The sequence below is a fragment of the Castor canadensis genome, chromosome 9, assembly GCF_047511655.1.
Source record: "Castor canadensis chromosome 9, mCasCan1.hap1v2, whole genome shotgun sequence".
Classification (NCBI taxonomy): Eukaryota; Metazoa; Chordata; class Mammalia; order Rodentia; family Castoridae; genus Castor; species Castor canadensis.
In genome coordinates, this window is record NC_133394.1 from 38,184,221 (window position 1) to 38,462,276 (window position 278,056).

The 278,056-nt window shown below is 35.0% G+C and overlaps 1 protein-coding gene and 2 long non-coding RNA genes across 8 annotated transcripts; 1 reads left to right on the forward strand and 2 right to left on the reverse strand.

The window, feature by feature from the left end:
* Positions 1 to 20,713: 20,713 nt before the first annotated feature.
* On the reverse strand, positions 20,714 to 43,898 carry Cxxc4 (CXXC finger protein 4). Its single transcript, XM_020155296.2, has 2 exons — positions 42,753 to 43,898; positions 20,714 to 24,564 (listed from the first exon to the last, which is right to left on the reverse strand). The coding sequence occupies exons 1-2, from the start codon at positions 43,800 to 43,802 to the stop codon at positions 24,520 to 24,522; spliced, it is 1,095 nt and encodes a 364-aa protein (XP_020010885.1). The 5' UTR covers positions 43,803 to 43,898; the 3' UTR covers positions 20,714 to 24,519.
* Positions 42,563 to 207,668, forward strand: LOC141410858 (uncharacterized). 6 transcript variants are annotated; one of them, XR_012435633.1, is made up of 7 exons: positions 42,563 to 42,702; positions 42,808 to 43,069; positions 90,475 to 90,596; positions 96,180 to 96,275; positions 159,880 to 159,944; positions 177,940 to 178,026; positions 205,973 to 207,668. It is a non-coding gene; the product is annotated as an uncharacterized lncRNA (long non-coding RNA). The 6 variants fall into 6 exon arrangements; XR_012435634.1 differs by lacking the exon at positions 177,940 to 178,026; XR_012435631.1 differs by lacking the exons at positions 159,880 to 159,944; positions 177,940 to 178,026; positions 205,973 to 207,668 and adding exons at positions 96,828 to 96,948; positions 101,042 to 101,467.
* On the reverse strand, positions 43,912 to 46,989 carry LOC141410860 (uncharacterized). The gene is made up of 3 exons (XR_012435637.1): positions 46,708 to 46,989; positions 46,513 to 46,588; positions 43,912 to 44,059 (listed from the first exon to the last, which is right to left on the reverse strand). It is a non-coding gene; the product is annotated as an uncharacterized lncRNA (long non-coding RNA).
* Positions 207,669 to 278,056: the final 70,388 nt, after the last annotated feature.

Here is a 278,056-nt window from a genome sequence, read left to right on the forward strand (position 1 = left end):
AAATAAGCATATGCTTAGGATGAAAGGCTGGAAGAAGATTTACCAAGCCAATGGCCCCCGAAAACAAGCAGGAGTAGCGATACTTATCTCTGACAAAGTAGACTTCAAACCTACATTGATCAAACGAGATAAAGAAGGACATTCCATACTAATAAAAGGGGAAATAGACCAAAAGGAAATAATAATCATCAATCTGTACGCACCCAATGTCAACGCACCCAATTTCATCAAACATACCCTGAAAGACCTAAAAGCATATATAAACGCCAACACAGTGGTTGTGGGAGACTTTAGCACTCCATTATCATCAATAGATAGGTCATCCAAACAAAAACTCAATAAAGAAATCCAAGATCTAAAATATGCAATAGATCAAGTGGACCTAGTAGATGTCTACAGAACATTTCATCCAACCTCTACACAATATACATTCTTCTCAGCAGCCCATGGAACCTTCTCCAAAATAGATCATATTCTAGGGCACAAAGCAAGCCTCAGCAAATATAAGAAAATAGAAATAATACCGTGCATACTATCTGACCACAATGCAGTAAAAGTAGAACTCAACAACAAAAGTAAAGACAAAAAACATGCAAACAGCTGGAAACTAAATAACTCATTACTTAATGAAGAGTGGATCATTGATGCAATAAAAGAGGAAATTAAAAAGTTCCTGGAAGTCAATGAAAACGAAAACACAACCTACCGGAACCTATGGGACACAGCTAAGGCAGTCTTGAGAGGAAAGTTTATAGCCATGAGTGCATATATTAAAAAGACTGAAAGATCCCAAATCAATTACCTAATGATACATCTCAAACTCCTAGAAAAACAAGAACAAGCAAATCCCAAAACAAATAGAAGGAGAGAAATAATAAAAATAAGAGCTGAAATCAACAAAATAGAAACCAAAAAAACCATACAAAGAATTAATGAAACAAAAAGTTGTTTCTTTGAAAAAATAAACAAGAACGATAGACCCCTGGTAAACCTGACTAAAATGAGGAGAGAAAAAACCCAAATTAGTAGAATTAGGAATGCAAAAGGGGAGATAAGAACAAACACCATGGAAGTCCAGGAAATCATCAGAGACTACTTTGAGAACCTATATTCAAATACATTTGAAAATCTAAAAGAAATGGACAGATTTCTAGATACATATGATCATCCAAAACTGAACCAAGAGGAAATTAATCACCTGAATAGACCTATAACACAAAATGAAATTGAAGCAGCAATCAAGAGTCTCCCCAAAAAGAAAAGTCCAGGACCTGATGGATTCTCTGCTGAATTCTATCAGACCTTTAAAGAAGAACTGATACCAACCCTGCTTAAACTGTTCCACAAAATAGAAAGGGAAGGAAAACTGCCAAACACATTTTATGAAGCCAGTATTACACTTATCCCAAAACCAGGCAAAGACACCTCCAAAAAGGAGAACTACAGGCCAATCTCCTTAATGAACATTGATGCAAAAATCCTCAACAAAATAATGGCAAACCGAATTCAGCAACACATCAAAAAGATTATTCACCACGACCAAGTAGGCTTCATCCCAGGCATGCAGGGGTGGTTCAACATATGAAAATCAATAAACCACATTAATAAAATAAAATAAAATTAATAACCACATTAACAGAAGCAAAGGCAAAAACTACTTGATCATCTCAATAGATGCAGAAAAAGCCTTTGATAAGATCCAACATCATTTCATGATAAAAGCTCTAAGAAAACTAGGAATAGAAAGAAAGTTCCTCAACATTATAAAAGCTATATATGACAAACCTACAGCCAGCATTATACTTAACGGAGAAAAACTAAAACCATTCCCTCTAAAATCAGGAACCAGACAAGGATGCCCACTATCTCCACTCCTATTCAACATAGTACTGGAATTCCTAGCCAGAGCAATTAGGCAAGAAGAAGGAATAAAAGGAATACAAATAGGTAAAGAAACTGTCAAAATATCCCTATTTGCAGACGACATGATCCTATACCTTAAAGACCCAAAAAAACTCTACTCAGAAGCTTCTAGACATCATCAATAGCTATAGCAAGGTAGCAGGATATAAAATCAACATAGAAAAATCATTAGCATTTCTATACACTAACAATGAGCAAACTGAAAAAGAATGTATGAAAACAATTCCATTTACAATAGCCTCAAAAAAAATCAAATACCTAGGTGTAAACCTAACAAAAGATGTGAAAGACCTCTACAAGGAAAACTATACACTTCTGAAGAAACAGATTGAGGAAGACTATAGAAAGTGGAGAGATCTCCCATGCTCATGGATTGGTAGAATCAACATAGTAAAAATGTCGATACTCCCAAAAGTAATCTACATGTTTAATGCAATTCCCATCAAAATTCCAATGACATTCATTAAAGAGATTGAAAAATCTACTTTTAAATTTATATAGAAACACAAGAGGCCACGAATAGCCAAGGCAATACTCAGTCAAAAGAACAATGCAGGAGATACCACAATACCTGACTTCAAACTATATTACAAAGCAGTAGCAATAAAAACAGCATGGTACTGGCACAAAAACAGTCATGAAGACCAGTGGAACAGAATAGAGGATCCAGATATGAAGCCACACAACTATAAGCAACTTATCTTTGACAAAGGAGCTAAAAATATACGATGGAGAAATAGCAGCCTCTTCAACAAAAACTGCTGGGAAAACTGGTTAGCAGTCTGCAAAAAACTGAAACTAGATCCATGTATATCACCCTATACCAAGATTAACTCAAAATGGATCAAGGATCTTAATATCAGACCCCAAACTCTTAAGTTGATACAAGAAAGAGTAGGAAATACTCTGGAGTTAGTAGGTATAGGTAAGAACTTTTTCAACGAAACCCCAGCAGCACAGCAACTAAGAGATAGCATAGATAAATGGGACCTCATAAAACTAAAAAGCTTCTGTTCATCAAAAGAAATGGTCTCTAAACTGAAGAGAACACCCACAGAGTGGGAGAAAATATTTGCCAACTATACATCAGACAAAGGACTGATAACCAGAATATACAGGGAACTTAAAAAACTAAATTCTCCCAAAACTAATGAACCAATAAAGAAATGGGCACGTGAACTAAACAGAGCTTTCTCCAAAGAAGAAATTCAAATGGCCAGAAAACACATGAAAAAATGCTCACAATCTCTAGCAATAAAGGAAATGCAAATTAAAACCACGCTAAGATTCCACCTCACCCCTGTTAGAATAGCCATCATCAGCAACACCACCAACAACAGGTGTTGGCGAGGATGCGGGGAAAAAGGAACCCTCTTACACTGTTGGTGGGAATGTAGACTAGTACAACCACTCTGGAAAAAAATTTGGAGGCTACTTAAAAAGCTGGACATCGATCTACCATTTGATCCAGCAATACCACTCTTGGGGATATACCCAAAAGACTGTTACTCCAGAGGCACCTGCACACCCATGTTTATTGCGGCACTATTCACAATAGCCAAGTTATGGAAACAGCCAAGATGCCCCAGCACTGACAAATGGATTAAGGAAATGTGGTGTCTATACACAATGGAATTTTATGCAGCCATGAAGAAGAATGAAATGTTATCATTCACTGGTAAATGGATGGAATTGGAGAACATCATTCTGAGAGAGGTTAGCCTGGCCCAAAAGACCAAAAATCGTATGTTCTCCCTCATATGTGGACATTAGATCAAGGGCAAACACAACAATGGGATTGGACTATGAGCACATGATAAAAGCGAGAGCACACAAGGGAGGGGTGAGGATAGGTAAGACACTTAAAAAACTAGCTAGCATTTGTTGCCCTTAACGCAGAGAAACTAAAGCAGATACCTTAAAGCAACTGAGGCCAATAGGAAAAGGGGAACAGGAACTAGAGAAAAGGAGAGATCAAAAAGAATTAACCTAGAAGGTAACACCCACGCACAGGAAATCAATGTGAGTCAATGCCCTGTATAGCTATCCTTATCTCAACCAGCAAAAACCCTTGTTCCTTCCTATTATTGCTTATACTCTCTTTATAACAAAATTAGAAATAAGGGCAAAATAGTTTCTGCTGGGTATTGAGGGGGGGGAGAGGGAGGGGGTGGATTGGGTGGTAAGGGAGGGGGTGGGGGCAGGGGGGAGAAATGAACCAAGCCTTGTATGCACATATGAATAATAAAAGAAAAATAAAAAAAATAAAATAAAAGATTAAAAACAAAAAAAAGAATTATTTCCCTTAACAAAGTTGCTTTAAAGTCTTAAACACATAATAGGTGGTTAATGAACACTGAAAATTTCTGACCAAATAGGTGAGACTTACCTTGATCAAAATTAGGGTATAAATTAGGAATCAAGCACATGGTAATAAAATCTTAGTGACTGATCACTTTTAACTAGATGAAAATTTTTGTAAATATAATTGAAGCACCTAGCTGAAAAAGGAACAGGTTTAAAATATTGTATTAATGAGTTGGAGCCAGCCAGAAAATTGTAGCACATTTCACATTCTTACACCATTCCACTTTCTAACTTCCTCCTCCAACAAATCAAAATTTAAATTAAACCAAAAACTATTCTTGCATAAGTAATACCACTGTAGAATTTCTTTGCCTTAACTCTTAAAAGTGTGATTTTTTTAGTAAAAACATTGGATTATTTTCCTATTCTTTATTTCTACATTCTTTAGTGGCATTGTAGAAAAAATGTTTGTGAAATGTCTCATTTTTCAACCAAAAAGTGAAAAAGATTAAATTGATTCTAAAGAATCAAACTAGAAGTTTCTAAGGCTGCAGTGACTCAGGAAACATCAAGAAAAGATGTGCCTCCTTTGTGATTGGTCTAGTCCTTTTATCAACAAGAGACTTGAGGTAAAATATTTGACCTATTGTAATCTAGAACTGAACTGCCACCACTCTGTCCAGAACATTTGTAAAATTGAAATTTAAAGCCATCCTTCTGCCCCAACATCCCCATATAAAATGGCATACTTAACTCTCCCATCACTAATGGTGATTTGCTACATAGCAGTTGCATGATTTCTAAAACTAAGGTGAAGCAGGAAAGTCAAATAGACAAGTTATTCTTTTTAAAAACAAATGGTTCTATTGAGCTTCCCTAGGAGAACCTACCTTTCTTCCTACTGTCTCCCTACTGAGAATCTCTGAGTAGAATACAAGGATGTCAATGATGTTCAATGGTTTCAAAATACTTATGAAAAACTTAAAGAAAACATGACATATTTAATTTTCATAGTCATTTATTTCATGAAACATAATTTTGAACACTTTAAATGCATTGCTTCATATGAACTTCACAATAATACTAAGAGGTCAGTATGATTTATAATTAGAATACAAGCAAATACATAATTTTGTTACCTTATACCAGTAAATTCCTGCTTATGCTGCCAAACCTGATCAACTTTTTCTTTCCTTACTTGACTACTATACGTTCCCTAAAAACCACCACACACACAGCCTCCTTCAAGACTTCCATGAGATATACAAAATGTATCTGCTCTGGACTCCCAAGTAAACTCATGCTCACTCCATCAGGTTCTTCATCCACTCCTCCAGAAAGTTATAATGGCTACCAGTGCCAGGTCCTGTGCTGATCATATACCTCATTTTCATTACTTCATTTTAATACTTCCATGCCAATCCTTTATTCAATTTTGCATGTCCTGAGTCTATCAAAATGGCTGGCACACAATGTACTTAAGATTTTTAACTCCACTAAAGGATAATATGTTGTGTCTGGTTACATTAATATTAAATATCCACAATAATGGATAAGAGCTGCTCAAAAAAACCTAGAAAATGTAGTTAGAGATTCAACCAAAACTGAAGTCTTCTCTAGCCTCAGCTTCCTATAATTTGTTTAATTAAGAGTCTACAATTTTAAGTATTTCATATATCAAGTGCTATGTTAAGTAATGAAGGGAACATAGGTTCTAAAAATGAACATGTGAGTTTATTCCCAGCTCACAATAAATAGATATTCTTCTAGAAAAACTTGAATTTATACCAGCCTATTTAAAACTAATATGATAAGGACCACCATGGCAATATTAGAAGAAAAAAGTACTCGGACTAAAGTGAACAAAGAAAACTTCTAAGAAGAAGAGGCATCCAAATTTCAACTTGAATAGGGTTGAAATTTCAATTTGACACTCTAATTGGTGTCAAAAAGAATTTCAGAGACACAAAACAGCCTAAACAAAAAAATTTTACAGGAATAATATTTTACAATATTAACTAAGATTTGCCTCCTGTAAGAAATTCCCTCCCCTTTCCTCTTTCTCTCATTAGGGTATATGTGATATTACAATATGCAAAGAAATACTTCTTGATTTTCAAAAACTAAAGCTTTTAGATCATAAAAGGCCAGGCTTTTTCAGTGAAAGAAGCTAAGCCCTGAACCATTCAATGCCAGCTAGAATCAAAGTTTATGCTATAAACAAGAAATAAAGAACCAGATCTCCCTACTCAGACTACATAAAAATTTCACTGACTAAGGAAAATAGAAACTAACCCAAGAGGAAGCTAGGGTTTAGATGGTGGTAATTCCTAAAAAGACACCTGTACTCTTCTCTACCCTAAGTTGGAAGGTATAATTAAACCCTTAGATAACGCTGAGATACCAAAAACAGGATGAGACCTATTTAAACACGAGGATGAGAAAAATGAAAGCTAGTGTTGACAAGTTCTTAATAAGATCAGTCATTATTCTCACCAAATCTTATTTGAGTAATAACCCAAATATGAGAGACTTACCATAATACTATGGTCATTTCACAGATGACAAAACTAGGTCACAGAGAAGTGATCTGTCCAGAGACAATGAATTAGAAATGGCAGAGTTGATACTTGAATCTCAGTTCTATGGTTATAGGGAGGGCTCATAAGGAAAAGCCTAGCAAAGGGAGGCACAAAATTACCTAAGATTTTGCATTCAACGTGAAAATAAATTCAGTTATAGAAATAGAAAAACACAATTTTTTGAATGGTTGACCTGTGGACATGATTGTAATGACAATGGTTCTTATATGAAATATTTCTCTTAATCCATCTAAACTGTTCTTTAAGTATAAATATTGGTATTAATTTAAAAGTGAAAAAGTTCATGAGGTAATGTCAAGACTTGTCCAAGCCTAATTAAAAGGTAGTCCAACAATATTTGAACTCAGGCAACATAATTCCCAAATACATGTTTCTTATCTCTGTGCCATCCATTTCATAATTACTATGCTATTCATATGTATGTTCAGGAAATAAAAGCTATGGTGTTCATGAAAATACACTGCTTAGATCTCTTTTTGTAAGGAACAAGACTGACTGATGTCCCCAGTTAAGCCCACCTCTGCATTCATGCTAACCCTACTGTTTCCTTCTATCCAGTGACAGGATGGCAAAGGTGACAAGCAGGACTCTTCCAATGTTAGAACAGGCTGCCTATTGTTCTAACCAAATCTCTATCAAAATATCGTATTCTAAGACTCTTCCTCCTAATTCCCCTTCCTTTTCTCTTTCTCACCACAACTGTCAAACTTGTACAGGTCTGAGCCTGCTCTTCCCTTCTGCTGCTTTGTTCTCCAATAAATTTCTTACATTTCTATCATGTTTTTGAAATTTGCTTCTCTGGGCACCCCAAGTAATGTGAGTGGTATGAGATGAATGTGATGTAAGGGGAAAAAAAGGAGCCATTTTAAGTAACAAGTTAGTTGAAAAGAGTCCCTAATACAAAGCTTAATGCTAGTTTTCACTAGAAGATGATCTGCTTTCCAAATATCAAGATTCAGGCATCTGAAATACAGTGACATTGGCAGGTTAATGCCAAATTGTATTGATATTGACACTCTGAAGAGGGTGAGAAACTGGTAACAACTAACAAGCAGGTAATAATTTTGATTGCCAGAGGGACTTTTGGTTGCCCACCAAAAGTCCCTATCTTCTGGAAAGGAAGAGTTAACTATTAGATCATAGATCTCATAGACACAGAGCTCCAGAGACTTTAGAATGCCCAGCAAAGGCAGATTTTTATGCTAAACTCATGGGCTTGATTGGAAAACCTAGAATCCTAAAATCTAGAAAATACAGGAAAATGCAGATGGATGTCCCTGAGGATGGTGACGTTATGAACTCCCCAATTTCTCAGAACTGACAGAGGAGGTCTATTACATTCCACCATGCACAATGCTGTAGAAGACAGGATTCGGCAAGCAATAGGTTCCCTTCATGGGGGGGCGGGGATATACCTGTATATTTTCTTTTAGAACCATAACTTAGTTAAATCTTAGCATTTTCTAACTACATCTTGTTAAGCTTGATAAAATTAAAAAAACTACACTCCAAAGGACTTCCAAGAGTTAGCTAGCATGTACCAGTAAGAATCAGGGCAGTAGTCCTAGGTTTAGTTTAGAAAGTGCTTAAGAAGGCAAAATAGACTAGATAAGAAGAAATTTACTAACCTGAGCTTTTTCTCCAGACTTAACTTTATTCAGATGTAACGTCCTGACAAAGGCCTTCAAAGAATGGACAAATTTGCTGTTTGTGTGTATCAGCCTAGGCAGCTCTTTTTTGGAATTCTACTATAATCCAACACTCATTCTATGCTCTTCTTACACAGGTGTCAGATATCTGTGGCATTCTGAAGATTCTCTGTACCTTTTCCTGCTCCTTCCATCTGTAATCCTGTCAATTGTCAGCTTTTAGTTGGACCTTCATGAACACAAAGAGCAAACACAGCCATAGATTTTGTAGGAGCAAAAGCAGGAAATGAGGCTGGAAACTAAGCTCTGGATACAATCATCTACCTTAAATGCCAGAGTAAGAAATCATGTTTTATCCCAGCGAAAAAACTGATGAAGATTTATTGATAGTGATTAACATAAAGTTTTTTGGCAGTATAATAATTTGGGATTGATGGTTGGCCCAAAAAGGACTAGGAATCGAACACTTGAGAACTGTTTAAAACTTTAAAAAATTAAAGCAATAAGGCATATATCCATTGCATGGGTATGTGAGATAGGTATAAGACTTGACAAATTAATGACTCATAACAGAGCCCAATAATTCTTTTTTATTTTGACTTGGGGCAATCAGAAAAATATGAAGCCTCTATTAAGAGGTTCTGTCATTTAACCCTACAAGCAGTACTTTGAAGAAATAGGAGAGAGTAGACGAGGACCCATTTAAATTAAAAAGTGTTACCAGATTATATATGAATGGTTAATACATTTGCAAATGAATATTCTGAGACCAGGGATCTTAGTGCCTGATGAAATATCATTATGTAATACGATGTTAAAAGAGTGCTATTTGCCTCTGGAGGAAACTGTATTTCTAATGCTGATTTCTGGGTGGGAGGAACACCTCACCAAGGTAAGGCTTCTGTCAAAGTTGGTAAAGTTTGTTTAGTTTAGTTGTTTTTTCCCCCAAGTACTTTCTACTTCTTGAAATATTTTCTAGCTTACAAAATAGAAATCTTATAAGGATATCAATTATTCCATTATGAAAGCAAAATAAACTGAAATTAAATCAAGTTGATACTAACAACATCTAACATAGAGGAGGTTTATTCAAAGGTATATTTTATGGAATCCACTTTTTCAATGAAATCTTTTGAGAAATACAATATTTTATGTGATTATGTAAGTGTTCAAGCTACATAAGTTAGTTAGTCCTAGGGATTTGGCTTTTTAGGTAGGAATACAGCAGTAGATCACCTGAGTTGACTTCCTCATTTGAAAAAAAGTAATATGTAAATACATGATTACACATGGTGTTATGCTAAATGTATGGATCAATGAAACTACGAGTAGCTATACTTGAACTATCCAATCTCAATTATTATAACAATCCTTTTATCAACTAATCAGCTAGACTTTTTAATATGTAAATTTATCAATGTTATCAATGCTACAAACATAAAAGTCTTGATTTTAGGATGAATACCACTTCTTTTAAAAATCAACATTCGTATGTGTGTATGCATATATTTTACTTGTAACTCAGGAGTGACAAGTAATTTGTACATTCATAAATATGGATATAGGTACATTATTAAGTCTAACCATTTATTTTAAATAAGACATAATTAAAAGCATTCAATGTATATATGAATAAAAGCATAAATTTTCTACAAACATCTATATTAATGATCAATTAAGACAATAAATTAAAAACAAATAAAAAATAAAAGTAATAAATATCATGCTTAGATTTCACAGCAGTGTCTCTGGATTAAATTTTTACCATCAATATCTATAACAAATCTATCTCAGCCTACTTTAATCCCCTGAGTTTTCTCTTACTATTTAGCTTTAAAGTGAGCCCTAATTGAGGACTTTATTCAGGAATTTTATTCTTACATACATATTCTAATTTACTTGTATAAATTAATATAAATGGCCAAACTATCTAAAATTTTGCAGTTTTCTTCTAAATTAGAGAACAAGAAGGAAAAGTATTTATATGTACAGAAAAGATAAATATAAAACATATTGTCAAAAAGCAAATAAATACACTTAGTTACTTAAATAATTATTTTCTTGTTCAATATTTACCTGATGGGCAACAAATGGAGTGTGGACTCAAACATTTGAGAATGCTGCTTTGTTTCTCTAACATTACAGGTCCAACTTACTGTGCACTTATTTCCTCCTTTTCTACTTAAGAGATTTATGTTTGGGTAACCATGTGAGTTTCCATTTCTCCTTGAAGTAGAAAGATACTGTGTTTTTTCCTCTACATCTACACCCCCTTATTGTGGTAATGAATTTCTATTTTTTTCTAGACTCTGAGCTCCTTCTTCCCTCAGTTCCCATAGGTCAGTAGAGATAACTGAACACCCCTATATTTGGGGAGAGGGAGCAAGTACATTCCATCCAACTATCCTCATTTATAGAGGTATTCCATCTCCTTGGAGCAATGATTCAGAGACAGGTAAAAGATCCACGCCAAGCCAAGTCAAGATTTTTTCTTTCTCTTTCAGAAATCATTATAGAAAGGAAATACTCTTCATGGAATATGACATGACAGAACTTCTGGGGACCATGTTGCCAGGGTGATAGTAAGCCAGTTTAGGATGAGGTTTTGTCATTTGCCACTTGATGGGTTAATTTAATTAGGATACAGAATAAAGGGGAAAATAATTAAATGATACCTTAACAAAACTTTAGTGGTATCACAGCCATCTCTGTTAAAACTCTTCAAGCCTGGAGCTTACTCATTGTAAAGTAACACAAGTCAAATGTTTTCCTTGCTTCTTTATGGCTCAGTGAAATTGGACAGCTGTTAATCAAGTAAACCTCACATGCCTGACTGGCTATACACTAAGTAAGAGGAACCCGAACTGCTAGAGAAATTGGTGACTTGATTTTCTAAGGAGTTTCTGACATTTGCCTGTTAAATTAGGACCAAGTCTTCAAATACTTAAAGACGTTTCCACTTTACACATGTGAGTTTATGTCATCCATTGATTCATACAAATATATTCTACTTCCTCAAGATATCTTCTGTGCATTGGACTTGCTTTACTTTTCTCTTTTGTTTCAGTTTGGGTAATTTCTGAGACCTATCTTCATGGTCATAGGTTCTTCTTTCTTCAGCTGTGTCAAATTTACTGATGTGCCCACTGGAAGCAGTCTTAATTTGTTATTGTGTGTTTCATTTTTTTGTTCCCCTGTGATCCTTCCTCGCACTTTTGATCTCTGCTGCTGAAATCACCAATCAGATGTTTCATGTTGCTCTCCCTTTTCTATGACAGTTCATGCTCATTTACATCTTATCTGGGAAGTTGGGACTCATGTCTCTTCTGTCTCTATGCAGTTACCTCTCCTTAGATTTAGGTTCAGTTAGTTGTTAGGTGACATTTTTGAGATGCTCAAGAATAGTCATGAACTTGCTGCTTGTCAAGATTCTTTTTGTTATAAACTTCATGCTAATACTCATTCTAGCTCTCTATATTTCAAAGTGAAAATAAGAAGTGCTGTATGTAGGATTTAGATTCTGACCTTTTCAACAAAGAACAAACATATTAAGCTATCTTCTGGTACTACTAGCTATGGTTTGACTTCTTTGATTTTTCTATCTTTGTCTTATAGTGATGTTGGTATAGTAATTTAAGTATTATATTACATATGGTTTAATAATAGCATACAGGGGGAAAAACACTGCTCTTTCAGAAATTATAAATAAGGATTTGCTCACTAGCATCAAGTAAATGAGTTCAAAATGAAAAACAGTAAGTGTGCTGAAACTAGTGAACCTTTGACTTCAATCATACTCATTGAGCTGAATCATGTGCAACGCGGGTTCAACGATGAGGCAGTGGAAACAATGAAGCAATATGCATATTGCATCATATAGTTTGTGGCCAAAATCTTAATTTGTATTTGGGAATTTTTTTAATCTTATTTCAGTTCCATGAAAAAGGAAACCCTTTCCTATATAAGTTCAATGTTCATGGGCTCTACAATCAACATTTTCACACTTCTCTGAAACAATGGGGTAAATATAAAAGACAGTATTTCCATGGAAATCCTACAAAACTCATTGCAAATAATTTTCTTCATCTCAGAAATAGCACTGCACTCATGTAGCTTCAGTCATGGGTATTGGTATTGTATATGCCTATGTGTGTTTATGCATATACATGACTAATTAATACAAATAGATTTTCTAAGTTAACCAAATAGAGTTATCACACAATTATACAAAAATTAATGATCCTATTAGAATTCCAACTAAGATCTCAGTTTTTCTCTCTTCTCTCCCTCCTGCTGCTTCCTTGTCCATTTCCCCTTCAACAAAACATGCTGCAGGAGCCATTCATTGTCATTTCTCCTTCCTGTTTCTTTCCTGTCTTTCCTTCCTTTTTCTCTGTCTTTCCCATTTCTTTCTTATTCTTCTAGGCTAGTCCTTCATTCCTTTTGTTTTTCCTTTCATTCATTTTTTTTTCTGTCAACTATCAATTTCTACTTGTTTCTGACAATCGTATCTGCTTTTCTCTGAAGAACTCTTCTTTCATCTTCAATAAATGTTATAAAAAGAGAGATACCCTCACACTGATGTAGAGGTAGGCTAAGATGAACAAAAACTTGGCTTAGTCCCCTTTATAACTATTTGAATACTGGACACATGATCCAATTCAGGACAGTTGGATCCACCAACAATTAATTCTGAGATTGTTGCTAAAATTTTCAGGAAATAAAATTCTTCACTTTTCTGGAATTCCTAATAAGGCAAAATAAACATTAGGGATGGTAAAGGCCACAACATAAACACATAAGGCCTCAGAATAAAGCCAAATGAGTGATCTACAGACACACAGAAAAAAAGATAAATGGCATGATCCTGTGTTAGCCTTTACTCAGGACTTTTCAGTCATCTGAAATAATAAATTCTCCCCTTAGTCTATTGTGTGCACTTCCACGACTGAAGGAAAAGATTCTAAACTGTTCTATGCTCATAGAAACCATTTACTCTTTTATAAAGGTACAATCCTAATTGTTTGGATTCCAATCATCTGATTTGTTGATTCCATTTTAGTAACTCAAGACTGTTAAAGTTGGGAACAGGTTGTGAAGGTAAGAATAAATTCATGTTTATAATATTATTTTTCACTTTCAGTGTACAATTTCTCTGTAGATTATAAATTTGACTGTGAGCATCCAAGAAAGGAGTGTTACATTTTACTTCCATGTAAATATTTTACACTTCTAATGAAATGACTTTTCAAACTATCACCTGTCATTAAAAAACCTATTTACTTATTATTCTATGAACAAATCAGTAAGTAATCTACTAAATTACACTCACCTGGAAGTTATTTGTCACTTTTCTTAAATGAGTTAGTTGCAAACAATATAAGTATCAAAATTACCAAAAACGACTATTCAAGGAATACTCCAATAGTATTACTGAAATAATGTTACTGAATAGCCTGACTGTCTCAAAACTCATAAAAGTATATTAACTTTATGCCATGAGTAAAATGCAAACTTATCATCCACTTACAAGTGATATTTTAAAGTTTACTATGGGTGGCAGCTGTAGGTACAATTAAAGATTTCTAATTAAAGCTACTTGAAACAGACGAAGTCTATAGAAGCTCCTGCAATGTAGTGCAATTTCTATCTTTTTAAGACAGAGTGGATCAAAAGATTTTTTTTTATCTAAATCAGGAGCAGGTCTTTTTACCTATTACATGCTATTTCCACTAACAAATCATAAATAAGAATATATAAATGTACAACATTGGCATTGCGTGTAAGGATTACTGACAAGAATTAATCAGCATTCCTCATGCTACACACAATGCAGTTAGAAAAATGCAGCAAATCTGTTCAAGCAATGCCAATAAGTTGCATAAAAGGCTAAAGAAGTGAAAGTATATCACCAGCTATGACTCAAATTACATCTTTCAATTGCTTGCCAGCTTCCTTTAAGTTAGTCATTTTAAGAACTTGATCTCTCATAGTTTTTATAAACTGAAAATTACTGCATCTTCTTAGGCTCATGATTTTGCTACAGTGTCAATGTGGAAATATTTCTGTTTACAAATTAACCTTACTTGATGAAATTGATATGTTGCTGTGGAAATTTATTTATGTGATGTTTATCCTAATGATAGAATCTGTTGATGAACCTCAGACATTCTATAGCATCCATGATGGCAATTTTACCTTACCTCCTGAAGAAAGTACAGACTGGACTTTTATTGCTATATGCTTTCCAACTTGATATTTCTTATTCTTGACATTTTCGTAAGATTCTCAACATATTTGATTTCCAAATTAGGAAATCAAACATTTTAGTTTGTGTTGTAATCATTGATTGTTTTCTTGTTGTAGATATATTGACATCTTTAGTATTTTAATAGATTGAAATAAGTAACATCCAAATCCTTCAGATTTGGTGCTAGCTCTCCTTTGGTCCTCAGAATTTTGGTGGTAAGGACTCAAATGGGATCTTGTGGTGTAGAGATCTGTCAGATGGCAGGTTTGAACCTGGGAAAGATCTAAGGAAGTTCCAGCTTTCTCTTTACAGCTGCTAATGAAAAATGTTATTCATGAATAACTCTGTAAAGAATTAAGGATACCTTCCTAGAAGCCATGAGGCTCTGAATTCAAACCATTTCCAACAAAAAATTTAAATAAATAAAGGATAGAGGAACAAGAATGGTAATTAATGAAAAATTTACATTCTAATTTTTTCTGTAGTCACGAACCAGCTTTTCTCTTTGTGAAGAATAGTTCAGGAAAATCGTATCTCTTTCTACGATTGGAAGTCAATAAAGATTAATCTCTATTTTCAATATCCACTCACTTTCTACTGAAGCAGTTTAGTCCCCAGAGATGTCAAATAAGCAATAGTGCTATCATCTTCTTTAATGATTGCCAACAAAGAATAGCAGGTCAGAAAGGTAAATTGTTAAAACAAGTTCAGCAGAATTGTGCTTAATTTTTTATACACTAGCTATTATCAGCAGTAAACTGTTTAATTCAATGTATTCAATGTGTGTTATGAGAAAAGACTGACAAATAAAATTATTACATTAGAATGTTGTGTGTGGATAAACAAATAGGTGTAAAATCCTGAGAACTGTAACATTCTCAGAGTACAGGGTACAAGTTGATGGGAAGGAGTATCAGTGACTTGTGGATGGAGATTAAGGATTGGGGTAGTTAAAGTCAAAAGAATATGGACCAGTTGAGAAGAGGGTAACTGGAAAAATTCACTTGTAGAAAATTTCCTGGGTTTCCATTTATTCTCTGCCTTAGTCAGCATGGAATATAGGCACCAATTTTAAAAACAAAAAAAAAGATCCTAATGAAGGGAAAGAGACAACTGCTGTAGATGAGTCCCAGGATGACCTAGTCCTAGTCCTTGACTATCCCTTCCCATATCTATCCATACTCACTTATTTAATAATTTCATCTGGGCTCATAATAATGAATACCATTGGTCTCCTCCCACCTATAAATCTGCCTTGACTTCTCAGCCCACACATAGAATTGTACAAATGATATATTCTCTTAGCTGTCTGGGAAGCATCTTAAACACAGTATGTTCATAAACAAAATTTTCCCATTTTGACAAATAGCAACTTCACCTTTTTAGTTATTCACATTAAAAACTCTGAAATCATCATTAATTCTTCTATTTCTTACACACCACTCTCTGTATGTCTGCAAATCCCACTGCCTTTATTTTATATTATATGCTGAGTTCAATCTTGTTTTACAACCTCTGCTATTACCAGCCTGGTTCCACTGATTATAACAATGACCTTCCCAATTGTCCTTCCTTCCTCTATCCTTGATCACCTATAGTCTGTTCTTGGCATAGTAGGCAAAGCAATTTTTAAAAATCATATACATTGGGTAATGTCTTCCACCAATCAAACCCTCCAAAACTTACCTATCTTGCTCTGAGTAAAAGTCAAAGTCCTTAATATGACACTTTATTATCTTACCTCTTTTCTGTAACAATAGTTTCTCTCTTGCTGCACTGGAGATATGATGGGCTTCTTGCTAAACCTTGAAAACTTCAGGATCATTCTCACAAGGTCGTTATAACTTGATGATACCTTTGTCAAGTTGGCTATTTCCAAAACAGCCACATATTGTACTTTCTCACTTCCTTCTGGTCTTAGCTCCAACATCACTTTCTCCACTGTTTTCCCCAACTACTCAAAATTCCAACTATCTTCTTCACCTTCTTACCTCATACGCATTCCTAATCTCATTTTTACCTTTTAAATTGTCTTAACATATACAGTATTACCATGTGATATATATGTATATGTGTATATATATACATATATATATATATACATATATATATAGAGAGAGGTACATGTATACATACATACATCTAATCCTACTTGCCTAGATAAGTGCAGAGCATATGATAAACATATTTGGAATGGAAAAAATTATCAGAATTTTCTATCATAGATATTATATAGATAGAATAATTTGACATATTCATGAAAGTTACAAAGGACTTCCTTTAAAATTTGTGAATGTTCAACTAAGTTCTGAAGAGTGAAGAGGCACTATTCAAGAAAAGAGAGGGGATCCTATATATTAAGAATCTGAATAGACTGTGGCTGGATCTTAGAAAAATGGGTGAAATAATACATGATGAGATTGCAGGGCCAGGCCCCAAAACACCTTGTAGACAATTACTTAGAGGTTTGCTTTAAGGGAGATGGTAATCATGATGATAATCATGGACTCTTATGAACTCCATGTGTCAGAGTGTGTGTGTGTGTGAAGCATGTGTGTTAGGACTGCTCAGTCTCCAGAATATACAGCACATTGAAGACAGACAGGAACCAATGGAGGAAAAACATTGTGGTATCTGCTATAATAATCTCCATGAAAAATGATAGCATTTGGACTAGAATAGTGGTATCTCTCAGGTTCTTGCTATTTTTGTCTCTTTGCCTTCACGACAATCAGATTTCACATCCCAGGAGAGGTCAAGATTTGTCCTCTTCCCTCAGCTGAAATGAAAGAGGTTCACCTTCTATCTTCAGCCACTCGTTCACTTGATGCCTGTTCCATCCACAACAGACATTTTGCATGTTTTAATAAATCTATTTGAAATATTTATTTTAGTCACTTAATGAAGTTCCAAGGTGATGGTAAATGCGTCAGGAACACTGTATTGTTAATCTTGATATCCACAATAACTGGCACATTGAAGATACACAATAATACTTTTGAATAAACAAGAAATTCAATCAACTGCTAGCCTGCCAACACAACAAAATATTGACAGTGTTCTTCTCATAGATGTTTTGTATACATCAAGTATTCATCAGGCTTTCTCTGTACAGTCCAAGCATATAAGTTATGAATCAAGTCATCTATCAGTGGTTAGATGCATATTTAAATTCCAAATTTAAAATATCTCAATACAATATAATTATACTCCAAATGTTCAAATTACGTGAAGATAAATAATGCATTTGGGAAGAAAATTGTATACATAACTTTCAACCCAGATCCTTAAGTGACTGAAAGTAGGATACAGTGAATTTAAGTAGAAACTCACTAAAGTGCACTTAGAGAGCCTAAAACAGTCAGTGTAGTGTTCTAGAATTCTCTGATTCCCAGAGAATACAATAAGTATTGCAAGATACTAAACCATTGAATTCAATTTCAACAGTACAATGACAAAAAAATCCTTTCCAGTAAAAATTCATAGTAGCCTTCACTGATCTTTTACTATTCTGGGGCACAACCTAAACTCTATTGAATAAACACAAATGCACAAATGTACACACAGATTGATCTATCTATGCAAACATAAGCATATACACACATGCATACACACATGCATACACACATTAGTTCAATATTAATATTAGAAATAAAATTATAAGGCAAGTCACAAAGAAGTGAGAAAAGTTCTTAAAGGATACAATGAATAAGAATTTTCAGTTACAATGTTTTATGATAGTGTAAGCCAGACTGAAAAAGACAAATATCATCTGTTCTCTTTCATGTAGAATCTAGATCTAAAAAAATGAATAAGTGAAAAAACTAGGTTTTTTGGGGAGTGAGAACCAGCAGAAGGGGGAGAGTGAAAGGGAATGTGAATATGATCAAAATACATTATATATGTGAATGAAAATAGAATAATGAAAATTGTTTTTAAAAGAAAAGAAGGTGAGCTAAGAAAGAATAGTAGAAGGGGTGAATTTGATCAGAGTACATTATATGCATGTATGGAAATATCACAATGAAACTCCTTTGTACAATTAATATATGCTAACAAAAAGTTGACTAGTACAATTTAAATGTTTTTCTAAACTTCCTTCAAACTGTGCAGTTTTCTTGAAGTCATATAATTTTAAATAGAAGATCACTTTTCAGAGAGAAATTGTAAACAGATTATAATTCAAACCAAACAAGAAGATTCTCCTACTATCCATTAAAGATGTCATGCAATTAAGTTGTATATTAAAGATGCTTTATACCTGGGTTAGACATAAGAGTAGCTTTTAAAAGAAAAGTTCTTGGAAAGAGATATGTATACTGCTTCCAATTTGTAAAATCATAGTACTTAAACAGGATGGTTTTTTGCCATAACACACTAAGGAAAATGGACTTAAGTAAATTGATTGATAGTTCATTTTATATTGAAATTAAGAAACATTGACTTTAAAACTGGCCAAAAAAAAAAAAAAAAAGCCTGAGTTGATGAAGGACACAAGAGTAGATCTCAAGCCAAGGTATTAAAAGAAAGATTAGAAGCAAAATGTTCAAATAAACAAAATTTTCACGTAACTTGTCTACTTACATAGTGAATGTATATATAACATTAGCTATGTATTAAGTTTATTTCATATAATATTTTTCTTCATAAAAAGTCATAAAATAAAATGAGCGGTAGGGAAACTGGAAAGAAGTTTTAGCATAAAACACAGAAACAAAAAATTTTACCAATAAACACACTTGAAACAAACGTAAGCCATCTGTTCAGAAACCATAAAAAATTATCTAACTTACTGTCTGAGTTATAAATAGTCTCCTTCTTCCCTGCAAATTTTTGGGTTATTCAATCTCTGTGAAAGAATTATCCCCTTATCATTACATTATTTATCTCCAGGTATTTATATCCTTACCAATTTCAAGTAAGAAATTACTATTTACCAAATTCCAATTGAATAACTCCAGCATATTATTATTGTTTATACTAAAATATAGTAAAGAAACATAGTAACTTACCTGAGTAATTGCTGAGTATTTTGGAGTCCCGTAATTCAAATTACTGTATTCCTCTTTCTCATTCTACACAATCCAACTCTGGTGCCCTGGCTTGTATTAGTACAATATTGCAATTTGATATTTGTAATATTATACTAACAGAACACATGTTAATATTGAGTATATTTTAAAAATTTTACTAATTTGGAATATACTACAGAAATGAATTCTTTTGGTGTAGGTAGTTCCATGTTTGTAACCATATTAAGGGTTTCCAAGTTTTAAATCCATGTTCTTCACTTTTGGTTGTTGTTTCTAAGGCATCAAAAAATTGGACTTCTGTACTTACAAGTAGTGAAATAAGGGTTAAGTAACTTCACCACCAACTTATAGTATGGATGGACCACAATACTCTATAGTAAAAAGTAACACAATATACCTTTCATCTCAGAGTATTGCTGAGAGTGATTAAACACATAATTCCCATGTGGCACATTTCTTCATGCACATTAATGTCCTCATCACCAGGACTTGTCACTCATGAAATAAGGGAGGCCTGGGGTATTTTCTCACGGCATGCTTACGATGTAGAAAGGAGGAGAAAAGTTGCAGTGCACTCAGTTCTTTCTTAATTTGCGATGTCTCTTATGTTTTCAAGAAAAGTACATCCATTAGATATGTAAAAGGATCATTTTCTTCTTTTTTCCTTTCTTTATATAAGGAAGGAAAATATATAAGGAAGAAATGAAATCATTGGCATATCTTATGAAAGATCTGAACACAGCATAAATTCCATTGAGTAAAGGCAAGTGTAGAATTAAAAGCTTTTTATCATAAACAAAATTCAATTTTCATGATAATATATTCATCACTTAAGATCCCATAAGTAAAAATTTGTTCATGGAAAAATAGAGATATTTTGAATACTAAAGTCCTTTATTCAACAACACAGAAATTTCACAAAAAACAACTTTACTGGGCAAATTGAAGTGATTTTTTTAAGTTTTTTTTTTACAGTTTTGTACATGCCCCATAAGTGATTTTTTAATAAATACACTGTTTTCCAAAACTGCTTTTAAATAATTGCACAAGCATACATACACCTTACACAAATATCTATTAGAAAATTTAATAGATAACTGCACAGTTCGGAATAGGAGAACACTGTGAAAGGAGTACATTTTGTGGCCCAGGTTCCTGAAATATCTCTGAGTATTCTGCAATTGTGAAAATGGAATCCCTCCTAACACAGTAGCTGTATTTTATTCACTAGGAATACAGATCTCAGTGTGAAATGCCAAATTTAATAAAAATAAAATCTGAAACATTTAGCTGTTACATGAGAACCAACTGTTTGGTATCACTGTGAATCTAACCATGATCAAAGACCCACTACAGCTTTCAGCTGAACATATTTGACCCTGAATGGTGTGTGTTCATTTAACTGCTTTCCTTTTGTCATTATTTGATTGCTGATACTATCAGCTTAAAGACTTCATATGCTTTAGTATTAATTGCACAATTTGCATGCCAGGGATGTTGACTGAAAGGGAATATTCCTTTTTCTTATTACTTAATATTAAGCTATAATAGACCCATCATTTCTTGCCCCTGTATATATGTTTAGAAGAAGGAAGTTGAGTGTTGGGGATTGAGCAACAAGGAGACATTCACTGTGGGAAGGCAGTTACTATTTTCTTTCCCAAGGATGGACTGCTTACTACTTTGTGAACATGCCTCTGTTTGTACACAAAAAAGCACAGTCCATAAGAAAGCCACTTTGGTATGAAGGTCTTGGGAAAAGAGAGGTTTGCATTATGATATTCTTTGATGTTAGGGTGCTGACAGGTGAGATATATATTTGCTCACTATACTGTGTACCAATAGGCCAAGTACTTTCCAAGCTATCCCCAAATGTTGCCATGGTATGACATCTTGAGGAGACAGGCCCCAGCCTATGTGGACCTCTCTAACAGTTTTTTGAGCTTGTATGATAAATATTTTTTAAGTTGTATAAAGAGTACAATCTATATTCTGATTACTAAGTTCTGAATTTTCTTCATACAGAGTATGAAACAGAGAGTAAGGAGCTTTTAAAAGTTGTAATTCATTGCTATTTTAAAATAGTTAAAAATGTAAACCTTCAAATTATGGTCCTAAAGTTATCTTGATATGCTTTATAAGTTCTCAGTACATGGACACATGGGGAAGAAAACTAGGAGTCCAGAAAGTAATATTTTCTTCAACATCACCAATGAGAACTTTATATGCACCCTACATTACATAAATAGAGTGTAACGAAAAATATAAAAAGTAGGTGGTAGAAAAGAACAATATCAGTAATAAAAATATAAAAGAATTAAAGAAAAACTACACTGTTCCATTTCAGTAATTAACAGATTTTCTTTCATTGAAAAGAATGAACTTGCATGTAAAACACCACATTTTACAATATACAGATTTGCTAGTTAAAAAAACAAACAAAAACACAAGACATGCGACACTATAATGCATTTTAGACTGTCAGTACATTGCTACAAGATCTTTATGTTATTGTATGCCTAATACAGTCTGAATAGAAGTTTGTTTCACTTATATACTAAACATTTTCCCAAACAAGGCAAACTTCCCATTCAAGTGTGAAAATAAGTTTTCTCTTACATGTAGTTAATTAGCAAACTGGCAAACAAAAATGAAGTAAAATTAAATCAAATAAAAGTGGAACTAGAAAGAACTTATAATCTCATTGGTCCTACAGCAGAAATATCAATTCTAACTAGAAACCCTCAATACATCAAGTAGAAAGCTATCTCAAAATTAACATATAGCACATTTCAGGGTATGATTATTTACTTTTCTAAACATAGATGGGTGTAACACATAATGAATTTTCCCCAAAAAGACCTTTGACCATAAATGCAGACCAGTCATTGTACTTTGGCAAGTTAAGTGACACTTATTTTCCACACTGGTGTTCGTATGCACTCTATCCACCCTTCCCCAAGTACTCTCATGATGAAGTGATCCTCCTCCCTTAAAAACCTCTTCTGACATATCAATTCCCACTCAAAACTACGACTAGAGTTTTAAAATATTCACCTGCTAGTCTTTTTAAACTTTACACTTTAAACTTTTCACTGCTCCATCACTCTTACTCTTCTCCTGACCCACTTTTCTAACCTGTTTCATAGGCTTATGAATGTACTGGCTAACACAACTGGCTAGGGAATAAGGAATAAAAAAGTTGCAGTAACCATGGCAACTTTGATAGTCCACATATTTTTGCTAAACTATGTTTTATTCTTGAAACTGAAAATAATATTTATAGTCTAGTCATAAAATAAAACAAAATTCAAATATTTTGTTGTCCTAATGGAACAACCTGAAGAATCCTGTTGTAAGAAAACTACATACTACACGCAAAGGTAGCATTTCCTAGAGCCTTTATGTGTGTGGGGGTGAGCTTCCTTGCATTTATGAGATAGACTGTGGCCCTGTCCTCCCATGAACAAAAGCATGTAGTGACAAGAAAGGGAATGACAGTGATGAAACATTCCAGTGAGAGACTAGGGGAAGACCACCAGTCCAATGGAAGGCTACAAGAAGGAAGATAAAGACAGGAAAAATGCCTCACTTTTATGAATACATTTAATTCTTTTTAACTCTCAGCCATGCCTCAAGGCAGGCCTCAATGTATTCAAGTGTTAAAACAAAACTGCCCACTTAATAGCATACATGGAATTAAAACATTTGGATACTGTTTATTAAGTTTTATTTTTCCTACCCCCCAAAAAAGGAAACAAACAGAGAAACAAAAACTTATACAGCCCAAGTTTGTCTGGGAAAAAAAGTCAGTCATGGATTTCTTCCACTAAGATATGATTCTTTAGCCTAGAAAACAATGGGGTTTTTTAATTAAAAAAAATTATACAACTGATTCTGCATTTTCCAACTACTCTGAGTACTCCATCGTACAGTGTAACCCAAGACAAATCAACTACACTAAGTATTTGGGAGGTATACCCTTCTGTACAGCTCGTTTGTAAGCAATGCAAGTGCATAACCACTACTCTAATACAGTGCTCAAAAGATGAATTGAAACTTTCATAACATCTTCCCCTCTTACAATACAACTGAAGGTAATCGCTGGGTGCATCATTATCTTTTAGTCTTGTAATACTTGGAATCAAGTCTCTACGGAAAGATGCACAGCAAAACAGTGCCAGTGCTGTTGCTGCTTCTAGAAACAACTGGCAAAAAATATTTAAAGCTAAAGTTTATTGCTCCAGATTTAACTTGCAGAACCATACTGTTGTGTACAAGCTGTTAATCTCCATAGATGCTCAGACGTGATTGTCTCCTTGTGTCTAAACACACAAAATACAAGCTGCTATCTGTACAGTTTACAGTACTGAAACACATATATTTGAAAATGAAGAATAGATATGTACTTTGCAAAGATACATGATTTTACAGCAGGGATTTACCCAAACTTATTTTTTACAGCCACTTTCAAAGTAGACAACAACGCCACTAGTATAGCTAAGTTACATCAAAGTAAGAATCAGTGTATCGAAAGTAAATAGACTGGCCAATTCCCCAAGCTCCCACATTATTTTTATATGTCTTTTTTCTTTTCTTTTCCTCTTTTTTTTTTTTTTTGAAGAAACCCCTATACAGAAAATGAAAATAATTTCTGGATATTTTCTTCAATGGTGGACTAAGCAGTTTCTTAAAACAAGACATTAGTTTGCCCTTCATTTCCAAATGCCTTGAAAATAAGAGAAACTACTGCTTTAAAAGAACCATCGGAATGCTTCAGCGCTGGGAACAGGTGTTCTCTATAAAAAAAGAGCAAGAAAACAAGTTAAGCTTTCTTTCTATGCCAATATAAAATTAGATTTTTCTCCTTTATACTTCAGCAATATTTTAATCAGCAATATACAACATAATGACTTATATACTTCAACATCTAATAAAAAAGACATGCTCAATCTTAGATCACAAAAATTAAAATATTAAATTTTATGCTAATTGAGTAAATATAATGATGAAAACATTGATTTTAAAAACACTGAAAATATAGCCAGGAATATTGGTAGCAATCAGTATAAAGGAAAGGTTCAAACTGTAAACCACTAGGAAGAACTGCTAGCTCATTTACTTAAAATCTGTACCTCTCCTGTAGGATATCTGCATCGTTTTAAGTGGATCACGTTAGTGTCAATAACATACATATAAATGGTACAATCATATCATGAAATCAGGAAAGGATTGCTTTTTTTCTAATTAACTTTCTGCATTAAATATTTTCATGATAGATCATCACTTATTTTTCTATTTCTAAAGACATGGTTGGGTATGCATGTAATCTTTAATGTGAAACAAATAAGTATTATATGCAGTTAAAGTGACTGTAACTGAATTACTCTGCCCCTAACCACACTAACAAAATGTAACCAAAAATTTAAACTGAAATTTAGACTACTGCTTTTATGTACAAAAATCATAATATATGCATACATATATAACCTATGTAAGGCCGATGTCAGAAATTAAGTTAAGTAATTTCTTTATTCTGGAGGATTTATTTTACAGCAGGGTAACAACAAATATCACATCAACATCACCTGAATTACTTATCAATTACTGGATTATAAATATTTTTCTGTAAATATTCTAGTGAAAACTATAGTGAAAAAATACATCACTGTTTTAAAGTGAAACTATAGTTTCAACAAATTAACAGGTATGAAGCAAATTGGTGCTAACTGATGATGTTCAATGGAGTATAACTACTATTTTGTACCAAACAATACTATACATGATTTTGCGAAGAGTGGCAATCTAGCAGCAAAAGTGTAGACAATCCTTGTGACAAAAGCTTATCTATGGAGTTTTATTAGATAAATGGTAGTTAGGCTTGAGTTGTCTTCTGTATCTTAACATTCTAATAATTTACCATTTCCTTCTTTGAGATGCCTCTTCCTGTTCCATTGCATGTTTCTGATGCTATACATAGATTATCACACTAGCAGTGAGGTATATAAGAAATTGTAAGCTAAGAGTATATTTTCCTACAGGGGCAAATAGAAGAGTTAAGTTTATTTGCTATACCAATCCAGTAAACTGTAAGATGGCTGTTAAGATGGCATGGGTCTGGGGGTGAAGCTGTAAGAATAAGCATGGGTCTGGGAGTGAAGCTCAGAGGTAGAGAACTTGCCTAGTATGCACAAGGCCCTGGATTCTTTCCCTGCACCACAAAAACCAAAACAACAGCAACAAAAAAAAACCATAGCTTTGCCAGGTATAGTAGGGCATGTCTGTAATCCCAGCACTGGGGAGGCTGGGAGGGAAGGATGGAGAGGCCAGTATGGAGTACTTAGCAAAAACATTGTTGGAAGGAAGGAAAGAAGGAAGGAAAGGGATGGAGGGAGGGAAGGAAAGAAGGAAGGAAGGAAGGAAGGAAGGAAGGAAAGCAGGAAAGAAGGAAGGAAGAAGGAAGATTACTATGCTGCCAAAATACACCTTGTTAATCTGCCTTAAGACAATGGTAATAATATTTGAATTTCTTATTTTAGAAAATGCATAAAAAATTACACTACAAAGGCTCCCATAATTAGGGCTAGCTTTAGTTTCTCACACATGAGTTATTTAATTGACATTCTTCTATTGCAATAATTTTATCCAAAAATAAGTGTATTAATTGACTAATACATCAATTAGAAATTCAAATGAATAAAACAACCTTTTTGGAAAGCAAATCTGCTTTCTGCTATCTGCACTAAAAAGATTTTTTAAAAGAAAACTGTCCTCACAACCAAAAATAAACTTCAGAATGTTAAGAACAAATTATGTACAATAATTTATCTAATTAAAACTTGCATGTGTGTATGTACAAAAAATTTAGCTTGTGAAGTGTTTTCTCAAAGTACAAAAAGTTCTGTTAGCCTTAAACAATAAACGTTGATTTAATTAATATTTTACTCCTTATCCTGATTTGATAAGTTTTCTCCTTTCCAACTCACTGTGCAAACATGGATTCCCATTGTTTTGGTGGGAGAAAACCCCTTTACTACTTTCCAACATTAACTTTTGACTACTAAAGGTAAAAATTACAGATCCTGATTACATTTAATTAATAACTGTGAAAGGAACTATATGAAGTGATAAGAAACATAACATACCCATTCTAATATTCATACTTCACAGGCACACATGAGCAGTAAACGAAAACTTAAAAGTTTATACCAGATGCTAACTTGCTGGCTGATGCCAACTAAGAATAAATTTTATATAAGTATGCATACTTACATAAATGTAGTCATTTTTAACAAGATAAATTAGATCCAAGTATATCCATGCAATTATGGATCTATGGCTACAGATTCACATATGAAAAAATAAACATGTGCATATATATTCATATGTATTAACATTGATGTGTATATGTATGACATAGAGATGCCAACTTTCAGATGCCAACTGGAAACAAGATTATAAATATATACTTATGTAATATTGTGTCTTGATAAACATATATGTGTATGAAGGTAAACAGAAAAAATATACGGAGTAGTTTTTTTAAATGAGATGAAGTCCTTATGCCTTCGATATGCTTTTAGATCACTTTTTCAAATTTCTGTTCTTCCTATACCCTTTCTGCTACTCTATTTTATTTGCAGTATTTTGAAAAGCAAGCTTATAATATACCACCTAGGGTCAAAAGTCATAGTAAAGAATAAAGATAATCATTTCTCAATGCTTGGTAACACTAAAAATGAAACAAAGGAAACATGAGAAAGAACACAGATTTTTATTTGTTTTAGTAGTACTGGGGTTTGGATTCTTGGCTTCTTCCTAGACAGACACTCTACTAACTTGAGCCACACACCTTCAGCCCTTTTTATGATTTAGTTACTTTTCACATAGAGTATTGTGCTTAGGCTTCCAGAGTAGCTGGGATTATAGATGCAACCAGTTTTCCCAGCTCTAGATTTTCTGTACTAATATCATCTCTCATAAAATAGCAATGCAGTGATGTTATTCTGTGAGGCCAGTGTGTAGCCCCAGAATAAGCATATGAACATTTTATTTCAGGGAAGTAAGAAGGCAGTCAGTGAAGTATATTTAAAAAATTATTTTTCCTTATATTAAGATCTTTGGGGCATATGGAGACTAAAAATGATTATTTGGGAAATCACCTAAGATATGTGAGAAAAATTAGGAAAACCACTGGAACAAATCATCAAAGTATCAAAGTATTCACCAGAAACTTGTAAAAGGTTTCCTTAACAGTGTTATTTTTGGATTTAAAAGACAGCAAAACTCTTTAGTGTCCTGGAAGTTACACAAAACAGTGTATTGCTAACCTCCTGCTTGCTTTTCATTAAGCTCACTAGCAATTTGTTTTAGGCTCAGACTAATTCCTTTTCTACTAAGCATGGTGAAGCAATACTATTTTCATAGGAGATCAGGTTAAATTATAAGTCCCTAATTAAGTCTGTACAAATTTGGACACACAGCTCCCCTAATTCTGTCAACTAATGAGGTCATCTTTTCAAGAAGACATTTCTAATTGTTTGGGGCTCAGTATACCAACATGGGGGATTAAATGCCCTGACCAGCTAGCTACCTTTAGATTATATAAATTCAAAATCCCAGGTAGGGAATTACGCTTGATGAGATTACAGTGACTTTCTGGATGTCAGTGATGCTTGTGAGGGTAGTTATCCTGAGTGACAAGGCAGCCAGATTCCCCAGAAGAGAAGGGAGTGGGAGGCAAAGCATAGAATGTTGTTGATAGCAGTCCTCACCATTCATGCAGGTGCAAAAGCTGACAAACAGCAGCCTTACTCCCAGGAGGCCTGTGGAGAAACCTGCAGCCCCCACCTACTCCCTTCCTGGTACTGCTCTAAAACATGGTGTTCTAGAGAACTCATCCACATAGGCCAGATAAAAAACGACCTTCAAGCTTAAAAGAGTAAATTCTGTTTCTCCGCTAAACAACTGTTTAAAGTACAGCAACTGCCTTGAATAAAAGAATGGTACAATTCAAGCATAAATACACCTTTTCACTTTTGAAGAATTAGGACAAAACTTGTATCTGACAATGGAGGGGTTAAATCTATGATAAATTGTAAGCACATATGTATGTATCACAATGTATCCTCCCATACAGCTAGTATATGCTAATAAAAATTTGTGATCTCTGAGAAAAATGGGTTTCAATTTAATTTTTGTTAAATCAAAAATGAAGAAACAATCAAACAGCTTAAAACAATTAAGAGTCCTCAAAGTGCCATTTCAAGAATCTGAGTGTTTCTCTTTTCTGGTATCTGTTAATAAAGCACATGGTTATGGTATCTTCAGGTCAAGTACACATATAACATATTCTTGTTGGAAGTATGTCAAGTCTAACAATACCTCAGTTCCTAAAAGCTGGAAATTGTGTATCTATAACTGTACAGAGGAGGATATGAGGAGTGACCATCCATTTCTAGAAAAAATGAGTAATACTAAAGGTATTCACAACAGTACACTTAAAACTAATCACTTTTACTGAAGTGAAAACCGCTAAAATTTACCTCAGAACAAATAAAATTTTTAATTGAGATAATCGTGACATTAGAAATTTCTATGAAGTTAAATACATCTTTCCAATATTTATTCGTATACTTTTTAATCCAAAGATTTCGGTGGCTCACCTAGACCACAGAATCGTACTGTGAAACAGGATGGCTGCAAAACAATGACTTCCAACTGGATAGTGGTATTTTGGTGTACTCTTATTCTAACTAATGAAAAAACAACTTTCTATTTTCCCATTTACTATTAAGCATAAGTCATTTTTTTTCTGACTGCCATATGATGTTTTCCAACCAAAATCAAAGCAATCACCAGCGTTGTTAGCCAGCACAGCCTCTTGTAAAACACTGTGAAAGATTTTTTTCACTCTGATGCATTCCACTACAAATTTCTAAGACATCTAAAGTCCAAAATGGGATGGGGGCAAAGTGTCTGCCAAGCAAGGCCCTGAATTCAAACCCAATAATACAAGGACAAAAAAAGATGTGAATAAATACAACAAAAGGTAACAAAGGTCCCACTTTTTTCCTTTAACTAATCAATTATAGATTTTATAACTTTTCTTATAAAACTTCCAAACTTTGGATATTTGGGAATGAACAAAAGCAAAAGGATTCTCGGTTGCAAGAAAACTACAATTACACTGCTTTATAATTTGTTTTTTATAAAGCTAAAATACTATAATATTATTATATAGGATCACTGGCTTTCTTTTCTGTAGGGGGAAAAGACACTACAGATTGAACCTAGGGTCTCCTGCTTGCTAGACCAGCACTCTACCACTTGAGTCACTCTCCCAGCCTCGTTCTTTGACTCTTCTTGACAAAATTTCAAAACCTTCTTAGTTTGTATACTGTAACACAATATAGAATATTGTATTACATATTAAACATTGTGAATATGGACAAACACATTAATACAAATTAATATACATTAACATAAACCTTTGAATAATTAATAATTATAGCATAAAGTCATAACTAGTGAAGATGAACACCAAAAAGTTTCTAGTAGAAACGATTTTTCATATCCTGAGCTGAAGGCATGGATCAAGTGGTAGGCACTTGTTTACAAGTGTCAAGCCCTGAGTTGCATACCCCATAACAACAAAAACAAAAATCTGATAATAAAGGCCAAGCATGGTGGCTCACTCCTATAATTCCAACTACTTGGGAAGCAGAGATAGGAGGATGGAGGTAGTTGGATGACAGCCAGGACATTAATTTAGTGAAATCCTATCTCAAAAACATGCTAGACATGGTGATGCATACCTTTAATCCCAGCTATGTAGGAGGCATAAGTAGGAGGATCAAGGTCCAGGTCAATGCTGGAAGAAAAAAAAATGGGAGACTCTATCTAAAAAAAAAATAACTAAAATCAAAAAGGGTTGGAGACATGGCTTAAGTCGTACGGGACTTGTCTAGTAAGTGTAAAATCCTGAGTTCAAACCTCAGTCCTGCCAAAAAATAAATAAAATAAATGATGTTATAAAAATCATAGTCTACTAGGTAGAATAATTAGAAAGCATTGATATATGAAAGAACTATTAATTTATGATAAATAATCATCACATGACCCAATAATGTTTTGTTACTATAAATAAAAACAACTTTAGTGATAAATAACACCTCATTAAAATATATAGTTCAATAGAGAATACTTCTATTCCTTACTTTTTTGTTGTGTTTTTGAGACACTGTCTCATTGTATATCCCAGGCTGACCCAGAAGTTATTATGTAATCTAGGCTGTCCTTGAACTCAAGATCCTCCTGCTTCAGCCTTTCAATTAGTGGAATTTCAGTTGTGTATTACCACACCCAGCCTACAATTTTCTAAACTACATCTCACTTACTTTTTTCTTCTGCCTTGTTATAATATTTCTGTATAATATATGTGATATATGGACTATCAGATTCAATTTTCTCATAATTTGGATTCATCTGTCATGTAACATGTATTTGGTATAATCAAACCTTAGGCTAGGATCCAGATGTAAGCTAAATACAGTATTCAATGTACCACTAACTAGAACAGTAGAGCCCTTAAAGGGAAGGAAGTACTATAAAAAGAGAAAAAAAAATGGATAATTTTGTATCACTCAATTTTTGGATGCCTTAAACATGATTATAAGGAGAATTCCACTTTTTGGGTTTCCAAATTGACATTTGTGGCCAGGATTTCTCTGATTAGTGGTGGAAAACTAGCCATGGCCTTTTCACTATTGATTTTCTGTTGGCTGTTGCTCCTGCTGCTCCTTCTGCTTATAGATAAGTCTCTTCCCCTCCTACACTGCCAATACTGCCATCAGCATCACCTCTGAGACTGTACAATTTAAGAAGGCAAATCTAACTAACTTTGAAAAAGGAACGACAAGTATGTAAATTATGTTGTAAGGTTCATATGATGAGAAGTTAAGAAAATAGTTGGCCAAGGGATTATGTGTGTATGGGATAAGAGTGAGTTGGTAGAAAGAAAAAACAAGACTAACACTATGATTCACACTGGTCCAGAAGTACCTACAAAAGACACCCATTTGTGATCCTAGTATCTAATGTAAACAGCTTCCTTTAGGCAAGTCTCTTGATAAATACTATGCTGTTTTCAAATTATATTTGGCAAGCAAAACTTAGAGCTACATCATCCTAAATGAATCAGTATATTTATTATGATATAAATGAAGTGATTAAAATGTTCTTACACAAATAATAAAACATAATATGGTAGTTGGATGGTAAGCAGAAAGAGGTAAGTTTTTCAATGATCCATAAATTAAAAAAGGTGCTTCTCAAAGACAATTTTATATATTTTTAATCTAATGTGTAAGAAGGAGTGTGAAAGGAAATTAAAAGTAAAATTGAGATTAAAAAAGCAAAAATTAGGTTAATAAAATCCATACTGCACTGAAAAGAATGATTGAAATACATAGTATTTACCTACATATGTTCATATGCTTATATATCAATTGTATATATTATATACATATAGATATACTTGGTTAAACACTGAATATATGTGCGGGTGTGTGTGTGTGAAAGTTTAATGATTCAGTGCCCCTTGAAATCAGTCTACTGATTCACTTCCAGGTAAATCATTGATAGAAAGCTATTGAAAAAAACAAGACAAAGTTGTTCATCAATTCTGAAAACTTCAGCAAATTTTGCTTATAAACAGGGAACAGTATAGAGTTGATTACTCTTTGTATTTAAGAGAAGATATTTACATAAAATATGATGAAATGGGAGGTCAGTTAAAAAACTACGAAGAGGTGATGTTCAACCTATCAAAGCTATGATCTGCACAGCCTCTAATTTTTATTAAAATAAAATACAAAGTTACACCTAACATTCATAAGCAATTCAACTTATGCTATTTCTCTTTGTTATAGATCTGAGAATTGGAGGTATATTTTTGATAATATATAAAAATGATAATAAGTTTGATGGAAAACGTTCTCTTAGACTATGTCAAGTAGCATTTTGGTTGTAGTCACTGAGCTTTATTTTCTTCAGAATCCTTTCTGATAAGTATCCAATGATTGGGATAGACCCAGCATAGACATCACTGCATGTTTTATGTCTATGAACTATTAAGAGGGTTTTAGAGAACATTAATTCCAACTATTTCAACCAGTCAGATGTCATCATGAAAATAATGCACTTGCTTAAAGCTATGTTATGAGTAATATGTAGCTTTTGGAGTTTTCTTCTATCTTTTCTTTCCCTCCTCCCTTCCTTTCATGCAACTATATTTAACTACCACACAGAATGCTCCAATTCACTTTTAATCACCCTGACCTAAATTTTTTGGTATTTCTCCTTATTCTTTTAAAATAATGAAATCTAAAGTCAATAGTTACATTAATTTTATCCACTTAGTGATAGTAATGAGTCAAAATAAATTTCTAAAAAGCTAAGCAATGTGAAAAACTTGATGAAATTAAAGTAAGTTAATTCTGTAGCTATCCCATAACCTGTCTTTCCGTCGTTCTTCTTTCTCTCCCTCTCTCCATCCTTCCATTCCCCCTCCCTTCCTTCCTTTCCTCCCTCCCTTCCTTCTCCCTTCCTTCCTCTGTCTCTGTCTCCCTTCCTTCTTTCTTTCTTTTCATCTTCCAACGTACCCCTTTCTCTTATTTAGGTGACACAAAACTTCCAGCCGTCTGTATAATAAGCCTTGAAATATAGCCAAAAAATTTGTATCACATTACAGAACTACATGCGGTGGTAAGGTGCAGATCATATTAGTCCATATTACTTATCTAGATCTGGAGTACTAAACCAAGGATAAATCAGATAATCCTAAAACTTTTAAATAGGTGTGAGACTGCTTCTACCAGAGTTGTCTACAATTTCAGTTATATAATTTTAAATGTGTCCATTTCTTGGATTGGAATTAAAAATATGAATAAGTAATTAAGTACTTTGTATGAAGAACTAAGAGGAAGATTGGGAGAATTACAAGATACTGAAATAAGGCAATTAAAGAAAAGTTTGAGGTACTTAAGCCAGGAAGCAGGTATGTGTGTATATATACATATATACATATACACACACAAATACATATACATATATTTGTATATATTCACAAAACTTACTACAAGTCTCAGGAGATAAAAGTTCCTAACTAAAGATTTTTAAATTGAATTTAATTTATCAAGGATTTACTATGTTCTTAGTAATATCTTGTATTCATGAAAACATAGCAAAGGTAGGGAACTGCCTAGAAGTAATGACACATTATTTATAGAACACATTTAAATTTTACTCTTTAACTTGTTAACAATGTTAAAATACAATTTCTTTCCTCACTACAGACATACTAAATTGTGTTACTGCTATTGCTAAGCTAGTGTTTTCCAGGTTTTTTTTTACTATAATCAATAGTTCATATTTTACAGAGCACCCCAGAACAAGCACACATGCATTTATGTAAACATACACAACTAGAGCAGTAGCTTAACAATACTTGTTGATGTGATGCACTCATATAATTCTGCACCATTCTGTGTTATTCTATCCCATTCAATTCTATTTCTAAGTCCCAGTGGTAAACCAACACATTGGTTTCATGAATGACTAATGTACTATTTATTGCTTGCAACCCGAAAAACACAACACCATGAAAACTTCACTCCCCTCCACATCATACAGAAACATATTCATGTGAAGTCACATGAAGAAAATCCAAAACTAGTCCACTTCATAATGCACTTAACTGTACATATAGCAGCTTGTACAGAAGATAAAATTTGTTTCTTTGGGGATGGAAACAAGCCAGTGTTCTACTTTGTTTTTCATGTACTAAAAGAGGAACACAATATATTTAGTGTCTAATAAGATGATTCTGCATCTTCTCACTTATCCATTTACATCCCATCTTTCTTTTTTCCTTATTCTTGACTCCATTAAAGCCATTAACATATCTCATTTAACCCATAAAAAGAACATTTTTTCCATAGAAGTCATTATTTTTCTACCACTGATTTACCATTACTAATCATCGCCATATCCATATCATTAACTTTAAATTATTTTCTTTTAGAAGTTATTACATCTTCTCACACTGTAAAGTTTTACAGAAAATATGTCTTCTTCAGAATTTGCCAGATTTGCTGAAGTTCACAGAAACGTCCATCACTCTTTTCAAGCTACAAGCATATATTCCTTTCTCTCTTCATCCTTACTTGATCTCTATCCCTTGGAAGGTATTATCAATCACCCACGTATGATTTGGTGTGCTGGGCAAGAAACAGCACTTTCAGCACACTTTTCCCCATAGTTTAACAATTTACTTTCTCAAGAATGTCCTCTAAAATATAAAGTTAAATGCACATGACACACAAATGGGATCTCATTTTCCACCCATCTTGGAAGTATTTTCTTTCAGTCACATTTTGGAATTATTCTACCAAGTGTTTCAAAGGCATAAGTAAAAGCAATAATATTAGTTGTAACACTATCTATATTTCCTCATCTCTAATTCCTTTGCCACTCCACTCTCAAAACAAATATATTGAGTCAAGTCATGAAAAATTATCTTCCCTCATTTTTCTATTTCCCATTGTGGGTAAAACTTCTGTAACTGCTAAAGAAAAGCAGGCATCCATATCCCACCTTGACAGAGTTCTTTCTAGACACTACATTTAGCATCCTCGCTTGAATATTCCTTCTTCTTTTGTTTTTAATCTTTCTTGACTAGTATCAGTTTTCTCTCATAAAACATAAGTCTATCCTATCACTGCTTATTATCTTTACTTCACAAATATTGTCTTATTGAAAAGGAAACAAAAGAAATCTCTGCATACTCACTTTCCTTTTTAATCTCAAAATCATACTTATTGGATTTCCTACCTACACTATTATGTGTATATTTTCCAATATTCTAACATTTGTTAAGTATGTTCAACCACAGTTTATGCTGAGCAGTTAACATTAGCAGGTAACACTAACATTCTTATGAAGATTCTCTTTAATCACCTACTACTAATACTACTACTTCACATTTAGAATGACTCCCTGTCTTTCAGGTAGTAGACAAATGAAAATATTGGGTTAGTAATGTGAACCATATGTGCACATGTGCACACATACACATACACACACACCTTTCAAAAGATATAGAAATGAATGGTGGTGTTCTTGCAGTAAGAAAGGAGAAAGAGCACTAAATGATCTAAATTGGCTTCCCACATTGACTGACTTCACTAGTTGATTTTCTCAAGTCTCCTCAGGCATTTGATAAACCAGATATGGGAACAAGGAAACTTGTTTATCAGGTTTGTATCTTTGCAAGTGAACCCAGGCTGAATCTTTGCTAAACTGCATAATTAAAGCAAATATTCAGAAAACACATATTGCGAAATAGTCTACCTGGCCTTTAACGTCTGAAAACTTTAAGTAATCTGTTGATGGATCAAATTATCTCTAAATTTAGTTGTCTTAAGACACTTTTTACTGTTCACTTTGAAATGGGACTGAGAAACCATATAGCACCTTTTACTTTGCAAGGAACATTAGCTAAGAGAAATACTAAAAAAGTTGTAAGGTGCCTTGATATCACTTCCCGCATCTTCTTAATGAGGAAGTACAGTTCAGGGAACATTGTTTAGTTGGGTAAGTTACTTGAGACTAATGGCTCTAAAAATGAAAGGAAGGAAGGAAGAAAAGAAAGAAGGAAGAGAGGGAAGGAGGGAGGGAGGAGCCAGTGATGTATTTCCTGAAAATGATTTAAATCTAGTTTTAGAACAGGCAAGGAAATACACCTCGAAAAAGAGTTATTTGAAAAGTAATGTGAAATAGTTGGGAAAGAAAAACAGGAAAAAATTCAGTAAGCTTGATTTTATATCTATCTATAGATTCATATACTCTTTAAATAAATTAAGAGACAGCCCAGAAGTTTCACAGAGGAAAAAATAATCCTCATACTGTTTAAGAGTAGAAGTTAACAAGCCTGCTGGGATCCTTTTAGCCCCTGCAGAGCTAAGTCTTCAACATTATTAAATGGCTGTCACATCTGAAGTATGGCACAACATAACTCAATAAACAAGAGAAAACGTGATGTTGAAAGGAGGGAGGCTTTTCGATTACCCTATAGAATAATTGAATTTCAGGACAGGTGTTTGCATGTGATGGAACAAGGTACAATTTGAGGATAAAAATCATCAATGCTCCCCTCCCCAGATATTCTGAAACTCCTAAGGATAACAGCAGAGTGCTAAAAGCGGAAGTTCAGGAACAGGTAGGAACATTAAAGCAGAAGCAAAGGAACAAAGTTATGCATGCACAAAACTCCTCACCATTTACAGACTGCAAAAAATACTTTCTTGAAAATAAGTTTTTATAAATAATGATAGAGTGTTGTTCTATTTTCTTAACCAAGACCATGTGGCATTTTAACCAGTGACTGAAAAATAGCACTACAAATAAAAATTAAACTTTTGTATTTGGTTCACTTTTGCTTTTATAAAATGAACCTGGGAATAAGAGGAAAAGTGAAAATAAGTCCTTTCTCTATGGTTATATGGTCCTTTAAATAAATCTTGAATTTACTTTATGTATTTCTATATGACAAATGCAATAATTTATTTTTAGTATTTTGTATAGTGTAAGCAAAATAAAACATATGAAATTAAAGCACATCAGCTTGTGAGAAATTTACTGATAGTAGTTAAATTTTCTCAAAGCAAAATTAAAGTGAATTGTTTCCTAATTAAAGTAAGCCACATATTCTAATAATCTGACCCATTCAGGTTGAGCAATACATTCTAAGAGCACTAACAACTTTAGAAGACATCTTAAAAACACATTTTGAACCTTTTATTGGGAAGCACTCAAATAGTTGAATGTTTAACTGTGTATCCAAAAAAATACCCCAGCAGTATTCCCAGAATGACATCAATATATGTCGCCAATTTCCAAATTCAGTAGACAATTTTCTAGCTAGAGAAAGTAACAATGGAAAGCTATTCTTTCTTTCTGCACACTTTTAATTTTTTTGTCTTTTAGTCTATTTCATTAAATTGTTCTATATCAATCTGTAAGTCTTACATTTGTAAAATTTATCTGTTTTTTCTAAAAAACTAGATGGTATACACAGCAGTACTTTAGTAATCCATTCCTTAATTCTTAGAAATAAAGAAATTTTTATTACTTTATCACTAGATACATATTTGCTTCTTAACTAAATATTTTATTTGTCTAAATTTTAATGTTATTTAACTTATTCTTTATTGGCTTTCTGATTGTTTACCTGTATTTTCTTTGATGATGGTTGTACTTCAAGCAAATATTCATAGAACATAATCTACAAAAAGGATTTTGATTTCTTTATTCTACTATTTCTAATCATCATATAAAACACTGCTTAGATTTTCATGATGTTTGGATGGATTAGTGTAGTGGTTTCATTTAGGACTTATTAAAAATAACATTATTATTTTTTAAATACTTTTATTTTTTAATTAGTAAAATTATATGTATTTACCATAGACAGCATAATATTTTAATGTTTATAAAAACAACTTTAATTCCTTTGGATTAAATCTAGTGATGGGAAGTGAATCTCATTGGACTTCTAATTCAGTGCCTTGATCAAAAAACTGTCTTGTGGCTTTTGTCAAGGTCTAACTTTTCTGAGCTTTTTTGTTATCATGTATAAACTCAAGATCTTTTTTCTACATTATTCCTATACTACACTGGAATGTTAATATACTATCATAATGTTTGAATCTTATTCAAAAAATTCATCTATGCTTTATAACAAATTATGTATTTGTATTTTTGTATTAAAACAAAAAATTGTATTTCCTACTGTATGTTTTTAATTCTTGAAAATGACAACTGAAAAACAATTTTTAAATTATGACATAAAGTAACAAATTAGGGAATGTTTTAATTTAAGCTATGAAACATTTACATTTCATTTGTAATTTTTTAAAGTCACTAAACTTCAAAACTTTATTACATTCCAACTTATACACTGAGTTTTCTAACCATACAAGTTCTCAATTTGAGTGACACCCTATTTTATGTGCGGTCTATGAGTGAGTGTCCTTGGCAGGCAGTTGCTATCTTCCTGCCCAAAAGAGACAGTGTTTTGTCCAGAATTTCACAACTATTATCCATGTGGCTGGGGCTCTTAGAATTTAGCATACACAAAAAGTATATCTCCCCCTTCCTAAAATGCTTTTCTCAATCAAGCCATCAAAATTTTTTTAAATATCTGGATGTGTTTCCCCCAATCCCTTGGAAGACCTGTGGAAGAATTATGGTTGGCTTGTATATCAACTTACAAATTTTTAAGAACAGAAAAGAAAATATGGAAATGAAAAAAAATGCAACCATCTTTTTTTCCCTGATATTTCAGTTTCTCAATCTCTTCCCTATAAAGTAGTGGCAGCAAAGAGAGCAAGAGTGGGGGCAGGGAAACCTCCCGAGGCACTCCCTACTAATGTAATTCCATAAATCAACTAATGGGAGAGAAACCAGATCTGTGTGGTCTCTAATGCTGTCCCACTGAGATCAATCATGTCACCTGAAAAATGTTCAGAGACTAAGAGGCTGGAGTTGCCCATGGGGTAACTTTATCCCTTGAGCCATATCAGGTTAGGATATTTTTTAAAGTTAGATCTTCTTATCAAAACCATAACTGCTGTGAATATGAAAACATATTGTTTACTTTTGCAAGGGACAAAGCGTTATTATAAAATTAAGTATTGTAAGTTCTAAAAAATCATAATTCCTGTAAAATCAAATTTCTTCACTTCTCTAGGAGCTTAACATTGAGGATATGAGACTTTAAAATGAATTTTATCACACAAAGGGTAAAAAGCATTTGTACAACTGCTTTCAACAATTAGCGGCTATTTGTTAATGCGATCATGGACTAAATTAACAGTGGCATATGCAAATATACAGTATACAAATCAAAGAAAAACTAAATGTTTTATGTGCATTATCATCCTGAAAACAATCAAGAGGTGGTTTTATAAACCTATTTCTAGGGTATTAAAAGTTGACCTTAAGCAGGAAGATGTAATTCTAAAAGGAATGTTACAGTGGGGTCTTTAAAAACAAATGTGAGCAAGAACCCTAGCACATCTATGTCAGTCTCTCAGTCTCAGCTTACTCACTCCAAAAAAAAAAAAAAACTGACTATGCCTCCATTCTTCAAATGAGAACACATCAAAGAGAAGATGGGCATATGAAGTTTGATGTGATAACCAAAAATTTAAGCTATGCTTATGATGCAGATGTTAATTGGTGTTCATAATTTAAACTTACAAATATTACCTAGTAAGCTTATAGCTGAAATCCACAGGTAAGAGACATATTGAGCCACCAAATCACCACCCTCACTCAGCATTACTTCCAATCCCTAAAACATCTCCTCAGATGATGATGGACTAACTTAGAGAAGGAAACCAGGTTAATAGTGGGGCTTTTCACAGACCCCAAGCCAATGTTCCTGTCACTCTGACACATGTCCGGCTGGTTTCCTACAATAACTTTTGGTTGCACATGGGTTTGAGGCAGACATGCTGACATTCCATTTTAATGACCTACGTAGACTCAGACAATTTTAAAAACTTTTTCTTTCTTTCTGCCAGATAGGCTTCTACTAATAATCATAGCCTTGAACCCCAGTACATGCTTTGATAGGAAGGAAATCTTCATTGCAGAGAATATGTTGAGACATCAACAAAAAGACAGAGATACTTGCTTCCTCTCCTATTCATACCCCACCTTTTGAAGAGCAACACAACTTTTGTGAAAGTGAATTTTCAAAACTGAAGAAAAGAAATACTATGGGATTTTGTGATCTTTCAAAATGCCTCGGAAATTTAAACATAACAACAAGCTTGTGGGAAAACTTAAGAAAAGAGGAAAAAAAGGAAATGTAAGAAACCTGTGTGGACTGACATATTAGCATAGAAACTTGTAGAACAGTTACTCACTAAATAAATCAGAATTATTCAGTGGTCCTTTCCACTACATACTTTAAATTGGGAGGCAGGTACTGCCATGAATCTAAAGATGAAGCCTAAAAGCAGCACCAAATTTCTAGTTCTATATACTACATTTCAAAAGAGAAAATAAAGCCATACAGTCCTTATTGGGTTTTGATAGGAAACATTAGTATAAGATGAATTTAATTTCTCATGGTCTTTCAGACCTAGATAAATTATAATAAATTAATCCCTGAAAGAGAATTCAAAGTTAATTTTGGCCACCCAAGAAAATACATAAACCTGCACTGTAGTTGCTATTATCTTTGCTCAAGCAGAGTTGCCAAAAGAAACACAATAAGCTACCTTGCAGTGAAGTTAAACTTTCAACAAAGACATGATTTCACATATAAAGAGGAATAAGTACAATGTTTTAATGGAACTGATTGTGATCAGTGACGGTATCTATATAATTCTGACTTTTTCGTTGGAATCCCACAAGTGCTGTCTGCCTTGATTTGTAGTAATAAAAGTTAAAAATGCTGTCTTCCTTGGGTTCAGACTAGCAACAAAGATCTTGAACCCTTGTCTTTAACCTTTTAAAGACCACTTCCCAGTTATTCATACAAAAACTCCAAACAGTGCTTATAATTTTTAAAAGAATGTATAACTCCTCTTATGATAACTTGTGACAGCCACTCTCTCCCTACATTCCAGTGCATGGAATGTTCCCAAATATTAAATCCACCACCTATAGCCTCATGTACACATGAATATGTAACCTTCTACTGTTACCTGCCCATATTTTTTCTTAATATACCATCAAAACTATTTATCTATGATTTTCCATTTTTTCCCTTATTGTTTTCATTAGGATACCATATGAAATTTCCATCAGATGCACCAATCTCTGTATTTAACATAATCAAAAGCCTAATTTAACGACTCTTTTAGTGACTGTACAATGTCTGTTTTAAGGACATATAGGAAAAGAAACTATCATTGACCATATAAAGTATCAACCAAAGCTGTGCCTGGTGTACAGAGCAATTTCGCAACCATAAAATGGTTACTTTGTCAAATTCAGAGCCCAAGGAAAATATTTTTGTAACTGAGCTTTAGGAATCATTTACTTCTGAAACAATGTAAAATAATTTTAAAATAAAATCCCCATCATCTGCTCCAAAAGTAACTAATTTGTACCCCTTTAGTCTAAGTCACATCTCCTTAAAATTGCTGGTGGCCATCAGCTTTCTATACTACTTTTGTTTTCATATATATACACACACATATATACACATATATATATATACACACACATATATACACATATATATACACACACATATATATACATGTATACACACACACATATATGTATATAAAATGTAAGAAAAAAACAGACTAGGAAGCAATCATTCTGTCATGTTCAAGAGAAAACTATTCCAGAAGGGGGTTAGGAAAATCCCCTTTTGAATTTCAACTCCAATGTGAATACATGTATATGTGCACATATGTGTCATATACACATTTATATCACAAGCTTGTGAGCCAAAAACTGTGTCCTCTTACAACTGGACTAGCGTTTCTTAGCTAATAAACACATGTAGGATGCTGTGTGTCTATTACTTTGGGCAGAGATGCTTTTTTTTTCCTTGAATAAGGAGGAGGAGGCATTTTAAACCAACAAGGGAAAATACTGACCACACTGAATGTAAAACTTCTTATTCTTCAGACCAACTCCATTTCCCCCCACTGAGATAAAAAGGAGGGACACCCTCTCTAGCAGAAGGGCGGTTCCACGTGAAGTAGAGCTGGGAGGGTGGTGGAGAGGCTGTGCCCTCCACACACCACCTACGACTGTCTTACGACCTGAATGAAGCTTCAGAAAAGGGGCACTGCATGTTGAAGCCAGACAAGAAGCCCTGCAGGGGAGAGGAGAAAGGAGTGAGGACGGAGGGGGGAAGACTGGGAAACAAGAAATCATCTCCTCTGACCTCTAGCGAAGTGCCAGGTTTTTTCTTTAGCTCTTCACATTTTCTAAATTTGCAGATCTGGTGTCCCGTTTTGCGGTTCCTGCAACTGCTGCAGACGCCACAGTTGATGAGCCTCTTGCAGGGCACGCAGACCCCACACCGTTTCCTCTTCTTCTTGGCCGGGTTGGCTCCGCCAGCTCCCCCTGAGGAGGACGAGGAGGAGGAGGAATGGTTCTGCGGGCAGTCTGCCAGATTGGCAATTTGAAACGCACTGTCTGTGACGGCTGCTGAGGCTGCTGCGGGGGAGTGAAGGGCTGTCATGACGATGACCCCTGGAGGTAATGAGATGCCCCCTAAAGCCGGGATAGCGGAAAAAGTCCCCACGCGCTCGGGGAGATTCATTATCTCTGCTTCAGCAGCGCCGCATTTGAGCTTGTTCATGCATTCCCCCGCCAAAGGTCTGCAGTGTTCAGGGGATAAGGTGGAGAGGAAATTAGTATTTGCCATTTGCAACGACGGCTCTGGCGGGCAGCCAGCCTTCCCCAGCCTCTGGGAGTCGTTTCGGTGGTGCATGCTGGTCCTGCTGCCGCCACCACCGCCGCCACCGCCGCCGCCACCGCCGCCGGCGGGGAGGATCGCCGAGGAGGAGGCGGAGGAGGAGGCGGCGGCGGAGGAGGATTTCCTGCCGCCCCCGCCGCCACCCCCGCCACCCCCGCCGCCGCCACCCCCGCCGCCGCCCCCGCCCCCGCCGCTGCCCCAGAGCATGGCGGTGGCGGCGGCGGCGGTGGCCGCGTTGTCGCAGTTCCAGGGGGACATGCCGATGCGCGCGGCGGCCGCGGCGGCGGCGGCGCTGCTGGGGAAGATGGGGGTGGTGATGCGCGCGATCTTGGCCGCCTGCGGGAAGGCGCCTCCGTTGGTCTTGTAGAAGGAGGTGGCGAAGGAGCGGTAGCGCTCCATCTCCGAGTTGTAATCCACAAGGCTGTTCAAGGCCCCCTCGGGCAGGTGGCTTTCCTTGGGCAAGCCCGGGGCCTCCGGGCTCGGCCCGGGCTCCACGCAAACATTGGTGTTCATGGTGCAGGGGGGGAAGAAGGGGTGCAGGGTGGAAGTGGGGACCGCCTGGTCCGACACCTGGGTGGGAAAGGGGGAGAGGTGAGGGGGAGGGAAGGGGGTGATTGTGGTATTGGGGTGGGGGCCGGGGCGGGAGGGGAAAGTGGGTCCGGGTGGGGAGAGCAAAGTGAGGGTTGGTTTATTCCTCTCTGGGGCGCATTTCCACAGACGGTGAATTCCCAGGCAGCGTCTTCCTTCGCATTATCCTCCAACTGTTACAACTAAAATAAAGAAAGTCATTCCAACGAGCTGCACGAGGAAAAAGATTAAAAATAAATAAACAGCCTCCCTCACGCTACCCCACTGCAGCACTGAAAGCTCCTACATTCTTCTGTCGGGTCGTTTGCATAACAATCACCAAGACGTGACCCCCTCATTTCTATCCCCCCCAAACACTCCCAGCCCCTGCTCCCTCCCTCTCTCCCCACAGCAAACCACAGCTCCTCCCCCCCTATTCTTGAAACCCTCCTGAGAAAATGTATTAATAGCCAGGATACCCGGGGAAAGAGGGAAGACGGGGGTGACAAATGCCGAGGGAAAAGGGCAATTGGAGTGCTAAAGACATGCAAATCAGGGGTGGGAGGGCGATACTACCTATAAGCAGAGGGCATTTAAACATTATGAAATGTGTGAACAAGTGCTGCCTGGGCATGCAAATGCTGTAAAGTAGAAAACAGCAATGGCCCTATGAGGAAAATGAGCAGGAAATTAGCAAATGAAGTACTGAGAAAGTCTCCAATACATCCGAGTATAAACTGTAAGCAAACACAATACAACTGAGAGCTAAGAGACTGCCCACATACAATCTGAACTAAAGAGGCAGGGAAAAAAAGAACTACCAGCTGCCACAGTGTCCTTCTGTGTCTTCGGTCATTAGTTTGAATCCCAGCACAGCTGGCTCTGTTAGGGTCTTAATTCAATGGACCAAGGACAGGTCTCAATTGTACAAGCCATTTGGTGTGGGGCTTGGTTGGTGGGGGTAAGAGGGTGGTGTTCTACTTGTTTAAAAGAAAAAAAAAAAAAGATGGACTAGATTAAAAAAAAAAAATACAAGCAATGTCACAGGCTTTTAACCAAGTGGCTGCAGCCTCTGTAAGAATATCCCTAATCATTTCTAATGGAGATTGCTGTCTCTTCCCAAGACCAGAGGAAAACATAGGACTTTTTTTCCCCCCTCTTACCATTACTGATTTTCATATTGAATAAAAGGGTAAAATCCCTTACAGTGTTGTTTACCCAAAGAAACAACCATTAAAATGATGGGGGGGAGGGTCCTTTGCTCTTTTTAAGAGGAAAGTTTAATGTTAACTGGGTATTTGCATTCATCTCTCTGCTTCCAGGCCATTATTATGCTTTAGGAAGAGCTATTTCAGTTGTTTATTACACAGGGAGAGGGACATCACAGCCTTTTCAGAAGTAAAGCAAACACATAAAGTATATATTCACCTAAAAAAACAGTTTCTTTGTTTCCAGATTTTTTTTTTTTTAACCAGAGTATCTTTCTGTGACATCTTTTGAAGCCCACAGATTGGTCTAGAATGTGGAGTTCAAGAAATTCTTAATGGGGGCCCTAGTAGTCTCAGTCTCAAATATTCAGAGTTTAAAATGGTTACCAATTATACTTATAATTAGATTAATGAGCCATTTATGCCCAAACTCCAAGTGCAAAACTTCAAGACCTACTGATGAGGCACCCTAAAAACAGGGGTTTATGTAAACAAATCCCTATTAGGCAAAGTAAATCAAGATAAGGAACCTCACCCCAGGCTGGATTAGAAGGTAGCAGGCATCTTTCAATCACAGCAATTCCCCAGTCACTCAGAAACCACCTCTGTGGTTTCACATTAGGGAAAACTGCTCCCTTCTGAGGTCTGATGACAATACAAAGGGTGCCCCCAAAATGCTCCTGGCTAAATACTCTTGATGGTTGGATGGGGTTGGGGCAAGACACAGCAAGGATATGCATATAGCTTCAGTTTCTGGGAATCACGCTGCAACTGCAGGACTATAATAACTGTTACTTAGTAAAAACTAGTTATGCCAACCATGCAATAGATACCATCCTACTGAGTGGAGGGAAAAATTTCAACATTTTAGTCTTTTGACCTTGTTCCAAATAAAGAAATAATTTAATGTCCCTTTTGCAGAGTCTCAGAGTGGTGTTTCCAAACAGAAGCTCTCCTTGCTTTTCTGATTGCCATCACCTCCCCTCTTCCCACCTCAAGGTTTAATGCCACCAGAAACTGTAGAAAATGATTGTGCCTGGTATCCAGGTCATTATTGTTTAATCAATGCATCTCTGGAGCATGAAAAAGGTACCTAAAGCCATAGCTATTGTTTAGATTTTATTTAACAACAAAATAAAACACACACAAATAACTATAGTTCTATAGCAAAGCTAAATTAGACATCCACAGTTCATGATCCTGTTTTACCTTTAAACAATGTGACTGTACATGCTTAATATTGTATGTCTGGTCTACCAGAGACATAGAGATCAAAGGTCATATTTAACATTCAGGAGGAGGGGCGGGTGCAGATTAATTAATAAATTAATACAGCCACGTTTTTTTATTACTGGAGTCCAGCATTAATAATCTTACTTTTACAATCCCAACGGACAGCAAACATTGAAGAGAAAAAAGCCAGAGAAAGAGAAAGAACAATCACTTACCAGTCTCTTTTTATTTGGGGAGCCTTAGAATTTGCAGACGCTGCCAGTCTGCCTTTAATTAGTTGCACATCACCCCCTAACACAAAGAAACACAAATCCAGATGTGTCTTGGCAGCTCCCAATTACAACTTTAATACTTGTAAACAAACTGTTGGGGAGGGGGGGTAAATAAATATGCGGATCAAAAAAAAATACCTGTAAATGGCTTTTTTTTTCTTGTTGCAGAGAGAAGGAGGAGGAGATGGTGTAAGTGGTGGGGGTGGAAGGAGGAGGAGGTGGGGGGAGAGGAAAGAGCCGAGTGTGAGTGTATGTGTGAGAGCGCGGGGCTGTTGTCGGTGGTCTCTCCTCTCCCAGCGCGTTGCTCTCCGTCCGTCTCCAGTCGCTGTGTGCGAGGGAGGGAGGGAGCCGGGGAGTCTCTCCTCTCTCTCTTTCTCACCCTCCCCCCGCTCGCTCTGTTTGTGTGTGTGCGTGTGTGTGGTTGCTGGGGGAGGGGAGAGCAGAGAAAGGCGAGGGAGGAGGTGTGGAGCTGGGGGCGGGGGCGGGGGCGCGGGGGGGCGGTTGGCGCCGAGGTGAGGAGGACGCAGGGACGTGGACACCTACTGATGATTGGCTGCAAATTACACGGGGAACAAGAGGCGCACGCGGGCCAGCGCTCCTTTTCACAAATCCTCTGCTCGGCGGAGGAGCCACGTTTCCCGGCTCCTCGCCTGCGGACCGCCCGCCCTCCCTGCCGCGCCGGCTCCTCGTTCGCTCCGCGCCGCCGGCACAGCGCTGGGCTGGCTGTTGATTATTTTCTTTTGCTCTCGCAGATAATTGTTTGGAAGGGATGGAAAGAGGGCGTTTCCGTCGTTTTCTCTCTCTCTCTCTTTCTTTCCTTCTCTCCTCTCCTCTCTGTCTCTGTCTCTCTCTCTCCTTCTCTCTCCCTCTCTCCTCTCTCTCTTGTCTCTCCTCTCTCCTCTCTCTCTCTCTCTCTCTCTCTCTCTCTCCTTCTCCTTCTCTCTCCCTCTCTCCTCTCTCTCTTGTCTCTCCTCTCTCTCCTCTCTCCCGCCCCCCCCCCCCGTCTCTCAGAGGGGGTGGTGGTGTGTGTGCGCGCGGGTGTGTGTGTAAATAAACTTGTCTGGGTTTTCTGGCTGGGATGGGAAGAGCAATACAAGACACAGAGAAAAGGTCTTGCTTGTTTGAAGAATGCTCTTAGTTTGCATCATACCGCAGGCTTTTTAATAATTTTCCTGGTGTTCCCGGAAGATTCTTTAAAACGGTCGTTATCATTTGGATCTTAAAGTGAGGGAAAAATGGGTTGGGGTTCTGGTTGTGCAGACCCCTGAAGTAGTATTATGACAGAATGTTAAAAAAAAAAAATTTTTGATGTGATGCTTGACCCAAATTAAAATCATTGTTTCTTCTCTCTCTCCTCTCTCTTCTCTTCTCTTTTCTTCTCTCCTCCACCTCTTCTCTCTCTCCTCCCCTCCTTTTACTATTTCAGCTATAATTCCAGGGATTGAATTGGACTTTTAAATTATTATCCAAATAAGTTTTCAATTCCAAACTTTACTCAAAAACTATTTTTATATCTGAAATAATCTGTTTGGTACTAGTATGTAGTTAACATTTCAGTTACTAATATCTTAATACCCGAAAGATAAATCATTTTACCACAGGTTAAATACAAATAAAATTCACTCATAAATATGGCTACAAAGTGACCTCTCCACTACTACTTCAAAGAAAAGGAGGTATATACCATCCTACTATCCTAGTAACGAAGTATACGCTGGTAGAAATAGGCAACAAAATAAGATAAAAAATTATTCTTTTGAACATTTTTTTCTAAGAGGAAAATGCAGTGACTAATAAGTTACAGAGGAAAGAAAATTCAGATTAATTTTACTATAAAGCAAAATAAAGTTTTATGTTAAAGTTAAAACTGTATTCTAGAGTAATGCAATATTGTAGTTTCAGAGAAGGAGGAAATGTATTTTGTAAGAACAAAATGCTGAAGACATTTTAAACCATTTTTGTATTTCAATTTTCAAAAACTCAACCTTGACCATACCATGATTCCATCAACTCTGAAGGATAGACTGTTGATCAGATGGTAAGAGTTGTGGTGTGTGTAAATAAAAGTGCTGTTTCAAGAGTGAGCAAAGATTGAAATAGGGGACAGATGTGTTTTGTGACTCATTGACTAATATACATATTGTGTGATTTTAAAATATATATATAGGTTGTTTGGCTATAAACGTTGTCACAGACAAAATAACAATGGTTAATAATTGCCATAGTAATAAGATTTTTATATTTATGCTAATGCCTTGTGTAAAGCAAGGAAGGAAATTTTCCATTCCATGTTTTTTGAGCTGAGCATCGTAGGAAATCTATGAGCAAATTGTACTCACTTCTTAATGAATGAGTGACTATATTCCAGAAAGATAACAGATTCATAAACATCTTTTCAAATGTTTAAAAAATTGGTCTAATGTCAGAAAATTTGAAGTTTGCGTGAAAATAGCTTATCTTAATCAAATAAAGGTACCATGTTCTGTCATGCCAAATTTTCCTTTCTGGAAATTCTTTTTCTCATGGTTTCTTTTGGGGATTCTCCAAGCTTACGTTCAAAATGAAACTTTAAACACATGAGAGAAAATAAGCTCTAAATTCAAAAAAATTATTTTCTAGCTTATAAAACTATAGGCACTTAGTCTTAATAATTAATAATAATGAATACTGTCGGTGACCAATCTGTGTCAGATGTTGTATTATGCTATTTGCGGATATTTTATTTTGTTCTTTCAATGACCCTATGAGCTAGTTATTATATTTTACAAATAAGGAAATTGAGGCCCAGAGAAATTAAGCAGTCTAGAGTAGCTCATGAAGTTAATATTAGTAAATCTGAAATATGTACCTAGTCTCGTCTATCTCCAAAGTTTAATGGTTATAACTTCTATCCTAGTTTCATAATCAATGATTAATCAATCAATAGATCATCTCTGGATAATAGGACCTTAGATTTAATTATGTTTGTAGATCTCTCATTAATAACACATTAATCAAGTATACAGAGAAAATTATAAACAATATGCCTTATGGCTGTAATATAGCATTATCTTTCTATTAGGCAATCGATTCTATCCTTCGCCAAATGTGATAAAAGAATATCTCTTTTTTGGTCTGTTTCACATTTTTTATTATATTTTAGATGAGTTTAAACACTAGTAAGTCTACTATGTCTCAAATTATTCTATGTCCTATATTGCTTTCTCCAAGATAGTATGTCAGGGTTTTAATGACAACTCCTCACAACATTTAGTTCTCTGTTAACTCTCATTCATGATCCACAGGTCTATAAAGTACTAAAACTTAAGGTGTGTTTCCTCCCCAAGATGCCTATTACAGCTTCCAACTACCTGGAAGTGGTTTGTAACTTTGCTCTGCTTTATGTGTTTTGTGATCTGAAGGTTAATCAATATCTTGATAAGAAAATAAAGTCCTAACTTCAGTATTATCTAAAAAACTGTCCCCTATTGTGTGTAAGTGGTGTGCTATGGTATGAAATATATTTAAAGTACTGTTTATGTCTACATGATTGTGATCCATCTCATCATCATTATTCCAGATTCAATGAAAAGTTGCTGATTCTAACAAATAGACCCTCCAAATGTATCAAAAACTATAGAAGTACATTGCTCATCTAACAGGTTGGAATTTCAGGTCTCAGAGCTCAACTACATCAAAAAGTTGATGTAGTTGATAACAACTACATCAGTTATATCAAACTGACAGAAGGACTCCATTGAAGGAGACAGAATTGTATCTTAAAAGACGTCGTTCTTGCAGGGCATAGTGATTCATATGTGTAAATCCATCACTTGAGAGACTAAGGCAGGAAGAACTTCAGTTTAAGGCCAGCTTAGGCTACATAGTGAGTTTCAGGCCAGTCTGGGCTATTGGTAAGACACTGTCTAAAAAAAAAACAAAAACAAACACCAACAATGACAACATTGGTCTTGAAGTGGAACACAGTATGGCAGCTACCGTGGACTTGTCAAGAACTAGGCACATCCACACTATGGCCATGATCGCTGGCAGCCACTTTCTAGATAACTCTGGGTAACTCTATTACCATGAATAGCAAAAGTAATTTTGGTGGAAAGCTGGCAGTTTTCCACCAGAGTAACATTAGAAGGAGGATAACCTGCAAGAGAGAGACTAAGTAGACCATGCAGCCCTGAATCTGACCTTGAAATTTCTCTATCCCCTGGGAGTTTTTTTGCTGATTACCTCCCTTAGAGATTACCACTGAAACCAGTATCTTAGTGACTTAGGGGAAAGTTTGGCAAATACGAACAAATTAAATTTTTTAAAAATACCTGTACGACAGCCAAGCCAAGGTTAGACTATTTAAATTTAAACTATACTAAAAATGAAAGAAAGCAGAAGTAATACAGTCAAAGGAAATGCCATAAATTTAAAATAGAGATAATTCTTAGGCACTGGCAGCTTGTCTGCTGGTGTTTTCAAAACCAAGAGTTGACCTTTAGCCACTCCCCAACAATGAAGTGTCCCCTGTCCAACATCTAGGTCTGGAAAGGTGTAGAGCTGTCTCACTTAGCATCCTAGAACCTACATCCCAATTCACATTCTTTGTCACTGAAGAATGCCTCTTTTCACAGAAATTCAAACTATAAATAACAGCAAAACAATCAACATTCAAAGAAGGAATTAACCAATAGAACAAATAGAAAATAGTTTCTTTATCTCTTTTTTTACAATAGCTACCTGGGCTTTTTTAGTTATTTGGCTTCTCTATCAGAGTTTGAGACCTTGACTTCAAACATTGTGTCTTTTTCAGCTCTGGGGCCCAACTCATAAATAAGCCCTGACACATGGGAGATTCCTAACATTCCATATTATGCACACTGAATTAAAGTGGCAGATATAAAACATGTGGAAGTAAGCTTTCTATTTTCTATAGTTTAAAAATGCAAAATTCATATAATGATGTTCAAAGCCCTTCCAAAATTGGTACCATTGTTTGAATCACATCTACTCAGTGAACTCTACTTCAACAGATCCATTTTTCTCAGAAAACACCATTTACCTTACCATGACTAGAAGAAAAACTAATTAATAAAATACCACAGTTTAAGATTAAGTACTGTTATTTACCTCAAAAAGACTTTTGCATATTATAATTATTATAATGAAGTAATAATCTAAATGCCTTAAAAGAATATTAAAGGTATTTTCAGAGGTTTTCTTTGTGACTCAACACTTGGGATTTTAGTAAACTAGTTCTTAAAAATCAATATTCTGCACACTTGTTTATTTTCTTTCACTTCTAATTAAATATTGATACATCATTATCATAATGTTGATGTTCATATTCTAAGTGGGTACTTTTAACCTGCCAACAGAGTAGGTCATGTGCTGTGAGGTATTTTTTTCCAGCTATCTTCCCTCTCTTGCCTTGTCTTTCTAATGACTAAATGGTAGCATTTCAAAATGACTGACCACTGTTAAGGATAAAAACTGTGACAATTGATAATGAAAATACCAGGTTCACGGTGTTAAATCCCTTACCCTGTCCTCAGTAGCACCATATTCAAATCAACTAAGCTAATCAAATACTGTACATAAACAAATTTTTATGGATAGTTTGGACACTAAACAGATACATATCAAGTTCTATAACTGGAATTAATTTTTAGAATTGTTCTTCATAAGATTGAATTTGGTCTGACTTATTCATACAATTCATACAATTTCTTCTTGTCATGTAAATTCTCATTTCTATAAAAGTATAACTGTGATATTCATAGCAGTATAATAAAAGTTGTCCCCAAACACAAAAATCCATACAGTTTCTACCATAGCCTAGAAAGGGAAGACTCCAGAAAATAGCCCTTTCTTGGGTTCACTTACATAGCTTGATCCTGATTAGGAGTGGTCATCCTTATACTTTTAACATATTTTGTGTGCTTTTTTCATTGAATTATTAGAAAACCCAAGCAAAAACATTTCTGATTTTTTTTCAAAGTATTTACATATGATGGAAATAATGGCTTGACTTTGGTATAAAACATCAAGTCCCAGTAAGTAGTTAACATAAAATGCTAATAGATCCAAACACAAATTTGTAATTATGGCTACTAGCTATGCTTTGAAATCACCCTTTTCTTCTGTGTGTCAATGTCAAGGCCCCTTCTCTGGGCCATTTTCGCAGGACAATTTGCCTTAGATATAGGGCTACCTGTGTGGTTTCTGGAGAGTGTGTCCTTACAGAAAGGTAAATAATGGTAAGGCAATATGGAAATACTGTAATGAAATATGCAAGGGTAAGCTGACCAGAAAACACTTGGCACTGCTGCATTCACAGACTCTCAGTGTGATAGCAGCCTATGTTCATCCCCTTGACAGCAGTGCAGTGTAACAGTGTCAGATCCTACTCCCAGCCACTCTCTTCTGCACACAAGTCTTATCTGACAAGTTTTACAGCACACTAGAAATCAAGTAACAGGTTACCCTCTTAGATTCTACCTTATTCTCAGTCAAAACCCCAAACTTGATGTCTCCTAAGGTTCTCCTCAGCTAATGTCCTTCTTAGTTGGGAAAAAGAGGTAGAGATTTTGTGTAAAGTGAAGCATCTCTGTAAACACTGACATTTTATAGACAGATCTCTGAAATTTCATATTACCACACAGGACTTGCCCAATTATCAAAAACAACCAAGGAAAATATCTCCAAGAAGTCTTAATAATTGAGTTACTTCTAAAATTCACTTTTCAAAGACATAGAATTAGGCTTATAAAAGTCATTTCTTTTACATGTTATAAAACTTTGAAATTAAATGTACTCAAAACCATTATATTTTCAGTAATGTCAGTTGCAATTGCCATTTTTTGATTTGCCATTTTTAAATCCAATAAGGAAAATTTTCATAAAAATGATTGTGAACATAAAAGTCTTGGATTTTTTTCTTCTGAACTGTGATTAAAATCTAAAGGTGAAAGTTTTAAAACTTTCTATGTAAACTGAATAACCTGTATATCCTCATTTTCAAAAGTACAGGTTCATGGATATTAATCTCAATATTTTATTTCAAATCTAACCCAGTTTTTTAAAATGTGTGTTTTTATTGTTTAATTTATCTTCAATTAACTCTTATTTAAAAAAAAACATTTCTTTTTTTCTTTGTTGAGAGGAAGAATTCAAGATAATATCCCTGAGTTGTTAACGTTCAATCCTGGAAGGGTTTTTTTTTTTTTAATCCTCCCAGTGCTGACCTTTGTTATGCTGTAGTTATAGCAACAAGAAGAGTTCCTTCTGTCTGTCTGCTGTGTTCCCTTTCCAAACTAATGTCAGTCTTTTATATGCTGTTGTGTAATATGGAGAATGCTTTACGTGCATTGATTTCTTGATTTACTGATGCATTTAGCTAAACCATTAATTTAAATGGAAATTTTTAAATAAATGCAATTAATTGAAATAGAGCTTGCATATTCTACATGTTATTTATGGAATATGGGTGGTTCATTTAGATACTGTTCCATATTGTCTTCTAGCTTCTCTAATCAACTTGCAGTTTAACTTCTCAATGATCAAGTTCATTTATCCTATCATTATATCTTAATATAAACATAGATAGAGAGGAAAGGGAAGATGAGTGAGCCTGTTTTAGGAGAGTAATCTGATGTAAGAATCTCTAGTTTATCTGCCAAACTGGGTCACACACTCCTACTCTGAACTTGGGCATTTTAAGTCTCATTTTACCAGACTGGAATATCATTTTAATTATAGTAATTACCTATCTCACAGGGTATGTGAGGTTTAATTAATGTTAGCAAAGGGCTAGAGCTATTTAGTAGAACAGTACCGTAGAAGGCAAACTACCTGAAATCACGACTCCCTCCTCCACACAAAGTATTTAATTTTATACATCCTTTTGTTTACTCTTTAGAGTTAATGTTACATTTATTGCCCTTTTCTCTCAACACCCTTTGAGATTTACCTTGAGTGAAAGCATTCCTGAATCCAATAGGATTGGGATTGCCAGTATTTTATCAGGTAGACATTCATTACACTCTTACTTTGAGTCAGAATCATCAACTGCCAGTCCACAACTTGAATTTGGTCCTCAAACACTTTTTGTTTTGGATCTGTGGAGTTAAATGAACTGAATCAAACCTGCAGGCTTTTTTTTTTTTTTTAAGAAATTGAGAGATCTGAAAACATTGTGTCTACATTCCATCCTGGAAATGGTAGCTGAAACTATTTTCAGTGATAGAGCCTCTACTTTACTGGCATTTTTTGGTACTTCTTCCTAATACCTACATGTCCACCTAAGCACTGGAATTTGTAAATCAAGCACTGAGTACATTTGTGCTAGCTGTTCACTAGATAGCAATGCCTGGCCAAATGGACAAGTAAGGTCTGGAATCCAGTCCATTGCTTTACTTGCCAAGCATATTCTTGTAGGTCTAGTTTCCACAAAGGCATTCTGGGAGCCAGAAATGGTCTGTTCAATATTCCAACTACAAGTCAATTAGATAAAGCAGTGAATATCATAGCTACATTTATTAGTACTAAAAAATTAGCATCCTATCTTTGAAATTATATCCTATGAGACTATATCTAGGTTAAGATTGAAATTATATTCAATTGTATCCTACTTTTTATTGTGGACCCATTTCACCTAAAACACATTTAAATATGAAATAATTCCAAATACAGTGTTAATAGTATGAAAATTTCAAATGTATTAACTCATTGATGCTGAAGCAGGAACTATATTTAATTGAAAATTTGCAAAATGACTAAGTAGTGCATACAGGATGGTCAAAATAATACATTCCATCTCTGAGAACAAACTACTGTTTGAAAAAGAGTTCCATGTTCACAGCCCTATCTTGTTTTGTTAACTGCTAAAATTTTATAATGGTATCTGTACATAAAAGAGCAGGGTTTTTTTTTTTACCTATTTGTAACTTGGCTAATTTGAAATGTATGATATATAATGGCATTTCCTTAGAAATGTTTCTATTTTTAAAACCATTCTATTCCTGTAGTTCTTGGCTACCTTATATTAATGAAAAAGGAACAATTCTGCTATCCAATGGCAACATTAATTGATTTACACACCTTTCTTTACCAAGTCTCAAGAGTTCAAACTTTGAACAGTGTCCAACAAAAACAAGCTTCTAGATATTTTATTGCTCACTAATCTTCTTGCAAAAGAAAAGAAATCCAGATACATATATCCTTTCATAACAAACAAAAAGTAACTTTATTCTTCAGCAATAGATAGAAGGAAGATTGTCAGAATTCTACTGACTATAGTAAAGCAATTACTCAAACTGACATAAATGATGAGGTCCAGGTAGGATGGCTCCAGGCAAGAAACAGACATGGTTTACAGATGTAATGGGTGGTACAGGTTCTTTCCATGTCTACTCAGTCACCTGCATCATCTTGGCTTCTTCCTCAAGTTATGGTTGTGCTAGTTGTAGATATCAGATGCAGGAATTAAAAGAATTCGGGGAAAGAAAGTATTCAAGGTCTGTCTCTTTAGAGTGAGAAACTTTCCTAGAAGCTCTACTGCTAACTTCCTCCAAGATCCAGTAGCTCACCCAAATTAGATCATATAAACCAACCATTCTCAAAGAGAATGAGATCAACGAAGTCTTGTAAGTATCTACTATCCCTAGAACCAGAGATGGGATCCTCCTCCTGAACAACATGACACTGTAGAGGATAAGAAACATATGAACATAATGATCAGTTAAGGAGCAAGAAGAAGATGGGGAATTGATTGATGGTGGTACGACAATTATCAGTGCCTTTTGACTTATATAATTCTATCATCACTTGATTTAAACTGACTTAGGAAAGGTAAACAGCCTTAAATCTCATGAATCATGTTGGATTATATATAAGAGGATATTTACAGATGCCAGCTGTTTATTATGAGTTAATTGATGAATTATAATTTCAGTTATGAATATCTGTAAACAGGGCTTATTTTTAGCAACAGGCTTTCTGGGCAGTTCTGATTTATCTGCCTATCTATGTATCTTTATTGAATCTTCCCTCATATTTATTATTACAGAATTTTTGTACTATGCTATACAAATTAGGGAATAGCTGAGTATTTGAAGTATAAGCAATAGGGGCTAAAAACTCTAGATACAGGGGAAAGTAAAGAGAATGGGAACATTAAAGGAAATTAGATTAAAAGAAATGATAAAAATTTTATGATATGGCACATCTATTTCCATAATTCAGTCCATTTTGAATATTTTCATTATGCCTTCTGATGGCCCTTAAAACCATTACCTTAACACATTTGCAAGGTATCATAAGCAAAGTAAGTAACCAATCTTCAAAATTTCAAGTTGATCCCCAAACTGACTCAAATTTGCAAAAATCTGGCATAATTTAAAAGTAAATAAATAGAAGCAACACTTAACAGAAGGTTCCTAACATAAACAAAGCTGTGCACGTTTTGTTTATTTATGGGATCCATGCAAAGTGTCACATTCACTTAAAAATATTCATCATGAGAGTGATTGATTTTAAAAATTGAATAGAATTAAGGAGCATAAGCATTCTTAAAGTAAAAGTTCAATAAAATGAAGAATTTTATAAAATTTTATAAAAATAACCATTTTGCAAAATTATACTATTATTGCAATATTGTACTAGGGAAAATATATTTTCCTTAGTATATGTTCAGATCTTTCAAAATATTTTTTAAATAGCACTGTTTTTCTCAAAAGTGCATTTGAATTGGAATGTGACAAATCCCACTATTCATACATCTATGTGTTGCTCAAGATTAAGTGTTAGAATGTAAATGTGAAATCGCTTATATTAATTTTTTCATTCAAATTTTTAACTTCATTTAGGAAAGACAAAATAGTTTAAAATCCTTATGCTAGTGGAACTTTTATTCTACTGCCTTCTCTTCATTCAGGCAATAGTTATTCTCTGCTTCTTTTGAGCCTAGACTACTCCCTAGCATATTTTCATTGAATAAATAATTCTTAATAATTCTTGAACACTGACTATGTGCATGATACAATGTCAAGCACTGAAGGAAGGAGAAATTGCCATTGAGAAACTAATGGTTTAATAGATAATACTCAGACAGCAATATACACACATACATGCACATGCACCCACACATATCTAGTGACAATTATCTCATCTCTTTCATAAATGGAAGAACACTTTGAAATGATTCCTTTACTTACATTGGAGAAGATGATTTGGAAGGAAAAGACATTCTACCTCTTAAGGACATCTTAGATTCAGATCCAAACTACAGAATGGAACAAGAAGGAGACCCTATACACAACGTGGTGAATGCTTACAGCTTATTTAAGGGGCTGATTAGCTTCACAAAGCAAGGATGGTGATTCATAAAAAGTCATCAGAAAGGGGGATGGTGACAGAAAATCCCCAAAGGAAAGGTATTCTAGCACCAAAAGTCTTGATAGAAGCTGCCATGGGTAATCCTAGAGCTGTACTCAGTGCAGTTTTATTAATGAAATGGCAAATGCCCATTACTCTTACAGCTGTGAGAATAACCACCATAATTGTCATCTGCTCATTTTTGTACCAAAACCATGGTTATTTGATAATTTATTTGTTATTTATTTTTATGGAGATCATTAACTGTAGGTTATTGCCACATATTTGAGCTTACCCATGAATTTGCCCACAAGAAGAACTTTTTTGCCATAAAGAGAAGAGTTTCAAAGGCATTATAATTACATGGATAACTATGCATGAAGACAAACCCCTCCTGGTCTCCAGTGTCCATCAAGAGGATGAAGAAAGGCCCACAAATTCTAACACTTGTATAATGCTCCCCACACTTACCTCCCCTATTAGTGGCCAGGGACCATTAAGAATCATTTTTTGACACACTTTTTTGACTATTTTTGTCAGCCACAATCAGAAAACCTGGGTTCCCAGGACATTGTTTACTTTCCACATTCTGGTTTTGTATAACCAACTTTCAGTAGCCATCTTCAACATGCCTGACTCCTGAGACTGATTGTCTATCATTTTAAAAGTCACTTTTGTCCTCCACAACTTCTCTGAAAGTCCTATCATCTTGTGCTTGCTGAAATGTGGTTCTTTTAGAAGAATTGCATGGCCTGTTGTTCTCTTAAAGTGACAATGCGAAAAGTTTATCCTTGTTCTTCATCACCTCTTCTACTCTATTCCACAGTCACCAAACCTGCCTCCCCTGTCTTTAATGTTAATGTTATCAGATTATACAGCAACTTCTGAGACTGGTTTAAATCTTCTAAAGAACTGTGGGCTTCTCAAACTTTGAAAAATTTACCCTTAACTTCTGTCTTACTCCACCACAATTTTTTTGCTTCTGAACACCACCAGAATTTAGGTGGTGTTCTTCCATGATTCTTAGTCCTTAACTATCTCCCTCCAGTGATCATTTCTCCCACTCCTTACCTTATTTTCTAAAACTCTATGGTCACATTTTAGACCCACTGTCCACTCACCACCCCTATATTTGTAGAACCCTTCTTCAAATCCTTTGTTCTCAGATACCCTTCAATCCTCCCCCCCGACTGAAACTGCAATACATTCAACACATTTATCTGACCCCATCTCCATCATCCCTTCATGCTTTTGCTTCCCTATCTACTCATCTTGGTCAGTCATTATAAACACTCCCCTTCAAACATTCTCAACTTCAAATTATCAATTATTTTGAAAATTTAAATAGACTTTAATTATTTTGTCTTTTTTTCATGTGTGTGTGTGTGTGTGTGTGTGTGTGTGTGTGTGTGTGTGTGTGTGTTGGGATTGAACCTAAGGCTTTAATCAAGACAAATCAGCATTCCACCACTGAGCTACACCTGTAGCCCCTTTTTAAATGTTTTTATTTTATTTTATTTTTTACTTTCAGACAGGACTTTTTCCAAATTACCCAGTCTGGCCTTGAACTTATGATCCTTCCATGTGTACCACCATGCCTGATTCACTTGACTTTCTATGAGCTACAGTTGCTAGGCTAAACTAGTACACTTTTTAAACAGAGTTCTATGCCTTCTTTTTCTAGAATCCAAATATTCAAATTCGGCTGGAAAAAATTATAAATCTAAGTCTCCTTTGAACTTTATTCATTTCAATTATTCAAGTGAACTTTTAATGTTAAAGAGTAACTATGTCACTTTTTATTTGTCTTTCATTTCATTATGTGCCATATCTTCTCTCCTCAATCCTGTATACCTTTTTCTTATTCTTTATTTCAGTTTCTACTTCACTAAGTTCATAGAAGCTACTGGAAGGAAAATTTTGTAAGTTTACACTATCTCATTCTATTCACCTTTTAGAAGACATACATAGACATTCTTTCTTACCAATTGGAATAAACTCAAGAGTGTTCCTATTTAAGGCCAAACCCTCTTAGATAATGGCAAACCCATCATTCCAATTGCTTGGATCTGAAATCTTTGTGTCATTCTCAGCTCTTTATCTCTTTGATTTTAATTTTATGTGTTAACTGAAAAAATGATATTCATATATCTCCTGAAACATTATTGTGTATTATATCTGTGAAGGTATTTCTGGAAGAGATTAGCCTTTTTATATATACACTGAGTAACGATCACTCCCACCCATGTAGGTGGGTATCATTCCAACTCTGGAAGGACCTGAACAGGACAAGAAAACAGAAGAGAAAATTCTTCTGTGTTCTTGAGTTAGACATCCATCTGCTCTTACCCTCACAGGTTATTACTTCTGTTTCTTGATCTTTTAGGATCAGCCTGGAACTTATACCACTGATTCCCCAATTTAGACATTGGACTGGAACTACATCACCAGATTTCCTAGGCATTCAGCTTGAAAACAGTAGACTATAAGACTTCTCAGCCTCCATAATCATATGAATCAATCTCTTACAATAAATTTCTGGGTTTTTTTTTAAAAAGAATCCCAACTAATATAATCTCTGTCTACATCCAATAAATCAGGAAATCCTATTTGTGCCACCTCCAAAGTATATAAAGGGAATTATTTACCTCCACCCATGCTAACTTCCTAAAATTAAAGTGAGCTCTCTAGTCTACTCATATAATTCCCTACATAATTGCCCTATTTTTCTATAGACTTTATCACCTTTTCTATTAAAATGTACTATGCTATTCTCCAACAATTGCCTTCCGCTAACAGAGCAGTGTTACTCAAGATTATGTCCCCTCCTATTGAGTTTCCCACATATAATGATTGGTCAGCTCAAAAAGATGAATGAGTTTTTTCCCCTTGCCTGAGTTAGGACAACTATGAATGGCCAGTTAAACTCTAGAACACATAGTAGATTCTGAATTATTGACCCACATTGTTGTATTTCCATTTTATTCTTCAGCCAGGTCTCTACAAAACCCAGATGGATTTTAGGCTTACAGTTTACTGATACTCAGATTAGAAAAAAAAAAAAAAGCCCACTTGCTTTGCTAGATGTAGTATCTTTGCTATAGCCAATTAATAATTCCTCAGGTGCATGGGCTATTATAACTTATTTGATCAAGTGTTATAACATTTTATATTAACTCAGTGGATAACAGTATGTTTTTATAGTCTTGAATTCAGTACCTCCTTGATTCTTCTGTTCCAAATCAAGATACAGTCCAGAAGCACCTCAACTATTGATTCTGCAAGTCTGCTGGTCATGTTCCCAGAGGGAGAACACTTCCCAAGGGGAGTCACAGGGTATCCCTTAATTTTAAACCAATGGACACCAATACATTACACCGGGCTAGCTGTGACTATTTTCTCCCCCTCTTTTAGCTATTCTTCCCAGTAGCATCCTTCAAAAGATGGATGGGTGCAAATCACAGGATCTGACATCCTGCTTACCTGAGAACTAGCCCCTAACAATGATTAGCTTACCACAGTATATACTCATTTATTATTCTTATTGTTTATTTTCTCTTTCTTCACTGTAGAATATGAGAACCATGAAAGGGAGAATTTTTGTTTGCTTTCTTTCTAGATGTGATCCAGAATCCTTAGAACTCAAGAAATGTTTGAATAAGTACACATTACATATGAAGGATTCATTTATCAATTTTAACTTTTAGAGATTATGAGTGACTTTTGCCTTTAAAATTGTTATGTATTTTAGAGTATCTTGCTATGTGATTTTAAACTTCCAGAAATCTACTTCTTGAAAAATAAAGTCCTTGTTTTAAGTATATACAGTATGCATCTCATTTGATATTAATTTTTAAATATGATTTTAAATTAAAAAATAATATACATCTATTTTTTACTTAAAGTACAAAAAGCCCAATGGGAAGGCAATGTCACAACCCAGAGATCAGTGCAAGTGGATGGCCATTCTTTGATGCTTCTAATCATTACATTCACACATTTTAAATTTTACTTAAGATATCATGTCTTCTTTTGTTACTAATATTTTTACCTTTTGCTCATTTTGATTAATTATGTTATCGACAACCTAGTTGTTTTCCCCATGACTGAGGTTTTATTTTATTTTTCTGTATGCATATATAACTATTTCTAAATATGTTTACATGTGTTAGGTTAACACTTTTTTTATTTCAGATATTGTGATGTACAGAAGCACTACCCCAAAGTCCCCTCAAAGAATAACTGGAAGCTGGGGATGTTACCAGCAGATACCTTCAGCTTTGGTCTCTGCAGTGATTGTCTTACCTAAAAAAGAACTTTCTCAAACAAGGTCACACCTTGTCCTGAGCAGGTCACATCAAATGACTGATCTAGGTCATTATATAACCTACTTGACATTTTTGCCCAGTACAAGAATAATCTGATGGGAGAAAACATGTGGCTTTTGTCTTTCTGAGCCTGGCTAACTTCACTTAAGATGATGTTTTCTCTCATATGTGGAATATGGACCTAAAACAAACACAGCAATATTATGAAAAGCTGGTCACACTAAGGGAGGTCACAGATAAGAGAGGGAGGGTAAAAGAAGGAAACTAAGAAGATCAATATGACTGATATACTCGCTATACAAGAATGAATATAGAATTTTTAAACTGGCTGGAAATTACCACAAGAAAGAGACTAAGGTGGAATGAAGAAAAATAGAAGAGATGAACCAATTGGGGTTCTAATGCCTATATACATAGAACTATCACAAGGAAACTCCCTGTGTAGCTACCTTTATCTAAGACAAGCAAAAATGTCATTTTTTTTCTTTTTTATTCTACAAATTCAGAGAACAGGAGGGTGGAACAGGTCCCACACAGGGGGATTGGTACCAGTGGGAGGAGGAAGGTAGTAGGGAGAGGGAATAGGAGGGTGAATATGGTGCAAATACTGTGAACACATGTATATAAATGCAAAAATGATACCTGTTGAAACTATTCCAGGAATGGAGGAAGGATAAAGGAGAATGGTAGAGGGAATGAATTCAAGTATGATTTATTTGATACATTGTAAGAACTTTTGTAAATGCCACAATGTATCCCCACCCAACACTACAATAAAAAATAATCAAAGTCATTTTGGTAAAGGTTGAAAATGCATCTGATAAACTTTAATATTCATTTTTTATGACAAAATCACTTACTAAAAGAAAAAAAAAGAATATTCTGATGGTCATTTTATCTCTATATTTCCCCACTGGGTCAGCAGAGATTCACATCAGACCTGCTTACAGCTTAGTTTTACTTTCTGCACAACCTGCTTTCCTGACCTTTTCATGTGTGTTGATTCCAAGACATTCCCTAATAAATACTGTAAAGTACCAACTCCATCTCAGATTATGCCTCTTAGAGAATCAAACCTGTGGAAGGGATTATATTATGTACTCATCTCTGCATCTTGTTTTCCACTTGCTATAATAATCATAGACTCTGTCCCAGACAATTTCATAGGACTAACACTTTCCCAATGATTATGTAATTTTCCAAGGTTTTCATGTTACCACAATTTGTTCAACTTTTCATACTGGGAAACATTCTAGTAATTTCAAAATTTTATTTTTAACTATACAGAAAGTTCTGAAATGAATACACCTGCTGTTGTCTAATTTAAATTCAAAATTACGTGATTACTTTTAAGATTCCTATTACTTTTTTCACTAATCAGTTGTCTCTTATTTTTGGTGAAGTCCTCAGTAATCCACTTATTGCCTTCTGTACCTTCTAAGAGTTTCAATACTATCAATACAGTTCAATAGGTTAAGGAATTCATGGCTATACATGTAGAATTAAAGCCCTCCATAGTTTTTAGCCATTTCTATTTCTCTAATTTTGTAAAATGTATGAAAAATATTTTATCAATATTCTTCTTTAGCCAGGTCAATTGCTCCCATAAAAGTAACAATGCCACATTTATGCTTGTATTTATTTAATCCACATACACTGACTGAAAAAATATTTGAAACTACAAAATTTGAAACCACACAAACTAATTAGAATTTTAGCTATCCAAAATATGCATGTCCATTATCTAAGTTACTCAAAATCTCTCAATTTCAGTTTTCCCAAGTGTAAAAGCGTTTATACTTTGCTGGGTTCTAGTGAGAACTAAAGATTCTATAGGTTAATTCTTGGCAGTGTTTGGCATAGAAAAAATGGTCTATAGATCATTTTAATGGTTTTTTTTATATGCTTGGATTCCTTAGCAGGTGGTGTATATGTGGGGGGGTATTAATGTTACACTCACTTTGTTTTCTAAAAGCTGGTTCTTTTGAAAGAAAAACTACCTTTACACTGCTTTATAAAAAATAAAGAATACTGTCTTATGTGGGCTTTGTGATACATAATTAGATGTATTTACCTTCTCATAAAATTTCAGTTTCACTCTGTTTCCCATTATCAAAGTATAGTTCTTTGCTTACATGAGAAAAGTAGTAGTTGGTAGAACAAGTTGTGAATTCTACAAATTAAGTCAGACTTTTAGCTGCAAAGAGAAAAACAAAAACAAACAACAAAAGCCTTACAGTTTCTAAAAGCCAATTCTAAATGAGGGTTTTTACAAACACTTCAACATGAGTTGACTAGTATCATTTCTCCTTTGTTTTCTCTAGGTCAGGTGCCAATTTGTTTAGCTATTGGTACCCATAAGTCCTCATTATCACTGTAGAAGGAACAGGGACCTGCTTTTTGGGATAGATAATACTGATTTACCTTATGGGTAAAATGCATATGTGTTATGCAGTTTCAGTAGTTCAAATTTTCATTCCCCCTTTCTTTTGTAAGTATTCTGTATTTAACAACATTTTACCACCTTGCACACCTAGATTTCTTCTTGAATTATTTTTTGCATCCTGTCTAGCAACTCAACTAGTCCAGATGTATGGAAACATGACGCATGATACAACTCAACTCAGACTCTCTTAGCTATGGGAGATTAGGAACTTAAACCACGAATCTGAGAGCAGGGGATAAAATTGAAGAAACAGAAAGCCTGAAAAAGAAAATACAAAAGAGGCAAAGAGTTCTCTTTCAGAGAAGTCTCTCCAAATCTTTATCCAAAGTTTGTGGAGCAGAGCGTGAATTCAAGATGAAGCCAGAACTGAGAAAAGGCTCAACCCCCATTCTGATGTAGTGCTTTGTGAAACAATATGGAACAAAGGTTGTTCTACACTTTAGGTAGCATGACAAGTAACACTTTAAGATGGCTATTAGAAGATCTAACAGTAAAGCAGGTATTCACTTAGGAAAATTTTATTAGATACATGATTCTATAACATCTTAATTAAATGTTCTGTTTGGTTGTTTGGTTTACAACATGAGGTATTACTTGGACTCCTTTGGAAACACATGGAGACATTTTTTAATATTAGAATGACTGCATGATATTCCTTGCATGTTGATGGCAGTGATCATGGGTATAAACATCCTGTGGGTATTTCTGGAAGTTCAGACCAATAAAGAATTTATTTACATAAAATGCTATTGAGACTCTAACTGAGGAGGACAGCAACATGGATAGAAATACACTGTCGGGCCACTCATGACCCTCCTCTTTTACATGTTACTGAGTATGACTCATCCTTTAACAAACACAGCAGTTACTCCTGAACCATTGCCTCCAACTTTGGCTCTATAAATGAATTCTATAGTTTTCAAAGCTGCCTGTCCAGTAGCAAGCACAGAAGGTCAAAATAGTTCATTACTAAAGAAAATCACAAAAAAAGTCTAGTGTAAAGAGTCTGCCCCTTTTTACTTCCTCATCAGCTGAGAGTTTGTGTTTTCAACAAAATATATGCATGTAATAAAATAGACTGCCCAGATGCAGAGAACAAAACCCTACCTAGGCCGAAAGTTTGTAAGTATACATTGATATGTCTGTGCATACAAACACACAAAGATATGCACATACAAGTTATGCAAATTAGCAAAGACCAAGACAGGCTATGTTTACTAAAAGAAAAATTCTCTGAGAAGCAGAAGTTAATAAAAATGTAAATGGTAATCCACAGGAACAACATTGGGCATCCTCAAGATACAGATGCTGATGGCTAAAGATGCATAGTCATTACCACATTATAAGTAGAACTAGTCGAAATTTACCACACTGGTAAAAAACTTATTTTTCCAGCTGAAAATGTTTTCAGCTATTTGTAAAAGTGCTACTGGGCTTTTGTGAGCAGGATAGAGTTTTAGACATTAACATCTTTATGGGGGAGAGTTCCATTTGACTGAGTTAGCAGCTGCAACAAAGCTTTTCTGACTAGTATTGGGTGGATTTGTGGATAGAATGAGCTATGTATTAAAAGGAGACTCTCTTCTTTTGATGTGAATATTTGAGTGAATAAATTTTTTCCTTTGCAACATTTGATTCATCAGTGCTCTTAAACATTTTGTCTCAAAGAAACTAGTTAATTAGAAAATATACTCAGTATCTGAGTAGTATTCATCTTATTTTGAAATCAACATAAATAGAAAAGGTGCCCTTTTGCTCCTGACCTTATTCTAGTCTTTACATTCTAGTTTCTCTTCTTTCTTTCTTTCTTCCTTTCTTCCTTCCTTTTCCTCCCTCCCTTCTTCCTCCCTCCTGTCTTTCTTTCTTTCTTTCTTTCTTTTCTTTCTTTTGTTCCTTCCATCCTTCCTTCCTTCCTCCATCCTTCCTTCCTTCTGTCCCTCCTTCCTTCCTTCCTCTCACTCTCCTCTTTCTCTTTCTCTCTTTCCTGTCTCTGTCTCTTTAACTTCTTTTCTGGCAGACTGTTGTTGTTAAGTCACACTGACTTCAAATTCACTATGTAGCCAAGGCTGTCTTCAAGCTCAGCATTCTTCTGCATCAGCCTCTCAGGTGTGGCAACTGCAGCATGCACAATACCCAGCTTCTGTGTGCTTGTTGCTACATACTAAAATCTCTCAAGAAATATTTTCCCTTTTTTTCCTCTTTGCACTAGCAACTGAAGGAATATTGTATCATAAAGAAGAGACTCCATCCAAAAGTACAGACTGCATATAATATCATCAAGATAGGTAAAATCAGATTTAGAGCAGATAATCTCACTCTTACTCTTATGCTTCAACTTTTCATGATATTTTATTTCTATTCCTTATCTAAATGAAAGCCAAAGATAATTAATCTTTGGCCCAGTTTGAGGTACAGTTTATAAATTATCCAGAAGGCCCTTTTGTAGAGACACAGAAAATAACAAGGAACTTATGTCATAGATAAGAATTATAGTCTGGCAGCATAAGGACAGAGGTAGCTAATCAAAGAATCTAATCCTCTAGGCTTTCTATAGAGTAAATCAGCTTCCTATTTGCATCAAATCTATGAAATAATGAATACCATATGTTGAAATTTGAGGCATCCTAAGTTTGGAAGTTAGATATTTTCAAAAAGAAAGGGATTCAGACTATTAATATTTTAAGCTGCCCAGGAGTTAAGCAGAGTTGCTCTCCTGCCTAGCCTGTCCCACTTGCTGAGTTAGTCTTCTAATCCTTCAAAAACTCATCTTCCTCAGTGAAATCCAACAGATGATGGGAACTTCTCTAGGTTCAAAATGCTATGCTGTTCATATTCTACACTTTTCAGCACTTCTATTGAAGTTCATTGGAAGCATGGAAAATGAAGCAAAGGGATAGACTCATAGATTAAATGACTTAAACATAATGAAATATTCTCTAACAAAAATTGTGAATAAAAGAATAAGGCAATCCCCCACATTAAAAAATGTTTATGAGAACATGACAAACTATAATATCCTCATATAAAACTCACAAATTCACAAAATTATAAGACTTATTTTTAAAACTAGGTAAATAACATGAAAAAGTGAGTAAAAACATTAAAATTCTTATCTGTAATAAACCAGTGAATAAATTAATGAGATTGCCTAAAGTTCTTACTATTTTCTTTTCTCCTACTACAATTCCTCATGTTTCAAACTTATTTTGTAACTTCAATTTCATCTCAACATCCAGTCACCCTTCCTTTTGCATTCAGCCCACCTCTCAATCAGTTATACCCCCTCATTCTCCACTGAGGAACCAGAACTAGGTACACAACAACTCTCCAACACCACAGCATCAAGTCTATAAATCTACTTGAATTTTTTCCTGTATTTGCTGTCTCTCTGGTTATCACAGAAGTTGCAGTATATTCATGGCAAAGGACAGAAAAACTCTATATTTGCTCTATGAGTCTCATACAGCTTTGTCTTTTCAAGAGCTGCTATCAGATACTCTTCTCTTTCTGGTATAGTCAAGGTCTATACCATTCTATGTCTCCATTTGTTTATTCTGCCACTTGCTGGAATCTAGCACTGAACCCCCAATTCCACAGAATGTACTTCTGTCAACTTCATTGACCACATCTAGTTTGCTAGTTTGATAATCACTTCTCTGCCCTCATTTCAGCAGCTTTCTTCCAACTGAAGTCTCCTGAAACTTCCCTATCCTGACTCAAGGATGTCCTATTCAACTAAGCTTCCAAGATACTCTCCAGTGTTAGCTCCTTGTCAACCTAAGCTCTAAATACCACAGTTGCTCCATTTAGCAAAAGAGCTCTTCTATTTTTGGTCTGCTTCTCTAGATGATCTCATACACTGTCATGGCTTTGATTTCATCAAAATGTTGATGATTTCAAGACCTCTAAATTCCCTATCTATCTGTCAATCAATATCTTCACTTTCGTATTGCATACAAACTCAAACATGAATCATCCAAAACAGCCTTCTTATTTTGGTACTACTCACTGCTTGTTCCTTCCATAATCTTTGCATCTCTGTAAATGACAACATCATCAACCATCAGACTGCTCAGGGAAAGACCCAGGAATGAGTCATCTTTGTTATCTTTGTATCTATAACCTCCTTGTGTGAAATACAAAGTAAATACAAAGCGCATCCAAAATATTTCCCGAAATGGAAGCACCATCATGTTTTCTATGGTATGTATCAACAGTCTCCCTTCTGTTAGCCACCTACCACCCACAGTGTGTAGTACAAGGTCTGCTCAAACCTCTTCAAAGTTTTCTAATTGTGCATCTAATAAAACCGCAACACCACACTAAAGTCTGCAAGGCTCGAAATGACCCAGTCCTTCTCTAACTTTCTAATCTTATATATGTTTTTAGAACTCTGTGTTTTTAACTTATTACAATTTGGCCTCCTTAGCCTTTTTTGTATTTCTTAAATACCAAGTTCCTTGCTGGCTCAGGACCTGCACTTTAGTCTCTTACCTCTGCCTAAAATGTTCCCCTGCACATTATTGAACAAACAGTTCATTCTGCACACCTTGAATCTAAGTTAGTTGCTCAGAAAGCATCTTCTCTGATCACCCAGTTAAAATGCTCCCACTCAACTTAAGCAGTAGCTCTCTCAGTGCACCTCCTTGTTTCCCATGTCACTACCTGACATGATTGCTTATGTTGTTCATTTTATGCTTGTTTATTGTCTCTTCCACTAGATAATAAGCTTCCAAATGGTTAGATATTTACTATTTTATGTGTAAATTCATCAGCTATATGCAATGTAATATGAATTTGTTGGAAAAACAGTGAATTCAAATAATTTCACAAGCAGAGTCTAGTGAATTATGTTTCAAGGTTTGGCATAAAACTATAAATGTAATGGACTTCTCCTTTAAAGTCCAAATTCATATATAGAAACTGCTTTCTTGATATTTTTACTGAGGCATCCCAAAGAATATCAGACTCCACAGAGCTAATGCAGAATTCTAGATTTGCACCCTTTACCAATCTTTTTGGCCAATTTTCCCCATCTTCTTCAAGGTGCTCAAGATAAAACCTTGAACTGAAACATATTTGTATGCATGAGACATATGTATATAAAGATACCCTGCTAGATTGAAGTTACATATTCTGAAATATGTACTCGTGGTCTTTATATGTGTGCACCTAGCCAACTTGTATATGTGGTCTATCTATATTTTGCATAATTTATATTGTATTTTTCCCTCAGATTTTGTTTTAATTGTTTCTCATGATCACATGTCTTTTAAAGAAGAAAGTGACAACTTCAAAAAATAATTTGAGGAGTCTATCAATTTGTGGACCACAATGTTGTATGACTTGATTACTGATTTTAGGTTTAAAAGTAGATTTAGTTAAGTATAAAATAGTACAGAAATCTAGCAAAAAATATAAAACTCCTACACCACATTTTGGAATTTAGTCTTCATTTCATATGTAAAGGAAAGGAAATAGCTAACTATAAGCCTCAGGAAAGAATTATAATTTTTGTAAAAGATAAGACTTTCAAAAATGCAAATGTTATTTCTAAAGTAATATTCAAATTATCTTTGTGTCACTACCAAATTTATAGAAAAAAGTAGCTTTAGAATACCATTAGCTCAGCAGCTGAGAGAAAGGATGAAGAAATGGGGCTGCATCAAACTAAAAAGTTTCTGCACAGCAAAAGAAACAGTCACTAGACTTAAGAGACAGCCCAGAGAATAGGAGAAAATCTTTGCCAGCTATTCATCTAGAAAGGGAATAACATCCAGAATCTACAGGGAACTCAAAAAACTCAACCCCCAAAGAACCAACAAACCTCTGAAGAAACGGACACGTGAATTGAATAGGGAATTTTCAAAGGAAGAGGTACAAATTGCTAATAAATATGTGAAGAAGTGCTCAACTTCCCTGGCCATAAAAGAAATGCAAATCAAAACTACATTAAGATTTCTTCTTACCCCAATTAGAATGACTATCATCAAGAACACAAACAAATGTTGGCAAGGACACCATGAACAAGAAATCCTTATACACTGGTGGTAGGAATGCAAATAAGTACAATCATTATGAAAAACAGTAAGGAGATTTCTTAAAAAACTAAAATAGAAACTGCCATATGATCCAGTGATACCATTCCTGAAGGAGTGTAAGTCAGGATACCACAGAGACACTTGCAAACCAATGTTTATTGCAGCATTGTTCACAATAATCAAGCTATAGGAACAACCCAGATGTCATACACACACACACACACACACACACACACACACACACACAAAGGAGTTTTATTCAGTCCTAAGAAAGAATGAAACCATGAGGTTTGAAGGGAAAAGGATGCAATTGGAGGACATCATGTTAAGTGAAGTAAGCCTGGTTCGAAAAAGACAAGGACCACATGTTTTCTTTCATATGTGGAAGGTAGATACAAAAGATAAACATATACACAAAAACAAACATGATCATATACAAACTTGTATATAGAGCATGTTTGTAATAGTGAAACTACTCCATGGAACTTGGGGGAGGAGGGAAAGGAATACAAAATGGTAGTGTGTCAACAATATCTAAATAAGTTACATTGATGCAGGTAGAGGATATAATGATATGCACTGAAAGTTGTTGAGTAATGGGGGATGGGAGGGAAATGGTAAGGGAGAGTAACAGAAGGGGTTGAATTGACCAAAGTAAAGTATACTCACAGTGGGGATACATTGAGAAACTGCTTTGAACATTGAATTTGGAATTAATAATGAAAGAAGGACTGTAAAATAGGTATAGTGTGGAGGGGTGTTTTTGGGAGGGAAGACAGTGAATGGAGGAAATAAAGGTGAGGAAATATGGCTATTGGGCTTCATATAGATATAAGAAGCAGAACAATGAAACCTCTTACAATTGTTTTAAGTGGGGGGGAAGAAGGGGCTGTGGTGGGAGGGATATGGTGGGGGTGATCTAAGCAATATACAAGGTAAAGCTATTTAGAACAGTCACAATGAATCCCCCATACAATGAATATATGCTAATAAAATGGGGAAAATAAAGTACCATTGGGAAGCTAGATTTTTTAAAACTTTCATTATCATAATTAAGACAATATGTTTTACTAGTTAACCTGCCTAGCAATCATATTTTGCCATTTTTATTAGATGTTACTAAACTACTTTGAATGGGCAGCTTCTTAGTGTGTTTGCTGATGGCTTGATCTAAAAGTAGAGAAAGAAGTTTGCATTAAATAATAAAGTTTTTGTAGAATCTCTGCTTCTTAAAAATTTATTCAAAATGTATTATTACAATAATTGGTGATTAATAGCAAAAAATCAATGTTTATTGCCTCATACAGCTTATACTTTATTAGGGTTACTATTTCTATGTGATAAGTATCACATTGCTTACAAAAAGTAAATATACAGGTATATGTAACATTTCAAAATAGCTAGAGAGCAGAATTCTTGTGGAGAAGTAACAAAAGATAAACAGAGTAGACAGCATTTTATATAAAACCAATCACATATGCTATGCTGAAGACTTTAGATATTATCCACAAAGCTAATAGATATTATCTACAAAATGTGCTCCCCTGGACAATTAGGTATCACCTAAGAGCAGCTCAAAATAGACAGTGCACTTGGGCCCTGTCAAGGCTGATTCTTTGAGAAGATTTCAAGACAAGATTAGGCATGGGAGAGATTTTTTTGAGAAACAACAGTGAAGAATGAAGAGGTAGCTAAAGTAAGCAGAGAAAGATTTCAGGTTGCAATACTGGTCTCACACTTGGGAAAAATTAGAAGAAAGAAGAATTGGCTAAGAAGACCCCAATTGCAGTGCATGTCTAAGAAAGTCTCATCCAGTCTTTGAAGAGCCTCTGAGTCATGTTGCCACAGAAGAGAGAGTCTGCCGCTGCAGGAATAGGACAGCATTAAAACAGATGCTGTGCTCACTCACTGACTAACCAGGCTGGGAGAAATGTGGCCCCAGTATTAATATGACAGATGTTGTGCATCCAAAGTCAACCATGCTCCCCCATCAGGTTTTTTGGAGGAGATTCAAGTTTTACACATCTCATAGCTTCCAGCTCTCATCACTCACTTCACTTGAGTGTCTACATTTTTGTTTTTATAATTATGTCTTGACTAAGATTACATTTAACCAAAAAGCTCATTTTTATTCATTAACAAATTGTTTGTTGATAGCTACTATACATGAGTATCTCCATTAAATATAGTTACAAAAACATGACATAATAAGTAATCCTGAAAAACATTAGCTTGAAAAATAAGCATTTCTTATCTCATTCATATAATGGTAGGCTCTGCTTCAGTCTTCGGTAGGATTTGCACCTATGGGATTTTCACCTGTAGGATGCAAATGTAAGATTTGCATAATCAGATTTGTATCACCAGATAACCAAAGGCTTGAAGGGGCACTAGTTTCCCAAGGTCATGTCTTTGATGAAGAAGTTGAAAACACCAAGAGGGGAAGGTAGAATGCATGACACCTCTTAGGACTATAAAGCTAATGTATTTCCATTTCTGCCACATTACTTTGGTCAAAGCAAGTAAAATGGCCAAGTCCAACATCGATGTGTTAGGAAAGTATACTGTCTGTAAATAAGAAAATATAAAGTCACGTATATAAATGTTTACACGTGTATAGAGAATAGAATTCTATAAGAATAGAATTGAAAATTACATTCTACCATGGCAACACAATTCAAAGGAGTGAAGAAGAAAGATATGGTTTTGACCCTTTTAGAAATTAGTCCAGTATAGTGAATAAAAAGTAGAGAAATGTGGGCCAATATATATTTATTAAATATGATAATTATGAACATCTGGTGAATATTTATGACACGTTTTAGTATGAGTTTTGTAGGAGAGAATAACATTGACAAAGATTATGTCTTAGGCCAGAATCACATCTTCAAGAGATGGCAAAGGATTAAAATCTCTTGAAAGAGATGGCAAAATAAAGTCTAAATACATGTAAACAAAACCATGAGAGTGAAGGAAGTAATTGAAATCATCAGAGGAGTGACTTTACAGAAGGTAAATAATATACCATAATATTGCAGACAACTCAAGATGACCATGAACTGACAAATGTCCATGTAATGTGGCCACTACATTAGTCACTGATGATGATGTCAGTAGAATGATGAGCTAGACTAGACTAGATGCTAGACTGAAGTGGGGTAAAAAGGTAGAAACAATTAAAAAGGGTCTACTAAGTTTATAAGTTTAGTTATGAAGGGAATGAAAAATAACAAGAAAGTTCAAGACTGGAATAGATTCTTACAGAGGAAGGGACATGAGTGAAAAGAGTGCATAAGACATGCTTGTTTTCTCTTCAGTTCTTATCTGCTGTTTGTTTTCTTTATTTCTATTGTTGTTTTCAAACTGCTTAGTCTCTTGGAGTTCCTCAAACAAGACATTATTTCCCACAGAAAAGCCACGTTTTGTGCTTTTCTTGGCTACTTGAAATAGCTTTTCGCAGAAAGTCATTCTCTGTATTCCTAAGTTTCTTTTCAAGGACATGTACTAACATTTGTGATTACCTTCTTTGCATTAGGCCCTGTGTTAGGAGCATAAGATCAATTGTCTCTCAGTGAACATCATAAAAACTCTATTATAAACATAGTTATCTCCATTTTAGGGATGAAAAAAATGAACTTGGAAGTGTATAATGACCTGTCCAGATACACATTTTGTTGTGATGAGTCAGAAATTTGAATTATGACTATTTGTCTCCAAAGCCTATGTTCTAGTCTCATTTTAGTTAAGTATCTACTCCTTTGTGCAAGCTCCCTTGTCCTGGAGGACTGAACCTTCCTATAAGCAGTGGGGCAGAGAAAGGAAGTTTTTTGCATCATATCAGATTAGTGTTCAGCTTACCCACTTTTTCAGCACAGATAAATCTTGCATATACCTATACTAAGCACTTATTAGAACATTCTGTAACATTATAAAGAATGGAGTACTCTTGCAGGCAAGGAGCCATATTTAAGTAGAGAATGGTATATCACTTAGATAGTTGAGAGAGAAAATGTGTTAATAGGAAGGGTGAATTGAAAAGAAAGACTGGCAACAGAGGTTAACCAATAATTTCTAATCCAAGTGAGAGAAATCAGGGTCTAATTAAAAATGTCATAGATGACCTAGAAATGAAAGGAAATAGCTGAGGGAATTTAAGAAGCAGAATCACTAGGACTTGGCCAGTTTGATGGAAGTAGAGTGATAAACACAGTTTTCTATATTCAATGGATTGAACGGATTGATGTATCTCAATGAAAACAGAAATATGGGTGTGAGAACAGATTTGAGGAGGAAGTGTGGAGCCAACTATGAAATGTATGTGAGATATGGAGGAGGGGGAAGAGACAAGTAAGAGATCTTAGTTGGTACTTACAACCAAATCTGAGGAATTATATATCCAATAGTCATTTGATCTACAAAGAGTTTTAGTTCCTAATTATCTGTGGATTCAACTCAAAAGGAGCTGGCAGGCAAGTAAATTTATATACTGAACTACTCAGGAGAACACTACTTCTCAGTTTCCTATGGCAAGGTAAAGGTATATTCCTCCAAGATATTCCATTTTAGTTAAAAAAAGAAACTTTTCATTTACTATTTTATTTTAGTTTGGTGTTAAGGAAATGTTATTATCTAATGCCCATCAGCATAACTTTTACCCAGTGGTTTCATGGTTCTATGATAATAGTGACATAACAATCTTAATACTGCTTTCTGGAATTCTTTTATACCTAAAAATTAGGGGAGTCTGTTAGGATTGACTCTGAGCCTCAGGAAACACACAGTTGCTTTTTGGTTAAGAAGAAAGCACAACATTATTCTAACATCTTGCTAGCATTTGAGCAGTGAAATGATACCACATTCTGCATGGTCATATTTATCACTTTCTCTCTCTCAGGGTTGATGTTGTATGTAACTAAAGTCCTTTGGAGCTATGCTAAACTTTAAAATAAAAAGACAGGGAAGTCATATTAATGATTTTGCAATCTACTTCTATGTTTTTCTACAGTGCAGAACATTAAAGAACTTCTCTATTAAAGGCATTACATTCATCATCATCTGTATCAGTAGAACTTTTGTTTCTTCAGGGAAGTGTTTTGAGATGGTTAATATGTATCTAGGAGGTTTATAAATAGTGAAATTGTCTCTGCCAAGTCTCAGCAATAAGAGTTTGGTCATTAGTGCTCTCTAGTGGAGCTGAGATTTTGTGTTTAACTCTTCAGAAAACTGTTTCCAGCAATCTCTTCTGTTGCTCAGCGTGACCTATGCTTAGGACTTTATAGCTATGGTGCTGACTGTAGGGTCATCATGATAGCAATGAGTTTTTCATCTTTCTGGACATTACATGGTATTACCTCATTTTTACCTAACTTGTTTTGGAATTGGGTTATGTTTCATACTGCTATTTGTTCGGGGCCATGCATTTTCTTACTCTTTTTTTTGTCTTTTAGGAAGCACTGAAACAATACAACTTTAGCATTAGAACCTATTGCTTTAGTATTCTGGTTCTAAAATTATATTAATCATGGATTATAGGTAGTTATTATTTTAAATTTATTCAATTGTAAACATTTGTCACTCACATGTGAAATAAGAAAAAAATTATAGTAGGCAAGAAAGAATAACTTCTGAGTCCAAAGCAATCAAATTAGTTTGCCAAAATTGTATTCCTTAGATTAATCTGAGTCTTAACTGAGAAAAAAGTTCTAATTCCTTTCTGGCAAGTGAACACTGAGAAAATTATCTGGAAGAATGCCACTGGTACTAATTTAACAGAATTTTACTCAGATTTTTCCAAATTGACACTATTTGGAATATTCCAAAATGCAGCACATTGGTGAAAACTACAAATGTATGGTGTGGAAACAACTGTGTAAGGGTGACTTTTGAAATACAAAAACCTTTTTGTGTGGAGAAATACTAGTAGAGCAACTTATATTTTGGATACTTCAGGTAATTTCCATATTATAAAGCCAAATGGTATGTCTCCCTCTCCCTCTCTCACCTCCAGAACTCCTTATACTTTCTTTCATTGTACTCATTTTCCATACTGCTATTAGAGCTCCTAATTACAGCTTATATCTTATCATGCAGCAGTGTGGCTCCATCCTTTCCTTGCCAGTCCCTTTTCCTATCCCTGAGAAACTACTTTAGTCCTTCCTTTGAGCAAATAGATTAATACAACCAAAAAACTCTTGTAAAATACAGAAAGCAATGGTGTGTGGTGAATTTGAATGACAAGGCAGAGATTTAAAAGAAAGGAAAATTCGATTGTTGGAGGACTAAGGTACAGAGCAAGAAGCAGAAGTATCTTGTGTTAGACCTTTGAAGGATAAGAGCCAAAAAAGAGAATGGGGCAGGGGAATGGAGTGCAGTTTGAATGCAGGGAAGCCAGAGAGGACTGTATATCACAGAAGGGTATCACTTTAAAATATTGTTTTCCCTCTATACTGCCTGACAGACCAAGCATCCTGGACCTTGGACTTCTGGTGATCTCTATTTTTCAACAACTCTCATATCAAAGTACTTCTGCTGTTTGAATAGCAATCTCCATCTAAAGGCCAGCTCCACTATACAAATAACATGCAAGAAAAGTTCATATGGTGCTATATTTCAGAAGGACAGTGTGGTTAGGCCACTTTGCAAAGCTTTATGGTTTTATCAACACAGCCTATACTTTAATTCTAAATATCCCTTTCTATGACTTTCAACCCATATAATTCACTCTACCCATATCTGCACTTTCCTATAAACAATTACCTGTAGAAACATGGTTCAGATCACATGGAAGACGATTTTAAAGCTGTTATTAATTGGAGTTAAACCTCTGGAGAGCTCCTCCTAGTCACAAATTCTTTTTTATATCCTCTAGTTTACTCAGCCATTTAAAAACTCATGGTGATGGAAAATTATTAATGCTGTACTTTCACCTACAACTTTTGCCATCTGGAAAGAAATACCTTTCCAGAAGTGCTCTACATAAGACCAGGCAGTACTCTGTACTTCATGGAGAGCTCTTCACCCAACACCTATGAGCATCAAATGTTGCTTTGGATGCAGTATCTCAAATGAAAAATATTTTACAACTTGTTCCAAAAGAATTGACAAGATTTCATATACCTTAGTATGACAATTTATGGCAGCCAATGATGAGTTCAATTCTTTTTTAACCTAATGAACTAGGGAGAGGGTGTATTTATCCAACAAGTAAACTTAGGTCTTAGGTGCAATGCTGAGCAACCTCTCTGACCCAAAGTTTACTTGTAGCACTTCCTTCTAATGATCAAGGGACAGAAAACTCATAGTCCCAGAAGAAGAGTTGTACCTTTAAAAATTTACAGGGAAAAATTTTTGTACATAGTGTAGAATATCCAAAACATGCTAGGATAAGAAGAATGGTATTTAGAATCTATCACTCAATAATTGCTTTCTTTTATAGCTATTGATGTTGCCTTTCTCTTGTATTAAATGATATAATTGCTTTAAAAAGGCAGACTCTTCTGCCTACTCAGAAGTTTCCTTCTTGCTTCATAAATCAAGCTCTTTTGCCCATGATCTACCTGGCTTTAATGTTGCATTTCCCAGATTTCTGCCTCTATTTTGTTCTATATCATGGAGAATGTAAGAGTCCTTTTTGTAGAAAGATTCTGGCAATTCAAAATATGTTGTTTAGAGAGAAAGATGATAGCAAGCTCAACTGAATTAGGTAAAATGTGAGTTAGCTGTTATCTATAATTGGATGATAGAAACTTTAGTTGCTTTTGTTGTACAAGAAAAAGGCCTAGTGAACTTTTTTTTAATGTTACTGAGGTACGTTTATTTCCTAATTAAGAGTCAGTATAAAAAGATGTGTAAATATGGCATCAGTACAAAATTACAATAGTTGAAATAGTATTTATAAGATACATTGGCAGAATTTTATAATATATCATCATACTATTGCTTACACATTTGCACTTTTCTCTTGCCTAAACTCAGTAAAGTGGTAGAACTTACTGATACTTCTTTTTCATTAATCAGAAATATCTCCAGAATATGCATATAAAGTGCTTACAAGTTTGTGGTATTGGAAGAGAAATTTAAAAATGTAAAGTTTCAGAGAAATGTAGTAAAACTATTTGTTCTTCTGGTGATTAAGTTCTATAAACATGAGAAACTGGGGTTTCATTAGCCATGTTGGTTCAAAAATTGGTACTTATGAACATCAAAATGGGACACACTAATTTGAGGGATAGATAATATACTATTGATTAAAACAACTTGTTAAAAATGTATGAAAATGAGTACATGTCTGATATTTAAGTGTAAAAAATGTTCCTAGCATGACTTTTATCCAATGATTTGGAATTTCTTTATTATAATGTAATTTTATGTTAACATACAAATACAGTGTTAATGTAGAAATGCTACCTAGATAAATCTTCCCTTCCTGGAACCACCCAGTCAACCTCTGATTTAATGAAAAGCAGAGGAATTGAACTGTAATTAAATGCTAATATTTTGTGATCCATGCAAATGTTACTGTGAAGGACTAAATCCTAGAGTTGAGAGGGTACCTAAGAAGATAGATGCCAATGAGGGTGGCAAGCTCCAGATTGTGCAGGCAGGCTGGTAATAACAATTGGCAGAGGGATCCTCTAAAGAATAACAGGAGTAGACTGAAAGGAGGACAAGGGGAGGAGTGGATGAAGGAAGGATCCAAGGAGATGTTGATTGAAATTGGGCAGTCTACTCACAGAAACTAAGAAAAAGCTTAGCATTATAAGTGAAATTAGTTTGGCATCCAGTTAGAAAAGCCCTAAAAATTGAGTGGTGCAGCTATGAAGTGGTTAGAAACAAACAGATCATTATAGACCTAAAGTGGTGGTATAAGAGATCACTGAGAATCCAGAAAAAATAGAAGTAGGGAAAGGCTACCTTGAATTGCCTATCTCTCCAAAAGGGACTCATACTTTGATGATGTGAAAACTGTATGGAATTAGAAACCTGGTATGTACAACATAGAAAGAAGATAAGACACAGAGCAAAAGAGCTAATCCATGAATGCAGAAAGAAGAAACTGTGACAGGAGCCTTTGCCAAGCAATGTCCCCATATCATTCATATAAAGATAGTGAAAGCAAGAGGGCAAAATATCAAACTGGGTTTAGAAATAGAAGTAAAGTAGTTAAGAGGACAAAGCAATGATATAGGGTAAGAGAGTTTGAAATCTATTTACTAAACCTAATTAGTTAACCTGAGGGAAGGAGTAACAAACAACTCTGTGTGTTTGTGTGTGTGTGTTTACTCTGTGCAGGCATGAGCATGGTGACTTGCTTATAGCTGCTAATTTTGTCTAGATTTTTACTTTCTTGGTTGAAGAATAAAATATCTTTCTGATTATAAAGGTGACATATGCTTATTGAAGAAACTTTGAAAAGCACAAACACCTTTTTAAAACTCAAAATCATCTGTAGCACTGACATACCACTCAGATATAACTAGAGTATTCATTTAACTATATTTCCTGATTTTTTCTATACATTTCTTCAAAACTGACAGCATTCTGATCATAGGTTTAAGTTTTTAAGGTTGTTACAGCCTAGCATGGTGGCTGTAATCCCAGCACTTGGGAGGTTGAGGAAGGAGGATTGCAAGTTCTAGGCTACCCTGGGCTACATAGTAAGTTCTAGGAAAACCTGAACTATGCAACTACAGCCTATCTAAAAAATATTATATAACCAATTTCTCCTATTATTAAAGTCTCTTTTTAAAAATAACATTTCTCATGGATGCATGGGAAATGTGGATACACAAAATTTGTCATATGTTTTTCTTCTATTTTTATAAAGTTGAGATTCTGTCTTAATAATTTTTTATTTTAGGGAAATTACTGTATAAAATAATTATACATATAAAATCTTCTATGTATTTCAAGCTGTTATTTTCTTTTTAAATCCAAATGATTCCCAGATTTAAGTTATTGAATCAAAAAGATAAGATTGCCTTTTAAAAAATTGATGCATATTTTCCAATTACTTTGAAAGAAAACTGAGTTTCTAGTTCACTACAGTCCTAGTTTTAAAAGTATTATTATTTTAAATTAAATTATATAAAATTTATTATTTTATCATTGAATTATTACACTTAATAACATTTAAAATTAGAACTAAGTTTTTATTATTTTACTTTGCTTATTTGAAAGAAAATTCTAATGTATAAATTTTTATTTCTTTAATATAATTTAGCATTTTTTTCTAAGTTTTTAAGTCTTTCATTTTTTTCATGTTCTGTCTGATCAGTTATTTTATTACATAGCATGGACACTAATTCCTTGAAACTCTACTTGTGAAAAGTAACATTTACTCTGGGTTTTCTTAAAATTGTATTTGTAATATCATGCCATTTAGAAGTTTTAAGTTTTCATATGGTCTAATTTATCTGGGTTTGGGGGGGGATTTTTTCTCTTTTTCTTTTAAATTTAGAAATTTTGAATTCAGAAAATTCTTACACAGAGTCAAAATGCATACACTTCTATTTACTTAAAGATTTCAAAACTTTGATTGTCAAAACTATATTTAACCACTTAAATGTAAGATTTACTATGGTGTGAAGTACTTTTTACATTCTCTATCCATTTGTTCACTTAATAAATATTCACTTGCTTTTACTGAGCACAATAATTGTACATATCTAGCCACTTTTAGCTGATGGATGCATAAGATGGTGAGTTCAACTCATTCGGGTTTGTGTTTTTTCCAAGTGGGCACAACGAAGCCAGATTGGGGTAAGGAAGTACAGTGTGTATTGTAAGAGAATGATTATAATAATGGTGCCTGGAATTAAAGATGAGAACAAAGAGTATGAAGGTATCAAAGGGAAAAGGAGAATTAAGTTAGTAGGAACAACTTAATTGTTTTACATTTTAAATTTAATTTTTAAATTATCTAAAATTTCAAATTTAATTGTAGGGTGGGGTTGAAGAATTGTTGGAATAGCAAGACTAAAAGGAATGAGCTGAAAAGAAAGGGCACTGAGATTATCATGGTATTGTTGTTATTGGCAATGACAAGACACTGGCACACCTGAGAGTGAATTCCTCCTTGAATTTTGTACTTGTCTTACATGAATATGGATATGACCTAAAATAAGAAGGCAGTATTGTTGGATAGAATAACAACACAATAGAAGATAAACTTGTTGAAATATGAAAAAGAATGTCTTGGGCAAGAGCAGATGACAGTTAAAATGAGGGCAAGATGATTGTTGTGATGACGGAAGACCCTTCAGGAAGGAAAAGGAGAGTAGACTGTGATCAGCAGTGAGCACAAACTCTACTTCCAGGCCCAGCAGGATGATCTCAGAAAAAGAAAGTACAAACTAGAAAAACCAGAAGCATTGTAATGATGCTAAATGTTCATGAAACTGGAAACTGGCCCTTGATGCTCCTCTGCGTACCTCCATCTGTCTCAGCCTGATCTCTTTTTGTCTCAGCAATCTGCTGCCTGCTCTAGATTTCCCAGTTTGGCAAACCAACCGTTCTGTTTCTCTGGCTCTGTACTGTTTCTTTCCATCCTCCAGATGATGGCTTAATTTCCCCTCTAGCCCAGCTCTTGTTTTGGAAAATCCTTCTAGTAACTGACCTCTTTGTTTTGGCTAAGAGACCTGCTTTATGAACCTGCCTCAGTAGTCAGTCCTGAGGGATGTATATAGGAATCGTAGATGTACTGCCCACTGAACAAATTTTAAGAAATTAATCTTGATTTTAATCACAGCAGAAAATTATACAACTTGTTCTTGACTGCCTATTTTGACTTCATGAGAATTTACAAAGAGAATTGAACATAGAAAATACTATAATTTGATAATAGTTTCTCAAAAAATAGAAATCACCAAGGACCTTAATTCTCAATTGATATCTTTAAAGATTACTGTTAAATTATATCTCTTCAACCTGTAGCCAAAAGAAAGCACTCAAAATTTAATTTGTTATGGAAATAGATATTAATTGCAAATAATATTTCAACAACCAGTTATCTTCATAGCATAGTTCCAGGGTGTTTTTGTTTATTTATTTGTTATTCTTCTTTTAACCTTTTAAATTTGGATTTTTACCTTTTAAATTTTTACTTTTTAAATTTGGGAAGTCTCACATTGTACATCAAGGCATATGATTTATAGATCATCATAATGTCCTTTTACTATTAGACCCTTGATAAGAATTACATCTTCTGTGTTATGTACCTTTCAACATATAGACTTATTTTTTTCAGGATTAGGCTCTTGCACTATTGTTTATTCACTTTAGTGAAAATGTGAATTTAACCGTAGAATTTCAATCCACATCCATTTACTCAACATTTCATTAATAAAGATTTGACCCTATCCAATGCTCACAGCTGATCAGCTACCCTCTGCAGTGTTTACCACTCTTATACAATGACCACTACTCAGGCTTGCCAAGAGTCTGCTGGGGTTGTCTTCAAAGTTATTTTGCTCAATTTCATTGGCTGTTATTAAATTTAAATAGACATTCTATAACCTATTTATATGTGAAAAAGGAAGCAAAACAATTTATTTCTATGAAAATTAAATTAAAATTTAAAGTCTTGATACAGTTAAATTAGTTGAATTAGTTACAGAAAAAATTAATTTGTAAAAGTTTGAAAAGCATTTCATTCTCTAAACACTTTAAATTTTAACTCTATCTTAAGGAATTCACACTAGAAATTGTGAATGCTGTATTGTGAGTGTAATGTATTAAAAAGGACAATGAAGAATTAATCTATAACTCAGATGAACAAATCAACAGAAGAACATAGGATAGAAATATGTAGTAGATACATAGCATCAACTGTATATTTTCTTGTGTTAGAATCTTCCTTGAACCTTAAACTCACATGTCAATTCATTAGCTCTGAATCATTGCTTTTACCATTATGGTAACATTATTCATTTTTGATTAACTTTTTTTATAACTTAAAATAAGCAAGGAACAACATGACAAATGACTTTAGTTTTACATTATTCCCTAGAAGAAACCCAACTTTTCTTCTTTTCAAAGACAAATTCCTTAGACGAATGGACTCATTTCTCTATTCACAGCAGCCAAGAGTTTGTCAAAAAGCTCCAGCCCACTCCTGGAGCTGCTTGCTGTAAAGACTGTCACTCTTTCAGTTAGACTTTCCCAATGGCTTCCCCATCTTATCTAATCTCACCACAGCATTTGAGAGCATTGGCTGTTCCCTTCTTCAGACTGTTTCCATTATTGGCAACTCTCTGGTTTTTGTTTGCCTGTTTGTTTTTGCTTTTCCCTCAATCTCTTGCAAGCTTGCTTTTCGCATTCTTGTTTTATACAAGAATTTGTCAATGGATTCTTTTGTGTCCCTTTCTTTAATTCATTGCCCCATTATAAAAATAAAATGTGGCTATTATAGAACATTAGAAATGGAACATCTTGAAACTAACACAAAAATTTTAAATGTGCATAATCACGCCACCTAGCAATTACTACTCTCATCAGACTAATATTTTTCCTGATTTTTTATGCCTAATATATTTAATGGAAATGAAATGATATCCACATTTATTCTGAACATTCACATTTGTTTTCCATTTTTGATTAAATATAATTTATAAAGTTTCCAGTGTTATTATTGGGTATGTGATTTTTATAGTTAGATAACACTAAATTACATGAATTTGTCCTCATTTATTTAACCATTTTGCTTCTCCTGTTACTTGATATTTACCTTGCTTTATATATAATTTATTTTAAACTTAAAGTAAGAATTATTATTTAACAGTAGAGCTTAGTGCATTCAAATTTATTGTTATAACTAATATCCTTTTTTCTTTTTTTTCAGTAAAGGTAAAAGAGTTGTTTTATTAAAACTTTGAATATTAATGAATGCATTCCTATTTTTCTCACAAATAATTAACTACTTGGCTTAGCATAGAATTCTTGGGTCATATTTGCATCCCATGAAAACTTCATATTGTAGATTATATTCTAGAATTTAGTATTATGAACCACAAGTATTGAGTCATGTTTTCATTTTTATAGGCATTTTTTTTCTTCCCATCTGGCTGATAATAAAGATTTTTCTTCATCTATGAAGTTAACAAATTTTATTAGGCTATGTCTAAGACTGAATGTCCAAAATTAACTGGTAAAGTGAATTTATCAAGGGCTAGTAGTAAAGAGTAATCAGTCATTGGCATCTTTTTCTAAAGTCATAAACCAGGATTTTCTTAATATAGAACTGGCTATCAACTAATAGTAATGTTATTATATGTGTAGATGCTGTTAAGCATTCTTCAGACATATGAAGCAATATAAACTTACAGAGATTTGGCAAAAGTGTTCTGAAAGACACAATATTCAATTCTGTTTCAAGAATTCTTTATTTGCTCATTTTATGTTGCCAAGTTACAGCATTCATACATAACTTAATGATTTAGAAATACATTCTGGCACTCTATTTATTTGATCTTCATCACAAGTATGAGAGGGAAGTTTGGTTACTGTATACCTATTTTATAAATAAGAGGAAAACATCCCCAAATCAATTCAGAAATGGACTCACCCAAGTTCATCTAAATACTAAGTCTTGAAGTAAGATTTGCAGCCAGGTCTGCTGATTTCAGATATTATTTTCTATATATACTATGTTGAATTTTTATAACATGTATTTTTGAGCTTCAGAACAGAGAAGCAGTTTCTGTGGACTGGGTTAAGGATAGATTTGAGACTCAAAATTTGTTGAAAGGCATGCTACTCATCTGGAATTCCACCACCTGAATTGATTCAACAGGCCCTGAACTGGGTTTTTTGTTTTGTTTTGTTTTGTTTTTACTTTTCATTTCTTCTGCAAGTCCATCTAAAACACAAACTTTCTGAGGGGAAATCGCTGTTTGCTTTTCCTTAAGGAAAAATCTTGAGCATGTATTAGTAAGTATGGAATAAAAGAATAAAAACTATTGCAAGAAATGTATGTTGACCAAGAAAAAAGGCAAGAAGTACTCATTGAAAGAGAACAGGGTAACAAACTTTATTTCATTATAAATCCTAATACTACTTCAACTAAAAGTAATTTTAATGTTCTAAATATCCTATAATTTAAAATTGTCCCTTGATACGGAATAGGTCTGTCATCTTTTAAATACATTTAAAATTTGATAGACATTATAACAAACCTCTAAAATATATATTTTAGCAGATTTTTATGTTAATATTTTATAGCAATGCTAAAATTAGAACATTATACATTGTATACAGTTTTTAAAACTTTATTAAAAATTAGAACACATTACATTGCAACACATGTGTAAGTTTTGTATCACATGAAAGTTGACACACCTGCTATTTGATTACTACATGGTAATTTTGATGAAGCATTTTTGCAGTAAAAGGTTTCTTTATTTGTATTTTTTGCATTTTCTTTTGTTGGTTTCTTAGCCCTATTTTCACCACATGATGCTAAAAAATCCAGGGGACAGGTTCACATTCATAAAGTTTCATATCAGAAGAGGAACCCTAAACTTAGAGATTCTGAATAATGAGTGGATATCATGTCTTTCCTTGTTCTGGAGGAAGACACAATCATCCAAGGGTGTTTGCTACACAAAAATCCTTAGCTGAAAACTAAGGGCAATTACTGCTTCACTCCTGAAATATGCAGAAATGGAAAACATCCATTGAGAATTATCTCCCAACAATCATTTGCAGTATGTTTGGTACTGTACCTTGTGATCATTTCTGAATATGTAAAATAAATACTGCATATCTAACTTTATTGATATCTATATGACCTTTCCTTTCTTTTCCAGCTATGATATTTTAGGTCTAGTGGCAATCTCTACACGTTTCATTATCTAGAACTATTCTGCTTCTCAAATACAAAAAATAAATAGATATATAATGAAGTAACAAGCTTAAGGGAATTATTACAAGTAATTTGTGCCTTTGCTTTTATTGTCACTGACCATGTTTCTAAGAAATAAGTCAACAAATAAATTTGTCAAGTATCTATCCCAATCAAAATACTAAACAAATTTGGAATTCATATATTATTGTCATTGCAAAAAACTAACACAAAATTATTTTGTGCTATATATAACAACCTTGGATACCATTGTTATCCAATCAAAATTAACATTCATGTATAATAAAATGTTTGCTACTGATCAGCACACATGCACACATATATTGCAGGTAGTATTACTGAGAATGATTATATTTCCAAAACATAAAAATCCTATGTGTTCCACTATGAATCAAATGTGTCCCATAAATGTATATTTTCATAAATACTGTATCTAATATACATAAGATATAATACATATATATTCTGTACAAGCCATATTCAGATTATATATATTTCAATATAGACAACTTACTTTTAGTATATTTTAGATTCTTGTGCTTTGATAATACATGTGATTATATAGCATGTATTTTAAAATTCCTGCTTTCCATTCTGGTTTTAAATATATTTTTGCTCCTTTAAAATGAAAACAATTGAAAAAGGGCCATGGATAGCTAGAGAGGAAACAAGGCTGGATAATACTTCTTCAAAAATAAATAGACCCATCCACTATTCAAGAATGATTCAAACATTCATTATCACTCAAACAACTGCCAAGCAATTGAAATCCTTCTAATTGCGAGTGCCCTAAATGTAGCTTATTGCCTCCTCTCTGGTCTCCTGACTTCTCTGGGTCATTTCATTCGCACCTCTCTTTCAAGCCATCTGGGATCCCCAGCACAGCCGAGCTTTAATGTGGAACACCTGGCCTGACAGTGTTTGCTGCTCTCTTTCACCTGCCAGCCCTTTGTTCCTCCCCAAGATTGAATGAGCACTACAAGTCCTGTCAAGCACGCACACACAGCAGCTTCCCTGGCATTCAACCTCCTCCACTAGTCGTTAAGTCTGGTAAATCCTTTTATTATTTTGTCTTACCCATATAGCTGACCTATCTACTTTGTGATCTCTAGAAGCTAAAAATCCACATGAGAATTATGTCTAGATAAACGTGATGCCTCTAGAACACCAGAGTGGAAGGGAGGGAAAGCATAACTGAAAAATAAATCACATTAAAAATCCCTGATTTTGCCAGAAAATAGTTATAAATCATCTGGGTTTGTGCTCAAATTTAAAAAAATTCAAAAGATAGGGGATTTGAAAATATGTGTAATCAGTACTTTGCGAAATCTCAAATGGCTCCTCTGCAAAGTAGGTAAGCCTACTTACCACCCAAAGATGGAATTTTCATTCTTTGTCTGGTACCTCCCAGAGTTTGTATCCCAGCTCTTGAGCTCCTCCTACACACAAAGCTCCTTTTACACTTCCAAAAATAATTTCCGATCTGACATTCCCAGTGATATTGAGTCTATACCTCAACTTCCATCTGTTTCCTACTCTCAATTTCTATAGACTATACAACTAAGAATATGGTTACTTGGCTTAACATTCATTCCTCTTAATTATTCAGAAGTCTTTCCAAACTTTAGCCTTTTTCAAGTTCCTTCTTTCAGTCAATACAAAAAACTTTCCCAGTTTAACTCAGACACTATTATACTTCTCAGAGGCTTCTGTTAAAACGATGTCACCCCAGTGCTCAATAAAGCAAACCCAGCAGAATACTGGCCATTTTTCTTGTATGGAAGAAAAGGTAATAAACACCATATCAGTTAAAAATTTTGTTTTTCTGATATTAAAAAAAACAAAGAAGCAAATAAGCCAAGATGCCATGGAATCTTTAGTCAAGCTAGAATATTTTATTAGAAAACTATGAAGCAGTCTGCTTTGGATATGTATTAGAGGAGCAAGGGTAAATTTTATTGAGATCATGAAGAAAAAATGCTATTATAAACAGACTCAGAACTGATTAGGTGAGACTTGGGTTTTGATGACTTATACTTGAAAAGTCAATTCTGGGGAAAATTTTTTGCAGAATGAGTATAGGAGACAAGAAATACCAACTAAGGTGATTATATAGAGAAATTTTAAATAATAACTCTTTGCTACCTTCTGCTTTTTAAACTTGCCCCCTCATTACTATCTGCTTTTTCCCCATTCTGTGTCCCATTGTCTGCCCAAAGTATAACTAATTTTTATAATCAAGACTGAATCAGAATTAAGTAATAAATTAGTAGAGCTAAGGATGTAGCTCAGAGGATTGAACAACCTGCCTAGAAGGTGTAAGGCCCTGAGTTCAAACCCCAGTAAAGGCCAAAAAAAAATTAACCAAGTAGTGATATGGTCTGATAACTTTGGTAATATTTCTTAAATTGTGAGAAAGAAAAGAGGAAAACTCTAATCTGAGAATTGAGAAGAATGTTTCCAAATATAATCTCTGAGTTTGCTAAAGCAGCATAAAAACTATCAATGGTGAAGATGACTTATAATTCATAGGGAAAATATACTGGGTCTTGTTTGAGAAACAAGTTTGCAGCCTCATGAATAAATGTGTGGTTTATAGAAAGTTTGTTAACTTGAGATTTTAAACTAAGGAAGTAAATGAGCTGAACTTTTGTGGTGCCATATGGGAAAAGTGGAAGTAGAGTGATTCTTGGTTTAAAAGACAAGCATAAAAGATAAACAAAAAAGCATATTAGAGCTAGTGTATGGTGCATGGCTGTAATCCCAGCTACACAGCACATAGAAGTAGGAGGGTCACGGTCCAAGCCTAGCCTAGCAAAAATGTGTGAGACCCTATCTAAAAAATAAACTAAAGCAAAAAGTTATGGGAGTGTGGCTCAAGTGGTAGAGAGCTTGCCAAGCAAGTACAAGGCCCTGAATTCAAGGCCCAGTACCACCCAAAAAGATGTAGTATGACAGAATGCTAGAGGACTCTATAACTGTGGAGAAGCACATGAGGATGGGGTGTAGGAATTTAAATGAAGGGAAAGGACAGACAAAAATACCCTATAGATCACACAATTAGACTGATGAAATTTCAAAGAGTAAAATATAAGTCTGAAAGGGGTGTAAGTATATTTTGCAGTGATGGGGAGCTGCCAGGGTGGGAACTTCAGTGGCGTGTTTATTGTCTGTCCTGATGCACATTTTTGCAGTGACTTGGAAGAAACCACAGATGATAAATTGATACATCTACAGTAAGAAAAAATGGACAGGAGTTCCAATAGCTGGTTTATCAATTTCCAGTCCATCAACTATTCCTTCATTCTTCTCTCATTATTGATCTTAATCTCACCTATATTGCTCTTCCCTTTTCTTTCCATACAAATGTTTTTAATAATTATCTTTTTTTCAAGCATAGCTTTTAAAAAATTTAATTAAAAAATTTTTTTCTTTATTCATTCATTCATATAAGCATATATTGTTGAGGCCATTTCTCCCGCCTGACCCCCACCACCCTTGCTACCAGGAAGGGCTGTTCTGCCCTTTTCTCCAATTTTTTTGAAGAGAAGACACAAGCAATAATAAGAAAGATAAAGCAGTTTTGCTAATTGAGATAAGGATAGCTATACAGAGAGATTCCTAGCATTACTTCCATGCACACGTGTGTTACAACCCAAATTTATTCATCTCTACCTGACCTCTTCACTACTCCCTGGTTACCTTCCCATATTGACCTCTGTCATTTTAAGGTTACTGTATTAGCTCCTCTGCAGTGGGGACATCAGACATTTTCAAGTTTTGGATTTCCTACCTATCCCCATTCATCCTGTATGTGCTCTCCCCTTAGCATGTGACCCAAGTCCAACAACATTACTGCCTTTTCCCTAGATCTAAAGTCTGCATATGAAGGAGTTATGAGGTCTTCTGAGCCCGGTTAACCTCGCTCAAGATGATATTCTCCAATTCCATCCATTTAATTGAGAATGAAAAGATTTCGTTTTTCTTAACGGGTGAGTAAAATTCCATTGTGTATAAATACTACATTTTCTTAATCCATTTGTCAGTAGGGGGGCATCTTGGCTATTTCCATAACTTGGCTATTGTGAATAGTGCTGCAATAAACATAGGTGTGCAGGTGCCTCTGGAGTAAACTGAGTCACATTCCTTTGGTTATATCCTTAGGAGTGGAAATTCTGGATCATATGGCAGATCTATGTTTAGTTTTTAAGAAGCCTGCATATTGTTTTCCAGAGTGGTTGCACCAGTTTGCATTCCTACCAGCAGTGTATCAAGGTACCTTTTTCACCACATCCTCATCAACACCTGTTGTTGGTAGTATATTTGATGATAGCTATTCTAATAGGGGTGCGGTGGAATCTTAGTGCACTTTTGATTTGCATTTCTTATATGGCCAGAGATGGTGAGCATTTTTTCATGTATTTTTTGGCCATTGGAATTTCTTCTATTGAAAAATTTCTGTTTAGTTCAGTTGCCCATTTCTTTATTGGTTCATTGATTTTGTAAGAATTTAGTTTTTTCAGTCCCCTGTGTATACTGGTTATCAGTCCTTTGTCTGATGTGTAGCTGGCAAATATTTTCTCCCACTGTGTGGGTGGACTCTTCAGTTTAGAGACCATTTCTTTTGTTGTGCAGAAGCTTTTTAATTTTATGATGTCCCATTTGCCTATTCTTTCTCTTAGTTGCTGAGCTGCTGGGGTTCTATTGAGGAAGTCCTTGCCTATACCTATTGCTTCCAGAGTATTCCCTGTTCTTACCTATACTAACTTCAGAGTTTTAGGTCTGATATTAAGGTCCTTAAACCATTTTGAGTTGATACTATTACAGGGTGATAAACATGGATCTAGTTTCAGTCTTTTGCAGGCAGATAACCACTTTCCCCAGCAACATTTGTTGAAGAGACTGTCTTTTCTCCTTCGTATGCTTTTGGTGACTTTGTCAAAAATAAGATGGACAAAGCTGTGTGAATTCATATTTGGGTCCTCTATTCTGTTCCAATGGGCTTCATGTCTGTTTTTGTGCCAACACCATGCTGTTTTTATTGCTATTGCTTTGTAATATAGTTTGAAATTGAGTATTGTGATACCTCCAGCATTGCTCTTTTTGCTGAGTATTGCCTGGCTATTTGCAGTCTCTTGTGTTTACAAATTAACTTTAGGGTAGATTTTTCAATCTCTGTGATGAATGTCACTGGCATATTGATGGGAATTGTATTAAATATGTAGCTTGCTTTTGGTAGTATAGCCATTTTTACTATGTTGATTCTACCAATCCATGAGCACGGGAGATATTTCCATCTTCTGTAGTCTGCCTCGAACTCTTTATAGTTCTCCTTGTAGAGGTCATTCGCATTCTTTGTTAAGTTTACTCCTAGGTATTTGATTCTTTTTAGGCTATTTTAAATGGAATTGTTTCCATAAATTTGTTCTCAATTTGTTTGTTGTTGGTGTATATAAAAACTAATGATTTTTGTAAGTTGATTTTGTATCCTGCTACCTTGGTATAGCTGTTTATGGTGTCTAGGAGTTTTGGGGTAGAGTTTTTTGGGTCTTTAAGGTATATGATCATGTTGTCTGCAAATAGGGATATTTTGATAGTTTCTTTACCTGTTTATATTCCTTTTATTTCTTCTCCTTGTCTAATTGCTCTGTCTAGGAATTCCAGGACTATGTTGAATAGGAGTAGGGATAGTGGACATCCTTGTCTTATTCCTGATTTTAGGGGAAATGCTTTCAGTTTCTCTCCATTAAGAATGATATTGGCTATAGGTTTGTCATATGTAGCCTTTACAATGTTGAGGTACATTCCTTCTATTCTTAGTTTTCTTAGAGCTTTTATCATGATGTGGTGTTGGATCTTGTCAAAGGCTTTTTCTGCATCTATTGAGATGATCAAGTGGTTTTTGTCTTTGCTTCTATTAATGTGCTGTATTATATTTATAGATTTGTGTATGTTGAACCACCTAGGCATGCCTGGGATGAAGCTGATTTGGTTGTGGTAAATGATATTTGTGATATGTTGTTGGATTTGGTTTGCCATTATTTTATTGAATATTTTTGCATCGATGTTTATTAAGGAGATTGGCCTATAGTTCTCCTTTTTGGAGGTGTCCTTGTCTGTTTTGGGGATGAGTGTAATACTGGCCTCATAGAATGAGTTAGACAGTGTTCCTTCCCTTTCCATTTCTTAGAAAAGTTTAAGAAGAGTTGGTATTAGTTCCTCTTTAAAGGTCTGATAGAATTCAGCAGAGAATCTATCAGGTCCTGGACTTTTCTTTTTTAGGGGACTCTTTATTGCTGATTCAATTTCATTTTCTGTTATAGATCTATTCAGGTGATTATTATCTTCTTGGTTCAATCTTGGATGGTCATAAGTATCTAGAAATTTTTCAATTTCTTCAAGATTTTCAAATTTATTGGAATATAGTTTCTCAAACTAGTCTCTGATGGTTCCCTGGATTTCCATGGTATTTGTTATCTTTCCTTTTGCATCTCTGATTTAACAAATTTGGGTTTTTTCTCTCCTCATTTTTGTCAGATATGCCAGAGGTCTGTCACTCTTATTTATTTATTCATAGAACCAGTTTTTTGTTTCATTGATTCTTTGCATGGTTTTTTTATTTCTATGTCATTAATTTTGGTCCTTATTTTTTATTATTTCTCTCCTTCTGCTTGTTTTGGGTTTTGCTTGTTCTTTTTTTTTCTAGGAATTTGAGATGGAGCATTAGGTCATTGATTTGAGATCTTTCTATCCTTTTAATATATGCATTCATGGCTATAAACTTTCCTCTTAGGACTGCCTTTGCTGTGTCCCTTAGGTTCAGGTAGGTTGTGTTTTCATTTTCATAAACTTCCAGGAACCTTTTAATTGCCTTTTATTTCATCAGTTACATATTTTTTGTTATTTTTGTTGTTGAGTTCTAGTTTTAATGCATTGTGATCAGATAGAATGCATGGAATTATTTCTATTTTCTTATATTTGCTGAGGCTTGCTTTGTGCCCTAAGATATAATCACTTTTGGAGAAGATTCCATGGGCTGCTGAGAAGAATATATATTGTGCAGAAGTTGGACGAAATATTCTGTAGACATCAAGTAGTTCCATTTGATCTATGGTGGGGTTTAGTTCTAGAATTTCTTTATTGACTTTTTTGTTTAGATGATCTTTCTATTGGTGATAGAGGGGTATTAAAGTCTCCCACTACCACTGTGATGGAGTCTATATATGCTTTTAGATCCTTCAGAGTATGTTTAATGAAATTAGGTACATTGATGTTGGGTGCATATAGGATGATAATTGTTATTTCCTTTGGTGTATTTCTCCTTTTATTAGTATGGAATGTCCTTCTTTATCTCATTTGATCAATTTAAGTTTGAAGTTTACTTTGTCCAAGATAAGTATTGTTACTCCTGCCTGTTTTGTGGGGCCATTGGCTTGGTAAATCTTCTTCCAGTTTTTCACCCTAAGTCAGTCCTTGTTTCTGTCAATCAGATGGGTCTCCTATAAACAACAGATTGTTGGATCTTCCTTTTTAACCCAGTTTGCCAAATGGTGTCTTTTGATGGGGGAGTTAAGTCCATTAACATTCAGTGTTAATATTGATAGGTATATGGTGATTCCTGTCATTTAGTTGTTTGTTGTTTAAGGGTTTGATTGTGTGCAGTTGAATCAATGTTACTCTCCAATTACTTGTCTTTTCTTCTCCTGTGGTTTGGTATTGCCTGTCCTCTCATGGCTTTGTTTCATTTTCTGTGTGCACAATTCCTTGGAGAATCTTTTGTAGTGGTGGCTTTGTGGTCATGTATTGTTTTAATTTCTGCTTATCGTGGAAGACTTTTATTGCTCCATATATTTTGAATGATAGTTTTGCTGGGTAGAGTATCCCAGGGTTGAAGTTGTTTTCTTTCAGTGCCCAGATGCCTCACTCCATGCCCTTCTTGCTTTTAAGGTTTCCTTTGAGAAATCTGTGATTTTGATGGGTTTACCTTTGCATGTTATTTGTTTTTTCTCTCTTACAGCCTTCAATATTCTTTCTCTATTGTCTGTGCTTGTTGTTTTAATGGTAATATGTAGTAGGGTTGTTCTATTTTGGTCAATTCTGTTTAGTGTCCTGGAGGCTTCCTGTACCTGAATGGGCATAACTTTCTCTAGATTTGGGAAATTTCCTGTTATTATTTTATTGAATACATTATGAGTCCCTTTTGCTTGCATCTCTTCTCCTTCTTCAATGCCAATGATTCTCAGGTTTGGTCTTTTGATGGAGTCAGTAGTTCTTTCATATTCTTTTCACAGGTCTTGAGTTGTTTAACTAATAGTTCTTCACTTTTTCCTTTATTTCCTTTTTATCTTCAAGTTCTGAGATTCTGTCTTCTGCTTGTTCTATTCTGCTGGAGTAGGCTTCCATTTTGTTTTATATTTCTGTTTCATTCTTTTTTCTGAGGTTTTCCATATCATGGGTCATTTCCTCTTTAATATTGTCTATTTTCATCTTTAATTCATTTATCTCTATTTATAGTGTTCTCTGTTTCACTTTGGTGTTTACTTAGTGCTCCCATGAGTTCATTTATTTGTTTCTGTGTCTTCTCATAATCTTTATTTTTGGGGTCTTGAAATTTCTTGAGTGCCTCTTGTACATTTTGGTTAACCATATCTAGTAACATCTCCATGAAATTCTCAGTGATTTCTTCAGGATTTCTTCTTTGAGGACGTTCTTGTGGACATCATTGGATTCCTTGGTGTTGTTTATCTCAAAACTACAGATGGTGGTCCTCATCTGTAATTCCAGTTCATGGGAAATAAATGTAGGAGGATCACAGTCTGAGGCCAGCCCCAGACAAAAATATGAGATTTTGACTAAAAAAATAACTAAAGCAAAAAGGGCTAAGGGCATGGATCAAGTAGTAGAACTCTTGCCTAGCCTACAAATTCCTGAGTGTTCAAATCCCAATACCATCATATGATGTTATTTTACACACACACACATAGATAATCACTTCAAAGAAACACAAAAGGCCTTTTCAAAATATGAGTATTCACTTTCTTATTGAATTGCTACCATTATATTTAAATATTGTATTAACTTTACCTTCATAGGGTCAAAAATGTACCAACTTGCCTTTTCTCATTGTAACATAAAAATACAAAGTTTGTGTTCCTCAAAGAACATCTTCTTACATTAGGAAATTAGTGATTATTTTTATATATAAAATTATAGGATTTTGCATTTCAAGAATTATATATGATTTTAAAAAATGCTATTTAAAATAATGAATTTAATTAATTTTCCTGACATTTGAGTGAAATAAACATATATATATGTACATATTATTATTTGATTACTACTTGGGGGAATCCATAAAAGGTTCATCTACAACTGTGCAAAACTTCTTTTTCCTTTTGGCTGCAAACTTTCTAAAGTTGGAGAGAGAAGAATCTGGTTTTCCAGATTTTAGCATAAAGAAAACCATTACATCTAAATTTAGAATTTTTAAAAATCTTTTTCCATATTCCAATTTGACTTTGATAAAATTTGAATTCTGAGCTGCCCTTTAAAGGTTATTTCTTTTCTCTTTCTAGGCTTAGGAACATGCTGAGAGTGTTCTTGAAGTACTTTCTGTCATTACATGTGTTGAGTCTGGACTCAGTCATGCACTGTGGTCAGCTACAAGTCAAGTAAGTACTTCTAGAGATCCAGGCCAAACACCCACTTGACTGACTGGCTGAAGGCTAGTATGGGTCACTAATCTTCTGTCAGTTTAGCCCAAGCTTAAGGGGGAGAAAGGACTCTAAGAGCAGAAGCTCATAAAGTTCTTAAGGTCTGGGCTTAGAACAAGTACACCTTTACTTCTGTCTCATTCCTGGCCTGGATTCAAGGTGTTATCATTTGAATATAGTTTGTTCCCTCCAAAACTGATCTTGAAATTTTATCACCATTGTGACAAAGTTGAGTGGTGGGGCCTTTAAGCAATGATTAGCTCAAGATGAGGAATTCATGCCTGTCTCATTGGACTGGAGCACTTATGACAACAGTAGATTGTTACAAAGTGAGGTCACCCTTTATGTTTTGTCACTTCTGCATGTGCCCACTTGCCTTCCACTTTCCTGCATGTTATGATGTAGCATGAGGTCTTTGCCAGATACAGCTGCCTTATCTCGAACTTCAAGGCTCCAGAACTACAAACTGAATATACTTCTTTTGTTTATAAATAACCCAATCTCTGCTAGGCACTAGTGGCTCATGTCTCTAATCCTAACTACAGAGGAGATGAAGATTAGGAGGATCACAGTTTGAGGCCCATGCAAAATGTTAACAAGACCCCATTTCAACCAATGGCTGGGTGTGGTGGTAAGTGCCTGTCATCCCAGTTACTAGGGAAAGCATAAATAGGAGGATCATAGTCCATGCTGCCCTGGGCATAAAGTGAGACCCTATCTCAAAAATAAGCAGAGTAAAAAGTTTTGGGGCATGGCATAAGCAGTAGAGTACCTACCTAGCAGGTGTGAAGCCCTGAGTTCAAACCACAGTACTGCCAAAAAAGTAATAATAAAATGAATTTCCTAGTCTCAGGCATTTTGGTGTACCTACAGAAAATAGACTAAAACATACTAAGGATAAAAGATAAACTCCACTTATTAATAGAAGGAACTACAAAGACAAACCATAAAGAGATTTGCTATAGTCACGGTTGTGGAAGATAATGTACCTCAAAATACAATGGTTTAAAACAACCGTTTTATGTCCTGTACTGCCTGTTCTTTCCTCTGTTTTGGAAGAGTTGAAGTCTAGGAGTAACTTCATAACTGGAGGCTAGAATCATGTGAAGAGTCATTCACTTGCATGCCTGGTACCTAAAGAATAGTAGTGCTGAATTAAGAGCTGCATGTGCCCTCTCCATGTGGTTTGACTTATACACATTGTGGTGACCACAAGGTAGTTAGACTTCCTATGTGGTAATTCAAGGATCTGCACACAGAACTCCAAGGCAGAAGCTGCATTATCTTTATAATGGAGTCTTAGAAATCATGGAGCATCAGTTCCACCATATTTAATTAGTCAAGGCAAGCACAAATCTACCAAGACTCAAGGGTAGAAATATTAGCCTCCTGTTCTTGAAAGGAGAATGTCAAAGTCAAACCACATGTGATTCCATGGGATCAGAAATATTGTTATAGTTGTCTTAGAAAAATAAAATATGCTGTCATCTGGGATTCTAGCCACATCAATTCACATTCTTTCTATATGTCAAACACACTCATCTCCTTTCCCCCAAACCTTTATTAAGGCATCAGCTTGAAGTCCAATGACTCATTATGTAAATCAGGTCAAGTGTGGCTGAGGCTCCTTGGGGGGTGATTCCTCGAGTTTAGTTCCTCCAGTTCTCTCTAATTCTGATAGTGAGTAAACTAAAGAGGCTCCTTGTCAAGCTGCTATGGAATGGTGCCTGTAAGAGTCTCTGTAGTCCTAACTTTTTTACAGAAAAGGTTTTGGAGGCATGACTTTATGTACTTAGACATTTATTCATTTCGAAAGGTCTACAAAGTATCACTGTTGATCCTTCTGAGGTTTTAATAGGGGAGCATGTCTGTAATCCCAGCTATTTGGGAAGCTGAGGCAGGAAGATTGGTTCAAGGCCAGCCTTAACAACATAGGGAAGACCCCTATCTAAAAAATATTTTTGAGGTGTTAGCAAAGGGTTGTAGCTCCAGACCCTTGGTTTTATTTTGATCCTATTAGTTGATTAGGTTAAACAATTATAGGCCTCCTCTGCTTCTTAGGAGATATTGTTGCAATCACTTCAGAAAACACAGCCTACCTTTAAAGTGTTTCCAGGAGACTATTAATCATGTGGGATGTCAGTGTAATTAATCTACCATACCTTTCTACAAAGTCATTGACCCACTTTCTGGACAAATATTTATGAAGTATCTTTCATTTAATGTCCCAGGTACATTACTAAGCACTAGGTATAAAACAGTGAACAAAGTAGACAAATATACCCTCTCTGTGCTTTGCATTCTCATCAGGGGCTCAGATAACAAATATCTCACAAAATATATAGTATGTTAGATGTGGTAAGTGCAGAAAAGAAGAAAAGCCCAAGAAGGAAGTAAAAAATTTATGTGATAGGATATAAGTTTGGAAAGCACCACCAGACAAGACTTTAGTGAGAAGATTTTAGTAAAGATCCAATGGATATGAGGAAGGGAGCCAAAAGATGTTGAAGAAAGAGAATTCCAGGTACAGGCACAGCAAGTATAAAGTTCCTAATAGTGACCTGGTTATCTGTTGAAAGTAAAGCAATTCAAGGAGCAAGTGGTAGAAAATGAGATCACAGTGGTAATGAGGTACAGGTCATATAGGGATACATTGGCCAGTGGACTTAATTAGGCATTTACTCTGAATGAAATCAGAAGTAATTAACAGGTTTTAGCATATGAGTGAAATAAACTAACCTTCCCTTGAACGGAATCACTCTAGCTCCTTTGCTACCAACAGACTGAAAAATGTAAGAGCAGAGAGACTATTTAGGAAACTATTGAATTAATACCAGTGGTGAAAGTGGTTCCAGTGTTAATGATGAAAAGTGATCTGATTATGAATGTATTTTTAGTAAAAACAACAGAACCTGTTGAGGTTTTGGATATGGTCTATAAGAAAAAAAAATCAAGGAGAATGCCAAGATTTTCAGCTAGAATAGCTAGATGGAAAGATGAAGCTGGGAAGGTATGAAAACAGGAAGAAAATTAGGTGCCTAAATAGTTTTGTGTTTAGGAGGAGCAGCTGATTCATAAATTGATTTTTCTTTGCAAGACCAAGAAACTTATAGATTGAGTATATGGCTCAGTGGAAGAGCATTTAGTAAACAAGTTTTACCTAGTGAGATATGGGGAATTCCCAAGAAATCATTTCAAAATTCCTAAACAATTGTCCAATAATTTAGTCTTCATTATGCTAAGATTATCAAGTCCAAGACCAGTCATAGTCAATCTTTAACGGTCTGAGACCAGAAAATTATTGAATTAATGCTATTTGGAGTTTTTCTTGAAGTTAATGAAAAAATCAAATTATTGTGTTTCTCATTTATCTTTCTTTGGAATGGTTTTACTCAGTCCAACAAGTAATCCACGGGGTCCGTGAATAGCATTCCAGTGTATACACACATTTGCTCTTTCTGAACTTTCAGTGTGAATATCCTATACTTTGCCCTTTAGCTGGTACCAATTCTCTCTATGTCTCAAGGCTCATTTCAAGAACTTTATACGCCCTTCTCTAATTACTCTAGCCAATGCATATCTTCTCATTTCCTATGTGTTAAGATTCCCTTCCTGATTAGATTATGAAAAGGAATGCATCAGATGTACTGAAGCTTTTTTGATTTGATAAAGATAGAACAGGAATTTTTTTCGGAAAGCATGAGTTTTAAACAAGTCTCAGCTTATACTTTATTGGAAACTGATCAAGTAATAGTGAGCAAACACTCGGTCTCTCCAAGTGTCACTGTGCTCATTTATACTATGAGTAAAATATGATCTACTTCCCAGTGTTATGAGGAAGATTGGAAGAAGTGCTATGCCAATGCTAGGCATAGTCTGCTGAGGAAATAGCTGTGCTTTGTGCTGGACAAGAGTCACCATTATTGTTAGTACTTGTCACCCAGCACCATATCAAACAGGACTACTCAGAAGTGATTTGGGAATCTTTCTTCTTTCCAATATTCCAACAGCTTCCTGATGAAATGGCTTCCATAGAACTCAAATTTCCATCTAGGTTCCCATCCTTTTTACTTTGAATATTTTTAGCTTCCAAATAGCTAGAGTTCTTAAGATGTCAAAAAGCTTTCTGGATGTTCATGGCATTGTCATAAATGGGGCATTTTAAGGTATAAATGCTGAAAGAGACAACTCCTCTTTAATTTCATTGATTACTATCAGCTGCCAGACAGGCAGTACTTACTCCACCTGCTGACTAATTCCAAAGCATACTCATCCTAGATAGAAATAAACGTGAAATGCAAATGACTGACAGTTTTAGCTGTTAAGGAGTCATTAACCATTTTTGCAGAAAAGCTTCTAATTATTCGTTGACCCTTTGTAGTTATTATCAATACATGTATTGAGTACCTACCAACTGGTGAGATTCCAAAAATTGTATAAAATATAGCCATTGCTCAAGTATAATTGGGCAGTCTATTAAAATGCACACATTTTTCATGTTCCTACATTTGTTCAAGGTTCATATGTGTACCTACCTGTGCTAAGAGAGAAGAATCTAAAAACAAAATAGGACAAACAGAAAAAGAAAAAGGACAGTCCCCAAGGTAGACATGAAAGTCCTTCCTAAAGGTTTCTAAGTGATATTTTGATAAGCAAAACTGGGTTGTCAATGACATCCAATTCTACTAATCAGACTATTCTTCAAAATTTGCTGTTGCTTATAGCTCTCCAAAAGTGTTACTTCTGACATGCAGAATGGATATGAGTGCAATTTATCATGGCAGAAACAGAAGCATAGAATGATATGAGAAGCAGTAGAAGAAAGTAGAATGACAGATCATGAAGACAAAGATGACAAATGTTTTGTAAATCCTCAGGATTCAGAAGGAAGTTGGCACACAACAGGTAGTGTTCAATAAATATTTCCTGAAAGGATGGATGGGTAGAGATGCAAATAATTTGAATGAAGACATTCAAAATTACAAACTTGTTTACTGGGCATGGTTGTACATGCCTGTAATCCTACCACTCAGGAAACTGAGACAGGAAGATTGTGAGTTTCAGGCTAGCCTGGGGTACATAATGAGACCTTGTGTTAAAAAAAAAATTACAAGTGTTCAATCTAGTCCAAAAAAGAAATCTCATTTGGGATGTGGAAATGAGGATTTTTCTTTTAATTACTTAGTGGCAAACTATGAATCTTGCTTTTTGACTCATAATTTGGAAATTTAAGGTCATTTCTATGTCTAAAATAAGATAATTTGACAATAATGATAACTTTGTATTGAACCTCATATTTAGCTTTGATTCATTTTAATACCAATAATCTGTAGATCTGTTTTTAATAATAATAACACTAGCACTAATATTTTTCTTTTTTATTTTGCTGGGTGGGAGTACATTGTGGCATGTACAAAAGTTCTTACAATATATCATATTTGAATTCACCCTCTCCACCATTCTCTTTTATCTCCCCCTCTTCCCATTCTTGAAATATTTTCAACAGGTATCATTTTTAATTTACATACATCTACACACAGTATTTACCCTCTTACACCTTTTTTCCACCTCCTCCCTCAATCCACTAGTACCAACCCACTCTCCTCCCAGTAGGACCTGTTCCACCCTCCTCCGATTTTGTAAAAAGAAAAAAAAATGACATTTTTGCTTATTTAAGATAGCTACATAAGGAGTTTCCTTGTGGTACTTCCATGTATATATGTATTAAAGTTCAAATTGGTTCATCTCATCTATTTTTCTTCATTCTACTTTAGTCCCTTTCTTATGGTGGCTTCAACCAGTTTAAAAATTCTATACTCATTCTTGTGTAGAGAGTATATCAAACATGTTCAACTTTTTAACTTCTTTTACCCTCCCTCTCTTGTATGTGACCTTCCCTTAGCATGATCTGTTTTTCATAATATTGCTTGTATTTGTATTGGTCTATAATCCACATACGAGAGAAAACATATGGCTTTTTGGCCACAAATATCACTGAAGATGATGTTCTCCAGCTCCGTCCATTTGCTTGCAAACAACAAAATTTCATGCTTCTTTGTGGCTGGATAAATTTCCATTGTGTATAAATACATTTTCTTAGTCCACTCATCAGTAGTGGGGCATCTTGGCTATTTCCATAGCTTAGCTATTGCAAATAATACTGCAATATACATGGGTCTACAGGTACCTTTATTGTAACCTGATTTACATTCCTCCAAGTATATCTTGAGGAGTAAAATTGCTGGATCATTTGGAAGATCTATTTTTAGTTTTTTGAGGATCCTCCATATGTTTTCCATAGTGGTTGCACTACTTTACATTCCCACCAGCCTTGTATGAGGTCCCATATTCTCACCAACATTTGTTGTTTGTATTCTTGATGGTAGCCATTCTGACAGGAGTGAAGTGGATTATTAATGTGATTTTGATTTGCACTTCCTTTATGGCTAGGGATGTTGAGCATTTCTTTATGTGTTTTTTAGCCATTTGGACTTTTTCCTTTGAATAAGCTCTGTTCAGTTCATTTGCCCATTTCTTCTTTGGTCATTGATTTTTGGGGAGTTTAGCTTTTTGAGCTCTCTGTATATTCTGGTTATTAATTCCTTGTCAGATGTATAGCTGGCAAAGATTTTCTCCCATTCCAGAGGCAGCTTTTCAACTTAGAGATTATTTCTTTTGTTGTACAGAAGCTTTTCAATTTCTCTAGTCTTATTTGTTAATTTTTTGTCTTAGTTGCTGAGCCATTTAAGTTCTATTGAGGGGGTTCATTACCTATGCCAATTAATTCCAGTGTATTCCCTACTCTTTCCTGCACTAGCTTCAAAGTTTCAGGTCTTATATTGAGGTCCTTAATCCACTTTGAATTGATACTGTTACATGGTGAAAGACATGAATCTAGTTTCAGTTTTCTGCAGGCAGATATCCAGTTTTCTCAGAAACATTTGTTGAAGAGACTATCTTTTCTCCATCATGTTTTTTCATGCCTTCATCAAAAATCAGGTTGGTGTAGCCTTGTGGATTCACATCTGTGTCTTCTATTCTGTTCCACTGGTCTTCATATCTGTCTTTTTGCCAGTACCATGCTGTCTTTATTGAATATTAGCACTAATTTATTTCACTCATCAATTAGTTAAATATTTTAAAAATAACATTTCCACAAAGAAATATTCATTCTGTGCTTCATTATAAAGATAAAGAAATTGAGGTTTATACAGATAAGTGACATACCTAAGGTTATAAGGCAGGCTTGACAGAGCCCAGGCCTGTCACAGGACTGTCATCTGTTATTCTACAAAGCTTGTTTTAAAAGAAAAAATTGTAAGGAGAATTCATAACTTGAAAAGAAGTACAGATTCACCTCCTCAGAACTATGATGGTCACCAGTGCTGCAGGGTTAGAAGCAGGGTTAAGACTAGGAAATTCCATCAAGCATGAAACAAGACAAAGATAAATATCCTGTGTCAATGTGTTCAGAAGTCAGCCACAAGATAAAAGGACAGAAAACAGGGCAGAAGGAAGTCAGAGTATGGGTGAGTTTAGAAGGGTTAAGGATGAGAGAAGTTTGAAATCCTGGACAGAAAGGGTCAGAACAATAGCAAGCAGGAGAGCAGAGCTCATCATGGTGTCCGTCAGCTTTAACCACTGAAGGAGACACAACCTCATGGGATTTTTTTTTTTTTTTTTTGCCATTGCCTATAACAGGAGCCAACTCTATACTGCAAGCCTAGGCCCAGCATGAAGAAGCAGAGTTGGCAGGTCTGGGCTATGGGGCTGGGGATCAGTAGCAGCTGCTGGTGAGCAGCTCCTGACACCTTAGCATGCCTTCTTTGGTCTGCAGAGTTTTCACTATCTGTTCAGTCCCTTTTTCAAGGGGAAATTGGTTCTACAGCACATATCGTAGCTTCCCAGCTGGAAGAGTGCAATTATGGATTGCTGGAGTCCACCATGGCTGACAGGTTCTTTCTTTTTCTCCTGTCAGGAATATGTGACTCATAGTAACCAAATATTGGTGTAATATACATGACTCTCTCCTTGCCCCTCTGTTCCTCCTTCCCCCACACTCAAACTCACTATTGGCATAAATCTACTTTTGTAATTCTATGTCACAAGTAACTGGCATTTGCAGGACATTGTGATAGCTACAGGAGATAAAAATATCAATGGAACATGACTTCTGCCTTCAAGGAGTTCACAATCGAGATAAGAAAGATACATAAACAATCACCATAGCTGACAGATAGGAAATACTTATACTTGTTTTATTTATTAACTCATTTAATTCTTAAGCCTGCTTTCTGAGGAATCTTATCCTCATGTTATAATAACACACACAGAGGGGCTAAATAATTGCTCAAAGTCATTCAAGTCATGAGTCAAAACTCAGGCTCTGAAGGCAAACAATATAGACCTAGTGCCTGGTTTTTAAAGACAATAATAAAATTCTTGACATAAACAAAAATTACTGAAAACAATTCTAAGAGCAATACTTGAGACATACAGAAGAAGCAAAGTGATCAGTTGAGAAGAAAAGCAGAGTGGGGTTCTGTCAGTTGTCAAGACTTTGGGCACACTGCTCACTTTTTTTGAGTCTGAAGTTATTCAGAGAAAACAATTCCTATTTTCAGGTGTTACTATAAAGATAAAGGCTATATCAAAAATACCTGCCATACTGTATGGTACATGTTAGGTAAATAGTAAATGACACCTGCAGTTGAAGTTGTAGCAGGTGCTGTTTTTAGCAGTGTGATGATGTATGTATTATTGTGGGGTCACAAAGGAAATAGTGACTGATTCTGAGTGAGCAGAAAAGACAGTTAAAAAAAAAGATGGCATTAAATCTTAAATCCGAAATCATGAAATTACTATAGAAAATGGAGGATATACAAGACATTGGTATAGGCAAAGATTTTTTTAGAAAGGACCCCCAAAACTCTGACAACAAAAGTAAAAATAGACAAATAGGATTGCATTAAACTAAGAAGCTTCTGCACAGTAAAGGAAAAAAGTGACAACCTACAGAACAGGATAAAATATTTGCAAATGGTACACCCAACAAGGGATACACATCCAAAATATATAAAAAACTCAAAAAGATAAACAGCAATAAAATCCAATTTAAAAAAGGCTGAAGAACTAAATAGACACTTTTGAAAAGAAGATAAAAATACATGAAAAATGCTCAATTTCAATAATCACCAGAGAAAGGCAAATCTAAGCCACAATGAGCTATCATCTTACCCCAGACAAAATGGCTGTCATCAAAATGATAAGAAATATTATATGCTAGCAAGAGTGCTGAGACGTGGGTGAGAACTCTTATACACTGTTGGTAAGAATGAAAATTAGTAGAGTCATTACAGAATACAATATGAAATTTCCTCAAAAAACTAAAAAGAGGACTACCATATGACATGGCAATTCTATTGGGTACATACCACAAAGAGATGAAATCTTTATAGCATAAAGATACAGTGGAAGCGCTATTCACAGTAGCCACAATATGGAACCAACTCAGATGCCCTTCAGTGGATGAAGGATAGTGTGGTTTATTCACAGAATGGAATACTACTCAGCCATAAAAGAATGACATTCTGTCATTTGCAACAATATTGATGAAACTGGAGAACATCACAAACAAGGGAGGTGGGGAGGGAGGGGGCAGGGGAAAAGGGGAAGAAATGACCCAATGTATGCACATATGAATAAATGGATAAAGAAACAAAAGGTAAAAACATCATCTCAATAGTTGCATAAAATGTTCAATAAAACTCAACATCTCTTTATAGAACAATAGCAAATAATAGGTTTTTAACCTAAAAATGTACCTTAAATTATAATAAAAGCTATAATAAATATAAAAAATACCAAAAACCAAGTACTGAATGGGATGGTGATCACTTAGATATGAGGAAGAATAGGAAGAGGAGGGATAGAAAGAAATTAAGAGGGATTTTTAGGAACTTGGAAAGGCACTGGGGAAAAGGGATTCCTGGTAGAAAGAAGATGGATGGGCATAATTGATGTATGCATGTATGGAAATATTAAAGTGAACCCTATTAATAATATGTGTTAATGAAAAGACAAAATAAAAGGCACAGAAATACTTTAAGAAAAGGTGCTGAGAGGTTTGACATAGGAGTTGACAATTGATCTGCCCCTTGAATGATCATCAGAAGTTTCCTAGATGAGTAATTGGGAAAAAAGCTTTCTAAACACACATAACATGTTGGATACTTGGGAAATACAGCTTTTATTGTTGTGGAGAAATAATGATGTGGGGTGTGTGTGTGTGTGTGTGTGTGTGTGTGTGTGTGTGAATGTGTTCCTAAAGAGTAGCCAGAGATGACTACAATAAAGACTAACAAAGGTAGATTAGGGCAATCTTGCAAGTCATTAAATTTAACCCTAAAAGCATAAAATATTAGAGGTTATATGCAAACTAATTCAGAAGTTTTCTGGATCCTTTTTTTCATTTTCTTTTTGACAGAGTGTTGCCTTCCTTCAAAATACATTAAAACACATTAATACTGCATTTTTACACAGGTGTTCTATCTCAGGGCAAATGTAGGTCCATTTTACTCTAGAATTTAGATGTGTTTCCCTCTGTCTAGCTACAACTCATAAGCAAACCATGTAGAGTTTAAAGATGGACGATGAAGAATCAATGTGGTAGAAATGTTCCACTAGTGACTTATTGGAAACTTTATATTTACTGATAGCCCTACTTTTGACTCAGATATAAGATATCAAAACCTCATTGCCCCAAATTTGGATAACAAACTATTTTTGATTGTTGTTAAAAATCAGTTCTTCCTATGAAGGGTGGTGGGCAGCCTACACACATATAGGACAAAATTCTTATTTCTACAACTGTTACATGGCCTTATTTGAAACCATTTGATGTCTCTATTTCGCAGGATTAACATAAAACAAAAGTACACCAAAAATAAATATACCAAATAAGGTATAACATCTTGTAACAATAACTGAATAAAACAAGCATTTTTTTTTAAAGAATGAAGGAGTGGAAAACCAAAATGCTACTCTTTTTTCTGGTTTTTACTTGGAGAAACAACTTCAATTATGATGGTTTTGTACCTAAAATCCAGTGAAGAAACTTCCACTACTGTCATTGACAACATGCATTCTCATGATTCCTTTGGACAATTATTTGGCTATTTAGCAATTATTGTTATTGTACTAGTTTATATTTCATCATTTTCCTTTACTCATATGATCCTTGGAACATACTTAAATCACAATATAGCACATAAATGTATACAACTCTTCTTTTATCTCTCCATCAAAAATATCATTGTGGTTGTTACTTTAATGAAAATTACAAAATAATCTTAGTCTGGATTACTCAAAAGAAAGCCTTGTGCTTTGAATAAATAGAGTTTTACTGTACTGTTCTTTATCAAGCAAATTATGACATATGTCCCTTGTGACTCCTTTTTTAATAGTTTATAGTTTATAAATTATTCAATTAATTATTTTAATCTTTTCTTAGAAGTTCATCACCTTAACTTCTTAATCATTTTTATTGCCCATCTCATCTCAGACATATTTAATCCCACTTTCTTCTATTTGGATCCAATGGTTAATACCAAATTATTTTTAATATTTAAATATCAGTCTTGTCAGAACTACACAGAGAAACAATATTTTCCTTTCATTGTAAAATGAAAATTTAACACATCTAGTACTTAAGTATTGTATTAGTTTTAAGTACTCCATTATGTTACTACTAAACTCAGAGTGGCAGCAAATATATATAAAATTGTTCCTGGTCATTTTATGCCTTGCTTTTCCTCATATTGAATGAATTTTTAAAATTTAATTTATACCCATTGTATTAGTCTGATTTTTAAGTAAAAGGTTAATTTTTGCTTATCTATGGGGCATCAAAATCATTTATCTACCTTGTCATTGTTCATGCTAACAGCACTCCTGTTAGTATCATCTGCAAATTTCATTAGCATGTTGTTTACTTTCATTTCCAGGTGATTAATGTAGATATTAAACATGACTATAGCTAACAGCAATCTGTTCATGACTTGGTTGGATATTTCCACAAAATAAAATAACATTTTCATCATTACTCCTTATTTGCAGTTCTATCAATTTTCTTTTCTGATGGCATGAAAATGTTCGGGGCAACTTAATTTTAACTTTTAAGAGTTTATCTCAGATTACTACAATCAAATATGTTCTGCCTGCTGAATTTCTCACATTCATTAATGATAATTCTGTAAAAATTGTGGACAACCCCATTGACCTATAGAATTAATTTATAAATCCAAATTATCTTTGAAACATAACCATTTTGAAGAGGTTTAAAGGTCTACAAAGTTTTTCTAGAGCTTTATAATATTGCTAGTCTTCTTCAAGTCAGTCTGAGTAACTCTGTTTCTTTTGAAAATGCTAATCCTACTCAAACATTGTATGCACATATGAATAAAAAAAATTTAAAAAAAGAAAATGTTAATCCTGAGGTAATTAAGGTATACTCGTATTTTGGAATATAAATACGAGCATACCTCAATGAATTTAACAGTCTTTTTCCTTCTAATTTGAGTGATTGTATAAAGTATTTCTTCAGATTTATATAGAAGAAAAGGAGGCAATAGGTATTAATACTTTTTTTTTGGAGCACATTTTATTTTGTTTTGTTTTTTAAGCTGGCCTCTATCATTATCAGTCACCAAGAAGTAGGTAATCAACAAGTTATGTTTTCCTAGCTCTCCTGAAGTCCAGAGATTAAGATCATCTAATCACAAATCACTTCAAATGACTGTGTTAAAAAAATAACCATGTAAATGGAAATCTGCCCACTCTACCTGTTGAGAAGTTCTCAATTTATAACTTCAAGCACATGATTATGAAGTAACCTCCATAATAACAAAATGTATTTATTTTATGAAATCCTCTTATTTTCTAAGAAATTTTTACCATTACAAATGAAGCAGTTTGGTATGGCAGTAATTTTTATGCACTCCATTCCCCCTCCATACATGATTAAGCAAATAGCATCCTTTGGTAAGGATGAGGGCATTTGGGAAATATGAGCCAATGAGACAGTAGGAGAGACCTGCTGGTTGTTGTGGAGAAGGAACTGCTTCTCAAGACCTCACTGTCTTCTCTCTCTACTTTCTGACCTTCTCTCCAAGCCCCACCATGTGAATAAGCACAAAACCTAGGTTGCCACTGGCAGAAAACCTGCCAGGAGGAATGGAGTCACCTAGGAATGATTCTTGAGTATAGGTAGCTATGTAGGCAGAAAGAACCAGTCATTGTGACCTCACTGAGCCAGCAGAACAACCCAGGTCCTGCCCTGAAGCATATCTTTGGGCTTGTTTATCTACAAATACACCAATGCCCTTCATAAGATGATCCAAAGAGTGTATCTATCACACAATGTCAAAGCATCCCTGTTCCTTACTGAGTGTACTTTGTAAACTTAAGCAAGAGTAAAAGCTTTTGTTTAGGTTCAATAATTATCCAGATCAAAACTTAAACTTTTAATCTTAATGTATATTCTATATCACAAAAGTCTATTAAGGAGAGGTTTTCTGACAGGTAACAGAGACAGTTAGTAGAAGAGCCAGGCAATTTGACTGCAAAGACTATGTACAAATCATGCCAGGCACTGATTTTCAGCAGAAAGAGAGAGGACACTTTGGGAGATTTTGACAAATATGCACAAGATGGAGGACAAAAGGCTGGTCCAAGAAAATTAGAGGACAGAGTATTATGAAGTAAGAAGTATTCATTAATGTGAAACATAGTAAAAAAATGAAATATGAGAAGGTCCAAAAGTAAGTCTTTATATATGAATTGAATTTTATCACTGGCCCTTGGAAAGGTAAGTGATCTAGTACCTAATGTGCTATCAATCTGAGGTAGTGATTTAAATAATAAGGAGAGGTAAAGGAAATATATAATTAATATCTGAGATAACTAAAAATCTAATTATTATTGTTTTATATACATCAAAACCCCAATATGGAATTTTTTCATTCCTAAGACTTCACTTACGATGTTTTCGGTAAACTTGTGTTCTCCCGAAACTTCTTGACATCTCTTTGCATCTATATATCTATTTATCTATCTATCTATCTATCTATCTATCTATCTATCTATCTATCTATTTATCTAGTAATACAGGTATTAGAAGAAACATATCAATAGATCCTGAACTCAAAATCCAAAATTCTCTTAACACAATTTTGGAAACCAACTTGGCTTTGATATAAATCTGTTTGACCTTATTAGGAAAGGTTCTTAACCAATTTGCTGTTGTACATACAGAAAGAGTTCTGTTTTGCAATCATATCACCCTGATATCTAACCAATAAGGCATGTGGTTATCAAGCATTTAGGCAACCAGAGAACCCAGAATTCTATAGAAAGAAAAAATAATGAGATTTCTCTGAGACAGAATGAATAATGGAAGAAACCAAACAATGTCTGAAGCAGTCTAGCTGACCAGGGTTGGAATTCTTTCTTGCAACTTGTCAACCATGATACTATGGAAGTGTCCTTAACATACCTGGGATTCAGGTTTCTCTTTAATAAATCAAAAAGAATTACATTGACTTTGCAATATTTTTGTCATAATTAGCCATACAATGTAAGACCTAACATAAAGTATGCATTCAATGAAGGCCCAAGTTATTATTATTTTATGTATAATTAGTTTTACTCTGACATAATTCCTGAGGTTATGGAAAGTATTTTCATGTCATATAAAAATGCAGATTAAAGTAAGAAAACAAACAAAGTATTCTCATCAATTGCAGCATATTGAAATAAGAAGAAATGGAAGTGGAATAGTGGCTACTTCTTTTAAAAGAGACTGAAAGGTATGCCTTCTTACCTAATAATCAACAGGACAAACTAAAATACTGACAGGAATCAGGCAGACAACATAAATGATTGCAGCAGATAAACATCCAGATCTTAGGCTTGTTTGTCTTCATGTATTGTCTGTCTCCTCCCTTCCTGGCTCTGCTCTCTATCATAGAAGGGTCTACCACTCTTCTAGGTCCCTAGGTCCCCAAGTCAGCTGCTTCCAGTGGAGTGAAGCCAATGATAGGCACTGGTAGTAGACTGGAGAGCAAGAGATGAGTAGAAACTTGGTAAGAAAGCCAAGTTATTTCCACTCTCCCCATTCCTCCTCTTTCTCTGCATCTGATTGCTTCTCCATCAACAGCTATATCTAATGGGTTTTGGTCACTTCAAGTAACAAACTGGCCTCCTACAACATTATTTCCCTAGTCAAGTGCTAATAGTAGCTTCTTGCTGTATCAGTACTTGTTTGTTCACAAGTTCCTTGTGATTCTGTCTTCTCCATTACCTATATGATTGGTTCCCTATAGTATAGCTGTGGTTTCTATATTACTTGCTAGACTCTGATAGAATCTGTAAGTTTATATACAAGTATAAAGTCAATTATAGGATCATTCCAAGTATAATAATTCCAGGAAATGGTTGGAAATTATGGGAACGTCTGATCAGTAAGTACTCATCTGTAGCCAATTGTTGCTTCCTAGAAATCTGGGTATAGCATGGTCAGCTCCTCCATGTTTTTAAGAGATGCTGAATATTCAGCAAACTCACATGGGGGAAATTCACAGTGGTTAATATTTTGGCTATGGAAACAGAAGCAATAGGGCATCAAGATGTCTTTAATAGTGAGATATATTTTGAGTAAAAGGTAGGGGCTAGAAAAAGAGCAAGACAGACATATAAATCTCATTACAACACAGTTTTTTGGGTATCATCTTTCCTATCAGACTAATGTGAAATCTGAGTCTGGAAATGTTTTAAATAACTTGTCTCAAGAATCACAATCAATAAGTATTCTTATTCCAGCATACACTATTTTGGAATTCTCTCAGAAGTTGTTTTAGATAGGATTTATCTTACTGCAACAAAATAATTTGTATTGCAGTCTCAGAGAGGAGCAAAACAGACTATGTGAAAGATCTTGGGGTGATGCAAAAAGTATTGTCATATTTTATTTCATATGGTTAGGTCTGTTAGCTGAATTAATCCAGGGAGCAATCAGGTACTTAATGAATATACTATGAAATGACCCGCAGTTGTCATAACTTTCTAGGACAACAAAGACCTAGTGATTTAGAACTATTGAAATGATTTGTAGTCTGAGGTAGTCAACATTGAAAATGAACATTACTAAGCTCCTAAGTTTATACAACTATTATTTTAAGAAACATTTATGAGGGCCTATACTGTATTCCTCACCAAGGTAAATGCTAATATAAGACAGAAGAATAGTAACTACTATTAATTTTAATATCTATTTGGAGCCAAGTGCATACATTATCCAAATGTCATCTTTACTGTGATACTTCATCGTAAGTGATATTTTCCACCAGTTTAATCTTATTCTTACTCTGAAAACTGAGACCCAGAGGTATTACTGAACCTTTTCAGGGTCACACAGCAGGTTTGAAGGAGATCTCAGTGAAATCCTTAGCAGTCTGGCTCTAAAATTTGTGCTCTTTCTCTTGTGACAGCCACACTTTTCCTAACTTAATGAAAATGTGAAATGTTTATAATCATGTATGTTACATGGTAAGAAGGAGACTTAAGTAGATAGTTATAAAGCAATGTAGAAAATGTTAACAGTGGTTGGTATACTTTAGTGCTCACTTGTTACATTTATACAATAGTTAGTTTGGTAGTTCACAACTTTTACACAGTTTTCTTTCTTAGTCGTACCATAACATCACTCCTTAAAATTTATAAAATTCATGTGTTCAAGAAAACTGTTTAAAAAAATAGCTGTGTACTCTGGTCAAGGATGGATGATATGGTTATCTTTGATACCTGCAGATAAGCATAGATTTGAAGGAGACATAAACATGTATAACTCTTTTTGAATATGTGACAGTAGTTAGCATATATGTTACCTGTGAACAAAAAGACCAGGAAAAGGAAAACTACTTTACTTTGTAATACTTATAAATGAAGATAACTTATCTTACTATTTTATATTATCTTAACATTAAACTTTTATTTTCTCTTAAAATTGTTGTCTTTCTAGTAAGAGAAATTAAAAAATTAATTCAATAGTAATAACTGAAACTTACATAGTTCTACTATATGTAAAGTACTCTTCCAAATGCTTTAGATATAGGACCTCATTTAATACAGTGACCCACTAGAAAGCTAGTATTATTGGCCCTGGTTTAGAGAAGAAATTGAGGAAGGAAAAGTCCAAATAATTTGCATAAGGTCACTCAAATTCACTTAGACAGAGCTCTGATTCAAACGAGGTACTGACTGGACAGGCAAACCATACCTGTAAAGGAGCTGACTGAATGGATCAAGTGGTAGAGTGCCTGCCTTGCAATCATGAGGCCCTGAGTTCAAACCCCAGTACTGTCCAAAAATAATAATAAAACATACCTATAACTCCAGTTATTCAGTAAACTAAAACAGGAGGATGACAAGTACTAGATCATCAACTTAATAAGACCCTCTTTCAAAATAAAATCAAAAGGAACTGGGGATGTAGCTCAGTGGTAAAGCACTTGGCTAGTACTGAAAAACAAAAAAAAAAAAAAAGGAAGGAAAAGAAACAAAAAGAAAAAAACCAAGGTATTGGACAAAAACTTCAATCCTTAATCCTATTGTTCCACTGCCTCTCTATAGAGAGCCACACAAGCTTACTATATACAAACTACTGCGGTTCTACATTCCACCTCTCCTACATGGCTTGGACCCTAATTGGAGATCCATATCATACCACCATTTGAGTTTTTATCAGTGCTAAATTAGTTTTAAGGAGATATCATATTCCAGACGCTGAATTACTAATGTGTTGATTGAAACAGTAAGAAAAATCAGATAATGAGAAAGTAAACCAAATATTTTTTATGGCCAGTAGTATATACCAAACACAGACTATATTTTGGTTCCTGTGAACTTCCTGACAGTCAACGAGATAGCTAGTTAGCAACCTCATTTTACACATAGAGACTACATAACATGGCCAGGTGGCTAGGAGGTTGTATTCAATGTGAATTTCATGGACAGGAAACATTAGCATCACCTGGAAGTTGGTCAGCAATTCGAACTGCAAGGCTTAACTCAATCCTATTGAATCAGATATCTGGGAAATTTTTATATTGATCAGGTTTGTAGATGATTTTTATGAACACTTAAATTTCAGAAGCATCTAATTAAGGAAAGAGTTTTGCCATGATTGTGAGGTCTGTGTGATGTGAAGCCTCCTTCCTATTCTTGTCACTGAATCATGCTGTGGCATGGGCTCATTGGGAAAGTTTCAGGAAGGGAATAAAGATAAAAGCTGCTCTTTGAAAGATGGATCAGTAGAAAGGATAGTGCAGGCATTACAGGAGACCATTTACTGGACATGCCACTCGCAATGGCTGCCACGTTCATCTTCCCATTATGGCTATTATTGTTTCACCCAAAACTCTTGGTTAGGCTCACTTATTGGGCTAAGAGTGGGCATTCGATGCAAAGGTGGTCCATCTGCAATCTAGTTAGCAATTCATGGACAGACTTTTCATGAAGTGCTCTGCCAATGATTAATACTGGTAATTAACTAAGATAATTGCTTGGATTTGTACTGTGGAGGGGGGCATAATAAATGGACAACAGTAAAAAGAAAATGCAACAGCCATATAGGAAAAGGCAAATAAAATATAAGAAAAACAAAAAAACCTAGGCCTTTTCTCTACACCTTTTATCCAGTATTTTTTAAACATTTGTTGTATCTATTTATGAGTATTCTTAAATTCCTTCTCTTTGTATCCTTAGATTATAATCTAAGACTCCAAAACTAACCATAATCCTTCATGTAGCATAATAACAGAGACTATGATCCTTGAAGGAATGAAATATTTAGGGAAAAGCTATGCAATCAGAATGGTCAAAGGTCTTTTTTCTGCATGTAACAGGAGACAGGGCTGATGACAAGGAAGTTCAGAAGAAAGGATGAAAGTTTTTAGGCTGGTGAGTCACGCCCACACTTCCATTCCTGAACTCCATTTCTTCCTTGCAATTCCTATTTCCTACAATGTTCAACAGCACCACGCCATAAACATTAAAATTATACAGTGCTAACATTTTCAGGTATATTATTAATTATAGAAAATAAAGACAGTTTATATTCTCAAGGGACCAAGTTGTCTTGAGGAATTCAAGAGATGGCTCTTATTCCCATATAGGCCAGTGTTGCCCCAGACCTTAGACCATTTTGCAAAGTCTCTTCTCTGCTTTTCTTTACCAACTTCCCTCTGTATTTCTCCCCCAACTCCAGACCAATGCAGAAAAAGATAGAAAGCATTTATGCTGAACTCCCTAAACATGGCAATACTGACATTCATAGGAAAGGTCACCCCATACTACTAAATTGTTTAGAGCATATAATGAGATTGTGGGCAAAAACACAATTTGTTAACTGTTAAGTAGGCCTAAATTTTAGTGGTTGTAATAATGTTTTTATTAATGGATCCATAAGGTTTTAAAGTTTAAGTTTGTACTGAATTTGAATATCTAATAAAAGACATGGATTTTACTTTTAAGCACCCTTGAAGATTTAGAGCAAGATCATGACAGATTGAAAACTTGGGTTTAGTAATAATTAATCTAATTATGGTGTGGGGAAGTGGAAAGAGGAAATACTAGAATTAGAGGATTAATTAAGAGCTTATTACCCTATACCCAGGTGCTTGGCCAAAAGGCTTAATAACATTCATAGAAATGGAAAAGAAAGGGAAGTTTGATGAGGTATTTAGGTTGCTGAAACATTTCCTTCTTGATGACTGATTAAAAATGACAATGATGATTAATAGATGACTATATGCTTTGGAGCCCATGTCTTTGGGAAAACTGAATTTCTCTGAATTTTACCCTCACATCTAACCTAAAGGTTTGACTTGAGAACAGACAACCTTCTGCATGAAATTTGAAACATTTTTCATTTTTAATGCATACTTGAGGATCTTGGGGCACCTTAATTACAGAATGGAGCTCACTTTCAACAATCTGGTTCCAAACTTCTTCTCCAGGATGAGACCCTGATCTAGTCCTGAGATATCAGGATCTTCTTTTGCTTTGAAGTCTGGTTGGAATAGTGATATCCCTAAATCAAACTCTGTGTGGGGACTGTGAGGGAATAAAACTAGCTCATCTCTAATTCTAAGATTTTCAGCTTTTCACCACTAATATCCTTTCATGTCTTAGTTTTTGAAATTCCTGTTACTTGCTCTCAAATATGCCATGCACAGCTACAGAGCTAGAACTATAGTCTAGGCCTCTGAAATAAATTTAACCAAAGATTTCAAAGGGAAGAACAGAATTATTTATGTTTTTGAAAACTATAACTACCGTACTCCCACTTGTGTGTCTGTGTCTGTGTGTGTGTAGTGTACACAGTTTATTCAACATAAACATTCTGGCTTCTTTTTTCTCAAAGGGAAGCCTAAAGATTTTCTCTAATTCTTAAGGGAAGCAGTCTTCATCTGATCTAAAAATGACAGAACATTTTCTATAAACATTTTTACTTTCCTAAATGATCAATTTGATTTTATCCTGCTTTATCCTCTCTTTGGGAAAGGAAAGTGTTAAAGTGCCATCAAGAAAAATATGGATTTTATGCCGAGGTCTCTACATCAGTGGATTTACATTTTGTAAAATACCCTAGGGGATTTCACCTTCCTCCCTAGAAAAGTTAGGTGGAACCATTTCAGTACTACATGTCTAGACTCATGCTGTGACATGACCAGATTGGACAGTATTCACCTCAGGCACAGGTTTCTGGCGATAATATACATCTGAACTTTTCCATTATTAGTTGAGAATGGGATTCTCTAAAAAATCTGAATTAAATTCTTAATAAGGAATAGTTTAAATGTCCATCCCCAAATGGATGAATCCTGCCAACATTTTAATATACTCAGTGTTTTCTAAACATATACATATTACCAAGATAATGTGGCTTTCTATGCAAGAAATATTTTAGTTCTGTATAAAAAGAAAACTTATACCTGAAGGCTGAAAATCAAAACACAATATCACAATTAAAAACATTAGTTCTCTAAAATATATAATTTGATTTATTAGGTATAATTTAAAATGTGTGCTGAAAATGTAACATGCCTGATTGTGAAAAACATCAATGTTAGAGTTTTATGCATCATAAATAAAAAGTTAAAATAGCAAATGAATAAAATTAATAGTTATGTAACTTGACTTCTTTTGTATAATTTTAAATGTGTATTGAAAATTAAAAGTGCCTGCTTTTTATAAAACTGTTATCAATATTAGAGTTTATATATTATAAATTGTGACACCAAGTATATCTAATTAATAGTTGTCATGACAGTATGTGTGTAAATGCTGAATAGTCACAATTTTTAAGAAAAGTGTTTTCTTTATACACAATTGCTCTCTTATTACTTCAGATGAAATTGACTGGCCATAATTCATGTTATGTGGATCTGATTATTTGTGTCTCCATTAAAGTTATGGCATAGTAAACTGAGATGGCCATAAAGGGTAGAGTGTAGAAAACTCACAAGTGAAAGGGGAGAGGAGATGTTACCACCTTACCCTAACCCAGGAGGGAAAGACCCTATAGGGAGTATCCATGGAAGTGATTCACCTAGGGAAATAGCCAGCTGGTGACCTCAGTGGGAAGGATTCAGGAGAATAAAATCCCTGATCTCAATATCTTACCCATTTCTGATTTCCTTACAAGACTTTATTGGCAGAACACCACAGAAGCAGAGAGTTAGGAGTTCCATTGACTAGTCCAGAGGGCCAGCCTCCATGGGGCAGAGAGCGAGGAAGAGAGGGTAGAACATAGAGTTGGATGGACAAACAAAAGATATGCTACCCAAATAAATAAATGATATCTATTTTATAAGTAAATTTAAAATGACTCAAATAACAACACCCTGCCCTTCATTTTTCTGAATGCTTTAAAGATAATCAGTATCTCCTTTTCAGGAGACTTTGTAGGTTTTCTTCATCCTGGCCCTCTTAACTGCAGTCATTGAATCTGAAAATGGGTTTGTCAGGGTGAGGATGAACTAGGACAGGGAGCAGGGTGAAGTGATATAGGCTGGCTCCATAGGTAGCTCTGCTTCAGGTTGTCGATCTGTTTTGGCTTAGCTCACTCAGTCCCTTCTGGCTGAAGGGGCAGCAGGAATGCTGTTCTCATGGAGATGGCACAGATACAAAGAGAAGTAGAAAAATAATAATCCAATTTAAGGTCTAGCCTCACAGATACAGTGTCACTTTTGTTCCACATGTAATTGAACAAGGAACATAGAAAAGGTCAAAAGTAAGGCCAGGGAAAGATCTTTGCTCTTCAGATGAGGTTATAGCAAGATGTGTATACAGAAAGGAATGAAAATTAGGAGCAAAATCTCAATCTACTGAAATACACACTTTTGTTCATAATTACTCATTTTAAAACCCTCTTGCACTCAAAACCAAACTAAAGCAGAAAAAATATCACGGACCCTAGAACCTTTAATAATACATGCCAGATGACAGTAGTCTCAAGTTCCAGGATCTTATAATCAAGGTAACTACAGATGAGGCAATTTTTTATTTGGATACCTGTACACTAAAATGGCAAGTTATTTTTCCTAAACACAGCACACACGAATGGAACAAAGAAAGAGTAATAGCAATAAACACTATTATTTGAAAAGCTGAAGAGAGAGGAATGTCATGCTAGAGACCAAACACGGGTCCATATTAATTTTGAAATCTTTGAAAATGTTGCCAGATCACCCTGCTCTAGAACTAGGGAATGGTCTTTGTAAGATTCCAAGTCTTCTTCTAGGGAGAGGCTCCCCAGTCCATTATTCATGGCTTATTATTCTATTCTTCTAGATATCCTTGTTTTCCTTCTGAACCATTTCTGAAAAGGACTTTGTCTAAAACAACCTTTATAGAAGCTAAGCAAATTCTCAGACAACTTCCTTTTTGGACACAGTTGGAAGGTCTTATATTTCCAGTGGCCTGGTCCCTCTTACTCTTAGCTTCTTGTACTTTTGTCCATTTTGATCTCAATAAAGTATGTGGATCTTCTCTGTCTTTTTAATAGCACATTCAATGTCCAAAACCTTTACTATTGTTCGCCTCTGCTTCTACAGTTAATCTTGGCCACAATAGGCTTCTGAGAGACTATGCCAGAAACCTTTCTTGATATAACCATTTCCCCATATAAGAAATAATTATTCATTTTGTGGGTGAAAATTGTTATTGATGGTTAAAATCCAAAATATTCTACCAAAAACATTAATCTTGTATAATATATGATCTGATTCTTTTATGTATTTTAATATGAATATGTTAAAAATTAAACACTGTTTTTTAAAAAACTGCTATCAATGTTATACCTCCATATCCTAAAAAAGAAAACTAAAACAGTTTATTTTATCTGGAAAGTGTTTTTGGAGCCCTTTTTATTATTGGAAGGGGTCTACTATGCACCACTAAATTCTTTCAGAGATCTTAATAAATGTTATGAGAGGTGGATTCTGATCTGTTCTATACTCTATGGCTGTGTAATAATATTCATTGAGTCTATGCTGCCATCTTATATTTTAATCTGAGAATCTGGCTGGACATCTGAAGATGAGGAATTGTTTAATTTTAAAAGCCAGCAATTTCTGGGTTAATAACATTCATGTTGCAAACTTATAACTTCTTTTCTTATCATCTCTTTTTTATAGAAGTACATGTATCTAAATAAAACCAGAGTCTCAGAGTTTGCTTAGAAACCATCTTAACCATGTCTATGTTTGCAAAATCCAAATTTTTATCTTCCAAGTTACAGCACACAGAAATTTTACTAAATGTTTTGCCTCTATTTTCCATTTATCTCTGTTTCTTTTTCAAACCTTTATTCAGTCTTCGGTCCCAAGTCCAATGGTATGCTTTTATGTTTTTTGTATAGTTGCAACTTATTTCCTGTACCAATTTCTGAATCAGTTTTTGACACAATAGGACTGCTGAACAAATACTCCCAAAGCATTTATTCCCAAGGATTAAATGATTGTGGTCTAAGGTGGATGTGGCTTAGTGGCACTGCATGAAACTACAGGTCCGACTGGACCAATATCACCGTCTGGGTCTGTACCATATGTGATCCTCTTAGATTCCTAGCTGAAGGGACACTAGCTCCTCAGGGCAAACTTTTATGATGATTACATAGGTACAAAGACAATAACTGGAAATATTTGAGGCCCTTAAGACTTAAAGTGGAAATTGTCACTTTGTCACTTTTCTCACATGCCAGAGACCACAAAGACCCATCACTAAGCACAAATTCCATTTGTAGAGAAGCATATACTACCTTTAATAAGATCACAGTAAAATATCTATGCAGAGAGGAATCAAGGCCAAAAATTTAATCTACTACATTTTGGGAATTCCAAATATCCCCAACTGCCACCATACAAATAGTTTAAGAATTTATAAACGGTGAGCAGAAAGAATATCTGATTCTTTATTGCTAATTAATGCTAGAATTATAATCAACTATTGTACTCCTTTATGACTACCCTGTGGTTTCTGTTGTTTAAACAACAAATTTTAAAAATAATTGTACATATTATGGGGGACAGTATGATTATTCAATGCAAGTATACAATGTATGTGGATCAAATCAGGGTAATTATCAATTCTACATCATTAAAGATTTATTATTCCTCGTTCCTGTTCCTCCTTCCTGCCCCCTCTTCCTTCCCTTTGCTCTTCATCCTCCTGCTCCTTTTGCTGGTACCAGAGTTTTGACCTCAAGGTCTTATGCTTGCTAGACAGGCATTCTACCACTTCAGCGATGCCCCCAGCTCTGAGATTTGTTATTTCTTGTGTTTGGAGTCTGTGAATCTCCCTCCTCTAGTTTTTAAAAAAATACATGATAAATCTTTATAAACTGTAGTCATTTTACCATGCTGTAGAACACTAGAATTTACTCCTTCTATCTAAGTATTTTTGTACCCATTATCCAATATTTCTCTCTAACCTCTCTTTCTTACCCTTTATCCTCTTCTAATCACTGTTTTAATCTCTTATTCTATGAGATCTTTTTTTAGTTTCTACACATGAATGACAGCATATGGTGTTTGTCTTTCTGTGCCTGGTTTATTTCATTTAACATAATGTCCTCCAGTTCCATTCACTCTGCCACAAATCACTGTGTACATACACCATACATTCTTTATGCATTTACTAGCTAATGGACACTTTGGTTAATTCCAGATTTTGACTATTATAAATAATTCTTTGACAGGCTAATTTCACTTCTCTTGAATGTATACCCAGAAGTGGGGTACTGGATTATGGTAGTTCTATTTTCAGCTTCTTGAGGAAACCTCATACTGTTTTCCATAATGACTGCATTAATCCACATTGCCACCAGTAACATATAGGAGTTCCCCTTTCTCCAAGTCCTCTCCAGCCTATAATTGTTTTGCCTTTATGATAATAGCCATTCTGGCTGAGGTGAGCTATCTTATCATAGTTTTGATTTATTTTTCCCTGAGGATCAATGTATTCTTAATAGTGCCTTGCATTAGTTACCCATTTTCATGGTAGAAATTCTAATTTGAATGAACAGAATATTAAGACTCAGAAGAAAGGTATCACTTACTTTCTTCTCTTTGTCATAATGTGAGAACTATCTAAAGATTCTCCAAAATCTTGTCTCATCTGCAATCATTTAAACAGAATCTTGTATTAATTAATAGGTTATCCTACATAAATACCCTCAGACTCTAAGAGGATGAGGCACTGAATATTCCTGTTGGGATTTGAGCTTTCTCCAGCCTTGAGCCAAGGATCCCATTTAGACCCTTCAAGATGCTGGCAATCTTAGTGATGTTAGTTGAATGGCTAGGAAGCCAATTTTTTTTACTGTCCCCATTAGCATTTGACATTTTTTGCCCCTCTTAATCTAGCATCAAAATCCAGTGTCTTCCTAAGAACTAATTCAAGACAGTCCAAATTTGAAGTATCATCTAATAATGCACTTTTGTATGCCTATTCAGGATGCAATGATCTATACTTATGTATATTTGGCCAGTGTGTTTATAGTACTGTAATGACTTTGCAAAAGGGCCACCAAACTTAAAAAATGTGCTGTTAATAAATGTCATTTCTATTTCAATGTTCTCACCATCTGTTTTATTACTTTTTCTAAGTTACCTCTTTGGCAAAGATCTTTCAAATAAGCATAAAATAGTTAAGAATGAATTTTCCAAAAGTTGTTTAAAACTTCTATACTTAAAACTGAAAAAAACTTGTCAAGAGTAGATAAAGATAAGTGAAAAAAATGGATAAATATACCAGATTTAGACTGAAAGATTTGGTATTTTTAAGTTTTCAATTTTTCCAAGATATAGTCCCAATCAAAATTCTAGAATGCTTATGAAACATGACAAGCTAAATTCAAAGAGCATGATGCTGACATATGATACAGGATGGAGCATTGGTTAAGCACTTGATTCTCAATGAAGTCCTTTGATTCTACCATTTTTTAATTCTATCTTTATCTTTGACTGAAGGAAGTTTCACTGAAACTGAACTTTTTAACTGACATTTGCTTTTTTGTTACACTTTGTAAATACTTTATAAGTAATCCTCCACTTACTTTGTATTTACTCTGCATATATTTTGTAAATTACCCTCTGGTTTTCTGTAAACTGACTTGCTGGCATTTTTTTAAATGTGCCACCAAGTATGATTGAGTGAAACAAAGGCAAGTCACCTCTGAAATTATCTTTTCTCGATTCTAAAAAGTGTAATAACCGTAATCTACTTAATGAAATTTCTGTCAAGATTAAATGAGATAATGCATGCTACTTATCATAGTCCCTGACACCATACCAAGGACTCAATAAATAACCGAAATGCTAATATTTATGAATTGGACACAAATAAGCTTTTTTTTTAGCTATACAGTATCAGTTATGAAATGATTGAACAGGAACAGTTATTGGACTTTACATATAGAACAGGTTATCTATGCAAACGCAAAAAAGTGACTTTTGGAGAAAAATAAGTAGAACTTAGTCAATTGTAGAAAGCTGGTAATGATACGAGTAAGTGAAAGTAAAGGCATATTGGCTCAGGAAAGATAAACAGGAACCCACAAGAAAACTTGCAATTGTCCACAGTTATCTCTCTGCATCTAAACGTGGAAATGTGGGTGACCAAATATAAAGCTGGCAACCTTCCCTCAAAGTTGTAAATGTGTCTTGCCCAGGACTTACAGAAACTGAAAGAGGACATTCAGCAAGAGCCAAAGGAGTTGCAGACCCAGCTGCTGCCTGACAGCCACAATGTGAGTCAGTAGATCAAAGACAACATGTACAAGCTGCAGCCATGTTGGGGTCTTGCCCAGACCTTCCAAGAATACTTGCTGCTGTTTTACTTCTATCTTTCATGTCTTGCAAAACTTTTCTGGCAACCAACCTTAAATTGGAACCATGTGGGGAATACAATTCTGGGAAATATATTTCAGCTCAACTAAATTGTCCTATACAAAACTATCACAAACAGAAAGAGAGTGATAGAATTATTTTTAATATATATTTTTTTCATTTTGGAAATGTTAGGGCTTGAACTCAGGGCCTTGTACTTGCTAGGCAAGTCATCTACTACTTAAGACTTGCTTCCAGCTTTTTTTTTGCCTAAGTTTATTTTCAGATAGGGTCTCATGATTTTTTCCTAGATCGACCTTGGAGGCAATCCTCCTACCATGCCTCCCACTTTATAGTCATTCACACACAGCTTTTTCTTTGAGATAGGGTCTTGCTAATTTTTCTGCTTAAGGTGACCTGGGACTGTGATCCTCCTATCTCTGCCTCCAAACTACCCGGGATTTTGAGTGTGAGCCACTTCACCTAGCCTTTCGATATTTTTCAGTAAGGCCATTTTCAGCTCCTGAAGGAAATTATCGTGCTTTGCTTTTAGGCTTGGTTATTAATCCTGTGACATATGTATAAGAATAAATGCTTTGCATCAGTTTGAGGCATTAAGAACAGTCATGTATGGATAAATAAATGCATAAAGATAAATTTATGCATCCTAGACATATGGCAAGTCCTGAGTTCATACCCTTCTGTAACTCAAAAAAAAATATTACTGTTAGTGAACACTTATTAAATATCATGTATATGTCTTGACACATTTCACATTATCATAATAATCCTCACAACTGCACAATCCTTACTAGTTTACCTTGGTTTTAATTTAAAAATTAATGTCAGTTGTTAATTTCTGAAGAACCCAGAATATACAATAAAACTTAGATCTGAACATGGGTTTTTATAATATTAAAGACTATACATTTTCTACTGAACTACAGTGACACAAGGGAACATCATTATTTAAACTGTTGAAAAACATGAAGTTTTTTTTTAAAGCTTGAACATGCTAGTGGCAGGTATATGCAATCAATGTTGATTAGATGACATAAAAATGACTCCTGGAAAAAAAAGACATCTCATCCAGAGAAGAGAAATTGAAAGGCAGAATGGTCTTCACATACCTGAAAGGCTCTTGTAGGATTACATGGTTGTCAAATAGGTGATTATATAATTGACAGAAAGGCATACACATACAGGAAAATGATGTGAGTTCTCTTATTCTCAGTAAAAGATACATAATTTACAACCCATAGACAACTATACAGGCAAAGCATTATTTTAGCATGCACAGTTAGAGAACTCCCAAGTCTTTCAAGTCCTCAAGATGTCCCATTTTTATTGAAGATACTACAGAATCTGAGTAGGGATTCTGTCATACCCTTCAAAAAAACCCCTCAGTTTGTCATTCTCAAAGGTTTTGGAACCTCTGGCTATTTCTAGCTCTTCTTGAAACTCTGACTATGTGCTTGACTTCTCACCAGGATCAAGAAGTTTGTGAAGAACCTCAGCACATGGCTGAGTTGAATTTTTCCAGGCATATCATACCCCTGGCCTGCCAAGACTTCAAGCTTATCTGTGCTCTATTCTGTAAGAAGTTTCCGCATCCAAAGCTGAGTGGGTAGAAAAGAGAAAATGATCTTAAACTCTGAAGCTAAAGGTTTCAGGGTGGCAAATATGGTCAGTGTACTTTGTATATGTGTGTGAGAATAGAACAATGAAACTTGTTGAAATTGTTCTGGAGGGGAAGGGAGGATTAGGGAGAATGATGGAGTGGGTAAATCTAATTAGATACATTGCAAGCACATATGTAAACGTCACAATGAAACCCCTCCTACCATTAATATATGCTAATAAAAATGTAAAAACAAAGAGGAAGATGGCGTGGAGGAAAAACATGAACAAATCTTTAAAGACTTACAAGAAACAATCAACCAAGTAAATGTTTGTCTTATGGATGGTTCAGAAGAAAATGGAAACAGCATAGAAAACCTATTCAACAACATAATTGTAAAAACTTCCCAAACCTTGGGAATGATTTGGACATCCATGTTTGTGAAACTCAAACGACCTTAATAAATTAACCAAAAAAAGATCTTGTCAGAATCATATTATAGTCAAAGTGCCAAAAGTACAAGATAAAAGAGAGAATTCTGAAAACAATAAGAGAGAAGTCTCTTATAAGGGAATCCTCATTAGACTAATAGCAGACTTGTCAGAAGAAACTTTGCAGGCAGCAAGAGAATGGGACATTATGGGTCTCATAGTGTCTTTGTTACACTTAAATTTGATTAGACTTGAGCTGAGCTATCATTCTCTTAGAATCATTTCCCTCAGAGTTTTGGAAGCATTTTTTTCCCCCTAGTTTTCAGGGGAGAAGTCCAATGCTATTTTGATTCCCTATTGTTTTCTCTCCTCATAAAGCTTTGGAATCATTTTTTGAGACCCAGTGATGTGCTGAGCTGTTCTTGATAGTCTCATTCAAACTTAAAACTATTCCTTTAAATTCTGGGAAATATTTGTAAGTAATTTATTTGATCATTTTCTATCCTTCACTTTTTTTTCTATTCTCTTTTAAAATCTCCTGTGTTTTTAAATGTCACCCTCTTACAGTGCTCTCCAGATTTCATCATCATTCTCCTATTTTCTATCTTTTTTTACTCCGGGGGAGAGTTCCTCAACTTTATCACTTAATCACTTTTCCTTTTTTACATTCTGTTCTTATTTAAATGTTGGAGGAGAGATATTCAGAGTATTTGTCTGAAGATACTAATTATAAAAATTTTTCTAAAAAAGATATTTCTTCTGCTTACTGAATTTTTAAAACATTTCTTCAAAGTTCTTTCCTTATTTGTTTATTTGTGCCCAATATTCTATGTCATGGCTTGCTCTTCTTCATATAGCTAATTGTCCAATCATACTTAAATTGAAGGGCTATGAAGTTGTTTGGTTACTCTGTATCTGTGAGCTGGACTTATTTAGTGATTCATTTTAGTACATGACCATCAGTACTATTTTATGAGAGGACATGAAATATCTGGATATTTTCTACCAAAAAGAAAGCTCTCCTTTCTAATTTGGGAAACACAAACTTGGACAACACTATTCTTACATTCAAGTGAGAAGGGGACTAGAAGTCTCACCATTCAGAATGAAAATTTTCACTGTCTCACTATTTTCAGCATAGTACTCTCCACTTTCAGCAATGTGTTTCTTTGTTATGAACTCATCATAGAGTAGACTTCCAGTTATAAAACCAGTTTAAGGATGTCCCATTGCCTAACTTCTAAAGATGGGAAAATAAAATGCATTATAACCCTGTGACAGAAATATTCCATTCATCTAGGAATAAGGTATTTCCAAGAAGAATTACAATAGACTCAATCTACCTACTGTGGAGATAGTGTCCCTCAACAGTTCAGCATTGCCCATTTGCAAGTTCTTATAGTACAACATGTAGACAGTTGCTACATTACCGTAAAATAACATCAGCAAATTCTGGAACTACACAGTGGGATTGCAAAGGAGACCAAGTCACAAAAATTCAAGATTCTTGAAAAAAAAAATTATCCAAAATCCCTCATCCTTTCTTTTTCTATATCCACAGTCTCTGGATCTGCTTCATCTATTCATTCAGTCCCTATAACTTTGCTGGTTTTAGAGTTTCCTACATGGCTCTTCCCTGCTAAATTCTTAGGTGCTACTCCTGGATATTGTCTTTTCTTAAAAATCCAGACAACACCAACTCTGTCACTCATCACTTACATCTTAATGAGGAAGTGTTTGTTCTTTGTTCATATCATTTATATTAATATGCTTAAAGAAAAAAAAAAACCTACTGATACTCTAGAAACAGAGGAGGACAAAAATTCCTCCCAGTCTCACCTTCACGACAATACTTAACTCAGATCCCTCACAGCACTCCTTTCTTGGTGGGGTAAAATATGTTTTATAATCACCTACATTTCCCATTCCTTGGAAGTTCTTCAAGCACAAAAGAGGGCCATCTTTTTTCCTGAAGTCTCAGCCCTGGGGCTGGATTCCTAATCCAGTTAAAGTTCCAGAGAATGTGGTTCAGTCACTGCCTGCATATACCATCATAGATAAAAAAGAAAACAGAAAGAGTTCTCTCTCTCCCTTAGTAGCTTTCAGTTGCTATGGGGGCATAAAAGAAGACTTCTGATCTCTAAGGTAACAAGGGTCCAAGTCAAATAAAGTTGTATACATTGAAATCAACACTTTTAAATTACAATGAAATAGTATCCAAGACTGGCTCAGAAGTACAAGTGTTCCATACTCGCTACGGCTAACATTCTTAACCAAACATGCTGTATTTATATTTTTATGTTTTATGTCAAAGTTGTATGGAACTCTTTTAACATTTATTTTTATGTATATTTATGAAATACTTTTTTAAAAACATTTTATTGTTGTGCAGGGCAGTGGCAACATGTTGAATTTAGAGCATCATAATTCAGAATTTCCAGCCAAGCTCTCACTTGGCTCTGCCTGCTACAGCTTTTGCCTGAAATAGCAAAAGGAAATGTTTGAAACATAAGGGAAGTCCAGACAGAAAAGTCAAGGGGTCCTTGAGAAAGAGCCTTGTGTTTTTACCTGAGCTTGAAGGCAAAGGCTAGGAGTCAGGGTCACACCTTTTCCTGATGTGACTTTAAATACGACTGAGACTTTTATGCTAGGTACTTGATAGAAGTTGGGGTCTGTGGTATTTTAACAGCATACGCCTCGCTGTGTGAGATACAAATTTAAATAATTTATTATTCTGCACATTTATTTTCCCTTTTCCCTCTTTTACCTCCTCATTCATTCTATCTTTTCAGTCTACCTCACATCCAATATCCTAAGGACACAGTGAGAAAAGCATATAGCTTGAAAATGGAAGACATAGGCATCCTCAGTTCTGACACCTAATAGATGGGAAAATCAGAGAAACTAATCTATGCGAGCCTAATTCTAACTCTGTAAAATGGAGAAAATAACCATTTTAAGTAAAGGTTGGACTGAGGATCAAATGCGATCATATTAATACATCTCACACTGAGAAAGTCAGCTATTCATATTATATTGATAGTTTGAAGGAAATAAAGAATTATAAACATGCAAATAGTAAAGGAGCCAACCTGACCTTATTAAGGGTCTTAAATATCTATGTTTATGCTCAATTTTTAGTGTAGTTTTAGGTTGAATTCTCTTTTCATTTTGATAGGTAGGGTTTGGAAAATGTCCCATCATATAATATTAACTACTCACCTACTTGGTAAGTGATAGTAACCAGGATAGCAAATAGCATGAATACCACTGGGCACCAATGGGTCATGCCTATAATCCTAGCTACTCAGCAGGCAGAAATCAGAAGGATTTCAAAGCCAGCCCTGGGCAAATAGTTCACAAGACCCCATATTGAAAAAAAAACCCATTCCCCACAAAGGGCTAGTAAGACCACCTACTTAGCAAGCATGAGGCCCTGAGTTCAAACACCAGTGTTGCCAAAATAAATAAATAAATAAATAAATAAAATAGCATGCAGATTGATTTTAAGCTACCAATTCTTTCCTTTGTTTCATCAGAAAATTATTAATTATAATACCTAATATTTCTTAAGTGCTTACTATTTCCAAGCTGGGGTGTAAATAGTTTATGCATGTTATCTCATTAAATCATTATAATCAAATGGCCCAAACAATGTATGCACATGTGAACAAATGAATAAAAAAATCATTATAATCACCCAATAAGGTATCCTTTCTGCTTTACTGATTTTTTAAAAAATTGAACAAAACAGCAGAGGCAGGGTTAAGAACACAGGAAGCAGACACCAAAGTCCAGATTGTTAATAAAACAACTATAAGATTTCTCTTTTTGACTGAGCCAACTGTTAATCAGAGAAGTTAGAGACTGAAAGGAGTCTAAAGGATGAACTAGTCCAACCTCCCATCAAGTGGAGAAACTGAGGCACTCTACAACATCCCTGAAAGATTCTCACTCAGACTTTGCTGAACTGTCATGTTCAAAATCCAGCAGCTATTCTCCTTGGCCAGTCTGAACCAGCTCTGGGTAATGTCAAAACAAGGTGGAAAAGGTTTCCTGGCAACTGGAACAAGTAACCTTAGCCTAACAACCACAGTCCTTAATTTTTTTTCCCCTCTATTCTCTCAAATGTCTTTCTTTCCCTTTTCAAATATCTTCTTCATGCTTTCAACAAGGTAAAGTAAGATTTACAGTCTGTTTCCCAAGGCCAGAAACAGGTTACCTTTAGAATGTGAGATCCACTATTGTTGTTTTCTTAAATTACCGCTCCTCCATTTCTTAAGCAGATGAAGGTTGCCTGTTTGAGAAAGTAAATTAAAATTGTGTGTTCCTTTCTGTTTGCTTATCATTCTGGTAAACATAAGCATCCCTTTGAGAAAAAGTGCTTTTGAGAAAACAGGGTCAAGAATCCCTATTCTAGGTTCTACTTTCAAATGGAAAACCATGGTCCCACTTCACTGGGCCACCCCAAAGCAGTGACAGGTGAGTGTCACTGAAGTTAAGCATCAAAGACAAGGAGGTACCTTATTCCTGATGCTGTTTGTTCTCACCGGTAAAATGAAAAATCAAATCCTTTCCTCTCTCCTCAGCACTGTCCTCTCTGAACATGACATTAACTTCCACAAAGGAGCCTGGTGGTAAAGGGGGTGATTAGCTACCTAGGCCCTAACAGCAGGACTCCCAGAGACTGAAGTGAGGTGGAGGAGGGGCACTCTCAGGCCATGGGTCTTGTGGTTCTCTCAACAGAACAGCAGCAGCAGCAGCAGATGAAAAGCTTCCAGAGGTGGGGGCAGGGGAGAGCCCAGACTGTAAACATCTCTTGCCTGTTGCCTGGAAGCAGTGGCAGCAAACAATCCAAAGACTGATCCTAGATTTTCAAAATTTCCTTTATACCCAGGGCTCCACTTCTTTTTAAAATATGCGGCCATTTTATAAGGTCATCAGCACACATGCGATGTGTGCATAGATCACCATAATTTCCTAGCCATCACATGTAATTGCTTATGTAAAATGGTCAATTATTATTTAACAAAACCTTGTTAATTTTAGTATATTAATCTTGAGGTTTTTGTAAACCTTTTAATGACTAGTCTATAAGAGTCATTCATATTTGTAAGAATCAACAAGTAAAAAGATGTTCATTTCCTTATGGGGAAAATTTGATAATTGGCAAATGATAGGTTTGTGAAGTACACTGTGATGGTGGACAAAAACTTTGTATTATAAATTGTTTGAAAATATGGCAACAGTAATGGTATAGGCTGCCCTGGCAGAAATGAACTATGAAACACAGCAAGAAAAGGGCACAGTGGTAATAGTGGAAGATTTTAATTACCTCAGTATAGGATTATATCAAGTGGAGGAAGTAAGACTGGATCTGGTACAAAGCTGATTTCAAATTTAATGTGTACATCACCTGAAAAGGAAAGAAAAAAAGCCGGGTTTAAGATTAAGTAATATTTAGAACTCAAAGGAAAGAAGTGATACAGGAAGCAGTGACTAAATCTCATTAAACGTGAGATTTAAAATAAAATATAAATATAAATAAAATGTAATAATAAAATAAAATATAATCATTAATTTAGGAAAAAAAAGACAAACCAGTGAATTAAGGTCAGGATAAATAGTATGGGAATGGTTTAAAAAACACAGCATCTCCCAGAATGCCAGTCACACTAATAAGTGGTAAATTTGTGTAACATTTTACAAGATCAAAGTGGAAGAGTAAGGATCCTGAAATGATGCAGCAAAGAAAAGGCTTCTTCTCCCTTTTTCAGGGTCCAAATTTTTTTTAAAGGAATAGAAAATCAAATCCTCTATACTTGGAAGGGAACTCTATAAAGGACCCAGGGGACAAAAAGGGGCAAAGAAATAACCAGATTGGAGGACAAACTTATTTAAGACATTAAAAGCATACAAACCAGCAAGGCATCCATGGGGCCATTAAGGGGAAGAGAGGAAAGTCAGTGGTGGATAGGGCTGCTTTGCTGAGAGCCTGAATGAATCCTCTGCCTATGTATTTACTAAAGCAGCTGAAGGTCACGTCCTGGAAACTGGGATACATTTTCTTGAGGGGAAAAGTGAAACGTTAAAAGGATTTTATGATCATGCAAGAGCAGATAGTTGGGCAATTAGAACTATTAGAAGTTGACAGGGCACAAGACCCAGATTAAGTATGTCACAGAAATCTAAAAGAAGAGCAAAGGAAACAGAAAATGCCTTTAGCAGCGTTTCTCCATAGCTCTGCTCAAAAGATAGAAAAATTAGGACTTGCAGCCATTCTAACCCTGGGTGTTTGAAAGAAATACTTAGGATCTTCAGAAATTTACTAACCAATAACCTGAGCCATGTGTGCAAAGTAGATAGAACTGTCCCTCATTTTGCTACTAATAGAAATGAATAATCTGATAAAGAGTTAACATTAGCTTCATAATTTAAAAAAAAACTGACATTTTCATAGAAATAGAGTATTTATGGGCTATGGTATACAGTGAAAACAAATGTCACTCACTGTTCTAATTTTTTTATGGCATTTGTCATAGAAATTTCCTCTATACTTTGTCTAAATTAAATGAGGTAGTAAAAGAGTAGAGAAGATCCCTAAACTCCAATAGATGTGTACATGTGCAATGGAAAAAAAATTTTAGAAATCCCTGTCCTCATTATAACTTTAATCATGGCCATCACCATCAAACTGCATTTATTAAACACATACTGTGTACAACATTATAACAAAAGAAAGGGCTGAGGAAGTTGCTCTTTTCTGTCTTGGGATCTGGTTTCCACACTGATTCATCTCATACCTTTTCATCATTTTCTTACCATTTGGGTCACCATGTTATTTTTAAAAATAAGGTTTCACTTTCTGAGGATGTGCTCAGAATGAGCAATCTGTCTATCCATCCAACCAGATTCTAGCTCTGTTTTCCTGAACCTATAAAAACAGTGTAAATAGTCATGAAACTTTGGAGTTAAAATTTGAAAGACAAATGGGAGTATTTAATGTTCATTAATCACTGAGAACTGCATCATTCCCTCTTTTTCTTCCTGTCTACAAATGGGTATTGAGTTTCCTTGACCACGTTGTAAAAGGTAATGATAAAAACATGCAGCTGTTTTATTACTGGTCTCAAGCAACCTCCAATCCAGCAGCAATATCAACAATGTGATTGAGGCTGTGCTTCCCACAGCATCCAGAACCACACATAAGAGAACATGACACAACCATGGGTAAGTCAAGGAGAAGACAGAATAGAGAAGGAAACATAGAGGTTAACTAAAGGAAGATGAAATGAGGAAGAACACTTTATAAAAAAGCATACTTACAAAAATATAGGTGAGGTAATGCAGTGAATTATAAAATGACATGACCAGATTATTTTCTTCAGCTTGGAGCTTTATATTTCTTTTACACCAAGCCTTTTCACACTAACTGCATTGTTGCATTTAATTTCTTAGACTTTATTCAAAAGAAACAAGCAAAGGCAGAAAATAGAACAGAGTGAGTATAGAGACTGGTAATTTAGAAGAAGTATACAATTAGAATGTTCACAAATTTTGAAAGTGTATGCATATTTGTTTAACCTTTTAATAAATTACCTGGAGGCATGTTATTCAAAAGCGAAACTTCTGTTGCCTACAAAAAATAAGAATGAAATGAAATAAACAACGGTGGTGAAGAGAGGTGGCAACACTGACATAATTTAACACATCAGGTTCCTGGGGACCTAGAATGAGCTTGTGTATTTTGTTCATGTAAGAAAGTAGAAAAGCATGTAGCTAGGGATATCTGTAACCATACTGAACAAAAGAGAGCACCAGTGCAAATATGGACCAGAGTGCTCCCATGGGGGTCATTTATGAAGGTCACCATGAAAATAGTACTTTCTATTGTTTAAATCAAGTCATCACATTAGGAACCAATAAAATCATTCTTGCAGATGTCCTGAAACATCATTCAACTCTAATTCTAAAACCATATTGAGATTCAACATAGCTTGAATACACATCCATTGTTCCTTTTCCTTTGCCAGCTTAAGAGCCTTATCTAGGAAACTGGCTTTGCCTTGATCAGCTTTCAGTTTCTTCTTTACTTACCATCTTCTGAATCCACAGTGAAGTGATTGCACTAACTCAGATGCCTCAATCTTAGTGAAATCACCAAACACAACTCCCAGAAAATGGGAAGCTTTCCTACAGTGCCCCCAAGTCTGTTCTTCATTTCCAGTCTCCATGCTTTTGCTAAATGTTTTCTAATTTCCCTTCTATAGTACATCAAACCTGCTGGTCTTTTTAAAAAGCAAACACCTCTAATAATTCTTTCTGATGTATCAACTTTTCCTGCGTTATTTCCTATTATGTCATTACTAGTTCTAGGAGAAAATTCTTTATTCCTAAAAAAGCAGAATTTCAGAAACACACTGAGCAGATGAGGGAGATTTGCCTGCAATGAGATGGGGAGAAGGAAGCATATGTTATGGACCTATCAGAGGCTCTAGAATTCTGTTATTAGAAAAATTGAACATCTGGTACTTTGTTGACCATAGTACTGAAACAGGGTCTGGGGTACATTGGCCAGCATTTATACTCTAGTTCCTGGATCATAGGATGTCTTACAACCCAGAATACATAAAAATAATAATTCCCTGTGTCTGGCTCTCTACTGAGAAGACAATTTTTTATATGCTCTGTATGTTAATTTTCTATTTATTTGTAAAATTTCAAAGCCAGGAAGTGAGTTATATCAAAAACACTGAATTTTATAAAATGATATTTTATACTAATAACCTATACCATTTGCAAATAAAATAGGGTCTGTCATCTTAATTCTTAAACAGGCAATGGAGGAATATGGGTATCAATTAATCAATATATACATATGATATATCATTACAAACACTAGCTGATTTCAGCAAATTGGAGCTCTGAGCCATGAAAGACCTTTAAATTGCTTTCTGACCTTTGACAAATCAATTAAAATTCATCTCTACTCATTTGTCACACATCTAAAAATAGAAATAGAAATTCCTTCCCCCAAATAATTGCTGGAATGTAAGAGGTGAACCTTCAAAATAACTTTGAGATAAGAACCACACAAATAGTATTACTTTAAAATAGTGATATATATATATATATATGAGTCCTATAAATAATTGTGAAATAAATGAAAACTTATGGGAAAATATCTCAATAAAATAAAAGAAAGAGCTGATCCTGGAAAGAGTGAAAACCTAAAGCAAAACCACTAGAATGAAAATATTTGAGATGCATAGCTTGACATACTTTCTGAAAGAAAAGATTCTATTACGAGCATAAACTTTTTACTTGCTGTTATCATTCTTCATATAACTCTAGCTTATTTGCCACCCTTCCTATGACTGCTGCTGCTAAGACAAAATCCAGAATAATGCCTATGTGTTTGCATGTTCATTCTTCATGGTATGATTTTTCCATAAAACAGTGCAAGCATGGGTCATTTCAGTACCACTTTCCACAATGTAAACGCATGTTTTCCTCCTATGTATAGACACTGGATATAATTTCCTTTGATATATCAAATAATAATTAATTTTCAGATACAGAATGATAATGGAGTAAAATTTATAGATTACAAAATTTTGTGAATTATTCAGAGACTGAACATAACTAAATAAGAGATGACTCATAAATGTTTCAATTTTTATTTCAAAACCAATAATAAATCCTCCATAATTTAAGTGTTTGGATATCTCTATCCTATAGCTCTAAATCTTTATTGTGTTTATGAAATTCTTATGCAATTAGCACTTATTTCTGAGAAATTATAGAATATTAGAAAAATAATCCATAACCATATTCCTCCAAATAGCTAGAAATATTCTATAAGAATGAAAAAGATAGGCTCAGAGTTGAAATTAAGCCCATTAATGTGGACAAAAGTTGATTTTAAAGTACACACAAACACACACACCCCAATCAATGCATACACACACACACACACAAAGGCCATTTGGATTGTATTTTATACTATTTTAAGTCTTCTCGTGGGATACCTCCTGAAAGACCTGCTTGAGGCTCTTCTTCAGAAGCTGTCGAAATTTTCAGAAAAATATCCTCTTGGTTTGCTTGCTTGATTATTTTTTTTTCTCTATTTCTCCCCCTTTCACCATAGATTTGCTTTTAGGTAGATAATGCATATTCTAGTTTACTAATGAAAACCTTTTGTGTGTAAGGGGAGATGTTTTCAAATATTTTTTAGGAGTTTGTTGGGGGTCTGCAAAAGATTCTACTAAATTCATTAGCATGAATTTTCTTAGAAAGTTTCTTTTTCTTTTGAAGACTCTTTTTTCTCTTACCTCTTCATCAGCTATGCATTCTTATTTCAATTCTAGTATAATCTTATAGGACCACTGTCATATATGTAGTCCATCACTGTCCATTGTCATGTGGCACAGGACTATTCCTTTTTAATTCCTCTAATTTGCTAATTTCAAATAACTTCTCTTAAAGTGTGTTAAATTTTTCTTCTGCATAATTAGATAGGCTATTGAAATTCTCTATTGAATTTTTCAGTTCTATCATTATATTCTTCAGTTTTAGTTTTTCTGTTTGGTTCTTTTTACTAAACTTCACACTTTGTTTATGCACTCTCTAATTTCATTGAGTTGTTGATGTTTTCTTGGATCTCATTAAGCTTCCTTAAGGTGATAATTTTGAATTATTTTTGAGGCAATTACATATTCATTTCTTTGGGATCAGTTTCTATTGGTGGTAGTACGTTTGCCTGATTCTTCATAATTCACGTCTTGCTTGAGTCTATGTATTGAAGTAGCAATAATGGTCTTTACAGACGACTTTTAGCAGGTAAAAACCTTCTCCCATCAGGTTCCCATGGTAGATACAATTTCATCAAAGTTTGGATGACTGATGCTGACTCTGCAGTGTAGTCCACACTTAGTGGGTTTTATACCTGGGCCTCATTGAAGTAGGCATGGATCCTATCTGGTACCTATGTAGACTGATTCTTGGAACTTGGTCTTGTAGGGCTGGTTGCTGGGATAATTGTTCGTTGCGTGGTCCACAGACAGAGAACTGTTACCAGATATAAGTTCTCTGGGAAGACTCCCACTAGGTCACTGGGTGGGTACCTGAGCATGCAGTACTGACCTTAGATCATGGCTGACAGTAGCTGGAAGTAAGTCACAGGGCTGCATCAGAATCAAAAGCTGAGAACATGTCACCTAGATTTCCTGTGGAGTCATAGATGGGCATGTCTTAGTGGGCCCCTGGGAAAATGGAAGTATTCTCAATCCACAGTTTTGAAAGGTTTGGCCTGAGTTACAGAAACATTCATGGTTGAAAGCAGAAACCAAGATTACTGGGCCTTTCACCCATGGAATATATGGAAATTACTCCTGCTAGGTGATTTGGAAGTTAGCTCTAATATCAGGACCAAAGCCAGTGGGGTGGTAGCTGAGAGCACATATGGGATGGGTCCACTTAGTCTGAATCTGGGCTATGGTCAACAAGTCTGCCACCTGGATGTGAGAATCTTCTCTCAAGATGATCCTGCTAGTATTTGAGCTCCATTAGGGTTTTTTAACCTTCTACTTAAATTCCAAAGCTCCCACAAAAACACATTTGTCTGTGGGTGGCTACAAAATTAGTTTTTGCTATGAGAGGATAGGAGTAAGGGACCTCCTCTTCTGCCATCTAGCCCCCAAATTATCTATTGTAGCTTATTCTTAAATTAGAGTTTACATGACGGATGTATGAGCAATGTCCTTTTTGAACTTCAGAGAATTCTAATTAACCTATAATTTTCTTCCATTCATACTCATTCAATTGCTAGCTGTTAGGAATGTGGGTTATAATTTTATCTTGTTCCATAGTTCCATATATCACAAAAGAGTAGAATTCAGTGATACTCTGCTCCTTCTGAAGAGAACAGAAATTTTCAGAAAGAGGATTCTGTAGGTCTTACACTCTTTTGTGCTGCTATAACAAGATACTATAAACATGGTAATTTATAAAGTACAAAATTTTATTTCTCATCATTCTGAAGGCTTAGAAGTCCAAGATTAAGGTAAGATTAAGGTCCTTACCCTTGGTAAGGTCCTGGTTTTCACTTCTAGCATAGTATCTTGAGTGACACATCTTCCGTAGGGGAAGGAGGATAATCTTATTCCTCTCATGACGAAGAATGGAAAAGAGCAAGTCCATTCTCACAAGCTCTTTTTAAGTTACCTTAACCCACTCATGATTGTGGGGCTTTCATTAACTAAACATCCCCCAACAAGCTCCACAGTCTAGCACTGTTGTACAGGGGATTAAGTTCCAACATAAATATGGGAAAGACAAAAATATTCAAATCAGAGAACACTTTATATTTTGTATTTAAAGAAGATCAACTATCTCTTTCTTTCATGTGCGGAGACAACCAGATTTCAAATGCTTTTAAAAACATCAAATTCATAACATTTCTTAAAAATATATTGTTAGTCTTCCAGACTTTCATGTGAATGCAAACAATACATGTTGCTGAGGATTCAGGTGTTAACTGCTTGTGTGTCCAGAGAGAATGAATGACTAAGGAAGACATGACCATCTCCACCTATTTGAGTGGTTGTCATGATGTGCCCAAGTGTTTCTAGTTGTAAACAAAAGAAAATGTTCTTTAAATAATTTAAACAGAAAGGCAAATTAGGGAGAAGGTATTGTGTAGCTCACAAAATTACTAGTAAGATTGCAGAACCAGACTTGGAACAAGGAAGATTTAGTAGCAGTCAGGATCTCATTTCAAGCCATATGCTCAAAACCAGTCCATTGAGCACATAGGCGTACACACTCCACCGAGTGTTAGACCTCCTAGCTCACGCTGCTCTCATTGCTGGACTAAGCCTCAGACACCATTGCTGTTCTACTGCACTGTCATCCCCAGAAACATAGCCTTGCTACCTCTCTCACCACTGCTTACTTCTCTGGTGCAGTCTGTGGTTCATCTTGGGTCACTGGCACCAGGTTTATTAGAATGGTTGACCTAAGGGAGATGGGAATAAACATTATGTCTATGTCTCTCCCTCCACATCCTATAAGACTCCAAATCAGTGAACTTTCTAAACACATGAAGGGTTCAAATGTTGGGCAGCCAAGGAAATATACAAAATATCCACTATATAAGTAGAAGAGAGAGCGCAGTTTTTCTGAATTGCTATAACAGAAAGCAGGATACTAAGAAGTTAAATGCAAGGGGGTTGCAGGTTTGAACACAACAAGAAAATTTCCTTAATATAAAGTCTTGTAGCCGGGCACCAGTGGCTCACACCTGTAATTCTAAATTACTCAGAAGGCAGAGATGAGGAGAATCATGGTTCAAAGCCAGTCCAGGCAAATGGTTTGTGAGACCCTATCTCAAAGGAACCCATCACAAAAAAAGGGCTGGTAGAGTGGCTCAAGGTGTAGGCCCTGAGTTCAAACCTCAGTACCTCAAAAATAAATAAAAGTTATAAGGAATAAAATAATTGCTTTAAAGATGTGAAAATTTTCTGCTCCTACTGGAATTTAAATGAATGCTACATGGACATTAGAAAAGAATAATATAGAAATAATCCACAGTTTAAAGTTTTCTGTAATTTTAGTCTTCTGTAAAAATTAGGATTTCACCTCAGGTTGTGCTTTCTAAATGTTTCCATCACATTTTAGGCTATGGTCAAGCTGCAAATAATATCTCCAGAGGCCTGGGGCAGCCAGAGTTCTCTACCTTCTTATACATATGCACTCAGCTTAGTAAATTCCCAGCTGATCCCAGTGAGCTGAACAAATAGCATTCTTCATGTCTGTTGAGACATGGGAATGACTGGAAAGCTGATTCTAAGAATATAAAGGTCATGATTTTTATAAACTTAGCATATAGTTCTATGCCACATATATAAGTATATAAAGTACACCTATCATGTAATATATGATGCGCTATGTATTGTGCAATATATACACATATATATTTATATATATCCTACTTAAAAGTAAAATTGCTAATGAAGTAGATCTACAAGACAGTGTAGATTACATATAATCAAAATAAATCTAATAGATCATCTAATGACATTTATACATGAAAGTGAAATCAGACTCCTGATTTTGAGCTACTAGTATTTGCTAGCATTTATAATTATGCTTCTGAATTATATTACTACTAATAATTAATAGCTATATACTATTATAATGTCATATATAGTATACAACATATAATAAATTTAATATAAATGATGATTGATATTAGTAATATAGTTATTGTGCTGTCATTTGGCATTGTGTTAAGTGTTTAAGTCCATTATCTAATTTAGTCATTATTGAAACACAATGCTAGTTCTGCTCACACTGCAGCTTGAAGTTGTGCATGCTGTCCGACATTGCAAAGCTGGCTGGTGCTAGATCAGGAATGGAACAAAGGCCTATCTGACTCTAGCATCCCTGCTCTTAGTGACTGCCTCACTGCTCGTTGATGCTTTCAAATCTTCTCTGTTATCTTAGCTTTTATGCTATTGCTTCTCAGCCACCAATAGCCACTCTATTTCTTGATGCATACTTTTAGGATGTACTCAAGGCATTTATGTTGTTCACCTGTTTGCATCCACATAGTCAATAAATAGTTTTACAGTCATCATTTACCTTTTGAACAAAAATATGCCAATAGAAAACTATGCAGCATGCCTCCTTTTAATGCTGAGGGAGCAGCTGGACTCCAGATCCTCAGCTGGATATCCCTTGTGCACATGCAACATCTCAGGAGGTGGCTGAGGTGTCAAAGTTGAACCGCAGGCATCCATCCAGGGAGACTTTGGGGGTTCTGGAATGTTTAGCATTAACATACAGAACTCTTAACAGTAGCATACAATTTTCCAAAGACTAGCTTCATTATGTTTATTTTCAAATGAATCCTGCCAAACAACATAGGACCCACTTGTAAAGCAAACAGTACTTAAAGGGCTTCATCTTCTTCTACCCAGTATAAAAATCTTTTTAACACCCATGACAGATGGTTCTTTACCATGTTTGAATGTTTTCAGGAATAGAGAATGCAGGTTTTTTTCTCACATTGGATGATAGCTTCCTGTTGCTGCTGGTACTAAGTTTTTCAGGCCTAGATATCTGAATTCATTTACTCACAAGGGAGCTTCAGAAAATGGAACCACATGCCTGCTATTCTGGACACTGTCTTTCTTTATCAAGGTATCTGGTAGCTAAATGAATAATCAGAAGGATGCGTTCTAAACTTGGAAATAATAGAAAATAAAATTACATATTATTATGAAACTTTTCCCTCAAGTCATGGAAAAAGCTTCATGAATTATCCCTATCCAATTACAGAGAGAACATTTCTAATAACTGGAATATACAAAGTATTTCCCTCTCAGTAAAAATGCTGGATAAATTCAATCCAATTTCTCAAATAACCTCTTTATATCAGTTGCCCAAACCATTACCTCATAACAAATAAAATTTTACCAACATGATAAACATGAGTGCTGGTGAGGAAGGTCACTGGTACATCAGAAACTCAGCTGTGTCTGTCTCATGCAGGCTGGGACTAGTAGTAGGAGACGCTGTTGTTAGCAAATGTAATTTGTTGGTAGAAATTGGGTAATAGGCCCTGCAATATCACAGTTCTTAACTTCAAAAATGAAGTGGGTAGAATTACTTTAAATAGCCACAAGGTCAAAAGGGTAGAGCTGGAATGGGAATAGGGATGTGAGTGCTGCCGACCTTTAGGAATCAATTGAGATAGCTCTAGACTATGTTTCCAGAGGCAAAAAAAGATGAACCACCAAGAATGGTGCTTAATTTATACTGAAAAGAGATTAAGAATGAATGAGTAGAAGCTTAAGATCAGTTGTCCCAAAGAGAGATCACAATCTCTCAATGAGTTTCCAGGCTTATACTAATTCTACGGTCCAGAATATATCAACAAAATGAAAGGCAAGATTTTCTTGAAGAGCTATGAAACCCTACAGCAAGTATTCAGAAATGCTTCCTTCTTTCTTCTTTAAAGGGATCAATGGTCATTACACAAGTAACCACACATGAGAGAAGAGACAGAACTTGGTTCATGAATGGAATGGTACATAGGTATAGTCAGAAAATAGATTGCTAATTACACCATAGACCCTAATCAAGAATAATCCCAGATGATGGCAATAAGGAAATATCCTCCCAAAAGACAGCTTTTTGTGCTCTATATCTATCTACTTTGAATGAAAAAAAAAGTTTCTTAAGATTACAGTTTCATGGGCAGTCATGAGTGACTTAACTTGCTTGTCAAGGCAATGAAATGAACAAGAATCTAAGATCAGGGAAAGGTAGTTCAGGGAAAGCAGAAAGTGGCTGTACATATGGTTAAAAACACTAAGTATTAAGATATCTGTTCCATACATTATATTCATAAGAGACATCCACTGATGAAGGAGACAAAGCAACAGCCTGGATAATTTGGCTAATAGACATCAATCAACCCAATCAATTGGCCACCCCAGTGAAGAGAGTAAATATGGTGGAAGAGATGGAAGCTACAAATATGCCCAAGAGCACAGTCTTCTTCTCACAAAGGCTGAGATACTTTCTGCCACTAATAAATGTCTAACCTGCCGATATAGAATTTAATGCTACATCACCTATATGGCACTGTTTGTGGAGGAGACTAACCAGAAATCTGGTGGCAAGTGGTCTCCACAAGTTTAGGTCCTTTATTTTATAGAAAGAAAAATTTTCATTATGATTTCAATTGATATGTATTGGGTATGTGTTTGTTGTATTTGCCTAGAATGACAAGCCAGCACCCACCAAGGACTGGAAATATCTGAGAAATTGACATAAGATCTTATGCACATGTGCCTTAAAATATTGTATAGAACTCAGGGAATCACTTTATGGCAAAGGAAATATGGCAATAGATATGACCACAGATACATGTCACATATTTCTCCATCCAGATGCTGCTATCCTTACAGTGTTGAAATGGTCTCCTGAAGGCTTAGCTGAGTTATACTTGAAGGTGATAGCCTACAAGGATGGAGTAATATTCCTTAAGATGTGATATATACCTTAAATGAACAGTTACTTACTTAAATAAGTCCAATAAATAGAATATAAGGGTCCAGGAAATGAATAGAAATATAAGTGGTCCTGCTTGCAATCAATTCCTCTTAGTCATTTGGGAATTTGTACTTCCTGGCCTTGCAACTTTAGGCTCTGTAGGTCTAGTGTTTTTGATTCCTAGAGGGACAATACTTTCCCTAAGGGACTGTCCTCCTCCAAAACTCGTGTGTTCAACTCCTAACCCCTATTAACTCATAATGTGATTGGATTTGAAAATGGGGCCTTTAAAGAGACAATTAATTTTAAATGAGGTCAAATGGGTGAGTCTTAATCCAACAGATACCACAGAGGAACATGCACAGGAAAAGCCATATGAAGACACAGCAGGAATGCAGCCATCTGAAAGAGGCCTCAGGGAAACCCATATCTGCCAACACCTTGCTCTTGGAGTTCCAGCTCTAGAACTCAGAAAATTAATTCTAGTTGCTTAAAACTTCCACACTGTAACACTTTTGTTATAGCAACCCTACCAAACTAAAAAAGTTGTTTGATATGTACCATATTGAGACTGATGATTATTATAGGTCTGTTTAGCAAATATTTTAATGGAATGCAGTCACTATACCAAACACTGAAGATACAAAGATGCATAAGAAATGGTACCAAATCCAAGATTCTCACAGTCTTCTAAGGAAACAAGTGAACTGACAATCTCCCAGATGAGAATCATGTTTTGACAATATTTGGATCTCCTAGTTCATGAAATACAATTATGTCTGAGGAGATTGGGAAGGAACTAAAAAGACAGATGAAAAATGAACCTGGTCTTAAAGAATATAATAAGAGTTTTCTTTATGTTTAGATGTCTTTCAATGAAGAGATTAGAATGTGAGCCTGGAGTGGAGGTAAAGAAGCACCTGGAGTTTCCTGGGTGACTAGAACAGCAGCTCTCACTCCATCATCTAGAAACACTGATAGGATGGATGACAATCATTTGTGAGGTGTGATGCAACTTATTTCTAATAATATTAACATGCTCAGGTTTGTGACTGATTCACTCGTTGGAATAAATTAGAGATGATTCAAAGCTCTCTCCTTCAAATAATGTCAGTACCTCACTGAGTTCTGTTATTTTTTGTGTGGTAAATACTTTGGCCTTGCATGAAGAGAAGTCTGACCCTTGAACACAGCTCTTGGGACATAACCTCTGAGCACCTGGAATTTTCTATGTGATGGAAGTATATTTTATTATTCTGCATGGGCTCTTTTGACCACACCTGATAATTGATGCTAATAAGATGATTCATGGTGGGCCCATCAGACCTTATGCTGTGTGATGACTCATTGTGTGTCTCTCAGATCACATTAGCCCAATCTCCTGGACTGGCTTGAGTTCAACCATGTGGGAACTAATCAATCAATCATATCTATGCTATAAAGTCCTAATAAAATTCTGCACAGAGAACATCAGGGGAACTTCCCAGGCTGGCAATACTCCCTGAGCATTATCACATATAGAGACAGGGAGGGTAATGTATCCTGAGAACAACAGAAACTTTGAAGTTTGAATCCTCCTGGAATCTGTTTAATGCTTCTTTTTCCTCTGATTGGTTCAACTTTGTAACTTGTCCTTGTAATTGCTCATAACTAAAGGTATCAGAGAGTTGTTTGAGTCTTTGAGAGAAATTTTCATTTTCGAAGAGGGTTTGTGGACACTCCTAAACTTTCAGTTCTTATCCAAAGTGACGGTAGTCTTGTGTAGAATCTTCCTCTAACTTTGTAGTTGGAATTTAATTCCTTGATCCTGGTGTCAGAAATCTTGGGTAGACTTGGAAGAGTTGAGGACTCTTGCTCTAACCTGCAGTTTGGCTAGCTGTGTGTACTTCCTTCTTGGGAATAGAAAAGGGTAAAGTCATAGGGTACCAGCTAATAATTATGCAAAACCCTGAGCTGTGCATGAACATGGCACTCACCTTGTGATCTTACTGAAGGAGGATGCATGTGGTTAGATGTGGTAGGTGAGGTTACCAAATTAGATCTTGCCAAGATAGTAATTCTTCTCTTACACAACAGTATTTGAGTGGACAGCCACATATTTGGATAAAAATCTATAATTTAGAAAAATCCTTATGGTTTACTGCATTAACATAGTATTGAAAAAGACCTATGTTGCTTCTAGCTATATGTACCTTTAGCTTCTTACTTATCTCTGACTTTCAGTTTTATCTGTATGAATGAAGATAAAACAGAGAATCATTAAGTTTAAATGAGAAATACACAGGATATGAAAGTTCCCTGTAAACTTAAAATATTAATATTAGTAAAAAAAGAAAGGAAGGTTTTGTTCCTTTACTTCCATTAAATGATTCAAATAGTTATATGTCAGTCAGTATTCTCCAGAGAAATAGAACTGTTAGGTCATATACAGAAATAGAAGTAGATAAATAGAAAGAAATTCATTATGAGGGATTGACATACATGGTTATGGAGACTGATCAGTCCCATGTTCTGCTATCTTCAAGCTGATAGTTTAGAAAAACTAGTGGTGAAGACTGAGAATCAAGGGAGCCAATAGTCCGAAAAACACAAGAACCAGCAGTCTCAAGGTCTGAGGGCTGTGAAAGGTGGATATCCCAGATCATGCTTCCTTGGCACTCTTGTTCTATCCATGTCTTCAATGGATTGAATAACTGCCCCCTGCATTGATGAAGGTAGGTCTTCTTTACTCAGTCCGATAATTCAAATGCTAATCTCTTCTCAGAACATCCTTACAGACATAACCAGGGTATCTGGGCATCCCTTAGCTCAGTCAAATTGGAGAAATTAATCATTACAACTTATTTGATTCAAAATTTATTTTTCATACTTAGTATCATAAAGTTATGAGACCACTGTCACTTCTGAGTTCATCTTAAGGCAGCTATTTTTAATTATAATCTATCTTTTAGGTATCAAAATTCTGAGGGATGTTTAAAAATTTAACTTCTCTCCACAGAATAATGCTGCCTAATGTAGAGAGGAGTAATCAAAATGAAAATTGAGCATTACGTTTATAATTCTTCATTTACCAAGACAAGCATCTTAATTTGGCCAAAACATCCTCAAGACTGAGAGATATATATTATATATATTACCTAACGAAGTGAAAGAAATATAAAAATTTGTCAAGCAAGAACTTTACAATTAACTTTCAGTGAAAATATGAATTAACAAATTATATTCATATAATAATTATATGATTTCACACATCATTGGTTGTATTTTAAACAAATGTTAAGTAATGAAATTGATACAACTTCAGTTCCTTGTTTTCTTAATTCCTTCATGGGAACCAAATGGATGAATTTTCAGAGAAATACAGGCTGTGGTAGAAAGAGTCTACAATTGATTAGTGACTCTGAATACATGATTAATTCATTCTTCCACTCAGAAATTCTTATATTTATTATAGCTGGATGCTCTTTTGAGACACATTTTACTTCTATTTTTACCTTTTTCTTTCTCCCAATTCAGATAGGTGAGACATTGTGCTTATTGCTGTGGGAAATGTACATGACAGAGAAGAAAGCTGCAAAAGCAGCTTCCTGTAAAATATTTCTTGGCTTTTAGTTCGAAAAGCTAAGGAGGGAAAAAGGATCATAGGTAAAAGGCAAATGTCTTTAGGAATGTGAAAGAGAAAGAATGCTTTGAAACTAAAATGGGATTCCCCATGATAGGAAGAGGAGGGACAAGTATGGAATGTCCAGGACCTGGTAATGCTTCCTAATTGCACCCTTGTAGGCAACAAGGCTTACAGGGGAATATCTGAAAGTGGCCAGGGGTCTTTGTGTCTCTCTCTATTAAGATTCCTCTTCCTCAATTCTGGCACAGAAACAGCAGAAGTTTGACCTGCATGGACCATGTCAACAGAGAAAATGAGAGTCTTCATGATAAAATGTAAAACTAAGTCAAGATTGGAAGGATATCCCTCCAAAGCCTTAATATGTCATGGTATTAACAGTGTGAACGGTCTTGGAAATTTGACATAAACAGTACGAATCCCTAAATTTACTACCCAGGATTAAGTAACCTACCAGAATTGGAATTTAAAACATTTTCAAAATACCTAAAATACATCAGCAAATGCAGTATTTCTAGCATATCTGGGTCTATGATCAGTATAAAAGATAAAAATGCTCAATTTAAAGGCTACCAGATGTAAATGGACATACATATAATGTAAATTATAGCTATTATTAGAGAGATTATGAAGTCATGAACATAATTAATAGATATAATCCCCAAATATTTGCCCAGAAAAATTGTTAAAAAGAAAGTCACTGATTAACTTCAACTTTTCATGTTTTTCTAGCATTTACTTATCTTCTGATACATATGAAATAATACAACTAACAAATATGGGCAGCAGTAAGAGAGGTGAGAAAGCCAAATATCTAGAGAATGAATAATCTAGATGGTGTTTCAATAAGCAAAAAATTAATTGGTAGCTTAAATGTTGAAGCAAGGAGGAAATTGTTTTGTGGATTTCTTTTTCCAAATGCAGATAGTTTATTGATCTATAGCTTACATATTTTTTAATACTAATTGAAAATTGTCTTCCCATGCATTTCCTTCAATGTTTTTCTTAGGCACATGCCTACCAACTATTTTCCAGAAAAAAATTAAGGCACTCACAGACCGTCTGCCAATCCTATGACCTAGAAAGATTTTGCTTTTTTAGCTAGAAGTTTCAAAGAAGAGAGAGAGATTAAAATAGAAAGAGAATTTCCAACCTAGTATGAATACTAATCTTAGATGACCTATCTCTCTTTTTTTATCTCTAGATTATCATGCCTCACTAAAACAAATTCTTGCAGTCTTTTTTTATTGTTGTTTATTGAACACCAGCTAACTTCTAAACATTATACTATACTCTAGGAATAGAAATACCTGAAATCTAGAATGCTTGCCCTCAAAGAACTCAAATGTAGTGAGTAGGAAAAAGTATATGAGTAATTAATTGTATAGACCTAAAACCATCTGGTAAATGACATAATAGAAATATGCTCAAAGTGCTGTGGAACCCTAGAGGACAGTATTTTCATTATGCCCAGAAGAATGAGTGGCATATAAGTATCAGGGATGGATTCATAAAGAGCTTGTTGCCTGGGTTGATTCTTAAAGGTCACATTTTGGGTGTTCATTTGTACTTAGAAGGGAAAAACATTCCAGGCAGAAAAACCTGCATAAGCAAAAGGCAAAGACATAGACATAGAGTGTTCATGTTTGGGAATGTTGAAAAAGCAGGACACTGATGTGGGTCAGAGAAAGCAAGTATGACAAGGTAAAGCAAACCTGGATAGGTGGGAGATTGGGTCCAAAATTAAGCTTCATTGTTAATATTTTATTTCCACACCATGTCTCCACATTTTGAGAGTTGATAAAATTTAGGTAAAGAATAATGCCTGGTTTAAAATTGTGTAGATCAACCATTACTTGATCAATTGACATTTCAAGAAGTCTAGCAAGACAGATCTAAAATTTTCCTTAGAACTTTTGTATTGATTTAGAAAAGCATCACATACTTGAAACATGACCAATGTTAAATAAGACTAACTTGTGAAATCATTGAGATTTTTGTTTCAAAATGGATTCTTTATTCCCAGTACTCACTAACACACATAATACAAGCCATTATTATTTCAAATAGTGTTGCTGAAAAAGTTTCAACAGGGATTTTCTCTTCAGGAGGGTAGAACAGGTCCTGCCTGGGGAGGGGGGGTGGTACCAGTGGGAGGTAAAGGTGGTGGGGAAAGGGTGTAGGAGGGTGAATATGGTACAAATACTGTGTATACATGTATGTAATTGGAAAAATGATACCTATCGAAACTATTCCAAGAATGGGGGGAGGGGTTAAAGGAGAATGGTGGAGGGAGCGAATTCAAATATGATACATTTGATATGTTGTAAGAACTTTTGTAAAAAAAATAAACTTTTGTAAAAAAATAAAGACTATTATAGATACCATATACCCAATTTCAAATATGAAATTGGGAAATAAATGTTTAAAATTTGGGGGAAAAAAGAATTTTCTGTTCAAACTCCAGTCAGAAAAAAAAAAAGAAATTTCTGTTAATTGAATATCTTCCTTTCATTCTATGATACTATAGTTGTTAGAAAAAAACTTCCTTATGTGTATGTCATGTTAGGAATCTTATTATAAACATACACACACACATGAACACACATGTATATCAATGCCACATCATACTTTCTTATATTTTTCATTTCATTACAAGCATATTCATTCTATCTTCACTACTGAGTTGGAAGCTGTGAAGACAAGGGGCTGGTCTTATACTTGAGTCACCTCCCAGTTTCCTGGGACATCACTGAACAGATTTACAAACTCAGAATGTGTATATGTTGACTAATTATTGGATCCTTATCCATTCTTCCTGCCTCTTATTTTTTGAATATTTTAACAAATAAATACATAGATAATTAGATATAATACACAGGTTTGTTCTGGAAGCATTGCTTTCTAACTTTTTTGTTTTCATTTTTTTTATTTTTCTCTTTGTGCATAAATACTTCAATGGAGGCTGAGAAAGATGTATAGCTAAGGGTACACAGAACATATAGGTAAAAGTTAGAGTTTCTATTCCTTTGTCCAGAAGAGGTCAAATAGCATTACTTTTTTTATTTATATACATCTTAACTTAAAGTTCATATATAGGAAATAAAAGTATCACTCTTTGCAAAGTCTCATTGGGACTTGAAAACATAAAGAAATTCCCACAACTCTCAGCGAATTTTCCATGCATGGCCTGGTTTGGAATGTTGTTAAGTGCTTTACCATTTCCAAGTGCTTTGCAATAATTTATAAATCACTTTTCACAAAATCCTGAAGGGGAGGGAAGAAGTACTAAGAAGTAAGGTAGGAAGGAAGAGAAGAGTACTTACATTTTGGGCGTTTACTACCTTCCCTCACTTGCTCTTCTGTGGCTTTGCAGTCCCTACTTGGTTCGTGACTTCCCAGAATATGAGGACATACTGATATGCAAACTATGATCAAGGAAAGATAAATTATCACTGGATTCCCATCACTCAGAGTGGCACAGGTCTTACAGCAGCCCATCACATCCTTAGCTTCTCTGTCCTGTCTCTTTCCCCTAAACTGCAGGCATTCAAATACTGGACTAAGGATCTCCTAATCCAGCCACTTTATATTCTATGATTAAGGCCTCCAACCTCCTTGGTTTCTGTGGAGAAAGTGTTGTTCTAGTCCATTTTTGCTGCCATAACAGAACGTGTGAGACTGGGCAATTTCTCTAAAAAAGAGAATGTATTTCTCAAAGTTCTGGAGGATGGAAATTGCAAGACCAAAGCTCTGGCACTTGGTATCTGATGAGGGCCTTTCTGCTACATCCTTATGGAGAAAAAGCAAACTCATTCCCTTAATCTTTTTTTAAGGGTATTAATCCCATCCTGGTCCTTGAAGATTCTGCCCTCAGGACCTAATCACTTCCTAAGGCTCCACTGCTTAATCCTATTGCATTGGTGACTAAGTTTCAGCATACGAATTTTGGGAGACAGATTTAGACCATACCAGTACTCTTTCCCAGGTAGCCTTCCTTTGACTTGCAGCTAAAGTTGTTGGTGCTGTCACCTGACTCTTGGCTCCAACTCCACAGAATGCCTTGGAATTATTTGTGGAGTTTCATGTTCCTCCCTTACCACACAATTCTGTCTTAGATTCAGACTCCTCTGATAACTGAATTCCTGACCTACTCCCTCCTGATTGACTCTTCCTGAAATTCAAATCTCTGCTACTGTTTTCTCTCTCTCAAAATCCTGACTTTCTAAAGAGTTAGCATAAGGTTTCACTCTAGCCTTCACATTTCCATGACACTTTTCATTTGGGAGGTTCTCATGACCTTTCTATAAACATGTGAAATATCAAAGCTCTCCCCAGCCATTTAGACATGCTTTCTGTGAACGATTATCTCTCCATCCTAACTCCTCAGTGTTAACTGATTTATCTGATATCTTCCCTTCATTTTAGAATTAAAGGAATCATATATGTCTTTTCTTTAGCAAAGAGAAGAATCATTGCTTGTGAACAAATCCTAGTGAGAATTTGTGGGTATTCTCAGTAAGCTAAAGATCTTAGTGAAAGCTAGGATCTTCTTACCTTGGTATCAGGGATTTACACAGGTACCAGGAATAACCTCTTCTTTCCTTTCTCCCTTGTAGACAATTACTCTCGGGATATGAAAAAAGCTGTTTTTATGCCTAAACTTAAGTCCAGATTAAGGAGTGAATCACAGAAGATGCAGCAGTTATCCAGCACTTCTTGTTGCCAATGGACATGGCTGGGTCACACCATTTGGCTTCTATTTTATTAATTCATGAACAACCTCAGATAATAGCACAACTTGCAACATAGACTAGTACTTTGCCCTCAGCTTTCCCCACTTAATAAACTATATCCTTGCTGAGTTGCCTATACTTCTGAAATTTAATCATGCCTATGGATTCATTTAACACATTCAGCAGCAAGTACTAAGGCAGATTGAATTAGTAGTCTTAATTCTTCACTCTGCATAGCATGCTACACACCCCTATTCTTTTTATGGCTACAGGGTGAGAGGAGTGTGCTTTTGTGCTCCTTGTCTTTGGATGTGTCCATACATCTTCCTTTGAATAGTGGGATATAGCATATATGAATTAAACACAAGTTTGAATTGTGTCGTTCTTTTGTCATTCTTGACAAGAATAGCCACTCTCACACCATCCAATGGACCTCACCATATGGTGCATGCTAAAGAGATACTTCAACAAATTCACTGATCTACAGGCTTAATTAGGGATTTTTCCAGATGATCTACTAATGTATGCATAAAAATACAAACTTGAAGTTAACAATCATTGAGTTTGGTGTTGGCTTATGATGCCCAAAAACATTATTGCATTATTTTCACATTAGCTGAGTATTATGGACACTGAAGAACATTAACATAAAACCAAACACAGAGTTTTAACCCCCTATTGGTTCATACTCTATTACTAGCATTATTAAATTCTTAGACATTATTAATATTATTGAATATCAATATATAAACAAATTATAGCCATAAATTTTGAAAAGAGACAAAAAACGTACATGGAAGGACAGAGTTAAGTATACCTAATTCTGTCTTTAGCAATCAGGAAAAAGTTATTCACAGAAGAAACAATGGTTGACTATTTGGATATATGGAGGACAAAGACAGTAAGGTTATTTTAAGCAGAAGAACATATACAAGCAGGAAAGGGCATAGATCATTAAATTAAGTGTAGATGACAGGAACATTATCAGAGCTAGAGCAATGGGTATTTTTAGAACTAGTCCAAAAAGGATGCTGGAACGGAATAAGAGTTCAAATGAAATAAAGGCCAGAAAACAAAAGGGAGTGAGTCCTTGTGTACCTGATAAAATATAAATTGATCTCATTGCTGCCAATGTGGACAAGGGCCTCAGTGGAAGAAAACTGGTTTTTGCACATTGATCTTATTGATCTTGATTGTACTAAATGCATGTTGAACAATTGTTAGAAGATTATCAGTTTGGAGGGCTACCAAATTATTAGGCAACCAATGACTCTGAGGCTTGGCCTTTCCTTGGTCCTTGGAGATTATCAGACTCAGATATTTTCATCTTACTCAGGAGATAGCTAAGATTCAGAATGCCAAACTTTAGCCACAACCCAGGTATTATTTATTCTCCTGACATCTTTCCACCATATTGTACTTATTGCCTTAAATTTGTTACAGCATACAAGGAATGGGAGTATCTGCACTGGTGAAAGGGCCAGAGTTGAGGCTTCAGAATATAAATCACCACAATAATAAAGAATTAAGTGAACAGAGTGAACATGCTTAGAGACTGCTGCAGCATCATGTTATAGTCCAAAGCTTGTTGGACATTTTGACAGAGTATACAAAATGCTGTTGTCCACAGCAAGCTTTGGTTTAGGAGAAAGCAGTTATTTTAGGGAGAGAAAGAAATGGGCTGGAGATTGTTAGGAACAGATCTTGAGAAACATGCCTCACCAGAAAGAGTTACAACTGGCCTAACATCTTGCCTAATTCTAACAGAGCACTAGGCAGTCAGATGCCTGTAGTCAGATACACAGGCTGGGAAATTCCAAAAGATATAAATTCACTACACTCTGCTTTTCTCCTCTTAAGAACATCTAAAATCTCCTATAAGGTTAAATGTTTTAGTGAAGGAACCAGAGACCCTTTCTGTAGCTTGATAAAATTGTATGTATTCTTACAAATGGTTTTAGAAACTATGAAAGATCTCTAGGAGGAGATAATAGGTTTTTCCTATGGTATAAAATTCCCAGTGATACATATCATAGCAAGGTACTATAAGGGAGCAAATAATTAGTCTTAACTGTGGAAAAGGGCCCTGGAGGTACAGCACCTATCTTCCTCTTGCTGCATCTGGATACTTCCTGTTGTCTTGAGGCAAGTATCATGCATGTACAACACCCAGGCAGGGGAGCTAGTGAGGACTCTGAGCCATTTCTAAATGAAAACTGAGCCATTAGCTTTCACAAAAATCAGGATGATTTCAGTTTCAAGAAAATACCCACAGCTTTGAGTGAGCCACAAAAAAAATGTTTAAAAAATGATGAAGAAATAATATCTAGAATATTGACATAAAATGGCCTCCTTAAACAATAAAGGTTAAATGAAAGCATTTATTAGTGAAAAAAAGTGTAGATATGCAAGAATATTTAAATAATGGGTGTTTATCTAGGCCAATATCCACAAATCTAGGGATCTTTCTAAACATCTGCCACACACATCTTCATTAGCAGCAGAGTGCACCCAAATAGGCATGCTAGACATTTTAAACCTATTTATCATTGAAACAACCACAGAAAAGATTCACTCACATTCTCCTTTTGTGCTAAAGCTCAAGCCACAGTGTTCTTTTCTAATTAGTTTAACTCTCCTCATTACCCTGTTTCTCCCCAGCTTTATCTGATCCTCCTATTAACACGACTCACATGTCCATCTCTGCAGTGCCAACTTCTTTCTGGTGCTCTGTCACCATTCTGCTGCCAAATTAAATTCACTTTGTCCTACAAATACCAAGATGGTGAACTCCCTTGTCCCTGTGACAACTACTTCAGAATTAATTTAGCAACAGCCAATGTCTTTCCTCCATGAATGTGGCACCATCTCTTCTAGAACTCCTACTTCTCTATTTCTTTTCTTTCTCTGCCTTCATGTTACCCTGTCAAGATTATTATTCTCCATTTCTGTCAAATTTATTTTTCTTCTTCTCTTTACATTTTCTGTCTTGGTATTTTGAAAGTTGAATTACTTCAGTCATATGTAATTGATGCTCATTTTAATATCTTCAGATTTGACCTCTTCCTAAGTTTTTGCCCCATATTTCCAACTGTCTTGTAACTATCAGTCAGAACATGGCTATTCTACATGCACTTGAAACCCATTAAGCCAGAATGGAATAAACTGGATTTTTGTAGATCCAATCACCATTGTTTGCCAATTGTGTGGCCATTTCTCTTGGGTATGAAGCTTCCATATGTCCAATGATTGTTTGATTGCCCTTGATCAATGAACTGAAGTTTCTAATCTATATTTTTAATATCTCCCTCATTTGCCTTCTTCTCATTCTATCGCCTGCATCCAAGTACAAGTCCTTGTTACTTCTCTCTCAAAATAGGAGAACAGCCTAATAGAGGTCTTTTAGATCAAGTCATTTAAAATATGATCAAACTACTTCTAAATAATGCACTGTTCTGATATCGTCTTCCCTCCTCTTCCCTCATATGAGATTCCTTTACATTCCTCATCCAAATATTTAAAGCACTGAATGATCTCATGGCCTTACTTCTAAGCTTTTTTCATACTAATGCTATTTTTATAAATTTTTATAACCATAAATTAATCTGAACTTAATCACTGGATTATTATTTGTTAGGATAGAAAGATAAAATATCTTACTGTGGTGATGTTCCTTTGGCTAAATATGTCCTTCACTATCATCTTAATACATCTGTATACTAGTAATTTGGCAGGGCCCAACTCATTTGCTTTCTTTTTATGAATGCCTCCCAAAACTGGAATAACTCCCACCTCAAAATTCAATATTATTTTTATGTGCCTCTGTGTATTGCATATTTTGACGAATTAAGTAAATCTCTCCTCTCAGACCAAAAGCTGCTAAGACTAGACTTATGTTTAATTAACACTGTATTTCTCATAATAAGCTACAAAGCTACTAACATAGCAGGAATTTAGTAATTGCTAGATTAATATACAAATTAATGTACAAATTAGCCAACTTTTATGGAGAGTCAGATACTCATTGATGCACAAAATAAGCACTATTTTGTTGTGTAAAACTTAAAAAAAAAATCATATTAGTTGGGCCTAGTGTTACATACCTGTTATCCCTACTGCTCAAGAAGCAGAGACAGGAGGATTGTGGTTTAAGATCAGACCAGGCAAAAGTTAACATGATATCCTATCTGAGAAACAAACTAAAAGCAAAAGGACCAGGAGTGTGACTGAAGTGGTAGAACATTTGCCTAGAAACCACAAGACCCTTTGTTCAATTTCCAAAACTGGAAAAAAATCACAATGAAGTTCAAAGTGGTTAAGCAACTTGTCTAAGGCCACATAGAAAATGTCAAAACTGGACTCTCACATTTACCCTTACACATAGACTTCTCTCTGAACTCCAGTCCTAAGTCCAACTACTTTTTATATGCTTTCATTTGGGTGTTTAGAATTCATCTTTATGATAGTTTCATACCTAACCCTCACTTCATTTTCTTCAGTTCGGTCTAGTCCATCATGACTACATATCGAGACTGCTGAACTCTATTAATAACTGTATCCCTTACTCCACACTTCCCTTCATTCAATTTGTCCTATACCTATCTTTCTAAATCACGTCCTATAATACAGTCAACATTCTGATCTAAAATTTTCAATGGCTCCCCACTAATGATAAAAGAAGCCCTATTTTTTTCTGTCAACCAACAATCCACATATTTGCCTCAATCTCCAACAAATTGCTTCTAACACTCCCTGACTTGCAGCCTCCATTCCCAAACAAACTAATCTCTTCTTTGCGTTTGAATATACCATGTATGTTTTTCCTCTTTTCAAAAATTATACATACAGTTCAGGTTTAATAGCACACCTTCCTCATTCCTACTCACTTAGCAGAAGTTAAAGTGACCATACAATTTATCTTCCAATAAATCATTTAGCACAATGATTATCACATCATGAAGAACCCTGCAAATAGCACATTTTTCATTATATTATCTATATTTTAAGTGTTTGTTCATTCTCTACAGAAATTCTTAAACAAAATTCTCAGGTGATCCTATCTTTCTCTAGATAAGTGTTCTCCTTATCATCTAGATAAGCAGAAAGATACACCTGTGCACATATACTTTCTAATCTAGAACTCACAGGCTTTTCCATTTTGAAGTGGAGAAAAGGTAACAAAAAGAACTGATCCTGTAAATCCTATGTTCTCTTCTCACTTTTGGCCTTTGTTCTTGATATTTTCAATGACCCCAATGATTCCTATCCCTATTTAGTTCATTGGTGTTTAGCCGCTCTTCAGATTTCTACTTAGAGGATGCTGCCTCTAAAGAAGCTTTTTCAGATTCCCCAATTCTAGGCTTTACATCTGTCTTATAAAAAGCTTTCATAATCAAGGGCACTTAAACAAGGACTCAAAATTGCTTCTGACTTGTCAACTTCTCAACTGTAACTATAAGACTATAAATTCTTCACAAGCATAGACTATAGTCATTGCTTTTTAATAGCATATAACACCTAAATTTTAATATTAAGTATTTAAAGATATAGGATAAAATAAATAACTAGGATATGAGAGACAGAGAAAAGAAAAGGGACACTTTTTATTACTTTTATTTTTTTACAACCTAGAAAAGATTATTGAAAGAGTACAGCAGTTACTATCACATAATCAAAAATCATTTTCCATCCAAATCTACATTTTATTTGAAATCACATGTCAACGTTTTCTCTTCCTCTCATCATAGGCTATTTAAAAATAACTCATCATAAAAACTATTTGAAGCAAAAAATGAAACAAATGGAGTAAGGTGGATTTACTGCAATTCCTATTCTTTTCCTCCTGTCTCTTTGTTCTTGCTCATTTTAGAAAAAATTCATTAAAAAAAAAGCCTCTAGCATGAGACAAGTATAGAGTATTTATCTCATCTGCTTTTGGAAGTAAGAACAAGGAAGTTTAAGTAATCGTTCACTTAAAATACTTGTTCTGACTTCATACTTTGGGATTGGAATAGGAGATGGCAAGTCTAAATCTGGGTTAAAAAAGATGAAAAAATAGAGCAATAGTTTTAAAAAGAGACAAAAAAAAAAAGGAAAGATGAAATAGGAACGGTCTTAGAATGATGTTCAGTCAAGCTTTTCTGCTGTTTTAGTACTAAACCTGAAGTGTTCCCCTCTGGGTATGAAGAGAGGAAAGTCCACTTGATTCTAAAGTACTCTGAATACTGAGAAACAAGAATGGAGCAGTATTCCTCTGGATTTCATGAACTCTAACTGAAAGTAAGGTATGGTTATCAAACTAGCAATTCACCAACGTTAGCTAAAGGAATAATAAATCAGGTAATAATAACATGAAGTAACAGGCCTTGTTTTTAATTTAAGTGGGCAAGTTGTACATAGGCTTTTCCATTTCACCATTATATTGTATTTTAATAACTATTTTTAAAATTTATTCAAAGTTCAACAAAGGAGTAGCAAAAGCAATTATAAAACAAAACAAAATGAAGAAGAACTAGGCAATTCAGTAATTTAATTGTCCACATAGATCATAACAATGAATTTGTCAAAGAGAGAACGATCCATTGCCTTGGCACAAAACACCTAGAAAATCACTAGTGTTGTATGTTAATGTACAGTGAGTTCTACCACAAAGGTGCACTCAGTTCTCCTCACAGATGTACTTCTTCAGTGTGGGTCTGGCCAACAGAAATCTTTCAATAAATGTTAGGGAAATGAATAAATACAAGACTGAATAAATGGTGTTTATTTATCATTAAGGACAAGGTTCTTGCAGAGTCCTCAATTTATACCCCAAATTAATTTCTTGGAATGAGTAAACTTAATGAAAACAGCCTTACAGAGATGGAATGTAGGTCTTGCCTATTACCTGACTGCTATGCCACGTATTAGAACCAATTCTGCAGCAACAAGTGCCAAGTGGATGGGAAGATGTACAGATGGCTGCTTGGATGCATCACAGGACTGGGCTGCTGCCCTGGCCCATTGTTATATTTATTGCTGACAATGTAATTAACGGGCTGACTCCTTGTTTAAATTGGTCACCCTCCGTGGACAGCTGCACTGGGGGTTGCACTAATCACGCCTCTGACAGGAGCAAGCTCCACAGGCCCTGCAGGGCATGCAGCCTTTGTGAGGTCACGCCTTTGCTGCTGCACAGAACCACCGCACTTCACTCTCTCTCCCCGGGGGGCTTTTCACAGGCTTCCTCACTCCCAGGAAATACACAGCATTTTTCTCTAGTGCTGCTTTTTCTAAAGAATAATACACTGGAAAATTTATTTTTTAGATTCCTTTTCCTATGAGACTTTCTTAAATTCAGACTAAAATGCTGCATAAGATTGCAATAACCTGAGTAGACACTACCCAACTTGCCAAATTAAAAGGGAGTGTGAGAAGCCATTTTAATTCATCTCTGTGTCTAGCATCAACTATATCAAGTATATATGACAAATATATATACTTGTATGCTTGTGTATATACATATATTTAAAATATGTGCTAAATATACATATATATGCACATTTTCGGGGTAGTACTGGGGTTCAAACTCAAGGCCTTGTGCTTACTAGATAAACTCTCTACCACTTGGGTCATGCTCCTAGCCCTTTTTTGCTTTGGTTTATTTTTCATATAAGGTCTCTCACTTTTTACCGTGGACTGGCCTCAAACTGAAGTCCTCCCCTCCTAAGTGGAACTTACATGTGCTTCCATGCCCAGGTTGTTTTCTGAGATCTTGCTAATTTTTTCCCAGGCCCTGATCCTCCATCTCTGCCTCCTGCATTATCTTTTTTATTTCTATATGGAGAATGATCTTTATTTCTTCTACAGTATGTTAAGGACTAGCTAACTAACACTTGCAGAGTAGGTTCTATAGCAGAAGGTTAATGATATTTTTACAATGAGAATGCCCGAGGTATCAATCACAGGCTCATCAGGTAACAAACAAGACTGCACTCAAGGATTAGGCAACACGCTTCATCCTTGTCTCTCTTTCCTTACCTGTAAAGTGGCAGTCACTGTATTTTCCTGCATATACTTCCACATAACTTAAATAACCTTGGGAAAGCCACATAACAACTCTCTTCCTTCAGGTTTAATGGAACATGTCAAGAGAACTGACATAGTGGATCTCAAAAATTCTTTAACTACCTGGATATTGAGGCCAACAAAAAATTTTAATATATTACTCAAATTAATAAAAATAATATTACTCAAATTAATAAAAATATGTGAACATTATTATGTAAAAAATGTGTACTAACGAGCAAAGCAAAATAATTATTACTACTACAAATATCAGTGTCCATGATGTGACAGTTTGCTTATGAAAAACTCCCTCACATTTTCCTTTTCTGGTTTGTTAATTTTCCACTCTGTATTCCCAGGCAGACCAACAGATTGCAATGAAATCAAGTTAAATATTGATCTTCCACCCTGACACTGCATTAACTTTTGTAATAAACATCTTCACTGTGTCACTCAGCACCATGTTTACATATTGAACCCAGCAGCCAACTGTCTTGCTCCTTTCAGAGGCTTTTGAATTCCAGAAGGAATCTTATCAGGAAGTCTCGAATCGTACATCTGCCATGCTTTTCAATTTTGTATTTCAGACTCACTGCTCCTTTTCCTCTACGTTCTTAAGGCCTGCTAAGAAATTTCCTTCCCAATTCACTTGGTAAGTGCCTGCTCTCGCTATTATCCTATAATGGATTCATGTCTTTTTTCTCCTGTTTTTCCTGTGCTGCCCTTGCAATCAGGAGTCAAGATTCTGAGCTCTGACCTCCCTCCTTGCCCTGCTGCCTGAGGAGAATTGAAGAAAGACCCCAGAACGCAAACATTCTAGATTTTTGAAGAGCCAGTTTGGGCTCAGATAATGACAGGATTGCAGTAGAAAAAAAGCACTGAGTTTTTAAAAATTTACAGTTTTCAGAAAATTATCTACTTTTGTTCAGGGTCAGGGAATGACTAAAAATAGGAGCCAATAGCTGTGCCTACAAACTCCTGATCAAACACTATTTCTTTTTTTTGTTGTACTAGGGATTGCGCCCAGGGCCTCAATGTTTCTAGGCAATGTGTCTGTCACTTGAGCTAAGCTCCCAACACTTTTGCTTTTATTTACTCATTTATTATTCATTTATTTATTTAGTGATAAGGTCTTGCTAGCTTTGTCTGAATTGGTATCAAATTTGTGATCCTCCTGTTTCTGTCTCTTGAGTAGTTAGAATTACAGGCATATGTCACCTGTTTCTGAATGTTAGGAGAATACATGTATAGGAGCACAAACCATAGGACAATTTAAGGCAAATTATTAGTTAATCTCTTGGAAAGCTTATTGGATTTCAATGGCATTTTTTTAGTAAAGTTATTTTGTCATTAGTTAAAAGAATGCGTAGCAAGTAGTATTTCTATTGTGTAAGTTCTTTCAAGCTTTTCTTTGTTATCAGGTAAACTATTAATGGTTACTCTTTTTTTTATGCTGAAGATTAAACCCAGAAGGGTTGTACACTTGCTAGGCAAGCACTCTATCACTAAGCTAACATCTCCCAGTCCTTTTTTACTTTATTTCGAGACAGGGTCTTCCTAAATTACAGTTTAATCTCAAACTTGAGATCCTACTGCTTCAACATCCCTAGTTTCTGGGATTATAGGCATGCACTATTACCCCTGGTTAAATGGACATTTTTTAAATTGTAAATTTCTGTGCTAATATAATTTTTACCAAAGAGTAGTGGTTAAAATTAGAATTTGTTACAAGTGGCTAAGAAGGAAATGGATATTCTTTCTGTTTTTTAAGCATGCAACCTATCAATAAATATGACAATGTTGTTAAGTACATACACCTCAGCACTGATTTCTTACTTGCCACAAGAAATAGAACTCAGAGGGAGTGCAAAGTCAGAACCAAGGAGATAAGAAGTCAATATAGTAAAAGCAAGTGCTTGATTTGATGAGACAATCATTCAACATTTGCTGTTTCTATATTATTTTAGTAGACGTATGATGCTATTTGTGAGAACCAATGCAGCATGGCAATTAACAGCACCAGATCAGAAGTAAAATTGCCAATTCGATGCCTCTTTGGATGACTATACTATGGGGATAAATACATTGTTTACTGAATATTTTGTAGGACTATGATGTAAAGTTAATGAGAAAAAATTGCCAAAATAGTTGAGATTTTTAAGAATGAGCTATAGAAACAAGTAATATGTAGAACTTAGTAATATGTAGAATTTTTTAAGAAAGAAAATAGTCTTGATAGAAGCTAGAAGGGGGGAACTTTCTAATAAAGGAGCAAGGGTGAGAACTACAGCAAAATCTTTTCAGATGTCGGGTGCTCATGGCTCAAACCTATAATCCCAGCTAGTCAGGAGATAGAGATCAGGAGGATCATGGTTCAAAGCCAGACTGGGGAAATAGTTCACCAGACCCTATCTCAAAAATTCCTATCACAAAAAACTGGGGCTGGTGCAGTGGCTCAAGGGTGAAGGCCTTGAGTTCAAGCTCCAGGAAAATGATCAGGGATAAAGAAGGGTACTATATAATGATGAAAGAATAAATTTTCCAGAAAGACCTACTAATCTTTAATATACTGCACATAACAATAGAGCATCAAAACAATAAGGAAAAATATACAAATAAGCTATTAATGTTTGAGATTTTAGCACCCATGTTTCAGTAACTGATAGATCCAGCATGCAAAAAATCAATAAGGATTCACCCACCCTGAATAGCACTATTAATCAACTTGATCTAATTGCATTTATTAACTTCCTCCAATAAGAGCAGAATACACATTCTTCTCAAACTCACATTGGAGCATTCACTAAAATAAACCACAATCTCAGCAACAAAGTGTACCTTAACAAATTTAGAAAGCAAAAACCTTACAAATTATATTTTGAGACAAAAATGAAACTTAATCACATACCACTAGCAAGAAAATACTTAAATATCTGGAGATTATACAAACTAGTTTCTAAATAACACATAGTTCAAGGAATAAGTTTCAAAAAAAGTGGAAAAGCCTGGTGCCAGTGATTCACACCTGTAATCCTAGCTACTTGGGAAGCGGAGATCAGAGGATCCTGGTTCAAAGCCAGCCTGGGCAACAAATGCGAAACCCTATCTCAAAAATACCCAACATGAAAAAAGGACCAGTGGAGTGACTCAAGTGGTAGAGAACCTGCTTAGCAAGCATGAGGCCCCAAATTCAAACCCAGTACCACAAAATAAATAATTGATTAATTTCTAGGTAAATAAAGTGAAACTGTGACATAGAATTTGTGGGAATCAGTGAAAGCAGTGTTTAGAGGAAAATTTATAGAACTAAATACCAGTGTAAGGAAAGAAGAAAGAACTAAGCAAGGAAACTAAACTGAGAGACTATATAGTCAAAGGTGAGTAGAAGAAAAGAAACCAATAAAAATTCAAACTGAGAGTATTAAAATCAAACAATGAGATAAAAAGGAACCCCAATCTGATTTTTTGAGGCTACCAATACAATTGATAAAACTCTATCTAAACTAAGCAAGAGAAAATGGAGAATATAAAAATATATCAGATATAAAAGAGGACAATTTCAAAGAATTTTCACAAAATTTTTGGAATTAATAAGGGTGAGAGAAAATTCATGAGACACATAGTCAACATGCAAAATCAATTGCTTTCCTCTATAACAACCAGAAAGTTTGCAATTATGCATAAATGTATACATATACATACATATGTAAACATACATATATGTACAAGGTGGTTCAACAAGGCAACCTTGCATTTTTTAATGATTGATGTTTACATTTTTAAAATTTAATATTATGATGTGTCTGTTTATGGAGTTAAAACTGTATATGCTCTTACTGACCCATTATCAATATAAAGAATTGATAGCACATATGTGATTTATATGAGCAACTAAATTCCATTGTGCACAGGAAGTTACATGTTTTTAAGATTTACTTTTGTATTTTGCCTGGTAACCATAACCCTCATCAGCTGAGATATCCTAGGCAGTTAGATAAGGAATATTTATGCTGCTAATGCAACCATTAGCTCTTAGTCTTAGTCTGCCCAAGTGATACCATACACAACTTTTAATTCTGCCTTCCAGAAAAATAACCCCATTGAGAGGGAAGGTCAAGGAGCAGACCTAGGGAGAAACTTATCACTGACATTATCATGTGATGTGACACTGTATTTAACACATTTATGTCAAGAATGGAAAAGCAATCCTATGGAGATACCTACACACTCATTTTTATTGCTGTGTTATAATAGCTAGTTTATGGAATCAGCCTTGGTGTCCATCAACAGATGAAACGCTCAAGAATATATATATATATATATATATATATATATATATATATATATATACACACACACACAGAGTTTTATTCAGCCATACAGAAAAATGAAATTATGTCATTTGTATTTGTAGGAAAATGGATGCAATTGGAGATCATCGTGTTAAGTGAGATAAGCCAGTCTCACAAACAAGTATTGCATGTTCTCTGTCATATCTGGAGTCAAGAGTTCTCAGGGGAAAGGTCATGAAAGTAAAAGGTGGGATAGATGTGAAAGAGGAAATGAGGGAATAAGGGGTACATGGGATCACAGAGGGGATGGTATGATCAAAGTACATCATACCATGTATGAACATGTCAAAATGAAAACCTTACTATGTATAATTTTTAATTTTTTTTTAAAAAGACAAAGCAATTTCACATGGTGAAAGTTTGGATGAGTTTAGGTGCAAAGCCATAGATTACAACCTATTTTTCAGATGAATCTCAGGATTATATGAAACTCACTCCAAAATAAAAATCATTATTCTATTTAAATATCTTTCAGATAGAAGAATTATCACCCATTTCATAAATCTGATCAGCTGAATCTTACTGAGTCCAGACCACTTGAAATTATCTTCATAAATTACTACTTCTTCGATCCTTTTCTTTGGGAATTTATTTTTTTTAATTCCTCAAAATTATAAGACAGTAATAATTCCATAATGTGAAGTAAGAAGTATATGTAGTTTATTAGGATATATCATAACTCTGGCTAGATTTTTTTAAAGCTACAAATAATATTCATTGATTTTAGTGTTAACTTCTAGGTCACCCACACTGGAGAACTTATATGTCAAATCTAGTTTTGCCTGAATGCTCACACTCTGAGTCAATCTGCGTGTGCCATGCCAACAGTACTGAACGATCTTAATTTTGGCCTCTCTGCTATAAAGTACACAAACTTCAGGTTCTATCAATCATATTTCATAGTTTATAGTTTTAAGCAGAAACCCATGTGATGCTGGAGTTTAAGGTATACTTTTTTCAATATGTTCTGCAAAATGCCAACCATTGCTGCTTATTTCCTGGGGATGACATCCCTGTGCATTTTCCATTTTATGATGTTGTGCATGTGTTCACATAAGCACCTGAGTGGTACCAGATTGGTTAAACAGCACCTGAAAATAACTCCCCACCCAAAAATAATGCTAGACTCTACAATGCTTCTTATATAACACTGTCAAACACAACCATTTCATTACCACCTCTATTCACTCCAAACTACCATGCAATAGTAAAATATTTTAATGATGTTTAAACTGTGGTGTCTGCTGGAAACAGAATTCACTACACATACACGAATTTTGTATTAACTAATTGATGGTAAAGCATTCAAATAACATGTCTCACTAGAAAAATTTAAATTAGTCATAATTTATAATATGTAAAATAGATAAAGATAGAAGAAATAAACAGTATGAATCAAAGCTACCATTTTGCAGAGTTTTACTTGAACAAGTTTGAGGGAAATGTGCATTAAGGACTTTTTTTTTTTTTGTCAGTCCTGCAGTTTCAAACTCAGTGACTTGTGCTTGCTAGACAGGCACCCTACCAGTTGACACACACCTCCAGCTTTTTGCTTTGGTTATTTTTGAATAGGGTCTTACTTTACATTCAGTGCCTGCCTAGATCACGATCTTCCTATTTATGCTTCCTGCCTAGCTGAGATGACAGACACCCTGCCACCATGATCCATTGGTTGAGATGGGGCCTCTGGAACTTTTGGCCTGGCCTGGCCTCAAACCATGATCGTCTACCTCTCCTGAGTTGCTGGACTTACAAGCTTGAGCCACTATTCCTGGCCTGAGCTTTTCACAGATTTTTGTCAGCAAAATTTGTGACTCTATTATCCTTCTTAAGATCTTCATTTAGACTGTTAAAATCTCTTTCCTACCTAATCAAATACCTGGTAATGCCACACAGAGGCAATAGTATTTTTATGAGTACATGCTGGACAGAGAAAGGACGGTATTTTCTTAATTTTGTTTCAATGAAAGGAAACAAAAAGTCTTCTAACACATCAAATCCCTTTGACATTGTCAAAGACATTTGCATTGTCATTATTACCCTATATCCATAGACACACATGTATTTCTGATTTGCCCTGTTATTTTCCTTATTCACTTGTGCATTTTTTGATCCTATCTTCACTTATTTCATTCAGGCTTTTAAAAGTTACTTTATCTCTCCTTACATAAAAGACTACCAAAAACTTATGCCAGGTCAAACCAATTGTTTCTAGTTAAACAGTTTAAAGAATATTCAGTGATAACTGTAATATAACCAAACCTTAAGATTAAACAATTTTCAGGTGTTCTAAACAATGCAAATGTGCTAATAGTTTACTTATATATTCTCTATTTGTCTATGATTCTGTTTCAGGGGAGATATATTTCATACAGCTTAAATCCCTACTCATGGACATAGACCAAAATAAAATGAAGGAGTGGATGCTCCTTTTTAATTCAGTATAAAAAGCTCTGCTCATGTCTCCTCAGGCAGGGAGCAATCACGATTTCATGAAATTTGATCCACAGTCATCCTCTACCCTGAATGTGAAATGCTAAGGTGGGTTCATGGAATGATAGGAACATATCTATGTTTTGCCTTCAAGTCACAAACTTTGCCATTTTATAGCTACAGAGGCAAACAATACAACTGCATAGAACTTCTAGAAGGTTGACATAAAGAATCTTAAAAGTCAATTTCTAGTTTATGTTAAATTCTGTGAGAATACCTAATGATGAAACTGGCTGATGAATTGTCTCATAAGAAAACATAAATATGAAACTTAAACTGTTCAAAAAATTTTCAGTCTGTGGCCAAACAATAATAAATTACTTTCTCAATAATATAATTTTTATTTTAGAGCCTTGTTTAATTTTAAAAGCTTCTTACTAGGAGCACACTTTTCTATTTTCTTGATTTTCTAGTGTTCTAGAAACAGCAAAAGTTTTGTGGTGACTACCTAAAGCCAAGAACTCTCTATTCTTGGGGCCAAGTCTCTCTGACTGATCTCTGAAATTACTGATTGCCATATCAGCAGAGAATTCCAAGGTTCAGGGTGTTGGGAAAATGTGATCAAGAAAGCAGTGGACAGAGCCAGATATGGTTGTACATACCTGTATTGCAGCATTCAGTAGGTTGAGGCAAGAAGTTTGTAAGTTCAAGGCCAGCCTCAGCCACATAACAAGACCCTGCCTCAAAACAACAACCAAAGGAAGGAAGAAGGAAGGAAGGAAGGAGTGTGCAGGCTCTAGGTGAGTACATTCCCATGGAAGGATTCCTCACCATAAAGGAGAGGTGACATCAGTGGAGAGCCAACCTGGGGCTTTTTAAGTGTCAGGATTAGAACTGGGCACCAGTTTTCCAGGTTAAAAGTATTACAGTGAAGAAGCCTGATGGATGCATGTGATAGAATATCTTGTAAACAACAGATAGCCATTTATAATATTGAGTTGAAAATAAACGTTTCATAACAAACTCAAAGAAACAGAACCAGGCCTGATGCTGTGGCACAAGCCTGTAATCCTAGCTTTTTGAGAGGTAGAGATTGGGAAGATTGTGATTCAAGGCCAGGTCAGGGAAGAGGTTCATGAGACTGTATCTCAACCAATGGTTGGGTATAGTGGTGTGTGCCTAACGTTTCAGCTACACAAGGAAGCATAAAAGGAGGATTGCAATCCAAACTGGCCCAAGCATAGAGTGAGACACTAGCTCAAAACTAAACAACGAAAAGGGCTGGAGGAACAGTTCAACACTTAGTAAGAGTAAGAATTGATAAGTGGTACAGCATCAAATTAAAAAGTTTCTGTACATCATAAGTTACCAGAATCAAGAAACAACCCACAGAATGGAAGAAAATCATCACCAGCTGTTCAACATATAAGGGATCACTATTCAGGAAATACAAAGAGTTCAAAAGAGCGATTAATCCAGTTAATAAATGGGCAAACAGAAGGCTGGAGGTCTGGCTCAAGGTGATAGAGCACCTGCCTTTCAAGCACGACACCCTGAGTTCAAACTCCAGTATTGCCAAAAATATTTTTTAAGTAAAATTAATGGGCAAACAAACGGAACAGTTATCAAAAGAAGAAATTCAAATGGGTAATGAATTGATGAAGAAATGTTCAACATCCTTACCCATAAAGGAAATGCAAATCAAAGCTATACTAAGATTCCATTTCACCCCAGATTGACAGTCATCAAAAACACAAACAACAAAAACGCGACAAGGTTGCAGGAGAAAAGGAACCTTCTTCACATGCTCTTAGTGGGAATGTAAGCTAGTACAACAACTACAGAAATTAGTTTTGGGGTCCCCCCAAAACTAAACATAGATTTACCTTATGACCTTCCATACCTCTCTTGACCATATATCGAAAGGAGTGCAAATCAGGGAACAAGAGAGATTCCTACATATCCATGCTTTTGTAGTACTTTTCACAGTAGCCAAATTGGGAAAACAGCTGAGGTCCCAACAATATCTTGGATAAAGAAATTACAGTTATGTGTATACCATGGAATTTACTCTGCTGTAAAGAAAAATGAAATTATATTATTTGCAGAAAAATAGATGGAACTAGAGATCATCAGGCTCAGAGAAATAAGAGAAGCTCAAAATACCAAATAATCATACCATCTTGCTCATTTGTGGAACCTAGACCTAAAACAATTCTGTTTATGATAATAATAATGGATCACGGATGTGGATGGGGTACTTTCTGGGGGTTGGATGATCAACAGGAGGGGAGGGGGGGAAGAAAGGAAACTGAGAGATGAAGAGTATCCAAGCACACTTCATAAACAGAAATGGTAACAACATAATGAAACCTACCAAACACTGTTTGGAAAAGGGAGGAGAAAAGTTATAGGGAATGGAAATATAATGGAGGGAGTGAACTTGTTCAAGGTACACTGTACACAGGTATGGAATTAACACAATGAAATTCCTTATATTATTAATATATGATAATTCACACTAAAATAAAATTATTTTTTAGAAAAGAAAACAACCACAACAAGAAAAAAAAAAAAAACCTTAAAAATTGAGTCAAAGCAACCACTCTGGAAAACAATATGGAAGCTTCTTAAAAAACTGAACACAGATCTGCCATTGGACCCAGCAATCCCACTCCTAGGGATATACCCAAAGGAATGTGACTCAGTTTACTCCAGAGGCACCTGCACACCCATGTTTATTGCAGCGCTATTCACAATAGCCAAGTTATGGAAACAGCCAAGATGTCCCACACTGATGAATGGATTAAGAAAATGTGGTATTTACACCCAATGGAATTTTACTCAGCCACGAAGAAGAATGAAAACCTATCTGAAAACTAACTAAAGCCAAAAAGGCCTAGGAGCATGGCTCAAGTGGTAGGACATTTGTCTTGCAAGTGTGAGGCCCTGAGCCCAAACTCCAGCACCACCAAAGATAGAGAGAAAGAGAGACAGAGACAGAGACAGAGACAGGAGAGAAAGAAGATGTCAGTGCTCTGGTATCTTTACTTATAACAGCATTAATATCATCATGAAGATCATGAGGCCATCATCTCATGACATATGTAACATTAATTAACCCCTAGCATCCCATCCAAATGTCATCACATTGGGAGTTAGGGTTTCAACATATGCAGGGGAGGGACCCACGCAATAGTCCTCAGCAATTTCTTTGGATGTTATGTGGAGAGCGGGAAGAGTGGCAGCTATCATGTAACCCAAATGATCACAAGAATGTCAGCATAGACTTGGGCACAACTTATTCAAGAGTGTAACTGACTTAGACAATATAGAATGGTTTTGGACATGTCTGTATGAGAGTCATATTTTGAAAACCACCTTCAGTATTTTGAAATTATGTTCACATATTGTTTATGAAGGTAAAAGATGCATATGAAAGGACCCAGCTAAATCAAGTTAGGCTTCCTTCTCAGACTCTGCCAATATGGCTTGTCAACTGTATGAGTGACAGTTCAATGTGTGCAATTATTGAGTTAAGTGGATTTAAGCTAAGGTTCTAGATAAAGACTTTCCAGCATCCTGAACCTGCTTCATTGCAGAATTCACCCCAATAAACTGATCAGGCTAGGATGAAAAGAACAGAACACTAGATCGAATGTGCGAATTGTTTAAGGACTGACTGTTCCTAATGTCCCTTACTCTCTCTTCTGCTGCCCCACCCTGGCCATCTGTTTTTATCCTACTTCCTGCAATTTGCTCTGAATTCGTGTTATTACCCTCTTCCTGCCCAGCTCACTGCTTCAACTTCACTGGACCCCATTAACAAAGCACTATTGCCTTTCCAAGAAATCCTCACGTGAGACTTTTCTTTTTTTAAATGCCAACATTTGTTAAATCAAGTGTTCATTCAATGGGAGGTAATGAGAAGGTAGATATAGCCACAAACTTCTCTATTTCTGCACTTCACTGATAGCTTTCCAAAATTCAAAAAGGTGTCGGCATCAACCAAGTGTGCTACTGCATGTACAAAAGTATCATACTACAGCAGCTATCTGAGAGTGTGAAAGAGGAAATGTATACTATTTCCAGTCACTGAGAAAAATAATTATTAAGGTGTACAACAGAGCCACTGTAGACTCTGTTCTATAGGAAATGAAACAGTAAATGGTCCAGTGCCTTCTTTCATCCCCATATTCCCTGACAACATGGCCTTATTAATTTCAGAAGGTCCTATTAAGAGGGCAGCAAGTGCTCTGCAACCTTACTTTCTCACCCATTAACCACACTACCCTGACCACAAGATGGCCTTTTTCATGTATCTTTACATGATGATTCTCTGACTTTTCAAAAGAGCTCAGAGGTATAACAAGAAACCACTGCTTTGGCCAAATGAGGCTTAGCTACCCACAGCCCAAGTGACACTCCTTCTTTCACTAGGGAGTTATGATTTAGCTGAAGAAGAAAAAAAATGTACTTGCAAGAAATAACTACTGAGAAATTCCAAGCAATGTAAAAATAATCTCCTTGCTCATTGAATCAAGCAATGAGAAGGATGTCCTAAGTGAAGCCTCATAAGCTAGGCATACTCTACTACTCAAGCTTAAATATCTCAAATATTCATTCCTTTGGACCAAGACTTCATTTTTTCCCTTGAGGAAAGTCTATAAAGGTGCCTTGGGAAAGCCTTCAGGACAGCTGAACACCTGAACATCATTACTTACTAAGCAGTTCTTCTGAAAACAACCTTGATTCACCATAGATAAGCAGCTGTTTGGAGAGTAAAGTTTTTGAAATTAGATACGATGATTACCAGCAAACCTAGTCTGCCAACTTAACTCCTATATACCTCCTTCCAAGACAGATGATGCATGGAAATATAAACAGAAGTACAGGTGTGGACACATAGATGCAATATTAACCACTACATGCAAAGTTCTGAGGTCCTATCAGGGAATAAAAGAGGTATACATCCTGCTCTTTGGGTAATGGAAAACAGTCACTAAAATGTGTAATTAATTAGACAATTGTTATCATGAACTATTATGATAAGTGCCTTAAAGAAAAAATGCAGGCACATTGAATACTTCTACTTGGACCAAGGCTTGCAGACCTGCACTGTAGGAACTAATAAGTTAACTTCTTATCAATTACTTGGAAGGTTTCTGGTCACCCTGCTAGGCAGTGACTCCTCCAGACTCCACCACAGCCAAAGTAGAGCTCTAATATCCTCATGGAGCTTCCACACTATATCTGAAAGACTATCTGAGACCAATCCCAGGAGAAAAGATAATCAGGATCAAGGTCCTTGTACTACATATCATAAGTTTACCTGTCTTAGGAGGAGCAGCCCGTTCCTCCCAAGTTGTCCATGATGAGGACACTTAACACTGTAGCTCAGATTTCCTGTCTTCCAGACCACCTTAAATCCTTGCCTTGGAGTTTCTGGAACTCACAGTCTGTTAATAGCTAATTCCAATATTTTTAGCCTCCTCTCTGCGCATTCTTATTACATTTGTGTTCTCATTGAATCTTGATCTTCCCCAAGGCTTCTCCTGAAACCTTCCTAATCAATGGCTCTTTTCTCCCATGTCCCACACTTGCTAGGTCTTGCTCTTCATTGCTTATTCCTATTTGCGCCTTTATATGTGCCTACATTTACACATGCACACACACACACACACACACACACACACACACAAATGCTGAAAATCTCTTATCAGGTGATCTCACCAGGTAATAACTAAATTTATACAATAGTTCCGTGGTAACTACTGATCTGTTTTAACCCTCACAACAGCACCACAAGTTACATATGTGCCTATTATTTTTTTTAACTGGTACTGGAATGTAAGTTGTCCAGAAACAACTGGAAGATGTTAGAGCTTAGATTTGAACCCTGGCAGTGTGATTACCAAGTCAATTCTCTTAATGATTACAGCACATTGCCTCCTATTACTTGCTGCCTCTCATTCAGTGAAGATTTCACTTCTTAGATAATTGCTTTTCCTCAAATATTAGTCCTGTCATCTATCTTGGTGACTTCAATAGATGACTTCAAATTCCCTCAGGTTCTTGATGTCATCTTTCCCTAGCACCCACTCTCTTAGGCATCCAGTAGTTTTTGCCATTGCCAATAACTGTTCCATCTTCTAAATCTCATTTTTAAATACCTCCCAAGGTTATTACAATCTCTCATCTTTATACTTAAAGACACTGATACTTCCATTCTTAGAGTTGTTCTTCCACACCATGGACAACACACACACACACACACACACACACACACACACACACACACACTATTCCCTTGCCCTTTTTTTCCTCAGTCTTTCTTGCTTAACAAAATTGAATACCAGTTGGAGCTAACTTTTTATCTACATGGTACTGAGGAAAAAAATACTGTCATCCTCACTTAAATTTATGAAAGCAAACTCTGCACAACATAGTAATTCTATATTTTAGTAATCAGTTCCCTCTTTGTGTCCCTACTCATATCTCCCAACAAACATGAAACATCACCTGTTTAATGTTGCATAGACGATAACTTTGTCTCTTCTTTACTGAGTAAATAGAAGCTATGAAAAGAGCCTATCGTCATCCTCCTACTCCCAAACCTCCATCCTGTCTTCATTTCTCCTCCCTCAAAAGGAATGGCAATCTAAGTTCATTGTCAACATTTTTTTTCTATTACACAATATAATTGACCCCTACTACCATTTAGAATTAAAGCTATATATGATGAAAAAACTTAAGAAAAATAAAGCCAGATGCACCTAAATATAATGTTTTTGGGCTTTTAGCTTCAGCTTCAGTACTGTTTTCTTCATAAAATCTATCCCCACAGTTTTTATTTCACTTTCTCCAAAGGAATTGTGCACCTATCAACACAAGTGATAGAGGAAATAGGTAATAGATGTAGCATCTTCACTGTCTTATTGGATTCCCATAATGAATTTAGCATTTCTCAGAACATTGAACTTTTAAACTATTAATGGCATACATAGTCCAAGAACACATCCATAACATATAAAATACCATATAGAGAGAAAACTCTACCCTGATGACCAATGTGTCTAATGACACACAAACCAGAAAAGAAAAGCTTGAGCTATTTCTACATTTTACCCAAGATGAAAACAACATTTAAAACTGGAAAAGAGAAGGGACCGTTAATCAAACTTCTATTCATTTACCTTCTAGATAATTTGCTATGATCAATAACAAATGACTTCTTTCAAGTTCTCATGCCATTCTTAGAAAAGAAAACATTAGTTGAGTTCTTCTAGAATGATAATTTATTATTTTTTTAATTAATATTAGCATCAACTTTACGGTTTACTATTCAAATATAACACTTGTCAAAAAAAACTTCCATCCCATCCTTGTGAGGAAAGGTTGATGAGACATTTTGGTTATCTAGGTTGAAAAACTTGGCGTCAATGCTATTCCTTCCCCTTTCTACCTCTCATCTCTTCTCAGAGTTGGGAGTCTAAAGATACAGGGTGTGCTGTCCTTGGGAAGCTTACATGAAATTCATTATCTACTTAGATAGAACATAAATATAAAATGCATATACATGTACATCAAGTCTCAGATGATGATTTAATGTAGCTTGTACTCAATGAGAAATGAGTTTATCCCAAACCAAGAAATCAAACATGAATTGCCTATTCAATGAGTTAACAAACTATTTTTGACCTTCCAAATGTTTTCCACTCAATTCTTAATCTTGTTATTAATCTTTTAACCCATGCCCTGACATCATCACTCATACATGGATTACTAAAATGTCTTCCTAGGAAGCCTCTTTACTCTCTAATTCATGCTACAGCTCACTGCAATATATGCTCTCTAAGCATTACTTTTGTTATTTCCTGCTCAAAAACAGTGTAGATCTCACTACAAACCTTGTGTAATATAAATTAGTTTGCTTAACTTTAAGATATGTCAGAATTTGGTCACATTCTTAATGCTTATCCATATTTCCCATGAAACCCTAACTCCTTTATCTAATAGGGTCAGTAACCTCATGGTCTTATGAAAATCTGTTGCTTCTGAACCTTCACAACTTTTTTTTCTCACCTAAGCAGCATTCTTCATTTCTTCCGCCTCTTAAGTTTCAGTCTATCTTTTAAGGTAAGACCTACTCTCTCCATTTTAACTTCCCAGTGTATATCCTCCAACCCACCCCACTCCCTATGCTCCTGTGGCACCCAAGGCATGTACCACATAGATAAGCATATGTCCACCAAACTGTTCAAAGATTCATTCATTCGTTTTGTTCTTCTAATCATTAACTCCTAGGAGGCAGCAACCATATTTAATGGATTCCAGAGCCTTTGCACAGTAATGAATATATAACAGGAATTTATCAGACGTCTGAGAACCCTTATTTTGCTTATTTGTATTTCTAGAAAATAATTAAATAAGTTAAAATAAAGCATTTACCTATTTTAAATAATTTCTATATTATATCACCTATGTGTGTAGTACAAAATAGATTTGTAGTCTTCACCTAAAGGATCTTCTTGGAATTCTCAAAATACTCTAACACATACTTAAAATGATAGTTTTATTCTCCTTTTCTCTCCTCCTGTTTTTTTCCAATACTAAGAATGTTGGAAATATCCAAGATTTGATGTAAAAACAAAAGGTACTAACTTGGCCTCTGGATAACAGAGAATGTGCATCTGAAAATATATGATTAACTTTTTGTGTTATACAAAGCCAGGAAGGTAAGGTTTATGCTATCACAGTGCCTAGCATGAGCTTGAAAACATAAGTGCTCAACAAAATCTTATTAATGATTGAGTTTTTGATAATTCACTCAACAGAAGATTCCATTTCTGAAGTATGCACACAGTGTCTTCAGAATTAAATCTGAGTGATATTTCCTAAGGTGATCTCTCATTCTAACTTTGAGAAGTGATGTGATTAGCTGGAAGCTAATATTCCAATTTCCCATTTTTAGATTTTAATATTGTCATGAGAAATAGTAGACCAAGAGCCTTGCTACTATATTTCTAGTAATTTCCTTTGGGTGGCAAAATATTTTAGAGCTGGAAACAGTTTTAGAAACCATTTATTCTAACTCATTCACTCTTCAGATGGGGATATAGAACCACAGAAAACATCAACCAGGCCACATTGGGAAACCAAGGCAGAAATTAAGCTCTCTACCTGTTCTACACTTACATGATGAAGGATGGTAAAATACATCAAATCCTGGGGCTGAACAGAACTTATAGATACAGTTCATTATTCTTTGCTTAGTACTTCCAGCAATTGGCAAATAATGCTTGCTATAATGGAATGCCTCTGAATGAGAATTGTTTAAAAGAATATTCCTTAGTATTTTATTTTGAATCACAGTTTGCCTTCCCACAACCGTAGCAACAGTTCTAAGACTTGAATTATCAAACAGTAACAACCATCTACTCTCTCTTCCATGGGACAGATGTTTACCAACTATGTTTATAGCTCTTAAGATTTTCTCTTCCTAAATTTTTCCTTTCTCTGTTTTGACAATAATCTTATTAGACTTTGCCCTTAGATGCATTAAGATGCTTTCAGTTAAAGATGATAGAAAACCAATCTCCAGCTAGACTTTAAAGTTGGACTGAAAACTTCAGGTCAGAGCAATTTAGGCAAAGTTCAATCAGAGCTGTGGGTTCATTTCCTGTGGGTTGCTCTTCTCTGCCTTGATCCCAGTGTTAACTTCCCAGACTGACTTCCCTCCTGGTCATTGGATGCCTGCCAGTAGCAATTAGTGCTGCCTGATGCTTCAATCAGCAGGAGAGGTAGGTTGCTTCCCAATAGCTGCTGGGAAAAAGAAAACACTGAGATTTACATCAACTGCCCACCCCTGAACCAGTCCCTAAAACCAGGGGAATGCCACACACTGATAAGCTTAGGCCTGAATTAATTAAACTAATTAAAGTGCAAAAGAAGATGGAATTTTCCTGATTGGCATAATTCACTGTTGAAGCTGAGGTGAAGTCAAGTTCACTCAAATCTTATTGCTGGTATGGACGAGGCAGGTGGAATGGATGCTGGGAAACAATCATATCTTCTGTCTGCCATGCATTTATAACTGCATGGATGGGTCTTACGAGTACCCGAGTTCAGTGAAATATTAGGACTCATTGCCATTTCCTTCATTTTGGGAATGCTCCTCTGTTAACACAGTCATATCTTCAATTCATCTTTAACAATGTATCTTTTAGAATTTGTGGTTAGCAAAAGAAATGAAAGTGGTTTTAATTTTGCTTTGTATTGCTTTGAGATAAAGTTTTTAAAACCTCAGTATATTCTTAAGTAACTGCTTGTCAAAATGAAAACTGTACATTCATAACTGCTCTGCTGCTACATCTCAATATCCTGATTTTTATGCATAATTCCATCTACTAAAAATCTTTTTCAATTCTGTTTTGGGTTTTTTCTGGTTTTGGGGTTTTTTTAGGGGGATAGAGTTACTAGGATTGAACTCAGGGCCTCACTACTTGAGCCCCAGTCCTTTTTACATTAGTTTATTTTTCAAACAATGTCTTGAGTTTTTGCCCCAGGCCAGCCTTGAACCACAATCCTCCTACTTCCCTTCACCTCCTGCATAGATGGGATTACTGATGTGCACCACCATGCCTGGCCATGAGTTCTGTTTCTATCAAGGTATTTTCTTTTTCTTTCCAGGTTAATATTCTATTCAACCAGACTAGATCAACAAAATTAGAGATAAGGGCAAAATACTTTCTGCCTGGTAGCAAGGGGGTGGGGGGAAGAGGGAAGGGGAAGGGGGAAAGGGAGGACAGGGGGAAGGGGGGAAAAATGACCCAAACATTGTATGCACATATGAATAAAAGAAATAAAAATAAATAAATAAATAAAATGTGACCAAAACAAGACCAAGGACAAAGCCATGAGGCATACTATGAAAGACATCCCTGTAAGCTAAAATTAAATTAATAAATGCCTGTAGTCATTCAAAGAGTTGCACATCTGCCTGCCTCTACTGCTATCCAGTCATATTTATGCCCTTGTCTACAAGGACATGTGAGTGAGTTCATAAAAATTCTTACCTAGACACAAATATTGCCTCTCAACCTCCTGAAATCTCCCAGGCTACTCAACCTACAGAAAATTAAATCAGGCTAATTTAGAAAGAATGCTTTTAGTGCTCTCAGACTGGATCCTGGAGGTAGTCTCATTATTTTCTAAGTACTCTCAATTCCTTGTTGGAGTAATCCATTCTAGAATGCTATTAAAGATCAACATTGCTGATCTAATAGTTTCCAGAATCTACCTTTTTACCCGTTGAGAGAATTGGGGCGCTATTCACTTAAATCACATTTTCTGGCAGCACTCCCCTTCTCTATGATTTCTGCAGATTACTGTCAGTCATTCTGTGATTACATCTGTAAGTCTTTTCAACACCTCCGAATGTAATTTGTCTATGGCTGCAAACTTGAATTCATTTAAAATGTCTGGGTGGCTTCTTACAATCTCTTCATTTTAGTTTTTTCTGAAACTTCAATTCACTGTTAAATGGTATTTTTCTATCCATTCTATTTTGATGAAAACTTTGCCATAGTGTCAAGAGAGATGCAAAATAGAGTGGAGTGATTCTGCTTCCTGCCTGGGTTTATTAGTCTCTCTTTACCTTTCCCAAGCAATGGACTGGTCTTCTACATGTATGCTGATAATTATGAGGCCTAGCCTCTGCCTCCAGTGCAAACACTTGCTGTTCTCAACCTTTTTTATTCTTTAACTTTTATTCATATATCAGATCTCAGAGATCTCCTTGAGAAGCCTTCCTTAGTACTTCAAACCTAAATTAGAAACTCTTCCTTTATGATTTCTCAGCAGAATCCTTGGAGGAATTTAGTACACTCTAGTGTAAATGCCTGTTGGCATGTCTGCATTCCCCATTTGACTGTAAGTGGCTGGAAGGTAAGGACTTTTTTTTATTCTTTTCTGCGGAGATATTCAGAGGTTAGCATCAAATAAGTGGCTAAGTAATACTAATAATTGTTAAATGATTTAAATCTGTAAAGTTTCTTTGTTTAACATTAGCATTTTTTCTAATTCTTATTTTTCTTCCAAGATCTCTTTTACTGACACCACAGAATAAGTGTCCTTTGGTCAAATCTAGAGTAACAATTTCTTCTTAACTTGTCCCAGCAAAAAGAATCCTTGTCAGACCTCTGAAATACTCATAATTAGGAACGCTTTTAAAAAAAGTATTTTATGAATAAATCCTATAATATGTATCAATACTGATCTGAAACTTATGCTCATTATAAATTCATTTTTGAGGTACAGGGAGCCACATATACTGCTGCAAATGAAAACGGATATAAAAGTGAGAGGGCTATTTCTACAAAGACAAAAACAAGCAAATTTCCCAGCTTAGGTTTTGGTGGGGGGGGTTTTGTTTGGATTTTTTTTTTTTTAATTTTTCAGTCATGAAGACAGCCTTCATATTTTGAAAACTTGAAAAATTCATTTTTAAATCAAATGCACTAAGTAAATTTTGTAATCTTAATTTTCCTGCTTTACAAAGGCTATTTCCTTTTGATAAACTTTTCCTCAACAGGAGACATCTTTAACTTATTCAGTTTGTCACCCGTCCAGTAGTTTATAAAATGTTAAAACTAATGGTAGCTTTAAAACTAAACAAACTCAGATAATGGTATTTCATTTTATAAGTGCATCCCAGAATGAATAAATAATGAACATATATTCAGTTGCTACTAAGAGTCTTAAGAAGTTTTCTATCTACAGAAAGTTAGAATGGTCCACATTTCCTCTGATTTTAAAATTTAACTTGATTTGACCCAGGATGATTCTTGAACAGGTGGTTACCACAGAATATCCTGTTTTGCCAGTTTTTCTTTTTGACTGCACTAGCTGTGTAGTGGTTATCTTAATTACTGCCACAGATTTAAATGCATAGCTGCTCCAGCATTGTTTTTCAAACTGTCTTGGACATGGTTGATGACAAACTTGCCTGACCAGTTCTCAATTGAACTAATTACCCAAAGACCATTTATAAGCAACTACAATAGATAGAGACCAAAATATCAGTTTCCCTGGTTAGAGTTTATAGAGAAAAATTGTTGCTGATTGGTATGATTGAAAGTTATAGTACAAATAATTGTGCAGCATTCTTTAGCCAAGTATAATGACAGAGCCTAAGACAGAAGACTTAAGAATAGGTTATTTTTAATTTTTTTATAAAGAAGTACTAATATATTTATAATTCATTTTGTATGCAGCCACCAGAAAAGAAAACAGAATCTGTACTATAATATCACTATTATACTAACAATAGCTTATTTTATATTATACATTAATAATTATAATAAATATGACTTGTCATATTTATAATAAATTATTTTTATGTAATAAATGTTAATTGTTACATTTATTACCTAATTCAGGTAGAATTAAGAAGATCTTCCTTCTAACTGTTAAGACAACCATGAATTATCTGGACAATCTAGGTCAAATCACTTGAATTCTCAAGGCATAAATATTTTTATAAAAAATTAGCCTCCCTCATATTGTCATCTACAAAGTTTTTATTAGGACGTGCTTGAGGCTTTTTTGTTGTTTGGGTGGGTATTGTTTTGTTTTGTTCTGATTTTGCAGTGCTGGGATCAAACTCAGGGCCTTCCACATGTTAGGCCAGCCCTCTACCACCGAGCTACATCCTGAGTCCTTAAGTTAGTTTTATTGTGTCAGAAAGCACTTATGAACTTTGTACTTAGCCACAATAAAACCCCATAAACTCAGTATCGTTTCTCATGCATGAAAACTATTCAATAATTAATGAATTAGGGAATAGAAGAATGAGTGAAAAAGTAAATGAATAAAGGAGTAAATGAATGAATAAATAAAAATTAGAATATTACCTTTGGTGTTCACTTACATCTACCTGATAGTCTGGTAGTTTTTTCTTTCTGATCTTATTTCCCTTTATATATGTCTTTATTTAAAAGTGAATTAACAATTTGTTATTAAATGCAATTTGAGAAGTATAATATTTTTAATGCCCAGAGTAAATAAATGATCCTCAGTAGCAAAAATATTAATGAATACTGAAAAAGAGAAAATATTTCCACCTATACAAATACCATGAATCCTTTTCATTGACCCTCCTGCGTCTGTGAAGAATTCTTGGTTTTTCATGGGATTGTTGTCTTATAAGCATCACCTCATGGGATATGATCTATCTATGACTCTCCATTAGCCTAAACACTCAACTAACCTTAGAAGAAATCAGTGAACATTTACTCATTTATATACTGGCTCTCACTTGTTTGCATATAAGCTTAATTTTTGCTTCATTTAAAGAAAGATTTGCATCAACAACTCATCCATTCACAATGATAGACTCCAAAAATAAAGTATAATTCTTCCATCCAGAACAAAAGGATCACATGAGAGGGAAAAAAGTAGAAAGTTTTCCTCTCTTGTATTTAGGACAAATTAATAACCCTTCTCTTTATATAAAGAAACAAACAAATAAACAGTTTTTTAAATTTTTTGAAGTTATGTAAGAAAACTTTGTGCTAATGCTTCCAACTCATCCCTGAACACATTCCTGATTTTATAACAACTGTGCTCATTCTTTATATTCTTTATAGCTGAGTAGATAATAGGCTCCAATATCGTTGGTTATTCACCAGCATTCTCTTAAGGCCTTCACTGAAAAAGTTATGAATAGAGTTTGTGATAAATTGTACAACTACTTGTTCACAAAGCAAGGCTAGTAACTGGCATTCATATCTAATCCACTGTTTAATGCAGCCATTGATGTTCATGATCAATGCATTATTGTTTAATTAATATAACTTTTATAAAATTTATATGAATTATTCTGCACCCTGACTAATATAACTACTAGTCAACAGCAAATTTGATATGCATGGGCCAATCCCCATGAAATGAATAAATAAGTGACATGTCAACCAACACTGACCTTTACTTGACATTGGGAGAAACACATGCGCTAGAATTTTAATAAGAAAAAATTTTTCAGGAATTGACAAAATAGTAGCTTAAACTCAGTAAAAATAATACCAGCATGTTAAATCTAAACATATTTTTAAAGTCTTATAACTATAACCTTGTTTTTTCAAAGCCAAAAGAACTTTTTTGTAATGCCAAAAATTAAATTAAAATTGCTATCTAGAGAGCTAAGAAAGGACTGATTCCATATGACCTTGGTATATACACTTAATCTTGTTGAATCTTAGCTTTCTTCTTTTTTCTCCTGCAAGAAAAGGAGAAAAAAAGGTTTGACAGAAGGCAAACCATAGTGCTCACCAAACATGATAAATCTAATAGGATACTTCTGCATAAGGCTGGCATCCTAAAAAAGTATACCATGGAATACAATGTGTACCAGAAATAAACAGATCTCATGACATAAAACAGCAAAAAAAATTCTTTGTTATGACTTTTGTGCTGAGTTCAGGAAAAGCATCTCCATTGAGTCTTCATATCCAAAGAACACTCTCTATGCTGATTTGTAGTCTGAATCTATATTGATTTAGTGGCAGAACAAATCTACATCCAATAATCTCTTAAAAGTGGTCCCACATTAGTCATACCTCCAGGGATCTAAGATGACCTAGGCAAATTGTCTTTGATGTAACAAGCATTCCTTCAGATAAACTTTCAAGGAACACAAATTCATAGTCAAAATTTACAAAAGGATAACCTCAAGAATCACTGGAATCCAAGAGTAACAACAGATGATAGAAAGACTTTAGATGCAGAATATGAAATCGTATGTTCAGTAGATATGAGTAAATTAGAATAACATGAAAAAAAGAGTAAAATAATAACTATAAAGATACAAACCAGAAAGCGAAAAAGCAAAATAGAATTTCTGAAAATAAAATATGTGCAATTGAAATAAAAAGATCAATGGACAGGTAAATAACAAATTAGGTATAGTTATTGCAAATCTGATAACTGGATTGCAGAGCTGAAGGAACCACCTGTAATATAGCACAATAGTTTACCTGATTTTGCCATCTTTGATAAAAGTATTTTCCTGATATTTTCTCTAGTAGCTTCAAAGTTTCTATCTTGCATTAAGATTTTTTATCTTCTTTGAATTGATCTTTGTTCAAGGAGAGAGATAGGGATATAGTTTCAGTCTCCTACTTGTGGATATCCACGTCAAAAGGAAGAGGCTGTCCTTTCTCCAAAGTATGTTTTCAGCTATTTTGTAAAAAATAAAAAATCAGATGGCTTTAGTTTTGTGAGTTTCTGGATCCTATATTCTATTGCATTGGTCCACGTGTCTGTTTCTGTGTTTGTACCATGCTGGTTTTGTTAATATAGTATAATTTGAAGTCAGGTATTGTGATACCCCCAGCATTGTTCCTTTTGCTCAGAATAGCTTTGGCTGTTCGTGTTCTTTTTATACTTCCATATGAATTTTAGAATTGAGCTTTCTATTTTTGAGATGAATGCAATTGGAATATTTATGGGGATTGACTTGAATCTGGAGCTTAATCTTTCTAATCCATGAATTTGGAAGGTCTTTCCATCTTCGAGTGTTTGCCTCAGTTTATTTCTTCTGTGTTTTCTAGTTTTCACTGTAGAGGTCTAATCAGTTCCTCCAGTTTATTCCTAGGTATTTTAAAGGCTATTGTGATTGGGATTGTTTTTCTAGCTTTTTTCTCAGCCTGTTCATTATTGGTATATAGAAAATTTGCTGGTTTACATATTTATTTTTTACAATGCTACTTTACCAGAGAAATGTTTATCAGCTCTAAAAGTTTTTTGTTGGAGTCTTTAGGGTCTTTTAAGAGTAGAATCCTATCATCTGCAATTAGGGATAATTGATTTCTTCCTTTCCTATTTGCATCCCTTTTATTTCCTTCTCTTGCCTTACTGCTCTGGCTAGGAATTTAAGCCCTGTATTAAATAAGAGTGGAAAGAATACACACCCTGGTCTCATTCTTGACTTCAGCAAAAATGGTTTCAGTTTTTCCCCATGTAGTATGATATTGGGTAAGTTTGTTGTATATAGCCTTTGTTTGTCGAAGTACTTGTCTTCTATTCCTAGTTAATTGAGAGCTTTTATCCTGGAGGGATGTTGAATTTTTGTCGAAGGTTTTTCCTGCATCTATTGAGATGATCATGTAATCTTTATGCTTTATTCTGTGTATATACTGTATTATTTATTGATTTACATGTGTTTAACCATCCTCACATCTCTGGAAAGAAACCAACATGATCATTTTTTAATGTGTTGTTGAATTTGGTTTACAAGTATTTTACTGAGAATCTTTGCATGTATGTTCATTAAGGAAACTGGTCTAAAATTCTGTTTTTTTATTGTTGGTGTTGTTAATGCTGCTGATGCTGTTTTGTTCTTACCTAGCTTTGGTATCAGTATCATAGTAACACTGGCTTCATTGAATGAGTTTGGTAACTCATTTTGTTGAATAGTTCAAGGAAAATTGTGTTAGTTCTTCTTTAACTTAGAATAAAGAATTAAAGTAGAGTTCTTTTTTAATTTAGAATATAGCAGTGAATCCATCCAGTGAAACCATCTTTTCTTTGGGAGGCTATAACTGCCTCCATTTTTTGCTCATTATAAATCTGTGTAACTTGTTCAATTGAACTTTGTTCAATTTTGGTAGATCTTATGTATCTAGAAATTTAAATGTTTCTTTTATATTTTCCAATTTATTGTAATATCATTTTCAAACTATTCTCTGGTGATCCTCTGGATATCATTGGTATCTGTTGTAATATTATCTCTTTTTTGTCTCTAATTTTACTAATGTGGGTCTTCTTGCTTTTTCTATTGGTGAGTAAGAGTTTATCATTCTGATCTGTTCAAACAACAACTTTTTGTTACATTGAAATTTTGTTAGTTTTTAAATCTTCATTTTATTAATTTCTGCCCTGATATTTATTTCTTTTCATCTGCTTTCTAATTTGGGGTTTGGCTCTTTGTCTTGGTGTTTGGCTTTTTTGTTTGTTTTTTGCTCAGAGCTTTAAGTGAGTCATTTCTTATTTAATTTGAGATGTCTCTAATTTTTTTAGTGTAGACACTCATAGTTTTAAACTATCCTCCTGGCACTGCCTTTGCTGTGTTCCAAAGGTTTTGATAAGTTGTGTTTTTACTTTTAGTTAAGCCCAAGAATTTAAAGTTTTTCCCTTATTTCCACGATGATCCCTGACCATTTGAAAGTATATTCTTCAAACAAATGAAGATTTGTTTGAATATTTTCTGTAATTTGTTTTACTGTTGATTTCTAACTTAGTTCCATTATTATTATTCTGGAAAAATACAGTAGGTTAGTGCAGCTTTCTTATATTTGTTAAGACATGCTTTATGTCCTAAAATATGGCCTGTTTTAGAGAAAGTTCCAAAGGCTACTCAGAATTTGTATTCTGTAACATTTGGGTGTAATCTTCTGTAGCTATGTGTTAGATACCGATATGTAGTATCACATAAGTCTGATTTTTCTTTGTGGATTTCTTTGTCTGGATGACCTATCTTTTGGTGAGAATGTGACATTGAAGTTACCCACTATTATTATATTGGGATCTATCTGTATTTTTATGTCCAGTAGTTTTGTGAAGTTGGATCTGTCCATGCTTGATGTGTATGTTTACAATTGTTAAATGACCTTAATGGATTATTTCCTTTATGAATATGAAGTGACCTTCTTTGTCTCTTCTGACTAATTTTGATTTGAAATCTGCTTTTGTGGATATAAGGGCAAAAACTTCTGCATGCTTTCAGGCTCTATTTGCTTAGAATATTTTTCCATCCTTTTACTTTAAGTCTGTGCTTGTTTTTGCCACTGATGTACAATTCTTGTAAAAAAAAAAAAACCCAAAAAGTTGGGTCGTTTTTTTCCTTTATTGTTGTGATAAGTGGGGGCACACTGTGGCATTTACATAGGTTATTAAGTACATAAAATATGTCACGCATGAATTTACCCCCTCAACCATTCTCCTTCATCCCTCCCTACCCCAGTTCCTGAATTAGTTTCAACAGGTATCAATTTTGCATTTACTGACATGTATCCACATTTTATTGCACTGTATTCACCCTTCTACCTCGTTTCCCCAACACTTCCTCCCTCCCACAAGTTCCAGCGCTCCCGACTGGGCAGGGCTTGTTCTGCCCTCTTTTTCTCCAATATTCTAGAATAAAAAAGAGAAAAGATAATATAAAAAACATGACATTTTAGCTTCAGATAAAGGTAGCTACATAGGGAGTTTCCTTGTGATATTTCCATGTCCGTATGTATTATAAGCCCACTTGGTTTATCCCCTCTGATTTTCTTCATTCTACCTTAGTTCTTTTCTTATGGTAGTTTCAGTCAGTTTAAGATTTATATATTCATTCTTGAATAGTGGGTATATCAACCCTGTTCAAATTCTTAGTCTCTCTACTCCCTTTATGCATGAACTCCCCTTAGTGTGACCAGCGTTTTATGATATTGCTACATTTGTATTAGACCTATATTCCAAAAATGAGAGCGAACATGCGGCTTTTGGCCTTCTGACCCTAGTTAACTTCATTTAACATGATGTTCTCCAGTTCCATCCATTTAACTGCAAATGACAAAATTTTATTCTTCTTTATGACTGAGTAAAATTCCATTATTTATAAATACCACATTTTTTAAATCCATTCATCAGTAGTGGGGCATCTTGGCTGTTTCCATAGCTTAGCTATTGTGAATAGTGCTGCAATAAACATGTGTGTGCAGGTGCTTTTATTGTAAGCTGACTCACAAACCTTGAGGTATATCCCTAGGAGTGGTATTGCTGGATTGCATAGCAAGTCTACCTTTAGTTTTTTAGGGACCCTCCATACTGTTTGCCATAGTGGTTGCACTAGCTTACATTCTCACAAGCAGTGTATGAGGGTTCCTTTTTCCCTGCATCCTCAGCATCATTTATTGTCATTTTTGTTCTTGATGGTAGCTATTCTAACAGGAGTACGGTGGAATCTTAATGGTTTTGATTTGCATTTCCTTTACGGCCAGGGATGGTGAGCATTTTTTCATGTCTTTTTTGGCCATTTGTACTTCTTCCTTTGAAAATGCTCTATTCAGTCATTTGCCCATTTCTTTATTGGGTCAAAGATTTTTTGAGAGTTTAGTTTTTTGAGTTCCTTGTATATTCTGGTTATCAACCCCTTGTCAGATACATGGCTGGAAAAGATTTTCTCCCATTCTGTGAGTGACTTCTTCAATTTAGAGACCATTTCTTTTATTTTGCAGAAGTTTTTTAATTTCATATAGTCCCATTGTTGATCCTTTCTCTTAGTTGCTGAGCCACTTGAGTTCTACTGAGGAAGTCCTTGCCTATGTCTATTGCCTCCAGTGTATTTCCTGCTCTTTCCTATACTATCTTATACTAAGGTCTTTAATCCACTTTGAGTTGATACTTGTACAGGGTGACAGGCATGGATCTAGTTTCAGTTTTCTGCAGGTGGATATCCAGTTTTTTCAGCAACATTTGTTGAAGAGGTTATAATTTCTCCATTGTATGTTTCTGGTGCCTTTGTCAAAAATTGGGTGAGCACAGCTGCGTGGATTTATATCTGAGTCTTCTATTCTGTTCCACTGGTCTTTATATCTGTTTTTGTGACAGTACCATGATGATTTTATTGCTATGTCTCTGTAGTATAGTTTAAAGTCAGGTATTGTGATAACACCAGCTTTGCTCTTTTTTCTCAGTATTGCCTTGGCTATTTGCAATCTTTTGTGGTTTTGTGCAGATGAACTTTAATATTGATTTTTCAATCTTTGTGATGAATGTCATTGGGATATTGATGAGAATTGTATTGAACATGTACATTGTTTTTGGTATTATAGCCATTTTTACTATGTTGATTCTACCAATTCATGAGCACAGAAGATCTTTCTGTAGCCTTCCTCAATCTCTTTCTTCAGAGGTTTGTAGTTCTCCTTGTAGAGGTCTTTCTGATCCTTTGTTAAGTTTACTTCTAGGTATTTTGTTTTTTTGGAGGCTATTGTAATTGGAATTGTTTTCCTATAGTCTTTCTCAATTTGTTCATTTTTGGTGTATAGAAAGGCTACCGATTTTTGTAAGTTGACTTTGTATCCTGCCACTTTGCTGAAGCTGTTTATGGTGTCTAGGAGTTTTTGGGTACAAGTTTTTGGGTCTTTGAGGTATAGGATCATGTTGTCTGCAAATAGGGATATTTTGACAGTTTCTTTACCTATTTGTATTCCTTTTATTTCTTCTTCGTGCCTTGTTGATCTCACTAGGAATTCCAGGACTATTTTGAATTTGAGTGGGGATAGTGGGCACCCTTGTCTCATTCCTGATTTTAGGGGAAATGGTTTCAGTTTTTCTCCATTAAGTATGACGTTGGCTATAGTTTTGTCATATATAGCCTTTACAATGTTGAGGTACATTCCTTCTATTCCTACTTTTCTTAGAGCTTTTATCATGAAGTGGTGTTGGATCTTACCAAAGGCTTTTTCTGTATCTATTGAGATGATCAAGTGATTTTTGTCTTTGCTTCAACTAATGTGCTGTATTACATTTTTAGATTTGCATATGTTGAACCACCCCTGTACTTGGTCCTGATGAATGATCTTTCTGATATGTTGTTGGATTCGGTTTGCCATTATTTTATTGAGAATTTTCACATCAATATTCATTAAAGTGATTGGCCTATAGTCTCCTTTTTTGGATATGTCCTTGTCTGGCTTTGGGATGAGTATAACACTGGCTTCATAAAATGAGTTAGGCAGTGTTCCTTTCCTTTCTATTTAATGGAAAAGTTTAAGGAGTGCTGGAATTAGTTCTTTAAAGGTCTGGTAGAACTCAGTGAAGAATCCATGAGGTCCTAGACTTTTCTTTTTTGGGAGACTATTGCTACTTCAATTTCATTGTGGGTTACAAATCTGTTTAGGTGGTTAATATCCTCTTGGTTCAGTTTTAGATGGTCATATGTATCTAGAAATTTATAGTTGTAGCTTTGTCGCATTGTAAGCAGACAGTGTGCAGGGGTTATTTCAATTTCTTATATTTGTTGAGACTTGTTTTGTGCCCTAAGATATGGTCTATTTGGCAAAAGTTCCATGGAGTCCTGAGAAGAATATATATTGTGCTGTCATAGGATGGAATATTCTGTAGACATCTGTAGGTTCCATTAGATCTATGGTGTCATATAGTTCTAGGATTTCTTTGTTGATTTTTTTCTCTGGATGATCTATCCATTGGTAATAAATGGGTATTAAAGTCTCCCATTACCACTGTGTTGGGGGTCTATATGTGATTTTAAGTCCTTTAGTGTATGTTTAATGAAATTGGGTGCACGGACATTGGGTGCATATAGGTTGATAACTGTTATTTCCTCTTATTTGCTCCTTTTATTAGTATGAAGTGTCCTTCTTTGTCTCTTTTGATTAATTTAAGTTTGAAGTCCACTTTGTCTGATATATGTATGGCTACTCCTGCCTGTTGAGGGGGCTGCTATCTTGGTAAATCTTCTTCCAGACTTCCACCCTAAGCCAGTGTTTGTTTTTGTCAATAATGTGGGTATCTTGTAAACAACAGATTGTCAGGTCTTCCTTTTTAATCCAGTTTGCAAAATGGTGTTTTTTGATGGGGGAGTTGAGTCAGTTAACATTCAATGTTAATGTTGATAGATATGTGGTGATTCCTGCCATTTAGTTGTTTTTGTCTTTTAAGGATTTTAGTATGTGCACCTGATTCAATGCTACTATCTGATTACTTGTCTCTCCTTCTCATGAGGTTTAACACTTCCATCCTTTTGTGGTTATGTTTGTTTTCATATTCTGTGTGTAGGATTCCTCTCAGAATCTCTTGTAGTTGTGGTTTGGTGTTCATATATTGTTTTAGTTTCTGTTTATCTTGGAAGACTTTTATTCCTCCATCAATGTTGAATGATAGTTTTTGCTGGGTTGAGTATCCTAAGGACTGAAATTGTTTTTTTTTTTCAGTGATCAAAATACCTTGTGCCATGTACTTTTTGCTCTTAAGGTTTCTGTCGAGAAATCTGCTGTTACTTTGATGTGTTTATATGTTATTTGGTTTTTGTCTCTTGCAGCCTTCAATATTCTTTCTCTGCTCTCTGTGCTAGTTGTTTTAATGATAATTTGCTGTGGAGAGGTTCTATTTTGGTCAAGGATGTTTGGTGTCCTGGAGGCTTCCTGTACCTGAATGGACAACACTTTCTTAACATTTGGGAAATTTTCTGCTATTATTTGTTGAATATAATACATATCCCTTTGGCTTGCACCTTTTCTCTTTTGTTGATACCCATGACTTGCAGATCTGGTCTTTTGATGGAGTTGCTGAATTCCTGAGTATTCTTTTTGCAGCTTGATTCTTTTGTCTAAAAGTTCTCCTGTTTTTTTCTTTAGTATCAATTTTGTCTTTGAGCCCTGAGATTCTGTCTCCTTATTCTAGTCTGCTGGAATGGCTTTCCACTGTATTTTTTATTTGAGTTAAAGGAATTTTTATTTCCAGGTAATCTGTTTGATTCTTTTTTCTGAGGTTTTCCATATCTTTGTTAAAATCCTCTTTCATATCTTGTGCTGCTGTCTTTATTTCATATATCTCTTTTTTATATTTTCTTTTTTTTTACTTTGGTGTTTGTTGAAGTCCTCTCTGGTTCACTTAGTTGTTTCTGTGTCTTCCCAGTTCTTTATTTGTGGTGTCTTGACATTTCTTGAGTTCATCTTGTACTTTCTGGTAAACCGTATCTAGTATCTTTTCCATGAGTTTCTCAGTGACCGCTTCTGTGATTTTGAATGTTTTTTGTGGATGTCATTGAGCTCTTTGGCTATATTTATCATTGTTCTGTTGTGGTCAGGAACTGGGTATTCATACGCTACATTTCCCACTAAATTCTCTGTTGAATTGTTGGTCTTTTTAAGGGTGGAATTTCCTTGCCTTCTTCTCCACATGGTTCTATTTTTTGCTGTGCTCTTATGTTATTGATTAGCTAGTTGGGAGTTTTAGTCATCTGTTATCTTTCCCTTGACTTAATTACTATGTTGTGACTGGCTTGTCATTACCTAGGTTGATGCAGTATTCCTGTCCATGATCTGGAGTTGTAAGTTAGCAATAACAAATTCACAAGTTTAATGTCAGGTCAGTTGTTTACATAATATATAGTGAAGCCCTTGGTGATAATATCTCTAAACAGTGGGAATTTGGGGATAATTGTTGTTTGGCTAGAGATAGATATTGGTAATTTGAAAAGATGGTGCCTTACAGGTGGGACAAGAAGGGGGAGATAGGGTGAAGAGGGTGGGGGGCTATAGGGTTTTAGGTCCCTTGGGTGTGTTAGGGTGTAGTTCAGTTGTTGTAGTAGAGGGTGCTTGTGTCAGAGAGATGAGGGGTATGTAGGGTTGGTACAGTAGGCTAATCAGCAGATGATAAGGAGTGAGGGCCAGTGGGGTGAAAGGTAGGGGAAGGTGAGGAGGCGGAGGTGAAATCAGAGAGAGTGGATGAAAAGAGGCAGAAAAATAGAGACAGGCAGAGAACAATGGATTGTAGTACAAGAAAAGGAGAGAAAGTGAAGGGAGTAAGAATAGAGATAAGAATATAGTAAAATTAAAAATACTAAATAAAAAAGGGGAAAACTAAGAAAAAATAAAAAACAAAATAAGAGTAAAAAGAAAAATGGAATAAATTTTTTAAATACAAGAAAAACAACAACAAAAAAAGGTAAAATTAGTTGAGCAAAAGTTCTGGACTTACTCCTTTGACATCAAATCCAGGTACTGTTGCTTATGATTGGGGGTTTCTCAGTCTCCCGGTCTCTTCTCAGGGTTTGTGTTCTGGGTTGTGTGGGGAAGGTGCTACCCCTCTTATCAGACAGATTAGTTGGGGAATTAGCTAGGTTTTTTCCTATTCTTGCTTCCCTTGGTGTAATGGGCTGTGTGGTGCAAGTGTGAGCTCTGAAGTGGTCTCACCAGAAGGCTGGCTTGTGAGTCATGTTTGGTTCCTTCTACCCACAGAGCAGTTTGCCTTTGGGACCTGTGCTATCTCACTGCCAGGTTGTCCATGTCATCAGATATGTTGCTGTGTTCACCAGGCAGCAGCTGAGTGACTCCACAGATGCAACTCTTTTATAATCTGAACTGTCATTATTTCATTAAGCTGTTTATTGCATTCTCTTGATTTAATTTAGGCATTTTTTGTGACTATTTTATTTTTACTGATCATTCTTTTGAATTCTTTTGGAGGTTGGGACTTCCAATCACCATTCCATTCACTACCTGAACTCCCCACTACTTACATTTCTAAGCAGGTCCACATCAGACCTTCTCCCTCTCCACAACTACCTTTCATGGCTGTCTGATACACCCACACACTGTGGAAGGGAATCCAAGTCTTCTTGAGCTATGGTTGTCCCTTGGTTTTCAATCCCTCAACATAGCTCATTCTTGTACCCTGCCTGGCAGCAAACACCTGTGCCCAGCAGGCAACTACTGGAGCCAAAGCTCTCCACCAGTCATGGTCTTAGTGTTGTTTCTGCAATGATCTTCAGGTAATGGGATTTACTCTCACCAGGGATAGTAAGGCACCCTTTACTGTCCAAGCTCCTAGCTGCTAAATCTTCTTTGAAAGTCCATATCAGACCCTACCCCTCTCCATTATCACCTCTCATGGCTGACTCCCTTCCAGACACTGTAGCTGGGTACCCCAAGATTCCCATGTCATAATTGTTCTGGGCTTTCAAATCTCCCAAGTAGCTTAGTCTTGAATTCTAGGCTTTATCTCAAGATGGCACCTCACTATTAGCTCTCTGAGATATGGGAAGCACATCCTTCTTGTCTTAATGCTGACCCATCACACAAGAGTTGTGGGTTGGTCCCACAACTCGGTCTGCTAGTCCATTGCCAAGGCTGCCTAGCTAAATTTGTGATAAAGGCTCGCCATACACCCAGGGAGATGGGACTGAAGCTGCAAACTGCTTTCTAATTTATTCTGTCACCTTTCTGTTGTACCATGGTTTTTAACTTTCCTGTTTCTCTTTTGTGGTTCCTGGTACTCTTCCTCTCTTTCTCTCTTCTGAACGTAGTCTCTCCTTTGTTACTCCAATTCTTCTCATTCACAGAGTCAAGGGAAAAAAGCTTCTACTCTTCCATCTTGATCCCTTCCCAAAAGATACCCATTATCTTTTTTAAAAAATGCTGCTTTCATATTTTATATTTGTTGGATGGTGTTTCTTATAATCCATTCTAAAGGTCTATGTCTTTAGTTTGTGTGTTTAACACATTTACATTTATTGCAATTGTTATAAGCACTTATCTCTCCCTTTGTATTTAATTGATTTTTCCATTGCATATTTTCTGTACATTACTTTAATTCTTCTTCCATACCTCCTATTTGGCATATCAAGCTTCTTCTTCTTACATGGAAGTTCAATTGTATCCTACTTGTTCTTTTGGTTAGCAGCAAAATAATAATATGTTTCTGCATCAATATTTCCATTCCACTCATATATACGTTTATCAATACTCCAGATCTATTTCTCTTGTCTCTCAATCTGTTCAACCTTCTACATTTTTAACTCTTAAATTTTATAGATTTCATATGGATTTTTGGTTTGTTTCTATAAGAAAATTTACCAAACTATCCTCACTTCTATTTTCCATATATTTATTTTTTTGTTTTCCATATATTTCATAAATCATCCTAAGTTTATTTTACAACTTACTGGGGTACTTTCTGACAGTGTTTTCAAAGGAGTCATTTGCTTGATGAAACTTCTGAGTCCTTGATAATATGTAGGGTTATTTCATTGGCACTTACAATTAGTTGAATATAGTGTCCTAGATTTAAAGTCCTTTTATTCCAACTCCTAAAAAAGGTTACTCCCTTATATTGTCATATAAAATTAACATTGAGAAATATGTTATTGATCCACTTATTATTTTTAAAATCATTTGTCCTTTCCATTGAGAATATTTAAGAATTTCTTCTTTGTCTTTGATGTCTTAAGATGATTCACTCTAATATTTTTTGGGAGGGAGGGAGAACAGTGGTGGGGATGTAATCCTGGGCCTTGCATATGCTACTCAAATTCTCTATCATTGAGCTACATTCTCAGTCTTATTTTTGTATTGTCTGTAATGTTTGGGACTACGAACATTGTTAGTGTGTATCTTTCTTTAATTCTCAGAAATTCTAGGTCATTATTGATTTAAACATCTTCTCCCATATTTTTCCCCTATAGTTTTGTGGGAAACTTTTAGTGTGGTGGATATTATTTGTACAATCATTTTCCATGCTTCTAAACTTTTGGATTGGGCTAGTGGAGTGGCTCAAGTGATACAATTGCCTATAAGCAAGCATAAGGCCCTGAGTTCAAACCTCGGTGCCACCAAAAAAATAGTAAATTTTTGAGTTTTTTTCTTCTCTTTTTTTGATAACTTTTTTCTGGAGTTGCTCTACCTAATCCTCAAATCTCTGTTACCCAATTGTACTTACTCTCCTATTTTAATATATTGATTTCTTTATTTTTTTTCTCCAAAAATATTCTTCTGACCTTCTCTAATATTCCTATTCATCTTTTAAAAGATATCATTATTGCTCATATTTTAGTTTTTGCTTATTTTTATTTTAAATTTCTGATCCACAATTCTCCATTATCTGGTGTATGGTGAAAGGATGTCCCATGCCCCTCAAGTTTGAGATTTTCAAACTTTACAATCTGGACTAAACAATTCTGATATACCTCCCCTCAGTAGGTGGCTATTTCCTTTGCTCTAGCCCTGTCAGGGATGATGAAGAAGACACAATGTTCAGGAACTAGCCCAAATGTCTAGGAATCTATCATTATCCACTTTTCAATCAAGCTATGTTAGAGTGATATTTTGGCTGTTTTCCCACTATTTGTCACTGTTTCTGGGCTGATTCTATGTTTTTTCTGCTTGCTATAGGCAACAATCTATGCAGAACAATGTGAAGAAAAGCAAGAATTACAAGTTACAGGCTTTACCCAACCTTCTGCTGTCTTTATACCCAGCTCTTTTCATACATGAGGAACAAAACACAAGTTTTCCAAAAAGTTCTCAAAATTTTAATTTTGTTTCTCAGCCCTTATGTCACATTTACAGAATTATATACAGGAAAAGAAGTTATTAATGCCCATTAATTTATCAAAAGTGGACAGTTTTCTAATTATCTCATTTTACCCTTATGAAGGAGATCAGTTTGCTACTACAGCTGTCTTCTCAACACACTGTCTTTTGTCAGGTATTACAAACTAATCCAGTTCTACAAGATTCTACATACCTCACACAGTGTCATGGGCAAACAGGCATTCCTTAGTCCTTACCTTCTAAGCGAATATTTTGTTTTGTTGGGGAAGCCAATTATTTGCATGAAACTTTGAGGAGTAACAAAGTTGTCAAAGTTAAAAATAAAAAAGTCCTAAGTACAACGATAAAATCCTTCAGCACACTCATACTGACAGTAGCTAAGAAATGGCTCATCCACAGCATACCTTGGCTAATCAGGGACAGATAAATAAGGAAGCAAAGTATCATGAGACTTCCAGGATCTTTATTTCATACAAGTGCTGTGCAGTAGTCCACAGTTCAGCAGTACCCTTGATAGTGAAGGAGAATGCTCAGATGCCTTGTACTGTTTTCTAGTTGTCCGGAGTACATTTATGAATTGTACTTAAATAGATTGAAAATTGCTTCTCTCTCTTAGGTTCTGTCTTTAATTACAGATGAAGTATTCTTGTGGAAGGAAAACTTCTTTGTGTCAGATTTATTTTTATGTTTACCAATGTTCATTTTAATTCATTCCTGAATCTCTAATCTTGATGGTCCCAATGTGATGGCTGAGTTGTGTCTCTTGTCATTGACAATCACTAACTTGAAGGACTGTTATCAATTACCTCACCCATTCAGATGTCTGAATATTTAAAATTAGCTTTTTTCCTTCTTCCATGCACAAAATTTGCTTTAGTTCATTAATATTTTGCCTATTGAAAAATAAAGTCTTCAACTTGGTGAAGACTTCTGGGAAATTTTATCATGAAAAGATAAAGATCATAACAGGTGGGTGTGACAAACAAAAAAAGCTCTTTATAAAAGGACTTCAGGAGTTTGAGAGTAAGAATTTCCCTTGGGCTTTGCATATAGTAACCCCTTAGTTTGCAATTTCAGGGCCTGACTTTCAATACACAGAACTCAGCCAAGGTGGTGAGTGGTACTAAAGGTCAGCCCTAAAGGAAATTGCCAAGCAAGTGAAAATCATGTCAATGTACACAGTAGTACTTTCTTTTACACCTCTCTCCCCTGAATTCTCCCTCTGGTTTTATGTGTTCCAAATTTTCCCCTTTTATGCCAACACAAATTCATTTAATCAGGATATTTAATAAATGAATACTTTTATAAGACTAAAGTGCCAGATGCTAAAGTTAACACAATACATAAGACAGAGGGAATATCCTTGATAGCTCTTAGTCTAATGAGGAGAAGGATATGAAATCAATGCAATCCAATATGTTGACTACAACAACTTGAACCAATCAAAAAGGAAAGTAATCACTTTTACTTAGATCAGGGAGAGTTTGAAATTATCATAAGCATTTGCGCCAGGTCTTGAATCACTAGGTGTGAGAGATAAGGGAAGGTGAAGGAATGTTGATAAGAATTGATTGAATTTGTAAAAACAAAAAAAGGTAGAGCAAAGAGGTGTAAAATTTTTAGGATAAAAGACAAAATTTTAGGTCTGAAGAATAAGTCCCTAAAACATGAATGTTCAGAATATGATAAATTAATTTTTTTTTGACTTTTCAGGGACAAGAGAACTTTGTAGAATCTCAAACAAAATTTATTCTGCTTGTTCTTAAATATAGAATCTGGTCTTATTTCTACAACAAGCTTTACAGCCTGACTTTGTCTATCTATCTATCTATCTACTACCAATATATTTTACAACACATTCTCATACATGTATTACTACACACATAGCAAGAATCACCTAAATAAACTATATTGAATATATCATTCTATAATAAGAGTGTTTGCTCAGAACACTTGCTTGCATAACTGTTAATTTTACACAAAATGTCTTATCGGATTTTTTTTTCTGCCTTGATCCTTAGCCAGATGATTGAGAATTGGATGAAGTCCAGTGAGAGGGTAGAAATATTTTGAAGAGCCATAAAAATATCATGCCTGACTGAACACCATGTAAATCCCAAGGATGCTAAGAATTAAGGTCTGTGGTTCCACATTTGTGGCCCTATTATATAACCACACACTCTTAACACCCAGCCATCCATAAATGTTTCCTTATTCCAGGTGTATGCTACTTTCAAATGTTTTACCAACTACTATCTGATGTATTGGTTTATTATTTGTAATAATATTTTGCTGTTAAACACATAGGGCTTATCGTATAATCTTACAAGTCTTTTCCTTTCTATCTACTATTACATTTCATCATCTCCTCTGAAGGCTATAACCTTTTTGAAAGTTCAGTTAAAGTACCATTACTGACTGGTTCATTGTAGGCCTTTAAAAAAACACAAGAGAAAAAGCCCAGTTTCAGAGGGTTTAGTATAAGCCCTGCACACTTAACATGGTTTATGAGTCACACTGTAATACTTAACTAGTTGTATAGAACCTCATGGACATTGACAAAAATTTTGCCAACCTATATGTTATGCAGATAACTCCAAAGAGAATTCATTTGCACTTAGAAACTAAGTTAATTATGAAGCTTAATCAAGAGTAAACTCAGAGCATATCATTAGAAATGCAACAAAGTATAAAAAGTCTATCCAGATCAAACTTGAATTCTGATTTTTTCAAATTACCAAATAAATGAAATTCATTTTAGTAAATTACTAAACTTCAAAATAATTTAAATCATGGTCTTCACTTAGGATAAACTGGAATCTTATGCAGATGAACTTATACTCTTTTTGAGTTAAGTCATGGCAAAATCCAGTTTTGTTTTATTTGATGCCACAATTACCTTGCCTAAAAGTCTTTGCTGAAGAAGACATTTAAAATTATATTTTTAAACAAATAAGCCCCACACTAGATAATGAATTAGTGTGTGCTAACAGAGGATGAGATGATATGTAAAATATCCCATTGCTGTTCTGTGAAAACTCATTTTCTTTTTTTAAGACTTAAAAATTCCCAGGTGGCATTTTACTATTGTATCAAGAGAATATAGTCAGCAGCCCTTCACTCACATTTCCAAACTGTCATTGTCCACTGAAAAATAAATGCCTTATGGCTCACAGCACCACAAAGGGGGAAATGACAAGTAGCACTGCCCCAGCCTCTACACCTTCTCAGCCTGACACATCCCCTAGGACACAACAAGTCTCTTAGCTTCTAATGAAATTGGAAATATGGAACTATTCCATATAATGGTCTATATCCAAGAAGATATACCATAATAAAGTGCAGAAGAAATTAAATATTTAGATATATTTAAATATATCACTTTTTCCTCTTCAAATGTTTTATCAGACAAAACATGAGTTATCTATAAGTTTATTTTTTTAAATTCCAAAATTGAATCTTTTCCCTGTCTGTAATGCTTTTCAGATGTTTCTTTTATGTCACTTAAAGGAAGATGAAGTCTTTAATTTGAATTGTGACCCTCACAGTTTTCTGATATTATAAGAATCTGGGATATCAACCAAAATAATCTGCCACTTCTTTGAATTTCCCTAACACTTTGTCTACAAATTAAAAGGTTACTTGCAAGTAGGGACTGCATCCCCAGCATATCTGCAATGTCTTAAATAGCATTTAATAAACTTGCTGAATAAATTAGTAAATAGATCTGTAGCTCTTTAAAGTATGATATATGTAAATATATATTTATCTATATGGTAATAAATACCAGAAATGGCATACCATTTCTGAGGCTAGATATTTTCTAATTATATTTATCATTTCCTCTTATTTAAAAACATTTTACATGTGTGAAACAGACAGAAAACCATAAAAATAACTACTTCAAACACCACCATCTAGAAATAATTATAAACATTGATTTATTTCCTTCCAACATATTTTTTATTTATTTTTCATAAAAAATATGTTTTGAACATTAATTTAAGCCTAGTTGGTTTTCTCTTAAAACATATGGTGTATATTTCCCACATTAACAAGTATCAATCTGCAAAATCATTTAATGGTTCATTAGTATTCCATCATATGCCTATTCATAATTATTTGTACATGTAATATAGAGTGATCATATGTGTATTATTGAGTGTGATCCTCTAACAGGCAAGATAAACAATGCTTTACACTTAGTAGGTATTCAGTTAGTGTAGCACAATTGTAAAAATGGTTACATTGATTATTTTCAACAAGAGAGAATCAACTACTAGATTTGTTTATTGATATCACAAAACTTTACAAGTTTTATACTGATATTCTTTCACCCAAAGTTCAACGTAAAATTATTCCACTGGGAGCATTACATGGTCATATTATACAGAATTGTGCAACTCAGACTAAAACTCAAATTTGAAAATATTTACCCCTAATAGGGCCTTAATAGGGTTAAGGGTTTATAAATATTGGGTGCATATTCTCACCATAATGCAACATTCCACAATATAGAGTAATTAGCAGTATCTATACAACCATGATTTTTTAAGGATATTTTAATTGCAATTTTCCTTGGAATTGTTGATGGTTTATTGTGACAAAATGAAGACAACTTAAGGAAATGACTACCAATAAATGGATTTCTAACCAAGCTGACAGAAAATCAGTTTGCTCTTCTGTTTTTCTGATGAAGTGGTGGTGATATCTAAAAGGAAAAGGAGGTACAAGATGCTATTTCTATGCTATTCCAGTTAAAGAAAAGATCTATGTCATGCATTTGAAGCATAAAGAATGTTATCTCCAGTCCCCAAACAAGTGAATCTAGAAAATTCAACAAACTTGAATACATCTATCAGTTGAGAAACAAAACACTACAAAAATCAAAATCATTTTAAATTAGTGAAATTTTAGCAATATTTTCTTTCATTGGTTAACATGGCATTGCATGACATAAGTGAATGGGTTCATACATTGCTCTTGCATTAGATGCAGCACAATTATTTTTCTGTGCATGGAAGGATGTGTATAGGTCATCTAATTAACACCAATAAAAATTCTATTTTTAATATACTCTGAATTACTGGGTAAGTATAATTCATAATCAAGTCACAACAGTTCCAGAAACAAAAATACAGCTTAAGGGAAAGGTGTTAAAGAATCAATTGGAAATCTTTGGGAAAAGATTAATTTTTTTTCATGTCTTTTTTTTTAATTTTCCATTATTTTTGTATTGGGCATACATTGTGACGTTTACAAAAGTTCTTGCAATATATCAAAATTGAATTCATTCCCTCCATCATTTGCTTAATCACCCCTTCCTCAATTCTTGGAACAGTTTCAACGGGTCTCATTTTTCCATTTAAATACATGTGTACATAATATTTCCAGCATATTCACCCTCCTTCATCTTTTCCTTATATCCTCCCCTCTCACTGGTACCTACTGCTCATCCAGGACCTGTTCTGCCTTCTTGTTCTCTATTTTTGTAAAAAAAAAAATGACATTTTTGTTTGCTTAAGATAGTTGTACTGGGCATTTTGTCTTGACATTTTCATGTATGTATGTACTTTCATCCCCTCTATTTTACTTCTTTTTATCTTAGTTCCCTTCTTGTGGTGATTTCCACAGGTTTAAAAGTTCTGCATTGGGAGTAGAGGAGGGAAATGACCCAAACAATGTGTGCACATGTGAATAAATTAATAATAAAAAAAAGAAAATCACTTCAAAAATTTTTTAAACTTCTGTATTCATTCTTGTGTAGGAAGTACATCAAGCATATTCACCTTCTTAACTTCCTTCTTTTACCCTCCCTCTCTCGTATGTGACCTCCCCTTAGCTAACCTGTTTTTCATAGTATTGCTTGCATTTGTATTGGGCCTATTGTCCACATATAAGAGAAAACATGCAGCTTTGGGCATTCTGAGACTGGCTAACTTCACGTAAAATGATGTTCTCTAGATCCATCCATTTACCTGCAAATGACAAAATTTTATTTTTCTTTATGGCTGAATAAAGTGCAGGGAAAACACTAGAAAATTTTCTTAAAGGCACAATTGGAAAATAGAAAAAAAAAGACAATTTTATTTGGTATAGGAGAGTGGACAGAGGATAGCTAAAAAGGCAAATGAGAAAAGTTAATCTTGAGAGAAAATCGTGAGTCATTCTGTATGCTCCTTTCATTGAAGATGGATGATAAAATAAATGCTGTTTTTGTTAGTTTCCTATGTGAAAGTAAATATAAAAACTATTTAAAGGTGATTGACATCTATGCATAAAATAATGTCTTGTAAAAATCCTGAGTTGTGCTATTAAGTCATTTGTTACACTAATTTGCCAGTGATCTAAAATTCAGCTGTAAAGAATTCCTGAAAAAATTTACTTTGAGAAAACTATCATAAAAATCTACTGTTAAATATAATAACTTGGTACAAATTGTGTTGACATTTTCCCATGATTAATAAGAATTATCCAAAACTGCCTTAGTAAAATTTTTCATTTTTATACGAAAAGTTATTTTCAGCATTAGAAAATAAATTTTCCTTTAACAATTTCATTCATTGCTGTTGCAGTCATAAATTTTAAAAACCCTTTGGTGTGAGCCCTTGATTTTTCATTTATCACGTAGTTCACATTTCACACATTATAGCAAAGTCTAGATAGATGTTATTGATTCTGTTTTATCATCCTGACTCTAAACTTCCCAGCCTCTCTTGCAATCAAGGTAGAGCCATGTTTGTAGGTTCTGTCAAAGAATGAGAGTGGAAGTACTCTAAACTTCTTCCAGAACTGGCCAAGAGTTCCTTCTCCCTCCCTCTTCATTCCTTTCCAGACTAAAAGAAAAATAAATAATAAATAAAATCTATATAGAAATTTGAAGACAGCCTAGAAGACAGCCGTACCATCAGATGGAAGGAGCCAGAGTTCTTTAATCGTCATACAAAAGGCCACACATTACAAATCTAAACTGTGATATGATCCAGAAATAAACACTTATATTGCTACATTTCTAAGATCTGAGGGTTGTTTTTCTGGCAACTAGCATTAATTATTCAAAATAACAAATGAGTCTTTAAAAGTTTTTTCTGTTGAAATTACTGATTTTTCATTTAAGTGGGTCTGATAGTTTGAGGAGCATTTTTTGTTGAGTGTTCTCTTCAGGAATGTAGCAAATTTTAGCACTGAATTTAAAAGAAGTAGCTAAAATAAAATAATAAATGTATTTTCCACATTATGTTATTAACTAACTACTTTGTAATCAACCAAGGACTATCACAACTCTGCATATCTGTTCTCTATTTTTCTCTTGGATATCAGTTCTTTAAACTCCAACAGGACTTAAGTTTTCTGAAATATATTGCTTCATTCAATTCATTGATAAGCATAATAGTATTCCTTGTGCCAGGCACCAGTGGCTCATGCTTGTAGTCCTAGCTACTCAGGAGGCAGAGATCTGGAGGATTGGGCTCAAAACCAACCTAGGCAAATAGTTTGAAAGACCCTATCTTGAAAATAACCAACACAAAAAAAAGGGCTGGTAGAGTGGCTCAACTGGTAGAGCACCTGCTTAGTAAGTAAGAGGCCCTGAGTTTAAACCCCAGTACTGCAAAAAAAAATAATAATAATAAGTAGTACTCCCTGCAATAGCTTCACAGAACAGAGAAAACTACCATTTGTCAAATGGTCAAATATTGTATATACGAATTACAAATATTTTGGAACTAAAATGGATCTTAAAGATGATACAAATATCATACTCTTCAGATGAGACAACTATGATGTAAGAGAAGTAAAAATCTTAAGGAATTTGTAAACACCTAAGCTAGTTGATAGCAGAGCATAGATTAGAACCATGATGCCTTGAATGCTCGATTATATTCTTACCTGCAACAACTTTTCGACGATATCAGTCATAGAATTTCCAATGCCTACCATCCTTTCTCACCAATACTGGCCAGTCCACAGAGAGCTCTTATTCACTTTTGACATGCTGGCATCACCATTCCTTTCCTACTTGTCTTAGCTGATTGGTCAGAGAGTGCACTCTCAACTCAAGGAAAAAAAAATCTATACATTGGCTAGAAATATAAACTAAAACCAGCATATGAAGATGAACTGGACCATGAACTTTGACATCTGAACAGGGAAACATGTGGAGAGCTGCAAACAATTCTCAAGAAGACCCGTTATTAAAAGTATACACAAAGAAATAACTGAAGTCATGACTGTGAGGGACAGTGCTAAGTCAAAGTCATAAAAGAAAATTGATACCTACATGGTAAGATTCCACCATAGGGAAATGCTGACAAGGGCAGGTTGCTGACTTCCTGAGATTATGATGTCTAATTTGACCCATTCTACAAATAAGCCGTTTTTAGTTCACTACATACAAACAAGTCCCAATTTTTACAGAGAACTAAAGGAGCAATGATGGTTTTATAAATGAAAATATATATAAATGAGAAACATTTAATAGATCTTCCATCCTAATGTTGGTGAGAAAATATAAAGTTCTGTATGGGGATTAATATTTAACTGTGTATTATTAATATTTAATCACAAAATTACATATTAAATTAACTATTCAAAATTTTATAATTTAAAGGGTATGAAAATTGAACAAAATCGAAGCACATACAAATTGGGAATGAGTATTTATTAAATTATATCACAGAAAGATCAATAACCTTGTTGCATAAAGAAAAAACACATATTAACAAGAAAAGCACTAATCCTTCAATGGGATAACATGCAAAGAAAGTGGATTAGGAATTCACAAAAGAAATAAATAGGAAAAGCTGATTGGCATATGAAAATATGTTGAACTTCACCAATAGTCAAGGACATGAGAAATAAGTGAATTATGAGATATCATTTTACTTGTCAAATAAGCAAACATCTGTAGAATATGAATAATATGCTGTTAGTGGCTTATGAGAAGTGTAGCATCAACACATAGCTGATATGTTTGTAAACGGATAGGTTCACACAGGCAAGCAGATAGGCAGTGCCATCTACAGCCTTCAAAATGCTTAGTCATATTGTTCCACAATCCTCTTTCTGTAATATAACCCTAGTGAACAGGAATTTAAACACAGATTTATATTAACATTTTAGATCATAATTTATCATGATTATTTTTATATGCTATCCCTACTACTTATTTGCTTTGATATCTCTGAGGCCCAGCAGCATGCCCAGAGTACCTGACACATAAAAGGCATTTGATAAACTTTTGTTGAATAAATAAGTGAAAAAAGGAAGATGCTCATCACAGTGATACTTAAAACAATACAGTATTAGAAAAAAATCTGATGAATAGTTAAATTAATTATAGCCCACATACATAATTAGAAACATTAGAGACTTTTAATAGTATAAGGAATTGTTTAAAAGTAAAGCATAGTGAAAATGTAGGATATAGCACTCTATATACCATATGCTCTCAATGACGCTACAATATGCATATATATATATGCAAATAAAGATGTGAAGAAGTGTATTTAGAGGTAGACAGATAGATAGACAGAACCAATTTGGTCAAATACTATGTCTAATGGTGAATGAGGAGCTTCTTTCAGTATTTTCCACTTTTTTATACTAATTACTACTTTCCTAATTTGAACATATCCTTAATTTAGTTTTAAACCACCTGTAAGGCAGTGCCAGGTCTATTCCATAAATTTAACAGAATGTTCATCTATATTCTCTATGCAAATATTTAATAAGTGCTAATTGACGAGGGTGATATAAGAGTCATCAAAATGACTTTTTTTCTATGTGTATCAATATGCTTAAAATAATTCCAGGGACTTTCAACATAGCTTAAAGGGCAGAAAAGACAGTATCATGTTATACTTCAGAGTAGCTTCAAGAGTCACGTAGGAATAAAGGGTTGAAATGGCTTCATTATTAATGAGATAAAGTGTGTGAAGCACATAATAAAATGTCTAGTACATTTTATAAATGTCTAGTACTGAATTGAATACATATCAATTCAGTTTCCTTGTTTCTGCTTTTTTTCCCTTTTGCAGCTCAAACCCAGGAACTTGCACATGCTAAGCAAAGTATCTACGGCAAAGCCATATCCCCCAACCATTTCTGCTCTTAATAATCAGTTTAATTGCAGCCTAGTTTAGGATTTCTGCTAGCCTCATTTGATTTGCTCCCATTACCCCTACCTCTCCCCAATATGGTCCTATAACAAGAGATAGATGATAGAGAGAGAGAGAGAGAGAGAGAGAGAGAGAGAGAAATATCTACATAGATCTATATAGATAGACAGATAGATAGATAGAAATATCTACATAGATCCATCTAGATATCTAGATAGATGATTGATAGAAAGATAGATAGATATAGATATATGTATATTTCCCTCCAGAACAAGACACTTTAATTTTTAGAAGAAGATTGGTCTGTGTTATGGAGCTCCTATGTGGATCCTGGAATTTGTCCTTCAATAGAGGACCCCTGTAGATACTTGTGCTTTCCCTATTACTGAATATGCATATGTAGTTTTATAAATCAACTTATGCTCATATTGACTACTGCTACTTCCTACCACAATTTTTCATTATGTGGGTGTGATAGCATCATCCCCCAAACCCTCAGATGATTACTTTACCTCTGTCTGATGTGGCCATTAGGGTGCTTTGAAGATATTCTTCAGGCCATTACATCTACTCACGGGTTTAGTTAATTGGATGTACTCCTGTTGTGTGTCACATACTCCAGGCAAATGTCTACAGATAATTACAATCTCCATTTGGATAATCTTCTTTTATGAATAAGAAAATAAGTCTTATTTCTCCTTAATGTATTAGTAGAGTAAGGAATAACAACTCAGGTTTCCTAAATATTCATTATATAATAGCCAAACTATGGAAATAGCCCAGATGCCCTACAACTATGACTAGATTAAAAATTTGGCATATGTATGTGTACATATAAAATGGACTTATTCAGCCATAAAGAAAAATACAATTGTGTTGTTCCCAGATAAATGGATAAAACTGTAGAACATGTTAAGTGAAATAACCAGATTCAGAAAGACAAAGATCACGTTTTCTCTCATGTGTATAAGATAGATCCAAATATAAATGCAAACATTTTCATATATACATATATATACATACACACATATGTATGGCATGTTTCTAATAGTGGGTCTATTAGAGGAGAATGAAGAAGGAAGGAAAGAAAAGAATGACAGACAGTGAATAATATTGAAATACATTGCATCTGTGTAAGGAACAAGACACAGTGAAACACTGAAAACTGCTGAACAATATAGGGTCTGGGGAAATGGTGAGGCAGAGAAATAGAAGGGTTTAGAAGGATTAAAGTATAGTATATTTATGGGTAAAATACCAAGGCAAGCCCCCACTGAATAATGAAGAGACACTGAAACAATGGAGTACAGGGATGTAGAACAAGTCATGTTAAGGGGAGGGTACTAGCAGAAGAGGGAGGGTAAATAGAAAGGGTAAATGAGGGTGAAAATGATTGATATATTTTTACACATGTGTGAATATGGACCATTGAAATTTGTCAAAGTCATTTTAAGAAAGGAGGAAGAAGGAGAACAATAGGGAAGATGTACATTGTGTGCATACATGAAAATGTCACAATGAAATACTCTGTACAACTATTGTAAACTAATAAAATGTTAAAGATATTTATGTGCTAGTGGTATCTCACTTCAGTGTTTATTTACCCAATTTGGAGCATGTAAGTTAGATGAATTATCTTATCTTGCTTTACAGTTGTAGGATCCACCACTAACTGAAATTTAGAGTGTGGCAAAGGATGATGGGCAAGTGAGGACATACTACAAACCATTTCCCAAAGGGAAAGAAGGCATCAGAACTGGAAGACACAGGAATTGAATTTGGAAAATATTCTCAGTCCCAAAAGTTGTGAAAAATAATTCAAGGGTTGATTTTTCTACAATAGAAAATGATAATAGTTTTATAATAATTTATAATTTATAATAAGCACTTTGATTTCAACATGGGTATATCACGATATTTTTATTATACCACCTCTGTTTACTTCCTTCCTGTCCACATGAATTTCACTGTTCATGTTGGTACTTGTATATCTTTGCATTACTTAAAATACAAACTATCCTATAATAGTTCAACCATTGTCTTCTTGGGAAAAAATAAATGTTATTATTTTGAAATCACAATAACAGTTGAGACTTTTTTTCTCAGAGCAGCACCACCACCATATCCTCTATCCTGTCATTTATTGCTCTGGTTTGCTCCATTTCAACACCTCTGTTCTCTTCTACTTGAACTGATATCACTGAGATCCTATGGTAAGGAGAAATTTCATTACCCCATTGCATACTTCTTTTTTAAGCTAAGAGACCAGGATGTATGTGTCTCAATAGACCCCCCCTCATCAACTCACAGAATGCTTTTATTTCTTATCCCCAATTCTGCAACCACAGTTAACTATATCCTAAATGTTTAACACTATTTATAATAGTAGTACTTCAAAGGCAAGATACAGCCAAAGGAACCCAGGGAAACAAGAAAGAGGAAGAAGCATCTTGGAAGTAGCCACATCATCCAGTCTGTCAAAGCAGTAGGTGCCACAGCAATGAAGTCTAAGATACAAAGGAAACTTCCAGATGTGGCTGGATCATCATAAATGCAACATCTCTTAACAGAGAAGTAATTTCCTAGTGGGGGAGAGGGAGAAGGTGGCCCAAATAATGTATATACATGTAAATAACTGTAAAAGCGATAAAATAAAATTTCAAAAAAGAAAAATAATTTCCTGTCAGGGTACCATTGGGTGAGTCAGTGGCATTATTTTATATGTAAATCATGGTTTATAAGTATGATATTCAGACTTTTCTTTGCTGTGACAAACACCTGAGAAAAACAACTTAAGGGAGGAAGAAGTTATTCTAAGATCAGCTGGTTCTATTGTTTCAGGGCCTGTGGTGAGGCAAAATGTCATAGTAAAAGGGCATAGTAGAACAAAGTTATTTACATCATGGAGGCCTAGAAGGAGAGAGAGGGAGAGAGAAACAGAGGCACACAGAGAGGGAGAGAGAGAAAGGAAAAAAAAGAGAGGACAGAGAGGAGAGAGAGAGAGAGAGAGGACAGGGACAATATGAGCTCTTCCAGGGCACGACCCCAGTAAATTACATCCTCTAAGTAGGCCCTATTTCTTAATTTCCACCACCTCCTAACAATGCCATCAAATTATGAGTCCATCAAGTGATTAATCAATTGATTAGTTCAGAGCCCTCATGATCCAATCACATCTATAATAATTGGATCTACTAACTGGGTATAAAGTCTTCAACACATAAGCTGTTGTGGTTTTTTTTTTTTTTTGGTGGGGGGCGGAATGCTTCATATCCAAGCCATAACAATGAGTTTCTTTGACATAAAACTCCTACATAGCAATAACTCCAATAACCCATTTATGGGCATATTCTGGTCTTCCTGCAGCATTTCTCAGGTGTTGTTATGACTCCTCAAGGATGAGAATTGTTTCCCTTAGGTTGATTTCAGGAAGGGTTAAGTATTATCCACTGATTTATTGTGACTTATATCAGGAAACTGGACTTTTAGTAGATTATATTCAAATAGGAACTGCCTGCTGAATTTAACAGCCAGCGAACTGAATCATCTCTGGTCAAGGCCTTAGAAAATAGAGTGGTGGCCTTGTAGAGATACAATCCACTTAATCAACAAATAAGTCTCCAGAAAGCCAAACAGGAGGTAGCTGACACCTTGACACTCTGTCTTAATGGGGATTTCATTAAATATTGGAAAATATGTACTTGACTTAAGCACTAGTTGCTGAGCGTTCAATGAAAGAGGGTGATACATCATATTTGCTTTGTGCTAACAAAGTATTCTTGGCAAATACCTGGTTTCTATACAATAGCTACTATATAAACTCAGATAGGAAAATGGGTAGCTACATATATAGATTAGCCAGTGATAAATATGAACAGAGAAATTAGAAGCTTACAAAACACTCTTCTTTAAATCATCCTCTTTAAACAACAATGCACTTGTTTGAATCCCTACATGCACATTTCCTTAAATTCTCACTGAAAAATAATTTGGTTCATTTGCCAATAGCTTTTCTCACATGTCAGAGAATATTTACCACATCAAAGAAAGTGTTAGAAAATATATATATTTCTTTAGTGTGGCAATATCTATCTATCTATCTATCTATCTATATGGTAGAAAATTTGAATGATTCCCTGTTCTTAAAAGGAGAGTTTTTCTAAATAGAAATCTGACCAATGAACTTTTCAACAAAGCATTTTACTTGTAATTATTAAGATTATTGAATATGAATAAGTATTTCAGATATCCAAAAAATTCTACAGTTACTGATATGTTTTTACAGAGTTGTTATTTTGCTGTTCTTCATAAGAGTTAAGGCTAGTTATGAAGTATAAATTACAAGTAGCTTTCTTTATATGCTAAAGAAAAATAGAAAAATGATCGCATGGAATCAAGATCAAAAAGTATGTATCAAGGGTATTTAGTCCTTAGAAATGGACTAATTTTCAAAAATACTTTAAGAACTTCAATACAGCCAATTTTAATTATTCATATGGATGAAGAAGAATTAATGCGTCAGGTGAATATTAATGTTCAATAGATATGCATAATTGTGTGTCTGTTGTATTGACTTCTTTTTCCAATATGAATGCAAATAAGACATGTAAAGTTTATTCCTTCTGCTAAAAATGTTGATTATATTATTAGTGCTAATTTTTAAATATCTATTGCACTTTGATACTGGACATCAGTGTAGTTTTTCTGTCCCAATACTTACACACACACGCGTGTGTGTGTGTGTGTGTGTAACCAACAAAAACAAAACAAATGCAGCAATGGTAAGCAATTATACACACACATACACATATATGTCTTTGTTTGGTTTCTATTTCTTCTTTTATTCCTTCAGCAGAGGCTCTTAGAATGAGAAAATTCTTGAGTTACACAAGAGTATAAAGATGGAAATGCTATTTTATCAAATTCCTCATTTTTTAAATTCTTTCCCTTTAAAGTAATCAGAAAACTTATCATTTGTCAAAATAAAGTTAAGAGAGTACAGCACTGAAAAATGGTGCAAATTTATTTTTGTGGACTAAAATTTAAAGACATACTTAAATTTTGGGCCATTATTTAATTCATCTTTCTATTGATTTATTCTCAAACAAAAAGAAAAGCTTGACTGTTACACAATTGTAAAACATTAAATTGTAAAAACATTAAATAATGATTCTATTACTAATAGTCAACATCGGAGGATTTAGCCTATGACCACATTGTCTAAAGCACTTGCATATTTCTTCTGATTTTCTCAAAAACATTGTGAGTGAGGAACACTGTCATTATCCACAGTTTGTACTTAAAATATTTTGCATATTAAGTTTTAAAGAGACCCTGGTTAAAAATTCACACAAATGTGGGGGACTCTCACATTATGCATTTAACCACTATCCTATTATCTGTAGACAAAGTATGTTCTAGATACAATATTCAAATTTAAATAAGATTTTGCTTAAGGAATAAACTGCATTGCAATTCTTTTTAAACATGACCCATTTAAGAATGGTGAAATCTAGAATCATAGAATCTTCGAATATAATGGGTATAGTAGTATTTAAGTCTAAATTTTTATTACCTCCTACCATCAGCCAAACATTGTCCTAAGCATTTTGAATGTAGTAATGATTCAAACAAAAATCTGCTCTCACAAATCTAACATTGAAGCTATAAAGCCAACAAAAATGTACAATGGATGTTTTCTGAAAGTGGTAAAGAGCTGAGAAAAACAATAAAATAAAGAGAAATTATAGGAACAAGGCTTCTATAAGGAGGCAGTACTTGGGACAATGCTGTGACAAGAAGGAGTCAACAGTGGGCACCTATGGGAGCCAAAACAATCTATCAGGGGAAACAACAAATGCATGGGTCTGAGTTTGCAATGGCTGGAACACATGGAATTCCAGAGAAGAGATTAGAAACAGTAAGCAGAGAGGATTATTTGGAGCCTTCCAGGCAGTGAAAGGAATTTGGATTTCATATTTTTATACCAAGTAAGTGCATGTTAGGGTAGGTATAGGCAGGGAATTCACAGCATAATTTAGGTTTTAAAAACATCTCTGGCTGCTTTTTAGAGGATGGGTAGAGAGACCAAAAGAGTGGAGCAAGAGACTTCAGGGAAGGTTTTTGAAAGAAGAAATTGGTATGAGTGATGATGGCATCTTGGACTGGAATTTATTTGAAGGGAAATTGAAGAATCAGAATTTGTTGTATATGTAGAGTCAACAGGATTTGCTTCCTTATATTGATTTATAATGGTCACAACATAATCTTTACCCACCAACATATCTGGTCCTCTGAGGAAATGCAGAATAGATTTAATTCCTTCAGGTATTGAAAAGCAGAAAAAATGATCTTCCCTCCAGCTACTTCCTTCTGATAGTTTTTTTTTTTTTTAACATTCCTGAATACAGTGGATACCTTCCACTGGCTAACATCTTCTTTGGCAATGCCTCTATTAAAAAGTGGTGCCCAAAACTGAATGAAGTGCTTCAGGTATTCCACAACATCTATAGTGCAGAGTACAGTGAGGCAATTTCCTCTTAGGTAATTCTTTCCTCTCTGCAATTCTTTTAATGTAGCCTAATGCACATGAATTGCATGCTAAGTGGACAAAGGAGGTGAGAGGATATAGTTTGAAGGGTCAGGACAAGATTATTGTCTGTCTATGGTTGCAGAATATCTGTGAAGTGATTTCCTTTACAAAGGGAAGCAGAACTGGATAGATGATGGTTTTATCTGCAGGTAATCATCTTAAAAAGAGGTGCTAAATAGATAATTAAATAAAGCTGATGCTAAAAAGATCCACTAGGGCTGTAGTTGAGGCAAGAAGAGTGGAGAAACAGGACAGGAAAAGGGGAGGGCAAAGCCAGGCTAACAATGAGAGAGGACTCCTTGAAACATTCTGCTCCAGGAATGGGGTGAGTGAAGTGGAAAATTCAGGTGAACAGAAAACAATTATTTCAAGTAGAAAGCAGTGATAAACATAATTTTCGGAGTAAAGTTCTCTAGGCTCTTTAAGGACCTTAATTGGTTTGACTCTTGTTTTGCCTCAGTCACAAATTATACTCCATGAACCAAATTTTAATCAATCACTACAAAGGAGATGTCTTAACTACATTTTAGTTAATTTGTTTCCTTATCAGTTATTTCTGTTTCATGGTTTCACAAGACATACAAGACATACAATAAGTCTACTAACTCTGCAGTGGTCTGAGGATGTGAGAATTTGTGGCATATTAAAACTGTCTCCTAAATGCTAGATCTGATTTTCCATCTTCGATATATTTCCTTTTTATTACTCCATGCAGAATATTGCCCTATTCTGTGAATGAGCATCTGAAATTAGGGGAAAGCCATAAGATGGTGGAGAAGGATATTTTGAAGAAGAAATTAACTTAATCCCTAAGAGGAAAAGTGCCATGTTCAATGAATGAAAATATATCATTCTATTTATCTTCCTCATTAAGGAAAAGGGGCATTATGCACACGGTTCTCAATGAAAAGAAAGAAAATAATAATAATAATTAACTTTCACATTTCTTGTAATTCATGCTGAAAATGCTCCTATGCATAAAAATAAAAATATACCCCAAACAGGGCTTCTAAAATAATCTTTTATGGATCATAATAAATAAATACAATCTAGAACATAGAATACAACCCAGGAACCAAAAGAAAGGCACCACTAACAAAAATCCAACCACCTTTAGTAATCAAGGAAATGCAAATCAAAAATTCATTGAGATTGCATCTCAGCCTTGTCAGAATGGCTATCATCAAGGAAACAAACAACAAATGCTAGTGAGGGAGGAGTGAAGGTTAAGGAGAAAAGAACACTTATAAACTGTTGGTGGGAATGTACACTAGTGCAGTCACTATGTATGGAAAGCAGTGTGGGGGTTCCTAAAAAATACAAGTAGAATTACCATATGGTCCAGCTGTACCATTCCTGGACATCAACTTTTAAGAAGTCAAACTCAGCATACAACAGAGATACCTCCACACTATGTTTATTGTGGCATTATTTACAATACACAAGTCATGGAATCAGCCTAGATGCCCATCAGTGGATGAATGGACTGAGAAAATGTGGCATGTGTATATAATGAACTATTACTCAATCCTTAGCAAGAACAAAACACGTCGTTTACAAAAAAAATGAATGGATGGAACTGGAGATCATCACATTAAGCAAAATAAGCCAGACTCAAAAAGAGTATCACATCTTTTCTTTAACATGCAGAATCTAAAAAAAAAGCATGAAAGTAGAAAGGGGTCTAGTAGAGACTAGAAAAGGAACTAGTGGAAAGTGGGAGAGAGGCTAAGAATGGAAAATAGAGGGATAAATAGAATCAAAGTTCCTTATGTACATGTATGACAATGTTACAATCAAACACACTATAAATACACATAAGTAAAAAAGAAAGGAAAATGAATTAAAACAATTTTTTCCTTTTCATGCTTTATATTATGTAGTAGTAACTTTGTAGAAATCAATGCACTCATTATTACAACTTTTAAAATAAGTCTAAATAAAGAATAATAATTTTTTGGATGGTACTAGGATTTGAACTCAGGGCCTCACACCTGCCAGGCGGGCACTCTTCCACACTCTACCCACAATTCTTTTTTGCTTTAGTTACTTTTTAGGTGGGGTCTTGCATTTTTTTCTGAGGGCTGAGCTCAGGCCACCACCATTCTACCTATAGCTTCTGATGTAGCTGGAATTATAACACCATACTACCACACCTGGCTAGTGTTGAAATGAGGGTCTCCCTAACTTTTTGCTCAGGCTGGCCTTAAACCACAATCTACCCAATTTCTGCCTCCCAAGTAGCTAAGATTATAGGTGTCAGTCACTGCTCCAGGCTAAAAGAGTAATTTATGAAGGCTAGCATTCATTAAGAGCTGACTATGTGATAATGTCCAGGCTTTGTGGATTCTCCAGGTGCTTACAAACCCCAGTAATACATCCTTAGCAAAGGACCTAAACAGACAGTATTCCAAAACTTTTCTACCACAAATTCACCATCTAAATTCTTTGGTGAATGCCACATTACATTGTACTTCCTGGGTAACCTTTAACATTTTTATGTTAATTTCTACAACTTCATCATATTATTTTAACTCAGGATGTGTTTATGTAGATTTTAGTTTTGACTAATTCTTTAAGATTCTTTAGAGCTGGTAGAATAGGTTCTTCTATATGGCAGAAACATTGAATTCAGTATTGTTAAATATTTAAAGTACTTTTGGTAAAGCTCTGCCTCAAAGGTTAAAATCACTGTTCCATAGATGAGAAACCAGTTGAGATTTACAAAACAAAGGGTAGGAAATCAATCAGTTTATTATTAAGAAATGTTGCTTTTTAACCTAGATTGGAGCACTTTTCATTTACTATTTCATAAGAGGTATCTCACACATTATAGAAAACCCTATGATATTCTAGTTAGTGAAGAGATTAAACAAATAGGAGTAAACTGTAGTAATAGTATATGGGACCAAGAGAAGGAATAAAAGTGGTAACCAAGTTCCTGAAGGAGAAAATGCAAAGCAGTATCTGTAACTGTTAGTAATTTCTCTAAAAAAGCTAGCCCTGAGTAACTTCAAGATATTGGAACAATTTCTTCTATAGCCAAAAAGTTTAAAAAAGTAAAATCAAAGAACAAATATTACCCACTTACAAAGCAAGACCAGTCCTTTATTGAAATGGCACATAAGGCAATAAATAACTAATATTCTACTAAAAATAGAGTTGATATTTTACGTGGAAATAGAATATCTGATTTTTAATCAAGTGCTTATTCTTTCATTCAATGAATCATTTATTCATTCATCTAGAGCAAGAATTATTAAGTATTTTTTATGAATCAGATACTCTTCTGGATAAAAATATATAAGTGTAGATGATGAAATTACTTTCCTCATACTGAAAGAGCTTATATTATAAGAGGAAATATATTCAAAATAGCAAATAATTAAAATATGATATATTAAGTCATTAAACATATAAGTTCATGGAGCAAAGGTAATGACTATGAGATGAATTTATTTTGGAGAAGGGTAAGGGATGTTTTGCAAGTAGTTCAATGTGGTCAAATATAAGGTGCAAAAAGGAGAAAGTGCTGAGAAAACAAAGGAATAAGTTGAACTAAGGACAACCTGCTATGCTAGACTGAGGTTCTTACTTGCTCATTCTGATATAGGCAATCAAAAGCCATAATAAAATTTAATAAAAGATAGACACGTGGCAATTGTTAATTTTACATTTCAATAAAGTCTAGAAAACAAATTGAATGACATTTGAGTCTGAAGGTAGAGAAAAATTAAACTGCTACTAAAACTTGGGGTAAGAAGTAGGGTTTTAAAGAAAGATGAAGAGACGTGATGAACTATTGGAATTGGAAATCAATAAGAAGGGAATCAAGGATGAGTTTCAGTTTTCTAAACTAGGCAACTGGGTAGATTATGAAAATAATACTGAATAAAATAGGAAAATAGGAAAAGAATATTTGTGCTAAAATTTGGGGACTACTAATTTTGAAGAACTTCTGTGACCTATAAGAAAAAAATGTGCAAATTTTTTTGTTGCACACAAAAACCTGGACATAAAATAGACAGCTATGCTGCAAACACAGATTTCAGAGCTTTCAAAATGAATAGTTGAAGTCAAAAGTTTGAATGTGATTAGAAGGTTATCTCATGATGGAAATATGAGAATAATCAATTCTACCCACAATAATCCTATATTATAACTGCAAATGTGTACATACACATATTCTTAACTGAACATTCATAGAAAGTAAGTTCTTAACTCATAATGAAATTAAAGAAGTAATCAACTACAAAAAGATATATAAAAAATCCTCAAGTATTTGGAACTTAATATACTGCTGTACAACCCAGAGGTCAAAAGTGAAATCTCACGGGAAATTAGAAAATATTTTGAACCAACTGATAATGAAAGTACAGCCTAGCAAAATTTGTAGGTTACAGCTAAAGCAATACTTATACTGAAATGTATAATATACAATGCTATATTAGAAAAATAGAAAGGTTTCAAATTAATAATCTAAGTTTTCACCTTAAGAAACTAGAAAAAGTAGAGCATTCTGAACATAAGTTAATCAGAAGGAAATAAATAATGAAGAACAGAAATCAATGAAATTAAAGTGAAAAATCAATAAGAACAAAACCAGTACTTTGAAAATTCAATAACATTTATAAACCTCTAATCACACTGATCTAGAAAAGGCAAGATTACAAATTATAAATAATAAAAAGAAGAAAAGGGGTGATATCACTATAGACTCTGAACACTTTAAAAACATAAGAGACTATGGTTAACAATGCCATACCCATAAATTCAAAAGATAATTAAAAGGAACAATTTTTTGAAAAACAAAGACTGCTGCTATAGTTTGGGTCTGAAGTGTCCTCCAAAGGTCCATGTGTTAAAAGGTTTGGTTACCAGCCTATGTACCATTGGGAAGTGGAGGAAACTTCAATGGGTGGGGTCTACTGGAAGGAAGTTAAATCATTAGATGAATGCCCTTGAAGGGGCCTCTGACCCCATATTTCTCTCTTTGCTTCCCAGCCACCACAAGGTAAGCAGTAGTAAGCAACTCCCCATGATAATGTTCTTCTTCATCTCAGCCCCCAAAACAATGGAGCCAACCAACCATGGACTGAAACTTCTGAAACTACAAGGCAAATGGAAACATTTCCTTTACTTAATTGATTTTATCAGGTATTTTATCACAGTGATAGAACGCTGACTAACACAAATATGAAAACTTGTTCAAGAAGTAGATAATCTGTACTTATTAAATTGAATTTGTAGTTTAAAACCTTAAACTAAATGGTTTTGCTGCTGAATTCTTCTAAACATTTAAGAAACAAAAAAGTAGTTCTTGTGAGTTGTTACCCTTAAGCAAGCATTACTCTGATTTCAAAACCAGAGAAAGACATTACATGAAAAGAAAATTATAGACTAATATCCCTTATGAACATAGATTAAAAATCAATAGAACATTAGAAAATGAAATCTAGCAATATAGAAAATGAATACACCATAACTAAGTCCTCCAGGAATGTAAGTCTGATTCAATTTGTCCAATTTTCAAAAGTCAAATAATATAATTCACCACATTAAAAGACTAAATAAGGAAAAACCTACAAACCATCACACATGGAGAAAAAGCTTTTGACAAATTTATCCATATGTGATTTTTAAAAATCCTGGACAATGTAGAAATAGAGGGAACTTCCTTAACCTGAAAAATGCCACTTTTTTTTTAAGAACATATACACAATGGTGATAACCTTAATATATTCTCCTTAAGATCTGGGACAACATGAGAAAACTCCTTTTACATTATTCATATTCAAAATCCTACTGAAAGTATTAGCTAGTATAATAAAGCAAGGAAAAGAAATAAAAAATATAGCTTAGAAAAGATGAAATAAAACCATCTTTCTTTACAAATAACTACTTTAAGAATTTATACAGAAGCTCCCAATAAATGAACTTAACAAAGTTGTAGGAGCTAAGGTACACAAGAATCAACTACTATGTTCATGTGTTAGAAAACTGAATACTATTAATATGACAATTCTCCAACTTAATTCATAGAATCAAGACAAAACAAATGAAAATTCCAGAAGAATGCCAACAAGTTGATTCTAAAGAAACTATAATAACCTAACAACACTGATATAGAACAAAACTGCAGAAATCATATTACCTGATTATAAGACTTACTGTAAATCTATATTAATCCAAACAGTACAATATTGGTGAACAATAGAAATACAGGTCAGTGAAACAGAGTAGATATGTCTTTGCAAATACAACCAAGTGATTTGTAACAAATTTGTAAAGAAAATTCAATGGAGAAAGTCTAGTCTTTTCAACAAATAGTACTAAAATAATTGGACACAGTAAAGTTATAGGCAAATACCTTATACCTTATGCAAAAATTAACACAAAACAGATCATTGGTCTCAAAACTACAAAACTTCTAAAGAAAAGATAGGAAAAATATTTCTATGACTTTGTATTTGATAGTGAGTTTTTAGATATGTCACCTAAAACACACTTTGTAAAAGAAAACATAAATAAATTGAAGTCCATGGAAATTAAAGTCTATTGGTCTTCTAAATATACTGTTAAAAAAAATTAAAAGACTAGCCTCTGACTGGAGCTAAATATTTACAAACTACTTTTCTGATAAAGAATTTATATCCATACTAAAACCTTTGTAAATGCTATCATGAACTCCCCACCCAGCACATTTTTAAAAAGTCAAAGTAATTACAAAGATAAAAAAAGTATTAGATATAACATAATTTAATATAAATATTCATAAAGCTAGTTAAAAAAACAAAAAAAAATTATATCCAGATTATAAAACAAATTATCCAAACACAGCAGTAAAACAAATAACCCAATAAAATAAATTGGCAAAAGATCCAAATAGGCATATGACCAAAGAAGATATGTGAATAACATATAAGTACATGAAGAAATTGATACTTAGCAAACTGCAAGTATATCATCCACACCTAATAGAAAAAAGACAAAAGGACACTACAGTCCAAAGTACAGGATAACTGAAGCTTTCATGGCATTGCTGAGAGTTAAAAATAGTACATTAATATTAGAAGACAGTTTGTAAGTTTCTTCTAAAATTAAACATATTTCCTAGAAATCTCACTTCTAGTTATTGATGGAATGGAAACTTAGTTTCACATGAAAGCTGGTACATAGATATTTAGAACAGCTTCATTCATCACCCACATGTCTTTTACATGGTAAATTGATAAGCAAAATGTATACACACATACACTGTAGCCCTGATCAGCAATGAAAAGGACTAACCAAGCAACAGGAATGAATTTTAATTCCATTTTGTGTGAGAAATAAGGTCTCAAAGGGGGTATATAAGTGTACTTACATGACACTTTGGAAAAAAAAATATAACAGAAAAGAGATCAGTTGGGAATGAAAAAAGAATTACATATTGACTACAAAGTAGTAAAACAGGGAAATTTTGGAAGTAATGAAACTCAAATGTAAGCAAATGTGATGATGTCCACAGTACCCCTCCCTCCTATACACTCACCACTCGCTGACTAGCTTACTGTAACGACTGTCCACAACACCAGCCCCTGCAATCCCTGACACAAGCACCCTCCACTAAAGCAACAGAAATACACCCAAATACACACAAGGGCCACAAAATCCAGCAGCTCTAATACCTCTTCTCCCACCCATCTCATCCCTTTTCCCACCACCCTTTACCAATTCCCAAACATCTATAACTAACCTAATAATCATCACCCTCCCCACTCCCACTGTTTTATAGATATTATCATTGAAGGGTTTCCTATATAATTTTCTAATATAATTGGTCTAGGATTGAAAATGTGAATTTGTTATTGCTATCTATATTACACCTCCAGGCCAGGGACAGAGCACACCAACCTAGCCAACAACCAACTAAGTCACAACACAAAAATTAAATAAGGGAAAGAAATCAGGCAATCAAAATCACCAAGTAGCCTACCAAAAATATAGTTGCACAGCACCACGTGGAGTGATGGGAAGAAGGTATGGAAACCACTCTCCTCAAAAAAAACCAATTGAATACAAGATTCAGTGGGAAATGAAAAAAAAATGGATACCCAGTTTCTGACCTCAACAAAACAATGATAAATGTCACGAAGGATCCCAGTGACACCACATAAAAATCATCAAAGAGGAAATTTTGAAAGATAACACCAAGAAATTCAGGGAGAAGATACTAGACATTGTCAACCAAAATGTACAAAATGCACTCAAGAAATTTCAAGACTCCAAAACTAAAGAACATGAGAAGACAAAGAAGCAACTAAAGGAACTCAGGACTTCAACAAACACAAAAGTGAAATAAAAGACACTATAAAAAGGGAGATATATGAATTAAAGATGACAAAAGATAAAAGAGGAGTTGAACAAAGATATGAAAAACCTCAGTAAAAAAAGAATTAAACAGAAATTCTGGAAATAAAAAGTCCTTTTAGTCAAACAAAAAACACAGTGGAAAGCCACTCCAGAAGAGTAGAACAATCGGAAAACACTCTTAGAGCTCAAAGATAATATAGAAATTAAACAAAGAACAGAAGAAATCTTGGTCAAACAACTCAAGAGCTATGAAAGGAATATGCAAGAACTCAGTGACGCATCAAAAGACCAAACCTGAGAATAATGGGTATTGAAAAAGGAGAAGAGGTGCAAGCCACAGAGATATGTAACCTGTTCAATAAGTAATGACAGAAAATTTCCCAAATCTCAAGAAAGTTTTGCCCATTCAGGTACAGGAAGCCTCCAAGACACCAAACAGACTTGACCAAAATAGAGCCATCCCATAGCATATTATCATTAAAATAACAAGCACAGAGAAAGAATATTGAAGGCTGTAAGAGAGAAAAAGCAAATAACGTATAAGGGTAAACCTATCAAAATAACAATAGATTTCTCAACAGCAACCTTAAAAGTAAGAAGGGCATAAAGTGACGTATTTCAGGCACTGAATGACAATAACTTCAACCACAGGATACTCTACCTAGAAAAAGTATCATTCAAAATAGATGGAGCAATAAAAATCTTCCACAAAAAACAGAAACTAAAACAATACATGACCACCAAGCCACCAATACAGGAGATTCTACAAGGAATTCTGCCCACAGAAGATGAAAGCAAACAAAACCATGAGAGGACAGGAAGTATTAAAGTACAGGAGAAGATAAGACAGGTAATCAGAGAATAGCATTGACTCGACTGCACACAATCAAATCCTTAACCAACAAAAACATCAAATGGCAAGAATCACCACATAACTATCAATATTAACACTGAATATCAATGGACTCAACTCCTCCATCAAAGACACCATTTGGCAAACTGGATTAAAATGGAAGACCCAACAATCTGTTGTTTACAAGAGACCCATCTTATTAATAAAAATAAATACTAGCTTAGGGTAAAAGGCTGAAAGAAGATTTACTAAGCCAATGGCCCTTGAAAAGAGGCAAGAAAGTAGACTTCAAACCTACATTGCTGAAACAAAATAAAGAGGGACACTTTATACTAATAAAAGGGGTAATAAATCAAAAGGAAATAATAATTATCAATTTATATGCACCCAATTTTATCAAATATACCCTAAATGACTTAAGAGCACTATAGACTTCAATACAGTGGTAGTGGAAGACTATCATCAATAGATAGGTCATTGAAACAAAAAATCAACAAAGAAATCCTAGAATTAAATGACACCATAAACCAAATGAACCTAACTGATGTCTACAGGATATTTAATTGAACAAAGTCACAATTTACATTCTCCTCAGGAGCCCATAGAATTTTCTCCAAAACAGATCATATCCAGGACACAAAGCAAGCCTCAGTAAATATAAGAAAACAAAAATAACCCCCTGCATTCTGTCTGATCACAATGCATTAAAACTAAAACTCAATAACAAAAGAAACAGCAGAAAATAAGCAAATAATTGGAGGCTTAATAACACATTGCTTAACCATCAGTGGGTCATAGAGAAATAAGAGAGGAAATCAGAAGGTTCCTGGAAGCTAATAAAAATGAAAACACCACATACCAGAACCTATAGGACATAATAAAGGCAGTCCAAAGAGGAAGGTTTTTAGCCATGAATGCATATATTAGAAGGACAGAAAGATCTCAAATAAACAACCTAATGCTACTTCTCAAACTCCTAGAAAAACAAGAACAAACAAAGCCCAAAACAAGCAGAAGGAGAGAAATAATAAAAATAAGGGCCAAAACAAATGAAATAGAGACCAAAAAAAAATACAAATAATCAATGAAACAAAGAGCTAGTTCTTTGAAAAAAAAACCAAAACAGCAACAACAAAAAAACCCAAGATTGACAAACCCTGAGATACCAGACTAAAATGAAGAGGGAAAAGACCCAAATTAGTAAAATCAGAAATGAATAAGGAGAGATAACAATAAACATTAAGGAAATCCTGGTACTCATCAGAGACTATTTTGAGAATCTATAGTCCAATAAATTGGAAAATCTTGAGGAAATGAACAAATTTCTACATGCTTATAACCATCCAAAACTGAACCAAGAGGATATCAACCACCTAAACAGATCTATAACAAGTAATGAAATTAAAGCAGCAATAGTCTCTGAAAAAAGAAAAGTCCAGGACCTGACAGATTCTCAGCTGAATTGTACCAGACCTTCAAAGAACTAACATCAATACTCTTTAAAGTTTTCCACAAAATAGAAAGGGAACACTGCCTAACTCATTCTATGAAGCCAGAATTACACTCACCCCAAAACCAGACAACAACACATCCAAAAAAAAAGAGAACTACAGACCAATCTCCTTAATGGACTAATAAAATAATGGGAAACCAAACCTAACAACATATCAGAAAGATCATTCACCATGACCACGTCCACTTCATCCCAGGGATGCAGGGATGGTTCAACATACACAAATCAATAAATGTAACAGAGTATATTAATAGAAGCAAAGACAAAAACCACTTGATCATCTCAATAGATGCAGAAAAATCCATTGATAAGATTCAGCACCAACTCAAGATAAAAGTTCTAAGAAAACTAGAAATAGAAGGAATAGAGCTCAACATTATAAAAGCTATATATGACAGACCTATAGCCAACATCATACTAAATGGGGAAAAACTGAAACCATTTCCCCTAATGTTAAAAATGAGACAGGAATGTCCACTCTCCCCATTCCTATTTAACATAGTCCTGGAATTCTTAGCCAGAGCATTAAGGCAAGAAAAAGAACTAAAAAGAATATAAATACGTAAAGAAATAGTCAACATATCTCTCTTTGTAGATAACATGATCCTATACTTCAAAGATCCAAAAAACTCTACCCAAAAACTCCTAGATACCATAAATAGTGTCAGCAATGTAGCAGGATACAGAATCAACTTACAAATATCAGTAGCCTTTCTATACACAAACAATGAACAAATTGAGAAAGAATATAGGAGAACAATTCCATTTATAGTAGCCACAAAAAAATCAAATACCTAGGAATAACTTAACAAAGAATGTAAATGACCTCTACAAGGAAAAGTACAAACCACTGAAGAAAGAAATCAAGGAAAACTACAGAAGGTGGAAAGATCTCCCATGCCCAGGGATGGCAAAATCAACATAGCAAAAATGGTTATTCTATCAAAAGCAATCTACATGTTCAATGCAATTCCCATCGAAATCCTAATGATGTTCATCACAGAGATTGAAAACTCTACCCTAACATTCATTTGGAAACACAAAAACCATGAATAGCCAAGGGAATACTGAGCAAAAAGAGCAATGCTGGAGGTATCACAATAGTCAACTTCAGACTACATTACAGAGCTATAGCAATAAAAACAGCATGGTACTGGCACAAAACCATATATGAAGACACGAGGAACAGAATAGAGTACCTGGATATGAATCCACACAGTTATGCCCACCTTATTTTTAAGAAAGTCGCCAAAAACATAAGATGGAGAAAAGACAGCCTCTTCAACAAATGTTGCTGGGAAAAGTGGGTATCTACCTGCAGAAAACTGAAACTAGATCCATGCTTATCATCCTGTAATAGTATCAACTCAAAGTGGATTAAGGATCTACTATCAGACCCTAAACCTTGCAGTTAGTACACAAAAGAGCAGGGAATCCCCTGGAAACAATAGGTATAGGCAAAGACCTCCTCAGTAGAACTCCGGCAGCCCAGCAACTAAGAGAAAGGATTTACAAATGCTACATGAAATTAAAAAACTCTGCACATCCTTAGAAATTGTCTCTAAATTGAAGCGATCACCCACAGAGTGGAAGAAAATATTTGCCAGTATACATCAGAAAAAGGACTGATAACCAGAATATACAGGGAGCTCAAAAACCAAACTCCCCAGTATCAATGAACCAATAAAGAAGTGGGCAACTGAACTAAACAGAACTTTTTCAAAGGAAGAAATCCAAATGGCCAAAAAACACATGAAAATTGTTCACCATCACTGGCCATAAAGGAACTGCAAATCAAAACCACTCTAAGATTCCGCCTCACTCCTGTTAGAATAGCTATCATTAAGAACACCACCAACAGCAAATATTGGCGAAGATGCAGGTGATAAAGGAATCTTCACACACTGCTGGTGGGAATGTAAGCTAGTACAACCACTGTGGAAAACAATATGGAAGCTTCTCAAAAAACTAAACATAGATCTCCCATATGATCCAGCAATACCACTCCTAGGGATATACCTGAAGGAATGCAACTCAGGTTATTACAAAGACACTGTGCACCAATGTTTACTGCAGCACTATTCACAATAGCCAAGTTATGGAAACAGCCAAGATGCCCCACTGCTGACAAATGAATTCAGAAAATGTGGTATTTATACACAAACTTCACATCACCTTATGTGAAGTTAGCCAGGCTCAGAAGGCAAAAAAAATCACATGTTCTCCCTCTTATGTGGATTATAGACTTAAAACAAACGCAGTAACACTATTGAACATGGGCCACACAGTAAGGGGATAATTCTCATGGGAGGAATAGGGAAAGGGAAGGAAACCTAACCTTAAATGTGGTTGATGTGCTCACTATAGAGGAGCGAATGTAGTAATCTTAAACTGGCAGAGGTCACTGTGGGAAGAGGACCAGAAAGTAGCAAAAGGTTCTGGCAGAGATGAACCAATGTGGGTTGCAATGCACAAGTGCACGGAAGCAAAGCTAGCAATCTCTCTGTATAGCTATCTTTACCTCAAAAATGCTGTATCTTTCTTATTATCTCCTGTTTTCTCTTCAACAAAATCAGAGAAGAAGAAGGTGGAACAGGTTCTGTCTGGAACTGAGGGTGGGGCAAGAGAAAGTGGGAGATGGCCCAAACAATGTATACACATGTAAGTAAATGTAAAAATGATAAAACAAAAGAAAGAAAGAAATTTAAAATGATTTTTGAATTAAAAAAACCACAATGTGGTGATGGATATCTCACTATGTCTTTGTCAAAAATTCACAGAACTATTTACCAAATAGAGAGAATTTTACTATGTTTTGATTTAGGAAATCAACCAGGGTGTTGGGGAAACCCAAGAAGGAACGCTCATTATCATAAATCTAGCCACATTAAACATAAATTACACATTACATAGCCACACTGTTAGAAGTCAGGAAGAAAATAGTTGACCTGTATAACTTTGGATGAAAGTATTTGGATTACTACCATATAGCTAAAGAAAAATTCTAGTCTATAAAGATTGAATAAATAAATAAACATAAAGAAGGAATGCCAGGTTGATCATTTTCAATGAAAGGAGTTACAAATAAAGGAAGGGAGATAGTTAGCATGAACATTGGTGCTGAAGTCATGGTGAACTCATGATTCATTTAAGAAAGATAAATTAATGTATAAATATGAAGAGAGAGAGAGAAGTAATGTGTGTTTATATCTATATCTATAGAGAAGAATTAAAAGCAGTGACATTCCCAGGGTAATAAACCCAAGTACTGTCCAGATCTCTTGGTTTCTAAATCTCATTCTACATTAAAAGCAACTCATATCCTTGAAGAAGTGGTTGATTCCAGGGCTTGTAAAGTATGAGATGAACCTAAAGTATCTTATAGTACTGGGAAGTAAAGAAACATGACCTCTTCCCAAATTAAGGATGGGGTTTCTCATTGCTACAATTTGAGCAATGAATGAAATAATGTTATTTTATGTTATAACTCAGAAAATAAATTGCCAGGAGTCCATGCTGATATAAATAAGTGAATAAATAGACAAATGAAATAAGAGGAATAGCATTTCTGTATGAAACAATTCCCATAAATAAAGAATAATGAATGAGAAAAATAGAAAATTACCATTGGAATAGCATTATAATAGAGATGCTGGCGGGATCTGCATTGTGGATGCTAAAATTAATGGTCAAATTTTAACAATAGCTGGATATTTTCAGATTCTCAAAGTCTCTTTCTCCAAGTAATTATTACGCACAGGAGAAAAACAATTAACTTACAATGGAAGAAGCTAAACCACATCACTTTAGCCAAAGGGTCAAAGTTAGCATGGATATAATGCCACTTACCCTCTCATTTGACAAACTGAGAAAGGTACACTCTCCCTGTTGTATTCTTCCCCAAAATTCATAACTTTGATCTAATCATTAGAAAACATCCAAAAACACAAATTAAAGGGTATTATAAACAAAAACCTACAAATGCTTTTTAAATATGTCAAGGTCATGAAAGAAAAGACTATCAAGTAGAAAAGACTAAGGAGACATAACAAGAAAGTGCAATGTGAGATGCCTAATTAGAATCTGGAAGGAAAGAAATACATTAGCAGAATGACTAATAAAATCTGTAATTGTAAAAATAACATTCCTTACTTTTTGGTAAGTATATATGATTATGTAAGATATTAACTAAAGGAAATAAGAGAAATAGAATTCTTTGTAATACTTTTGTAATTATTATATTAAGTCTAAAATCATCTCAGAATTTAAAAAAGGACATGGAGCAATAGAAACATATTTGTCAATGTGTACAAGTAATATAAAATAAAAATTTTTATAATTACTTTGGAAAACTACTTAGCGCCTTCTCAAAATGACTTGACTTACACTTTATTATGCAGTAATTACACTTCTATGAGTACAAAGAGTTCTAAATATATATGCTTTAAAACACATATATAAAGATTTGCATAGTCACATAATTTAAAGTAGTAAAAATCTGGAAACAAGCCCAATGTCCATTTATAGCAAAATGGTACATTTTGGCACATAATGAAAGACTTTTCAGCAATGAAAATGAACAAATTACTGCTATATGAAACAACATGGATGAATTTCATAAACAAAATGTTGCCTGAAAGCTCTATACAAAAAAGAATATGCACTGCTTGATGTCATTCACATGAAATTGAAAACCTGCCAAACTCATCTATGATGTTACAGGTCAGAAGAGTGACTATTGTAGTAGAGGTTGAAGGGTTTCATTGTTGGGAGGGACATAAAAGGTGCTTTTAGATACTGATAACCTTCCAATTCTTGAGCTGGTAGTTGTATGAATGTATTTTCTATGTGAAAATTCTTCAAGGTATTTATTTAATATTTATATACCATGTATATGTGTATTACAAAGTTTTATAAATGTCAAGTTGGTTTTAAGACAAGATTCTTTAGTTGATCTGTTAAAAGTATACCTTAAGGATACCAGAATAAAAACAAAGTAATTAGTTAGGAGACAATTTCACATTATATAAAGTTAACCATTTAGAAGGGGGGAAAAGATAAAACACTGGGTAGCAATAGCATGCAAATGATGAGAAATGATCGCAAAGTGTTCTGATGTCCTAATGTTCTTTGGAAGTGAGCCAAGATTAACTAACCTTTGTGAAGCATGAATGTTAAAACATTAAGAATGACCACTAAAGGGATTTAAATATAGTTCATACTTCCAAAGAAGTAGAGGAAACAAATGGAATGAGAAAACAAACAAAACCCCAATCTATCAAATGAAAGGCCAAAAAAATTTCACAAAGTAAGAAAACTTTAGTAAAGCATAAAGTAAGATGGTAGAAGTAAGTCTAAATATCAGCATCCAAAAATGAATAAATGAACTGACTTTCCAGGGAAGAGGACGATTTTCAGCTTGGGAAATAAATCTAGCTGTATGCTGTTTTCAAAGACATAAACTTAAAGCATAAGCTGTTAAAAGGTTGAGAGTAAAAGGATGCAAAGAGATGTGTTAAGCAAATAACCAAAATAAAGCTAAGACATAGCATTAATTTTGTGGCAAATAAAATAATTATTAGAAATTTGAAAAGGGAGGTTCATAACTTAATGATATAAGTTTAACCTAGATATATGTATTCAAACCTTATAGCATTTCATAAATTAGCTTAAAATGACAAAACAAAAGCATGCTAAAACTACAAAGAAAAGTAGATATCCTACCATCACAATGGAAATTTTCAATGCTTCTTTATTTCATTCTTCAACAAAACAGAACCCCCAAAAATGGTAATGATATAAAACTGATGAGAATACAAGCTTGACTGAGACATAAAAAAATCTCAAGCATATCGACCATTTCACAAGAGAATAGAGAGGGCAGGCAAATACAGGTAATTATTAAGAAGTATGCATCACACAAATTATATACTCTGACCACAATGAAATTATTATAAAACCAAAACAAAACACATTTTAAATCATACATTTTCAAGGTTTTTTTGTTTTGTTTTTGTGGGATTGAGGTTTAGGATTCAAGACTTCATGCTTGCAAAGCACGCACCCTACTGCTTAAGCCACAACTCCAGTCCATTTTGCTCTGGTTATTACCTCACAAGTACCTAGGCTTACAGGCATGAGCCACCAGGGTCTAGCCATTTTTGATTTTTTTAAATTCTAAAACTTCATTGAAGTAAGAATTTTGAAATGAACAGTAACAAAGTCACTGTGAAGTAAATCTTTGAGGGAAACTTTTAAGTGTGCTACCTGCACAAAGCTATAAATTAGTAAAAAAACTAATGCAAAGTTAGAACCAAAAAGTACATCCAGATCAGTTATGAGAAGACACAGATTATAGGAGAGAAAAAGGGAGTCTCAAAAAAAGAAGGATTGTGCTATTATTTTTATTTTTAAAAACTAGTGAATGTAGAACTGGCAATTTCTAAAGAGAAGTAAAAGCTATAAAAAACCTGTCCCTGTCTTCTAAACATTATACACATCACAGTGATAAAGAAAGATGAGCCAGGAGAAGCAGTGATAAATAAGCAAAGACTGAAGCATCAAAACTCAATGTGGTGACAGGGACTTAAAAGAAATAGCAACCTCATCTTTAACTCTTCAGGACTGAGAAAATAATCAGCAGCCACCATGGAGGTTTAGGTAAATGACACATGGTCTTATGAGAGAGTCAGATTTCAGTAAGTGAAGAGGGCTTGCAATAAAGAGACTGAGGGTGGCAGGGGAGAGGGGAGTTTGGTTTATCATATGCAAAGGTCTCAGAAGAAAAACAGAAAATTATTGAATGGGAATAAAGAAGTTGGAGAATGAATGTAAGAAGAACCACAGAGCAGTACTGGAATGAATCTCTTGGAAAGGAACAACCATCATATAATTCATATGGATTTTGGTTGAGAAAAAAGAACATTAGGCATGAGGTAGTATATGTCCCAAATGTCCTAAACCAAACTCAAGAGGAATGGTATCTTAATGAAAGCCTTTGAAATACTGTAAGCTTGTTGATTCTGGCAAAATGTAACCTTTTCAAAGCTCCAACACAGTTAGAAAATGATTAAGGACTTTCTAAAGTCCTTCTGGCAAAAAGCAAGAAATCACAGTACTCATAGAATCAATTAGGGCCTTATTTGGTCACATAATAGAGGAGATCCACTCCTGTTAGGTGAAACTTTTGTTGCTATCCAGGAAGTTTTCCTGGGATGAACCTCTGGCAAGAGTGGACTCCAACCTCAACTGATGGAGTGAGTTTGGATTTTTATAGCACTTAAGAGTTGTATGTCCTAGTTTGAAATATTTAAACTTTCTTAGCTTTTTCATCCTTCTTATATACAAAATTACAAAAATGACACAGATGATAATGTAGACAAGTGTCTAACATAGTAGGCATCTGCCACACAGTACACAGATCCTGTATTGTAACTCATGATTATCATAGCCTCTTATTGTATATTGTCATGTTATGAGTATACTTACATTCTTTCAAAATCACTAGTCTTTTATCTCACAAGTACATGAAAACCACTACTCCTTCAGCCAGAGTCTACCAGGTCAGTGATTTTACCTGCTGTACTGCATCCTGTTGACCAGTTCCAGCTTTGCTTCAAAAGTTGTTTCCTGTTGTCCACATTGATATCACTGCTGCATCCCCAGGGAAAGTGGGGAGGGACTGTAGGACAGTTGACAGCCTTTTATGCTGTCTTTTATATGCTTGCTTTAATTCTCTTATGTTGTACTCTACTTCCCTCTCTTTTATCCTCTCTTGATTCATTCATTTATCAAACATTTATCGAGTGACTAGGTACTAGGTTGGACACTAGGGATACAAAGTTGACAAAGACACAGTCATGCCCTTGAGGATTAGCAGTCCAGGGGGAGAAAAAGATGTGGGCAGATAACCACAGTGCAATTAGATACGTGCTCATGGAAGGTTTCTATGGTCTTTGGGTAGCGGCAAACACTTCTGGGGGCAGAAACAGAAGGTTTCACAGGTGTATCTAGGAAACTTTTGAAATGATGATAAAGAGGGTAAGCAATCCATGAGCTGAGGGTAAGGACAGGGTAAGAAGAGAGAAGAAGAATACTGAGTGCTTGAGCAGAGGGTAGAAGGGTTCCAGCAGAGAAAAGCATGGGCATTGCTTAACTGCAGGATTTTAAAGGAGTGTTAGAGTACAAAAATGGTTATATTTATGGAAAATAAAATAATACTTCTCATAGATATTTTACTTGAACTAAAGGAAAAAGTCTTTTCCCCCAATGCCTAAGATTCCCCAAGGCAAGAGTATATGTGTTCACTGTAAGTCTTACTGAAAAGGTGAAATCTTTGATATTCATATCAAACTTTATAGGGATGCTGTGGTAAGCAAAACATTATCAAGCAACTTTATGCACAATTTAGGGAAGAATGTGTAGTTTAGCTTGAGTAAAACATACTTTCTCTTACTGTTTTTCTACTTTCTTATGATACAAAAGTGGATTTCACTGTGCCTGCCTCTCTTACAAGTGTCATTGTAATGAGGGGAAAAAAAAAAGATAACTATGGCCACCCAGTGTCTCCATTTGTATCTTCACTGTCTTTATATCCCTTGTGCCCTTCTAATGGGAACAAGGTAAAAAGAATTTCACCTCCTCTTTTGCCTAAAGAAAAAGAAACACTACAGTAAATGAAGTCTAGTGAGAGAAGCTAGCTCTCGGTGAATTGAACCTTCACTTTAACTCTCCATCATAAGATGAGTGGGTTGCACAGGAGTTGCTGGAAAAAGAGTTCCTCCAATAGTTATTAGGCAGTAATTCCCACATGCCAAATCTGAAATAAAGCTATGTTTTTAATAAAATAGAGGGAAAATATTCTAGGGTTATTAATGAGTAAAAGGAATTGTTTACTGTGATGAAAAATGACAAATTGATTTTCCTTCCTTATCCTTATCTTCTGCCCCTATCCTTACATCGTACAGTATCTGTGTTTGTATCATCTCTTCATTACTAAGGGAAGAGAGCTAGAGAGCAGAATTTTTCTACTTGCAAAACTTCTTTAGGGCTCCCTGGTAGGTCAATGGTATATATTCCAAGCCAGGGAAGTAAGGCAAGATACATTTGGGTTTTCTCACAAACATCTACAGGTCAAACAAATTCTTATTTACTACTTAGGGATATCTTATGTTGGCAAAGTTAATTTTGGTTTGTTCCATCCTAGTTAAAAAGAAAAAACTTGTTTCATCGATTCTCCTGAAAATTAGAAATGTCTGCTCTGCAGATATAGTACAGATCGTGCACACACTACCTCTTCCTGTCCTGTGCAATTTCATTGTAACATTTATATTAAGACAGTCACCAGATACGGATCCTGTTTGGATTCTAAAGCATTAGAACAGAAAGTGTTCTAGAAATTATCTAATGAGCAAAGTCCCCTCATTTTTATGTTGAATTTGTTGGTTACTTTAACCAGTTATCTAATATCAAAAAAGAGTAAATGGTTTAATTTTAATATTGTGTGAGCTATAACACTATTAGTACATTTAAGGAAAGGAAAGAGAGATAATTTAATTGCTCTGAAATAACTCATGATCACAGAACAAATATTTTCTTACTATTTGGTAAATAACACTGAGCCTTTTTTATCTCCATATGCCCTAACCACGTGGTACCATTTTGCATGCAGACCACTCAGGCTGAAGAGCATTAAATTTAATTTCTGCAAAAGTTGAAGGTGGAAAAGCGTGAAATTAACTTGATACATTTTTATGGCATTTTCTCTTTCTTAGTTTCTCTGAGTCTTTCCAATACAGAATGATTTGATTGGCTGTCAGGATCTCCCTATCTCTGAAAGTTCCCTCTATTCTGTTCAGTGAGATTTGAGGTCTTCTGTGTATCGGTAACCTATTCTTAGCCCACAGTCAGCCCAGTTGAAGAAACACTGATTTATTCAGTTTGGTATTTACTTTGGCCAAACTTCAGTCTGGACTCAAGGTTTACTCTTCTTAGTGACTCATCTCATTCAGATGTGTGCATAAACCAGCAAAAGATGAACCAACACATTCAAAAAACCTTTCAGCATGGTTCAACTGGTTTGCAGAGATTTTGAAAGAAATATGACTTTTATAAGGCTATAGATTAATAGCAACCTTTTTGTGACGAGTTGCCTGTGTAACACTTATAAACTTGTAAAATTATTATAGACACACCTCTTCCTCTGGGGATTAAGCTGTAATATCTCATATTGTATCAATCAAGGAAGCTCTTCTGCACAATTTTAAGACCACATAGGACAAGAGCTTATTGAAGGCGATTAGGTTGAGAAAGAGAGAGGCAAATGGAAATGAAGCTGTGGATTGTCTGTTGTGGATTTCACTTAGTGACCAATTGTTAAGTGTCAGAAGAAATGTCTGAGATTGGCAGTATAAGCACTCATTTTTAAAAACCCACCAAGATGTTGTTACCAACTTTGCTCATCTTCTTACATAGGTTATTCAAATATCATGGTGGTACAGAGATTTTGGAGTTTTGTCAGGATAATTTGGTAAAGAGATATATTTGCAGTATTGTACAAGGATAATAAAAAAACAAAAAGAATAAGCACCACAGATAAAGAATTATACATTATCCCATTATATCCCTTTTATTTAAAAGGTAATTATCAGTACATATTTTGTGCATTTTTACAGAAATGTACATGTAATAATTTTAAGGTGTCTATTTAAAATTTCTTCTGCCCATAACCATGTTTTTTTTTTCCCGTACTGGCTTATTTTCTTTAGAAGAAATTCTTCTACCACACTAAATAATTTACCTCATTTTTCAAGAAAAAATAAGATGTTTCTTGCTCCACTCCAAATAGGACTTATACTACATTTGCCAATGCCCAACATGAATCAGACAGTCTGCATTAAATGAGTCTGCCTGCTGTGCACGAATATGTCCATGGAAGGTGGGCTTTGGTGGCACAGGCTTCACGTGGCATCACGCATTCAAATTTTATAGATACTAAAAAATGCACATTGCTTCATTCCTGGATTCCACCAAACTTAAAAATGAAAGCCTTTCTGATTCTGACAGTAATACAGAAAGGAACAACTAAATGACACCAGCTCATAGCAGGGGCTTTCAAGGAAAGTTTAAAGGAATCAATAGTAAATTCATAATTTGGGGGAAAAGGTGAATTTTGAATGTATTTGTTCTCCAAAGGATCAGGTGTTGTAAGCTTGGTCTTCAATGAAGCAAGGTTGGGAGGTCTTGGACCTTTAAGAGGTGGAGACTCGTGAAAGTTTCTTAGGTCAATTGGGGTTGTGTTTTTGAAAGAGATTGTAAGAACCAAATCTCTTGTGCTTCCTCTTGATTTCTCCCTCTCATGTGTACTTCACCCTCAGATGGTGCACCAGGTGGTGGGGAGGCAATTGTCACTAAAGAGCTTGCATGATGCTGTTTAGACTTTAAGCCTTCAAAACTGTGAACTAAGTAAGTCTCTTTTTAAATAAAAGGTTAGCCTGCTTCAGGTATTTTGTTATAGTATTTAAAAAGAGAACAGGTACCATGCCTTTTTATTAATACCAAAACAGAAAAACACCAAAGAAAATGGAATGAAGAGATGGAAATGAGAGAATGCCCTTGTGTATTAGAAGAGAAAGGCTTACTTATTTGTCCTTTTAGAAATTTAATACAGAAACTCACAAGACAGGTTCTTTTGTCCTTATGGCACAAATGACAAACATGAGAATCTAAGAAAATGCTATTTGCCAATAGTTATACAAAGAGAATATAATGAAACTGAGATTGAACCCAGTTCTATCAAACTCAGGAGAACTTAATTCCAGTAAGTTTAGAGAAATTGTCTCAGAAAATATTATATCTGGGCTGAATTTTGAAAAAGAATTAAAGCCTGTTTTATGATCACCTAGGTAAATATTAGAGAAAGAATATTCTAGGCAGAGGGTGAACAATTAGTAATAATAGATATCATTTAGAGTATTTACTATGTTATAAATTAAAGTTTCTTAACTATTAAACTAACATACATTATCTTACTTGAACTTCATCACAATCTAATAAAGTTGGTTAAACGTGTTCATCCTAGAAAACACAAAATGGAGCCCAGGCAAGGATTAAATAACCTATGATAACTTATTACATGTCAGAGCTTGACTTGCAAAACCAAGTCCAAAGTATCCCTAAAGTCTATGGCCTTCTTAAATTCTCACCATTAATAGCACAGCTGGATAAGAATAACTTGGAGAAATTGAGCCTAGTAAATTGAACAGAGGCCAGGTTGTTAAAATCTGGACAAACCTCAGTAGTGTGTTTACACTATATTCTTTGGTTGATGAGAAGCCTTTGAAGGCTATTAAAGAATAGTATGACATAATCATATTTGACCTTTAAGGTCAGCCTAGGTATGGGGTAAATTGAAGAGGCTCATTCAAATTAAGAGGCAGAGAAACTTGTTAGTAAACTACTTAAGTAACCCAAAGTAATAAAAATGCCTTTTAAATATCCATGGGATTGCATAGATAAAAAGGCTTCCAAATATATCAAAAGAGTGAAAAGGACAAGACATAGGGACTTACATATTTCCTTGACAAGAAAGAATCTAGAATAATTTCTGGGTCTCTGAGTTGGTTACTGCTTCAGTCAAAGACAAAGTAGATATCAATTACTTAGTAAACCAGAAGAAAATAAAACTAATATCTAACAGAGATCCAATTATTGGTCTAGGTTCAAAATTCATGGAAAAGTTTTGAGGTAGTGAAGATTAGAAAATGGTACCATTAGAATAAATTTGGAAGACACATAAAAAAGCATTGAAAATTACACTACAGGTGGTTTTTGTAATCTAAAACATTTTGTTTTCATATTTAATTTTGTTCATCTCACATTCCTAATATGTAAACATCTTGAGGGTAGGGATTGTATATTCTTGTTACCACTCAAATCCAGCATATAGAGAGTCCCCTCCACAGAGTAACAATGCAATAAATTTATGTGGGCTGGATGACTGTCCACTGTATATGACTGAGACCTTCATAATTTATACAGCATCTTTAGCCACGTGTTCATGTGGTATTTTTGTTTCCTGCCCTGTCAGATGAATGAAATTGGAATCATTTCTGACATTCTAAGCAGACAGAAATAAGAAATGTATTGGCAAGACTTTCTAAACTCTGGGTCTACAGTTTCCAAATAATGTGTGCCAAATTAGTTTTCATATCAGATACTCTTCAATTTTCCTAAAAAAAACTAGAAAGTGATAAGACTCAGGTTAGATTATTGATTCATCAATGAATTTTCTTATAACTTTTCAAGCAAGGGATGATCTTGTCAGGGCCAATGATGAATACTGAATCGCTAGCTCCTTTGTATAATCTTTATTCCATTGGTTGCTGTATTTCACCTTGAAGACCACTCAGCCTGTCCAGAGACAGGCTCTAAGTCTTCCAACTTAATCATCTCTCATGGGATAGAACTAGAGGTAAAGAAACAGTGGGTCTAGGATCTTCCTGTAAGGAAGCAAAGTCAGCAAATGAGAATAAGCTCAGAGATACAGAAAATCCAAACAATGTCATTACCCCATGTGAGAATACCACAGAGAGAATCGTAAGTGAGTACAATGACCAAAAGTACAAGAGAAATGGAAGGAAAACGAAAATGCTCTAAGTTCATAGCTACCTGACTCAGAGGTTCACTCTTCCTGTTACACAGGTCCATTTTATCAGTGACTATCCAGAAAAGCTTTTTGTTCTGAATGCCACTTTTCTCTGTTTTTCTTTGTCTCTGAATTTTCTTTGTTCTGTGTCTGATCTTTTGTAATCCTCCATGGTTTCATTCCCATTCCTCTGTATCCACCCTCAAAAATCTCATATTCTTACACTTTCAGATATCCTCATAGTACTATTTATGATGAAGTATTTCTTCTTATCCAAGTTGATCTTTTCTTGATTCCTTGTTTCATATATGTTAATGGAACATAAAACATTTCCACCTGGATATACTATTGCAACTTAAAATTCAACAGTATTTGAAAACACTTTCACTTGGATTTTTTAATAAAATTCCATTGTTACTACCTACTTGAGTCCTCTTTACCTTGTGTTAAGATTATTTTAATGCATTTCCATCTGGTACTATTTCATTCAATCTCTTGCTCCTCAAATACAGCTTACATCTAGCTTCATATTAAAAAGAACTCAAATTCCATCTTAATTGTATTAGTCTTGTGATTTAAATGGAAAAGAATCTTAATTTCCCAATACAATGAAATTTCTTAACCTATTTTATGTGGGGACTTTGGTAGTTTTTGAGGTTATAAAAGCACTAACTAGACCCATCTAACCATTAGACCTAGCAAATAGGAGCCTATGTCCTGGGTCCTGTACTTAAAAGCCTCTATTTGATCTTTCTCTGACTATGGCTTCCTTCCAACCAAGCATGTCCAAATGTCAGAAAGAATTCAATACTTCAGGGAAGTTGGCCAAAGAGAGCTTTTCATTTCCTAATCTGGCCTACACTCCTGATACTTACACACCTAAAATTTTCTTCCCAAACAGCTCAGAGTCTGTAACTAAGCACACAGACTCTCTTCTCTGAGTCTGTCCTCCTGATAATGGATTATGAGACAAATGTATACAAATCTAGGTCCAAAGAGTGGTTAAGGAATAGCTGTTTGTAAAGGGTGTAAAATTATAACATCTGTCCTCAAATGGCCTAGACTTCACTAGGAGAGATATAGCTAGGTTTGGGAAGAGAAAGATATAGGCCATAGAACCACTACAATCCTGTTCTGAGCTGAAACACTGAAGAAACTGTAGCAGTTTCTACTGCTGCTTAATGAATAACCACAAACATAGCAACTAACACCACCACCTAGGTATTACTATGCTATAAATCTGTGAAGTCCAGAGGGACTCAAATAGGTTCTCTGCTTGAGGTCTCATAGGCCAAAACCAAGTGTTAGTTGGCCTAGGTTCTTATGGAGGATCTGAGGAAGAATCTGCTTCTAAGCTCTCTCAGTTTGTTGGCAGAGTTACACTCCCTATCATAGTGAGGCTGAAATAGCAAGGCTCATTCCTTCTGACAGTCATCCAGAGGCCTGACTCACAGCTCCCCTGTGGCTTCACATGATCTTCTTAGTGTACATGTTTTTTTCCAAATTTCCTCTTCTTGTAAGGATACAAGCATATTGGATTAGGACCCATCCTAATGACCTCATTTTCAGTACCACTTTAAAGGCCTTATTCCATTGTTTGGGTTTTGAATTTGAAGTTTCTCCAAAGAGCCATGTGTCAAAGGCTTGGTCCCCAGGTAGCACTATTGGGAGGTAGTGGAATCTTTAATAGGTGGGACCTTGTGGGTGGTTTTGAGTCATTATAGGTATGCTCTGGAAGGAGATAGTGAAACCCTGGCCCTTCCTTGCTTTCTTTGCTCTTAGTTAGAATCAAAGCAACGAGGCCAAGAAATCATAAACTGGACCCTCAAAAATTGGGAACCAAAATAAGACCTTTATAAATATATTGTATTAGTAACAGAAAGGTGAGTAACATACCCTGTCTCAAAAGAAATCACATTCTGAGATGCTGAGGGCTGGGATTTTAACATATAAATTTGAGGGGGCACAATTCAGTCTATAACAGGGTCTTCTTTTACATTTCCATACTTGAACCTTACAAGCTACTATGAAGGCATGTGTGCCCATGGAGGAGGATGTAACATATTATATTTAACAGTGTGCTTCCTAATTTTCAGTTTTGTGTATTTAGATGTAATGTATGGGGGCCTCGAATTGTAACCCCACTCAGATCTGTAAATCAGGTGATAGACCTGGACAGAGAAATCTTTTAAAAACTGAGTATAGACAGAAGCTTCCTTTCAACGCTAAGCAATTGATACTCCCTGGTGGTCTAGTGGTTAGGATTCAGTGCTGTCTCTCAATGCTAAGCAATTACGGTTGGCAGAAGAATCAGAATCTATGACATAAAGTTTAAGGATGTACTAACACATCTAACTATCATCTGGGGAATAAAGTCTATCTTCCTTAACCTGTAATTACTAAGCCTATATATGGTCAATCAAGCATGTTTTGCTCATCCTTATAGGATGGCATACCATCCTCTTCCTCTTCTTCTTCTGCATTCCAGGTGATAGAATCTTTGGCTGCAGAAGGCATGTGACTCTGTTGCCATTCATGGTTTTGACATCTGTAAGGTCAATCTTATTAGGCATTGTTGGGGTGTAAGCATGTAGCAGCAGACATAACAGCTTTTGTAGGTTTTAGAATACCTTAAACCTACTGATGGCAACAACAAACAAAATGATTTTGCCCCCTCCCTCATATATTATTGCCCTCATCTAATTTACATATAAGGTGTTTGTAAAATCCAAGTTCAGCAAGGCGTTAACTTATTTGCGATATCAACAGATAAGGTTTAGCTACATACATATGAACATTCAGAAGCTACAATAATGGGCTTGGTCTAGTAGATAAATTTTTGACTTAGAGTCTTATTTTTATTGTTTGCAAATATCCAAATAACTAGAATACCAGAATGTCATCTCTAGAGTCATTAACAATGAGAAAGTGAAGTCTCAGAACTAAAATTCTCCTCTCATCTTAGCTAACCTACAGGTAACTATGCTGAGGAAAACTATGTCTAATTTGTAATAATCTTATAGAACTAAATTTTCCATCTGTACTCTTATACACTGTATTGTCCTCAAATACTTTTCACCTTTTTTTAATAATTGAATTTCTCACTTTTGAACTGGAGTTTCTTTTATTAATAGTGCTATTAGCATTTGCATTCCTATTTTTAACTCCCATTTGAAGGCATGCCTTGAAAACATTTTGCTGAAAGCAGTTATTTGCCATGTTTAAAGTGATGTAGTTTGGCAAAATTGAAAAATATCTCTACTGCATTAGTAACATAAGAACAAAAATGTATTTTATCAGTTTGAGTATGTAAACAAACAGGGAACAGAAAACCAAATAATACAGCTAAGAGGAGACATGGTCTAATGGACTCAACAGAGAATTAGAGCCAACCATGGCTCCAATACATGGTTCTGTGTCCTTGGGTCTGTTCCTTTCTCTTAGTGAAAAAGAAAAATCACACACATACACAGAAAAAGTATTTCTTTGTGATAGAAATGAAGGACTGTGTTTAGAAGCATCACAAACCTTCCATTATAATTTAAAGATTTTCATCTTAGTCATGACTATTTTATTTATATCAATTTCTGTCACAAACAACACTGTGTTCATGCTGCTGTATTCTAATTGTTTTATCTCTACACCCTTTGATCTTGAATGCTTCCTGGAAACAAATAAGTCATTTGAAAGCCCTAAGTCAAACAGCCTAACTCTTCACTCTTGTTTCTACAATGGTATGCGGTTATATATTCTTGAAAAAGATTGCTAGTTCAGGAACAAGCATTTGCAAGCCTTGTGCTGTCAGGTTTCTCTAAGGGCTTGACCAGGTTGAATATATTCTATTACAGACCATCATCATTTGTGGTATTTGGGTAGGAAATAGGACACATGGCACCTCACTAGAAACTTGTATAAATGTGTCATCTTAATTAGTCAGAGATCATTTGCATGAGGACTTACACATCACCTCATGAAAAAAAAAAAACATTATCTCCTTACATCATCAGCAAAACATTCCAAATATGACTTAAAGACAGGAACAAAGTGCTTCTCCTCTGTACTTCTGGCATCCAACTAAGTGTTTGATACAAAGAAAGGGCGAAAAAATTGTCTCACCAACCTAAATGAGACTGAGTTCCTATACATAACTGTAAGCAATATTATTTCTCTGGACGCCAATTAAGGGAAACTAATGGGAAGAAACTTGGATGAACCTCCTTGACTGCTCAAGCTACTTCTGAGGCTGTGACTAGTACCTTAGATACCACCCTGTAACCTTGCCAGCACACATGTGCTTAGGTTGACCACAGCCTGGAGTCTGCTACAAGGAAAACTTTCTCTCAATGCTGTAGCTTAGTATCCTTGACAGATTTCATGGTGTGTGGCCCTCTCCCTACTTCTGTCTTCTCCCACTTCTCCAAAGGATCTTATATAATGTAGATAGTACCCTCTCCTCTCTTCCAACAGCAGTGGACGCCCCATAATTTCCTCCACTACTGCAATCTCTCTCTACCTTAGAAGTTAACACCACCAAATCCTTCAATGACTCCAGGCTAAATAGATAGATTGCTGTCATCACCAGAATCCTCCAGGCAGCTTGACCATTTCTGCTGTGGGAGCTTGCTCTGCAGGGTGAAAAATACAATTTCAGTACATGGCTGTAGCTGCTACCCTAAAAGTATCCTTTTATTTGGGTTTTGCATAGCGACACCATCATATCTCTAGAAGATAAAATATGTACGTACTTCCAAATTAAATCCGTTTTAAAATTCATGAGGTTCTTGGGGTTCTATATATAAACTGCAACTATTAGGGAATAGATTTCCTTCCCAGAATATTCCTTTGTTGGACCTCTTTCCTTCTCTGTCTCACTCAAATGAGACAAAGGCAAAATGCTACTGTCTCCCAGGGAACTTGGTTTTGCCAAATGTGCAAATGGAAAGCCCCACATATCTTCCTTTCCCAAATAGAAAGTCAAGTACAATACATGTTACTTTTATCAGAAAGTAAGCTTGTTTCAAGGTTAGCTGCTGAGCTCAGGCAAAGAAAATATGGAGCTATAATGGGACAAGGCAATTCCACAATGCTATAGTTTGAATATGGTTTGTCTCCTCTGAAACTCAGGTTGAAATTTAATCCCCACTATGTGATATTAAAAGATATGCCCACAGAGGAACTTTTGTGTTGTACAATTTTTATGCACATGTATAGAAAGCACAGCAACCACACTATTAGGGCTCTGCCCTCATGAATGGATGAGTCAATTTGTGTGATTAATAGATTAATACATTAATGGTTATGGATTATCTCAAAAGTGAGTTTGCTATAAAATGCCACTTTGGCTAGGTCAAATGCCCACTCCTTGTCCATGTGATGCCCTGAATTGCTACAAGACTGTGCCAGCAAGAACACCATCACTAGATGGCCCAGTGCCAAATGTTCTGGTCCCTTGATCTTGAACCAGGATCACAAATGAAAATCAAACCCTCTCTTCTTCATAACTTACTTAGTTTGTGATATTATGTCATTAGCAACAAAAAATGAACCAAAACATTTAGCCTTTCACCAAGTCAACTTCTCTCATTTAAAGAAATCTTGATGCAACATCAGGATAGAAGCACTCAGATATCATTGACTGTGCCAGAATGCAGCTAGGTGTTGACTTGGGCAATAGTAAGTTAAGGGTAGAGGAAACAAAGTCAGACAGTAACTTTAAGCTTCATGCCTAAAGGGAAAGAGACTAAAACAGATAACATTTCACTGGAAAATCTTAGTATAATAGACTCCAATAATTTAACCTAGAAGGTAACACCCACACACAGGAAATCAATGTGAGTCAATGCCCTGTATAGCTATCCTTATCTCAACCAGCAAAACCCCTTGTTCCTTCCTATTATTGCTTATACTCTCTCTACAACAAAATTAGAGATAAGGGCAAAATAGTTTCTGCTGGGTATTGAGGGGGGGAGCGGGAGGGGGTGGAGTGGGTGGTAAGGGAGGGGGTGGGGGCAGGGGGGAGAAATGAACCAAGCCTTGTATGCACATATGAATAATAAAAGAAAAATGAAAAAAATAAATAAATAAATAAATAAATATTTCATATATTTCCTAAAAAAAAAAAAAAAAAAAAAAAAATAATAAGTTCTCAGGGTGGGTTTCATTGACTCAAGTGCAATGCATGTACAGGTATAAAACCAAGGTAAAACCCCACTGAACAATGAACAGATACATAAATAATGAAGGACAAGAGTGAAAAACAGGTCACACTAAGGAGAGGGCACTTACAAGTGGGTGAAGTCAAAAGAAGGAAGTAAAGAAGGTGAATATGGTTGATACACTTTCTATACAATAATGAACAGAGAATTTTTAAACCTGTTGAAATCACCATAAGATGAGGTAGCAAGGAGAAAAATGAAGGGGTGAACCAATTTTGTATCAATTATCTATATGCATGGAACTATCATAATAATACTCTCTGTATAGATATCTTAAACAAAAATGTCTTTTTTTTTTTTCAAAAATGAAGGACAGGAAGCTAAAATAGGTCCTACATGAGTGCTGGTATCAGTGGAGGAGAATATAAGGAAAGGGTACAGGAGGGTGAGTGTGGTAGAAATATTGTGTACTCCTGTATCAAAATAAGAAAAATGATATCTGTTGAAACTATCCTAGGAACAGGGGAGGAGAGATAAAAGAGAATGATGGAGAGTAAATTAACTAAGATATATTGTAGACACTTTTGTAAATGTCACAATGTACCCACAGAACAATAATATGCTAATACAAAAAAAGAAAGGAAAAAAGTCTCTTTAAAGTTTTCACCTTCCCTTCACACTTTGTCGATTGACCTCCACTTTTATATTTTCAGACTAGGACCTATGACAGAGATATGGCTATATAAGAAAAAAACAAATGGAATACATATATATGGTAAGGAATCTTCACTGAGTATGTAAGTCAGCTTCTTTTACTGTAACAAAATACCTGAGATAATCAATTCAAAAAGAAGAAAGGTTTATTTTGGCTCATAGTTTTGGAGGTTTCAAACCATGGTCAATTGGCATAACTGCTTTGGGGGAAGTATATCATAGCAGGGAGTGTGTGGTTGGTCAGGCTACTTACCACACGGTGGTCAGGCTACTTACCACACGGTAGTCAGGAAGCAGAGAGAGAGAGAGAGACACCAGCACCTCCCAATCCCTTTTGAGGGCATGACCTCAATAACATGAAACTCTCCACTAGTCTTCACCTGTTACAGGCTTCTACCACCTTCTAATAGCACCAGGATGAAGACTAAGCATTTAACACATGAGCCCTAAGGGACATTCCAAAAACTAGCACCATGGTATAAAGCAACTGAATGAACTTTGAAAAAGTGAGAATATAGGGCATGTTATGTATGAGTCTGAGAATATGCTAATATAGCTAGAGAAGTAAATATGTTTAATAATATACAGCAAAACCCTCAATACTCACAAACTGTTAATAATACAGAAAAAGTAATAGATGGGAGTGAATATAATCAAACTATATCATATGCCTGTATGGAATGTCATGTTAAAACATGACATTATACTCTATACAATTTTATATATGCCAATAATAAAAAAATATGGACCAAGAGACAGATCAGAGCCCAAAGTCATCAGAAATTTGAAATCATTGTTTCAATGTCATGATTCAAAACACGAAGTTACATAAGACTAGAGATCTGAGAAAAATTAGCAAGGACTCTCATCAAAGTATGATAGGCTGTTAAAATTGCACCAATTTAGGAGCATCTTATTACATAAAAAATTATCAAAGACTTGGAAAGGTGCAGAAATGGCAACAAAATGATAAATGGTATCAATGTTTAACTGTGAAGGGGAGGTAGAAAATTAGTTTTTGTTCATTAGAAAGGAACATATTAGAAGAGATAATTATTGAGGTGTCTAAAACTCTGATGAGTATTGAGAAGGGAGAGACAGGAAGCGGCTCAAAGCAAAGGAGTACATGTGCAGAAAGGAACAAAAGACTGCATTAAAGGGAATTCAGAGGCAACGCATTTACAGCAAGCAATTACTGTGGTTTACAAAAAAGGTTCCTGATATCAGATGGGCAATATCCAAACCAGTGTATTTTACAATGAGTCAGATGAGTGCTTATTTTTTTGGTGTGTGTGGGGGGAAGGGCGCTCTACAAAGCACGGACCCTGCATAGAGGGATCAATGCATTCATCAGGACCACGTGGCTGCTTTCCTTCCTGAAACGCGAGCTGCTCTCCCTCATTAAGTTAACACACTGATCTGGCAGAGCCACATCCTGGAATCCTGAAAACATCAGCTTCCATCTAAACTTTCCATTTCTTACATGCTTGATTTGGCTTAGTCAGCTTGATGGCAAGTTTACAATATTATAAATATGCATATGGCCGGGTATCTGTCACCCATATGATCCTGACTTACTTCCCTATTGGAATAAGCATAAGCCAGATAGGACGTGCAGCTGGGCAAAGCTCCAAGTATGGAATTCAGGTTTGGTCTTAATAAATATCAGAAAATATGGAGTGCTTACCTAACCTGTCATTCCCATAGAGCTTGTGAACTTTCTCTAGCCACTGGACAAGGTTTAGTCCTCTGAGAAGAGGTAAAGGCAATACACGCAAGTCACAATTTTACCATAATTTGGACTATTATTACTATAAAATACTTTGACACTCAAATGTCTCATAGTTTGGGGGCAAACTAACACTTGCTCTTCTCTGTGAAAGTGCACGTCCCTAGGTTATATACTTCCTTAATTAGGGGAAGTCAGTGCTGGGGTCACCTCAGCCTCTCAAGAGAGCAGCAATCTAACAGGAAGAATCAAGTCTTCTTCCACTCAAATTAACAGCCTCCTGCATCCATGAGATGTTGCTCAGTTAAATATCTCTCGTCTCCTAAAACATCAACGCTTTTCTTTTTCTTCAACCTACAAATACGTCCACATAGTTCTCCCACTACAGTTAATAACCATATCCCATTCCTTTACTTAAAAAAAATCTACTGGGAAAAAATAAAACAAAAAGTATAAACCCATGAATTTGCCTGTTAAGTCTCTAGCCCCTGCAGTTTGGTCTTTGGCCTCACCATTTCACTAAAACTGCTCTGGAAAATGTACCAGTGTCTTCCTGACAATCATTCTCACTGGGCGTTTCTCAGTGTGGGACATTCTTGTATCACTTACACGATCTCCTTCAAACTCTTGCATCTTTAGCTTCAAAGACATCAGTGCCTCCTCCTGTCATTACCCCTCTCTTTTCCTTCTTTGTCTTTTTCATGGATTCTTCTTGCTATATTATAGTTTTAAGTTGGTGTTTCCCAGACTATCTCATTATCCTTTGGATTTGTCTTTTCAAGCTATCATTTCCCCTTAGCCTTCTTACTCTGTATATCGTTTATCATCCATATTCCAAACCTTCCAAGATCTGTGTTCTCCATTCCAAACCGTTGTAAATGCTTTAAGTCATCATTTGAAACTACCTACAATATATTTGGCAGTAGTTGGGTTTGCTTGTTCTTGCTAGGCAAACCACTAGAGCCATATTCCCAGTTCCCAGCCCTTTTTGCTTTAGTTATTTTTCAGATAAGATCTTGTACTTTCCTTAGTTTGGCCTCAGACTGCAATCCTCTTATCTATACCTTTCTCATAACTAGAATTACGAACAAGTGCCATCTTGCCTGGCTTGTTCTTTGATAGAATATCTTGCTAACTTTTTATGCAGGCTGGCCTTGACCATGAGTCTCCTATCTCCACCTCCTGAGTAGCTAAGATTGCAGAGATGAGCTGTGGCACCTGGCCCTCTTTTGCCTATTTTAATGAAAACTCATAAATGAAAAAATAGTATTAGATTTGTCATCTTCCTTCAATATCCATAGCCAATTAGTCAACAGTTCTTACATATTATACTTCATTTTTTTGTTTTTTTACATTCAGAGTCTTAGCTCCCACCTCAATCATATTTCACTGGAACTACTGAAATAGCATCCTAACAGGTATTTCGACTCTAGTCTGCTCTCTCCAATCCATCCATTACTAAAGTTTTATGTAAATCAAACATGATCATATAAACAAAATAGTGTATCAACCACCAGAAAAAGTTTCAAAACTCTGCTTTCATATTAAATCTTATCCCCCACCATGGCCTCTTGTGCTCCATCCAAACTTTCAGTCTTTAAATATCCTTGAGGACAGTGACTACCTTGCATCTTGATGACACTACAAATGTCCCTCTCTGCTAGAATACTTTTCCTCCCACCCCAATTATTCATTGCAAATGGTTCCTATGTATCACAGTTTGGTTTCAACATCATCTGTGATAAACTTTCTTGATCTAGTCCTCTTCATTAAACACCAGAGTTAGGCATACTTGGAATTATGCTCTCAATGTACTTTTTTATTTAAAAGTCTATCTTATAGCTTTATATCTTGTGTGGGCTTGGCATAGTTTATAAGGCTGTCGTCCCTATTCAATTCTGGGTTCCATGAAATCAGGGAACCCAGATATCTTGCCTTTCCATCATAAAATGAGTAACATTGAATAGATACCCAGTAAATGTTTATTGAAATCAATAAACATTTCCCTACTGGTAGTAGGGAAAGTCAGATGCTAAGGTTTCAATATTTGCATCCTCCCTAAATTCATATGTTGAAACCTAATGTCCAATGTGCAGGTACTTGGAGGTGGGATGTTTGGGAGGTAATTAGGTCATGATGGCAGAGCTCTTGTGGGTGAGATTAATGCCCTTACAAAAGAGACCTCAAAGAGACTGCCCTTTCTACCTTGTAAGGACTCAGCAAGAAGATACAACCTATGAATCAGGAAGGAGGCCTTCACTAGACACTGAATCTGCTGGCACCTCAATCTTGGACTTCCCAGCCTCTAGAACCATGAGAAATGAGTTTTGGTTGTGTTTAAGCCACCCAGTCTGTGGTACTTTGTTACAGCAGCTAGAACAATCAGACTCCAGGTGATTTCTTCCACTGTGAAAAGTTAAGAAGAAGGCAGATTTGAACAACTTTCTCTAAACTAGTTAGGAAAATTCCCATGAATTTAAACCACCAGGAAAAAGTTTTTAATCTTCACTCACCCTTCCCCCAGAAAAGTGAAAAGAATTCAAGTTTTTGAGCAAATGCTTACTAACCAACCCCAGAAGGTATTTTAGAGGTGTCTAGATCTGAATTTTCTTAGAGAAGTTTAATAGTAGCAACACATGTGGTATATGTAGCATTTTTTCCTAAGTGTTTCCATCTTTATCTTGGCATATAGTTTTAAAAATCTAGCCAGCAGATATGAGAATATACTGAGATTTCATTTAGCAGATGAAGAAACCAAAGATTCAAGATGTTAGGCAATTTTCTCAGAATTATACAATGTGTCAACAACTGATTGGTATCCAGCCTCCTAAATCCATGATTTATGTTCTAGCAACCTAAATTTGTTTTCTTTCTAAAGGGTTCTCCTTTTTTGTTTTGTTTCTTGCATTTGATAATGCATATATTCATTGATTGTACAAAGATTTTATTAGGAGCTTCAATAAAACAGAAAAAATAGCCAATTTAGTGTTAGGAGGTCTGATATTGAGGTCCTCTTAGACATGTGTAGATATTCAAATGCAGATGAACACAATAAAAGGAGTACCTGGAGTTGGGAGATCTAATCGAAATACCAGCTCCAATGTTAAGTCATCTTGGACAAGTCACCTCACTTCTCTGAATCTCAATCCTCTTTTTACATTACGGCAATAATAATATTCATATCATTTACTTCATAAGAATGAAGCATGGGAACCCACTTTGTAAAGTGTAAATGCTATATAGTGATATTGGAAATTTTTATTGAGTGTATAGAAGGCAATATCCTAAATATTTTACATTTTAATCCCCAATGATTCTGTGAGGCATTCACTATTATTATTTATACTTTACAGGTGAAAATTAAAGGAATGAAGGAATTAAATAACTTGTCCAAATCAGAAAGTGAAGAATGGAGCTAAGATAGAACTCAGTGCAATTTTATAGCCCATAATCCACTTGATTATGTTGTATCCTAAACTAGCATGCTGACTATCCTCACAAACTAGGATCTTAAGGTTTAACTCACTACCTCTTTATATGTATTATCTTACATAGTCCCATACAGCCCTTTAAGTTTGTTCAGAGACAGTTAATGAAGATAAGTTTCATGCTTGCTTCTCTACTCTATTTGAGCATAGCAACTGGACAATGCCTAGTAATGCTTCCCATTTCATTCAAAGTAGAATCCAGTATCTTTGGTATGGTCTGAAAAACCATGTTAGTCAGCATTCCATTACTGTGACAAATACCTGAGTTAAAGCAATTTATAAAAAAAGAAAGGTTTGCTTTAGAGGTTGCAGTCCATGGCTAATAGGCTCCATTGCTTTTGAGCCTATCACAAGGCAGAACATCATGGTAGGAGTATGTGAAAAAGGAGGCTGCTCACCTTTTGTCATCTGGACAAAAAGAGAGAGAGCAAAGAGTCAGAGCCCAATGCCCCTTCAAGGGCATGCACTCAATTACCTAACTACCTTCCACTAGGCCCTACCTGCTAAAGGTTCTGCCACCTCCCAATAGTGCCAGAGTCTAGTGACCAAGCTTTTTCCATATTGGCCTATGGGGGAAATTTAAGATCCAAACCACAACAAAAGTCCTGTGCAATCTAACCCCATGCAGTTAGTCCTACCAGTCTTCTCATTCTGCTCTTCAAGCCACACTGGCTTCCTTATTATTTTTGAAAAAATGCCAGTCATGTTCTTGCCTCAGGACCTTTGTTTCTATGTTTCCTTCTACTTGGGATGTTCTTAAACAGGTAACTACAGAGCTCATTTCTTAACAAACACATGTCTTTGCTCAGAGAATAACCTATCATGGTCTTCTTCTTTCACTACTCAATATAAAATAGGAAACTCCCACCCAACCAACACCTTTATTTCCACATCCTGGCTAGTTTTTGGAAATGACAGCCACCACTGTTGGCATTTATTTGTATTACCTGATATATTTTGCATGCATCTGCTTGTTACTGGTTTTGCTGCACACACACACACACACACACACACACACACATACACACACAAGGATACTATTTACTTAAACTAAAATCTCTATTTTGCTTGTTGCCATCATATCCAAACCCTAAAACAGTGCCTGATATAATGCAAGAGCCTATTTATTCTATGAATAAATGATTCTGTGCCTTTGCAGAGTTTTACATCAGGTATAAAGCAAGGGAAACTTATTAAAGATTCCTTAGGAAACAGCTCACAGGAAAATCTGAGGATGCATGTTTGTGAGTCCACTTCTTTAGGACATTTCAGGATCCTTGATCCTTTCATATATCCCTGATATATGATATGACATGACCAAATCCACATATAACCATGTAAATACAGCTTTCTCTCACAGTAATCTTTACTTTTGCTTTCAATCAGATAATGGCTAACTTTTTTGTCAGTGGAAAATAAAGGATTAAAATACAACAGATTCAAGCCAATTATAGACCAAGAATTAGAGATAAAGCACATACAGAACATGATTCTTTTATTTCTGATCGATTTCAAGGGGTATTTTAAATTAGAAGTTATAATACTTCATACAATCATATTACCAAATTACCTTTTTCATCATTTTAACCCAGGAGAAGGTAAGTCCTAACTCATACAGCTTTTCCTTATTCTCTAAAAACATTTGTCTATGTCTCCACTTCATAGCACTGTGCAGCAAGTAAGGTAGAGAAACAGGTGTCCCAATAAGGAAATGCCCCACTTAGAGCAAAACGCAAAAGGTAATCTCTTGAGAAGCTGTGTTTGTGGGGGTTTCAGAAGGACTATGAGTAGGTAAGAGGTGAAGAGTCTAAGTTTTGCACTAGTCCTGGTTAAAAATTTACCAGTAACTACTATATTTGACAACCACGAAATGTAATGTGGTGGTGTTATCACCATTTCATGGAAGAATTGTTCAGAAACCAGGGAAGTGGAACATAAATCTCCACTGTTCCCTGGCTGGATCAGGTACCTCAATTTCTTTCCTTTCTATGAGGCATTAATTAGAAGCCAGGGGCGAAATCGTGGTCTTTGGAATTAGACAAAATTGATTTTAAATTCTGGATCTACTATGTATTCTATGTATTAACTGTGTGGTTTTCAATCTGTCATCTAACTTTCCTGGGTCCATTTCTGCTCATCTATATTGCATTTCAAAGACCTGGTCCTTATGACATTTGTGAGGATGCAATTAAATTATGCAGTAAAACATCCAAATGGTCTTGGGATATGAAGGTCGGTTTCCTTCTTTATCACTTTCCTCCCTCTTGGTAAGAAAAAAAAAAACACTTTCAGCTAAGTCTTCATAAAGGTTACAATGATAAAAAATATCAGGTTATCATTTGCTTTCTGAAATGAAGAATTCAAACATTTCTCCAGAAATATTTTGGGATTTGAGGATTTAGGAACTCTAATGACAGGGCATAAGTGTCAAGGAATATCATCAGGGGTTAAGAAAAAGTCTTGTATTCACCTTCTATGCATTGAGTAGAGCATTTTATATCCAGTGAACGATGCTTGTCCTTGTAGCATCCAGTCCTTAAATTTGGTAAGAAAAGAAGTACTACTCAAATCTTTAGCTTGTAGGAGGAGATATAAGATAAAATGCAAGAAAAACTTTGGTATAAAGAGGAGCAGAAAACACGATTTTCCCCTAGGGAACATCAGCTCTCCTCTGTCTGACTCTCTTTTCACACACACACACAAAATACTGAAAAATTTCAAAGTCAGTGGGTTAAAAGAAAACTTTAAAACAGCCAGGGTGCCTACAAAGCAATCCCTATTCTGCCCTGAGTTATGTAGAGAGCAGCTTGGATCTTCACATATCTGATACAGTGTCAGAGCCAAGCCAGTCCAGGATTATCATGAATCTTGTATGAAGGCTAAGTGTGGCTTCTGCCTGCCACCATTTGAGGGGTAGGAATTGGAACCCCAAATTTAGCCCTGTGTTTTGTTCATGTCTGAAGGGGGTGGGAGTCTGTGAATGAGTTTCTTTGATTGCCCAGGTTGATATTTCCAACATTCAATAATGAAATCTGCACCAGGAGCTAGAAAAAAATAGAAACTGTGATTCTAAAAGGAAAAAAAAAATAAAGTGAATGCAACTATACAAGGAAGATGACAAACATCCACATAAACCTGAAGGTATCTGAAATAAATGTTTTCTTAAAATCAAACTATAGCCCTTTTGGGAGGGCAATAGAGCTAAGGATCAGTAATAACATGTTTCACTTTTTTGTTGTGTTTAGTTCATTCAAAATATGTTTAAAGACATCAGAATGATTTTAAGCTCTAATTTTAAAGAAATTTATTTTAATTCTCTATTTTGAATATTTATGTCCCCACATTAGTTACCTATTGAAATGTACAAGCTTGGTTTGTGAAAAAACATCATTTGCTGTACAAGCACCCAAAAGCTTACTGACATCATGAAATCCTGAGAATGAATCCAGCAGGATGAACACTAATGCATCCTGAAAGGTTTCTTCAAAACTTAGTGTGTTTCTAGACAGCAAGTGCAATATCTGTTTTCACAGGGACAAAGTTAGGATTAGAGGTTACATTGAGAAAGAATGAGAAATTTGACGATAATTATATTTTTTTACTATAGCATAATATCTTATAGCTCATTCATTATTTCACACAGTGTATTTTCTTATATCTGTGTAACAACAATCTCATGTAGAAAAATTACCATTTTTTTTAACAAATGAGAAAAGTGGGTCTCAGAGAATTGAAGGCTCTTTGCCAAGGGACACAGGTAGAAGAAAGTAAGGCTGGGACCAGAAGCCAACTCCTCTGACCTCTGAGTTGTGGTCTATGCCAGTGGTCGGTGAGGAAGAGGCCAGCACCCAAGCTAAATTGTTCATTTTTTTAAGCTGTTTGTGTCCCAGGCCTATGAATCCACTGAATATTTTCCTTTCTTGTTGTATACTATAAAAGTAACGTACTTCTCAATTTTATGATTTTATGATTCAGGGACAAAAGTAAAACTATTTATTGCAAGAGAATTTTATAACATTGTTTTCAAAAACTGTAAACATCTTGCAGCTTGCAATTTGTTTTTAGTTTTGCTGGACTTCTATACTTTACATAACAACTATTTCTGGCAATATTTAAAAATATACATTTAGTAAATGCACAGAAGCTAGTTGAGTTATCTATGTGTGCACGATAAAAAGTTGCATAATTCTTCCTGATACCACTTACTATGCTAGAAAGAACTCTAATATTTTTCCTTTAATTCCAAGTGAGCAGAAGTTCCTTTGTTTAGTTCATTTCCTTTGGAGAAGAGACATCTGCTCATAAAAAGTAGTCTAGTGCTTTGGAGTCAAAATTATGCACCTGAAGACAATTTTTTTCAAGATTTATAAATCTATATTTCTTTCTATATTTGTATACAGAAAAGTAAAATCAGATATTGTCTACATGGAAAACCAAGTATACCATGAAGAATTTAGAAAATTTACAGTCTGTAGGTCCAGGCCTGCCATTCTGTTTTCCTTTTAATTTTTAGTTAAGCAGGCAGTAGGGAATTTGAAAAAGTGGCATTCCCATAATGGTACCCCCCACTCAGCACAATAATTTCTTTTTATAAAAAAGAATAATTTCTTTTTATAAAATAAGAAAATGTGAAATGGTGGAGAGGTGAATTCAAGTATGGCATATTTGAAATATTGTAAGAACTTTTGTAAATGCCACAGTGTACCCCCACCCAGCACAACAATGAAAAAAGAAAATGGGCATTTCTTTTCTTTTGTTTAATTTGGCAGAGGACAGAGGGACATCTGTAGCTAGCCTCCATCACTTGCACTTAACATCCACACAAGGTGATTGGTACAAATATTAACCTCCCCTCCCTGGCCTCTCTTTTATAGTGATTAAATGAAGTCAGGGGAAACATTTTAGGGCCCTGGGGCTTTACCAAGAGGAACAATGTGAGAAATGAGGAAGAAGAGGGAAAATATTTAGAAAATTATATGAGGACCTATTTTAAAATACTATACATGATAGTGATCAGAACTGAAAGTATAGAGGAAGCATCTTCAAGACTGATATTCAAGAACTTTCTACTAAATACTGCATTGACTGTCTTGATAAACTGGTGAATCCTCCAGGTTTTTACTCACCATTTAAGTGCCTACTATGAGTCAAGCAGTATGCTAAATGCTGAACACACAAAAAGTGAGATGGCTCATTTTATTTTTTCAAGAAGCTTACAGCCCATAATGCAATATTGGAAGATAAGTGCTATAATAGAGATTTGATGGAGGAAAGGCTCTTAATCCAACCTCGGGGGAGAGAGAAGATTTATAACCAGATTACCAGCCCCATATTAAAAACCATGTCTCCCTCACTTCTACAACCTCAATATCAAGTATTATACCTGATTCTTAATAGATTCTCAACGAAGTTGATAACAACTGAGCTGAACCTTATATAGTGGGCAGGAGTCAAATAAGTAATGAGATGAGAAAATAGCCTTTTAGGCATACCCAAGATTAAAGCTAGAGAGTATGGTTATTTCACCCAATTATGGTCGGACTTTACCCTGAAAGAGACTGAAACATGGAAACATTTGAAGCAGAATTCCTGTGAGCATTTCCATTTTAGAAAGATCTGCATATGGTGTGTCTCAGAGCACTAAATTCCACCTCAGGAGGCATTTTGAAAAATTTACAAAGTTTTTGTTGATAAATTGAGGAGGAGGCATAATGGGCATTTACTGGGCAGGGATCCAGGAAAGCTGGAAATCTTACAGTACCTGTGGTCCAAGAATAAGGAAGATTGTTCTTGCATTTACTCTACTTTCTAATGACCCATTAGAAATTTAAGTATGGGGAAAACCTCTTCCTAATAATGTGCATTCGAGTCTAACACTGGTTTACATATCAATACAAGGTGCTTCTCACTGTTCCACTATACACTGAATGGTGCATAAATGCGGGTGTCATATAAATTAAGGTAAAATTATGTTTTGTTTCCTTCAGAAATTTTTCAATAGTTGTCACTATTTTAAGAAAACAAATTGCATCAAAGAAACTGCTTGTCACCAACAGCAACTAATTAGTCAGCTACTATAGTTATTATAGTCACACTGCTTCCATAGGCACATGCTTCTATACTTGGTTTAGACATCTTTCATTCCCAACAGCATTCCCTCCAACACAGCAAAGTTCCAGCCACAAAACTAGGTTATTCGCCTGCTTTCTCTAAGCAGAGGTTTAAATATGTATGACTTAGATGTGTGTGTCAAAGTAGTAGATAGTTTCAATTGGGAAGAAAAGTAGATTTGAACAGTGGCTCTCAAACTGGAGTATGCATCAGGGTTGGAGAGTTGTATTACATATATATATATATATACACATATATGTATGTGAATATGTATCTACATATATATGTGTGTGTATATATACAGAGAGAGAGAGAGAGAGAGAGAAAGAGAGAGAGAGAGAGAGAGAGAGAAAGTGTTATAAAGTCAGATTCTCAAATTCTACCATAGAATCTGAGTCAATCTGGATAAGGTAAAGGAAACTTAATTTTTAACAACTTCCCCATGGGACTCTTGCAGATGCTTAAACTTTGGGACACACTTGGAGAACCGCAATATTGTCTAAAATTTCAAAACCTAGAAACCTATGATCCTGTGAAGACTATGAGAGTTAGAGGCTTCCCTCCATTCTCTAATTAGGACACCCAAAAGTCTGGGTACCACCATACTGACCTTTGCTCCAGCATAAGTGTACAGACGGCTCACATGCTCGCTGGTGATCTCACCACCTTTGCTGCAAGCAACTCACAAAGCAGCTATATTTTTCTACTTGTTGTGTACAAAGTATACCTCTAGTATGCATAGACATAAATAAGAGAGTAAATGATCCAGAATGGCTCAAAATGTGCACTGTAAATGATAGCAGGTATATAAGAAACAAAGTTTTGCAAAACTGCACTGAAATTTACTCCATGACAAGAGCAGTCCATTTTCTCCATGGCTGTCATAGATTTCATGGATCCTGAGAAATCCGGCCATTTTTAGAAATCCCATGAAATTTACCTTTTCACTCGAATCCACATGAAATCAAAATTTTTTCCCACGAGTCCCCATAAAATTGGCACATTTCCTGAGAAGACCCCATGAAATTATAAAGAATATTGCAGATTTTTTGCTCCTAGCCCTTGTTGCACATCTTAAAGAGACAGGTGAGAGATTATAAAATTAGTCCATTTGTTGATGAAATGTACATTAAATCACTACAAAAAAACAATAAAGCAGCAGTTGTTAAATGAGATAAAATTTGAACCTACTTTGTATAACTTGAAAACTAGACAATAATCTAAAATACTGATAAAAGTATGAAGTTGCTCAATTTTTCCCTTCAGTAAAATTTTCATTCTTTCTCATCCTCTAATTGCTTTTTAAAAATAGGAAGAATTTAGTTAAACATTTGGTATTACAAAAATTTCCGGAAAGGCATCTGAATTTAGGATGCTAGGAGTGAAGAGAATACTCCAGTTGTTTACACATTACCAAACTATGTAATAATCAAATCAAAATAAATTTTCCCTCAAAGCAAAAAGTCACATTCTCGTATATGGGTCCCCGATGGTACATGATGGCTCTTATAATTCTACTTCATAGAATGTTGTATGAATCCCATGAGATAATGAACATGTAAATGTAGACTGTAAAATGCTTAAAAATATCAAAGAGTAAGAGGGTGCAGTTTTTAGATTTAGTGAGGAAAACTAATGTTTATAATAAATGAAAAATATACAGACTCCTGCTAAAAGCAGCATGTGTATGCCAGTTAATACAAAATGAATATACAGTACTTTCTCTTCACAAAGAAAAACTGAATATGAAAAAATAAAAAGGCCATTATGGCAAAACAAAGCAAACTTGCAATAGATAGATAGCTTTAAATTATGCTATTCATTATTAAAATGAAAGAAACACACATATTTCATATTCCTATAGCAATCATAAAATCTCACCTTCCTGGTTTAGCTATATCATGATTCCCTCTGGATTAAGCTCTCAGTTCAAGTCAGAAAGGCCACACTTAAAATGCCATTTCCTGAATGTGAGCCAGATTCCACTCAGAGGAGGAAGTTTTGCTGCAGATGTGTCCTCCTGAATGGTAATTGACCTACAGAAATTCTAAATGACTTTGATTTGCCTTAGCATTTTCATTTTCTGCCATGTGAATATTTACTCTTTTATTAAATTCATAATCCACAATTACAGATCCAGAAAGGTGCTGGGACTGACCAAAAAGATCAGTATAATAAAGAGATTTACTAGACGCTGCTAGCTAGAAATTTTTGCATATATATAGCCACCCCCAAAAAACAGATGCAACTACAGAAAGGAAAGAGTAATTTAGCTTGTTCTGCTATTTGGAATGCTGATTCTGATCCGGATGTACAGATATTGTACTGTCCTGGTAAAAACATCAGTGGAGAAAGAAAAGAACTTCTCTTGGCTCTCTACGAACATTGATTGGATTCCCCTTTAGGTTAATCAGTCTGCAACTGAATTAACTTTCTTTCTGTTGTGATAACCTTTCAGTCTCTCCGACAACACACAGCAGATAGAACGTGGGGTTGAAAATCAAAGGAATGGGGTTCTAATCCTAACATTGCTATTAAATATCATGTGACCTTTTACACCTCTTTTTTTGAGGTTCATTTTCCTTATCTGTAAAATGGGGACAATAATCCCTTCTCCAACAACTTTCCAGAGTTTTAATAAAATTTAACATACCATGTGTTCAAATGAAAAGTGGTTGTACCTGTCTAGGCTCTGACCAGTAGGAAATTGAGTGAGCAAAGACCTAAAGGTTGGCCCTCAAATAATTTCCAGGGTCATGATGTTTAGACTGAAGACAGGTAGCACTTAAACTTACCAGCAAATCATTCTTTATGCATCAGATTTCTAATCTGGAAACAACAAGGTTAATAAAAATGAAAGTGATGTTTCTGTTACAAGAAGTTTGAACCCTTGAATGCAAAAAACACACAAACACATAGCTTGGGTAAAATTTTGATAATCCGTAACTCGTTATTTGTGGATAAATTAGTTTAGTCCTTGGCTGTTTTTAATGTACCTGTGTGGTAAGTTACACTGTTTTCTTCTCTTTACCAATGAGGAAACCAAGATGCAAAGACATGTAGTTACCTCCTTAGAGTCCCCAAGGTAGAAAGTAATGGGCCAGGACTTGGCCCCATGTGGTCTTAGCCAGTAAGACTTAAAGTCCCATGAGCCCCCTGTCTTTGTTTCCACTGGTATTTGAGTGGTTTCTAAAAAGTTTTCTTAACAAGGAGTTTTGTCTGTATTTTTTACGAACAAAGAGACAATCTGGGGGTGGAGAATGTTCAAGAAAAACTTATATAAAGTACAAATATATGCAATGCAGTTTTAGTAATTTTTACTTTTATGAAAATTAGAAAAATTGCCAAAAGTGAAATTACTACTGCTACATCTTTTCCATATGACTTTGCTTAGACAAAATAAACAAACAAAAGAGAACCACAGGCTGACCTGAAGGCCTGCCAACAGAAATTGTGCTCAAAAAACCGAGAAAGCAAATGTGGTATAGACTGAGGAGGTGACTGGCCCATCGAAACACCACCTTTCCCATTGCCAGAGACGGTTTGTGTTTCTGCCAAACCACAGGACAATTCGTATCTGACCAGAGACATTTAAAGGAAGTGATTGTTGATTGAGGTGTCTCAAAATGTTTGTCATACTAATTCTAGTACTCATAACTTTCCCCACATTTTGACGAGTGTGTTAAGAAGGTTGAATGTTGTACCAATAATGCTCAATCCATTTGAATTGTCATAGGAGTTTATATTTGGAATTTTAAAAATATCTAATTAAATTAAAAGAAATGACTAGTATACTGGAACTAGATAGTTATAATTTGGACAATTATCATCAGTTCCTGGAACTATTTACTATTTGTTTAGTGGTAAAGCTCAAACCCAGGATCTCTCACACATGAGAAACAAGTGCTCTGCCACTGAACTATATCCCCAACTAAGATTTTTATTTATTATAAAAATGCATTATACAATCCAGCACTTGGAGGATCTAGAGTATAAAGCCAACCTGGGCCACATAGTGAGTTCCAGGGCTGGCATGAACTACATAGTGAGACTCTTGTCTCAAAAAAACCAATACATATATACGTGTGTGTGTGTGTGTGTGTGTGTGTGTGTGTGTGTGTATACATATATACACAAAAATCCATCCATTACTTTATCTTCTGACTAATTTGTCAGCTATTTAATTAACTCCTACTCTGTATCAGACACTAAGTTAGGTCTGAAAATTCATGTATGATAATAAGTCCCTCCATTTTCAGGTAAATGTCAAGGTCTGTTCAGGATAGTGAGGTAGAAGACAGTCATTAGATCACTAAAACAAGATGTGTAATTAGAACAGTGTGTTGCTATACCAGTTGCCTCAGAATTGGGTTAACAAGGATTGGTGACTTTATGTAAACAGAAGACTACCTTACATCAGCATGCTGGACCCAGACCTAAGAAGGCTAGTAAATGAGAAGAGATACCCAGACAGCCAGAGGCTGTGGGGTGGGGTTACACCAAGAAGAAAATCAGAAAAGGGCAGAAAAAGTAGAGCAATAGTATTTCATGTCAGGAAATTGTGTAATGAGGCAGCTAATAGGTCCCAAAGAAGTTCGCTCATTTTACATTAGCCACAGAGATGATATCTATGACCAGTTGATCCCTCCCAGGGATTAACAACTATCGACAATAGATTGTGACAGTATCGCTTAAATAAACAAAACTAATGACCTCTATGTGTAATTCTTCCTACATACTTCAGAATAAAACCACGGAATGAGAAAAGAGGTAAGTACTAGGTAAGTCCCTCCATCCTCCACACAAATTATTGGTCAAATCTGGGCTGAAAAGAAGGAACCATTACACTGAATATGAAGTTATAATTTTTAATTTCCTGGACTCATCATTTTTTTAAGTGCTTGAAAGTGATTGGGTAGCCATGGAATTTGCTTGAAATGTTAATGGTTTGTGTTAATGCTTTGTGGGGGTCCTTTGAGAAACAATAAAACTGCATCTTCTTTGTGTCCCCTGTGGAATTAAGACTATATGAAATGCTAGCTATAAGTGTTATAAATAGGGTATAGTATAGACAAGGAGGGAGTGAGGGCTGTTAGAGGGACAGCTGACATAATATTGAGCTATCAAAGAAGTCTAGGTAATGTTTACAGTTACGTGCAGACTATTACCTCTGTTAACCTCCCCAAGTCACTATTTTCCCTTTTGTAAAGTTACTTTCCAAAGTCATTGAGTCATGTTTGTTTTGACTGTAAATCCCTGAATTTATAAATACCAAAGGCCTTGTTTTGCATAATGCATAGTATAGTCCATTATTTTTTTTTCATAACTTTAGTTCTACTTTGAACAATGGTGATTTCATTCAAAACTTTCTGCTGGCTTAAAGTATTTTAAGGATGAAGGGATTTGTTCTCAAGTTGTAAAGAGAAATGTGAGTGTCTAATGGAAATGCAGACTTCTTTGGTCGCTCATGGTACTCAGGGATGAAAAGGAAGGTGAAAAGAACAAAGGAACAAATACAGTCTCTGAGGATCACCACTGAGGGAACTAACTGGTTTACTGCAGAGACCGTGCAGTCATAAAAATTGACAGAGAAGCTTCCTTGGAGGACAGGGATGCTACCCAGCCTCATTGTTCACCACCAGGTGTGGAACTAGCTAGCTCATCCTCACTCTTGCCCACCTCTCCCCCACCCACTTGAGGGTATGCTCTAAAGAGAGAGGGCAAGAACAGAACTAAGCAGTTGTCTTTTATTTCATGTGCATTTTCATCTTCAGTCCCTTTTGTCTATGTATTCTGCCTATAAGAACTGAAACACAATTCCTCTCAAACTAGAGTGACTTACTAGAGCAAATTCTCAAACCCCAAACAGCCATTTTATACAGGAAGCTTTTAACATGCCTTGGTCTGACAATGTTTTTACCTTCATAGCATTAAGCCATCCCCAAACTGGAAAGCGTAAACGGTTCTTGCTCAGATGTATCCAGTGCTCACAATGAATAGTGAGCTCTTTTGCTCAACTAACCAAATAATATTTCTTTGCAGTTTAAAGTTGATCATTTTCATCTTGTCATAAAATCTGATCTGTTTTATACTGAATGTTCAAAAGTAACCTTACACTTGAATTATTTAAATTAAAGAGTTTTTATTTTATTTAATTTTATTGATATGGGGGGTGGGGGTACATTGTGGCATTTATAAAAGTTCTTACAATATATCAAATATGTAATACTTGAATTCACCCATTCTACCTTATCTTGAATTCTACCATTATACCTTATCTTACCCTCCCCCCATTCCTGGAATAGTTTCAATAGGTCTCATTTTTCCATTTACATACATGTGTACACAGTATTTGTACTATATTCACCCTCACACACTCTCTCCCCACTTCCTCCCCCCCATTGGTTCCAAGTACCCCACAGAGAACTGTTCCACCCTCTGTTCTCTGATTTTCTTAAAGAAAAAAAAGTGACTTTCGTTTAAGATAGCTACACATGGAGTTTCTTTGTGACATTTCTATGTATATATGTATTATAACCCAGACTGTTTAATCTACTCTATTTTTCTTCTGTCTACCTTAGTCCCCTCCTTATGGTGATTTCAACAGGTTAAAAACTTCTTTTTTCATTCTTGTATAGAGAGTACCTCAGCCATATTCACCTTCTGACCTTCCTTCTTTTACCCTCCCTCCCTCCTATGTGATCTCTCCTTAGCATGACCAGTTTTTCATAATATTGCTGTATTTGTATTAGGTCTATATTCTACATATGAAAGAAAACATGCAGCTTTTGGCCTTCTGAACCTGACTAACTTCACTTAAGATGATGTTCTCCAGTTCCATCCACTCACCTGCAAATGATAAAATTTCATTCTTCTTTGTGGCTGAATAAAATTCCATTGTATATAAATACCACATTTTCTTAATCCATTCATCAGTAGTGGAGCATCTTGGCTGTTTCCATAGCTTAGATATCGTGAATAATGCTGCAATAAACATGGGTGTCCAGGTGCCTTTATTGTAACCTGACTTATTCCTTCAGCTATAGCCCTAGAAGTGCTATTGCTAGATCATATGGCAGATCTATTTTTAGTTTTTTAAGGAGATTCTATACTGTTTTCTATAGTGGTTATACTAACTTACATTCCCACCAGCAGTGTATAAGGATTCCTTTTTCCCCACAACCTTGTCAACATTTGTTATTATTTGTGGTCTTGATGGTAGCCATTTTGACAGGAGTGAGGTGGAATCTTAATGTGGTTTTGATATGTATTTCCTTTATGGCCAGAGATGTTGAGTATTTCTTCCTGTTTTTAGTCATTTGGACTTCATCCTTTGAGAAAGCTCTGTTCAGTTTGTTTACCCATTTCTTCATTGGGTCATTGATTTTGTTTTTTGAGTTTTTTTTTTTTGAGCTCCCTATATATTCTGATTATTAATAACTTGTCAGACATATGGCTGACAAAGATTTTCTCCCATTCTGTGGGCAGTCTCTTCAATTTAGGACCTTTTCTTTTGTTGTGCAGAAGCTTTTTAGTTAAAAAGACTTTTCAAACGAGAATAATAAAATCATTAAACTTAACAAACCAAAGGTTTTTCTAGTGATAAAATGTGGTTATATTTTTTAACCTCTCCTATAAATTACTACTCATAATTTATAAAACTGCTAAAAATTAGCAGTTAATTATATGGACTAGTAGTGATGATTTTTACCCATGACAAGTACTTAAAACTTAATGTAATAGTTTATATCACCATGTGGTAAAAGTACTAAAATACAATAGTATAATTTGAATGCACATGCTGATCATTCAATAGAAATGGAACAAATGGCTGATACATGCAATATGACACCTCTGAAACATTACACTATGTAAAGAGCTACACACAAAAGACTATACATGCTATGATTTCATTTATGTCAGATTTCTAGAAAAGGCAAAACTATAGCGACAGAGAACAGATCAATGTTTGTCTGGGGCTGATGATAGGAGTGAGGGTTGGCAGAAATGGGTATGAAGGAATTTGTTGAAGTGATGAAAATGTTCTGAAACTAGATTGTGTTTCTGATTGAATGAATCTAAATTTAATGAAATTCCATCAAAATGTACACTTAAAATTGGTGAGTTTTATGGTAAATTACATATATATAAGTTGTGGTTTTTTTTAAATGTAGACTGGTTCTATTCTCCTGCTAATACTTCATATATTTCTCTGCTTTTTAATTCATGATCAGAGTGGAAGATTTTTCATTCTGTGATCTTCTCCTACTGAAAACTTACCCAAATATAGCATCTCTTTATATCTCCCTCCTTCTGTCTGCCTGGCTTGTTCATTCACTCAGTCATTCAATTATTCAACAAAACTATATTCAGCATCTACCAAGTATCAAGCCCTGCGCTAGGTGTGAAAATGCAAGATGAATAAGACATCTCCTAATGCTGCTCTCTCCTTATCAACATGAACTCTGTCTTCATTTTATAGGTGCACATTCCCCAACTCTCCTTCCAGTTACCTGATTTAGGATAGAAATTTTGCAAGTGAGTTTAGTACTTTGTAGATACTGACTCAAAATGCCAATCTTTTATTCTTGAATGACTATATCTTTAAAAACACTTAACCAACTCAAACTTAAGGAGACAGATAAACTGTGTATTCATTAGTTTCTTCCAAAAAACACACCAGACAACACCAATGGTTTGGAATGAATGACTTTTCTTTTACTCAGCAATTCTAACTTTACTGTCACTGTCATTGACAACTAAGGCAGTTCTGGATTTCAATAAATGTTGCTTTCCACTCTGAAGGAAGGACTTGTAAGCCTATGTTGGAAATATCCCTATATGCAAAATTGGCCTTTGGATTGAAATAAATTTTCCAATATAAGTGCAACTTTTTTATACAAAGTAAACATCCAGTTAATAAAATTTTAAACACTTAAAATTTTTAAATGTATCTTTTAAAAATCTCACTTATGCAGAGATTTTATGAATTCTGCTTCCTCTCTGTAAGTCTCACCCTTCTGAAGAATGAGAAAGAAGCCTTTAAACATATGAATGTGTAACCTAAAAACTGTCAACCAAGTAAAGAAATTCCCACTACAGTATCTTTCCTTCAATATAAACATGAGGCTTTACCTAGTCCAGTTTTAGTGCTAGTCTCTTTCCTATTATTCATTGATAATATTGTAGATCATGTTGATTTAAGAAATACTGTAGCATCTCAAAAGAATTCTCTTGGAATCACTTCTAACAAACCTTTTACCTTCCTATTGTTCAAAGCCTTTTTTCTGAAACAGCTTCTACCTCTTTTCTTAGTGTTATTCCTTTATAGTGTTCAGCTTGGCTTCTGATAAGAGTGCACACATTGTAAAACTCTCCTTGCATACACTGATGTCTTCATTTCACATGGTACACAGCCCTTTGAACCTAGTAAGAAGCATGGATTTCAAGTGTAAGGATTTTCATTCAGGGTCATTCAACAAAGTAGAATTCTTAAATAAACAAGAAAAGAAAGAAACTGAAATTTGGTGTCATCTGTGAAAATTGTCTGCTTGATTTGAATTTGTATGGAAATGTCTTAAATTCAGGTTCTAGAGTGATGTTTTACTTCCACCAGCTTTAAAGCACCTGAAGGTGTGAGTCTTAGGAAAGATTTACCTTAATAAAAAGACTTCAGTATTTGTTTCTGTGACCAAACACTCCATTTAAAAACATTTCTGACATGTTATGTTCAAAATATGTCTAAACATAAGAAGAAAAGGTTTGATCCTCCAAAGAACTCCGATTTTAAAATTGGGAGTAGAATGAATCAAGTCAGGTTTCCTTAAAAAAACAGACACTATTGGAATTCTGTTTTCTAAGAAATACTAATTAGTAATCATTAACAAGGAAGACACATACTAAGGAAATCTCTCTTCATCAGCAGTAATACTTTGAGGGTAGACATCTTTTAAGTGAAGTATCATAGACTCTTTGATAACTAAGGAACAGGAGAAAAAAGATGGTATTTTGTCTATGTGTTTCTACTCTGAGAAGGAAATGGAAAAGATAAGAGCACAAGGTGATTTAGGAACACAGCAGGCATAGTGAAGCCTTGGGATGAGTTGCCCTTTCACAAGTACTAAATGGACAGAAGACCCAAGTAAGAGGTCAGTTCTTTTCTCTAATAAGGAGCTGAAAAGAATAACGAGGTGATGCCTGAAGCAAAACTGCAGGAGCCAGGCTCTGCATGTCCCAGAAATATTAGCATTTATGAGCAGAGTAGCAAATAGTTTCAATGCAATGCAAAGAAGCACAATAGATCAACATCTCAGGTTCGACTGAAGCAGAAATTAAAAATAGATTAAAAACACATTTGTGCCCAGGTATTGGTATCTCCTTCAATCTTACTTTCCAAATCTAAGACATAATCTCTTAAATATAATTGGCAAAGTAAAAATTATATTCTTGTCTCCTGAGTCAAAATTAAACATTAAATATTAGTGAAAGATGACATCCAAATTTATATATATATATATTATAAATATTGGATTATATATTATGCAAGTCATTTTTCAGTATGGAAGTGATTTTTTTTCCATGTAGCTCAAGTAACCATACTTGAAAGAGAATACCTCATTCAGTGAGGCTTATACAATCTATAGCTTATCTTACCTACTTGGGATTGGCTACCAATGTTGTAGGAATTGTGCCTAGAAGGAACTGATCAATCTGTATTGAAAATCCACTCTATTTTTAATATCATTTACAAAATAATTTTGTGAAAGTTTTAATATTTATACACAGGAATTCTAAAAGGCCATGTAATAATTATATAGTCAAGAGATCCTCTGATAACAAGAGAAAAAATTGTTCTCATAATTTTTTTTGAAATTTTAGCAAGGATTTACTTTAGTACAACAAGCGGGGGGGTGGGGAGAGAAAGAGAAACATTTCCTGTTCCCCACACAGAAAATGGGAGCAAAGATTCAAAATGTTGGCCCCATCTCTTGGTCTTATATTGGAGAGCTGGGGGAAATACACATGGTCAAAGATAATGGGTGGCTGAGATGGCTGTTAAAACAGGGAGGGGTCATCCTGCCCCACCCACCCAAAACACAGAGACTTTAGAAGTTCTCTTTGCTAGACCAGATTATTCTCCACCCATCTGAGGATGCTTGCAGCTTGATAATATATCAAAGAGAAAAGCAAAAGCATGTAGCTCCTTTATTTCTCCCTGTTCCTATAACTTAGCATCTAAAATGAGATGGAAGGGAGCTAGCTCTGGCTCTTCAGTCTTTACTTTCTGGGTCCAATGTCTGAGTCTGGCCCTTTAAGTATTTATTAAAATAATATAATTTCTCTGTCTTTTCATCTATCTGCCCTGCCTCATTTCCCCTCAAATGACTTTGGTCCCTTTTAATCTTAAAAGGAGTGCAGAGGGGCGACAGTCCAATCATCTATAGCTTCTTGCTGAGTTTAGGTGATGGCAGTACCTAGAAAAAAAATAAAAAATTCATTTCCTTATCTTAAATTTAGGAGATGACAAGGGAAATTTATTTGGCAGAAAACTTAGTTGACTAGTTGTCAGGATCAGGACCAGGAGACATCAATTTATTATTCTAATAAATGTTTTTAATGTTAGTTATCAGATTGAAAGTGATCTCCAGCTACATAACATGCAGCCAGAGGCACATGAACCATCTTCAGACCTTTGCAGTGTTCTGTGTTCAAAGGAATTGCTTTCCTTTCAACCTGTCTTAATCTTCTACTGCACTTTAGGGACTAAATTTGACCTAGAAACTATTGTAATCCATAGGACTAGCAAACTAATAAGTCATTTAAGATAAGTGGTCCTTCTTATCTGTTGAAGGTTTCAGTGAGATATACTTTTGACTAAATGAATAACCTCTAAAATTCCATAGGCTACTCTTTCTCTCTCAGAAAACTCTTCCCCACTTGCATTGGAATCAGGATATTCCTCTAATGGTATCATAGGCTATGACATGGCTGTATAATGCGTGTGCTGGAAGAGTCGGAGAGTCAATGCTCCCTGGGGCACACTCTGAACAGCAAACACAAGGATCCTGGAGAAAAATTTCTCTTCCCCCTCCCATTTTCAGACTGTATTGGGTTCCATAAGATTTTCCAGAGATCCCAAAATCTGAGTAAATAAACATTAGTCTGTTTGCTTTTGAAGTTGTGTTCATCTCAATAACATACACCATTATGTTCACTTGTCCTCTGCCCCTTCTTTACATCTCTTTTCATTCTTACTTTTCCTATTATTGTACACTATAATAAAGCATTCACTTATAATTTGTGTCTCTGATCTTGTTTTCTAAGGCTAAGAGAGGATGCCTGATCACTTTCATTACGTTACTTTAATGCCATCTTATTGGTCCAAGGAAATAGCCAACCAAAAGTCTTCAAGCCACTTAAGTCACTATGGAGCAAGTTTATCTTTGTTCTTCTATAAAAATGAAAAGAAACAGAAGTATGAACAGAAAGGTTTAAGCGGCGAATTTACAGATGTAACAGATGTTACATTGACTTTATCTTTTGGAAAGAACAAGAAGACTTGGACACATCTCAATTTAGAAAAATAGTCATTGCTTATTAATCTCATATGTTCATGTGAGATGAAAAAAATCATTACTTTGAAGTCCCAGAAGTATTATACAACATAATAGATTTTCCCAAAGGTGTCCTTTGTACTCTGACACATAAATTCTGCATATACCAAAGTTCTCCAAGCATAACCACAAGACTCTTAGACTTCATCTTTGCACAGGCCACATACTCCACTTGAACATTCTCCCTGACCCTCCTCCTCCACTAAAAGAACATTTTATACCTTGAATACTCAAATTCAGATAGAGGAGCTTCTTTTTTGTGACCTTCCCTAATTGTACCTCCTCCCTACTTCATAATTAAGTGTTCTTGTTTCCACTTTGATAATTTTATATTTATACTTCCATTTCAGCACCTCTTTCTTGTCTGTATTTCGTTTCTAATTGCATTGAGAACTCTCTTTTTCAGATTGTATTGCTCTTATTTTAGTATCCCCAATATGTCTTATAGCTCCTGAGAAATAAGCACACAAAAAGTGGAACAAAGGAAAATAGGTGCAGAAAAAGCTGGAGAAGAGAAAAAAATATGAAAATACACATGACCAGATCTCTTTCCACTAAAAATTTGGGTTTTAAGCAGAGGATTTAAAGTTAAAATAGTGCTTCATTTTTTCAAAGTCAGAGAAAACATCCCAGTATTTCAATTTCAATTCCACAAAATACTTTAAGTCAATCCTCCAGAGATTTCTTTTTTTCTGACATGATTTCAATATATAATAGAAATTTAAAAAGAAAAGTTTGCTTTTCAGAAATTGTTTTGGGAGCAAATTATCCTGAAATATCTTAAATCTGTGACACTGCACTTACTGAAGTTTAAGATGGTAAAGGGGTGCATCATGAATTAGAATGAATTGTCCTCTAATAATAAGTCTGCTAATTTTAATGAAGGGATAGAAAGTTGTAAGTACTGTTTTTAATGGCAAGTTTAGTTAAGCACTAACAGACAAACTACCTCCTGCTCTTGAGCCTCTAGGGAATATAATCCAGATGCATGGAGATCCTTCCTAAATAACAGAGGTGAGCCATACCTCTGGCTCTCAACCATCATGAGATGTGCAGTTGTTTCCAGAATGAGAATGCAGTACCCTTATACAGCTTAAAGACTAAGAGGCAACTGCTATTTTTGATTGTGTTAACCAGTGCATAATTATGTAATTACCTACTAAATTTTAGTCTGAGTGTTGCATACCTAAATCGTTAACTTTAACAATTGACAAGCTGCTTTGATTAGTATTTTCATAGAGTAAGATAACATTCCTTTGTCAGCTTTTGTATGATTAGTTATGATTGGAAATTTGTTTATGCAAAATGTTTTCATTGAGAGTTTAGAGGAAAGTGAGGAAGAATGAGGGCAGGAGAGTCAGGCGCCTCCCCTCAGCAGACTCATGGTTCAATTCAGGAAATGCCAGTGTTAAGAAACTACATGAAAGTTATACATCACCACTATTCAAATGGGATATGATTTTAGTACCAGAATAAAAGAATATCTAGAGAATTCAACTTGGGAGAATTGAGCTTGCCTATTGCAAAATTAAACTAATAAGGATATCACTGCACATTCATATTCAATTGTCATATTCAACTTCTGACTTAGGCAGACAGCTCTTCTAACAGTATTGATCAGCACATCTGATCATCTAAGGAAAAGACACACCAATATATTTTTTATTTTCTATCAGAAACACAGCAGCTGCAGCAATATTTGGGAGACTTTTTTAACTGATTTGCTATCAGTTCTGTGTATAATTGACTGTACATACATTTTCCTATTAGGCTAACACTCTGAAAACAGCTAGCTATTGAAATAGAAAATCCTTTAATTTCTTGGCCATGATGTGGCTGTGGGATGCCAAATTTTAACTCTCTATGGAAGACAGAAAGTCCTCAGGACATGAAGCATTTCCTTTCTCCTCTGGCAAATTGGCTAGGTTCATTTGTTTGAAGTAAGCAATTACAAAAAGTAGTTTGCAGAAAGGTTAAAGTAAAATTAAAAGCAAAAATATTCTACTGGCTACTATGCATGTAGTGCCTTCTTGTTGCATGGAATTATTTGGGATGAAGGTGGAAGTAATCAAAAGGGGTTAAGGCAGGTGATACAGTCTAATTTGGAATGGGGAAAAATATGTGACTTTCCTCTAAGATGAGATCATCCTTTCGAAAGAATTTTCAGAGCAAAATCAGCCCTTACCTCTCTCATTATTCTTTCTCTTTCTTTGTGCATTTTTATGATGTACTCTAGAAAAAAATGCCTGGAAAGAAAGCCTCATTATGTGATCATCATTTACTGTCTCCCTATCTGTGAAAGAGAAATAATATTCTAGATTCAGTTTGTTTTTCAAGAGGAGCAGAGAATGCTACACCATGTGAGAGATTTTTTTTCCTTCTTATCAGATTAGGGTGTCAAACTCCACAATCATAAATTATTGATCTCTCAAAACCAGACATCCCTGTCTCCACATCTCACGAGCACAAACATCTGCTCCATCTTTCACAATAAGATTGTTCCCAACAATTAGACACACTACTATCTTTGAGATCAAAGCCTAATTATACTGCTTTAAAATCTTCATGATTAAACACTCTTGCAGCAATATCACTCCCTTACTTTGGCTTTAATTTTGTCCTTCTATGTCTCTGAATTTAAATGTAATTTCTTTTTACTATTTCAAATCACCATCCAGTCTTGTAATTTTTCTTCTACTTTGTATTAATTCTACCTTTCTTAGCCATGATTCTCTAGTATTTCTTAGTGATTAAAGAAATATCTTGCCAAGTGTGGTGGCACACATCTGTAATCTCAGTCACTAAGAGACAGAGGTAGGAAGATTGCAAGTTCAAAGCCAGCCTGGGCAATATTAGCAAGACCCTATCTCAAAAACAAAATATAAACCAAAGGGCTTGGAGTGTAGTTCAAGTGGTAGAGCACTTGTCTAGCAAGTGTGAGGTCCTGGATTCAATCCCCACAGTGTCCAAATATATACATAAACATATGCATATACATATACATGTACATATACATGTACATATGCATATACATTCCTTTATGACCTACAGAGATGTGAATGTTTGCAGCAAATTTGAGAACAGAAATATGTATAACCTATACCAAGATGGCTACCCTATCTATAATGGGGAATACTGTGATAAAAAACAAGTCAGAATTCACCTGAGGATCATAGGTAAACACATTAAGGAATCCTCCTTCTTGGACAAATGGTAGCTTGAGCCAAAAGAACCATACCATTCAATTTTCAAGCACTTTTTGCTACAACCTATTTAAATCCAATCTCTCAGATGAAATTCAGGTATGAGATGATGCTTAGGAATGAGGTCACAATTGAGATACAGTAAGGTTGTAGAATGGCAAGAGATGCAGGAATAGAATGATGAATGAAGTGGGGCTCACCAAGGAAGGAAGGAAGGAATGGCATAAACTCTAGGACAGTAGAAAATAAGGCAGATCTTTTAGCTGTATATTATAACATTGTTGTTCAGGGCATCAAAATAGTGTCAAAAAACAAGCCATTCTCTAACCCAAGTTTTTGTTTTGTTTTGTTTTCAATGGCTGTCTGTCCTGTGCATTGTAAGATTTTTAGCCACACCAATACCTTTAACAAAAAATTATCCAGACACTGCTATATGACTGTTAGATGGTAAAAACTGCTCCCAGTTGGGACTACAGTTCTTAAAATCTCCTTAAACTATCTCACTTTACTTTTGACCTCATAAACATCCTGAGTACCACCTGCCATATGATTTTCAAAGGAAAGGAAAGGATCCCTAGAGTTTAAACACTATTTCCATGACTTGTTGAGAATGGGTAATTTGTGTTCAGCTATGTGAGAAGTGAGGAAATTGATGACCCAGCCCTATCAAATCTGTGAAACTCCAGTCATAGTTCTGATCTCCACAGTAGAATCGGGAGGTAAGCAAGCAATTAAGGCCCAGTGCCCCCTCCTCATGTGTTTGGATCACTCTTACCACAGATACTTGGTGCTTTTTGTCTACAAGACCATTTCTTTCAACTGCCAAAAATCCTGGAAGAGGGAAGCCAGTCTGTTCAGATACTCTCATAGATACTTACAGCGTTTCTCAGAGGACAATGGAGTAGTCTTGTCTCTAAATAAAAATATTATTTTCATTGCAGCAAATACAATGGTCTGTGATGCTTGTCCTTCATTTAAAAATCATAGACTGAGGGCATAGTTCAAGTGGTAGAGCACCGTCTAGCATACACAAGGCCCTGGGTTCAATCATCAGTACCAAAAAATGAATGAATAGATAGATAGATAGATAGATAGATAGATAGATAGATAGATAGATAGATAGACAAAGTAACCCTACCTCAAACTCTTCTTACTTCTGTAATTTCTGAATTTCTATAATTTCCTTTGTTTAAAGGAGTCAAATATAATTATATAAGGAAAGCTTATACCTACCTAATAAAATTTTTAATTAGAATTTTAGAAAAGTTCTAGATTTGTTTTTAAATTTTAAAGTTTTATTACTAGCTAGCTTATGGAAATAATAATTATACATTTTTATGTAGTTTTATATTTCTACGGGCACTCTGGTCTTTTTCTTTCTGATCTCATAAAATTTTCAAAATTTCTTAGGAAATGAAAGATTCTAAAAATCATAAAAGTTCCTCTTATTTCCTAAACAGCATGCAGAGCTATTGCATAATCTCAGAAAAAGATAGACAGGACAGACCTTACAAATATATTTAAATCTCTAAAATGTAGACAAGAATATGTAAATTGAAAGTAAATTTATTTTAGTGAACTGGCAAGAAGGGAAAAAATATAGGGCCATATGTTACCATCAGTTTTGCTATGCATATTTGGGGAGGGGGAAGCCACTTAAGCCAGGCATTTTCAGGCCATAAAATGTCTTCCATAGGTAACCACAAGCTGGCAAAAGTAGTAGGCAAGTGTTGAAAGTTAGAAATGAGGACGATGCTTTTATTGGTGGCTGAACATAGTGGGAACTTGGTATAAGAGGAATGGAGATGAGGGTGAGATAAATTTACTTAAGTGAAAATGGTATCAGTAAGAAACTGAAACAGAAGTCTTTGTTTCACCTTCTTTCTTCCTGTTGATTTCCTCTGTCACAGAAGAACAATTTTGACAGTAACCTAAAGACATATACTATAGTTCATTTACCTGTCTTAGCAACCAAAATCATTTCTTCATCATGTTTTGCTTCAACAAAAATATCATGCTACACATAAAGTCAGTTTGAGTTCCAGCAATAGCACAAATAGTAAATCATATGGATTTTAAAATAAATAATAAGCTGCATGGAATCAAGGCTTTATCTGCTCTGAATATAACCTGCAGTGCTAAGAAGAGTGACAGCTGATCAATAAGTACTCAATAATTTTCTGAACGTAGTAAACAATAATTGTGTTGAAAACGTTGGTAGCAGCTTTGCATATTTTAAATTAATAATTACTCTTCTTTGTGTGTGTGTGCTTGTGTTTGTGGATGATTATATTTGGGTGCTTCATATTTCCATGAAAGATTAAAGATTTCTCAATAATGACATGTTTTTATGTTTATACTCCTTTAGCACTTATAAAATATGTTTCCATGACTTATAATAAATGAATCGAAAAGACAGAATTCCAACTATTTCAGATGACAAAATTGTATTTTTTAACTGGGGAGATCATGGGGAGACAGCTAATTGAATCTCTAAACTTTTATTTCTTAATCTATGAATGAAGTGACAATAGCACAGGTCTTACAGGACTCCTGGGAAGATAAAATCGAGTAATACAGCAAAACTGCTTGACAGAATGTAAAGTTCTAGATAAATATAACTAACATTAGCAAATTTATTCTCAGAGAACAAAGAGCAAAGGTAAATGTATAAATTATTTACATACTAGCAATTATATGATTGGACTCCAAGAGACTGGATATTCCAAGTCATAAAATGTGGATAAATCAAGAATTCTCATTTCCATGTCTAACACTGTCGTTGATGTGTTATGAAACTTGCCAGAATTCATGAGCATTTATGTGCCTCAGTGTCATTGTCTCTATAATGAGACCCTTATAAATTCCCTAAGGTCCCTTTCTGCTTTCATGTTTTATGAATCTATGACAGGAAAAGATTAATGAGCCACCTAGAGCAGAATCCAAACATGCAAGAGCAATTTTGGGGAAAGTTTTGGCAAAAAAGAAAGGAATATATTTCTTGTGCAGCACTTTCAGGCTTGTGGCCAAGCCTTCACTGTGGTCATTACTGCAGCCATTAAGTTTCCTTCTGTTGTAATCTTACTCCAGAAGACACTCCTGTGCAGCATAGAAGTGAAAGAAGATAAAGCCCAACATGGAAAACTTTTGTCAGTAGAAGAAGGCAAGATAAAATGGACAAAGCTCTCTTCCTCTATCCCTCAGGTGGACAGAGGTGAGGGAATTATCAGGGGGACCTGGAAAGATCAAGCCCAGTTGAGTTGGCCATTTCTCATTGGTTTTTCTTCTTATTTCATGCTTCCAAATCTATCACTTTAGTTCCTTAGAGACATTTCCCAAATAGATATCCTAAATATAAGTCCTTACCTTGAAATATATTTTGTTGGTGGATCATAAACAAAGAAACAAAGGACTCTGGCAAGCAGACCATCAGAATGATTTTAGACTTGGACCATTCACCAAACATACAGAAATGAAGATTTCACCTTCGTGAGAATGGTGAGGGGCTGACCCCTGGCATACAATAAAAATCATAAGAATCCCACAGAAGCACTTAGAGGTGTCTTGTTGCCTGCATTTGCAGAGAAGACTGTGTTAAAAGTTAGGCGCTGAGTTTAATTGTAAGGGTGGACTTACATAAGAGGCATAATGCAAGCATTAAATAACTTTTGTATGTCAACGTCAAAGACTTGATAGAGAAATCAATGGCATCCCACAAAATGAGAGGGAGGCATTTTATACCACAATTTCAAACTATCATGCTGCACAGGAAAACACCTATTGACATCAAAGCATTCATCTTTCAGGATTTAATATTTTAGCAAAGAAACATAGAACCAGTCTTGATATGCTGGTAAATGGCACCTTGAAGCTTGGTCTACAATAAATAACAAAGACATGTCAGAAGTACCTTCACAGAAGATTGAAGGAGTCAGAGACTTGCAAAGAATAATAGGAGGATTTTTTTATATGTGAGACCAAATAACCTACCACTTTTAAACCTCAAGTAAAATGTGGAGGTCAAATATCTGGACCAAGCCAGGACATCCCCAAACTACTCTAACCTCACCTTCTAAGATAAAAAAGATTGTACTTGGTACTCTCACAATCCAATAGAGGCACAGCATGTAGAGAACCTCTTAGATTTCAGAAACTGTATACTTTGTACTTGGGAACACGTCTCCAATTCACTTATCCAATGATGCTGTACAATACCAGTTTTGAATGAGTTTCAGAGAAAAGGGCGGGGGAGAGGACTTACAGTTTTTCCTAACTTTTGTGCAAGCTTCCCTGACAGAAAGGGCATAGGACACAGTATCTAATGGTTCTAGAGGTATCTGGTAGGTTCTCATGCTGAATGTGGGAGTCTGACAAGTTCCATAATAGAATCAGGACTCAGATAGCAATTTATACCTTAAATAGTTGTAGGTTATGTGCACATAACCCCTAGTTTAAGAATAACACCTTACCCATGGGACACAGTGGAATAGTATACTATGAAAGCTTCCAATTCTGAGTTGACTGTTATCCCAGTTACTAAGTCATAATAATGCAGTGACACATTGTATAATAGACTGAATGCAATTAGGTCCAGAGGGTACCAGGAAATTCTGTGAACATGTGACCCAAATTCCCATTTCTCTTGCCTTTGTTGGGCTAATGTCTTTCCTCTGCTAACACCTAAGGCCTTATAAGGTGCTGCCTAAACCAAGTGGCAGAAGTGAAAAATATATTCACTTATTTCACTAGTGAATTATCTTAATACGTTGGTGGTAGTCACCTGTGTGCCAGTAGATGGTGGTGAAGAGAAATCCTCCTAAGATCTTTTCTGCTCTGATGCTATATGGAAGGATGACAGAACAGGTATATTGGGGCACTTACTTCACCATCCACAATGGAACACTCTACTTATGAATCATTAAGCAAGAACCATGTATTAGCCTTCTCTCCTACCTTTTTCTGGCCTACCTTTTACTCTAGTCATTGCTACAGTAACAGAAACATAAGGAGGAATCCTGACCCTACCTTGTCTCAATTACTCCGAATATTCACTTTATGCTGTGGGGACTTTCTGACTTCACAGCATAGTGCACTTTGGGAAACCCCCAGATACTCACAGATGAGCAGACTGGAAATGGGGAGATTATGTTCCCTTTTGTTACCTCTTAAGAACCATGAAAAGAAAGTTACATTACATTAGCAAAGTATCGAATCAAATCACGTTGGGCAGGTCAGAAGGCCTCTGAGATAGTGTTTAAAGACACCCACTGAACATTAACACAAGGACAGATAGGAAGCGCAAGAAAGTTACCTCCCCATTCATAGCAATCACTTCCTGAAACACACTACCTGCTTGCAATCCCTTGTCTAAGATTCATTTCCTGATGCGAAAGGTAGGCTAGGCCAGAATAATAGGCTCCTTAACTGTAGATCTGGCTCTGTAATTCGATCATTTTTATCACAGTATAAATGCAACATCAGGAATGGCATTTCACCCCAAAACATCACTGTCTCTTGCTCATCTCTTCCACCTTAACCAAGAGATATTGTGTAGAAATGTGCCCACAGATCTACAGGACAGATAGCAACTATAAGGCCCTACTTCAGTCTTTTCTTCATTGAGTTGTAGTCATTAGTAATGTCATTTAGTAAAATATTATTACTGATAATCGCGACCATTTATGGAGTACTCTTTGTATGCCAGGAACCATGTCAAACAGTGGGGTGTGTGTGTGTTTAATTACTCTTAAAACTTCATGGCTACTCTCTGAGACAAGTATGATCAACTTCCTTTACTTATAGGAACAGTGAGAATGTCATAATATTAAACTTGACAGAGCACACACAGTGACAGGGCGAGGACTCGAAACTTAATAAATCATTATACCACACAGCTGCCCTATGAGACAGTGCTATGACATTATGCATTGAGCTAAAGCATTGGAAATGCAGAAGTGGGAGAAGGAGAAAGTTTGCTAAATTGTCCAGGTTTCTACTAAGGGATCTACCTCAATTGAGGTCACTAAAAAATTACTTTCTAATATGACTAGGGTGTCATTAATCACTTATTCTCCCATTCAGAACTACTTATTTACTACTTAATTGTATGCAAAGTACTGCCCTAGGTATTGGAGATAAAACAACACAATTAAAAAAAAAAACTAATGGGACCAGAAGTGGTGGTACAGGCTTGTAATCCCAATTGCACAGTAGGTAGAAAATCACTGTCCCAGGCAAGCTCCAGGCAAAAAACTCAAAACCATATCTGAAAAATAAAACTAAAGCAAAAAAGGGTGGGGCAGACATGATGTAATCAGGTACCTGCCTACCTATCTGGAAAGCAAGAGGCCCTGAGTTCAAACTCCAGCACTGCTAAAAAGAGAGAGAGAGAGATAAAACACACAAAGCTTAGCGCACTTTCTCTAACTAAACTGCAAATGTTGCACCTAGAATTTGCCAGACCCGCAGGGGATGGTAAATGCATCTTTGCTGAAAAGGTTGATCTGTCAGAAGCAGTTGTAAGACAAAAAATTAGCCTTCTATTTTGCTTATATATTTGTATGTAAGCATTTCATTTTCAACTACACTTTATATTTTGTGGAGGAGAAGTAGAGATCTCATGTAGAAAAAGCTAAGTTTAATGCCTCATGAAGACTTTTATGTAGTCCTACAATTCATCTTAAATTTCCTTCTGTGAAATGTTTATTTACTTATTTATTTATTTATTTTGTCAGTACTGGAGATTAAATTCAGGGCTTTGCACTTGCCAGGCAGGCATTCTACCACTTGCGCCATGTTTTGCCTCAGTTGTTTGTCAAATAACTCAAAATTTTTGCCCAGTGCTGGTCACTTTATGCCTCCCCGATAGCTGGGATTCCAGGAATGAAGCACCACACTCAGCTTGTCTATTGAGATGGAAGTCTCTCTAATTTTTTGCACCCAGACTGGCCTCTAGCCACAATCTTCTCAGTCTCTGCCTCCTGAATAGCTGGATTTATAGCTGTGAACCGCCACACCTGATGCAGTTGTTCGCTTTCTGTTGGTTTTCCTCTCTCACTCCTGATGACATTTCTTATACATTTTAGACATTAATCTTTTGTGGTGTCTTTATATTGAAATTATCTTCTTCCATTTGCCACCCTCACATTAACTTCATCTATCTCGTCTTGAACAGAAAGCTTTAGTTGCAGTGCAGATATATCTCTGAAATTGCTGATTAATGTGTTGTTTTTGAAGCTCTTGTTTTCTTCAGGGCTGGATTTATTTTCCTCATAAGTTTTCCTTTGGTTTTCCAGTTTATAATCTAAATTCTAATATACATACACACACACACACATTCCTGTTTCTACCTTTCTTTTTTGGTTCTACTAGGCTTTTGTACTCTGAACCCTTGCTTGGTAGTACATAATATGTGGGAGAACACAGCCTTATTTTTTCCTTTTTAAAGAACTTTTCTAGACATTTGGGGATCCAATTCTTAAAAAAAAAAAAAAAAAACAGAGGTTGCCAATACCCGGGGCATTTTTGGGGGGAAGGGGGTACTGGGTATTGAACTCAGGGCTTCTACTTGCTAAGTTGGCTACCATTTGAGCTACACTCCCTGTCCTTTTGTTTTTTAGTTTCTTTTTCAGATAGCTTTTTGATTACTTTGCCCAGGCAGCCTCTGAGATTCTCCTACCTCCTACCTCCTCCTCCGCGATAGCTGGGATTACAGACATGAGCTGTCACACCCTACTTAGTATTGGATTAATCTTTATGTAATTTTGGCTGAAGTTGGATTAAATTGCCATGTCACTTAGTGAAATCCACATAATTATATTGCTAGTCATTCCATTCACGAATATTACTCAGAATTTTGGTCCAGTGAATTCTTTAACACCACTTAGTAGACATTTTTCCTTTTCTCCAAAAAGATTTTATGCATTTTTTATTGGATGACCTTCTACATATTCCCTAGTTTCACAGGGTTTTTTTCAGTGATTGGTTTCTTATTTTCTACTTTATAGTAGAAATAAGTAGAGAAAGTACTTATCTTGTAAATTGGTTTTATATCCAGCAACTTTATTTTACCTTATTTGTGGGTTTTAGTAATATCAGTTGACCTATATTAAATAGTTTTTCTGCCTCAGTTTAGATAATCATGGAATTTTTATCCTTTGATCAATTAATGTAGTAAACCATAGTGCTAGATATTTTGATGTTTATCTCTCTTTACACTTTTGAGATAGACCCATCTTGGTTTTATTTTAAAATACATATTGGAACTACTTTATGAACAGTTTATTTACATATTCTCATCAATTTTCACAATTGAATACCTTTCCATTTTCCTTTTTCTCTTACCTCGTCAATAGGGGAATCATTTTTATATTAACTTTATAATACAAGTCTATTAACTTTAGTTCTTTTTCTGTTTCATAAAACAAATAAAAGAAAAAGGTAATGTGCTGAAATTTTGGTACAATTGACTTACAGAGCCTTCAGGATCATTTGCTAATGAGAGAAAGGCTTGAATGTAGATTCAATTCACTAATAGTTTTAAAGATATTCACATTTTTCTCCTTTTTGCATCAATAAAACCTGCAACACAGGCTTTATGTTTTATTTTGTAAAAATTTACTTGAGTCATCTAGGCTTTAAAATATCATTGATTTGAGCTGTTCATTTTCTTTTATAGCTTTTGTTAAATTGTGCTTTTCTTTCTTTTTAAACATTTCTAATCGTCTCTTTTTTCTTTTTCTCTTCATGAGTTTTTTCCAGAAGTT

Coding starts and splice junctions, on each gene's coding strand:
- Cxxc4 (XM_020155296.2), bottom strand. CDS start 43,802: ATGAACACCAATGTTTGCGTGGAGCCCGGGCCGAGCCCGGAGGCCCCG. Junction 24,565..42,752: donor AACCTGGCACTTCGCTAGAG/GTCAGAGGAGAT, acceptor CTTTTTTTATAG/AGAACACCTGTTCCCAGCGC.